This window comes from Telopea speciosissima, chromosome 11 (genome assembly GCF_018873765.1).
Source record: "Telopea speciosissima isolate NSW1024214 ecotype Mountain lineage chromosome 11, Tspe_v1, whole genome shotgun sequence".
NCBI lineage: Eukaryota > Viridiplantae > Streptophyta > Magnoliopsida > Proteales > Proteaceae > Telopea > Telopea speciosissima.
The window spans coordinates 13,069,583-13,290,022 of NC_057926.1; the positions used below are offsets into that span (position 1 = coordinate 13,069,583).

General features: G+C 41.3%; 2 protein-coding genes and 3 long non-coding RNA genes across 5 annotated transcripts; 1 reads left to right on the forward strand and 4 right to left on the reverse strand.

The window, feature by feature from the left end:
- Window positions 1–31,378: 31,378 nt before the first annotated feature.
- LOC122646361 (diacylglycerol kinase 7-like) lies at window positions 31,379–171,824 on the forward strand. Its single transcript, XM_043839909.1, has 12 exons — window positions 31,379–31,892; window positions 46,803–46,925; window positions 48,895–49,032; window positions 49,118–49,203; window positions 66,139–66,226; window positions 80,701–80,776; window positions 85,606–85,688; window positions 106,653–106,723; window positions 122,663–122,740; window positions 144,332–144,419; window positions 152,401–152,517; window positions 171,489–171,824. The coding sequence occupies exons 1-12, from the start codon at window positions 31,542–31,544 to the stop codon at window positions 171,645–171,647; spliced, it is 1,458 nt and encodes a 485-aa protein (XP_043695844.1). The 5' UTR covers window positions 31,379–31,541; the 3' UTR covers window positions 171,648–171,824.
- On the reverse strand, window positions 78,878–96,536 carry LOC122646365. Its single transcript, XR_006330604.1, has 3 exons — window positions 96,193–96,536; window positions 86,172–86,177; window positions 78,878–78,889 (listed from the first exon to the last, which is right to left on the reverse strand). It is a non-coding gene; the product is annotated as an uncharacterized LOC122646365 (long non-coding RNA).
- On the reverse strand, window positions 95,603–96,038 carry LOC122646363. Its single transcript, XR_006330603.1, has 3 exons — window positions 95,989–96,038; window positions 95,756–95,874; window positions 95,603–95,630 (listed from the first exon to the last, which is right to left on the reverse strand). It is a non-coding gene; the product is annotated as an uncharacterized LOC122646363 (long non-coding RNA).
- LOC122646362 lies at window positions 97,525–110,034 on the reverse strand. Its single transcript, XR_006330602.1, has 3 exons — window positions 110,025–110,034; window positions 98,143–98,153; window positions 97,525–97,723 (listed from the first exon to the last, which is right to left on the reverse strand). It is a non-coding gene; the product is annotated as an uncharacterized LOC122646362 (long non-coding RNA).
- Window positions 171,825–197,575: 25,751 nt separating the features above from the next.
- LOC122644790 lies at window positions 197,576–199,177 on the reverse strand. Its single transcript, XM_043838175.1, has one exon. The coding sequence runs from the start codon at window positions 199,175–199,177 to the stop codon at window positions 197,576–197,578; it is 1,602 nt and encodes a 533-aa protein (XP_043694110.1).
- Window positions 199,178–220,440: the final 21,263 nt, after the last annotated feature.

Sequence of the window (220,440 nt, forward strand, 5' to 3'; positions counted from 1 at the left end):
ATATGATTATTTGATTATGCAATCTAGCTCCATTCTGTTTTTGATAAGGGTGCAAAAGTTTCCTAAAAACGAAAGATATCTCTACAATTACCTAATGACGTTGGTTTTAAGCATTTTTTTTATTTTATTTTATTTTTTAACCCGAATATTATCTAGGACTCGGGGAAGCCTCTAAAATTTAATTAAAAGAATTACAATGGAAGTTGGTTGTGCAAGATTGTTATATGGAAATTTTTTTTTAATAAGCAACAAAAGATTTCAATAATAATAGAACAATCAGAAGGTTGCAAGGCCCAAAACTTCCACATGGAGCAAGAATTTCACAAAAAGGCAAAGAATACAATATAGCATGAACCCCATAGATTCCTGTATGGATTTTCATCATGTGTGTCATTGTATTTAATTGTGCAATTCTGTTCGCTATTCATGTTTATACTACTGTCTATAATTGGTTTCTGCAATTTTAACGTCTGAGAATGAATTGATAATGCACCATATGGTAAAGAAGTCTTAACGTAAGAAAATGATTTGCAGTCTGGAGTGCCTTAGTGCCTCACAAAACAAAGTGAGGTACTGAGGTATGCCTGGTTATTTTGGAATAAATAATTTAATTTTATTATTATTGCATAGATTCATTTACGGGCTTATAAGTTTGTTCCATAGATTTTCATCCAAAATGTTTTTCGACTAGGGATAGGACCGGACATTCTATTCACATAGTTGTTACATTGTATTATCACTAGAAAAGTTGTTTTCAGGGCATAAATATACTACATATACAAATCCTAACATGTGTTACTGCTTGTCGTATTATAGAAAGATGCGTACCCATCACCCGTAACCCTTTGACCTAAGAGATCCTTATTGTTACGGTGTTATATTGCAGGTTTTGGTACACCAATGGTTGATGTCACATGGACAAAATATCGGTGTGTTGGATTTGTGATTGCCCATCGTGAACTAAAGAGATGTTCGACATGGAATCCACTATCCTTGATTGGGAAATATCAAGTAGAGAGTGCATATGATTAATCGGACATAAATCTAGATCCAGTGGTATTTTTTGTAAATGGTTAAAATTTTTATTTTCTATTTATTGAACATATTATTATATTATTTCAAATAATGTTTAATTGCATTTTTGGTCGTCCGATTATGATTACATGATCTCTGATTAAAGACATGTACGATGGATTAGGGTTTGACAATTACATGCCCTATAGTCCATCATGAGATATTGTTTAGCGGAGAGTCCTATGTACAAATTAAAGAGTTTAATTATGTAAGCTTTAGATCACATAAAAGTTATGTGACACCCATAGAAATTCTCATATCAAATAATTAATGGGCTGTAAGGAGATCACACAAAAGTTGTGTGATTCCCATAGAAATTCCCATATCAAATAATTTAATAAGATGTAAACAGATCACACAAAAGTTGTGTGATTCCATAGAAACATATCAAATAATTTAATGGGATGTAAAGAGATCACACAAAAGTTGTGTGATTCCCATAGAAATTCTCATATTAAATAATTTAAGGGAAATTTACACATACCACCCCTGAGGTTTGACGAAAGGATATTTTCACCCTCCAGTTTTGAAAAATTCTACGTACCCCCCTGAGGTTTGCAAACGGAAACAAATAAGCCCATTCCGTAAGTTCATGACTAACACTGTTAAAAATTAGACTTGAATTGACGGAATTGCCCTTTTAAGAAGAACCTCCCCTAAAAAAAAAAGGTGAATGGACAAAATTACCCTTACAAAGGGAAAATGAGTTAGTTGCAAGTTTTTTTTTTCTTCCTCTGTAAGGGTAATTTTGTCCATTTGACCTTCCCCCGACGTTCTCAACCTCATCACCATCGTCATCGTCATCGTCTTCAACTTCAACGACGTCAGTGGCGTCATTTGCTTCTTAAGAATATCGAAGCTGAAAGCGAAGAGGTCGCTGCCACCACCACGACGCCTGACGTGAGTGGAGCAAGAGTTCTCGTCGCCTCCATTGCTAGAAGCTTCAGCATTAACGATAGAAGAATTCGAAGTCCCGGAGTCGTCCAATTGTCTACCAAAACCATCGGGAAGCTTGTCCACCATCTTCTCATCTTCAACGCAAGTTGAATCAGCCGAAACAACATTAAGATCCGGCATAACTCCTATAAATTCGTGAAATTCCCTTCTTTCTATTTCTGATTTTCTGTTTTGGCTTTGAAGATTCCAGAAAGTGGGTTTTATCCGTGAAAGAAGAGCCAGAGCTGGTAAAGGTTTTGGCAAGAAAAAAACAGAGAGGTATCTATAGAGCATTGGTGTTTGGGCTTGCAGAAACCTCAACCCTTTACAAGGCATTTACTTATGCGATCTTTCTGCTCAGAGAAAATTACAGATGAAAGTGAGGAAATGGATCGATCGGATCCGAGAATTCAAATAGTGGGAAACCTAAAAAGCAGACAATCGAGCGGAAACCTTCTCCATGCATTCTTAATTTCACTGCTTCAAATTACACTCCTAAATTAGGAAAATTTGAGGGTGTTAGTCCAATAAAACTAATTCTCTCTCCTTATCCTTGTGTAATTCTTCTCCAATTCCTTGTCACAGCTTCCTACATTCTTTCGCGTGCTTTCCATTAAATGAAATGTTTATGCTTTCAATCGTTTAGGATTTAGGTAGTATATTTCATGATCAAGATTGCATCTAGGAATTAGGGATTTCTTAGAATCCAAAATTTACAATTTTTCACTATGCACATATGGAATTACAGGTTTCATACTCTCATGATTCGCCTTCCAAACCAGAATCTTGAACTTCAGAGGGCCCTAGGGAGAAGAAGATCGAGTGAAACAAGATACCCAGTCTGCAACAGTCGGAGACCTCACACAGGGAAGAAAACGAAGTGATGGAGAGAAAACCTGCAACTAACTCATTTTCCGTTTGTAAGGGTAATTTTGTCCATTCACCTTTTTTTTTTTTTTGGTTCTTCTTAGAAGGGCAATTCCATCAATTCAAGTTTAATTTTTAAGAGTGTTAGTCATGAACTGACGGAATGGGCTTATTTGTTACCGTTTGCAAACCTCAGGGGGTACGCAGAATTTTTCAAAACTGGGGGTGAAAATATCCTTTTGTCAAACCTCAGGGGTGGTATGTGTAAATTTCCCATAATTTAATGGGATGTAAGGAAATCACACAAGAGTTGTGACTCCTATAAAAATTTTCATATCAAATAGTCAAATGGAATGAAGGAGATCACAAAAAAGTTGTGTGATTCCCATAAAAATTCTTCCCATATGAGATAGTTTAATGAAATGTAAGGAAATCATATTAGGTAATCATGGGATCATCTCCATGGTTACCCATGGCGTTGGGCTCCTCTGTAGCACGACACAGTGTGTAGCGCACATCCAACTGCCATGTGTGCTCGGGCACGTAGCCCAATACCCTGCATGTGTGTCAGATTGGTTGCCCGAGCACGCATGGCCGTTGGATGGTGCGCTACACACTGTATCGTGTTGCAGAGGACCCGAATCCGTTGCCCATGGGAAACCAATAAAAAGTATTATGGGTTTGGTATAAAAATTTATCAAACCTTTCTCTTTCTTGTCCCATAAAAATTAGGGTTACTCAAGAAGAGAAAATAACATCTTTTTTCATCTCATGGAAAAAAGAAATCATCCCATACCCAAATGCACAGCAGAAAGAGATTGATTCGAGTGTTCTTTCACATCCCATGAATATAAAATAAGAGAAACTCATTGCATAAATAGAAACATTAAGATTCGCTAACTAAGAGAGCCTCAAGTGTTACTCCTCCTCGAGATAATGGTTCTTCTCCTATGAGCACTTTAAGAAAACCCTTCTTGGACCTTCTTGACGCAGTCAAAGATTCCCAATAAAAAAAATAGCTTCTCCAACAAGAAAGATCCAATATTTCAAGAACTAGGGTTTCCAAAAACCTCAAAAAAACAGTTCACCTCTCAAAAGCAAGAGAGCAAGAGAGTGAAGAGAGGGAGAGAAAAATTCGTGTGAAGGGGGGAGAGAGCAGGAAATTCGGCCAAGCACCTCTCCCCTTGGTTTATATAGATGGGGATCTAAAGAGCCCCTATGTCTATTCCTAATGAGAGTTTGACTCTCTCTCTCCTCAAATCTAACTTGAAACCTAATGGGCTTCTTGATGGGCTTCTAATTGGTGAAGAAGCACAATCTAAAAGGGAATTTAAATAATTAATAAATAGAATCTTTAATGGGATTTTAAATAATGCATCACAGTCATTTAAAATTAAATAAATTAATTATTAATTAGTAAATCCTAAAAATACCCTCGCATAATAACAACTTATTACTCTCCAACTTCCACTAATCATTGTTATGGAATTTAGGGCATGTAACTCAATACTTCCAAACCCCATTCTATAGTGCATGTCCATATTAGATTGTCTGTTTAAGTGATCGGAATCCATAAAACACGATTTAATTCTTTAATAAAAAATATAAACATAATTTATCATTTTATTTGAAAATAAGTTTTGCAAACCATTTCTAAAATGGTATAAGATCTTGATGTGTGAAAATAAGTTTTGCAAATTCTAAAATACGATTAAATTCTTTAATAAAAAATATAAATATAATTTATCATTTTTCACATTTTGCAATGACAAGATCCTCTCAGGTACTGGGTCTCAATGACACATTTATCCCCAAACTACATTCAGCAGTAATACATGAGGGAATCGACACAAGTATATTCTTCGCTAATACACACCAACATGTGTACTCACATTCATACCCTGACATCATCTTGTCTAAGCATACCCAATGCGACGACCATATGATGAGGGTGTCTAGCCCAAACCCTTATCGTGACTACCATTTTAAGTGTAAACTTATGAACATACAATTCCCAAAAAGTTTAGGAAAATTTATGAAACACCCCCTGAAAATGGGCCGATACTCAGATCACCCCCTCTACACTAACGGTGTTAGTCTGCTGTTAGTTATTGGTGTAAAAGGACTATTTTACCCTTGTACTAAATCATTAGAATTAAATTTACAATACTATCCTTTCCTTCATCTTCAACCTAAAATACCCCAACCCTCTTCCTCACATAACCTGCAACCCTAAAACCAAATTTAATGGATTTTGGGTTATGGGAATAAAAGAGATGAAGGTGGTTTGGTGAGCTCTGTTTGGGTTTTCGGTTAGTGGAAATGGAGAATGGGAGTAGGGAAGGGCATAGATTAAGAGGAAAAGGTGGATCTGGTGAATGGGATTCTTGGCTGGGTTTTAACCATGGGGAGAGAGAGGTGGGAGGTGGTGTTGCAGTCAAGTTCATTCAGAGCCGATTTCAAATAACCCTTGGCCCAAATTTTACAGAAAGGCAAGAAAAAATTATGAATCTTGACTTGTGAATGTTAAAAGGCATATTCTCCTTTCTTTTATTTAAAAGAAAAAAGCACAAAGAGAGGATGAGAACGAACAAAATTGAATTTTGTCTCCTTGAATATTTCCTTTCCTTAACAAAACTTTCTCGACGTTTATAGTCTTTTTTTTTTTTTTTTTTTGGATTTCTTTCTCTGTAATAAGAGAGAAGAAGTGATTAGTAATTTTGGATAAGAGAACAAATTAAGAGGGTTTAGAGAGACAAAAACTCCGATGGTTTTAGTAATCATAGCTAGAAAGACAAGATTTTGAGTTAACACGAAAGATCTTAAGGCGGTCTGCAAACATTTGGCGAACAGAAGGTGAACAATTGCATTGGACTTGGTCACAGCTTCCTGAGCCTTCTGGTCACTAAACAGATGGCAAACACTCCATAGTATCAACACCGCGTGTTCCGTCGCTTCCTTAGACACCTTGAGCATCTTCTGCACTATGGCAGGGACGCAGTTCGGTTCCTCGCATGTTACCATCCGACTCTCGTTGCAGGTGGACGCCATCTCCAACAGCTCCAAAGCCTTGTGTGCAACAGATACCGTAGTACAGTCCCAGCGGGAGAGTAACTTTCCCAACACCTAGACCGCTCCGAGCCGAACAATCTGCAATCTAATCTGCCTTGTCTTAAAAACCGCAACCAACAATCAAGACAATGGAAGATAAGAAATCACGGTCTCCCTTCAAGAAGGGAGCGATGGAGAGGATTGGGAATTTGGGGAAGAAGGAGAGGGAATATTCCCTCTCCGATTCCTTATTTTTATTAAGAAAAAAAAAAAAAGTATATGTTGGGTTTTCAAATCTAAGGGTAAAATAGTAATTATATTCTTTTCAAAGGTAGTTTAGGATTTTTAAAAAATTTAACTAGCTGACTTCATCAATTAACTAACGATAGGGTCTAATTTGAGTATCAAATATGAGGGGGTGATCTAAGTATCGATCCATTTTCAGGGGATGTTTCATAAATTTTTCAAAAATTTATATCGCATGTGATAATATTAAACTAAGATGTATAAAAAATTCAATACACAATAAAATCTGGTTGAATCAAAACAAACTAGGTTTAATGGACATACATATCCAATAAATCACACAAAAGTTGTGTGATTCCCATAGAAACTCCCATATCAAATAGTTTGATGGGAAATTAAAAATATGTAACTGTTGAAGATCGCAAATACCTTATCTCCTCACATCATCACACAAGAATTGTGTAACTCCCTAACTTGGTAATATTTAATTGTTAAATAGATTACAATTCATGATATTTATTTAAATTGTTAAATATATTCACATGGAATATGGTGGGATCACACAAAAGTTGTGTGATGCCCTAATGAGAATGGATTTAATTGAAATCTATGTAGATGGCTTAATTTTAAGGAAAAATTACATTGTAACCCCTTGAGATTTGTCTTAAATACAGAGCAATCCCCTATGTTTCTAAATTATACAATCGAACCCCTTGAGTGGACGATGTTAAATAATATAATGTAAAATGCCAACTTTGCCCTCATCAATATCATTAACAAAAAACTGTTAAATATTACAATGTAAAATGCCAAATTTGCCCTCTTCTAAGATCGTAAACCAAAAACCTATTCAAACCCTCTAAGATCATAAACAAAAAACCTTCAAGCAACAACAAAGGATTGTCTCCATCAAATTGAGACAAAAATTGATCCAAATAAAAAACGAAAGAAAGCACTGTCAAGAGTATAAAATCGAAAGCACCAAATGCAAGCTACCCAGGTTCCCAATCAGAGATCTGAGAACATCAACAACCAGCAGTACGGAAACAACAACAACTTCTGTTTTTTTGTTTTTTTTTTTTTTTTTTTGGTAAATCAAGAACATCAACTTCAGTAAATCCACAAAGGGCAGCAGTACGGAAACAAGAACAACTTCTGTTTTTTTTTGTTTTTTTTTGTTTTTGGTAAATCAAGAACATCAACTTCAGTAAATCCACAAAGGGCAGCAGCAGCATCAGCGTTACTCTACCCGTTCTTCTTCTCCTGCTTGCTGCAACACCATCCACCCCCAACCCCTGCTGGAACAGAACCCACCCACTTTCTCTTCAGGATCAATAAAGCTCTCTCTTATCTTTTTGTGAGCAAGACGGTTAGCAGAATATAAGTTAGTGATGCGAAGCAGCAATGTGCAAGGCAGCCATGGGGAGAGAGCTACTTGAACGAGAGAAAATTGTCTTTAATTTGCCTCTAATTCTCTGTTTTCTCAGTTGTTTCTTTAGAAATCCCTCTTGGTTCTAAAATCTTTGTTGCAGTAAACAACTACTGGGTCTCCTCAAATGGGGACTTCGCATGTGGGTTCTGCAACAGCTCTGAGCAGCCTACCCAGTACAGTGCAGGGATCCTTTTTTAATTCAGACTCTATTCCTGTGAGAAAAACGAACCTTTGTTTGGGTAGCAGGAGCTGATTTTATCGTTGGTTGCAATTCCTATCTTGAGCTTACCCAAGCTGGAGATCTGGTTCTATTTGATTAGTTGATGGGAGTCATTATCTGGACCAGCAATTTAGAAAATCAGAAGTGAAACCCCTCCCTGCAAGACTTAGCACCACCGACTGAAACCCTGTTTTCATTTTTCTTCAATCCTGCCAAAAAAACCGAACCAAATCGATTAAGAAAATCATAAGCGAAACCCCTTCCTGCAAGACCGAGCACCACCGACAGAAACCCTCTTTTCTTTTTTCTTCATTCCTGCCAAAAAACCTAACCCAATCGATTAAGAAAATCAGAAGTGAAACCCCTTCCTGTAAGACTGAGCACCATCGACTGAAATCCTCTTTTCATTTTTCTTCATTCCTGCCAAAAAACCTAACCCAATCGAAAATCTCTCCAATCCTATTTTCTCTCTGTTCGTTTCTGGAATTGGGTTCCACTTGGTTCCATCGATTCTCATTTTTCCTCTCCAGCTTCTCAAATATGGATGGACAGGTCTAGCTTCATCGGAGAACGGCAGCTCCTCTGATTGCCAGTCGTCCTCGCAATCTCAATGACCCCACTCTTCTATGGTGACATTGAGCATTGCTGCAAATTCGTAAGCGATGCCCTATGGGTAAAATGGTAAGCTCATACCCTAGAAAGGCTATATTAGTCATTTGAAGGCAAACTTAATCAACACTGTACCAGATAACTAACAGAGTGGCGCTGACTGTAACAACTAACCTAAATTCAAGGGGTGTGATTGTATAATTTAGAAATACATGGGATCGTTCTGTATTTAATACAAATCTCAGGGGGTGATAATGTAATTTTTTCTACTTTTAATTCTAATTTGATATGGGATGTGATGTGCGTTGTGATCTCTCTCTATTATTTTTTATAAATTTATGTACTCCATTCCTTAGACAGCCCAAATGGTGGGTTGGTTTCTCTAAGGGAGTTCTTTGTCAAAGGAAAATGTATAGATCTATATTGTATTTTTATTTTCATTAATGTAATGTAATATAAGCTTAATCGATGGAGCATTGAATGGAGCTGAAATTTGGTGGAGAGCTTCATATGATGATGGCAGGAGATGGATGTTCACATGAAGATGGCGAAGATAGAGATTTTCTAGGATGGTTGCATCACATGATGCATAAGATGCATGCCCTTTATATTGCTTTGATAAAAATTAAATAATTGATTCATTGAGGGTAATAATTTATTATTATTCTCACTAACTTTGTCATCCTATAACCACTAAGAAAATCATATTTTATTTTACATATGGTATGTGTATAGTACACTTTATGTTTTTATTCCCTCTTTGTTTAAAGCAAGTGTGATATGGATATTTCTTAACGGAAAGAAAATTTCATGGTCTCCTATAACAGTAGGTATAGAGATTACGTAGACCGACCCTCATAGAAGCCAACAAGAAAATACCAGGGTTAGTCGATGGAATGGTCTTTATCTATTTCCCATTGGATATGAAAGTGGACATAAATAATTAGGGGGTATTGCGATAGTGGTTTCTTACCCTTGTGATATTATGATTTACACTGAGATTCTGGGTATACACTTGACTTGAGTATATATCAACCGATAGGTTCTGGATATGATATTCAGGTGACCAAAAATATTGGAAGCCTAAGAGGTGGACAGAAAAGTCCACCCATATATAGTATGATCAATGACTCTTAATAGGGTAAGTTGTGAGTACAAGATATGGTTTGTTCTAATTCATATTTTAAGCTATGAAGGAAGCTTATTATATGAGAAACCATTGTCTTAGAATTGCCCACTTGTATTCAATGGTTTATATTCATGTATTATTTATTTCATCTTGTGCACATATGTAGATCCTTTAACAATGACATCCTCTTCCAACATCAACTATAGTAACCTCATGGATGATCAAAATTGAATGGTAATAAATATGTGGACTGGGTTAGGGGCATTAATTTGCTCTTGACGGTTGAAGGCCTTTTATCTGTTATTGAAGAAGATATTCCCCCCATTCTCCACTATGATGAAATTGAGGAAGAGCAGGCCTACAAACAATATTGGAGGGATGACTCCGAGGCAAAATTGCTCATCTTCAGTTTTGTTGAAAAGTTAATTGTTAACACGATCAAGAATCTGCTAACTGCTGGTACTGTGTTAGATGAACTTAAGGAAGTGTACGGTAAGTAGAGTTGGCATGCTCATTATCAGCTTCCCACAATTCAGTGGTAGGTCTGTGAGTACCACGACCGTATGGGCCTGGAAGTATGGCCTTAGCATCCTTATCGTGATCACAAGTGCATAGGCTACCTTCTCTATCTTAATGTACCTAGTCTCTGCGTCCATTAAGACATGGCTGACGTAGTAGATAGGTCTCTGCAGTTTACCTTCTTCCTTCAGTGGCACTGCGCTTACCGCAACTGGGGTGGCGGCCAGGTAGAGTTGCAACTATTCGTTAGGCTCTGGCCGTCCAAGCAGTGGTGGACTCTCCAGGTACCTCTTCAATTCCTCGAATGCTCTTTAGCACTGCTTCGTCTATGTGAAGTCTTTAGGATTTCAGAGGTTCTTCAATGTCTTAAAGAATAGTAGGCACTTGTCCCCAGCTCACAACACGAATCTCGATAGGGCCGCGATCCTTCCATTTAGTCTCTGTACCTCTCTGACAGTCCAGGGCGGTGACATCTCCTGGATGGCCTTGATCTTTGATGGATTGACCTCTATTCCACGTACTGAGACCACGAAGCCCAGGAACTTTCCTGATGTCACGCCGAAGGCGCATTTTGCGAGGTTCAGCCTCATCTGGTTCTTCCTCAGTACCTCGAACATTTCCTCCAGGTCAGTCAAGTGTTGTCCAGTCTGGACGCTTTTCACGAGCATGTCGACCACGTACACCTCCATGTTGTGCCCGATTTGTTCTTCGAACATTTTGTTGACCATCCTCTGGTAGGTTGCTCCCGCGTTCTTTAGCCCGAACGGCATGACGTGGTAGCAGTAGTTCTCCTTATCTGTCCGGAATGCGGTATAGGACTCATCTTCCTCATTCATGAGGATCTGGTTGTATTCGGAGTAGGCGTCCATGAAGCTCAGCATCTCATGGTTGGCGATCGCATTGATCAATAGGTCGATCCTTGGCAGTGGGTATTCATCCTTTACGCACACCTTATTTAGATCGGTGTAGTTGACGCACATCCTCCACTTTCCATTAGGTTTTGGAACCATGACCACATTTGCGAGCCATGGTGGCAATTTCTCCTCTCTAATGAACCTCGAATGGCTCAACTTCTCGACCTTTTCTTTGATGGCGGCCTGTCGGTCAAGGGTGAATTTTCACCGCTTTTGTTGCACTAGCTTCTTGGTTGGATCCATGTGCAGTCTGTGCTCGGCTATGCGCTAGGGTATGCCTAGCATGTCGGAGACCGACCATGTAAAGACGTCCACGTTCTCCTGAAAGAGTCGTCCAAGCTTGTCCTTCTATTCCTTGCTCAACAGCAACCCAACCTGCACTACCTTGGAGAGATTGTCCTCACTAAGAGGATATGGGACGAGGCCTCCAGCGGCTTTCCTCTTTGCTCTATCAGTTCATCTCTCTGGTCATTGGTGAGGTTCTCTACACACAGTGCCATCCCTCGGGTATTGTCATTATTTTTCTTTATGAACGTCGCATAGCACTCCCTGGGTTTCTTTTGGTCTCCTCTGATCTCGCCCACCCTATTCTCTGTTGGGAACTTCATCTTCAAGTGGATGAGTGATACGATTCCCTTAAGTGTTATTAGGGATGGTCGTCTTAAAAGGCCGTTGAAAGATACCACAGACTTTATGTTACAACCGCGCCCAGATTTACTATTTAATAATATTTTCTCTCTCGTGTGACATGTAGATTCTGCTTCCGTGTATGCTAGCGAGTTGTTTTCACTTGTGGTCAAACCTAGCCACAAAATCATTGAGCAGTTCACGGACCTGCCTGTGGAGGAGAGGTTCCTCAACCGGCAGTGGGGAAAATTTATCGATGGTGATTTCATCGATCATCCCCCTAGCACGAGTCCGCAAAGTGAGGAGTACAGAAAGGCGTACTCTGTGTCTCCGTAGTTAGCTACCTCCTTCGGCGATGAGCTTAGTATCGCTATTGGGAAACTATTCGGGATCACGAAGGACACGTTATGATGGCCGAGGGGTAACACGTTAACTTTGTGAATGATACTGTACCTTGCTCTAGTTGATCTTAAAGTGTGGGCCAAAAGCCGATCAAATTCCTTATATTCCTGCCCTTGCAGCAGCAACGGACGCACGAGCAGACTCACCAAGACCGAATCCACCCATTAGTCCGCCCATGCTGTCTTTGGGCCTTGTGTGTTTTCATTTTGTGGGGCCCACACCCCGTGCCTCGGACACCTTATTTTAGCCTTTGGGACGAGGTTGGTCTCATCCTTGGTTCACTTGGGTTATGGGTTTGCCATTTGGGTGGACCCATTGGCTAAATAAACCTTTTAGTGGGTTTTAACCGTAAGGGCCTAAATCCAAACAGACCTTAATAGGGGAGATTAGTCTTAAAACCAAGACTAATGCTCTCAAGCCTCATTTACTTCTCTACCTACTTGAGACGCTGGAGACTTGGAGCATTGAAGACTTGGAGAAGAAGGGCTTTGGGAGGCTGTGGAGGTGGAAAGCATTGATTGATCCATTCTTGAGGCAGGCATCTTCACCTCCCTCCCTCTCTCTTCCATTTTAAATTTGGGGGAAAACCCTTGAGATTGAAACCTAGCTTGGGGGTTTCTCAAGGAAACCCAATAAACCCTAGATAATGCCCCTTTAAGACTCACATTCCCTATGTTGGATGCATTCATGGCCTTGGATGATTCTTTTGCTGTTCAAACATCTAAACCTAGCTTGGGTTTGGAAATGACTTTGGAAATGGACCTAAATCCATCAAATCCCCTTATCTCCTTGGAGAGCCATGTGTACTGGACCTCCAACGAAGGTCTGAGCTCACCTCCCTAACCCCCAAGACCCTTAAGGATTCATGAATGAAGGGCTGGAGGTGATGCTCTTCGCAGCTTTTCAAAGGAAGGGCAGCGGACGAACGACCGGACTCACTATCGTGTATCCGTCCGTCAGTCCATTCAGCCTAACCTGGATGTTCCTCTTGGTGGAGTTACGAGCGGACCCACCTAAGGTGCATCCGCCCGAAGCCCAGAAAGCTTAGGTTGCTCTCGGGTGTGTCTCAGGGTTGGGACGGATGCACGAGCGGATCCATATTCCGCATCCGCTTGTGAGTCCGTTCCATATATTTTCTGAGCATGACCTGGACGGATCAACGACCGGACTCACCTGTCTGACTCCGTTCCTTCATCCGCTCCTACTGTCTTAACCCCAACTTCTTTTATTTTGTTGGGATCCTTTGTGGGACCCACCTATATACCTCTAACGCTACTTTCACACATTCTCAAACCTTAGAATCTATACGGGAGTACGTGCACTTGACCAAACTTCACCAAACAACAACCAAGCAAACGGTGAGTGGGTTTGGGTGATGATTGGGTTTGGTATATACATATATAGATGTAACCATAGGGAATTATATAATGGTTTATGTGCTTGCATTCATTCTTACCATGTTGCATTTGCATATAAAATCATGTCGGATATGATTGATGAAATGTTGATGTGATGCTTTACATTATAGTATCGAGTTACAGTGCCGATTATTGCTGGTGCCGGGGCCCTAGAAATTCTTAATATTAATGGTTGTCATTCTGGTCTGTATGCGCCATGTCGTGCTGGTACCCGAGTGCTAGATGGAATGGGATGTTGATGCACCCGGAATATCTCTCGGGACGATAGAAATGCATGTAGTATATCTGTGGTTATGAATTATACTCCCTTATGCTACGACCCTTGCCAACAGGGGTGTATGTGTTGGATAGTCAGGGCACCTGATGTGAAACCTGGTCAAATTTCCGAATAAATTTGAACTTTTGGAATCTGTGTGATTTCAAGTTCTGGTTCAACTTTGCCCATACTAGCCACTAAGTTGTGGGCCGTCTTGATTAAGAAATTCAGACCTATCTCATGACTCGTCTGTAAAGGCATTCCGATCAGCCAACTGCCGTGGCCTTAAATGAGTCTGAGGTGTCTAGCGGAAGACAACACATAAGCTTGGCATGCTGGATTGATGGCCTGCGAAGCCTCTCTCTGTCTTAGGCCGAATCCCAGGTAAGAATCCCATTTTATATGTATATATGTTGTATTTTTAATTAATTAGTGTATTAGGGGTAGAATAGTAATTTTTACCTTATGGGACCCCGCACCAGAGCTACCTGTGTCGGGTCTGCTGGCTAGACAGGCTGCAGGACCTCCCCCTTAATTAAACTCAATGTAAGTATAATTTAAAATATATTTATATAACGTTTTGTACGACTAAATAGGGTTAGAAGGGTATTTTAGTAAAATTGACCCCGTGGGACCTAGTTCCCTAGTGGGGAATGTGATTCCGGACAGTTACCCGTATTCGGATCATCCCTGATATCGCATGACATCGATCTGTAGCTGGAATAAGGTAATAAATACAAAAGAATCAATTTTAGAAATAATTTATAACCAAATGACCATTCTGCCCCTTAGTGCTTAAGTTTCTATAAATTTAACCCTCTTTACACTATTCATTATTCACCAACAAAGATAAGAGGAACCGGAATCGTTCCAGCTTGGAGAAAGAAGAAAGAAAAGGAAAAAGGGAAGAGGAGAAGAGGGATTGGAGGCTGTTCTTGAAGGCTTATCTCTTGCACCTAATTTTGGGCTTAAAGCTTCCATTAGAAGACTGCAATTACAGTTTCAAGTAAGCCTTGGTGAATCCCTTGCTGTAATTACCTTCTTTTCCTCTAAATTTCTTCTAAAATTGCTCTAAATCTACCCTAAGTTCATCCTAGTATAGCCTAGGTGCTGTCCAAGTAAATACCTGCCATTAAAGCTCTAATTTGAGCTTGACTTTTATAAATTTTACTATTTATAATGCGGCCCTGCTGCCATCTAGGTTCAGTTATGCCTGAATCTCTATGGCAGTACCTGTAATAAGCCCAATTTCTGCTCCCAGTAACTAGTCCATAAATCCTAGCTAAGAAATTTAGGTTTAATTGAAGAAATTCCTAAATTAACTAACTAATTATGAAATTGGAACCCAAAATAGATTGACCCACCTTGAATTAATGTTAAAACTCCTAATTTGGGCCATACATGCAAAGATCTGGCCAATTGAAGCAAAACCCCCAAATTCGAACACTAACCCGGATGCTGTTGCAGGCCCAGGGGCGGTTGACCTGCTCCCTGGAAGTCTGCATCCAGCTCCCCCATTTTTGTGCCCTTATGACCTAAACCCCTTGGGACTTGACCTTGGACCATCCCAGAACCTATTGCATGGTGTTTGGTATGTTGTTTAGGACTGTTTCTACTATTTTCTAGTCGGTTTGTTGGATTATTGGTGGGTAACTGACCTAGAATTCCTTTTATAACTAATCTATAATATTCTTGTCTCATATTTAGGACTGTCTTGGTCTGTTCTTGCCTACCTATTGGAGTTTATTTACCTAGACTAGCTACAACTATAGGTAAGGGGATTCGACCTTAATTTCTTGCGTGTTTATCACATTAATTTCAACTTTATGCTGAATGCCATGCTCATGCATCATTACCTCTATACCTGGAGCATGTAGTTTTCTAGCTTTTATTTAATGCATTAGACTGCATGTAAAATAGGTTGCACAAAGACATACTGCATTGCATTTGCATTGATTATTTATACATGCTTGCCTCATCATGTTTAGACTGCACTGGGCTAGGATGATATTCATTACCCAGTACTGCGCCCCTTACCAATAGGGAAAAAGGTGTTGGACAACCCGTGGCAGAGACCGATGTGTTAGTTCTGGGATGCCATCTTCTGTCCCATGTTAGCGGGTCCCTAATTCCGTTGTGGGAATAAACAGGTAGGATTGGTAATTTGGGGGTCTGTCGAGGTCCGATGTGTTAGTTTCGAAACTAGCGGGTCCTCACCGTGGTAGAATAGTTTCGCTCGGGTGACCGAAGAGTTAGTTTCAGGACCGAGGTTAGCATCTACCACTAGTAGTAGTACTTATACCCCATGAGACTTAGTATCTGTGTTAGGAACATGTTAGTTTAACACATGCATCATGGATTTATTGTGTTTGTATGCTTGTACCCCCTTTACTGGGCTCAGTTGAGAGCTCACCCCTGTGGATATCCTTATTTTTCAGGTGATTTAGTTACTTCTAATGTTGGATTTACGGCGTTGGAGTTTAAAATGCACGATACTTTGTGCGCACGTGATGATTGGGCAACCTCCTGATCTTGGCCTGATAGTCCAGGCTACCTCCCCACTCTTTTATGCTTTATAAATGCTTTAAATAGTTATAGAATAGTTTCTTGTATACTTTTACTCTGTGCTACCTTTGAGAACTGTATAGTTGTATCACAAGCCTTATCATTTATATAAATGAAATATCATTTATATAAATGAAATATCATTTAGACTTCTCTTACTAATGATGTTATCTCTATTAATTAAATTGTTTCCGCTGCCTCTGATTACTGTATCTGTGAGCAATATTGTGAATAGGGTACTGCACTTGTGATCCTTGGGGATTGGTTGGATGTCAGAGACATCCCGCCACACTTGGCCCTTAATAACCGGGCCGGGGTGTGACATTTAAGTGGTATCAGAGCCTTTGTGCTCTACTCCTATTTACAATCAAGTTCACAGTACAGCAGCTCTTAGACTCATTGATCTGAAGGTGAGTCTACTTAGGATAAATAAAAACTTCAACTAAAAACTACCACTAAAGTAAAAAAAAAAATTGATTGTACAACACAAGAGATATTAAATAGAAAATTAAAAACTTTATAAATAAGCTGAGTCTTTAGTACAATGGGTACAACTTTAGTACAAGATTCAACAAAGAACAAATGAGGAAAGTAAAGTAAAAGCTAGACTGGGATGCATAAGTCATCACTACCGTGGTGGTGGTGGTGGGCCCATAACCCACAGGTCCCAGGATCTCCACTGGCCCAGTCTCCACTACCTAGACACGGCTGCTAACATGAGTGAAGTCTTTCCTCATGCTATCAAATCCCTATGCCATGGATCTCTCTAAGCCCTCAAACCGGCTAAAGAGTTGTCCCCAGGGAGTACCATCTGCAGGAACAGCCGCAACAGACGAGGAAGAAGCACCCGCATGACCATGTGAAGGGTGTTGAGGAGGAGAAGGTGGATCTCTACGTGCCTCTGTATGTCCTCTCTCTGTAGCATCCTCAACATCAGTAGTCTGTCCCATGTCGGTGCAGTCAGGATGACCAAGCTCTGGAGAAAAAGGTTGAAGTTCTATACCCATCTTCACTGGGGTAATCCGGTTGATCTTCGAAGACTTCACCCCCGAAGCCTCCTCATTCAATAGGTTGACACCAAATCTGGGAAATACCTTGGTGAATAGCCTCCCCAGTAATAGATTTCCATGCCCAGGGTTATCATGCAGGTGTGCCATAGTACGCATGATGACATCAAGAAGGCAGATGCATGACCCTTAATAACCGGGCCGGGGTGTGACACCTGATGTCTGTGGAGGTGGGAGAGGCCAAGTCAGGGGTAGTAACGGCTATCGGGGTCTGCCACTGGGTGGTCATGATGGCTTCTACCGGCACAGGTCCCTTGTGATAATTGAGGTTTCACTAGGGCGATAGGATAAGTGACCCTCAGTGTCTCCCGAGTTATTACAGTAGCATATACCATGACTTAGACTGGTTGCTAGGTGGAAAATATGTATTTAACATCTCATGCATCATAGACTATGTGCGACTGTGTGTATGTGCACCCCTCTTTCCCCTCACTGGCTCAGTGGAGCTAACCCCCTGTGTACACAACTTTTAGATTCTGGTGCAGGTGATAGGTATTTGGCCGGCCTAGATGTACAGTCGACGGATTATGATGGTATTGGCATAGAGGAGCCGGAGTACGTGTCGGAGGAACACGATGATGGTTGCCCCTGTGATGATTGTGCTTATGGGCACTGATGTTGCTGGGGTGTTGACCCCTCCTTTTGATTCTTTTGGGGCATTGTGCCCATTATGAACACTTCCTGTAATAACTTATTATAGTTTTGAGTAGTTATGTCATGGTCAGCTGACGCTAGTACTATTATTATGCTATCACTTAGATAGCTGAACATACTGTAACTGCTTATGTAAATACTGCTTCCGCTCTTTATAAGTCTGACGATGATTGGAATATATTTAAATTTCTTTTGCTCAAATGTATTTATTTGGGTGGGCCCTTAGTGGTGACTATGTGCTGGGACACTGTGTCGTTGATCCTGGTAGGTATTCGAGTGACATGTGTCATCCTAATCACCCTCTTGACTGTGCTTATGGCATAAGCCTGAGATAGGGGCGTGACAGCGTGGTATCAAAGCGTGATGCTCTGCACTAGCCATGGTTCACAAAAGGCTCTTGATTTACTCAACACAATAGGGTCTAAAGTAAAAGCTTTAACGAGCATTATTGGAATGTATGCGAAACATAGAGAGAGGGCTGGCTAGGGAGCAATCCGGAAACATAGCAAATAATAGAAACAACATGAGAGTTAAGAGTCATGTATATATATTTATGTAAGTTCTGTACACTGCCAACTGTCTGTTGCTCAACCTTCTGAGAAGGCAAGCACAACCACATAAAAGAGATCCAAAAAGAGGAAGTTCTAAAACCCCAGCTGGAAGAACTATAATTACATAATTAAAGAAGAAAAGAAAAGAAGAACAAGTAAATAACAAAACGAAGTATTGTTCCCAAATTGTTCTCAAAACCATGAGAGAAACTGAACTTAAGAAAAGCCAAGAGAATTTCATCAGACTCGGGGTTTAATCCCCCATTCCACCATCATTGTCCTCGCCATCATCATCCTCGCCTTCGTAGTAGAGATATGCATTGATGTCATGGATGTCCTTCTCCATCCTCTCCAAGCGATGGTTGTATGAAGTGAATTGCCTGTGGACACCTGCAAAACCATCCAACATATCTGAATTTAGCCTGGTAAGATGAGGCTCATCTGATCTAGGGCACTCAAAACTGCACCCATCTTTGAAGTTCCAGAACTGGAGGCACCAGCAGCATACTGCATTGGCACCTCTTCCTCATCTTCCTCACTTGCCTCTGCACCTGCATCTCCACCACCTATTGGAACCACTAGCTCCCTATCGCTGTAAGTATTAACTATAATTTTCATACAAGCCAAGGAATTCTTTCCAAAAGGTTCCTTAAAGCTTTCGCATGGTGGTTCATCATTCAAGTTAACCTGAAAATATTGGAAGATGCGAGTTAGAAGCCTCCCATAAGGAAGGGTTTTCTCAATCTTGGATTTGAACTGGACTTGCTCCATATGCCTGATGATGGCATAAGGCAGACTTATCTGGCTCCCTTGATGCAGACAATACCCCAAGGTAGCAGACATGAGAGAAGGCTCTGTGCTATGCCTTTTGATAGGCACCAGATTGGACTTGACTATCATGGTTAGGATCCTCTGAGAATAACCAAACTTGGTCATATTCACCTGGCTTTTATGCTTGCCATGGGTCAGGGTCTCATACAGGTGTTTGTACTCTGCCAAAGACATGAAGGACAAAGGATCTCTTGTAAGCGGGTGATACACTCGAGCACCCATGGAGCTGATCCCTAGAATTACCCCCAACTCTACCTCGTTGAAGGAAATGTTGACTCCTTTCACGAAGGAATTGATTCGAAGCATCTCCAGGTTTTCTTGCTCTATGGTCATGTTGGCATAGAAATGTCCAATCAGTTTGGGGTAGTAATACCTCGACAGGACTAGCATGTTGGACCATCCCGAGTACTCAAATCTTGGCCCCACCTTGAAAGCCGTGAGCTCTTCCACGATAACATCTCTTCCTGTCTCAATTTTTCGTGCCTGTAGTGTTTGGGTGTACATGTTCTCAGCCTCTACGGATATGAAGAAGTTGGCATCATATGGGACTGGGACCGGGGCTGGTGCTGCTGCAGCAGCAGGAGCCCTGTTTCCTCGGGTTTTGGGAGCCATATTCCTTAGACTTAACCTACACACACAGACAAAATAAATAAATAAATAAAAGAGACAACATGAGAGATTAACCACTCCAAACGTAATAAGAACATGAAATTTGAGCATAAGAAAAAAACTTGAAGAGCAATGGACTTTTGAAATGATATATGTATTATATATATAATGAACTTGGGGGGAGTGGCATTGTAATAAGAATCAATCAACAAACTATGTAAGCATTAAGTTTGTATAAGGAATTAAAGGGGAATAATTTACACACATTTGGGTTGAGGATAACCCCATTCATATGACAAAATAGGGAATTCCTCAAATCTCTATGAAGACATTGATATCAACTTTAAACAAGAATTATACAATGATATAATAACAATAAACCCATGTAAGGTGGGGAGAACAAGTAATAGATTTCACATCCTAGAACTAGACCACCAAAACTAGGGGGAAAAAAATCGGTTTTGGCAAGGGTTTGGCTAACCCTAGCCCAAATCGATGGGCGTTTACATGGTTAAACATGTTTGCAAATAGATCAAGAAGGAAAGAAAACTAGAAAAATGATGTCCCCACGTAGTCTCAAACAATCAAACACAATATGAAGAGAAAAGGAAAGGAAACATGAACAAAACCTTAAGAGAAAATCTAAAACAAGCCCAAGAAACCAAAGGAGGGATAGAATCACTTACCTTGAAGTAGGGGAGATGGAATTTGGGGTTGAAGAAGCCAAATCCACAGCCTTGGAGCAACAAAACTCGAGCAGACGAAGTTGGGCACACTTGATTTGTTCTCCCTCTCCTAACCAACCACCCCAAAATATGAAACTAAACTGAACGGTTTCTGTTTTGTTAAAATTTGTCGAGCAGACGCATGAATGGACTCACTAATCGTGGAACCGCTAAGCCCAGAGACTCTGACCTTTCATCTTCTGTGCTGAGCGAATGAACAAACAGAACCGCGATACGAGGACCCATCCGTTAATCCGTTTGACTCAATTCCACTCGGCCACTGGGTACCCTAAGAACGGACGAAGGAGCGGACTCACGTTCCGTATCCGCCCGTTAGTCCGCCCAAGCCAACTTCACGAACGGAGTCACGACTGGACTCAGAGGATTTGATCCGCGTGTGGATCCGCTCATGTTTTAAGGGGCTATTGGCCTATATTTTCGGCTCAGCCTCCTTCTTAGGAATTCTTGTTGCCTCTGTGTGTTGGAACACACATTTTCTTGTGCACTTATACGCTCTTTCTCTATATTGTGCTTATTCCTCTTTTCCTTGTGCTAACATGTGAGGCATCTTAATTTATCAGGTGCTAAAACATGGTCAATACTCGCAACCGAAATTGTTCCCCTCCTAGGGATGACACCGGTGATGTTTCTAAGGAAGGTTTGCCTGCACCTCCTTCGATGAGCACTAATGCCGATGTCGCAGCGTTCTTGGGAAATATTCTTCGTGATATGCAGAGAGAACAACGGGATTCCCAAAATGAACAGCTCACTTTTATGCGTAATGTGACTGCCCAGCTTCAAAATGCTGGTAGGGAAGGACCAAGAGTACCACCTTAGGTGCACGAAGTCCCAAATCCCCTGGCTAATGTCACTCCCATCATTCCTCCTCTTAGGCCGGCTACAAATGAATTTCCTGCAGCGCAATTGAACCAAGATCCACCTCCCCCTCCTCCGACTGCCCTACCGGTTAGAAATGTAATACCGAAATGGGTTGATGCCTCCAAACTCTCTGAGAGGTTTCAAAAGCATCATCCTCCCACTTTTTACAAGCTGATCCATGACTCGATGTTCCCGGCTACTTGGATACGGGATCTTGAGAGAATCTTTGAAGTACTACCGTGCAATGATCTCAAGAAGATCCGGTGTACTACTTTTCAACTCCGAGGTGACGCAGATGTATGGTGGCATTCCTCGAAGGATCATTTCTGGGCTAAATATCCCAATGCCACTTGGGCTCAATTTAAGGAAGCTTTCCTTGAGAACTACTTTCCAAGGAATTTTCGGGAAAAGAAGGAAATTGAATTCATTAACCTCAGTCAAGGATCCAAATCGGTCCTTGAATACCAACAACTCTTTGAGGAGTACTTTTATTTTTCTCCTACTCACTTGAAGACTGAGGATGTGAAGGTGAGAAGGTTCGAAAGAGGACTTAGAGCCAGCCTGAGTACCACAGTGGTGTTACACAAGTACCCCACCTACGCAGAGGTGGTTGAAGCTGCTAAGTTGATAGAAGATCAACAGAGGGAGAATTATCGAGCTATTCAGGCAGGGAAGAGGTCAATGCCATCTTATGACTCCAGGGGACCTAGCAAGTTCTAAAGGAGAGGGCCTTATACTAATGCAGCCCCAATTTAGTTCCGTAGACCTGATTCGGCTCAAGTGCCTAAATTTGTACATGCTTCTTATTATGGGGCTCAGACTCTTATTTGTTACAATTGCAAAGAATCTGGTCATATGGCCAAGGATTGTCCACAACCACGACAATCGGGTTCATGGCCAGTTGTGACTTCTAAACCACCCTTGGCAAGGACTGCTATTCGCCCACTTGTTCCTTCTCCAGTAAGCAAGACTCAGGGGCGAGTCTATTTTGTTAGACATGAGGAAGCCCAATCTGACCTCGGTGTTATCACAGGTACTACACTCAACCACCTTAGTCAAATTGATTAAATTTAGTATACCATATTCGGTTGTTCGGTGTTTGTCAGGCATGATTTCTATATGCTCCTTACCTGCTGACCACGACAATCGGGTTCATGGCCAGTTGTGACTTCTAAACCACCCTTGGCAAGGACTGCTATTCGCCCACTTGTTCCTTCTCTAGTAAGCAAGACTCAGGGGCGAGTCTATTCTGTTAGACATGAGGAAGCCCAATCTGACCTTGGTGTTATTACAGTACTACACTCAACCACCTTAGTTAAATTGATTAAATTTAGTATACCATATTCGGTTGTTCGGTATTTGCCAGGCATGATTTCTTTATGCTCTTTACCTGCTTATGTGCTATTTGATTCGGGGGCGTCACATTCCTTTATATCCCCCTCTTGTGCTGAAAAGTTACCCATTGAACTGGTTATACTAGAGCAAAAGTTAACAGTTAGCACACCGACTGGAAGCAAAGTTGAGCTTGACCGATCCTTCCACTCTTGCCCTGTTCGAGTAAGCGACCACAGGCTTGAGGCCAGTTTGATCATTTTAGACATGAAAGATTTTGATGTAATTCTGGGAATGGATTGGTTATCCACACACGGAGCTAGTCTGATCTGTGCAGAGAGGAAGATACTCTTTCGGATAGGAGAGGATAATGAATTCGTATTCAAGGGCAATGAAAGTAAGAAGCCCAAGACCTCAATCATATCGGCTCTCCAAGTCCAAAAGCTCTTAGCGTAGGATTGTCAATGCTTTTTAGCCTCTGTAATGGATACTGAAGCCGAGATTTCACCTATGGAAGAGATAAGTGTGGTGAGAGATTTTCCTGATGTCTTTCCGGAAGACCTTACACGGCTACCACCGGATCGAGAAATAGAATTTATAATTGATCTAATACCCAGTGCTGCTCCAGTGTCCAAGGCGCCGCACAGGATGGCCCCATCAGAAATGAAAGAACTTTAGGGACAGCTTAATGACCTACTGAAGAAAGGTTTTATCAGGCCAAGCGTTTCCCTGTGGGACGCACCTATTTTGTTTGTAAAGAAGAAAGACGACAGTATGCGCCTGTGCATCAACTACCGTGAACTCAACAAGCTTACAATCAAGAATCGGTACCTCTTGCCTAGGATCGATGATTTATTTGACCAATTGCAAGGTGCTAGGGTATTCTCCAAAATTGATCTCCACTCGGGGTACCACCAGCTGAAGATCAGAGATAGTGACATTAGCAAGACCGCGTTCAGATCACGATATGGCCACTATGAATTCTTGGTTATGCCTTTTGGGCTAACCAATGCCCCGGCAGCTTTCATGGAATTGATGAACATGGTATTTTATGATGTGTTGGATAAATACGTTATTGTGTTTATTGATGGCATCTTGGTCTATTCCAAGAGTGAAGAAGAATATGTTGACCATCTTCGATTTGTGCTTCAACGCTTGAGAGAAAAGCGGTTATATGCTAAATTCAGTAAGTGCAAGTTCTGATTACAACAAGTGGCTTTTCTAGGCCATTTGGTCTCTATGAAGGGTATCGAAGTTGACCCAGGCAAGGTACAGTCGATACTTGACTGGGAGACACCTAAGAATGTAGCAGACATTCGTAGTTTTCTCGGCCTAGCCGGTTACTACAGGAGATTTATTGAGAACTTTTCAAAAATCTCTGCTCTTATAACTCGATTGACCCGAAAGGGAGTGAAATTCGAGTGGTCGGACGAATGTGAGAAGAATTTCCAAGATTTGAAGCAACGACTGATTTCAACTCCGGTGCTTACCATTCCAAATGGTACCGGGGGGATGGTAGTCTATTGTGATCTGTCGAAAATGAGCCTTGGTTGTGTGTTGATGCAAGGTGATAAAGTGGTAGCCTACGCTTCTCGTCAGTTGAAGGAATATGAGAGAAATTACCCAACCCATGATTTAGAGGTGGCGGCTGTGGTCTTTGCTTTGAAGATCTGGAGACACTACCTGTATAGAGAGAAAAGTGAGATCTACAGCGACCATAAAAGCCTCAAATATTTTTTTACTCAAAAGGAACTTAATATGAGATAGAGGCATTGGTTAGAACTCATGAAGGACTATGATTGCACCATTCATTACCACCCAGGTAAAGCAAACGTAGTAGCAGATGCTCTTAGTCGGAAGTCCCAGACCTTATCCATCGCATCCTTAGCTGTCAGTAAGGAACTTGTAGAAGAAGCTAGGAGGATGGATTTGGAGCTATTGGTAGAGGGTGTTACCCTAGCTCTAGCAGCCTTATCGGTGCAATCAACCTTAGTTGAAAAGATTCAGTCAGCTTAAGCTTCAGACGAACACTTTCAGGAGATTATTGAAGCTATCCAGGGTGACACGCAGCGAGATCTGGATTTTACATTGACAGATAGTGGCGTTCTCATGTTTAGAGATCGTCTATGTGTTCCCAAGGACGATCAGCTCAGGAAAGAAGTGTTGGTAGAGGCACATGAATCTCCCTACTCGATTCACCCAAGAAGTACTAAAATGTACAAGGACCTGAAAAGGACATTACTGGTGGAGTGGAATGAAGAGGGATGTAGCTGAATTTGTAGCCCGGTGTCTCACTTGTCAGCAAGTGAAAGCAGATAGGCAACGACCTCATGGCCTGTTACAGTCATTGCCCATGCTAGAATAGAAATGGGAGCATGTTACTATGGACTTCATCACAGGATTACCCCATACACCTAGGGGTGTCGATGCTATATGGGTTATTGTGGATAGGTTAACGAAGACAGCTCATTTCATCCCAATCAAAGTCACCTATTCTATGGATAAATTGACCCGCATGTATATTGATAATATGGTTTGCCTACACGGAGTTTCGGTTAGCATTATCTCGGATCGAGATCCCAGATTTACGTCCAAGTTCTGGGGCGGATTCCAGAGAGCTATGGGTACCTTGTTGAGCTTTAGCACCGCCTTCCATCCATAAACCGATGGTCAGTCAGAATGGATAATACAGACTTTGGAAGACATGCTTCGAGCTTGTGCGATTGATATGCAGGGCAACTGGGATAAGCATATTTCGCTTATTGAGTTCGCCTATAACAATAGTTACCAAGCTACTATTGGGATGGCACACTTTGAAGCACAGTATGGGAAGAAGTGTCGTACTCCATTGTATTGGGACGAAGTAGGTGAGCGGCGCATTCTCGGGCTGGAGCTGATCCAAGCAACCTGTGAGAAGGTAGATTTGATCTGAGAGCGAATTAAAGCTGCCCAGTCTAGGCAGAAGGGCTATGCAGATCAAAGGCAAAAAGATCTAGAATTCCTCATCGGTGATTAGGTATTTCTCAAGGTGTCGCCTACAAAAGGCGTGATGCGGTTCAGCAAGAAGGGCAAGCTAAGCCTGAGATATATTGAGCCTTCCAAGATTCTTGCAAAGGTTGGACCGGTAGCTTATCGGTTGGCACTTCCCCCATCCCTGGATGGCGTGTATGATGTCTTCCACGTATCTATGTTGCAGAAGTATGTGCATGACTCCAGTCATATTTTATCTCAGGAACCACCAGAGCTGGCAGCAGATATGTCTTATAAAGAACAGCCTGAGAAGATCTTGGACAGTAAAGTGGTAAATCTTCGCAACCGACCTATTCATTATGTGAAGGTGAAGTGGTGCAACCACACAGAAGAAGAAGCCTCCTGGGAAGCTGAGGTGGAAATGTGAGCCAAGTACCCTTCCCTTGGATTCTTACAAGGTACGACGATTTCGAGGAAGAAATTTTTGTAAGGTGGGGAGGATTTTACACTTGTGCCCGGATTTACTATTTAATAATATTTTCTCTCTCGTGTGAAGTGTAGATTCTGCTTTCGTGTAGGTTGGCGAGTTGTTTTCACTTGTGGTGAAACCTAGCCACAAGATTATTGACCAGTTCATGGGCTTGCTTGTGGAGGAGAGGTTCCTCAACCGACAGTGGGGAAAATTTATCGATGGTGATTTCATCGATCATCCCCCTTGCACAAGTCCGTAAAATGAGGAATATCGAAAGGCATACCTTGTGTCCCCATAGTTAGATACCTCCTTCGGCGATGAGCTTAGTATCGCGATGGGAAAACTATTCAGGATCACGAAGGACACGTTATAATGGCCGAGGGATAAGACGTTAACTTTGTGAATGATACTGTACCTTGCTCTAGTTGATCTTGAAGTGTGGGCCAAAGGCCTATCAAATTCCTTATGTTCCTACCCTTGCAGCAGCAACGGATGCACGAACAGACTCACCAAGACTGAATCCACCAGTTAGTCCGCCCGTGCTGTCTTTGGGCCTTATGTGTTTTCATTTTGTGGGACCCACACCCCATGCCTCAGACACCTTATTTTAGCCTTTGGGACGAGGTTGGTCTCATCCTTGGTTCACTTGGGTTATGGGTTTGCCATTTGGGTGGACCCATTGGCTAAATAAACCTTTTAATGGGTTTTAACCTTAAGGGCCTAAATCCAAACTGACCTTAATAGGGGAGATTAGTCTTAAAACCAAGACTAATGCTCTCAAGCCTCATTTACTTCTCTACCTACCTGAGACGTTGGAGACTTGGAGCATTGAAGACTTGGAGAAGAAGAGCTTTGGGAGGCTGTGGAGGTGGAAAGCATTGATTGATCCATTCTTGAGGTAGGCATCTTCACCTCCCTCCCTCTGTCTTCCATTTTAAATTTGGGCGAAAACCCTTGAGATCGAAACCTAGCTTTGGGGTTTCTCAAGGAAACCCAATAAACCCTAGATAATGCCCCTTTGAGACTCACATTCCCTGTGCTAGATGCATTCATGGCCTTGGATGATTCTTTTGTTGTTCAAACATCTAAACCTATCTTGGGTTTGGGAATGACTTTGGAAATGGACCTAAATCCCTCAAATCCCCTTATCTCCTTGGAGAGACATGTGTATTGGACCTCCAACGAAGGTTTGAGCTCACCTCCCTAACCCCAAGACCCTTAAGGATTCATGAATGAAGGGCTGGAGGTGATGCTCTTCGTAGCTGTTCAAAGGAAGGGCAGCGGACGAACGATCGGACTCACTGTCGTGTATCCGTCCGTTAGTCCGTTCAGCCTAACCTGGCTATTCCTCTAGGTGGAGTTACGAGCGGACCCACCTAAGGTGAATTCGCTCGAAATCCAGAATGCTTAGGTTGCTTTCGGGTGTGTCTCAGGGTTGGGACGGATGCATGAGCGGATCCATGTTCCGATCTGCTCGTGAGTCCGTTCCATATATTTTTTGAGCATGACCTGGACGGATCAACGATTGGACTCACCTGTCTGACTCCGTTCCTTCATCCGCTCCTGCTGTCTTGACCCAAACTTCTTTTATTTTGTTGAGAACCTTTGTGGGACCCACCTATATACCTCTAACGCTACTTTCACGTATTCTCAGACCTTGGAATTTATACGGGAGTACGTGCACTTGACCAAACTTCACCAAACAACAATCAAGCAAACGGTGAGTGGGTTTGAGTGATGATTGGGTTTGGTATATACATATATAGATGTAACCGTAGGGAATTATATAATGGTTTATGTGCTTACATTCATTCTTACCATGTTGCATTTGCATATAAAACCATGTCAGATATGATTGATGAAATGTTGATGTGATGCTTTACATTGTTATTGCCTGTGCTAGGGCCCCATAAATTCTTATTATTAATGTTATCATTCTGGTCTGTATGCGCCGTGTCATGCTGGTACCCGGGTGCTAGATGGAATGGGACGTTGATGCACCCAGAATATCTCTCGGGATGATAGAAATGCATGTAGTATATCTGTGGTTAGGAATTATACTCCCTTATGCTACGACCCTTACCAACAGGGGTGTATGTGTTGGATAGTCGGAGCACCTGATGTCTGTGGAGATGGGAGAGACCAAGTCAGGGGTAGTAACAACTATCGGGGTCTGCCACTGGGTGATCATGATGGCTTCTACCAGCACAGGTCCCTTGTGATAATTGAGGTTTCATTGGGGCGATAGGATAAGTGACCCTCAGTGTCTCCCGAGTTATCACAGTAGCATATACCATGACTTAGACTGTTTGCTAGGTGGAAAATATGTATTTAACATCTTATACATCATAGATTATGTGCGATTATGTGTATGTTCACTCCCCTTTCCCCTCACTGGGGCAGTGGAGCTGACCCCCTGTGTACACAACTTTTAGACTATGATGCAGGTGATGGGTATTTGGCCGGCCTAGATGTACAGTCGGCGGATTATAATGGTATTGCCATAGAGGAGCCGGAGTACGTGTCGGAGGAACACGGTGATGGTTGCCACTGTGATAATTGTGCTTATGGGCACTGATGTTGCTGGGGTGTTGACCCCTCCTTTTGATTCTTTTGGGGCATTGTGCCCATTATGAACATTTCCTATAATAAGGGTCATCATCCCATTGAAGTAGTTGATGTGATTATTAGGGTCTGTGGTACCATTGTAGAGTTTGAAGGTGGGTAGCCTGAACCGGGAGGGGAGTGATGCTGCCATGATCTCTGCCGATTATGGGTGTTGGCCTAGTACCGAGTGTGTTTCACCCTTCGTCTGCTTCTTCAGCCCTTCCAACTTCTCGTCCAATTCTTGGAGTCTTTTATCTAGCTCCTCCTCACGTGACTATCCGTCACGCCTGGTTGCACGTTCACTGCGAACCCGCTCGTGATCCCTCCTTGATGTTCCCTCCCGCTGTGAGTTTTGACATGATGGAGAGTAATCACGATGTGATGAGCCTTGACCCGAACGTGAGGGACTTTCTTCACTATAGGTCCGACTTCGCCTTGGTTTGCGACTTCCTCCTGGTCACCCTTGGAATACTGATCTTCTGATTGAACCATCCAGACTAGTTACCACCGACCTGTGTGTCAGGGACACCCCTCGTTCTGATCGGATTGGCAGATCCACTGTTCTCCCGGGATGACGCGAAGGATCTCCTTGTTGGTGAGTTGGACTTGTGCGCCTTACGAGTCTCTTCGATCTTTCACCCCTAGGGGGTGACCTCCTAGGGTATGGCTCTTGTCGAGGGATGGGCTTTGTCCTTTGTGGTGGCAACATCTTACGGCTGTGGGACATCACCCGCTGCCTCAGATAGTCTCGAAAGAGTCTTTGGTCCTGGAGGATCTGTCATTGTAAGTCATTAATCTGACCTACAGTTGCTGGCACGTTAGGGTTAGGTACTGCCTCCATGGCTACTTTGTTATTGAGGTCGACTACGTCGACATGCTCGTTCTTTGGGTTCTCCTTCTCCTGAGATTCATGATCATTGGCTCGCCGACGAGTGCTCTCTGGTGGAGGTGACCCATTCCTCTCCCTCTCAGCATTGGTGGAGGGAGCAACCTTCTTACCCCATGGTGCCATTGAATGCTTGGGGAAGCGAGCTAGTAGATACGTTGGCTAGCATCGTTCCCACAGACGGCGCCAATTTGTTGCGTAAAGAAATCATCGGTGGGTCCTTCGGGTGCTGCAACCTGCAAAAGGATGTCAGGGACAAGGGAGAATCGGTGTGGCTCTGGCCTAGGACTCTCCGATGTCTAAGTTAGATCTCTCTGAGTAATAGATGAATAATTAGAATTCAAGATGGGTTAATGGGGTAGAGTACCTCATAATTTATAGTGAAGTATGGCGGTGTGGAGAGTCCCAGTTGGTGATGAGCAGTCCTCATAGTAGATAAGTGTTCCTCGTTAGTAGGATTTATCACTTAGTCGGTTGCTCCCCCATGGGAGGTAGAGTCCCAGTAGGAAAGATGTTCTCGGTAGATAGACATGCATGCACCCTTGTATGTTGGATAAGACCTTTCGTGCATGAGTCCAGCTGAGATTGTACCTCTTATGGATGGTACCTGTCAAGTGGTGAGGTGAAGTATATCTCGACGATGATGCCAGTGGCTTGCGTGTAGTACTTGGTCTTAAACCTAGAGTGATCTTGTTGGTTCTTTTCCTTCTGGGCAGACGAGTGAGTCTTGAAGTGGCGGGGCTTGGGTGGTCTTCCCTCTTGTGCCAGGACACGTGGCGGCTCACGATTGGCTTGTATAATTTTGGTTTATCACAGTAAAATTTCTCCATCCTTTGGTGCCACTTACCATGATCCTATATACAAAGCCTTCAATGACATTCTGAACAACAGAGACAGCAGCAAGCTCGACTTGTCCTAGATCGCCGACGAATGCAGCCATCACAATTCCAATAGAGAGTTGAGAAACTGCAGTTAAAATTGCAGGCCTGCTATATGCCACATCTTCTTCGATTCATCCCAGCTTTTCTCTGCCACTTTTGATCTCTTTCTGTTCCTCATAATCTCCAACACTTTTTTCTCAAACCCAATCCGTTCAGTCTCCATTGGAGAAAGTCTTAAATCCAATAACAAAGAAGAATCAAAATCAGTTCTATCTCTACTTGTCTTTGGTTTCCCTAACCCCGGGCCAGGTTAGGGAAAACCCTGGCAGGGTCGGTCAGGGTTGAGGGTTTCTTGGCCTTGCCAGGGTTGGGTCAGGGTCAGGGTTTAGGTTAAGGCCTCTAGAGTCAGGGTCAGGGTTTAGGTAGGCCCGGCCCAATCCGACCCATTGACACCCCTACAAATCAGTCCTAAAAGCTGCCGAATTTTATTCTTGATAATACGGTAAATTGACCATATCAGAAGGGTACATTTGTAAATTGGTCATGAAGGAAACCAGAAACCGCATTGAAACGTGTAATATCCGCGGGAAGCTATTCTTGCCTGAGAAAATCCTGGCCAAATCCCTATCCTTACACTCCATCACCACCTTAAAAAATTTCGTTCTTTGAATGATTCAGTGTTTTCAAAATTTAATCTTTCTGAAAACAATTCTGCGAAACTGTTTATTTAATTTAATGTTTTCGATTTAAATACAGCATCAAAGAGAGAAAGGATTGTATTTTAAGATTCTTGTCTTACTCAAAAGCCGAAAATGGCGGGCTTTGAGGTTGGGCAGAAGACCAGAATCATGGATTCACCATCACCTCCTCGGGCTGCAGCTCGATCATCGCTCGTCGATTCGTTAATGGGTTGTGGCCTTTCAGGGGTCCGTATTGCGAGGGCGGATCTTAAGAAGAGGATTTTGATTCCAGAGTATCTTCGTCTTGCTATGCGCGATTCGATTCGATTCAAGAATCCGAATGCAGGTGAACAACATGCAGGGGATGCCAAAGGGAAGGCAGCGCCTGAGGCGCCAATGGTTGTGTTTGTGAATTCGAAGAGCGGTGGGAAGCATGGTCCGGTTCTTAAAGGGAAGCTTCAGGAATTGATGTGCGAAGAACAGGTCAGGGCTTTATTACTTGCGAATTTCAGTCTTTTAAAAAAAATATGATTTTCAGTTTGAAACTGTAAAATCATTGTATTCTAGAATTTTGATTAGTGGAAGAAGTTCACTCATTCACACATGCAGACATGAAACGAAATCACAGGTATAAACGTGATAATTAGGTGTTAAATATGTATCTGGGGTAATAAGGAAATACTAATGCCAGTTAAGAACTTGAAAGAAACGAAAAAAAAATTGTATATATCCTTCCCTTGGGTGTTACTCCTGTGGGGATTATATAGTTTCAGATATCTGCTGTTGTTATGAATTTAAATAAATAATAGAGCCTGTGCCTAACGTAGTGAGGCTACTTTGAGGTTAATATTCAGCTTTGAGGAGTGTGTGAGTGTAGGAGGGGATGGTATGGGGTAAAGTGAGTTGTATTTTCTTGTACGGGCATCCAAATTATGTTTACACTAATGAATCCAATCTCTACGCTTTAGCTACCTATTAATGTAGTCCTAGGTAGGAGTAGTCCCACTAGGAGCCAGGGTAATGGGGTCACAAGCAAAGGCTGGCCGATTGGGTTAGGGTTTAGTAATTTAGGGCAAAACTAGGGTTAGGGTTGGATAATGGGAAAGGGGTTTATAGGGTATTAATGGGAAGGTATAGGGGATTAATATGGTATAAAGAAGTTAGGGTTTGAATGAGTTTTGAAATTCTGCAATATTGGGCAGAATTGAATTTTAGGGTTTTGGGTATGGGTTTTAATGGAGCAAGGAGATTGTTTGAGTTAAAATAAAACCGCAAGCGTACGGGTCAATCGTAGCTACGGGTCGAACACGAGGAGATATACGCCACTCTATTTAACTAACTTAAAAGTAATGCAAAATGAACCAAATTAAAGTATTAAATTAAACTAATTAAACTAATGAAAATCAATGCATCCTAACTCATAAGCATCTAACAAAATTAAGGGATTAAATCGGCGTCCTAACACATGAGCATCTAACCTATCGAACTAAAGCGAATTGAAAGGAATAAAAATGCAGCCACACATACTAACCACATAAAAAGAAATAAGGGAATAAAAATGCATCCATAAACCACAACCATATAAAATTAAAATAAAAGAAATAGAGGGGGAAGAAGAAGAAGATAGAGAGAGATAGAGGAGATGGAGAATGAGATTGAGAGTTTAGATAGTAAAACCTGGATGTGCTTGCATGAATGTAAATGAAAAGCTTGAATACTTGCATAAACTTACCATGGCCTCCTCTTCTAAATCTTCAAGTCTTGTCATCAACTTAAGAACTTAGACTAGAAGGCTTAAAACCTAAACTAGAATTAAGAAATTACAACCCAATTGAAGACTTAAATTGAAATTAAAGCATAAACTAAACCTATTATAAGCATTAACTAAAAAATTATAAAAGCAAACTAGAACTTAGAAAAGCCAAAAATCACAAATTAGAAGGAGAAGAAGAGAAGAAATTTCACTAAGTGAATGAGCCAATTTTTACAAGAGAGGTAGGGGGTATTTATAGGTGGAAGAGAGGAGAAGAGAGAAGATGGAAGTGTAGGAGAAATATTCCCTAAGAAAAGAGAATATTCTCTTCTCTTTCCTCTTTTACAATGCCTTGAATCCTAAGAAAAAAAGAAAAAATAGAAAGAAGAAGAAGAGAAGATTGTTTACATAGAGCTTCTATTTCTAGAAAAATAAACTTCCAATTTTAACAAGTGCTTCCTTTTCTTTGTAGATATCTTCTCCAAGCAATAAAATCAAAGCATCTTTGATTTTTCAACCTTCCATAGATGAGAAAATATAAATCTATCCCAAGTAGAATTTCGAAGTGCCCTTGAGAAGTTGGAGGAGAGAGAGAGTAAGGGTGATGACTAGGATTCCTTCAAGAATAAATAAAATACCCATTCTGTCCTTCAGAAAACGTGGAGCATGGGGTGCTTATATAGGTCTCACCATTGTGTTCCTTGCGAAAAATCACACAAAATAGACCCAAATTTCATCCAATTCGGAGTTGGGGAGCCCAAGATATCTCAAGTTGAAGTTGGACTGTCCAGAGCCTTCCAAATGGAATCTTTCGGTACAGTAAAGTAACTTCTGATAATTTCATTAAGGCCCCTAAAATCCGAACTTCCGTTTCACTTTGTTCCCATCCGACTGTCAATAATTATAAATAAACCCTGCAGACCATTTTCACGCATCGTTACGGAAAGCGGCCATAACTTCTTCGTTTCAACTCGGAATTAAGTGCCGTTTGAACCATTGCGAAGCTGACTCGATGGGCTATGCATCCATTTATACTTCTAAAAAGCTTAAAAACATCTCCTTAGCATCATCTCCTTCATTTTCACAAGAATTCACCTAAACCTTGAAAAGCACAAGAAAGCACCGAGTAACTCTGTCCAATGTGGTAAAATGTATAATTTATGCCCTAAAATTTCACACATAAATGTGCTTATCAGAGATGAAGGGGTTAGAGTGGGAGTATGGGGCTGAAACTTGGATCGAGTGTAGGGAAGGATGAGAGGGATGTTCGATGGGAGTTTGGCGATGCCTTGACAACTTTGGTGACGAACTCATCTACCATAATCTCATTGGCAAGTACATCAACCATTGCAATGCAATTTTCTGCAAATTACCAGTTGATGCAGGGCATTCAGCCAGCCCGCCAGGCCTAGCCTACCAGGCCCAGCCCAAGTTCATGAAACCAGCAGCTGGCCCATCAAGAAAGTTCCAGTCCAAGTCTAAGGCCCAACCCGAGTTCATGACCAGCCCAGATCTGTTCAGCCTGGATTGAAGTAACTTTGGCCCTCACAGCTAATTCGTGGATCCTTGGAACTGCCAAGTCTGGCCCCACAAGTCAACAACAGTCTAGTGACTATTCAATCCCAGCAGTGACTCTTCAGTTCCAACAAAGTGTCTTTTCATGTTCCTAGTTGTTTTAATATTTTCTTTAATTATTCTTGTTTGTAGTTCCTACATCTTGGAAACATTTTTCTATATCTTGGTTTTAGTTTCTAGGCCTAGGTATTATTTTCTATGCATTGGTTTTTGTTTTCTAGGCGTGGGAATTCCATCTAGTTTGGGAAATCCAGCAGCCTCTTTATGTCAAATGCATGTATCTCAAGAGGATGCTTAGTCTCCTCTTCCCCTATAAATACCAAATCATTTTCAGCGGCCAGAATTTTAACCAAAAAAAAAAGAAATCTTTCTTTGAAAGACAATATCCTGTGGATCTCAGGTGGGTTGTGGACTCAGCAAATTACATCCAAGGTGGATCTCCTTGGTGGGGCTCTAGTGGACTCTAGCAGCCAAAACTATCTACCTCCATCAATTATCATCATCATCAACCACCATCACCCATCTCCATCTTCATCATCAAAGTAAAAGGTCCTCATCTAGTGGTTATAACTTGCTGATTGTCAACCAGTTCTTCGATCCTTCTTATTTTTGCATCAACTTCTGTAAAAGCCACAGTGAAAGGGGAAATTTTATGACTCCTTATAAAAGCAGACAAATATTAGCATAGAAAATTCACCCATCATGATCAGGATATTTATGGTTAGGTCTATGGCAGCTATTAAGAGGATAAACTTCACTCTACTGGGAATTGTTCTGTACCACACAACACCTGGGGGCAAAGAAGAAGAACAACTTTCATTGTAAGAGAAACACAAAAAATATCCTATCGTTGAAGATCCACAGAGTTTGAGCCTTGCTATTGTGTAGGTATTGAATTCTCTCAAATAATAAATATAGGTTGAATGCCCAGCCATTGAAAGGTTTTCTAATGAGCTGCTTGTAGATCACTACTAGCCATTGTCATATATTGGCATTCAAACTTCTTAATTATATCACTGATCTTGGAAAAAACATTTCTAATTACTTGGTCAGCTTAACAAATGTTTTTCCTTAACACCTTCCCTAAACTAGATTCAAAGTTCCTTGTAAAAGTTGAAGGGAGCCTGTGCTTTGGGCTTGATAATAACCTTCATCCTTCTTTACAACTAGTTTGTGGAGCCTTCTTCCTGAATCCTAGCCTTTGTGCTGAACTGATTACCCCTATCATCACCCACGGCTTACCCCCTGGTCCTGCGTAACCTGCTGAAAATACCTAACCATATAAACCTCTCCAGACCTGCAGAGAAATTTGAAACACTGATGCAGGCAAGGAATTTGTTTCAACTGACTTTGTCAACTTTATATCCCATTTCACTAGAGGGCTGGGTTTGAACGCCTTGAGCTTGGGCCTTATTTTAAGAGGTTTAGGCTTAAATAAATCCTGTTAAGAAGTGTACCACGATAGGGGGAGTGTCCTTAGTGGGTGGATAGGTATTGCTTAGGCTAGATTTCTAGATTTACTTTATTATTACCTTCCTAGTTAGATTAGATCTTTGTTTTTCTATTTTAGCTAGGCTTCTAGTTCTTGCTCCCTTTTAATAAGGTGAATATATATATATATATATACACACACACACACACACACACACACACACACACACACATGATGGAGGGAGGCAGCTACTTCTATCGGCTGCTCTTGTCCTTGCAGTCTCATCTTCTCTTCTTCCATTCTCTCTCTTCCAAAGTAGAGGTGAAGATGGGTTAGAGATGGGATGAGATTGAGAGGGGTAAAATTAGAAATACACCTAAATTAGGGTAGAACTAACGCTCACAAGAATCCCAAATGAAACTTTTCAAAAAAGGGGCATGCCAAAGGTACTTTTATCAAAGATTGGACACCTTAGATGTAATTTACCCTTCTTTTTATTTTCCATCTTTCATTTGTCATTTTCCATTTTTTGTTTCTCATCTCATTTCCCCATCTTTTCTTTCCCCTTTTTTAGTTTACACCTCAGTTTTCCCTACTTTGTTTTGTTTAGATCCATGTAGCTGACTGTTGCGGGTGAAAACCTCCGATGCCCAGTTTGCCCACGGATGAGCCTGCAAAAACCAAGCGATGAGCACAAGAGAGCTGGTGTGGCTCCGGCCAAGGACTCTTTGACGCTCAAGTCAGGTCTCCAATGCAACAGCGTAACTGCGTAGTGAAAGCGAGATGTGGAATTGTGCTCCATACCTGGGTATTTATAGAGCGTGGATGAGGTGAGGCGGTTGAGAGAGTCCTAGTATGGTAGGAGTTCTTCTTTTGGAAGGCTCTCTCGGGTAGAGCGAAGTGGAGAGTCATTTTCGGCGTCGGACTCTTACCTTAATAAGAGTCCATGTAAAGTGTGATTCTGTATCGCGTTGGGATCGTGGCTCGATCCTTATCCCGTGATTCTTGGGATGTGCTGACGTGGCTCTGTAATTCCCGGCGGGTCATTATGATGACCTTGGTGGAGGGCTCGGCCTCGGAGGTCGGCCTAGGAGGTCGGCCTGGTAGGTCGGTCTTGGCAGTCACCTCGGCCTAGGCTGTCCTGTGTATGCTCGGTCAGGAGTTTATGGCTGACTTGTGCGAGCTCGGCTCAGAGCTTGGCCTCAGCCCCGGCTGATTTGTGTGAGCTTGGCTCAGAGCTTGGCCTCAGCCCCGGCTGACTTGTGTGAGCTCGGCCTCAGCCCCAGTTGACTTGTGTGAGCTCGGCTCTATCAGGTGACCTATCGGAGACTGGGTCAGGCTCGGTTTCCTGCTCAGCTCAGTTCGGTTCTTGGACTGACCTCGGGTCGGCCACCTGGCAGCTTCTAGTGGTGAGGTGATTTTATGCCCTATCACGGCCTCGGCGCGGGCCTCGGTGGGCGGCTCGGCTTGTGCTCGACCTTGGCCTCAGTCTCAGTGCTCGACCTCGGCCTCAGTCTCAGTGCTCGGCTGTGTTGGTGATCAGAGTGATGGCCTTCTCCTTCAGCCTTCGTGCTCGGCTGTGTTTGGTGCCGCACCGTTTGGCTCAGCTCGGCCCTCCGACTGGATTGGGGCTTGACTAGGCATTCGTGCTCAGCGATGACTGCCCTTTCAATCGAGCTTGATGTGCTCGGCTCAGTGGTCGGCGAATGCGATGCTCGCCCCCGATGCTCGGTTTGGAGTCCCTTGGCTCAGTTCGGCCAGGTCGGCTCGGTCCTTGAGTTTGGCTCGGTTCCATGATAGCTCGGCTCGGTCCTCGGATTCAGTCCTAGTACGTTTACGTGGCAGCTTTTGGTTGGTTGGGGGATTCTATGACGCATCACTGGCCTCATTAAGTTGGGATAAGGCTGACTTTGTTGTTTTTTGTTGTTGTTGTAGAACCTATCTTGGTTTAGGATTATTTATTCCAAACTGAGCTGGCTCCTCTTTTCTTATTGCTTGTTACTATAATAGGTTAGTTTGGAGCTTTGCTATTGGTTAAGCAATTCACTTTCAGATACAGTGCTGTGGATTCAGGAGTTTTTACTCGGTTGATTGATTCTTGGTGGGCCTTAGGTGGGATTCCTAGCCTGTTATCTATCAAATGCAAAGTTGACCTCGAACCAGGGAAACCAGCGGGAGATCGATTGCAGCCAGGATCGATACAATGAAAAGAACAATTTTAAAACCGCAACTCTTTTTTTATTTATTTATTTATTTATTTTTATTGCTACTTTTCTGTTACATATGAAGAAGAACATAAAAGGATAAGAAGAAGAAGAAAAGGATATAGAAGAGAAGGGGGGGGTTGGGGAATGGCCCTCTCAGCCTGGGTCTCTCACCCGCAGCTATCCCAGCTGTTGAAACATGGAATTTCTCCCATACCCGATGGCAACAAGGCCTGAAAATTCTTTTCTCCAAATCTGATCCTTCCATACAATAGGGGGCCTATTAATAGCTTAGGCAAGCTTACAAAATAGAAGGTAGAAAATAGAAACTAACTGAAATTAGAAAGTAGGAAACAAAAACTACTAAACCTAACAATTAGTGACAATGACAACTTATTGAAAATAGAAACTAACTAAAATTAGAAACTACTAAGGCGTTATATATCAGCCTTCTAAAACAAAAGGAAGGACACTAAAATAGAAACTATAAGGCAGCAATAAAATCTGTTTTGTCTTGTTATCTTTAGTGAGGCCCACAAAATCTCAATTATTTGCTTGGACTTCCTTCTCCACTCAAGGCTTGTGGACCCATAACACTGTTCATGTGAACATGTGAACCGTAGTTTTGGGTACTGTTCAGTTTTTTTTTTTTTTTTTTTTTTTTTTTTTTTTTTTTACAGTCTGTTTTTGTCCTGTCCGTCATGCTTCTCTCTGGGCCGGGGCTGTCTTAGGTGATGCTCCATCGAACCAACAAAACTTGCCACATTATCAGACCAGGCTGCCTCTCATAGCAGTCGCATCCCACAACCTGGCTGGGCTGGTTTTTGGGCTTGTTCCTGCGGGTAATATTTGGACTTGTGGTCTACATCACTATCTTCCCTTTCTATCAAGTCTCTATCTTCCAATCAAGTCTCCACAAGCAAGGAGTGCCACGCACGAGCGGAGCGAAAACAAAGCAAGGGTGGTCTACGATCAGCTCGACCGTAGGGTGGTCTACGATCAGGTGGTCGTAGATCTGGCAATCAAACTACTGCGCGTTAGCGCCCAGCAAGCAACCAAGCAACAGATGACTGCGACGCGCGAGACGTCAGTATCATAGTTGTCACGGCGGCATGGCGGTCCAAGGCGGTGGAGGCCTGTTTAAGCGCTTAGGCGGTAGAGCGGCCGCCTAAGCGGTAAAGGCGGTCTAGTGTTAGTTTTCTCCCTCCCCTCCCCCCAAACACTCAATAGTCAATACATGATGGCATGATGCATCATAGTATCATACCTTATATCATTAAAAATTAAATTTAAGCCACCTCAAGTCATCAAAATGAAAAATCATACATGACACATAAAAAATTCAAAATAATCAAACATCATAAATTAATTAAAAAACTAAAAGACAGCACAAAATCACAAATGACTAATCAACATTCTCTTATTTAGTAATCAGTTAATCACTAATCAATAATCACTAAGTCCTAGATAAAAAATGTGTTATTATCATCATTTCCTAAAAGACATAGTTGCATAGCATACCTTAACCAGGATGCTACCAAGAAAATGAAAAAATTGTAGAGATGTCAACTGTCAAGACTCAAGACTCAAGAATCAGGATGTTCATGTTGTCCATGACTCCATGTATCAATCCTGAAAATTAACAATGCAAGTAAGCATGCTAATTGTTAAAAACAATTAATAGAGAAGAAAGAAGAAGCAAATCAAATGAAGGGGGGAAAAAGGAAATAAGACGAAGAAATGAAGAATATGAAAGACTCAAAATATCCTAGTTTAAGCAGTCAAATACTCAAATACTCAAGACTTCAAGAGTCAAGTTAAATGTCAATGTCAAAGACTCAAAATATCCATAATATCCAAATACATATGTCAAATGATTTAATCAAAATCATCATCAAGTAAATTAGCAGCTGGTAGATGATCATGATCTTCTTCTTGTTGTTCCATGGAACCACGTGCCCTTTCTCCAAAATTATCTATGACATCCTCGTCGTCATTCACATCTTCCTCTTCTACCATATCTCCATCTGATCCTGAATATCTTCAACAATAGCCGTTTGGGCTATCCCTCGATTACGACGTGCGTAAGAGTTGATTGCTCCAGAGGTTGATGGTTGAGCTCTCCTTGCTCGGTTTTGGCCTTCAAATGATGTAGATGCCCCCATTGCTCTATCAGCAGTGCCCCATTTGAGATCATCCTGGGGATGGACTAAATCATCCATTGGTTGGCTAACCATCCACTCACTAGTCCAGTCTAACTCATCAAGCAATAGGGGATCATAATTTCTATTCTCCTCACGCCTTTGTCGAAACCTTTCTTGAAGGCGGCGATTATATTGAACATAGACCAGATCATTCAAACGTTCATGTTCTAGTCTATTCCTCTTCTTGGTGTGAATTTGACTTCAATAGAGGATCCCAAGTCATTCTTCTATAAACTAATAACAAAATTAAAAGTCTAAAAATAAAAAAAATAAATGTAATCACAAAATACTTACAAAATCAAATGTGCTCCAGTTGCGCTCACAACCAGAAGAGGGACAACAAAGGCCCAGTAAACGCCGTGCAATCCTTGAAAGCTCAAAAGCATCACCTCCATGTGTATCCCACCAAAGAACTATAAAGTATAAATATAATAAAAAAAAATTGGATTAATATATCATACAAAGTAGGTACAAACTACAAACAAAATAACTAAATAATATAAAATAATTAGGCAATTAGCTACTTACTAGGATTCATAGTTGTCCGTTGTCTAATGGCCATATTGCTCGAAAAAAGACCTCGAGCATTTCTATATTCACCAGCTTGATGTAATATCTTGTCTTGTAAAGATGGATCAGGCACTAATCTTGAGGTCACTTGATTAAAAGCCGTTTGTAAAGTCTGTCTCATTTGATAATCCTCAGCTTCTGAATACTGAAAAAACTTCCTAGGATTAAGAAACAATGCAGCAGCATACAATGGGCGCTCCATCTGACGCTCCCATCGCCTATTAACAATATTTATGACTTTCTTCCACAACCTCTCTTTATCCCCAAAATTTTTCTTAATCATCTTTTTAGCCTCTTCCATGGCAACATAGACTTCAGGCAAGGCAGGCTTCTCATCAGCATCTACAATCCTCAAAACAACAATAAGTGGTTTTGATGCTCTGATACAGTCTTCCACACCATTCCAAAATGTAATAGCAAAGACCGTTTCAGCCACTTTCTTTCCTGCCTCTGTCTTTACCAAATTAGAATGCTTCCAATCATCAGAAATAAATAAACTCCTCAAGTCATCCTTATGCCTCAATAAGCTCTGGAGTGTTAGAAATGAAGTTGCAAATCTTGTTACAGCAGCCCTCACAAGATCTCTCCCATTTGTTTTAGCTCTCATGGCATCTAGAAGGCGTGTGTGTCTGTAGATGAATGTTGTTATTTTCCTAACCTTCACTATCACCTTCTTGTATGCCTTCAAGTTACCAATATCTTCCAACATAAGATCAATGCAGTGGGCTGCACAAGGAGTCCAATAGAGCCTTGTCCTCTTCTCCATCAACAATGCACCATCTGCTTTATAATTGGCAGCATTATCTGTAATAACTTGCACAACATATTCTTCCCCAATTTCTTCTACCTTGCTATCAAGTAATTGAAACAAGGTATTTGCATCTTGTACATAACTTGATGCATCAACAGAACCCATAAAATAAGTCCCCTCCGGACAGTTGACAAGGAAGTTGATAAAATGTCTTCCCTTTTTATCTGTCCACCCATCAGACATGAGTGTACATCCAAACTGCTTCCAATACCCTTCATAGGTCTTTTTCATCTCTGCAGTTCTCTCCTTTGCTGACTTTAACAAAGGCACCCTCGCTTCATGATAAGTAGGGGGCTTATATCCTGACCCATATTGTGCAACGGATTCAATCATCACTTCAAAGCTTCTTGACTTTAGTGCATTAAATGGAATCCCACACTCATAAAGCCAATCCACAATATGATTATCAAATCTCTTTTTCTCTTCAGCTGATCTCATCCGGTTCTCTATTGTAGTTTGGTTACGGCCTTTAAGCCTCCTATCAGCAACCACTTGTTCAGGTGTCTGTCTCACATGAGCATCCATGGGACCCCTTACTTGTGGCTGAATTATGATATTCCTCTTTCTCTTTGCAGCTGTACCAGAGCTTGGAATCACTTTGGAAGAAGATTGAGACCTACCAGTACTAGAACCAGATTGAGACTGTATCTGCTCAACCTGTAGAGATGTCTCTTCTCCTCCTCCTCCCTCATGATCATGATCATCATGATCATCATCCAATATATCTGCTGCCTTCTTCTTCCTATTGCGCATTAAAGCTTCATTCATCTCTTGAGCAATTGCTGTAGTTGTCTTGGTGCCCTTCGCAACATCTCCATAGCCACCCACCAAATGTTGCTTTATCCTTTTAATCCCACCTCTGAGATCTTTTTTGCACAAGTTGCATTTGACAAGATTTTTGTCTGTAAGGTCAGGCCAATACCCATACTTCCACCCTGGGTCATTTGATTTGGCCTTCCTCTTTGGGTCTTTGAATGGATCATACCCCGCAGTACTGCCATTATCAGCCCCACTACTAGCAACGCCAACATTACCACCCTCGCCGTTGCTATCCATTGTGTAATGAATCAATATTCAATACTTTGCAGGCTTGCATTGTGCCAACTGCCAAGGGATAAAAGTAACTACAAAAAAAAGAAAAGGAAAAACATAAGAAGCAAGAAGGGTAAGAAAAAAAAAGGAAATCATGATTTTGATTCATCATCATGATTCTGAAATCTGAATCTCTGATTCATACTTTCAAAGAAAAAAATGTTGCAAAGAAAAAAGAAGAAGAAGCAGCATCAGCATCCATTGCTCTAACATCAATTCATCATCACATCATGTCATTGCAAAGGGGACAAAAAAAATAGAGAAGCAGGGAAGCTACATCAGTATCTAATATTCTAGATTTCTAGTAGCTGACTAATCTATTTTAGTGATTCAGGTATTCTCCATTACAAAGAGAACATCAAAACAGAGAAGAAGAAGCAGCAGCAAGTGTTAGACTGTTAGTACTTAGTACAACAGAGAAGAAGAAGAAACAGCAGTAAGCAGTTAACCAATAAGAAAAACAGAGAAGACGCAGCAGCAGTTAGAGGCTTAGAGCGTTACAGAGAAGCAGCAGGCAGCAGTTTACCAAGTTACTATAAGTCTATGATACCATTACCAGGCCAAAAAAAAAAAAAAAAAAAAAAACAACAGCAGAGAAGAAGTAGCAGAACCAAATCTCTTGAGCAATTGCTGTAGTTGTTAGGAGAAGAAGAAGAAGCAGCAGTCAACCAATAAAAAAACAAAACAGAGAAGAAGCGGCAGCAGCAGCAGTAGGATGTTAGTGCGTTACAGAGAAGCAGCAGGCAGTAGTTAACCATGTTACCAAGCCAAAAAAGAAAAAAGCAACATAGAAGAACCAGAAGAAGCTTAGAAGTTACAGTTACAGACTTAAAAAAATAAAAAAAAAAGCAGCAGCAGCAGGCATTACACGCTACAGAGAAGAAGAAGCAGAAGAAGTAAAGAAGTTACCAAGCAAAAAAAAAAAGGAGAGTTACCGTTACAGACTACAGAGAAGAAGCATCGATAGAAGTTATCAAACAAAAAAAAAAAAAAACAGAGGAGAAGTTACCGTTACTCTACAGAGAAGAACAAGCATAGAAGTAGAACTATAGAAGTTGCAAAGCAATGAAGCCAAAAAAAAAAAAGACAAGAAGTTACCGTTACAGACTACAGAGAAGAAGCATCATAGAACCATAGAAGTTACCAAGCAAAAAAAAAAAAAAAAGAGAAGATCAGAAGTTACCGTTACAGAGAAGAAGCATAGGGAGTAGAGACTTACCTTGCCGTAAAGGTAGGAGGAGGAGGAAGCTTCGACTTTTGCGCAGAGGACTCGAGAGGTAGGAGGAAACTTTGCCTTCGCCTTAGTCGAGTTGCCGTTGCCGGAGCCGGATAGGAAGGAGGAAGGTTGCAATGTCGCACAACCTCTTGCGTAGAGGAGTCGAGGGTTTTACTTTTAATTTCTTAGAGAAGAAGTTAAAGGCTAAAAGCCTTTTACAGATTTACGTTTTAACCTTTAGGAATTTAGGGATTTTAGATTTTTAGTTGTAAAGGCTATCTATCCCATGTAGCAGCGTACGTGAGATAATTATACACCAACCAATACCAATTAAACAAAAAGAATAATATATAATTGCATGAAAAAAATAAAAAACAAATACACACTCCATATTGGCGTCCGCCTTGCCCTCATGGCGTCCCAAGGCATCGCTTTAACCGCCTTGGCGACTCCTATATGGTCAAGTCGGCCACCATTCACGAGTCTTGTTAAGCGTAGGCTCGCTTAATACCTGGGTTTCCGCTTGGAAGCCAAGGCGGCGCCTTGACAACTATGGTCAGTATAGGAGCGCGCTAGCGCAACGCTTTCTTGCTGGGGCGCGCTAGCGCGCTCATGGAGTTGATTCTTTGGTAAGCATGCAAAGGAACCAAAACTCGTTTAGGGGCGCGTGAGGCGAGCATGCTTCAAAATGGATGCGGGCGCTAGCGCGCAACGGCTTTTCAGCTTGCTGGATGTGCTAACGCGCTTTATAAAATGTTTATGAAATACGGGGCACGCTAGGAAATGGCGAAGCGTTTTTTGAGGCTTTCACCCAGAAAACTGAACTAGACTCCGTTCCCTCTATGTCCATTCAATCTGAATCTGTTGACTACTTTGACCCCCGCCACGGGACAAGTCGGTTTCCTTGGTCATTCAAGCTTTTCTTTTCGTCTTCCTTATCAGTATGGGAGGAAGATTGGGGCGACATCGTGAGACAAAAAAATCAGTTTTTTTGTGAAGCATTGATCGACCAAAGTTCGCCTTTCCACTGACTGACTCGTTGGACTGCCCTTTCTGACCCTACCGTTCGTCTCGTTCACTCATTGGGAAAGGAAAGGGAAGACGCAAGTGTTGCTCGAAAGCATCATCGGATGCAGTCTAAGAATCCTTTGTTTTTGGGCTTCGATCATCTATGGGCGACCGACTGCCTCGGATTATAATGATCTAACCCTACTACCTGAGCCTATACTGTTCTACAGGATTTTTCTGTTTTAGATTTGCTCTTAACTTGAACTCTGATTGCTGATTACATTCTCCTATATTTGACTTCAATTTGTCTCATTATTCCCAGATTAAAAATTCTGTTGAACCCTAATCTTTTAATTGATTTCTGGGTTATCCATAGAATCAAATCTGTTTAAATTTTCAATTCTGACATACATTGCTGATTTTGATTTCAGTTTAATGCTATATTCTCAGTTTGATACCTAAGTTCTGCTTCAAATTACTGATAAACCTAGTCGATTCTGCTCTAGTGCTTTTGTTTTCAAATTTCCTACTTGCAATAGAATTACTCGTTGATCACAAGATCCAGTTGTCAGATTTTAATCAAACTCTGGAGGCCTTCTCTGTTTTCTGGACTAACTCCTTGACTACAATTTCAGGCCTATCAGAGTTGTATTGCAGAAATCAGTGACTTTTCTCAGTTTCTCGTACTGGTTCCTATACCTGCAATCCTATTTTCTGGTCTTCTACTAATTAATTCTATCAGGAGATTAGAACCCCATTAAGTTTCATGTTCAAATCTGAAGGTGGCCACTTCGTGCAAGAATTTGGTGAAGGTTTGAACTCGCTCCAGTCCACCCCTCCCAGGACCCTGCAAAAGCGGGGAGGCATACTGGATTACAGCCCTTCACTAAGCTGTCACATTGCAGCAGACTCCTGATCCAGCTAGAGAAGCTTATCTAAGTAATTTGCTTGGAAAACCTGCCTCTGGGTGACATGGACTATAAAGGGTTTTGACTTGAACAAAGATCCACATGTTTTCTAAAATTAATAATTTCCTTTTTGTGTGTTCTTTTTAATCAAGAGAAGAGAAGATAGAGCTTTGCTCTTTCATTTTTTACATTTTGTGTCTTTTCCTGACTTGTATTTCATCTTATAGAACTCTACCTGTCTCAAGTTAATAATAAAGAATGTATTCTTAAAGTTGTGTAATGTGTTGATTTTATCAATGAATGAAAAAATAGCAAAAACCTTGGAAAGATTTGATTGGCTTTGCTTTGAAATTGTCTTATTGTGCTGCTGTGTTTCTAAAGCATGTGGCTATGGGGCATGGGTTTCCTCTCGTGTAGTGGCCAACCACCATTGACCCATTGCCACCTGTACCATATGATGGTCACTATGTGATAAATTCTGTTGCTTGTTTATGGAGAAACCTTTTTCTCTTGGATCCATTCTGTTGTATATAGAATAAACATGCATGACTTTATATTCATTTTGGAACTTACTGTTAATTATTGGATCTATTTATTGCTTACTATCATTCGTAATGCAGGTTTTTGATCTCTCAATTGTGAAACCAAATGAATTTGTACAGTATGGATTGGCTTGCCTGGAAAATTTGGCTTCTCTTGGTGACAATTGTGCGAAAGATACTCGTGAAAAGATGAGGATCATGGTATGTATTCTGTATTGCTTGATAGATTTTCACGTAATGCTTCTTGAAATGAACCTAAACATAATTTTTGAATCTATCTAGAAACTAAAATTGTGTTCATGATAGTTGATACATTATCCTTTGTTATTGTGTATTTTTTTAATATTCACCCTTGATTTGTGTTCACGTAGTGCTTCTTAAAATGAGCCTAAACATAATTTTCGAATCTATCTAGAAACTAGAATTGTGTTCATGACAGTTGGTACATTATACTTTGTTACGGTGTGTTTCAAGTAAATGTGTGGACATAATTAAAGTATGTATGACGGTGCGATGACAAGTGTAAGAACTGTGGGGGGTCAAGGTAGCATCGTTATCAAGGTGTCGCCTAGATGTCCAGGCGGATTTTTTGGGGTTTGGGCGGTTGTCGCCTTAGTGGTATCGAACGCCTTGGCCCTTATTTATGCCAATTATTATTTACTTAAGATATTATTCATAAATAAGCAATACCCCCTATTTGTATCCAATAAAAATAGTTAGAAAATCAAATTCTAAAAGGATAAAAAGTCAACCCCCAGTTCAAGAACAAAAATTGGATTTTTGGTGGTGGTTGAAATTTTCAACTTTCTAATGCTGGGGTTTTTCTCAAATCTAAAAATTCCATAAATCTTTTATATGGTAAAACATTGCTAAAAACCAAAAGAGGTAAAATATTTATTTGTTTTTGCATATAAAAGCAATATTTTCATTCAGAGCGATTTTGACAGCATTCGCGCACGCTAAATTAGGTTTGACCGGAACATAACTCCTTCAATATATATCAGATTTAAACAATCTTGGATTTGTTGGAAAACTGGTTTTGTGCTTTACCTAATGCAAAAACCCTCATGTAAAAATAAAATCATTTGACTAGTCAAATTTCTTAGAGAAGAAGAGCATTTCGCTAAATCCAGAGTAGTTTAATTACTTATAAATAAGATCATATTTTCTAAGAACAGTATAAACCAAATGTAAGACTAGGTTTACAATGACAATGACCAATTCCAAGAACAATATAAATCAACTGTATGTTTTGATTGTTTCAAACTTCCAATAGCTTGCTTCTTCAGTTTTGTTGTCTTCTAGTTCCATGTTGATTTTTGATGACTCGATGTGACTTAATGTTGATTTTTGATGACTTGATGTGGCTTATTGTTGATTTTTTGATGATATAAGATATATATATTGTAATATACTAAATAATGTTAGAAAAGAGGGAAAATAAAAAATAACACTTGGGCGCCTTGTTGCCGAAGCGCTTAGGCACCCCTCCACCGCCTTGACAACTATGTAAGGTAGTGAATTCCCAATTACAGTTGGGTTACATCAAGGATCAGCTTTAAGCCTTTATTTGTTTGCGCTTATCATGGATGATTTAACCAGGGGCATTCAAGATGTGGTTCCTTGTATGCTTTTTGCTGATGATATTGTTTTGTTGATGAGACAAAAGCAAGGATTAACGCCAAGTTGGAGTTATTGAGATCAACCTTGGAATCAAAAGGTTTTAAGATAAGTAGAACGAAGACGGAGTATATGATGTGTAAATTTGGTTACACTAAGATAGATAATGAGTTGGTGAAATTTGATGAAAGGGAGATTCCGCAAAGTGATTATTGTAGGTATTTGGGCTCGATTATAATTAAAGAAGGTGATATAGAGGATGATATTTCATAAAGAATTTAAATAGGATAGATGAAGTGGAGGGGTGCGTCCAGAGTATTGTGTTATTGACGTATTCCTTTAAAAGTTAAATTTTTTTAGGAGAAGTGGTGAGGAAAGACATGTATAGTTTAGGCCTTGTAGCCAACCCCATTTAGTTGGGATAAGGCTGAGTTGTTGTATTCAACCTTGATTTGTCATCATCATCATGTATACAACTACCAAAATAATTACTGGATTGCTTTTTATTATTTGTTGGTTATAGAAAGAGTTTTGAGATTGTTCTGGGCAGGTTGCAGGGGGTGATGGTACAGTAGGTTGGGTTCTGGGAAGTCTTTCTCAACTCTATAAGCAGAATCGATTGCCAGTTCCTCCAACAGGAATCATTCCTCTTGGTACGGGCAATGACCTGTCTAGAAGTTTTGGTTGGGTAAGAATTTATGTTGCATGGACTTTCCTGTTTGCTTATTGTTATATTGCCTTTTTGTTACCATTTGGTTTGTTCTTCTCTTCAGGGTGGTTCATTTCCTTTTGCATGGAAATCAGCTGTCAAGAGATCGCTGTATAAGGCTGTTACAGGTCCAGAATGCCGTCTTGATACGTAAGTTCTCGTTTTACAGATCTAAGTTTATTGCGAGTTGCGACATTATTTTCATGGGAATGCAGGTTTTGTATTTATTCTCTACTCTTTTATTTCTTGCCAAGAAAGGTGCATTGCATCTTGCAAATACTTAATACTATTCCATTAAACACAAAAAGCATGTGGTTCCCTTAAATTGCATGAAGGGGCATACGTTTTTGTGGCAATCCCTATGATTTCTAAGGCTGAAATCAAAGGGAAGAGAAAATAAAAGTTTCGATCATCGTCAGAACCCAATTGGAATTAGAGATTGAAAGAGAGCAAGAGTGCAAGAGGCGAGGTGTGAGAAGAAGGTTGAAGGAGGAGAAGAAGAGAGAAGAAGATAGACGAAGAGAAGAGGGAGAGATATGGCGGTAGAATGTTGTGGAAGAGTTTGTTTCTTTCCCCTATATTGATTTGCTTAACCATAAGGGGAAATTACATCCTTACCCCCATGCTAATATATGATAGCCAAGGGAGATAAAAGGTAAAAAAAGTATAAAGCACATTGTAACATAACACATTACATCATAATACCCAAAGTACCCTTATTACATAAACTCTAACACTCTCCCTTAAGCTGGAGAATAAATGTCATACATTCCTAGCTTGCATGGAAGGGTATTGAGCTGATGATGGAGGAGCCCTTTGATGAAAATATCTGCCAACTGATCATCTGTCCTCACAAAAGGAGTGCAAATGTAGCCAGAGTCAATCTTCTCTTTGATGTAATGTCGGTCCACCTCAATATGCTTTGTCCTGTCATGTTGCAGACAGTTGTGGGCTATACTTATAGCAGCCTTGCTATCACTATAGAGTCTCATGGGTGCTTCAGTATCAAACCCCAACTCTTGGTACAACCTTCTCAACTATAGGAGTTCAAAACCCCAACCATGACCCTGAGTTCTGCACTGTATTGGGTCACCATAGGCTATTTCTTGCTCCTCCATGTAACCAGTGTACCACCCACAAATGTCTAATAGCTTGATGTAGACCGTTTAGTTTGAAATTGAACCAGACCAATCGGCATTAGTGTAGTCCTCTATCTTCAAGTGATCATGCTTGGTATATAATAGTCCTTTCCCTGGGGAGGACTTCAAGTATTTGAGGATGTGATAAATAGTATCCAAAAGTGCCCACTTTTGGGGGCATGCATAAACTGACTCACCACACCAACTGTATAGATGATGTCTAGATGAGTCAAAGAGAGTTATATCAGCTTTCCCACTAGTTTCTGGTATTTCCCTGCATTAATAAGGGGTGAACCACATTCTTCCCCAAGCTTGTGATTTGGTTCAATAGAGAGTTTGCTGGTTGCAACCTAACATCCCTGTTCTTTCAATATTTCAATATGTCTAGCAAAAACTTTGGCAATATTTATTCCCTTCTACGATCTTTACACTTCAATCCCCAAGTACTTCAAGGGTCCAAAATCTTTAATCTCGAACTATTGGGCCAAGTAGGGCTTCAATCTACTTATCTCAACTTTGTCATTTCCAGTCACAACAATGTCATCCACCTAGACACTAAGAGTTGTGGTAGTACTATTATCTCGCTGGACAAATAAAGTGTGATCAGCTTGACTTTGGGAATACCCATTCTTCAGAATGGTCTGTCTGAACCTCTCAAACCAAGCCCTTGAGGACTGTTTGAGGCTACATAGTGCTTTTTTAAGGAGTCACATTTACCCTTCAACTATAGGAAACTTGAAGCTGGGTAGCGGTGCATTTTTATTTCCTCTTTTAAGTCACCATGGAGGAAAGCATTCTTTATACCCAACTGATACAATGGCCAGTATCTATTGGCTGCCAATGATAAGAGAACTCTTATCGAGTTGTATTTTGCCACATGAGCAAATGTTTCCTGATAATTAATCCCATACACCACCTGACTATACCCTTTTGGCCACTAACCTTGCCTTATATCTTTCAATAGCACCATTGACTTGTACTTGATTGTGTAGATTCATCTACACCCAACTGGAACTCTCCTCTTGGGAAGATCAACTAACTCCCAAGTACAGTTCTTCTCAAGAGCCATCATTTCCTCAGACATACAATTTCCTATTAAATCTTAAGTCATAATATGTTTATTAAAAAACTTGTTGTTTTCCGGTGATTTTAGTCCTGTTTGAAAGTTTTAGTTAACTTTCCTAGGAGACCAAGATCTTGGTATTTTGATATTTATTGGGGAAAGTATGGCGATTTACTCATGATGTGTTACTATAGCAGCTTTCTATTTTAAAAGTTTATCAAGGAGAAAAATGATTTCAAGAATATTTCTTAATTTGATTGGTTTATATAACTAAAGACATACAAAATGAGATTCCTTAGTGTATGCTTTTTGCTGATGATATTGTGTTGGTGGATGAGACAAAGACAGGGATTAATGCGAAGTTGGAGTTATGGAGATCTATCTACATTGGAATAAAAAAGTCTCAAGATAAGTAGAACAAAGACAGAGTAAATGGTGTGCAACTTTAGCCACACTATGGTGGTTATGAGGTGGTCAATAACGATGATAAATAGATATCTCAAAGTGATTACTTTAGATACTTGGGCTCTATCGTAAGTAAAGAAGGCGATATAGAGGATGATGTTTCCCAAAGAATTAAGATAGGATGGATGAAGTGGAGAGGTGCAACTGGCGTACTGAGTGATCGACGTATTTTTTCAAAACTCAAAAGGAAAATTTTTATAGGACTGCCATATAACCATCTATGATGTATGGTGTAAAAAGTTGGGCAATTAAGAAGCGGCGCGTAGATAAACTAAGCGTGGTGGAGATGAGGATGTTGAGATGGATGTGTGGCAAGACTAGGAAGGATAAAGTAAGGAATGTCCATATTAGAGCTGAATTGGGAGTAGCCTCTATGCATGAGAAGCTAAGAGAGAGTCGTTTGAGGTGGCATGGCCATGTCTAATGGAGGCCTTGGGATGCAACAATACGGAGGAGTGATTTGTTTTAGAAATAGTGACAACCCCACTGCCTCCCTTTCCTTTTCTTGGTTCCGCCTCTCTCTTTCTCGTCTCCCCCCTCTCTCCTCGGTTTTCTCCCACCATCACCACCACCTTCTAGTCCCTCCACCACCACTCAACTTCCCTTTTGTTGTCCTCATTTCCGACAGATAGCAACTTGTTGTCCTCAATCCATTTATTTATCTATTGCATAACAGAAGTTGGACAAAATTTTTTCCCTTGGAAGACAATGCTATTCGTGCTCTGCCAAATGAAATTATAAAGTAATGCTGGCAATATTAAGCAATCTGTCTCCAATTGATTTTGATATGATTGAACTGGAGATTACAGTTGAGAAAGCCTCTTGTAGATTGTTTCCCTGCAGAAATTCAGTGCGAATCCGAGTGGTCCTGCTGCCCATATTCTTTTAGAGAAAGGGCATGAAAGGAAAATATGCCATGGTGTTTTGGTTCCTTCCCAACAGATGGGGCAGCAAGTGGAAGATGGATGTAACCATTGCAGTTTGTTTCCTGTGGTTACCCTATCAATGAGGACTTTCCAAATAAAAAGTTTGAATTTTGGATGGACTTGAGTTTCCAGATTCTAGTCCAGAATGTGTTTAGTTGTGGGCATGAGGGTTGATTGGAGGCCACGTATGCAGCAGCAATTTTAGTAGAGAATCGACCGGATTTAGAAACATGAGTGATAAGGGGATGGAGAGTATGGCCTGACTGATAGATTTTGGGAAAAGGGAGCGAACAAGAGGGGCAATCCAAGTACGGTCACATAGTAATTCACTCACCTTGGAAAAATTGGGATTGGGATAGCCCGAATGTGGGGGTGCATTACCATCTTGGTTAGGAATCTAAGGTTCAGACCAGCTATTGATTTTAGTACCAGTACCTACTGGCCATCTAATCATCTGTCTGAAGGTTGGTAACATCTCTCGGATGCTATTCCAAGTCTAAGATCCTGGGCGAAGGTGTGCTTGGGGGTTAAGAAGTGATGAAGGTGCAAAATATTTTGCTTTAAGGATTCTAGCCCAGAGACAAGAGGGGCTATTAACTAATCTGCAAGTGAGCTTCAGAATTAATGCTTGGTCGTGATTCCAATGGGATCTGAGGCCAATACCTCCATTTCTCTTAGTTCTATAAATTTTATGCCAGGAGGTTGGGGTATAACCTTTATGATCCATCTTTTGACCCTTCCAGAAAGCCGCACTAATGGAGTCCAATTGGGAAAAGATGGACTTTGGAAACAGAAAGCAGGACATCTGGTGAGTGGGGATAGAATTGAGTACGGGTTTGATCAGGACAGTTCTACCAGCTTGTGATAATAGATTGTCTTTCCAAGCTGTAAGTCTAGTTTGGACTTTGGACTCTATTAATAAGGGGGGTAAGGGTTTTTTTTTTTTTTTTTGACCGGTGTGGGAACAGATAGGTACCTAGCTATTTAGAGTTGTCCTTCATGTCAGATACCTCAAGGGTTCTACGGATCTCATTTTGAAGTGATACCAGAGTATTTCCACTAAAGAAGATACCACTTTTGGACATATTTAACTGTTGGCTTGAGAGAGATTCAAACAAGTTTAGAATGGCTTTCAGAGTGTTGACATCTGCGAGGGTTGCTCGAGAAAAGAGGAGGGTGTCATCAGCAAAAATGATGGGTTTAATTTCTGGTGCGTGACGAGAGATTTTTTTTTTTGGGGTGAATAAAAAAGTTCATTACCAAAGGAATGAGAAAAAGAAAGACAGGAGACCCCATAAGGGGAAAAGAAAGAAAAGGACAGCCGACCCAAGCTTAGCTAGGGGAGTCCAAAGTAACAAAAGAAACATTTTGAAGGCCCCAGGAATCAACAATGAGCCTGTTCCTTGGGGTATCTAAACACTGAGAAGGAGGAACAAAAGATAACTTTGCAGAAATTTCAAAGGAAATGGAATCCCAAGTCTACTGGTAAGATCGAGAATTGGAGGTCCATTTCCTGACATTACGCTCCATCCAAATATGGTTGAGAGTAGCACAAAAAGCCAATTTTCCCATGCAATCACATAAGGAGGAGCCAGCAAAGGACTTGTCAACCCATATCCATTCTCTTGAGAAAGGGAGGATGCGTCTCTGGGAAGGTCAACACTTGGGAGAGGATACCCTTCCAGATAGCTTTGGTGGTGGGGCACTCAAAGAAGAAGTGATTCAAGTCTTCATCATTGTTCCAGCAAAGGCAGCAAGTAGGAGACATAGCGATTTGTCGGCTGCGAAGAAAAGCTTGAGTTGGGAGGCAGTTGTTGAAGATTCTCCAGGCCGTGAAGCAATACCGAGGGATGTGGTGCTTGAACCAAATTAGCTTGTGCTAAGGGACCACCGGGCCTTCTAATCGAATATAGTTCCAAGCTACTTTGGAAGAGAATAAGCAGGGATTGTCTGGCGACCAAGTAACACAGTCGCCTCCTGCCACAGGCCTTCTGGGAATAGACGAGAGATCATTCCAAATAGGAGCAAGAGCAGGGACATGGGAGGGAGGAGCCCAACCACCAGGATCAAGAATGTCGGCCACCAAGGAGAGCCTATGAAGACCTGAGGCATAAATGGTTCTCAAAGTGACCAAGTGAAGAAGGATTCCCCTTGGGTGCCAATTATCCAACCAAAGGTGACGAGAGATTTTAATTCCTTTGAAGAGGTTAAGATCCCTATATGTATGAAGGAGCCTTAAGAGACATTCCATGGAATGGATGAATAAGTATGGGCTTAGGGGGCAACCTTGTTTAAGGCCTCTAGAGGGTTCAAAGAAATCAAACACACTCCCTTCTAATTTAATGCAAGGTTCGAGAACTCGCGAGATCTCGCCGAGTTTCTCGGTTTTTCAAAATCTCGAGCCGAGATCACATACGCATTCTAAAAGTGCATTTTCTCGGCGAGATATCGAGATCTCGGTTTGACATAGGAGAATGCCCATCTAGGTCCTTCACATGAGTGGCAGATCTCAATTTCTTACTGGAATTTCTTGGTATACAGACACCTATCTATGCCAGGAACTAAGACAGACAAGACAGACACTTATTTATGCCTAATATCATTTAAGTAAATGATTTTCCTTTACTTAAGATATTATTCATAAATAAGAAAATACCCCCCCATTTGAATCCAATAAAAATAGTTAAAAAATCAAATTCCAAAAGGAAAAAAAGTCAACCCCCCAGTTCAAGAACAAAAACTGGATTTTCGGTGGTTGGTGCAATTTTCAACTTTCTAATGTTGGGGTTTTTCTCAAATCTAAAAATTCCATAAATCTTATTATGGTAAAACATTGCTAAAAAACCAAAAGTGCGGTAAAATATTCATTTGTTTTGATGTCCAAAAAATTATTTCCATTCAGAGCGATTTTGACAGCATTCGTGCACACCGAATTAAGTTTGACCGGTACATAACTCTTTCAATATAAATCAGATTTTAGCAATCTTGGACTTGTTGGAAAGCTTTCTTTTAAACTTAATTCGGTGTGCACGAATGCTGTCAAAATCCAGTTGCGTTAGAAAGTTTGAAAATTGCACCTACCGCCGAAAATCCAGTTTTTATTCTTGAACTGGGGGGTTGACTTTTTTTCCTTTTGGAATTTGATTTTTTAACTATTTTTATTGGATTCAAATAGGGGGGCATTTGCTTATTTATGAATAATATCTTAAGTAAATGCAATATCGTTTACTTAAATGATATTAAGCATAAATAAGTGTGTTTGTCCTGGTTTCTAGCATAAGTAAGTGTCTGTCTTGCTTTCCTACTAACTGAAACTCCTATTTGGACTTAGTTTTTGCAAAATCTGATAGTGCCATTGTGTTTAAATGACCTAAAATAGGCTGAATACCAAGTTTCAGACCCAAACTAGGTCTAAAACCCACCGAGATGAGGCTTCGAGTCGAGAAAAAAAAAAGTGCAACAACTCGGCGAGATCTCACCGAGATCTCGACTCAACTCGACTCGGTTTTTCAAGGGTCTGAGTTGGCACCGAGACCCGAGTTTTCGAACCTTGATTTAATGGAGGAGTAATGTAGTTCTAGATAGGGTAAAGCCCTACTAAAAGCCAAGTAAAATCAAGTTCTGATCGAGTCTGCTGTTTGGGGCAGATTTGGAGCTGTTTAGGGCAAATTTAGGGTTTAGGCTAGGGTTAGGGGTGAATGTGATATGGTAATGATCAGCAGGTCTAGGGAATTATTTTGTTATAAAAATATTGGGATTTGGATGAGTTTAAAATTTCTGCAGAATTAGGGTTAGGGTTTGGGTGTTAGGTTTCAGGTTCTAGGGTGAAACTTAGGGTTTTGGATGGGGGTTTGAAATTGGGTTTTAGATGATCAGATTGGGTTCAAACTAGGATTGAGTATAGGGGCTGAGATAGGGATGATATGCCTGAAATCTGAGAGGAATTGGGTGAGGGGATAGGGCTGGACAGAACTTAGATTGAACTAGGGTTTATGAAATTAAAACAGAAATTAAAGGGGAATCGAATGGGGAAGGAGAAGGAATGGAAAACAGAATTTAAATTCAAACTTACCACAGGATTCCACCGGCAGCAGCTTGAACAAAGAAGGATAGAGCCACCTTCAAAGAGAGAACCTCCCAGCCGTCACGGCGTAAGGAGTCACAGAAGGTCCACTTGTCCTTCTTCCTTGATAGATCCACAAGGCAACACTCCAAGGAGCAGGAGCAGCAGCAGCAGCAATCGGCAGCCAGCAAACAGTCTTTTCCAAAAATTCAATTCTGTGGGAGCTTTCATGATTTATCTTATTTATAATATGGCTTTATGCCAAATCCTAATACAAATTAATTACCTCCTCACTTAAAATCGTGGAAGGGACCTAATTAAACAAAGCTAATAACTTAAAAACCCTGAAAAGACTTAATTACCTCTATTAACTTAAAAGATTCTAACTTAAAACTACTGATTTAAAAGAAGATTCATTACTAGCCAATAGGATTTAAGAACCTATTAGCCAATAGGAGCACTTCACTTAAATTAGACCAACTGAACCAATTGGATGCAACCAATTTAAACCGGTTCCATTTAAAAAACAGAAAATAAACTAAGTATGGAAAATGCAAGCAAAATAAACCTAACCTATGGCTCCCTAATTAAATCCTGAGTTCAGGACTTCTTCTTCTTCTTCTTCTTCCTACTTGGGGCTGCATCAAGGAGCATTTCAGAATAGTGGATATGAGATTGCACCAAGATTGCCCAAACCCTAAGAATAAGAACAAAGCCTTAAGGAAGCCCCACTCAATTCTGTCATAAGCTTTAGACATGTCGAGTTTTAGAGCCAAGTATCCAGTTTTCCCCCTCTTTTCCTTCTTAAAAAGTGGAAAATCTCTTGGGCAATGATACTGTTGTCCGAGATTGGCGATCTTTGATGAAAGCGGATTGTGAAGGTGATATGAAATCAGGTAAAAGAGGCTTTATTCTATTGGCAATGATTTTGGTTAGGATTTTGTAAGAGACATTACACAAGCTAATGGGTCTAAATTCCTTGACTCTATAGACTGAACTTTTCTTTAGAACTAAAGTGAGCAGGATGTGATTAATTCCAAATAGGAGTGAGGAGGGGTTAAAGAAAGCATGAACAAAATCAACAATATCAGATTTAATGATATCCCAGTAGTGGTGGTAAAAAACTGCCGAGATACCATCAATGCCGGGTGCTTTTAGAGCCCCTATGCTAAACACAACATTATTGATTTCATCGAGTGAGGGGAGTTGAGTGAGGGCAGGTAGGTGGGTTGAGTTGGGGAGTGGCTTGAAAAGGCACTCCACGAAGGAAGGGTCAAGAGGGTTAAAAGTTGTCAAAACCTCTTTAAAATGGGTAGCAAACATGTGAGCGATTTCTAAGGTGTTTGAAATCAGGTGATCATCATCATCTTTAATGTAACAGATCCGATTTGTATGGAAATATATTTTTTTGCAATGGAATGGTAGTGGTGTTTCTATCACCATCAGAAACATACAGATGTCTGGACTCTGGACTTCTGTGCCCAGAAGGTCTCCTTAGCTTCAAGAATCATTCTAAAGGATTTATAGGCCTCATTGAGTAAATTAAAGGATTGTAAAAAGGGGTCGCAACTTTCCAACTTTTGGATCCTATCCTACAGATCAATTTTGATAGTCTGTATCCTTCCAAAAACATTGGAGTTCCAGACCTTTAATTTTTGGGTGTGTTGGAGTATGTAATCCAGAATACCGTGGGGGTATTCTAGTTCTTTTGGGGTAGTTTTATTCCTATGTTATTAGGTTTAAGTGGCTGCTCTTATCGGGTCAGTTAGTTAGGGGTAATTATGTCTACAGTTGGCTATGTGGGTTTAGTCCTACATCGCCTAGTTCAATCCTTTGTAACTTTCCCCTCTATTATAAATAGAGAGGCTTACCTATCAATGAAATATAACATTATTATTCCATTCTCTCATTCTCTCTTTCTAACCCACGGTTCTTCCAACATGGTATCAGAGTAGGTCAGATCTAGGTTAGAAAGAAAGGAAAAACCCACCTTCTTCTCTCTTTCTCGGCTTCTCCTTCTTCTGGTTTTCTTCTTCTCATCCTTGTAAGGGGGCAGCACTAATGAGGTAAAAACTTTAACCAATGATCTAGTTGCTACCCTCCTCCATTCAATCTCTTTTTCAATTAAAATTCTGCTGGAACCATCTTTGCGAATTGGAGCTTTCTAGAATTTTTTGGAGATCAACTTCCTATCACTCTTGAAGGTTGACCTTCCACCACTGGAGCTCCCTTTGCTCTCTTTTCCAGCACCTTCCTACCCTATTTAAATAACCTCCTTCCCTTTTTTTCTATTTCTCCATTATTCATTAACCTTTCCAGCCCCTACCCTAATCGATCTCAACTTGTCAGGGGTTTTTTTCAAAACCCTGACTCCAATCGATTATGGGGTTTTCCTTCCAAATGCAACTGATTTTTTAGGGGTGATTCCCTACTACTATATCCCCCCTCGACCTAAGTTTGGACCTTTTCTGATGGTTGGATTAGTTTTTACAGCAAAGCCTCCTTAACCTTCTAATTTGGTTACCTGCCGAAAAAATCCTGCCAAAACTTGAATCCAATCGAATTGAAGGTTATAGGTTTAAGCTTTTGCTGATTTTTGGAGGGCTGATTACTTCCACTTCAAGGACCAATCAACCTCAATATTGCACCTATCCAACTTTTTGAAGACCCCTACCCTAATCGATCTCAGCTTTTCAGGGTTTTCCAAAACCCTGATAAAAATCGACTTGGGTTAGGGATGTTTGCTGCTGTTGAAGTGCTTTGGAGGTGGTTCTAACATTAAAAGAGGACTCTCCTACGTCCATACAAGGCTTGAAGAAGGTCTATTTTACTGCAATGGTTGCTGCCCTATTTTTCTGCGATTTTTTGGAAGCTCTCCCCTTTGAAGATCAAGTCTCACTCTTACTGGAGATTGATTGTTCACCTTGGAGGTTCTATTCTAGCAGTCTTGATTAGCATCTATTGCAAGTCTACATGAGCAATTGAAGTCCCCTTTCCCTAAATCGATCTCAATTTCAGACAATAATCGATTTTAGGGTTTGGGCTGTCCTATCAAGCTAAGTTTTTGAGAAGAGTCTTATACATATCAGAGGAGTATTCAACCCAAGTTTCAGCATCATTCATCGAATTATTTTGACCAAATTCAGGTTCACACTGATGGCTCGATTTCATCATTTATCAACTTATTCTTTTACTTGTTCCTATGTGGCTGGCTGCTTCAACTACCTATGGATCTATTGAGTTATTTATCCTATACTTGCTAGTTCTATTGAGCTTTACTACATACCTTACTGGTTCTATTGATTGGCTTCTGTAAGCATGACTGGTTGATATGTTACTGCTACCTTTATGAGGACTACTGCTGCCCTATTATTGAGATTGAGTATCCTACTATTGGAGATCAAATTTCTTTCATTATTGAAGACTCGTATCTACTACCCTGAAGATCAGCTTATTGGGGATTACAACAGTGTGTTCCATGGTTATTGGGTGCAACTACGAACCTATTCAGTTGTGTGAAGCTTTTCTACTAGTTCATATCCAGTTTAATTTAGGAGCTTGATCCTAGCATTGGTCACTAATTCAGATCTGATCCAAGTTTCTTGTTGAAGCTTATTACATCAATTCTGCCCGGATATCTTCATTAGTTCTATTTAGCATATGGGAGTTTATAGTTTGGAATTTTGCACACTAGTTCTTCCTTGTGTGAAGCTCGATCAAGTTTTGAAGAATGGTGCCTTGTCTTTCTAAAAATCAGACCTGTTTTTTATAATTCAGATCTGATCATTGGAGATTGGTGTTTCTGGAATTAGTTTGATCGATTAAAGAAGGTTGATGATTACTGTGTTGCATTGTTTTTGTCAATGGTTCTTTATCCCACAGTTTTTTTTCACTTCACCACCTCCCATACAACACCTTTGGCATATACCCATAACCACTTTGGAAGTTTATGGTATTCTCTACATAGCCATTTCTTCCTTTTCCATTACCCTTAGCACCTTTTGGAAAATTCTGGAATATTATACTTTTGCACTATTTCTTACATCATCTCCATTATCTGTCCATGTGTACTACTACACATGGCCGGGGGGGTGGGGAGATTATGTACACTACACCTGCAGCCACTGTAGAAAGCAGAACTTGCAGGATGTTTGGTGCAAAATATAGAAGATCAGTCTTCTCCACCATTGCTATTGGGTATCCTTCATTATTGGGTTGAGTTTGCCGTAAGGGGGAGATGAAGAGTATTGAAGATGTTTGGTTATTGCCTGCCTATATGAGGTTCTTCCCATTTTGTTTAAGTTGGGCATCAGTACCTTGTATTCGCCAACTTGAGAGGGAGTGTTAGGATTATTATGGAGTTCTTTTTTTATTTAGTTCAAGCGGGATTTTCCTTCTTCTCTTATTTGTATAATTCAGCTTGAGGGGGAGTGTTGGAATATGTAATCCAGAATACTCCTTTGGAGTAGTTTTATTCCTATGTTATTAGGTTTAAGTGGCTGCTCTTATAGAGTCAGCTAGTTAGGGGTAATTATGTCTACAGTTGGCTATGTGGGTTTAGTCCCACATCGCCTAGTTCAATCCTTGTAACTTTCCCCTCTATTTAAAATAGAGGGGCTTACCTATCAATGAAATATAACATTATTATTACATTCTCTCATTCTCTCTTTCTAACCCACGGTTCTGCCAACAGGGTGATACCATTTAGTTTAACCATAAAGTTTTCTGCCTGGATAGCGGTCCAAGCAGAAGCCAAAAAGTTAAGAAAATCCGGGTGTTTGGTCCAGGCTGACTGGAAATGGAAAAGTTTGTAGTAGGATACGATGTGGGGGGGGGGGGGGGAGTAATCAAGGATAAGGTGATTGTGGTCCGACCGTAGGGATGGGAGGGTTCGAAGGGTGGAAAAGGGCGATCTAGAGATCCAATCTTTGCTGGCCAAACATCTATCAAGATGTTCCAGAACACAAGGGGGCTTCCGGTTGTTACACGGCTTCCTCCAGGTAAACCAGCTCCAAAGGGCTGCAGTTCTTCCAACCCAAAGTTAGAGATGATAGACAAGAGAGCCAACGCAGATGGAGGGAGGGAAAGGATGGGTTTCCCACCAAATTTATCATTACCAGAGAGAATTTCATTGAAATCTCCAATGATTAAGAAGGGGCAGGAGAGGGTTCGGAGAAAGGAATCAAGGCTGTCCCATAAGAGATTGCGGGGCCCCGGTTTAGGGGGTGCATGATTGCAAATTAAAAGCCAATGGGTAGAAGACACAGGGTCAGAAATGAAGGTCACTATAAACCTCTCTTCAGAAATAGAGTGCATGATGCAATTAGGGGAACTAGTAAGGAGCCACAGACCTCCACCAAACCCCTTACATCCAGTACTAGCCGAGAACCCCACAGAGGAGAGCTTTCTCAGGGATCGAGGGAGGAGGGTAAGATCTGGGGTGAGGGCTTTAGTTTCACAAAGAAAAAAAAATCATGTTTGAACTTAAAGAAAGAGTGCTTAAGAGCAGTGAGAGTGGTTTTGGAATTAAGACCACTGACATTCCAACTAAGAACTTTCATTTTTTACAGGCTCAAGCTAAAGCTCGGTGACTAAATTTAAAAACTGTAGTGGAAATGCTAAACAAAATAGTAGTAAAGACTAAAATAAAAACAGAAAGAGATTTAAAGTAAAGAGATACCGATGTAGAGGGTAAGTGGGAATCTCCACGGTGATGGCTGCGAACTGTTTTGTGCCCATTGACCTCATCAGAAATACGAATGGACCTCTTATTCTGGGATGAGATGTGCATTTCTTTGTCTGGCTTGAGTTCACAAAGCCAAGAGTTGAGTTTTTTGTTGAGCTCCGAGGGGGAATTGACCAATTTAAGGATGTTAGAAGAGAAATTTTGAATGACTTCAAACTCCGCCTGGTCTTCAGATCCCAGAAAGTCATCATCATATCCCGATCTTTTCCTCTTCATTGGGGGACAAGCAGGGGCTTTCCCCTTTTCCTTATATCTCTTGGCTGGTCCATAGGAGGGCTCAGAACCACTGGACGAGTGAGACGCAGACGGCATGGTCGAAGAGGAAATTGTGGAGGATGAAACCGATGAGTCAGAGCCTGGGATGATACTGGTTTTAAGGGATTTCTTTTGGAGTTCCTGAAAGGATGCCTTATTGTGCTTTTGATTGTGAAGCGGGGCAAAGGTCACCTGCTTGGTGGTCTTCCGGTGCCTGGATTATTGATGACGGGAACAACAATTGCTGCAACACCGGTAGATTTTGAACACAAGGGGCCTAGGTTTGGGACAGAGGATGCAGAAAGAGGGTTTGGAGGGTAAAGAGATAAAGGAGGGGGTTGGAGGTTAAATTGTGATAGGGTGGGTTGGTTGAGTCGGTCTCCCTAATCTTGGGTGGTATTAGGGAGACCTGCAGGAACAATGGGAACTGTCTGCAATGAAACAGAGTCCGGGCTTGGGGTGATGGCATTAAACAGGCTAAATTCGGTGGGTCACTGAAAGGGTCAGCATTGTGGCCTGTAGAACTCTGTAAGGGATACTCCAGAGGAAGGATATTCGCTGCAGAAATCCTAAAAGGTGCAGGGCCAAGAATGGAGTTCGATGGTACCTGAGAGGTGTCTGATTGGGTGAGTGATAGTTCAACTCTCCAGGGGAGGTTGGATGACGGAGTTTGAGGCTTGTCCTGAAACAGAATGCTTTGACGGTCTTCCTAGGGGCTTGACAGGAATGCTCTTGCTCCTAGCACCAGGATTCTCAGCAAAAAGCTCCAAAATTCTTTTGTCGCTTGGGAGGCTTTGAACCCATAACACTCACTTGAATTGTGAGTTAATCTACCACACCACGTACAAAGAAGAAAACCCTCAAACCAGATGGGTACTTGGGATTTTTTGCTGTGGGAGTTGGGAAATCTGATGAATTCTTGCAAGAGTTGTAGTTCTCCTTGGTGCTCTTATTGTGTAAGAACTACTTGTCTGCAGGTGGTTGTTCGGAAGTAAAAAAAACCCATCAAATCTTCTTTATTTGAGTAAAAATTAATTCGGGAATATTTGAATGAATGGGAAACCAGATTTTTGAGTTCTCTTTCTGTTTTTGGCTTTTCTCTAAAGCAATTAGGAAGAGAAGCCTGTTTTGGCGTCCTACAGCCTTATTTTTTTGCTTTGGCTGTGAGCTACCTAGACTTCTCGGGATAAGTTGAAAGCTAATAATGCAATCCAGGGTTCTGAAACCCAGCTCAGATCGCTTATGAGCCCACCCAGATATCAAATACCAAGCTGCAAAGAAGAATAACAAATTTGTAATAAGCCAGAATTTTCAAGGGGCAATTTTGTAGCTAAATAGGGAATGGGCAAGAGAGAGAATAGTATTTGTAGTTTAAGGGCAAACTTGGAAGCAAATGTAAGGCGAAGGCTAGGGGGTAATAAAGGAGAGAAAGAGGGGTACTTTGGAAAGGGGGTGACATATTAAAGTAAAGAGATAATAGCTATCATGGGAAGAGGGAGTATTCTTCAACCTTATGAAAGAAAAGAGGATTGGGTAGGACAAAAACTAATCATTACTGGGGTAGATATGTTATTGCAATAGGTGATTGTAATTGAAAATAAAGAGAATCATCTTCAACCTTTAAACAAAGCAAACCAGAAAGCCACGGTAAAGGGGGCCTTCGTACCAGATCCAAGAACTCCTCGATGAGAGTCCCAATGGAACCAAGATTTTGGGAGGAGTTGGTCGACTCTTAGCCCTATTGATTCCTAGTGATAATCAGTCAAACCAGCAACCTAAGGGCTGAATAAAAATTCCTGAAATAAACCTAAGTGGTAGGAAAGGTTCAGGGAGTGTTTCAGCCTTAATTCTTACGACAAGGTTAATTTCCAGGGACAAGGACCTGGGGTTGAAGTTGCTTAATACAGAGGAACTACCAACCAGAATCTGAAGAGATAAGGAAATGGAACGAGAGAGATCAACTCTTGGGTATTGGGCTGCTAATCGTATGAACAAGAAATGGGAATGACAACAAGGAATGAGAAAGAAAAATAAGAAAGAAAGGAGGAGAAGAAGAAAAGAAAGGATCAGAAGAGATAAGAGAGGCAAGGGAGAGAGCACACACTCACAGTTCTTAGCAACAACCAACGGAACTCATTGTTCATTCAAAATCTCAAAACTATCTTTTTTTGGTTCCAACCTTTGTACTTAAAGAAGATAATAATAGACTCCCAATCCTTAACGAAAACTAAAATAAAACTTGACTCTAAATCTGAAATAAAATCCTAAATCAACTGTAATACTAAAACATGGAAATGAATTCTAGCCTAAGAAAGGATTACAAGATAAAAGATAAACCCAAACAATAAATTAAAATAAATAAATAAACTTTAGGGAACGTGTTCTCTGTCCAGAAGCGCGCCTCTGCGCCCAGACACGGGCATGCGAAATGACCACAGCGCTTCTCCTGGTTGATGCACGTGCACACACTCATTGGTCAGGGCACTGGTGCATTGCCACGCTCCCGGACGAGTTCTTGTGTGTGTGTGCACTGGTGCATTGCCGCGCTCCCGAACGAGTTCTTTTGTGTGTGTGTGTGTGTGTCTGTCTTTTGAGAGGATCTTCTAGATCATGTGTTGGATCTTGGGGGCTTTGCACCCTCTTGGGATTTTCTTGAGCCTTTTGGCTGGGCTTGTATCTTCTTCCTTTACTTATTTTTTTCTCTTTCTTTTTATAAAAGTTGTTAGGCAATTAAAAATTTAATATTTTAATTTTGAGAGCAATGGTTTCCTGTGTGGCCACCTAGGAAGGGCACCTGTGTGGCATATATGTCATGTGGTTTTTGGAACGGGCCTAAAATTTGTAAACAGGTAGACCTGAGGTCCCCTGCTCACAGGTCAAATTTCATCCCAAACAGAATTGACCACATGGAAAATAAATCTTTAAAAACCCAGGACTACCAAGAGGGTGCACACTAATGCAGGGACTACTTAGAGGGTGCATGCCAATACATGTGGTGGTATTTGATTGAATTAGGCTCTAGCATTTAACATGTGGTTAATCCAGATCATGTCCTCTCTATCCACCAGTCAGAATTCCCACATCATGCCATTTTCACGGTAACATAAGGAGGCTGTGCTGGAAGCCCTTCCTGATTGTGCCACATAAAGGTCATTTGTCCTAATGTTAATTGTTACAGAATAGCTGTATTTTTAATTTTTTAATTAGGTTTCATAAAAAATTTTCTTCTTTTTTTTCTTTTTCAAATCAACAATTGGCCTCACCAAATTTAATCAAGACTGACTTTGTCATGTATTTGCCTTTTCATTTCTCTACAATATTTGTACTTATTTGGAGTCCTGTTGCTATTCACTTTCCTTTTTTTGTTTTTTCCCTGAACGAAATCAACTTACCAGTGCTTGTGAACATTTACTGCTATCGCAATGCAGTTGGCAGATTGTGGTCTCAATGCCAGCTGGAGAAAATATAGAGCTGCCCTATTCTCTGAAGTATACGGAGGAAGATCGGCTTGATCAGGTTGATAACATCAAAATTTGAGTTTATTTTGGTTGGTTGACGGCTATTTAAGGTGCATGTTTATTTTTTGCTCATTCGTAACCTGTTTTGTTAAGATACAACTTAGTACAATTATCTTGTAACTTACATTCTATGTTTGGTGTTAATTCATCATTCTTGACAGTTTCATCAATGTTTTTATTTGATATTTCACTGAAGAATGTGGACTTTTGTTTTATGCCAATTGGTTTAATGATCAAAGGCTGATTCTGCACTACAATAGCTGTATTTTTTTCTTATTTTCAGCTGACAGGATCTGAACTCCTTTTTCATATGATTTTTACTGTTTTAGCAAATTATTCCCCCCCACACCAAAAAAAAACAAAAAAAAAAAAAAAAGAAAAAAAAAGAAAAAGAAAGAGAAATAGGGACTTCAGAGAGTTATTCTAATGTAGGAAAGTGAGGGGTTAATCCATTTTATGGGGTAGTCATGTTTTTTTGCTTATTATTCAATATGATACGAGCTTGGGCGAACTCAACCCTATAAACCGGCTTACAAGGTGAGGGAACCCAATAACTTATCAACCCACATTAAGTTTCCCATACAACCGATGTGGGATAAATGTGATCGTAACACAATATTCCAGGTTTTCTTGTGTGTATAATTGGGTAGACTGAATCATACTACTCTAGGATGTGTTTCTTGCCATGGTCAAAGGAAATGCGATTGATGTTGGAAACTTCGGTAATTCGGTTTGGAGGGTCAATCAGTAGTAGTAAACTTTGCTTTGAAAAGAAAGAAGCAAGAAAAAGAACAGAAAGAAGTGATGCAGATACATCACCAAAAGAGGCTTATTTTGAAGGGAATAAGTCTAGGGTTAGTTTATATACATGTTTGGCCTTTGGTCCCATGGGTTTTCAATGTAATAGATCACTCTTATGGACCTAAAGTAGGGGTAAATAGGTTGCATACGGGATTAGCTTCTATACTTAGTTTATTTTCGTATGTTAGTGTTATAAATTGAACCGGTCCAAAACTGGTTTGAACCAGTGGCTCAATTTAAGTGACTCAAATCACTTTTTTTAAAATTTGTTTTCATTATAAGTTGGGTCCACACCTCTCCACGAATTTGAGAGAGGTTGTGATGTGTAATTCATAATTGTCAAGGCATCGCCAAGGCGTCCAGGCGGATCTCTAGGGGCTTAGGCGACTGCCGCCATATTTTAGGGCGCCTTGCACTGGTTTAAATAGTATCAAACTAGGTTCTGGCACTTATTTATGCCAAGCGCCTTGCAATGGTTTAAATGGTATCAGACTAGGTTCTGACACTTATTTATGCCAAATATCATTAAAGTAAATGTTTGATATTATTCATAAATAAGCAAATACCCCCCTATTTGAATCCAATAAAAATAGTTAAAAAATCAAATTCTAAATGGATAAAAAGTCAACTCCCAAGTTCAAGAACAAAAACTGGATTTTTGACGGTAGGTGAAATTTTCAACTTTCTAATGTTGAGTTTTTTGTCAAATCTAAAAATTCCATAAATCTTAATATGATAAAACATTACTAAAAACCCAAAGTGTGGTAAAATATTCATTTGTTTTGATATTTAAAAAAATATTTTCATTCATAGTGATTTTTGACAGCATTCGCACACACCAAATAAGGTTTGACTGGAACATAACTCCTTCAATATAAATCAGATTTAAGCAATCTTGGATTTGTTGGAAAGCTGCTTTTGTGTTCTACCTAATACAAAAAGTCTCATTAAAATCATTTGATCAATCAAATATCTTAGAGAACAATAACATTTCTCTAAATTAAGAGCAGTTTAATTACTTATTGATCAACTAGAATACCGCAAGTAAGAAAGAAGGAAGATGGGAGATCTCAGTCGAAAGAAAAGAGATAAAAAAAGAAATCGTGGGTACGAGAGAGAAAACACCAAATTGGTAACAACCAATATTCCAAAAACTAGGCTGCAGTAAGGACTGCCTCACCCGAACTGGGAACCCCGAGAGTACTGGAATGAGTTGAGGAACTCCCCTCCGACAATGCCCCCTCCTCTCCGGCAGCCCCAACTGCTGCCTATTGCTTTGCTTCATTTCCTGCACCACCCACTACCCCTGCACCAACCTCTTCTCCTCCATACAGCCCTGTCCATGACCTTCGCAACCCACCTTCCATTGCTGCCTGCCCCTCTGCTTCATTCCCTGCACCACCCACTTCCCTTGCACCAACCTCTTCTCCTCCATAAAGCCTTGTCCACGGTCAATGCAACCCACCTTCCATTTCTTGGAGCTCCCTCTTCACCGGCAGTTCCTCTGCCCCCACTGATAGACATTCCCTTCATTTCATCCCTCCTTCCATCGTCGATGATTCCAGAGTTGGCTTCTGCCCCAAGGGTCTGCTAGACGAGGAGCTCTCCAAATGGAAGTGCTTCCTCGTGGGACATTTCCTTGGCTCCCGTCCACCCTTCCATGTCGTCAAATCCTCTTTGCAAAAACAATGGCGTGCGGCAGGGGCTGTCTTCACCTACTTGCTGTCTAGCGGCATCTTTATCTTCAGGTCAAGGTTTAAAGTATTGGTATCGGGTATCGTATCGGTTGGGTGATTTTAAGAGACGTATCGTATCGTTTCGGAGGTACGTATCGAACAATACAAATACGCATAGAAATTGTCAAGATACACATGGAAATACACTTTTGGGACAAAAAATAATATAAATAAGCCATATATAATAAGTGTCATGCATAAAACCTAAAATGGTGAATAATGTATAACCAAACAAGTGCATTAAATTGAAATTGTTATAAAAGATGAAGTTTCTCATATGTTTTAATCGTCTATAGCCCTGAAGAGTATTGGATGATGCAAAGGATGATGTTGTAGCACTTCTTGATTCGTTTTTCAGTTTCAAAGTGTGAAAAACCAAGATTAAATGCAAGATTTTAGACTCTTGGTTGAGAGTTTTCCTTCATTTTTTCGTTAGATTAGGAATTGTATTGAGTCTGTGAGTGAAAATGGCTTTTTTATGGAATGTATCGATGGTATCGGTATGTATCGGTGCGTATCGGTATGTATCGGTGATGTATTGGTATGTATCGAGCCGTATCGGCCGATACGTATCGATACATATTGATACGTATTAAACCACCCACTGAACCCTTTACTGGACGTATCGATGGTATCGATATGTATCGGTCGTATCGTATCGGCCCGTATCGGTCGATACATTTCGATACACTTCGAGACAGTTCATTTAAAAAAAAAAGAGACGTATCGGTATGCATCGTATCGGTATCGACCGATACCGATACGTATCAGTCCCTATCGTATCGTATCGGTCGATACTTTAAACCATGCTTCAGGTTGTCCGATGAATCCGACAAAACTCGAGCCTTGGAGGGTGGCCCATGGCTGGTTGGCAAGAAACAGATCTTCCGTCGGCAATGGGATCATCGCTCCTCTCTCTGCAAAATCAACCTTAAGTCCATCCCCATCTGGGTCAATCTGCCTGGTCTTCCCTTCTACTATTGGTGTGCCTCTGGGCTTAGTATTGTTGGATCGACCATCGACAATCCTCTCTTCTCCGACGAACGCACCAAGAAAATGGATCGTCTTTCCTTCGCTCGTATCTGCGTTGAAATCACTGCAGATGACCCTCCTCCAGATTATGTCACCATCCAGGAAGAAGACGGCCACTCCTTCTCTCAAAGAGTTCTCTACGAGTGGCTGCCTCACTATTGCTCCGTCTGCAAATTGTTCGGTCACCCATCGAAGCAATGCCTCCCTGGCCCTTTGGGCACTAAGGCTCTTTCGAATCCATCGACCTCTGCTTCGGGCCCTTTGGTTGAAGATGCTGCTTGTGTTGATGTCCCTGCAGCAGAGATGCTGGCTGTCGATGAGGAGGAAGACGATGTTGCTACTATTGTGGAAGACGATGCCGCTGCTACGATGGTGATCAGTTGAAGCTGGCTTTCGTGGTCGGTAAAGCTTTGGAGTCTGAAGGTTCTCTGAAACTCTCCTGTGGCCGAAAAAAACAGAGGAACCGTCACCGGAAAAGCCACTGTGACTCCGATGAGGTTCCCAGCCATGGTGAGTCACCCGATGCCCACCTACCACGCAGATCTTTTGACGTTGACCACAACAGATTCGCAGTCCTTCAGAGTCTCGATCCTGGTGCTAACGGTGAAGTCGCTGTCTCGCTTGCTCCTCTCGAGCCCTGGAAGAGCTGTGGTACTGATCTGCGGGCTCCTCCTTCTGATCCATCTGCAAACCACCTTTTGCCTTCGACTTGTACTCCCTTCTCCCCTTTTGTCAACCCAAACAAAACCTTTTCCTCTGATAATCAAACCCTCACCTCGCTTTACATGAGGTCCACAGTTTCCAAAACCAAACATTTGCCCTCTCTACGTGTCCCATCTAACCACCACATCCCCCCTTTTGTCCCATCTCACGTTAACCCTTCCTCTGATAAACCAACTTCTCAGCCAGTCCCGACCCATCAACCCACCCATTTAACCCACTTAAATCGTTTAACCCATCCAGCCCATTTAACTTCTCCCAAAGCCCCTTACCCATCTTGGTCGAACCTTGAAGAACCAGTTCCTGGTCCACCAACTGGTTCCACCAAGGCCCACCCCCCTTCATCCTTGTTTCCTTCCTCCCCCTCCTCCCCTCTAGTTTGCTTTCCCCCTTGAGAGAGTACCGCCTGCGGCCCCGTAGTGTTCCCCCGGGGTCTCGGGTTAGTTCCACCTCTGGCTGGCTGCCCCCTCCCCCCCTTTGCTTATGATCCCTTGGACCATTTGGAATGTCCGTGGCCTAAACGCCCTGGCCAAACAAGCTGAGATTCGCGGCCGTATCAAATCCTCCAAATCCCCCCTTTGCTGCCTCCTTGAAACGAAGGTTCTTGAACCCAATTTGTCTTGCATTTCTTACTCTCTTGCCCCCTCATGGTCCTTCCTCTCCAACTACACACACTCTCTTAATGGCTGAATCTGGATTCTTTCCAAATTCCATATTTCGGTCTCCTCCTCCTCCCCCCAATACCTTCATCTCAGCATTTCTGATCATCTTCACAATCATCTTTTCTTCGTCACCATGGTTTACGCCTTTAATCGTCACCTGGATAGGATCCCCCTCTGGGACGACATCCATTCCATTTCTCTGTTCGTGGGTTCTGCCCCCTGGGGCATGGGAGGCGACTTTAATTTCGTCCGTTATAGTCATGAAAAGTTGGGTGGTTCTCCCATAGACCACCAAGCTGTAGATGCCTTCAATTCTTGTCTCGAGGATTCTAGGCTAAATGACCTTAGATGGGTACTGATCTTTCTTGGCATAATAAGCGCTCTGGCCTCGATAGAGTAGCTTGTAAGCTCTACCGAGTCCTCGTCAATAATCCTTGGCTCTCCTCCCCCTTCCTCTTATGCCTTCTTCGACCTCCCCGGCCTCTCAGACCGCTCCCCCATCTCTCTTTTTGCCCTCCCTTTCTTATTCTTTGGCCCTAAACCCTTTAAGTTTTTTGACATGTGGTCCTCCCACATTGAATTCCTTCCTATTGTTCAAGCCGCTTGGGATCTTCCTGTCCAGTCCTTCTCCTCCCCTCTCCTCGCCTTCTCTAAAAAACTTAAAAATGTCAAATTGGCCGTCAAATCTTGGAACTCTTCCACTTTTGGAAACATCTCCTCCCGTGTCTCCTCTTGTCATGACACCCTCTCCTCCATCCAGTCCTGTCTTCAGTCCGACCCTCTCAACTCCTCCCTCGCTGAGGAAGAAATCCTTGCTGCCTTTGAGCTGTCCTCCTCTCTCTCTCAAGAGGAGAGTTGCCTCAAACAAAAATCCTGGATTAAATGGCTCAAGCTTGGCGACTCGAACACCGCCTTCTTTAATCGCTCCCTCAAAGGCAGATCCAACTCCAACTCCATTCTCTCTTTTACCACCTCTGATGGCTTGGTTCTTTCCTCTGTGGAAGCTATCAAATCCGAAGCTGTGGCCTACTTCACTGGTATCTTTTGCCCCACCTCCACCACCCAATCCACCTTCCCGGATGACCTAATCAACAAATTTGTCCCTTCCCACCTCTTCAACTCCCTCTGCTCCATCCTCTCTGACTCCGAGATTGTCTCTACTGTTCGCTCTCACCAGGCTAGTAAAACTCCTGGCCCCGATGGTTTTAGCATGGGTTTCTTCTCCTTTTGCTGGGACATCATCGGTGCTGAGCTTATTAGTGCCATCGAGAGCTTCTTCTTTAACCACCACCAGATCCAAAGCATCAATCACACTTTTCTCTGCCTCATCCCAAGTCTTCGGGAGCCTCATCCATGCCAGACTTTAGACCCATCTCCCTCTGCAACCTCCTTTATAAGTTCATTGCTAAAATTCTTGCCAACCGCCTCCAACTTGTCATTGACTCCTTATTAACTCCAACCAGCCCGCCTTCATCTCCGGAAGAAGCATCACGGGCAACATCATCCTTTACCAGGAAATTGTTCGAGGCTTCGACCGTAAATCCCACTCGCCTTTACCCGTTTTGAAGATAGATATCCACAAAGCCTTCGACTCCATCCGTTTGGATTTCATCTCCCAAGTCCTTCTAAAGATGTCCTTCCCTCCCACCTTTGTTAACTGGATCCACTTCTGCATCTCCACCCCTCGCTTCTCTGTCATCCTCAATGGCAGCCCAGCTGGTTATTTTACCTCCTCTGTTGGTATCCGTCAAGGTTGCCCCCTCTCCCCCTTCCTTTTTTGCCTTTCCCTTGAGGTCCTCTCTCGTAGTATCCAATCCAAAACTGGCCTCCATCTCATCTCCCCCATCCCCAAATGCAAGCCTACTAACCTGACTCACCTTGCCTTCGCTGACGGCCTCATGATCTTCTCCAAGGCTGACCCCCTCTCCATTGAGTCCATCATGTCTTCCTTTCACCTTTTTCAGGGCATTTCCGGTCTCCGGATTAACCTCCTTAAATCCCAAATCTTCCTTGCTGGTGTCTCCGATACCACCAAAGCTTCCCTCTCCTCCATCACCGACTTTTCCCTTGGCACCTTACCTGTCCGTTACCTTGGCCTCCCCCTCATCCCTGCTAGACTTTCAACCAACCACTGTACCCCCATTCTTGACCTCCTCTGCAAGAGGCAGCAGCTTTGGAAAGCCAAACTTTTATCCTATGCAGGTCGTCTTGAGCTTATCAGATCGGTGCTTCAGTCCTGCTACAGCTATTGGAGCGGTGTTTTTGGCCTCCCAAGGCTACCATAAAGGCTGCCAAATCTATTATGTGTGCTTTCCTATGGAAAGGTGTGGATTCAGCAAGGTTCCTTCACCCCAAGAGCTGGTTTACCATTTACATCCCCAAATCTGAAGGAGGTCTTGGCCTTAGAAGGATCAAAGATATAAACATTGCTGGTTCTATCAAGTTGTTATGGAAGCTCCTCACCAACAAATCCAGCATCTGGACTTCCTGGGTATATGCTGGGCCTCTCCGCAGAGACTCTATCTAGACTGTTAGCTTAGTGTCAGACTCCTCCTGGGTATGGCGCAGAATCCTCCAAGTGAGGCATATAGCCAGGGACGCTATATCTTGCAGGATCGATGATGATTTGCAGACTCACCTCTTGCTTGACAAATGGCACCCTTTAGGTGTCCTAGCTTCCATTGTCAGCTCCTGTGCAATTTATGCTTCTGGATTGGACAGATCTACCCTTGTGGCTTCCATCATCACCAGAGGCCCATGGTCCTCGCCTCCCCCCTCCCCCCTCCCCCCTCCCCTCACAGATCTTTGGAGCTCCCTCCCCCCTATCCCCCTGGTCACTGAGGTAGAGGTGACACCACCTTGTGGCTCCCGTCCTCCTTTGGCAGATTCAGTTCCCACTCCGCTTGGGACATGGTTAGACATAGAGGGACCCCCTGTCCTTGGCATAAAGTAGTCTGGTTTAAAGGGCACATCCCTCGACATAGCCTTACCGCTTGGCGCACCTTAGCAAACTGCCTCCCAACTCAAGCAGTCCTCATTCATCGCCACATGCAAGTCTCTCCCAGCTGTTGCCTTTTTTGGAATGGGCACGAAGATGCAGATCACCTGTTCTTCACTTGCCCCTTTGCTTCCTCCATCTGGAACCGTGTTTTGCGCCACTGTTGACCTGCTCGCCGAAGGCCTCTTTCCAGGGAATGGGTTTGGATTGATATGACATTCGGAGGCAACTCGAATTGTGATTCGGTTGGCAAGCTTGCCTTTTGTGCCACTATCTCTCACATTTGGATGGAGCGTAATCTTAGAAGATGGACGTCCAACTCCCGCTCTTTCGACAAGATTTGGAAGGCCATCTTCTTTGATGTTTCATCTAAAATTAGTTCCCTCCCCCTTGTTGATGTAAAGGATACCCTGAGGAATAGGCTCATTGTTGTCTCCTGGGGTCTTCCTACTTCCTTTTTGCACCCTAGCTAAGTCTCTAGCTTCAGTTTTGTTGGCCCTTGGGCTTGTATCTTCCCCCTCCTTTCTTCGTGATTAAATTTTCATTTATCCAAAAAAAAAATTGCTTATTGATAAGATCATATTTTCTAAGAACAGTATAAACCAAATGTATGTTTTGATTGTTTCAAACTTCTAATAGCTTGCTTCTTCAGTTATGATGTCTTCTAGTTCTATGTTGATTTTTGATGATTAATATTGATTTTTGATTACTTTTTTTTTTTTTTGGATGAATGAAAATTTAATTACGAAGAAAGGAGGGGGAATATACAAGCCCAAGGGCCAACAAAATTGAAGCTAGAGACTAGCTAGGGCGCAAAATGGAAGTAGGAAGACCCCAGGAGACAACAATGAGCCTATTCCTTGGGGTATCCTTAACATCAACAAGGGGGAGGGAACTAATTTTACATGAAACATCAAAGAAGGTGGCCTTCCAAATCATGTCGAAAGAGCAGGAGTTGGACGTCCATCTTCTAAGATTACGCTCCATCCAAATGTGAGAGATAGTGGCACAAAAGGCAAGCTTGAGAACCGAATCACAAATTGAGTTGCCTCCGAATGTCATATCAATTCCTTGGAAAGGGCAAGAGGCCTTCGGCGAGCAGGCCAACAATGGCGAAGAACATGGTTCCAGATGGAGGAAGCAAAGGGGCAAGTGAAGAATAGGTGATCTGCATCTTCGTGCCCATTCCAACAGAGACAACAGCTGGGGGAGACTTGCATGCGACGATGAATGAGGAATGCTTGGGTTGGGATGCAGTTTGCTAGGGCGCGCCAAGCGGTAAGGCTATGTTGAGGGATGTGTCTTTTAAACCAGACTACTTTATGCCAAGGACTGGGGGTCCCTCTATGTCTAACCATCTCCCAAGCGGAGTGGGAATTGAATCTGCCAGAGGGGGAGGGGAGCCACAAGATGGTGTCACCTCTACCTCGGTGACCAGGGGGATAGGGGGAAGGGAGCTCCAAAGATCTGCGAGGGGAGGGGGGAGAGGTGGGGACCATGAGCCTCTGGTGATGATGGAAGCCACGAGGGAAGATCTGTCCAATCCGGAAGCATAAATGGCACAGGAGCTGACAATGGAAGCTAGGACACCTAAAGGGTGCCATTTGTCAAGCCAGAGGTAAGTCTACAAACCATCATCGATCTTGCAAGATATAGCGCCCCTGGCTATATGCCTCACTTGGAGGATTCTGCGCCATACCCAGGAGGAGTCTGGCACTGAGCTGACAGTCCAGATAGAGTCTCTACGGAGGGGTCCAACGTACACCCAGGAAGTCCAGATGCTGGATTTTTTGGTGAGGAGCTTCCATAACAACTTGATAGAACCAGCAATGTTTACATCTTTGATCCTTCTAAGACCAAGACCTCCTTCAGATTTGGGGATGCAAATGGAAGACTAGCTCTTGGGGTGAAGGAACCTTGTTGAATCCACACCTATCCATAGGAAAGCACACATAATAGATTTGGCAGCCTTGATGGTAGCCTTGGGAAGGCCAAAAACACTGATCCAATAAATGTAGAAGGACTGAAGTACCGATTTGATGAGCTCAAGATGACCTGCATAGGATAAAAGTTTGGCTTTCCAAAGCTGCAGCCTCTTGCGGAGGCGGTCAAGGATGGGGGTACAGTGGTTGGCTGAAAGTATAGCAGGGATGAGGGGGAGGCCAAGGTAACGGACAGGTAAGGCGCCGAGGGAAAAGCCGGTGATGGAGGAGAGGGAAGCTTTGATGCTATCGGAAACACCAGCAAGGAAGATTTGGGATTTAAGGAGGTTAATGCGGAGATCGGAAAAGCTCTGAAAAAGGTGAAGGGAAGACATGATGGACTCAATGGAGAGGGGGTCAGCCTTGGAGCAGATCATGAGGTCGTCAGCGAAGGCTAGGTGAGTCAGGTTAGTAGGCTTGCATTTGGGGATGGGGGAGATGAGATGGAGGTCGGTTGGATTGGATACTACGAGAGAGTACCTCAAGGGAAAGGCAAAAAAGGAAGGGGGAGAGGGGGCAACCTGGGTGGATACGAGTTTTGATTACTTAATGTGACTTAATTTTTATTTTTGATGACTTGATGTTGCTTAATATTGATTTTTTATGACTTAATGTGGCTTAGTGTTGATTTTTGATGATATAAGGTACATATTATAGCATACTACATAATGTTAGGAAAGAGGGGTAATAAAAAAAACACTTGAAGGTTGCCTTGTCACCTAAGCGCTTAGGCACCCCTCCAGCGTCTTAGGTCGCCTTGCCGCCTTGACAACTATGGTGTAATTAGAGTTGGCTAAGAGCTTTTAGACTGCTAGGCTGATTAGGATAGCAGACCTTTTGGCCAATATAAATAATAGAAATCATGGGGGTGCTCATTACCATAGTTGTCTAGGTGGCAAGTTGACCCAAGGCGGTGGAGGGGTGTCTAAGCACTTAGGCGACAAGGCACCCAAGTATTATTTTTTATTTAACCTTGTTTCTAACATTATTTATTATGCTACAACAGGTACCTTATATCATCAAAAATCAACATTAAGCCACATCAAGTCATCAAAAATCAACATTAAGTCACATCAAGTCATCAAAAATCAACATTAAGTCACATAAAGTCCTAAAAAATTAATATTAAGCCACATCAAGCCATAAAAAATCAACATAGAAATAGAAGATAACAGAACTGAAGAAGCAAGCTATTGGAAGTTTGAAACAATCAAAATATACATTTGGTTTATATGTTCTTTGAATTGGTCATTTTCAGGTATACCTAGTCTCACATTTGGTTTATACTGTTCTTATAAAATATGATCTTATCAATAAGTAATTAACCTGCTCTCGATTTAGAGAAATGTTCTTGTTCTCTAAGAAATTTGATTGATCAAATGATTTTAATGAGACTTTTTGTATTAGGTAGAATACAAAATCAGCTTTCCAACGAATCCAAGATTGATTAAATCTGATTTATATTGAGGGAGTTATGTTCCGGTCAAACCTTATTTGGTGTGCGCGGCACTGCGCGAATGCTATCAAAACAAATGAATATTTTACCGCACTTATGGTTTTTAGCATTGTTTTACCATATTAAGATTTATTGAATTTTTAGATTTGAGAAAAACCCCAGCATTAGAAAGTTGAAAATTCCAGCTATCACCAAAAATCCAGTTTTTGTTCTTCAATTGGGGAGTTGACTTTTATCCTTTTGGAATTTTATTTTTTAACTATTTTTATTGGATTCAAATAGGAGGGTATTTGCTTATTTATGAATAATATCTTAAGTAAATGAAATAGCAAATATAAAAATATTGTGACACCAATTAAACCAGTTCAAGGCACCCTACAATAAGGCGACAACCGCCTGGACGCCTAGGCGGCACCTAGGCGACACCTTGACAACTATGCTCATTACCTCACAGATTTTAAAATTTTGCTCTTGCAAGTTGCTGCAACTTCTCTTCTCCTTTGAAGAATCGTCTTGTATTTGATCAAGGCTGGTGGGATCAGTGTTTGATCCGATTGATACCTTGTGGTAGTAAGCCCCATAGTTCGAGAACTCGCGAGATCTCGCCGAGTTTCTCAGTTTTTGGAAAAGCCAAGATGATACTGCCTGCGAGTCTCAAAAGTGCAATATCTCGGCGAGATCTCGGTTTCAACCCATTTTTTAACCCACCTACCACTTAAATACCTCACCTAACTCGACAGAACTCGACATATCTCTGCAAGATCTCGGCGAGATCTCGGATCTCGGGTCTAGATCTCGGGTTGATCTAAAGTTGAGGCTTCGAGTTGGAAAAAAAAAATGCACCAACTTAGTCGAGATCTCGACTCGTCTCGGTTTTTCCAAGAGCTGAGTTGGTACCGAGACCTGAGTTTTAGTACCTTGGGAAGCCCAGGTGGTTCGTTGGTGGGATTGGTGTTTGATCTAATCGACACCTTGCGGTGTGAAGCCCGGGTTGTTCTATTGCAGTTCCATTCAAGTATTCTGTCCAAGATCTGATTTTATTCAAGTTTCAAGTTCCAACTTCCAACAAGCTGCTGCCAGAGAATTTCTGCAACAACAGTAAGTTAGAACTGATCCCCATCCCCATTACTCTTCTTCTAATCCTCTCACATCTCAACCCTAGCTATCCCCCCTTTTAATTTTTACTTTTACTACAACAACCATCGAACCTGACCTGTCCACTCATCCACGAAACCCCAAATTCAGACCATATACTCCTCCACCATCAAACTCCACTCGATCCAAAACCTAGCTGTAACCTCCCATTAAAACCCAAATTCCCACCTACTTGAATCAGATCCCATAAACCCTAAATCCTGCACAGACCCAACCCACCGTGAGTTTCTGCCCATACTTGGACTGAACCTCACCCACACACCCAGGAACACTCGATCCAAACCCTAGGCCAAGAATCCCAACCTAAACCCTAGATCCTCCCTTGATTCTCTTTGCAGAAACCCGTAAACCTAAACCTAATTTGCTGTCCAACTCAATTTACACTCTTAAACCTAATAGAACTTAGCGTAACCGTCACTGATAGACTTCCCATCACTAACCTAATATAACCCTACCTTCAAACCCTAGACTCAACCAAACCCTAACCCTAATTTGGCCAATATTCCCAATTTTAGCCTACCCGAGTTTACTATTTCATAGTAGATCCTGGTTACTGGCTTCTAGTTGGTCTCCGACCAATCTAGAACTACATTAAGAAGTTAATAAAATTGAGCAGAAAAAGTGGTCTTATTGGGGTAGGACTTGTAGGAGAAGGTTTCCTACTCAGACTGGGAATAGAAGTCTAATACTATTAGGACCATGGTACTAAATCTCGTTTCGTTTCGGTGTTTCGGTATGACCGAAATTTCCGAGATACCGAAATTTCGTCGAAATATGGTATTTTTCTGTGGGTGTAAAATGCCAAAAATACCGAGATTTCCGAAATTTTCGAAACGAGATTACCGAAATTACCGAGATTTCCGAAACGAGATGACCGAAATTTCCGAAATATTCGAAATATTGCACGTGACACTTTTAGTGACTTTTTCAATATCTCGCGATATATCGTGAGTCCATGATATTTTGTCGATATCTCACGAGATATCGTCGAAATATGGTATTTTTCCATTTCGGATTGGTATCGTATCTCGGACAACTCGAAATATACAAAATTTGGCGAAATAGTGCCGAAATTTCACGAGATTTTGAACCTTGATTAGGACTAGGAAAGAGTAATCCTACTCTTACTAGGACTTGAAAAGAAAAGTCTTAGCAGGAATAAGAAAAGTAGAACTGGAACCCGGGATCAAATCTGTAATTTTCATTTTGGGCCTCCTTTTTGTTCTTTTAAAACCTTCAAGGCTTGAACTTGCATCGACTCCTTGTTGATGCATTATTTTGTTTTCATTAAACATCGTAGTTGTCACGGTGTCTTGGCGACCCAAGGCGTTGGAGGGAGCCTGGACGCAAGGCGACACCAACAAGTCGACCAAGGCACTTGCCTAGGCAATCAAGCGGCCTGGATGTTGACGCCTTGACAACTATGTTTTACTTTACTGAACCATCTCAATCAACTTTCTCCTTACCTTTCTGTGCCTCTTCTAATTTCCCTATGCATTAATTTCTAATTTTACCCTCACTGGTCTTGCACTCATTCTCCTTAACATGGAATAACAAATTGGTTGGTTTACCAAATAGACAAATAGCCATCAGTGAGTGCATAAAAATGTGATTATTTTATTTCTGACAATGCTAAATTTTTGTACTCCCTTAAATAAAGCATGAATATGATATATGCAATCAGAAGTAAATTATCTTCTTATGTGACAAATCTGTTAAAAGTTTTCTGAATTCAGATGAGGTGTATGAGCACCTAAAAGTTGGAATCATTCGCAGATTTTCCTCTCTCTCTCTCTCTTAACACCAGTTTCTGTATTTGCTTTTATTTTTTTTTCGCTCTCTTCATGTATTTTCATTTTTAGCAGATACTGTACGAGATTATTCACTGAATATTATTTAATTGTTGGTGACTGCATTGAGTTTGTGGCAGGATTTAGTTGTTGAAGGGGAGTTGCCTGAAAAATCTACTTGCTTTGGAGGCGTGTTTTATAACTATTTTAGCATAGGTATGTCTTTTTATATTTAATAACAGCTGTATGAATTTCAATATTGAGGGCTTTACAATTGTTGTGAGTAACAAGTACTTCCATATATGCCTTATTGGAGGAATAAGTATCATGTAAGTAATTATATTACATTTTGAGGTGCTTATCCATGGAGACACAATAATGGAATAGAGTGGGAGTATGGAAAAGGGGAATTAAGTATTTACATAATTTTTATTGTCTTTAAATGTCATGTGACAGGCTGAAATGCATAGGTGTATGTGTAAAAGAGAATGTGTCTTTTTGTGGGTTGCAACGATTTTTTGCATGGTTAAGAGAATCAGAGGGTTCTGTTCTGAACCTCGCACCATACTCTAGAGCATAGGCTCCAAGGATGGTTTCGGAGTTTTGGTTACTGAGGTTAGATATTAACTTCATAGATTTGATCTTTGAAAATGTCTATAGAATGAAGTTTCTGACTTTTATACATTCGATTCGAGGTGGAAACCTGTTTGTGTTTGAACCTTAATTGAATTTATTCAGGAGTAATTTTAAGTTTGCCATTGCTTTTCCCTGGTGGTTATCTCATATGCCCTTTTAGTTGGAGGGACTACTTTTAAACTTGTGATGGGAGGCTTCTGGTGCTTGTGGAGTTTCATGAATGCCTCCTCACTTGCACTCGCACAATGTGCAGCTGGTTGGGCTTGGTCCTAGACAGATTTTGAAATTTCTATGAAATATTTTGGTTTCGACAGTTGTCGAAATGAAATGGCATGTGAAATGAGGGGTCTTCAATTACTTGGTTTTTTCATCGAAATGGACCATATTTCAGTGCCATTTTGGCCATTTCAGTCATTTTGGTGCCATTTTTCGCTGGTATATTTTGGTTTCGACCAGGATTAAAATTCAGTCAAAATTGAAATCTTGCTCCTTGGTCCTAGGTGGGTTGCCCACTCCCCACATTGAATCCTATAATCCTCTCTTGTACTGACAATTAATGCAGTTTTCTATCAGAGAAAATTTCAAATCAATCTGAGATGAGTGTAGATGAAGGGAAAAAGGGCAGAGAAGTGTAGGAGGATATTATTGAAGGTGAAGGAAAAGAAAAAAGAAAAGGGAAAGGAAATAATTGAACAAATGGGGGAATGGGGGGGGGGGGGAGAGGAGGAGATGAGAGAATGGAAATCTTCCATTTCTCCCTGTTTTGAAAGAAGAAAGAGTATTTGTATTAATATCATCAAAACAGCCAAACTGTACACTGTAGGTGCTGTACACTTGCTAAAAGTCCACGTTCGGACCCTCTACAAAAGTATGCCTCCCATCTTTTTGTTTTTTTTGAGGGGGGTGTTCTGAATGGAAAATTTATATTAATGAAAGAAAACAAGAAAGATTGCAATAGCCTGATAGGCTAGACAAGGGACAGATGCCAAACCAGAGAGACAAAGCAAACATAAAAAGATGATACGGTAAAAGACGGGGAGAAACAACTAACAAAAAGGAGGATACATCTAAAGTCCAGGGTAGGGGAGAAAACAAAAAACTAATGGATGATACGTCAAAAGCCAAGGGAGAGCAAATAATAATCAAAATCATGATGATACATCAAAAGCCGGGGGGGGGGGGGGGAGGTGATAAGAGGAAGATCCCAAGAAGAGGCAAGAAGCAGGATGCCTATTTCAAACAATGTCTGGGCATACAAAACAAATGGGTTATTTCTTTCACATCAAACATGATGAATCATACCATTAAAAGCCAACTTACCAATGGTGTCACAAGATGATTTACCACTAAAGTTTTTCAATATCCATCGCCATTCGCTGCTGAAAGGAAAGATAGATCTTGGTTGAGGTCAAGATTTTCTAAGAATACCTTCTCGGACTGAATTGGGGAAAGGGCAGGAGAAGAAAATGTGGTCTACACTTTCCAAGGAATTCTAACGAAGGAAACAGTTAAGGATTGACAAATTTCTCTGAACAAGAAACTCCTGAGTAGGAAGCGAATTGGTCATAGGTCTCCAAAAAGTAAAAACAAACAACAACAACAACAATAAACTCAGCCTTATCCCAACCATAGTTTAAAATCTCGCGATATCTCGGTATCTCGGGCTGGTCGAGATGGCCGAAATATCCAAAATATACCGAAATATCGTCGAAATATGGTATTTTTCTGCCATATTTTGGCACTCCATCTCGGTGGGGGGTTTTTGGCCATATAAAGGCCTAATACTTCATGTACATCCTTATTTAAGCTAAATAAACGCATTTAAACCTTCATATTGCAAAAAAAATGAACTCAAAGTGGTGTTTTGGGTTTGCACCCTTGAGTGACAGTATACTGTGAAATCCAATGTAAATTTGAACTTTGGAACTTGTGTGATTTCAGGTTTCAGTTCTGTATCTATGGTTGCCTTGATACTGTGGGCTGCATCAATAGAGGATGCAGATCAACTCCTCGACTCACCTATGGAGGATTCCAGGGAGTTTTCACAGCTTGCTATTCTGGAGTCTGAGTATCCTACTGGTACCTTGCACCAGAGCTATCTGTGTTAGATTTGCTGGCTCGAGCGCATGCAGAATCTTTCCATTTCCTAATCCAATTGTAAGTTGTAATCTGTCCTTGTGTATATTTATATAATATTGATCAATTAGTATATATAGGGGTAGTATGGTAATTTGCATCTGTGGGACCCACGTCCCCAGTGGGGAATCCAGTTCCCTGTAGTTTACCCCAGTTGGATTCCCCCTGGTGTCATATGACGTCATCTTATAGTTAATATAACTAATTAACTAGTTAATTCTAATTAGAAATACTTATAAAAAACTATTTTAAAAATCTGTTTTTAATTAATTAGGCAAACATGACTAAGTAGAAGTTCTATTATATAAACATCATTAGTTAGTATTCATTTATTCATTATATAACTAAGAGGATCGATCCAGCCTAGAACCTAGGAGAAAAGAGAAGAAGAAGGGAAAAGAGAGGCATACCTTGGAGATTTGATCTTGGGTTTGAGTTGGAAGCTTGGATCTCCATTAAAGACCTTGGAGCATAAAAGCAAGGCTGCCATCTATCAATTCCTACCGCTGTATCAGGTAGGCCATGAATCCCTGCCGTATTCTTCCTCATCTTCTTAATTCTCTATTACCTAATTGGGTCTTAAACCCAGTTCAACCATTAAACCATAGAATTGATAGGTTTAATTAACCAAATCCTCTGTTTTATCCCTGAATTGGACCAATTTATGGTTCTGGCTGTGATGTAACCTGTATATTACATGTTATTTTTCAATTCACAACTGAATTATACAATCTATTAACCCTAGGATGGTAAATTAGGGTTAATTAACTAAAACCCCCAAATTACTTTATGGATTTTGTAATAAACTATCAAATTCAATTGACCCACCTTAGTTTAGGTCCAAAACCTAAAATTGGGAGCTTGCATGTCAAGATCCAAGAAGTACAGACAAAAGCCCGAACTTTGACTTTTGGACCGGATGGAGTTGCAGGCTTGCAACCGGTCGACCGTAGGGTTTTGGCTTTGAATCCGGTTCTAGATTTTAACCCTCTTTTGAAACCTAATGCTTGGGTTTTGACCTAGGAGTCTTCCTATTTCTAATTTGTGATGTTTTGTGTTAATTAGGGCTGTGTAATCCTATTCTTTGTGTGGTTTATCTCGAGTATTGGAATTTTGCTGGGTTAGACTAGTCTGTTATCTCAGGTAAGGGAAATTTGAACTTAATTTGGTGTGTTTGTGAACTTAATTGTTATTTGTTAGGTATGCCATATAATGCATCATCACTACAACTCAGATCATCTAGTTTGATAGCTTTTACTTCTTTGCATTTGATGCATTTGCATATTGCATTGCACTTAATACTGTACTTGGAACTGTATGAATGATGATGATGTTAATGGTTAGCTTATTATTACTCTTATTGATACATATGCCATCATGTTAGACTGCATATGGTTAGGATTGACATAGCCCAGTACTACGTCCCTTACCAACAGGGGAGAGGTGTTGGATAACCCGTGGTAGGTCTGAAGGGATGATTCCGGAATGCATTCATTGTCCCATTACCGAAGAACATTACAGGTGTGGGAACAAATAGTAGGGTTAGTCACTGGGGGTCCTTTAGCGTCAGATGTATGATGCCTGAGCTGCCGGGTCTCCACCGTAGTAGAATGGTTTCGCTCTGGTGACCGACGTCTGGTTATGTGTTTCCGGGACCGAGGCTAGCATTTTATTACAGTAGTACTTATACCTCATGTGACCAAGTATCCATGATAGGAGCATGTTTATTTAGGTCATTCGTCATGGACTATCTGTATGTGCTTGTATGTTTTTCCTAATTTCGTTACTGGGCTCAGTGGAGCTCACCCTTGTGGATCCTCATATTTTTCAAATGATATTATTGCTGGTGTTTCTGTTGGAGTCTCTTCTGCTCAGGACACTCCTTCAGCTCATGGAGTTGATACTCCTCTTGTGGTGGGGCACGATATCTCGTGCTCGTGTGATGACTGCACGTTCTCTTGAATTGCCTGACAGATCAGGCTATCTTCTCCTTTTCTTCCATTCCTCTGTGGCTTTCAACGTAGGCATCGAATGATTGGGATTAATAACCAACATAGTTTTCTCTTTGAATCCTTAACCTGTATGCAATAGTTTCAAAATTGTTTTCCCTTGGAAATGATAAAACTTTTGCATATTAATCTTTTATTTTGATTGGTTCATTTTTCACCGTTATACTGCTTTCTTTTTTCCCCTCTTTAGTTCTACCAAGTACCAATAAAATATCTTTCACTCCTTTTGTGTTGATAAATTTTTTTAAATTTGCTATAATACAGGAATGGATGCGCAAGTTGCTTATGGATTCCACCATTTACGTAATGAGAAACCATACCTTGCACTTAGTCCTATAGCAAATAAGGTACATTTGTTTTTTTGGTAGTTTCTCAATTTGCCTCTGTTCTTGCTCCAGAAATTGTTAAGGCTATTGTTCCTGTCCATGTTGAAATCAGGGTGAGAATTCACTAGACAACTTCAGATTATGTGATTGGGTCTAAGCCATTTTTCTTATGCATATACATGCATCTCCAATGCATCTCCCAAAAAAAGAAAAATAAAAAAGAATTCTGTTTTGAACTCGAACTTTGTGGTCATTGGACTCTCTTATGTGGCATCAATATAAAGTCAAAGACAGCCATCATCTCACAGAAAGCATGTCTTGCTCATGTGGAGGAGGTTATTATGATGTGTTTTCATTTTTCAAGCATCTGGTACTGTTGTCTGACTAGATTAACAAGTTGGGTGAAAAGATGGTGGGATATGTCATCTGTCTCTCTCTCTCTCTCTTTCTGATCAGCAACAAAAAGGAAGATTTATTAAGTTGAGGCATGTGTTAATATACAACTTTGCTCTCTCCATCACTCACCCTAATTTTTTTTTTTTTTTTATAATTTTCACACCTTAATATGTCACATCAAGTGACTTATTTATCAGTTTATGCACTTACAATCTGGACAACTTAGTCGAAGTGGCTTATAGAAATTAATTGAATCATTATAGCTACTTCAAGTCATTTCCTGGTAACAGTCTGTTTGGGCAGAATGGATACTTTAAGGTAAAAGTATCTGTGTAAGACTTAAACTGGGACTTAATTTGATAGATCTGCTTGGGTATCCACTTCTATCATTCCTTTTTGGGGTTTGCCTTGGAAAAGTAGGGAACTTTTTTTGGTAGCCTATTTAGTGCTGAAGCAAAGTTTCAAATTATGGTCTATAAAGTATTTGAGCTATGATGGTCACATATGTTTCTGATAAAGTTTCGTTGTTCATATGCCCGTCGATCTCTATTAAGAGTAAAATGCTATCATCAATGCTAAGCATATGCAAGTTAACTGTATTTGATAAGGAATCATATTTATTGTTGATATGTACTCCATATGTGGAAACTAGTGATCAGCCTGCTGAGTGGTGAGTGGTGACATTCTCACTCAAATTACTCTTCGTCAACTCGATATTAATTTGCACGGGGGAAGAAAGTTATTTACGGAATTGGTCCATACAAAGAATATATTTGAAGGTGGACACTAACTATAAAGTTGTTAGGGCATCACCTAGGCAACACCAAGGCATTTGATGAAATCTTAGAAAATGGGAGAATGACTTGTGTCAATGAGACACAGGCCAGCTTTATTTATAATGAAGAATAGAAAATTCTAGAATCAGTACAAGACCGAAATACCCCTATTGACAATTATACCCTTGTACCCATATTACAACACTCCCCCTCAAGTTGGTGCATAGATGTAAATCATGCCCAACTTGCTAACAATAGAACTAAACAACTTAGAACTTCGCCCTTTGGTAAGAATATCCGCAAGCTGATCATCAGAGGGAACGATAGTAATGCACATCTGACCACTGTCAAGTTTCTGCTTAATGAAATGACGGTCTATCTCCACGTGCTTTGTTCGATCATGATGAACAGGATTGTGAGCAATTCTGATTGCGGACTTACTGTCAGAGTACAATCGCATAGGTAAATCAACCTCAATTCCAAGGTCTTGCAACAACCCTTGGAGCCAAAGAGCCTCACAAATACCTTGGGCCATAGTCCGAAACTCAGCCTTTGCACTGGAACGAGCAACAACTGGTTGCTTCTTGCTCCTCCAGGTAACAAGATTTCCTCCAACATAAGTACAGTAGCCAGAAGTAAAACGCCTGTCATCAGGAGACCCAAGCCCAATCTGCATCTGTATATGTTTCAACCTTCATGTGTCCATAAGGAGAAACCGAAATTCCTTTTCCAGGAGAAGCTTTCAAATATCTCAAAATTCTGTGGACAACATCCATATGTGTAGAGTAGGGGTCATGCATATACTAGCTTACCAGACTTACTGCAAAGGCAATATCAGGACGAGTGTGTGACAAGTAAATCAGATGTCCTACTAGTCTCTGATACTGCTCTCTATCAACAGGTTCCCCTTCTTTGGACCGAAGGTGACAATTAGGCTCTACAGGAGTGTCAGCTGGCTTACATCCCTACATACCTTTCTCAGATAATAAGTCCATGGTGTACTTTCTTTGGGATAAAGAGATTCCTTTGGTAGAGTAGGCAACCTCAATACCCAAAAAATACCTAAGCTTACCCAGATCTTTGATCTGAAACTCAATACCCAGAAATTTCTTCAAAGCATCAATCTCCTCCTGGCTGCTCCCTGTGATGACAATGTCATCAACATACTCTATCAACATAGTCACATATGTGGTAGTCCTTTTAATAAAGAGTGTGTGATCTGTATTGCTTTGCTTGAACCCAATGGAGACCATTGCTTTGTAGAACCTACCTAACCACGCCCTAGGAGATTGTTTCAACTCATAAAGAGCTCGATTGAGCTTACACACCTTCCTTGAGTCTTCTGACAATAAAAACCTAGTGGACTATCCATGTAGACTTCTTCAGCCAATTCACCATGTAAAAACACATTTTTCACATTAAGTTGGAATAAGTTCCATCCCTGATTTCCAGCATAAGACAGGAGAACTTTCACTGTATTCATCTTAGCTACTGGAGCAAACGTCTCCTGATAATCAATCCCCTACATCTGGGTAAAGCCTCTAGGAACCAGCCTGGCTTTATATCTCTCAATACTTCCATCAACCTTGTGTTTGACAGCAAACCCATTTACCCCCTACAACTTTCTTTCCCAGTGGACTCTGGTCCAAATCCCACGTGTTATTTTTGCCAAGGGTTCTCATCTCTTCCTCGATAGCTTCTTTCCAATCCGAATGTGCCACTGCTTCCTGCCAGGAGTTAGCAAGAGAAACAGAGGATAGGGAAGCAAGAAAGGTCTGGAAACTAGGAGACAATGAGTCATAAGAAACCACATTAGAAATCAGGTGATGAGTGCAACTGCATTTACCTTTCCTAACAGCAATAGGAAGATCTAGAGTAGGATCATAACGAGGAATAGATGGAAGCTTACCAGGGGTTCAGAGTTAGTAGAACTTGGAACCGTTTTAGTCAATCTTACAAGAAAGATGGTAATATGCCTGTTTTGGTTGAGCTTTCTCTTCCTGGCGTATATCTGAAGTGACTCATCTCCCTTAACCATTTTCTCCTTCCCTAGCAGCCTAGCTGAATGGTAGTTTTATTAGGCACAGGAGACACAGGAGTCTCCCCTTGAATAGAAACCTCACTTGAGCTTTGCAGCTGTTCCTGATTAGTAACCCCATCCTCAAGAATATCTTCTTCCCATGGTGGAGCTATAGGAATTTGAAGGACCTCTTCCTGGTGAACAGACTCCCCCTGAAGAGGGACTGGGTAGAAAGGAACATCTTCCTGAAAAACAACATCCATGGAAACAAAAATTTTCCGAGAAGAAGGATGATAGCATTTATATCCTTTTTGGGTAGTAGGGTAGCCCAAAAAAATACATGTAAGACCTCGAGGAACTAATTTCCCATGGACATGGTGCTTACGAACAAAAGTAACATAGCCATAGACACGAGGAGGGACAGGGAAGGTGATAGTACCAAGAAGAGTTTCGATGTGACTCTTATTATTTAGGACACGTGAAGGCATCCTATTAATGAGAAAAGTAGTAGTGGTTACAACATCGCCCCAAAAACGAACATGAACATTCATAGCAAACATGATGGACCTAGCAAGCTCAAGAAGATGACGGTTTTTTCTCTCTGCGAGTCTATTTTGAGGTGGAGTATGAACACGGGATGTTTGATGGATGATCCCATGGGCAGAAAAATAGGACTGAAATGTCCCAACCGAGTACTCAGTACCATTATCAGACCGAAGATTTCTGATTTTACCATCAAACTGAGTAGAAACGATATGGGGAAAATGCTGAAATATAGAAAATCCATAACTCTTCTGTTGCATTAAATAAACCCAAGTTGTACGACTAAAACAACCAATAAAAGTCACAAACCATCTATAACCAGAAGAAGACACCACACGGGTAGGGCCCCACATATCAGAATGAATTAAACTAAAAGGAACGATACTACGATTATCCGACACAGAATAGGTATTTTGAGTTTGCTTTGCAAGAATGCAAGCATCACAATGAAAATTATTTAAATTACATAACTTAGTAAAACTAGGAAATAAACTAGAAAGAGTTCTCAAGGGTGGGTGTCCCAAACAAGGGCTTTCAAAGCAGATCCTGGGAGAGAAGCCACGGTAGATAACGTAGTAGGATGCTGCTCTAACAGGTACAGGCCATCTTCCATCTTACCACATGCAATCGTACTGCCCGTTTCCAAGTCCTGAAATACACAGTGAGAAGGAAAGAAAATCACCTTACAATTGAGCTCACATGTAATACTACTAATGGATAACAGGTTAGTTGAAAAATTGGGAACATGAAGGACAGAAGATAATGTAAGGGATGGGGAACAATGAACAACACCCTTTCCATGTATAAGGGAAAAAGAGCCATTAACAACCTGGACTTTATGGTTAGCAGCTAATGGAAAATACTGGGAAAAATTTTTAGGAGAGCTCGTCATGTGATCAATAGCTCCAGAGTCAATGATCCAAGAAAAAGATTTGACAGAGGAGCTATGACCACAAAATGAAATACCTGTGGAAGGATTGTCAGATTAAGGTGCAGTAGTGGTAGAGGCAACATTGGAATGGGCCGAAGGTGCTGAAGTAGTAGATTCCAGTCTTGAAATTAAACTCCGCAGGTGACTCATCTCATCGGTAGAGAGGGGTATACTAGAGGAAGTATCCTTAGAGATCGACTGGTGGGCAGCATTGCCTCTAGTTCTTGGCAGACCATGCCCACGAGGCTCAGGTGGACGACCACGGAGTTTCCAATAAGGATCCTTGGTGTGGCGTTCCTTCCCACAGTAGTCACATGTCACAGGAGGGTGACCAATAGGGGCAGCAGGACCACGATTCTGGACCCCAGATGAGCCAGCAGAAGCAGAAGAAGTCATAGTTCCTTTAGAGGGAGCAGTATATAGGGCGACACGCTCCACAGGTGGAGGGTGCACCATAGCATCACGCCGGCTTTCTTCAGAGGCCACAATTGCATAGGCCTGTGCAAGGGTAGGAAAGGGATCCTTATTCAAGACATGAGCACGGATGGGATCATACTCCATATTCAGCCTTGCCAAAAAATCGTACACCTGAAGCTTTTCTTCCCATTAGCGATAGGCTATAGTGTCAGCTTGACAGATGGCAGTAAACTTCCCACAAAAATCTAGGGTCATCGAGATCCCATTTATCTTGGGCCTTCCCTGCAGTAGTTGGACGAACAGAGGTACCCGTCAGATGGCCTTTCAATCCACGGGAACCAACAACAAGCGAAGCAGACCTCGACCACATGAGGTAATTATTGCCATCGAGTTTAACAGAATGGATCTGAAAGGTAGGGAAATCCTTCTCATGGTGCACAAAGGACCCTCCTTGTCTAGAAGAAATGGCAAAATTTTCATCGTCAGACATGTCCGCAGAGAAAGGCATAAAAAATCACAAGGCTTCACGCAGAGAAGCAGCACATAAAAAAATTTCCAAAATAAGCGGGAGATTTAGCACATAGTGGATGGGAAAAAAAGCCCTTGGTGGGATACACTCACCACCAAGGGAGGCAGAAAAAGAGAGGCAGGGAAAGAGAACCCTTCGGCTGTAGGTGGTGGCAGAAAAAGAAGAGAGGCGGAAAAAAGGCAAAACAGGGAAAAAAAAAAACGAGAGAGAAGTGGGGCTGTAGGCTAGCGAGAAGGAAACCAGGAGAACAGCTATAGATATTACACCATCAACAGAGAGTTCTGCTCTTGTTTCTAGCTCCCACAGAGACTGAAAAAGTCGGTGAAGAAGGCCAACTCGTGGAGATCACCGTGAGAGGTTCAAATGTGATCACTGTGGCAAGCTTGGACACACCAAGGACAGGTGTTGGGATCTTCATGGGTAGCCCCCTAGTATGCATGGTGGTTCCTCTAGTGCCCGTGGAGGCAAGCAAGGGGGAGCTAGGGCTTACTCAGTGACATCCGAGTCTGAGACATCTGGACCCCAACCTGCTCCTGATTCCCTTTCACAGGATGATATTGCCACCCTCCGCCGGATGATGTGTCACCTTGGAGGGTCAGCTACTGGTTCTACTGCACCTTTTTCTCTTGTTCATACTGATGTTTGGGGACCTTCTCCTACTACTTCTTTATCTGGATTTTGTTATTTTGTTTCATTTGTAGATGACTATTCTAGGTCTACTTGGAATGTTTTGTTGAAACAAAAGAGTGATGTTCGTGATGCTTTTAAGGATTTCTATCAACTTATCCATACTTAGTTTGGTACTCGAATCCAAAGTGTTAGGTTTGATAAGGGGGGTGAGTACATGTATCGGGGGGGGGGGGGTTCCAACAGTTCTTTACTGATAATGGCATCATCCATCAACTGGCTTGTGTTGACATCCCCCAGCAAAATGGGGTGGTTGAGCGAAAAAACCGCGTTTGCTGGAAATCACCAGGGGTCTTCTCTTTGGCATGCATGTGCCTAAGACTTTCTGGTCTAATGCCCTTCTTACCGCTGCCTTTCTTATTAACCGGATGCCAACCCCACTTCTTCGCTCCAAATCCCCCCTGGCTCTTCTTTCTCCTCAATCCTCAATTTTCTCCTTGACTCCAAAAGTCTTTGGTTGTGTTTGTTATGTTCATGTCAGCAAATCAGCCCGCACCAAGCTTGATCCCACAACTCTCAAGTGTATCTTCTTGGGCTACTCTGATTCAACCAAAGGGTATAAGTACTACCATCCTCCTTCCCGAAAATGACTTCTCTCCAAAGATGTCACCTTCTTTGAGTCTATTCCCTATTTTTCTTCCTCTCACCATCCTATTCAAGGGGAGAGTACTAGCATTGAACAGGATGCTGATGTCATTCATTTTCTATCTCCCTTACCTACCCCCACTTCCGCATTCCTATTTGATATTGGAAAGTACAAAGAAGTGGATGTTGGTGATGATGCTGATGGTGTTGTTGATATTGATGCTAGTAGTGGTGGTGATGCTAGCAGTAAAAAAGAATACAAGGGAATAAGATTCAAAGAAGATGGTGTATTCACAAGAGGTGAATGCTTGTTGAAGGGAAAAGGAAAGCAACCATGGTATAAGTAACCCTACCAAAACCCCTCTTTGGATCCACATCCTCAATCTCATCCTCCTCAGTTAGGTAATTCTTCTCCTTTTGAATTAGATCTTCCCATTGCTATGAGAAAGGGGAAGAGAGCCTGTATTAACCCTATAGCCTAGTTTGTTTCCTTTGACTTTATCTCTCTTACAGGTATTGTTTTTTCCACTGCCCTTGAGTCTTCTTCCATTCCCACAAATGTTACAGAGGCCTTATCTGATCCAAAATGGATGTAAGCAATGTCTGAGGAAATGGTGGCTCTGGAGAAGAACAATACTTGGACACTAGTTGATCTTCCCAGGGGGAGAACTCCAGTTGGATGCAAATGGGTTTATACAATCAAGTATAGATCCGATGGTATAGTAGAAAGATACAAAGCTAGGCTGGTTGCAAAAGGTATAGTCAGGTGTATGGCATTGACTACCAGGAGACTTTTGCTCCTGTAGCCAAGCATAACTCAATTAGGGTTCTTCTTTCAGTGGCTGCCAATAAAGATTGGCCAATGTACCAATTAGATGTGAAGAATGCATTTCTTCATGGATATTTAGCAGAAGAAGTGTACATGCAGCCTCCACCTGGTTTTAAGTGTGCCTCAGCTGAAGGGAAAGTATGTCTCTTGAAGAAAGCTCTCTATGGCCTCAAGCAGTCTCCTAAGGCCTAGTTTGAGAGATTTAGATAAGCCATCCTAAAGAATGGGTATTATCAGAGTCAAGCTGACCACACCTTGTTTTTCAAGAGAGGTAATGGCACAGTTACAGCTCTCATTGTCTATGTTGATGACATTGTGGTAACTGGGAATGATGTTGCGGAGATAAACAGCTTGAAGTCTTATCTGGCTAAACAGTTTGAGATCAGAGACTTTGGACTCTTGAAATACTTCTTGGGTATTGAAGTATCTAGATCACGGAGATAAACAGCTTGAAGTCTTATCTGGCTAAACAGTTTGAGATCAGAGACTTTGGACTCTTGAAATACTTCTTGGGTATTGAAGTATCTAGATCAAGGAAAGGAATCAACATCTGCCAAAGGAAATTTGTCTTGGATTTTTTAAAAGAGACAGGCATGATAGGGTGCAAACCAGCAACTTCCCCCCATTGATCTGAATCATAAGCATGGTGATGAATGTGGTTCTGCTCTTATAGATGCAAGCAAGTACTAAAGATTAGTTGGGAAACTAATCTTCCTAACTAATCTATCTTTCTTTGACTCGACCAGACATCTCTTATGCAGTTGGAGTGGTGAGTCAGTTTATGCATGTTCCCAGGAGTGGACATCTAGATACGGTGTATCACATCATTAGATACTTGAAATCCGGTCCAGGAAAAGGCCTTCTATTTGCCGGGCATGACCATTTGCAGATGGAAGGCTACATAGATGTCGATTGGGCTGGTTCAATATCTGACAGGAGATCTACTTCTGGGTACTGTACCTTTGTGGGTGGTAATCTAGTTACCTGGACGAGCAAGAAACAACCAGTTGTAGCTAGATCCAGTGCAGAGGTTGAGTTTAGGGCCATGGCTCATGGAGTGTGTGAGCTTATTTGGCTAAAAAAACTTCTTCAAGACTTGAGTTTTGAGGCTGAAGGGCCAATGAGACTTTATTGTGACCATAGTTATCAAGGCGGTAAGGCGACTACGGCGTTTGAGGGTCTTCCTAAGCGCCTTGGCGATAGGGCGGCCGTAAGGCGTCGCCTTGGCGAACAAGGCGTTATAGTGTTATTTTTTTTATATAACCATTTTATTCGGCACAAATAGCATATTAAAAATTATATAATTCTACTTTTTTGCCAAATAAATATTAAAGAGTCAAACCAATGCAAGATATTCATCCAAAAAAACAAATTAACAAACTAAGTTCATCATATTATCATAGGTATAATAGCAATATAACATATAAATATGAAAGTATGAAACAACATTATAAATTATTAAATATAAAGCATAAAGGGTTGGTAAATTATTATACTTACCTCTATGATGCCAAAATGAGTGCTTAGGCAGTAGGCCCTAAGGTCATCCACTATATTTCTACTCATGTGACCCTGTCAATCAATACTCAATAAAAGAAAACATAAAATAACCTAAAATAGTAAAATGCCAAAATTAAGTAATCATTAAAGCTTAAACATTCAAATACTTAAATTGAAGAAAAGTCTAAAAAAAACCATCCAAATTCCAATACAAATTGTTTAACAAGTACTTCACTACTTCAAATTTTACTCCCAATTAAGTATATTCAAATCATCTTCTTCCTCCTGTTCATTGCCCACAACATTACTTTGTATACCAAAATCATCCTCAACATCTTCATCATCACGCACATCCTCTTGCTCCAACTCCAACCCGAACTCCAGTTCGTTATCTAAAGACTCCTCACGGACCCTACTGCGCCGTGAATAAGAGGCTAATGCTGGAGCCACTCCACTGGTTGATGGTCCAGACCTCCTTGCTCTATTGGTGCCATGAAACGATGAAGATGCTCCAGAAACTGTTGATACAGTTCTCTAAGTGAGATCATCCCCAGGATGAACTAATTCATCATCTGATACGCCAGTCATCCACTCACTACTCCAATCTAGATCATCAAGCACCAGTGGATTAGAATTTCTGGATTGTTCCCTTTTCTCTTGGAACCTTACTTGAAGACGGCGATTATACTGGATGTAGATAAGATCATTTAAACGTTGATGCTCTAACCTATTCCTCTTCTTGGTGTGAATCTGAAGAACAATTAACAATATACAAATATCACTTTTATTCCTTAAATCATTCTTTCATAAAACTACACAAAAAACAAAAAATTAAAATTAAAATTAACTTAGTACTAAAGTACTCAGTTACTCACAAACTCAAATATGCTCCAATTGCGCTCACAACCAGAGGATGAGCAACAAAGGCCAAGTAAGCGCCTTGCAAGCTTTGTAAGCTCAGGTGTAGAGCTTCCATGTTTTTCCCACCAAACGACTATAAATATATGTATAAGAAAAAATATAGATTAAATTAAAATCAACATACAAAATACAAAGTACAAACAAGTGAAACAACTAAACAATATAAATTAAAAAGAAAATTACTTACTAGGATTCAACTTGTCCCTTTGTCTAATTGCCATCTCCTTTGCAAAACTTCCATTACTTCTAGTATAAGCAGCAGATTGTGCACTGATCTTGTCTTGCAAGGTTGTATCAGGCACCATCCCTGTAAGAATATCATTAAAGGCATCATTTGCTTTATGCATCAAGGAGTTGACTACAGATTCATCTGATTCCTTCTTAATTGCACTAAAGTACTTGCTTGGATTGAGGAGAAATGCAGCCAAATATATTGGTCGCTCCATCTGACTTGTCCAACGCCTATCAATAATTTTTATGATCTTCTTCCATTTTCTTTCTATGCCCTTAAAATTTGATTTTATGTTCTTTGCCTCTTCTATTGCAATATATACTTCAGGCAATGCAGGCCTCTTATCTCCATCTACTGTCCTCAATACTTGAATAAGAGGCAATGATGCTCTCAAGCAATCTTGCACACCATTCCAGAAAGGTGTGGAAAGAATTATTTCAACAATTTGCTTCCCTGCCTCTGTATGTGACAACTTAGAAGTGTCCCAGTGATCAGAAAGAAATAATTTCCTCAAATTATCCTTAGGTTTCAATAAGCTCTGAAGTGTTAAAAATGAAGATGCAAATCTGGTTGCTCCAGCCCTCACTAAGTCTGCTCCTCTTGTATGTACCCTTATAGCTTCAAGAAGGCGAGTATGCCTATAGATGAAGCTAGTAATTTTTCTCCCCTTCAATATCACAGGCCTATATGTTTTTATATTGCCTATCTCCTCCATCATAAGGTCTAGACAATGAGCTGCACATGGAGTCCAATACAACTTTTTTCTTTTCTCCATTAATAACCTTTCAGCAGCAACATAATTGGAAGCATTATCAATGACCACTTGAACCACATTCTCCTCTCCTATCTCCTCAATCTTACTATCAAGGAGCTCAAATAACATTTTTGCATCTTGTATTTGACTTGATGCATCCACAGACCCCAAAAAGAATGTCCCCTCTATACTATTGACAAGAAAATTAATTAAGTGCCTTCCTTTCTTGTCTGTCCACCCATCAGACATGAGAGTGCACCCTTTCTTCCAAGAGATTGTGTGTTTCTTTTTTATTTCATCAATTTTCTCTTTCTCAGACTTCAATAGAGGAACCCTATAATCATGAAATGAAGGGGGCTTGAAACTTGGCCCATACTGTCCAATTGCCTCAACCAACTCCTCAAAGCTCCTTAGCCTCAAGGCATTGAATGGAACACCGCTTTCATCAGCCCACCTTGCAAAGTAAGAATGAAGTTTATCTCTTTCCTCCTTTGATCTCATACGGTTCTCCATTGTAGTTTGTTGGGGACCTTTACCGTGCCTTTCTGCAACAACCTCTACAGGAGTCCGCCTCTTGACATGAGCAGCCATGGGACCCCTTACTTGTTGTTTGACTATGGTTTGAATGACAACTTTTTTTTTTTTTGAAGTTGTTCCAGAGCTTGGAATAAGGCTTGAGCCCCCCCCCCCCAAATTTGACTCTACATGCCCTTCTTCAGCCCCTTGGCCCCCTTCTTTAGGTAAATCTTCACTACCAACATCCAAATCATCCAAATTTTCCATCCTCCTCTTCTTGTTTTTCAAGATTGCTTCTCTCATCTCTGTAGCAATTGCTACAGTTGTCTTTGTGCACTTGGCTACATCTCCATAGCCACCAACCCAGTGTTGCTTCAATCTTTTTATTCCTCCCTTGGTATCCACCCCACAAAGGATATACTTGACACAATTCTTGTCTTCTAAATTAGGCTAGTATCCATACTTCCACCTAGGATCATTAGACTTAGCCTTCCTTTTTGGATCCTTGCTTGGATCAATCCCTGATTCCGCTGTACTTATATTTTCAGCCCCACTACTACCATCAACATTGGCCATGTATAAAGAGCTGATGTTTAGTTGTCTACACTGATAGAAAATAGAAAAAAAATAAAAAATATATAACTAATACTCTAATAGAAGACTAGAAGTACTATAACAGCACAAACATTGGCACCTTTTTTATTCAAAAGGTTTAATTAAGAAATATGAATCATATGACATCCGAAAGCATGTTTGGAGAAGGGGAGAAAAATTACAGCTGACTTGTATATTTATGAACAAAATATCTGTTCCCTTCATGTTTGTGGTAGCACTAGAACTTTTATCCAAACTATTTGCAGATGCATCCTGAAAATTAATTGCATAAATGACCAAGAGATGCCCCAAGAACCCATTTTATTTATTTTGTTCAATCATCCACAGTGTGAGGAAATTAAAGAGGATATTGCCAATAGAATTAGGAAGGGCCGAAGGGATGGATGAAGCAAAAAGGTGCTTCTGGTGATTGAAGGAATAAATATACAAGTCAGGTGTAGGAGCACCTTATCTTTTCAAAGAAAAATTATGGGCAACGAAACAGCAGATTCAGCACCTTATCTTTAATCATTAACAAAATAGACCAGAAGAAAGGGAGTACGAAGAACTGAAATCAAAAGAGAAGAACTGAAATAAAAAAAAAAAAAAAAAATCAAAACACTTACTGACTTACAGCAGTGCTGGCCGGAATTTGTCGCCGGAGTAAAGGAAGACAGCTGGTTTCCGCTGTAAAAGGAAGAAATAGAAAGATGTGGTTAGAAGAAAAGGGTTTGGACTTTGGATATTAGAATCAAGAAGAAAAAAAAAAGAATGCATAAGTGCACAAAATTACAATACTTACCGGTGGAGGCAGGGGATGTCGCCGGAAACCGTTGGGGGTGGAGATGGAGAATGAGATGTCGGAAATGAAGGGCACAGATTTTAGAAACCTTGATGGACTGAGGACTGAGAGGGAAGTGATGAAGTCTCAACTCTCAAGTTGCCGCTGCAAGCCTGCAACTCCGGCAAGTCGCCGCTGCCGCTGCTTCTTTACTCTGGAGATTGAGAATGAGATATTGAGATGTCGCAACTCGGAAATAAAGGGGTCGAAGGACTGAGGACTGAGAGAGAACTCAGGGAAGCCTCGAAGGAAGTCTCAAGGTCGCCGCTGCAAGTCGCCGCTGCCGCTGCCGCTGCTTCTTCTCTTTCGTTTTTTTTGTTCTTTCGATTTTGGAATGTGAAGGAATTCGATTTGATAAGTTACTTTTTAGGTTTTGTTTTTTTATTTATTTTAAGTTTTAACTTTTTACTTATGTTTCCATGCTTCTCAGAGCATGGAACTAAAAATACACCCCCAATGAGATATTTCCAATTAGAATATCTTATTAAAACATAAAAAAAATAAAAAAACAAAAGTAAACCAAAAAAAGGGTCTAAGGCGACTGCCCAGAAGAAAAGGCGTCCTAAGGCGCTTAAGCGACGCCTTGGTGTCCAAGGCGCTCGTCTTTCTGTTACACACTAAAGCGTCCAACCGCCTAGACTCTCTAAAACCGCCTGGACGCCATGGCGCCGCCTTGATAACTATGATTGTGACAACAAAGCTGCTATAAGCATTGCCCATAATCCGGTTCAGCATGATTGAACCAAACATATTGAGGTTGATCGACACTTCATCAAAGAGAAGCTGGATTCTGGGTGCATTTGTACTCCCTTTGTGAAGAAAGGTGATCAAGTAGCAGATATCTTCACCAAGGGTCTCAGTCCTAGTCTATTTAGTATTTTATTGTGTAAGCTAAGAATGTATGATATCTATTGTTTAGCTTGAGGGGGAGTGTTAGAGCTATGTATGTAAGGGTAGTTCTGTTATTGTCGTATTATAAGACATGACTTAGTTGTTAATTACTCTTTCTTTTATTTCTTCTTTCCTCCCTAGGGAGGCTTATGTAATTTGTAGAAGTTCTAATAATGAAGTTATTATGTGTGTTGAGTGATACTCAACACACACATCGATTATTCTCCCAATCTCTGGTCTTCTTCTTCTTCTCTTCTCTTCTTCTCCTTCTTTGTTGATGTAAATTACTTCTTTCTTGCTAGAATCGATCCCTTTTAAGTTTGAACTGAAACTTGCTTATTGTAGATTCTTGGTCCCTCCCTCACTCTTTCTAGTGTTTGGGCTGGCTTTATTTTTTCCTTTTTTGGGTTTTTTGTCTCTTGTTTTTTCTTTGGGCCTTGTGCCTTGAGTCAGAGTGACTACAGCCATCTTTATTTATAATAAAGAGAAGAAAATTCTGGAATGAGTACAAGGACAGAAATACCCTTATGACTATTCTACCCTTGAACCCATATCACAACACTCCCCCTCAAGTTGGTGCATACATATCAAACATGCCCAACTTGCTAACAATAGGAAAAAATAACTTATAGCTGATCCCTTTGGTAAGGATATCAGCCAGCTGTTTGCTAGACTGGATAAATGGAATACAAATTATTCCCTGTTCCAATTTCTCTTTGATGAAGTGCCGCTCAATCTCAAAATGTTTGGTACGATCATGTTGGACAAGGTTGAGAGCAATGCTTATTGCTGACTTGTTGTCACAGTGGAGCCGCATTGGAAGATCAACATTCATCCCCAAGTCTTGAAGAAGCCCCTTGTGCCAGAGAAGTTCACAAATACCCTGTGCCATAGCTCGAAATTCAGCTTCAGCACTAGATTGAGCTACAACAGCTTGTTTTTTTGTTTGTCCAAGTAGGTAGGTTACTTCCAACAAATGTACAATATCTAGATGTTGACTTCCTATTATCAGGACTGCTAGCCCAATTTGCATCAGTGTATGCTTTTATTCGGAGATGGTTATGTGAAGAATACAAGATTCCCTTTCCAGGAGAGGACTTGAGGTAACAGAGTATTCTGTATGCTGCTTCCAAGTGAGAAGAGTGAAGATCATGCATGTATTGACTAACAACACTCACAGCAAATGTGATGTCTGGCTGAGTATGTGTGAGGTATATCAATCAACCTCTGATAACTACCCTTGTCCACTGGGTCACCATCCTTACTCTTCAAATGTGTGTTGGGTTCAAGAGGGATGTTTGCTGGTTTACACCCAAGCATCCCTGTTTCACTCAATAGATCCAGAGTATATTTTCTTTGGGAAAGAGATATGTCCTTAGCTGAAAAGGCAACCTCAATCCCTAGAAAATATCTTTTTTTTGGGTGAATAAGAAATTCATTACCAAGAAGGAAAAAAGAATTACAGTGCCCTCAAAGGGGAGCAACAAAACAAAAAATAAGAAAGGCCCCTAGCCTCAGCTTGGAGGGCCAGGGGGAACAAGGGAGACAGAAGAGAGACCCCAGGAGACAACAATAAGCCTGTTCTGTGGGGTGTTAGTACAAAAAGGAGGAGCTGACGATAGCTTCGCCTTAATTTCAAAGGAAATGGAATCCCAAATCTGCTGGTAAGATCTAGAGTTGGAGGTCCATTTCCTAATGTTGCGCTCCATCCAAATGTGGTTCGAAGTAGCACAAAAAGCAAGCTTCCCAACAGTATCACATAAAGACCGGCCAGCAAAGGTCATGTCGATCCAAATCCATTCCCTGGAGAAAGGGAGAATTCTTCTAGGGGATGGCCAACATTTAACTAAGATGCCTTCCAAGATCGCTGCTGCAGTAGGGCACTCGAAGAAGAGGTGATCCATGTCTTCCGCATTGTTCCAGCGGAGGCAACACGAGGGGGAGACCGGGATGTGGCGATACCGGAGAAAGGCTTGAGTAGGGAGACAATTGTTGAAGATCCTCCAAACAGTAAAGCAGTGTCTAGGGATGTGGTGCTTGAACCAAAGCAGCTTTCTGTAAGAGACTAGAGGACCCTTGTGCCGAATGATGTCCCAGGCAGATTTGGAGGAGAAGAGGGTAGGATTTTTGGCCAACCAGAGAACGCAGTCCTGGCTGCCTAAAGGCCTTCTGGAGATGGAGGGGAGGTCATTCCAGATGGTGGCAAGGTCCGGCGAGGTAGTGGGAAGGGGGGGGGGGGGCAGCCGGATTGATCTAGAATGTCAGCCACCAGTGAGAGACTGTGAAGGCTAGAAGCATAAATGGTCCGAGGAGTAATCAGGGGGAGAAGGACCCCCTTCGGGTGCCAGTGATCCAGCCAAAGATAGGAAGAGAGACCATCTCCAATCTGAGATTTGATGACATGGCTGATCAAGGGACGAGAATCTAAAATTTTGCCCCAAATCCAAGAAGAGTCAGCCGACGGGGAAGCCGTCTAAATAGAATCATGCCGAAGATACCCGGAGTAAATCCAATCCACCCCGATGCTGTTTTGCTTTGAAGCAATCTTCCAGATTAACTTGTAGGTACCAGCCAAGTTCACTTCTTTAATTCTTCTGATGCCCAATCCTCCTTCATTCTTTGGCAGACACACCGCAGCCCAGGGAAGAGGGTGAAGGAATCTGGAAGTATCGTTACCCTTCCAGAGAACGGAAGCCAAAAGAGATTCTAAGGACTTTATAGTAGCTTGAGGCAACCCATAGATTCCAGACCAGTAAATATAAGAGGACTCCAGGACTGATCTGATAAGAACCAACCTGCCTGCATAAGAGAGGAGCTTGCCTTTCCATAACTGAAGCCTTTTGCGAATGAGATCCAGCATAGGGGTACAGTGGTGAGCTGAAAGCCTGGCAGGGATTAGAGGAAGCCCCAGGTACTTAACAGGCAAGAGACCTTCTTGGAAACCAGATCTGCCAAGAAAAGGAACTTTATCCGTCACCGAAACCCCTAGAAAATATCTTAATCTCCCCAAATCTTTGACTTCAAATTCGGTGCCCAAATATGTATTCAGCTTCTGGATTTCCTTTGCATCACTACCCGTGATCACTATGTCATCAACATAGACAATCAAAATGGTCACTTGCTGTCCCATCCTTTTAACAAACAATGTATGGTCAGCATTGCTCTGCTTATATCCATAAGCAACCATAACCTTATGGAATCGGCCAAACCAAGTCCTTGCTGATTGCTTCAGACCATACAGAGCCTTCTTCAACTTCTACACCTTTCCCTGAGTCTCTGAAGAGGTAAAACCAGGAGGTATCTCCATGTAAACATCTTCTTCCAAATCTTCATATAGGAATGCATTCTTCACATCGAGTTGTTGGAGTTCTCATCCTCGATTCACAACACAAGAGATGACAACCTGCACAATATTCATCTTTGCTACCAGAAAGGTCTCTTGATAGTTAATTCCTTGGGTATGAGTAAACCCTTTGGATACGAGTCTTGCTTTGTATCTTTCCACTGAGTCATCAGCCTTGTGCTTCACATCAAAGACCCATTTACCACCAACCGGTTTCTTTCCTAGTGGAGGACTTACCAAATCCCAGGTCTGATTCTTCTCAAGGGCAAGCATTTCTTCATTCCTGTTTGGCTATTGCTTCCTGTTAATTGTTAGGAATGGAAACAGAGGATAAAGAAGATACGAAAGCATGGAAAGCAGGAGTTAGAGAGTTGAATGACGCAAAGTTGGAAATAGGATGGTCTGTACAACTCCTTTTTGGTTTCCGAATAGCAATGGGTAAATCAAGACTGGGATCAGGAGGTGGCTTGCCAGAAACATGACTAGGAGCAAGACTTGGAGCAGGAACATATGCCAATTGTGTAGGGTCGGTAGTGGTGGTCTCTTTGTACCTAGGGCCATCCAAAGGAAAATCAGTTCCCTGAGTGTAAGTCTGCACATTAGTCTTCACATTATTCTCCCCCTGTACCTGTTGCTATTGCTGTTGCTCAATCTGTCCCGCTTCTTGTTCTTGACTTGTAATTCCATCTTCTAGTTCAACAGAGACATCCTCTATAGTATGTATCTCAATATCCAGTGGAGCAATCAGCGGGACCTTCACCACTTAGAATCTTCCCATGTAGAGGTACCGACTGTTGAAAGTAAGCCTCAGACTCCTGGAAGACGACATCCATCGTGACAAACACCTTTCGTGAAAGAGGATGATAGCATTTATACCCTTTCTGGTTAGCTGAGTCACCCAGACAAACGCACCGTAGTCCTTTGGGTTCAAACTTGCCGTGTACATGGTAATTCCTGGCAAACACGACATAGCCAAAGACCTTTGGAGGCACAACAAAAGTGGATTTTCCAAACAGCAAGTCAAAGGGACAGCGGCCACCTAAGACTCGAGAGGGAAGCCGATTGATAAGATAGGTGGCTGTAAGGACGGCATCACCCCAGAAGCGAGGAGGAAAAGCCATAGTAAGCATAAGAGAACGAGCAACCTCCAAGAGATGTTTGTTCTTGCGTTCAGCCACTCCATTCTGGGCAGGAGTGTCAACACAAGAAGTCTGGTGTATGATTCCATGGCTATCCAAATAGGAGTGAAAGGCACCATCCATATACTCTTTTCCATTATCCAAGCCGAGAATCTTCACCTTGGCATTGAACTGGGTTTGAACCATTTTATGGAATAGAGTGAAACAAGTGAAGACGCTACTTTTACTATGCATTAAATACACCCAAGTTGTCCGGCTAAAACAGTCAATAAAAGTGACAAACCATCTAAACCCAGAAGAAGAAATACATTGGGCAGGGCCCCACACATCAGAATGTATCAAACCAAAAGGCACATTGCTTCTATTATCAGAAATAGGAAAAATGCTTCTAGTTTGCTTGGCCAAACTGCAAGCATCACAAGAAAAATTATTTTTATTACACTGTTTCACGAGACTAGGAAATAAATCAAATAAAACTCCTGTAGGAGGATGGCCCAAACGACGATGCCAATTATTCAACTCAAATAGTGCAGAATCAAAATCATAAGATGCTGGTTGAGATGTCAAAGTTGCCCGGGAACTGTCAAGCACGTATAGACCACCAACCAGTTTACCACATGCAATCGTACTGTCCGTTGCTAAGTCTTGAAACAAAAAATAGGTTGGAAAAGATGTTACTTTGCAATTTACATCCTTAGTTAGGCTACTAATGGAAAGCAAATTCGTAGTAAACTTCGGAACATGTAACACAGATGAAAGGCTAAGAGAAGTGCACTGGACAGATCCCTTCCCTTAGATAGGAGAAAGAGATCCATCAGCCACATGAACCTTGTGATGACCAGAAAAAGGAAAATATTTGGAAAAAACAGAAGATGAACCTGTCATATGGTCGGTTGCCCCTGAGTCAATTACCCAAGAATCGAGCATGGCCGAGGTGCAGTTCCCACCAAATGAAATACCTGTGGAAGAAGATGAATTTGGATTGGTAGGTAGAGACAAAGCCGAGGTATCCATGGAAGGAGATACTGATGCCGAGGAAGATGTGTCCAATCGATTCACCATATCCTGAAGATTTTGCAATTCAGCCACAACTTGGGAAAGAGATTGATCAGGCTATTCGTCGGTAGTTGCCTGATGAGCATGGGTGTTACTAGGCCCATTGGAACCACCCTTCCCACACCCGCAAGTCTTTGTAGGGTGACCATGAAGCTTCCAACATCGGTCTTTGGTATGCTACTCCTTCCCACAGTGATCACATTTAATGGCAGGCGATCACCAGATGTCCTATCAGTACTAGCCTACCGGGAAGAATTTCCTCGGAAAGCTTGTGAACCAGAGATAAGAGCCGATCGTTCTTGAGTAACAGGATGAACCATGGCTGTACGCCTACTGTCCTTAGCTGAGAGAATCGCATAGGTCTACTCCAGAGATTGAAGTGGGTCTCGGTTCAAAATATTGGCACAGGTCTAATCAAACTCAATATTGAGGCCGGCCAAAAAATCAAAAACACTTAAGCCATCTTCCCACTTACGGAAGGCCGTGGCATCAACATTGCAGGTGGCGGTGAAGGTGCCCAGAAAGTCCAACTGCTGCCACAAGAGTACACATTGTATTGTAATACTGAGACAGAGACAACTCCAACTGCTTGGTAGTGTGAATCTTTTGACGAAGCTCATAACATTGGGCAGCATCCCAACCTGAGAATAGGTGTCCTTGGCTGTCTTCCAAATCGTCGCATGACCTGAGTGCCCGTGATGTAGCCAGAGAGACCATGAGAACCAATCGGAAATAAGCAGGAGCGGGACCATAACAAATAATTAAATGCCATTCAACTTGATGGGATTCACTGGAAACGGAATGAAGTCTCGTTGCGACGAACCATCAGAACCAAATGAGGCAGAAGAGATCTGAGAGTTGTCAGGCATGATGACTGGTAAAAAAATACAGAAATAAATCCCCAAAAAAAATATTTAGAACATAAGGAGGGAAGGTGAAAAACCCTCACGAGAGGAAAAAGAGAGGGCGAGAGGCTTGCGGGCTGGAGGGAGTGGCGGAAGATGGTGAAGAGGCTGGCGGAGGTGGTGGATGGGCTGGTGGAAGGTGGAAGTGGGCCTGCTGCTTGCGATGGTGGCTGGCCTTAGGGCAGAATCATGATGGAGAAGAGAGAGAGAGATCGAAAGAAAAAAAGGAAAAAAGTTAATTCCCATATCCCCAGAATATTTTTGGCTCTGATGCCATGTAGAATTCCGTGAATACTGGCTTGAGTCAAAGTGATTACAGCCATCTTTATTTATAATAAAGAGAAGAACATTCTGGAATGAGTACAAGGACAGAAATACCCTTATGACTATTCTACCCTTGAACCCATATTACATCATTATTCATCCAAAAAAAAAAAAAAATTCTTGAGCCACATGCTGGTTAAGAACATACAATTTTCGTGTCTTTTTTATATGTATGTTGTTTGTATATACATCTATGGATACTTATTATATCACAAATGAACATAAAAGACTTCACATGTGCTTTTTCTTATCACAGGTGATCTATTCTGGATATAGTTGCACCCAAGGTTGGTTTTGCACACCTTGTATCAGTGATCCAAGTTTAAGGTTAGCCTACACTTCCATTGAATTAGATTGCATTTTTCATGTTGTAGTGGTATGCTCTGCTTTTCATTTGATGCATTACAGTCTTTCTATTTATATATGTATATATACATATATATATATAGTTGTCAAGGCACCACCTAGGCGTCCAGATGGATTTTTTGGGGTTTGGGCGGGTTGCCGCCTTAGTAGTACTGAACGCCTTTGGCCCTTATTTATGCCAAATGTTTTGTGGGGTCTGGGCGGTTGCCGCCTTAGTGGTATGGAACACATTGGCCCTTATTTATGCCAAATATCATTTATATAGTTGTCAAGGCGCCGCCTAGGCGTCCAAGCGCATTTTGTGGGGTCTGAGCGGTTGCCCCCTTAGTTGTATTGAACACCTTGGCCCTAATTTATGTCAAACATAACTCCTTCAATATAAATTAGACTCAAGTAATCTTGGATTTTTGGAAAGCTGGTTTTGTGGTCTACCTAATACAAAAAGTCTCATGTTAAAATAAAATCATTTGACCAGTCAAACTTCTTAGAGAACAAGAACATTTCTCTAAATCGACAGCAGTTTAATTACTTATATATAAGATCATATTTTCTGAATACAATATAAAACAAATGTTGGACTAGGTATACCATGACAATGAGTCAATGACCAATTCCAAGAACAGTATAAACCAACTATATGTTTTGATTGTTTCAAACATCCAATAGCTTGTTTCTTTAGTTCTGCTGTCTTCTAGTTTTGTGTTGATTTTTGATGACTTGATGTGTCTTAATATTAGTTTTAATGACTTGATGCGACTTAATGTGGATTTTTGATGACTTGATATGGCTTAGTATCGACTTTTGATGGCTTGATGTGGCTTAATGTTGATTTTTGATGATATAAGGTATACATTGTAACATACTAAATAATGTTAGAATCAAGGGGAAATAAAAAATAACACTTGGGCACCTAGGCAACGCCTTGTCACCTAAGCACTTAGGCACCCCTCCCCCGCCTTGACAACTATGTATATATGATGAGGAGTGAAAAAGCAACCTTTTATAAAATGGTCTCATTAGTCATCGTGGTTATAACAACCCATTAGACTAAAATTGTTAAAGCCCAATTCCAAGCAGAACTCTCCATGATTAGGATATCCTCTACCTGCCCTTACTTGTCAGGGTAGACTGGGCAAGCAAAGCTGATTACCTGATTACCTAAACTATTGCCAATACTATTTATGAGGTATTTCGTAGTTGACTTTTATCTTTCTTTTTTATGTGCCAGATTGTTTTCCGATCAGATAAACCTAAATTAATGTTACTTTGAATTAAAGTGCATTTTCCCTTGTTATGTCTGCAGGTTTGTAATTTATTCTAAAATTTGATGGAACAGCTCTCTTTTAATTTATAAAATTATTAATGTAGTTCTAGATTGGTAGGAAACCAACTAGAAGTCAATAACCAAGTCTGTTACGAACAGGTGAATTTGCTAGTTTGGTGGAATTAGGGTTAGGGTTAGGTTTTGATGTATGGGTTATGTCAAATCAAGGTAGGGGAGTCTAATAGTGAAGGTCCTGAGATGTTTTAATGGATGGAAGTGTGTAAACTTGAATGGGCAGCAAGTTAGGGTTAGGGTTTCGGGTTTTGGAAAAGAGGAAAAGATGGATTTCTAGGGTCTGGCTGGACAGAAGTTAACCAAACTTGAATGGTTTTCTTAGGAGGGTATGAGGGATAATCGGTCAGATTTGTAGACTGTTCTGACGGTTGGTTTGGGCTGGGCAGAAATTAGGGTTTAGGGTTTTGATTTGAGATGGGGAGGAATTAGGGTTTCAGTGGTTGGGATGGGCAGCAAGGGAGATCGAGTTCTCCTTATGGGCAGGGGGTGTTGTAGTTGAATTTTGAAGATGTTTTGATGGCTGGTTAGGTCTGTGGGGGAATTTAGGGTATGGAAAAACTGAAAATAAAATAACTAGGGTTGGGGTTGTAGAGGATTAGAAGGAGGATGGGGATGGGGATGTCTCAAACTTACTATAGTAGCAGATTACTCTTGGCAGCAGCTTGTTTGAGGATGAAACTTGAATAAAAATTGGATCTTTAACTAGAACTTCAAAGAAATCTTCAAGTAACTTGAAGGAGGGTTTCAAAAGAACCACCCGGGCTTCACACCGCAAGGTGTCGATGGGATCAAACACCAATCCCACCAACGAACTACCCGGGCTTCACACCGCAAGGTGTCAATTGGATCAAACATCAATCCCGCCAGCCTTGGTCAAACACAAGACAAAAATCTTCAATGGAGAAGAAGAGCAGCAAAAGCTTTTCATTAATATCAAAATTCGTGTTCAATACTTGCCCCTTTTACGACCTTATATAAAAGATTCAAAAATAAACTCCTACACTAAAAAGGAAAGGCCCAACCCAATCCTTAATCTATTATGTAACCTAAACTGACTAGGAAGGTGAAATAACAAAGGAAATAGACTCAAAACATGGCTGGACTTATAGAGTACTAATGCAGCCCAACTTAAATTGTCACATGACCACTTAACCAAGTCACATGATCACTAATTACATAATTATAAAACTAAGGAATCCCGTATGCAACCTATGTACCCCTACTTTAGGTCCATAAAAGTGACCTATTACATTGAAAACCCATGGGACCAAAGGCCTAACATGTATATAACCTAACCGTAGACTTATTCCCATCAAAATAAGCCTCTTTTGGTGATGTGTCTGCATCAATTATTTTGTAGAAGAATATACACACTGCAGTCTCACCCCTATGGATAAAGTCATTACACATTTCTTGTTTATTAGCTCAACTGGAATGCCCATTTGATATAGACCATCCATACTGATATTACTTGCTTAATAACTAACAAGCTTCGTGGTAAATCCTAGTTTTTATTAGGCGTCATGTAGGCATATATGCATGTAAAGGGGGGAAAAAGGGAAAGGGGAAAGATGACTGAGCCCAGACAATACTATAACTAGCTAGACTGCCTACATACCCTTACTAGAGATCAAGCCGAGCATAGTTCAGGAACATTTTGAAAAGCGGGCATCATGTAGGTATATATGCATGTAAAGGGGGGTAAAAAGGGAAAGGGGAAAGATGACTGAGCCCAGACAATACTATAGCTTGCTAGACTGCCTACGTATCCTTACTAAAGATCAAGCCAAGCATAGTTCAGGAACATTTTGAAAAGCAGTTATGCATGTGAATGTGTTGTAAATAAATAACATAAACATGAATGCTTTGTGTGGGAGAAGAAAATATTATACATATCTTGATTGCAAACCCATTACAAAATACTTCTTTCAGACCTTCATTGTTTAAAGGGAAGCGTGTTGGTAATCAGACATGGATTCAGACATTTCAGAAATTCTCTCTATTAGGTAATCATGGGATCATCTCCATGGTTGCCCATGGGAAATCAAAACGAAAAATTAGGGTTAATCAAGAAGAGAAAAGAACATCTGTTTTCGAGGACCTTCTTGATGATAGATTCCCAAGTCAAATAACCAGTGTCATGACCCAAACCAGATAAAAGTAGGGGTCCGGTGTCACACCCCGAAACCACCCCTAGGAGGATTCGTGGGTTGACCCGAATACCCGATGTATTCGAGGACCTCCAGGATCCCAAAGCTGTAGATACACGCCACAACTCACAAGCTAAACATAATGATAAAACAACGGTTATGTTTCGGATCAGAGTGCACGAAAAGTAAAGTGTTTACTAGATAATTTACAAGTTATTTACATTGTCATTGAACACCCAAACTACCAGAAGGTACGATGCTCAACCGTCGGGCCAGAAACTACCAAACCAAACAATATTTATAGTGGACCACGTCCACCAAAAAGACTATATAACATCAAAAGATAAACGAGCTCCTCGTCATCAGTCCCTATTCTCCAGGGACACCTTGATCATCCATGTCAGAGGGGTCACACCCCTCTGGGTCCAAACCAGCATGGTCACTATAATCATCAGCCTCCGCCTTGAAATAATCCTCCCCGCTGCCATCACATCTACCTGCAGGATCATCTAAAAAAAAGAAAACATTCCACAGGGGTGAGCTCTACCGAGCCCAACAAGTAAAGGATAGACCACACATAAGCATTCGCACATACAAAGCAAAAATCCTAATGCATGGACAAACAATGCCTAAGTCTCTAAGTCGTACTATGCCAACAACTCGGGAAAACAGACTTGGGTCCGTCATCTCAACCCAAACCGAAACCTCAATTGTTGCATGGAGCCCATATTAATAGTAATCCCCAGATCCTCCCGTGGGTAGACTCCGATAATCATAGCCTGGACCCAACCCCAGTGTTCCACACACTCCTCAGCGACGGGAAGATATGATCACCCAGCACCTGAACCCCTGCTGGTAAGGGTTGTAGTGCCAAGGAATGACGTCCCTAGCCATATGCAGACTAAATGGCATAGTACGAGGTGTACAGTGCTCCCGCATCCCATACTACGGCACACTGTACCTCTCGTTTCCAAGCCGTCTACGGCATCTATTCTAACATACAAAGTTCACATTCCATCACATTACACATCACATCGTAATTCCAAAATTTCATAATCATAAGATATTTATGAAATAATTAATAAAACAGGTTCTAACAAGAATAAATTCATACATATGCATGATTCCTGATAATTAATCTAAAATGATAAACATTCCAAAATAAAATCAAGGCCTAACCCCACTCACCTTGCTATTGTTGATTTTGCGTTGCCGGGTTAGTTCACGAGTCGATTGCCGGTAGGTTCAATGACCCAAGAATTAGGTCCTAATATTTATCAACCAAACATATATGTTAGGCGGTATTCTAATGTTATTGAAGTCCCAAGATAGGTTAACATTAATTTAGAATAGGTTTGGAGTTGAGAAAACACCTGACAGCAACACTGGTCTATGTTTCTGGTTAACCAGTGACTTCCACCAGAGATAAACAGTAAACGAAAATTAAGAAGGAAAACAGAATTTTGAAGGGGGTTTTGGGTTGGTTTTCCCCAATTGACATCAGGGATGATTCTCACATACGAGATTGAGTTCCTGTGACTCGATATAGGCTAGGGTGGTGGGCAATTTGGGGAATTGGGGGTAGGTTAGTGACCATGGTTCAGTTATGCAAGAAGAATTCTGAGTTTTTCTTTACATGAATCAAACCAACTAAATATGGCTTGAAATTAGTTTATAAAGCATGGATTTAAGCTTAACAGGTTGCTAATTGATAGTAGCACAATCAAACTATGACCCAAATGAAACCTCCTAATAGAATTAAACATGTATGGAGAAAACTTGACCAATTTAAACAACCCTCCAAGTAAATCCACACCCATGAAACTGGGTGTTTAGATTCCCAAATCAGGGATGACTTTGGCACAAGGATTATGGTAAGGGAAGAGAATCAAGGAAAATTCATGGAAAGGGGAAGAAGTTACCTTATGGTAGTTGCTGCTTAGAGATATTTGGATGGATTTCCCTCTTCAAACATGTATATGGAAGCTGAACAGAGTTCATAAACAGATTCCAGAGAGGAAATGATTGAAGGAATAACTAGGATTAGATGGAGGGAGGAGTGGGTGATAAATCTCTTACCAAATCCCGAATTTAGTCTTCAAGCTTTTCTCTTCTCTTCTTCTTTTTCTTCTTCTTAGTTTCTCTCTAGTTCTCAGCTTCTATCGTTTAGGTTTGAAGAGGAGTAAATAGTGAGGGGTGTTTGTTTATATAGGTAGTGGGTTAGTCAGTTAGTTTAGTCTTATCCCAATTAATTATAAAATAATTAATTGGCCGAATTAGTGTACGAGGGTTAGTTAAGCGGGTCCCACATACCAACGTTGTTGGGGAAACATTCCAACAAGCTAAATGGGACGCGGCGGCAAGATCCCCGACTCGAGGCACCGGGTCCCGCACTCCCGAGACAAAAATCTGTAGTAACAGTAACTCTGTTTGATATAAGTGGTTGACCAAAGGGATCCACCAGAGTGTGTTTTATGTGCTGTTCAAGTGTCGGAACACCCCGAGCTTTGGTGGTTTCGCGTACAAACACCTTTCTAACAATGTTTTCATGCCCTAAATATCTAAAGATATGGTTAGAGTCGCTTACCCAAAATTGTACATTTGTTTGTGAACTTTGCAATTGCACGGGGGAGGTATGCATCGTTTTGTCGGCAGGTGACGTAATGATACAAGGATTCCATCTTCCGTGTGTACTCGCTCGAACACCCAACCTATGTTCCACAGGGTACACGAGGTTACAACTTCGGGTTCCGGACCTACAATCGGATTTGGGTTAAAATAAGCCAAACTGTAACACTCTCCCCTCCTAATAGGAATTTCGTCCTCGAAATTGACATACCTTGTAAACCGAAAAGATGAGGGTATTTTTCCCGCAGTTCTTCTTCGCGTTCCCAAGATGCTTCCTCGAGCGCGTGGTTCCTCCATCGCACTTTTACATAAGCGACGGTACAGTTGCGAAGCTTGTGCTCCTTACGCCATAAAATTTCTTCGGGTTGTTCCTTGTATGACATATCAGTTTCAAGTTGTACCGGCTCAGCAGTTAGGATATGTGTTGGGTTTGGTGCATACTTTTTCAACATGGATATGTGGAATACGTTATGAACGCCTTCCAATGAGGGTGGTAGGGCTAGTCGATACGCCACCACTCGATTCTCTTGAGAATTTCATAAGGCCCAATGTATCTAGGACTCAGTTTCCCTTTCTTACTGAATCGCATGATTCCTTTTGTCAGAGAAACACGGAGGAACACCTTTTCTCCCGCTTGGAACTCTAGATCTTTTCTTCTTACATCTGTGTAGCTCTTTTGCCTGCTCTGTGCTATTTTGATCTTCTCTCTAATCATATCTACCTTCTCACAAGTAGCTTGTTCAAGCTCAGGGCCTAGCATACGTTATTCTCCAACTTCATCCCAATATAAAGGTGTACGACACTTCTTACCATTATAACGCTTCATATGGTGCCATCTCTATAGTGGAGTGATAACTGTTATTGTATGCAAACTCTATTAATGGAATGTGTGAGTCCCAATTGTCCCTCATTTCTAACACACAGGCTCTAAGCATATCCTCAAGGGTCTATATGGTTCTTTCAGATTGTCTATCCGTCTGAGGGTGAAAGGCGGTGCTGAGATTTAACTGAGTGCCCATAGCTTGTTGTAAGCCCTTCCAAAACCTTGATGTGAATCTGGGATCCCTGTCGGATACGATGCTGACCGGTATGCCATGAAGACGAACCACATTCTCAATGTATAAATGTGCCAGTTTATCCATGGAATAAGTGACCTTTATAGGAACAAAGTGAGCCGTCTTTGTCAGCCTATCAACTATCACCCAGATTACATCCATACCTTTAGTTGTACGAGGCAGGCCGGTTACAAAATCCATCGTAACTTGTTCCCATTTCCACTCTGGTGCGGGCAGAGGTTGTAACAAACCATAGGGTATGTGTCTATCCGCCTTTACTTATTGGCATGTAAGGCATTCTGCCATGTATAGAGCTACAGTTTCTTTCATTCCAATCCACCAATAATAAACTTTTAAGTCTTTGTACATCTTGGTACTGCCCGGATGTATTGAATACGGTGAGCTGTGTGCTTCCTTAAGGATTCGATCTTGTACATCGTAATCATCAGGCACACATAACCTATCTTGAAATTTGAGTGCCCCGTCTTCGGTTAGTGTAAAGTCCGGATCCTTCTGAGTCCCTTGCTTGATGTTCCCTATAATCCTTTGCAATTTTGGATCCCTGGGCTGTTTCTCTTTGATCTCTCTGGTTGATGGTTGAATATCTAAGGCTGCTAATGACAGACATGTCCCATCCACAAGGAGTTCTAAGTCCATCTTTCTGGCTTCCTTTATTAGTTACTCGTTGATAGCTAAGGAAGCGAGCGACACAGTCTGAGGTTTTCTATTTAAAGCATCAGCCATGACATTGGCTTTACCAGGATGGTATTGAATGGTACAATCATAATCCTTCACCAATTCCAACCATCTTCTTTGCCTCATGTTTAATTCCTTTTGAGTGAAGAAATACTTCAAGCTTTTATGATCACTGAAGATTTCACTTTTCTCTCCATACAAGTAATGTCGCCAAATCTTCAGGGCAAACACCACAGCGGCAAGTTCCAAGTCATGACAGGGGTAATTCTTTTCATGTTCTTTCAGTTGTCTCGATGCATAGACAATCACTTTGTTCTTTTGCATCAAAACACATCCCAGGCCTGTTCTAGATGCATCAGAATAAACTACCATGCCACCTGTATTATCTGCAGTGGTTAGAACTAGAGCCGTCACCAACTGCTTCCTTAATTTTTGAAAGCTCTTTTCACAGGCATCCGACCATTCAAACTTCGCCCCTTTTCTTGTTAGCCGAGTCATTGGTGCAGATATACGTGAGAAATTTTCTATGAATCGCCGGTAATATCCGGCTAAACCCAGAAAGCTACGGATCTCCGTGGCACTTTTTGGAGTTTCCCATTCAAGTATTGCTTTAACTTTTACCGGGTCGACTTCAATGCCCCTATCTGAAACCATGTGGCCCAAGAATCCTATCTGGGGGAGCCAAAATTCACATTTGCTAAACTTTGCAAGTAACTGGTGTTCCCTCATACGTCCCAATGCAAATCTTAGGTGTTGGGCATGATCCTCCTTGTTCTTAGAGTAGATTAGGATGTCGTCAATAAATACAATGACATACTTATCCAACACGTCATGGAATACTCTATTCGTCATATCCTCTTCCTCAATCTAGCGAACCAAATCATATCGTTAGTAGATTGGTGAGCGTAGTTGGCATGTCCATTCCCTGTTTCAGGAGAGTTGGGTGTTAGTTGATTAGAAAAGGTTCAAGTCAAGAACTCAAATCATATAATTTTTGATTTTTTTTTAAATTTTTATGATTATTATTATTATTATTTTTACAGTCAGTAAATGAATAAAAAAAAATAATTTGTACATAGAAAGGCGTGTATCAGTAAATGGTGTATTTTTATCCTGTGGTTAAGTCATGGTGTAAATGCCCCCAATTTTCATTCCAAAAGTGTCCAAACTCATACCTTTCAAAAATTTTCGGTTCTACCTGTATCTAGTCGATGCGAGTGGTCGACTAGAGACATCGACCAGAGAGTATAGGACAGCTTTAAAACCCAAATCGTAAGTCATTTTTCCTATTTCTCTTTTAGGTTTTTGGAGAAGAGACTGCTCAGAGGTTGACCAAAAGCCCTTTTCAAGTATTGCCCTTACTAATCCAAGGTTCTACCACCAAGTCCTTGCATCCAACACCAAGATTAGGTAAAATTTTTTTCTTTTTCCCTTTCTCACATTTCGGTTTTCCTTTCTCTAATGGAAACCTAATTTTTTTTTTTTTTTTGTTCTTGTTTCTTGTGAAATCCTTCCTTGTTTCTTTGTTTTCCCTTCATAGATGTTGCTTATCTTGCTCATTGCACAGTCTCTATGTTTCCATCTCTCTTCTTATTACATTCTACACCCTTTTCTACTTGTTTGTGTGATTTTTTTTTTTTTTTTTTTTAAGGTTTTGTTAATCTTTTTGGTTGTTGGTTTTGTTTTTTTGGTTTTTTTTTAAATTAACCATGCCATCAAGTTCTTGTTCGTGAGGCCCCTTTTTTTTTTTTTTTTTTTTTTGTCTCTGGTTGCTGCTTTTTTTTTTTTTTTTAGTCTCTTGTAATTTGTTAGCCCTTTTTCTCTCATATGATCTACATATCTCTTTTGGTTATAATCCATGCCTCTAGTTCCTGTTTATGAAGTTCATAATTACATATATATATATATATTTTGTTTATAATCCTTCATGTTCATGTATTTTGTAACGCATCTAACTTTTTCCACATCTTATTATTTCTTACAGCCATGTCATCAATCAGGATCGGTGGTGCTCCAAGGAAAACCTTGGCTAGCAAGCGCCCACGGCAAGAACCACCATCACTGCCATCTTCATCATCCCTATCATCCGAGGATGAGCCATATGTTGTTCCTACAAAGGAGGAAGAGAATGAGGAAGAGGAAATGGGTGAGTTTGATGATCACCTGTTCTTGAGTTACTCAAGTTCTCAGAAATGGAATACCTACTGTGTGGTGGAAAATGGTAAAGTGGTCAATACAGAACACCTGAGGAGGTTCAAGGTTTATGAGCGTTTTAACGCGCTGGGTTGGGCTCCCATGTTAGTACCTGAGTTACCTTGTTATCCACTCTTGGTTCAGTATTTTTATTGCAACTTGACTGTTTCTCGTAGCGAGGATCACCGAGAATATCTTTTGATGAGTAGGGTCAAGGGAGTTGACATTGAGCTTACTCCTCAACAGTTGGCCATTATATTGGGTATTTCTATGGATGGGGAGCAGTTTTATTTTAAGCCAAGGACTGATACTTCGGCCATCATTCCAATGGAGACTCGCAAGCAATTATACAAAACACTCATAGGCACCGACTGAATCCCCACATCTGAGGTGGAGTATAAGCCATCCCGGAGGGTTTTGAGTTGTGTTGTCCAATACAACATATGCCCCAAGGGAGGGAACCAGAGTGGTGTTGCCATTTTGAGGGCATATATCACATATTGCCTATACATGGCGGGTAGGGGAGGACCCCAGATTTGTCTACCATATTTTCTGATGAAGACCATGATGTATCATGTAAGGAATCCAGGGGACGGTAACTTACCTTATGGGAGACTTCTCTCTCAAGTCTTTTGACACTTCAAAGTTGATTTTACTGGTGAGGTTCTTGGTGGAGAGGGAAAAGAGTTAATCAACGATGCTACTCTTAAAAGAATGCAATTACTTGATAAGGCCGGAAGTGATGAGGAGGGAGGACTGCATCAGAGTGATACTACTAGAGGCCATGCTGGGGCTTCATCATCACAGGGATTATCACCACCAGTCGGAGCATGGTAGGGAGAGCATGATGGCTCGTCTTGACAGCATATCTAATCGATTAGATCAGGGCTTTACAAGTGTGCGGGAAGATATGGCTTCTCTGAACAGTAGGGTGGGCACACTCGAGCAGAGGTTTGATTTCTGGGATGCCCACTTTGGACTTGATTCGCATCCACCACTAGCTGCTCGTGATCCGCATCAGGAATAGACTTAGACCTTAGGATCTTTTGAATTTATTAGCTATGTCTTGGTTTTTTTTTTTTTTAGCCTTTTGTTTTTAGCAGATGTATGTTTCTTTTTTTTTGTTTTTTGCAGTCCTGATGTAAAAGCTTATGCTCTTAATTAATATATATATTATCGGCTTTTGCACCTGACTAGTCTCCTATGGTGTTCTTCTACCCTCCACTTATGTTTACATTCTTTGAATTATTTTCCATTTTATTTATTGGCTCTAGACTTTATTCTTATTACTTCCGCCACTTGTGACTGTAAATAGAGCTTCACGCTCTGATACCAAGCTTTGTCACACCCCGAAACCACCCCTTAGGAGGATTCGTGGGTTGACCCGAATACTTGATGTATTCGAGGACCTCCAATATTACAAAGCTGTAGATACACGTCACAAACTAAACACAATGATAAAACAAAGGTTATGTTCCGGATCAGACTAAACAATATTTACAGTGGACCATGTCCACCAAAAAGTCTATATAACATCAAAAGATAAATGAGCTCCTCATCATCAGTCCCTATTCTCTAGGGACACCCTGATCGTCCATGTCAGAGGGGTCACACCCCTCTGTTTTGCATGTTCCTTCCTTTCCTACTAGTCTTCTTTCCATTAGTAGTCTAACCAAAGATTTGAACTGCAAAATAACCTTCTTTCCTTCTCATTGTGTCATACAGGATCTGGAGAAAAGCCACACGATTGGGGGTGGTAAGGTACATGGTGGTCTCTACTTACTCGACACGGGTCAAACTTGTCCACCAACAGTTTCCTCTTCGGCTCATCAATTACATTCAGCAACTTCTTCGGATCTCCATCTATGGCATTGTCGGCTTGCTCACCCTCCACTGAGAACTTTAGCTTTTGTGTTTCCTCAATTAGTTAAAGATTGTAACAAGGATGAGTTTTTATGTGAAGCCTGTGTCTGGGCTAAGCAGACTCGTTCTACTTACTCCCCAATCAGTAAAAGAAGTACTTCGTCGTTTGCTTTAGTTCATACTGATGTGTGGGGCCCTGCCCGTTGTGTTTCCATTTCTGGCTATAGATGGTTTGTTTCCTTCATTGACTGCTTTACTCAGACCACTTGGGTGTATATGATGCAGCACAAAAGTGAGGTTTTTCGATGTTTCCAGCTATTCCATTGTATGATTCAGACCCAATTCAATGCCAAATTAAAAATTCTGCAGAGTGACAATGGCAGAGAATACATGGAAGTTCAATTCCAAGCCTATTTGGCTAAGAATGGCATCATCCATCAGACCAGCTGTGTAGACACCCCTGCTTAGAATGGAGTCGCTGAAAGGAAAAATCACCACCTTTTGAAAGTGGCGCGGGCCATTATGTTTGCACGGCAGGTTCCTCCCCAATATTGGAGTGATGCCATACTTAGGTGTACTCCTGTTGACCTCCTTCAAGGTTCTTCCTCCTTTATGGTCCCCCCAAAAACCTTTGGTTATGATTGCTATGCTCACAATCATCATCTTCATGGTAAGCTTGATCCTCGGAGCATCCGTTGTATTTATTTGGGCACTCCGCCACACAGAAGGGATACAAATGTTATCATCCCCCTTCTCAGCGTACATTTGTTACCATGGACATTGTCTTCCATGAATCCTTGGCATACTATTCTCAGCCACCTCTTCAGGGGGAGCATGATCCAGTATGAAGATGTGCCTAATCTTCTTCTACTAGCTCCTATCCAGGGGGAGTCTTCTTCTACCCTTCCAGCTCCTATTCAGGGGGAACCTCCTTCTTCAGTCTCTAAGGTGCCTCCTGTTCAAGGGAAGCGAATACCTGTGAGCCAAAATCCTGTGGATCAAGTCTTCAGCCGAAAACACAAAGAGCAAGTTGAGATCACCACAACTGTACCACTTCTCCAACCGTCAAAACCTGATCTAGATCCAGATTCTGCTGCTTTACTTGGTAAGGATCCCTCTCTTGATTTACCTATTGCTACCAGTAAAGGTATTAGATCTTGCACCCAACATCCCATCACCAATCTTGTTTCATATGATGCTTTGTCCCCTTCCTATTATGCATTTGTGTCCTCTCTTTCCTTTGTTTCTATACCTAAAAAATGGCAGGAGGCAATATCAGATCCAAAATGAAAGACAACAATGATGGAAGAGATGACGGCCTTATCTAAAAATGAAACATGGGAACTGGTGGCTCCTCCTTCGGGCAAGAAAACAGTGGATTGCAAATGGGTACAGGCTGGTGGCCAAGGGCTTTACCCAGACCTATGGCATTGATTAACAGGAGACATTTGCCCCATTGGCAAAGTTGAACACAGTTTGGGTTCTACTGTCATATGCTGTTAATTTTGACTGGGATTTGCAGCAATTAGATGTGAAAAATGCATTCCTTCATGGAGAACTGGAGGAGGAAGTCTATATGGAGGTTCCTCCAGGTTTTGCTTGTAACAAGACTCATGGGAAGGTTTGTAGACTGAAGAGGGCATTATATGAGTTAAAACAATCTCCTCGGGCTTAGTTTGGCAAGTTTCATAAAGCAATGATCTCTGTTGGATACAAACTGAGCAAGCGGAATGGAGATAAGATTACTCTTCTCATAGTCTATGTCGATGACATAGTGGTGACTGGCAATGATGCAGAGGAAGTCTCTCACCTAAAGACATTCTTGGGCCCAGAATTTGAGATCAAAGACCTAGGACAGCTCAAGTACTTTCTTGGGATTGAAGTTACCCGTTCTCCCAAAGGCATCTTCCTCTCCCAAAGGAAATATGTTCTAGACTTACTTTCAAAGACTGGTTTGTTAGGGTGTCACCCCTGTTACCTACTCGTCTACTAGAGAAGGATGGTGATCCAGTTGACAAGGGGCGCTATCAAAGGTTGGTGGAAAAACTGATCTCTCTCTCCCACACTAGACCAGACATTGCGTTTGCTATTAGTTTGGTCAGTCAGTTCATGCATGATCCCTACTCCAGTCATATGGCTGCTGTTCTTTGTGTTCTCCACTACTTGAAGTCAGCTCCAGGGAAAGGGATTCTCTTTTCTCCACATGATCATCTCCGCATGGAGGCTTACACAGATGCTGACTGGGGTGGTAACCCTAACAAAAAATCCACTTCAGGCTATTGTACCTTTGTCGGAGATAACCTTGTCATGTGGCGAAGTAAAAAGAAAACTATGGTGGCTAGGTCTAGTGCTGAAGCAGAATTTCGTGCCATGGCCCAGAGCATATGTGAACTATTATGGTTTCAGAGTTTGCTCCAGGATATTGGTGGTTCTATTCATCATCCAATGATGTTGTACTGTGACAACAAAGCGGCAATCAGCATTGCTCACAACCCATTCAACATAATCGTACTAAGCATGTGGAAATCGACAGACACTTCATCAAGGAAAAGTTGGAATGTGGGTAGATCTGTATACCCTTTGTGAAGTCAGGAGATCAACTTGCAGATGTCTTCACCAAAGGGCTAAGAGGAAAGCTGTTTCATCCTAGTTTAGTCAAGTTGGGCATGCATGATATATATGCACCAACTTGAGGGGGGAGTGTTAAGTTATGTAACCCGATAAGGGTACTTTGGGCATTTCTCTTTGTTATTTTGTTTCTTATTTCTCTCTTTAGCTATCATAGTCGGTTATGGAGGGTATACTTGTAATTCTGGTCCTATTAATGAAATCTATATATAGAGGGCTGAGGAGAGACGCAACTCACTCAAGCCATTCTCCCATTCTTCTCTCATTCCTCTAACAGATGCAATGAGGGTGAGATGCCTAAGCTATGAGAGGGTGAGAGGACCAAGGGAGAGAGAATGAGAAACTCAATCCTGTTTACTCTTCTATCCTAACTTCTATCTTTCCTTTTTTTTTTTTTTTAAAAATTTTTTTATTTCAATCAATTTCATTGTGTGATCTGCTACAAGTTCCTCTATCAATTAAGGAATATCTGCTACACATCTGAATCCAATCAATGGTGTGCCTCAACTGTTGAACTTGCAATCGATTGATACAAAAGGTGGTTAGGGGTTGCTGCTGGAGATTCTGATCGAGGGTCAACAAAACAAGTACCTGCGAGATTCTGTTACTGAGGGAGTTTTGCTGAACCATTAAAGCCTTTGATCTCTTCAGTCATTCATCAATTGCTTTCTAGTTTTTGAAGACTAAACCAGCATTAATCTTAGGTGGTTTGATGGAAGTTAGAAACTGATTTATGTCTGGGTTTGCTTATTTACCTAATTCTCCACATCTTAACCCTAGTTCAAGAAGATCCTGCCTGGGGCTATAGGTCCTTCGTGATCCAGCCTTATTACAACATCTCCCACAAGTAAGAGTGCATATGGGCTTTTAGTGCAGAACTTCCAACTTTAAACAACTATATGTATAACAACTCACATAGGTTGTGGTTGGTATTTATGCTTACTCTTGAACTTTATAATTTTGTGCATTTAAGATATTTTCACCGAGTGCTGCAGTACTGTTCTCCCAAGTGACTTGGAGCATAAATCAAAATAAAAACTTTGTTTCAAGCTCAGCCACATTGCACTATGATTATTTATGACTAGGCATATAGGGCTATGCTCCGCACTCCTCGGAGGCATCATTAGATTATTTTCCCCAAGCATTGTTATTTGTGATCAGTCTTTTCTCCTTGTGCATAAATCACATGAATTTGACTAGCCTGGAATGCATTTTCTCTTGCTTTTTCTTCATAATAACTTCTGAAGTAATCATTAATATCTCCGCAATAATAGTCAGGCAGTCTTTGTGGTGTTACACATGAATTATTAACTCATTTGAGTCAAATTTTTTAAATCAATGCATGCAGGGGACTCCATAATATTCTACACATGTATATTAAAAAGGTCAACTGTTCAGAATGGGAGCAAATTCAAGTTCCTTCGAGGTAGATTTCAATTATTCTATGATTCCAGCTTAAATGTTTCAAGATTCGAAATATCATGTTTTTAAATCTGTTGCGATTTTTTATTATCCATCATGTTTTCTTTTTCCGCTTTACCTTCCTTTTATTAATTTATAATTATGTATTAGTAGCATAGTTATCAAGGCGGCAAGGCGACCATGGCATTTGAGGGCCTTCCTAAGCGCCTTGGCGATAGGGCGGCCGTAAGGCATCGCCTTGGCGAACAAGGCGTTTTAGTGTTCTTTTTTTATATAACCATTTTATTAAGCATAAATAGCATATTAATTTTTATATAATTCTACTTATATACTAAATAAATATGAAAGAATTGAAGTATATAATCAAGGAAGTGCAAAATAGCATAATCATAGAATTACAAAATCAGTGAATCACATAATTACAAAATCAATGAATCACATAATTACTACTCACATGATGTTAGAATTATAAACTCACATAATCACAGAATAAATAGTTACATAACCACAGATTGCATAACTTACAATAACAGATGCATTTCATAAATTATACTAAGGAATGCACAATTTACATTGAATCAAAGAAATTACAGCAACAGCCACTCCGGCAGCAGCCAAAGCCACCGGCCATCACTAGTAGAAGCCAGCCATAGAAGAATAAGGTATAGGAGAATAAGAAAAATAAAAAAAATAGAACATGGTCAGACACGGAACAAAGAAGAGGAAGAAGCTAGAAGAATAAAAGGAAAAAATGCAGCTGCCAAAGCCACCGGCCAGTGGCCTGAAGAAGTGAAGAAGTGCTGCTGGCCGGAAGAAGAGAAGAACTGAAACTGAAAAAAAAAAGGACACTTGCTGCTGGCCGGAAGATGATGCCGGAATGCCGGAGTAAATGAAGACAGCGGTGCCGGAAGATGTAAAAGGTCACCGCTGCAAAAGGAAGAAACACAGAGAAGGTTAGAAGAAGGGTTTAGACTTTAGAAGAAGAAAAAAAATAGGCACAACACTTCCCGTGGAAGCTGGAGATGTCGCCGGTGGGGGTGGAGAGTTGGAGACTGGAGACAGGGTACTGGAGATGTCGCCGGTGGGGGTGGAGGCTGGAGATGGTTAGAGAAAGGGTTTAGACTTTAGAAGATAGAGGTTTAGAAGGAAAAAGAAAAAAATAAAGCACAATACTTACCTTCAAGGCTGGAGATGTCGCCGGACGTCGGTGGAGGTTGAGGCTGGAGATGGAGATGTCGGTGGAGAGTGGAGAGTGAAGAGGTTAGAAGGGGTTCAGATTTTTGAAGGAAAAAAGAAAAAAAAAAAAAAGGCACAATACTTACAAGGCTGGAGATGTCGTCGCCTCACCAGATGCCGGTCGAGGATGGGGACTGAGAGGGACTGAGGAGTGAGGTCTGAGGGCGTCGCGACAGTCGCCCTCGCCGCTGCTTCTTTTTCTCTTTTTCTCTTTCGCAGGTTTTCTTTCTTCTCTTTTGGTTATGGTTGAGACGGTGAGGAGTGTAAGACTTTCATTTTTTGTTTTTCGTTTTTGTTTGGCTTAGGTGATTCCATGTAACACAATATACAGAAATAAAGTATACAAGCCTATGAAAATATAAGAAATAGAATAAAACTCTACATAATTTAATTTTATTTTGTTTTTAAATGATTCGGTGTATCGCAGTGTAAGAAAATCATATACACAAAACCAATAAAAATATAAAAAATAGAATACAATGCAAAAAAATTAATAAAATAATGAAGTAACGCCTTTCCACTAAGGCTCCTACACACCTTGACTCTTCAAAACCGCCAGGACGCAAGGCGACGCCTTAATAACTATGATTAGTAGAAAATCTTGGTGAGGATTTTCTACTCTAGTATACAAGAATATACTTTGAAGTATGAAATGACGTCAAAGACTGTGCCCTCATAGGTATCTCTTTGGATATGGATTTTCAAAAAAGATCCTGTGTACTTAAGTTCTGAAATTGTAATCATTTTATGGGCTAATGCCCCTGAAGTATCTACTAGAGGAACCCTATTCTTCTTAGATGGAGTTTTTAAAAATGTGATCAGAAAGCGTTAGGGGCTTCTTAGGAGTAACTGAGTAAGTGCGTCCAATTCTAAGTAATCTTTTGTTCTTTTTTTATCCGTGGACCCCAAAAGTGCTTGGAACAATTGAAGTTTCCACTAGAGGAATGCTGTTCTTTTTAGATGGAGTTTGTAAAAATGTGACCAGAAAGCGTTAGGTACTTCTTAGGAGTAAGTGGGTCCAACTCTAAGTAATCTTTCGTTCTTTATTTTTATCCATGGACCCCAAAAGTGTTTGAAACAATTGAGTTATTGTCCATCTCACACACAACCCACCTGCCCCTAGATCTGAATACTAGTTGTATTAAGATTGCGTACTGGCAGCCTTCACAAATGGTCTTAGTCTTCCGCTTCCCTTCTTTAAAAGGAGAAACTCCAACACACCAAAAAGAAACATCTCCCAAAAAATTACAAGCGTGACCTCCAAAAGAGCCCATGATGCGCAACTCATGGTTCAAGGTCTTGGTTTCGGACCTGGTTTCTTCAAGGCAGAAAACCGACTTGCGCCGAGATCTCAGCGAGTTGGTGCATTTTTTTTTTGTTCTCGTTGCTCGATTTCGGTGGGTTTTTGACCTAGTTAGGTCATGAAACTTGGTATACAGCCTATTTTTGGGCAATTTAAACACAATGACACTATCAGATTTTGAAAAATCAAAGTCTAAATAGGATTTGACTTCGGACCCTAGTTTGGTAGGCTATGATGTACACGGTCTCTAATTGGCCCTTTTCTACACATAATTTAGTAGTAGGAAGCATACAATTAATGTAAAACAACTTAAATAAGCATTAGGAATGTAAAATAAATCAATCTTCTTGAAATCACTGCAATCTTGTTGTAAATCGATGTTTCCACGAGTTTCTTGGAGTAATTCGGCGATTTTCCGTCAAAAAATGGGAAGAGAGATCAATTATTTGAAGTCGATAGCTTTTCCCACGGAGATGACCAAGACCTATCGAAATCTCGACTGGTCTCAGTCAAGTTAATGTCTTTTTTTATTTCGTATTAGATCTCGTCTCAGACCTTCCAAAAATAGGATATTATCGAGATCTAGGCGAAACCTCGTTCCATGGCGCAACTATATCGTATCCCACCTTCTTTCTAGAAGACCCTTAGGAGAAAAAGGGGAAACAAAAAATACTCTCACCAATAGTTTTTAAGAGCTTGGATTGAAGAAAATTATCTAACAATTTTATGTTCACTTGGATTGGAGATACCTAATTGTGTTGATATTAGTTTTAATTGTCAAAATAGTACATGGCAAATATCACTTGTAAATGAGAAAGTACCGTAGAATTCCGTGAATACTGGCTTTTTGTCAGAGAGACTATAGCCATCTTTATTTATAATAAAGAGATGAACATTCTGGAATGAGTATAAGGACAAAAATACCCTTATGACTATTCTACCCCTGAACCCATATTACCAATACTCCCCCTCAAGTTGGTGCATACATATCAAACATGCCCAACTTGCTAGCTATATAAAAAAATAACTTATTACTGATCCCTTTGGGAAGGTTATCAGACAGTTGTTCACTAGACTGGATAAATGGAATACAAACTGTTCCCTATTCCAATTTCTCTTTGATGAAGTGCTAGTCAATCTCAACATGTTTGATACGATCATGTTGGACCGGGTTGTGAGCAATGCCGATTGGTGACTTCCTATCACACTAGAGCCGCATTGGAAGGTCAACATTCATCCCCAAGTCTTGAAGAAGCCCCTTGAGCCAGAGAAGTTCACAAATACCCTGTGCCATAGCTTGAAATTTAGCTTCAACACTAGATCGAGTTACAACAGCTTGTTTTTTTCTTCTCCAAGTAGTTAGGTTCCCTCCAACAAATGTGCAATTTCCGGATGTGGACTTCCTATCATTAGGACTGCCAGCCCAATCTGCATCAGTGTATGCTTCTATCCGGAGATGGTTATGTGAAGAATATAAGACTTCCTTTCCAGGAGAGGACTTGAGGTAACGGAGTATTCTGTATGCTGCTTCCGAATGAGAAGAGTGAGGATCATGCATGTATTGACTGACAATACTCATAGCAAATGTGATGTCTGGTCGAGTATGTGAGAGGTATTTCAATCGGCCATCTTCTCTCTGATAGCAACCCGTGTCCACTGGGTCACCTTCCTTACTGTTCAAATGTGTGTTGGGCTCAAGAGGGGTGTCTGCTGGTTTGCACCCAAGCCTCCCTGTTTCACTTAATAGATCTAGGGTATACTTTCTTTGGGAAAGAGATATGCCCTTAGCTGAATAGGCAACCTCAATCCCTAGAAAATATCTTAATCTCCCCAAATCTTTGACTTCAAATTCAGTGCCCAAATATGTCTTCAGCTTCTGAATTTCCTGTGCGTCACTACCATAGTTGTCACGGCGTCACGGCGATCCAAGTCGGTGGAAGGGTGTCACGTCGATATATCGACATGTCGCCCTTATGGCGTTGCCATGGCGAGCATGTCGACCATGTTTAATTTTTTATTTTCTCTATTTTTAATGTCATTGAGTATGCCATAATATATGTCCTATAACATCAAAATCAACATGAAAGTGTACTACACTACTACTAATATACTATGCCACTATGGTTTAATTCATGAAAGTGTAACTAATATCCATTAGTGTATATGAAAGTATGAAAAATTGAAAATATAGATAACCTATCAAATAATTGAAAGCAATAGTAAAAATTAAATGATAGGCTAACTTCACATCTTGAAGCTTGATAGCAATAGTCTTTCTTCAATGTGTGTGATTTGGAGCAAAGCAACCTTTGAACAAAGTAATAGGTATATATTAATATATATGAATTTGATGAAAGAGGAGAGGAAATTATGTATTTAAAAGCCAAAAATAATTTAAGATAGATAATGAATATAGGAATCAAAGATCAAATTATTAAAGTCAAGTAATCAACCAAATATAGATAACTTTAAGTCCTTAACTAATCTTCAAAGATCAAAGTTTAAAGTTCAAACTTCAAAGTTTAAATAATCCATAATCATAATATCCAAAAGGACCAAAACTAATTAATTATCATATTCATCTAAAAGATCCTGCATTTGGCAGATTTTCTTGTCGTGGCTCTTCGACACCAACATAGTCATCTACGACATTCTCGTCGTCATTCACATCATCTTCCTCTTCTTCCTCATCTTCATCTAGCTGGAGTCATCCCGAACATCAGCCATCCTTGAGCTACCTCTCCCTCTAGCATGTCCACGGCGTGAATATGTCACATCGGCTCTAGAGGTTGATGCTTGAGTTCTCCTTGGTCGGATGGGGGCTTCAATCGATGCCCCCATTGCTCTACCAACATCATCCCACGTGAGATCATCATTGGGATGGACTAAATCTTCTCTCGACGGGTAACCATCCACTCACTAGACCAATCCAGCTCATCAAGAATTAGTGGATCATATGTTTTGTTTTTGCCTTCCACTCACGTCTCTGTTGAAACCTTTCATGGAGGCGGCTATTGTATTGAACATAGACTAGATCATTCAAACGAGAATGTTCAGTCTATTCCTCTTTTGGTATGAATCTGAATTCATAAACAAGAGAGAACAAAAAGTCATTTTTCAATAAAAAGACATAACAAAAGTGAAAAAAAAGTCTAAAAAATAAATTAAAAGTAAATGTAATCATGTAAGTTATCTTGTCTTGTATAGCAGGGTCAACTACCAATCTGGTCATGACATCAACCAATGAGATGTGTAGATTGGCAATCAGTTCGCCATTTTCATTTTCCTTGAACATGAAAAATTTTTCGGGATTAAGAAATAGTGCGGCTCCATACAATGGACGCTCCATCGACACTCCCAACGCCTGTCAATGATACTTATAATTTTCTTCCACAGCCGTTCTTTATGTGCTAAATGTTCACGTATTTTCTTTTTTGCCTCTTCCATAGCAACATAAACTTCGTGCATTGCAGGCCTCTCATCACCATCAACAATCCTCAAAACAACAATAAGTGGCTTAGATGCTCTAATAAAATCCTCCACAGTGTTCCAAAATGGTACAAGAAACACCGTTTCTTCCACTTTCTTTCCAGCCTCTCTGTCTTTGACAAATTAGAACCCTTCCACTCATCGAGAAATAAACAAATGCTTCAATGCATCCTTATGCCTAACTAAGCTCGACATGTCAAACAAGCGATTTGCAAATCTAGTAGCTGCAGCTCTCACAAGATCTTTTTGTCCAGTTCTTTTCCTCATTGCATCAAGAAGACGTGTGTGCCTGTAGATGAAGGTGGTTATTTTTTTGCCTTACCTATCACATTCTTAAAGTCTTTCGGACCACCTATATCCTCCAACATCAGTCTAAACAATGGGCTGCACAAGGAGTCAGATAGCTTTCTTCTCTTTTCCATAAGCATTTTACCAGCCAACTTATAGTTTGAAGCATTGTCAGTCACAACTTGAATGACATAATCCTCACCAATCTCATCAATTTTGCTATCAAGCAATTCAAATAGCATTTGTGCACTTTGAACCATACGGATGCATCAACAGATCCCATGAAATAAGTCCCCTCTGGGAGATTAACGAGAAAATTAATTAAGTGCCTTCCCGTTTATCCGTCCATCCATCGGACATAAGAGTGCACCCACTACCGCTTCCAAAACTCTTCATATTTTTTCTTCATCTCTGCAGTTTCATTCACAACATTTCTTAACAATGGCACTCTCACTTGATGATATGAAGGTGGAATATATCCAGAACCATATTGTGCAATAGACTCGCACATCACCTCAAAGGTCCTTGCCTTAATAGCATTGAATGGGATACCTTGCTGATACAACCACTTAGCAATGTGATAATCAACTCTAGCTTTTTGTTCCGGTGTCCTAAAACGGTTCTCTATAGTAGTCCGAGTAGAACTACTATTATGCCTCTCATTGACTACTTGCTCAGGAGTCCGTCTAACATGAGCATCCATGGGACCCCTTACTTGAGGCTGAGTAACCTTTCTTTTCTTAGCAATTGTCCGCAGCTAGGAGCCACCCTAGCAGCATCCGTAGTCCGGGATTGTCCTTCTAGTGTATCTTCGATTGTATTTGCCCTCCAACTTCTACAGCATTATCATCACCATCATCATCATCCAATACTTCTGTAATTTGTTTCTTCTTTTTTTTATTTAGAGCTGCCCTCATCACTTGAGAAATAGAATCATTCGTCTTGGTACACTTAATAACGTCTCCATATCCACCCACCAAATGTTGCTTCAATCTTTTAATTCCACAACTCATTTCTTTGCCACAAAGGGTGCATTTAACAACATTCTTGTTTGTTAGATCTGGCCAATACCCATACTTCCACCCAGGGTCATTTGATTTGGCCTTTCTTGCTGGGTCTTCGCTTGGATCATATCCTGGAGTAGCTCGATGCACAATATTTTCACCCCACTACTAATTGGTGTAGAACCATCCATTAGTTGAGTGAAAGACACTAGTAGACTACAAAGGTAACAAAAAAAAAAAAAAACAATTAAACTGATTTTTAGCATATTAACATTAAGCTGAACTAGGATGGAATACAGTCAAAACATAAAATCCAAGTACTGGTTTTTAGCAGATTAACATTAATGGATGGAGGGGAAAAAAAAAAACTGAAATTATGGAGTTGAATATGTGCTTGCTGCTGTTGTGTGTGTGACACTGTGAGTCTGTGACTGAGACTGTGAGTGAAATCAGTGAATAGTGATGGACTACTGGCTGTAATAAGTAATAACTATTAAATCCCTCCCCCCATTGTCTCTCGACTCTCTCCCTGTCTCTGTGTGTGTAAGTGTAACTGTGTATGTGTGGGCCTGTGGCTGTGTGCAAGGTAAGAAGAAGAAAAAATCAAAAACAAACACCTTCTCTGTGACTGTGCAACCCTGCAACTGCAAGGCAAGAAAAAGGAAAAAAAAAAAACAAAAAACAGAGATAGTTCGCTGTAATAAATCCCTCCCCCTTCTGTCTCTCAACTCTCTCCCTGTCTCTGTGTGTGACACTGTGTATGTGTGCACTGTGCAGGGCAAGAAGAAGAAAAAAATGCAAGGCAAGAAGTCCCAAGGTCTGCGACTGTAAGCAAGCTAGTTGCAAGGCAAGAAGAAGAAAAAAAAAGAAAAAAAAAAACCGAGAGGACTATGGTTACAAGTTACAACACTGACTGGAATAAATCCCTCCCCCCTCTCTCTCGACTATGTCCCTGTCTCTGTGAATCTCTGTGACTGTACAAGCAAAGAAGAAAAAGAAAAAATAAAAAAACCGAGAAGGCTATGGTTACAGCACTGACTGGAATGAATCCCTCCCCCTCTGTCTCTCGACTATGTCCCTGTCTCCGTGACTGTACAAGCAAAGAAGAAAAAGAAAAAGAAAATAAAAAACCGAGAGGAGTCGAGAGTGAGGACTACTAACTGAAATAAATCCCCCTGTCTCTCGACTCTCTCCCTGTCACTGTGTGTGTAAATGTGGCTATGCAAGGCAAGACAAAAATAAAAATAAAAACGATACTACTGGCTGTAGTAGTGATCGGAGGCTGGGAGGAGAAGAACTGAAGAAGAAGAAGTTAAGAAGAAGAAGAAGAGGTCTGCCTGGGAGGAGGAAGCAAGGCAAGAGAAAAATTACAAAAAAAACGATACTACTGGCTGTAATCACTACCGGAGGCTGGGAGGAGAAGAACTGAAGAAGAAGAAGTTAAGAAGAAGAAGACGAGGTCTGCGGCGTCTGCCTGGGAGGAGGAAGAAGATCCAAATTAAAAAAATTAAAAATTTACTTACTTGGAGAGTTGGAGTCCTAGAGATTGCCGGAGAACGGAGAAGTTCGAACTTGAACTTGTTCGAAGGCTGCGAGACTCGAGAGTTGCAGGAAGCGAGGATTACCGTTGCCGCTTGCGGAGTCACGATCCCTCTCCTCTCGATTTTCCTTTGCGATTTCTAATTTTCTATTTCCCCCATTAGGTATAAACCGTATAAGACTATAAGAGTATAAGTTATTATGTTTATTTAAGTTTTATGATAATGTGTATTGTAGGTGTAACTTGAAAAAGTTACACCTCAATACACATTAACGAAAAACATCTAAGTTATTAAATCGTTTTTAAAAATATATATATATATAAATCTGACTTTTATACATTAAATGTTCAAATATCGGTCGACATACCCATATATCGTGGTATGGCGTGGCATACGCCATGGCGACGCCATGGAAGCCATATCCTCGATATTTATACATATACCATGGCGGATCTCGATATGCCCTTTCCCCAGAGCCAGGACGCCATGGCGGCGCCATGGCGACGCCATGACAACTATGGTCACTACCCGTGATCACTATGTCATCAACATAGACAACCAAAATGGTCACTTACTGTCCCATCCTTTTAACAAACAATGTATGGTCAGCATTGCTCTGCTTATATCCATAAGCAACCATAGCCTTATGGAATCAGCCAAACCAAGCCCTTGGTGATTGCTTCAGACCATACAGAGCCTTCTTAAACTTACACACCTTTACCTGAGTCTCAGAGGAGGTAAAGCCAGGAGGTATCTCCATGTAAACATCTTCTTCCAAATCTCCATGTAAGAATGTATTCTTCACGTCAAGTTGTTGGAGTTCCAATCCTTGATTTACAGCACATGAGATGATAACCCATATAGTATTCATCTTTACTACAGGAGCAAAGGTCTCTTGATAGTCAATTCCTTGGGTTTGGGTAAACCCTTTGGCTACGAGTCTTGCTTGGTATCTTTCCACAGAGTCATCAGCCTTGTGCTTCACAACAAAGACCCATTTACAATCAACCGATTTCTTTCCTAGTGGAGGACTTACCAAATCTCAGGTCTGATTCTTTTCAAGGGCAAGCATTTCTTCATTCATCGCAGCCTTCCATTTCTGTTCGGCTTTTGCTTCCTACCAATTGTTAGGGATGGAAACAGAGGATAAAAAAGATACGAAAGTATAGAAAGTAGGAGTTAGAGAGTTGTATGACACAAAGTTGGAAATAGGATGCTGTGTACAACTCCCTTTTGATTTCTGAATAGCAATAGGTAAATCAAGACTGGGATCAGGAGGTGGCTTACCAGAAACATGACTCGGAGCAATACTTGGAGCAGGAACAAATGCCCATTGTGAGGTTGGTGGTGGTGGTCTCTTTGTAGCGAGGGCCGTCTAAAGGAAAATCAGTTCCCCGAGTGTAAGTCTGCACATTAGTCCTTACATTATTCTCCCCCTGCACCTGTTGTTGAGGCTCAGTTCCCCGAGTGTAAGTCTGCACATTAGTCCTTACATTATTCTCCCCCTGCACCTGTTGTTGTTGCTCAATCTGCCCCACTTCTTGTTCTTGACTTGTAACTCCATCTTCTAGTTCAACAAAGACATCCTCTATGGTAGGTATCTCAATGTCCAGAGGAGCAATCAGCGGGACCTCTTCACCATTTAGAATCTCCCCTTGCAGAGGTACCGGCTGTTTAAAGTAAGCCTTAAACTCCCGGAAGACGACATCCATAGTGACACACGTTTCGTGTAGGAGGATGATAGCATCTATATCCTTTCTGGGTAGTTGAGTAACCCAAAAAAACACACCGCAGTCCTTTGGGATCAAACCTGCCATGTACATGGTGATTCCTGGCAAACACGACACAACCAAAGACCTTTGGAGGCACAACAAAAGTGGATTTTCCAACCAATATGTCCAAGGGACAACAGCCACCTAAGACTCGTGAGGGAAGCCGATTGATAAGCATGGTTCAAGATTTCGCGAAATATCGCCGATATATTGGGATATTTCGGAAATCTTGACAGTACCGAGACGAAATGGCAAGGCGAAATGGAAAAAGTTCGTATTTCGGTGATATTTCGTGATATTTCGGCGATATTTCGTGATATTTCTTGTGAGTCTTGCACTCTTATGAGTTGTGAACTTGTGACTTTGTGGATTGACTATTGAGTAATGAGTAAATACTATTGAGTATTGAACTATTGACTATTATGGAGTTTATGAGTTATGAGTTATGACTTATGAGTTATTTTTGTTTCATTACTTTGTTTAAATTTCTTACATGTCTTTTAGTACCAAGTCAATGTATATTTAACTATTTATACATCAGAGTCAGCGACCGTATACTGTCAATCAAGGGTGCAAACCCAAACACCACTTTGAGTTCATTTTTTTTTGCAATATGAAGGTTTAAATGTGTTTATTTAGCTTAAATAAGGGTGTACATGAAGTATTAGGCCTTAATATGGCCAAAAACCCACCGAGATGGAGTGCCGAAATATGGCAGAAAAAATACCATATTTCAGCGATATTTCGGATATTTCGGCCATCTCAACCAGTCCGAGATACCGAGATATCGTGAGATTTTAAACTATGTTGATAAGATAAGTTGTTGTAAGGACAACATCACCCCAGAAACGTGGAGGAACAGCCATAGTAACATAAGAGAACGAGCAACCTCCAAGAGATGTCTGTTCTTGCGTTCAGCTACTCCATTCTGAGCAGGTGTCAACACAAGAAGTCTGGTGTATGATTCCATGGCTGTCCAAATAGGAGCGAAAAGCACCATCCATATACTCTTTTCCATTATCTGAGCGGAGAATCTTCACCTTGGCATCGAACTTGGTCTAGACCATTTTATGGAATAGAGTGAAACACGTGAAGACATCACTTTTACTATGCATCAAACACACCCAAGTTGTCTGGCTAAAACAGTCAATGAAAGTAACAAACCATCTAAATCCATAAGTAGAAATACATCGGGCAGGGCCCCACAGATCAGAATGTATTAAACCAAAAGGCACATTACTTCGATTATCGGAAATAGGAAAAATACTTCTAGTTTGTTTTGCCAAAGTGCAATCGTCACAAGAAAAATTGTCTGTTACACCGTTTCACTAGAGTAAGAAATAAAGCAGATTAAACTCCTATAGGAGGATGGCCCAAACGACGATGCCAATTATTCAACTCAAATAGTGCAGAATCAAAATCAAAAGATGCCGGCTGAGATGTCAAAGCTGCCCAAGAACTGTCAAGCATGTACAGACCACCAACCACTTTACCACATGCAATCGTACTGTCTGTTGCCAAGTCCTGAAACAAACAATATGTTGGAAAAAAGGTTACTTTGCAGTTTGAATCCTTGGTTAGGCTACTAATGGAAAGCAAATTAGTAGTAAACTTTGGAACATGTAAGACAGAGGAAAGGCTAAGAAAGGAATTGTACTTGACGGATCCTTTCCCCGAGATAGGAGAAAGTGACCCAACAGCAACACGAACCTTGTTATGACCAGAAAGAAGAAAATATTTGGAAAAAACAGATGAAGAACCTATCATATGGTCGGTTTTCCCTGAGTCAATCACCCAAGAATCGGGCATGACCGAGGTGCAGTTCCCACCAAATGAAATACTTGTGGATGAAGAGGAATTTGGGTTGGTAGGCAGAGACAAACCCGAGGCAGCCATGGAAGGAGATACTAATGCTAGAGAAGATGTGTCCAGTCGATTCACCATATCCCGAAGATTTTGCAATTCAGCCACAACTTGGGAAAGAGATTGATCTGGCTGTTCGTCAGAAGTTGCCTAATGAGCACGGGTGTTACTAGGCTGATTGGAACCACCCTTCCCACGCCTGCGAGTCTCTGCAGGGCAACCATGAAGCTTCCAACAACGGTCTTTCGTATGCCACTCCTTCCCACAATGATCGCATTTAATGGCAGGGCAATCACTAGATGGCCAATCAGTACTAGTAGACCGTGAAGAATTTCCTCGGGAAGCCTGTGAACCAGAAATAAGAGCCGATCTTTCCTGAGTAACAGGATGAACCATGGCTGTACGCCTACTGTCCTCAGCCGAGAGAATCGCATAAGCCTGCTCCAGAGATGGAAGTGGGTCGCGATTCAAAATATTGGCACGGATCTGATCAAACTCAATATTGAGGCCGGCCAAAAAATCAAAAACACGTAAGCCATCCTCCTACTAACGGAAGGTCGTGGCATCAACATTGCAGGTGGCGGTGAATGTGCCCAAAAAGTCCAACTGCTGCCACATAGTACACATGGTATTGTAATACTGAGATAGAGACAACTCCAATTGCTCGGTAGAGTGAATTTTTTGACGAAGCTCATAACATAGGGTAGCATTCCCAACCTGAGAATAGGTGTCCTTGGCTATTTTCCAAATCTTCGCAGCCGAATCAAGAAGGAGATAGCGCCCGGCCATATCTTGGTGCATGGAATTAATGAGATAAGACATAACCAAGAAATTGAAGTTCATCCATCGATCCTATGCAGAACCAGTCTCTTCAGGCTTGACCTGAGTACCCGTGATGTAGCCAAAGAGACCACGGGAACCAATCGCAAATAAACAGGAGCAAGACCATAACAAATAATTAATGCCATTCAACTTGATGGGATTCACTGGGAATGGAATGAAGTCACGTTGTGACGAACCATCAAAACCAGTTTATGATCTCAGAGTTGTCAGGCTTGATGACTGGTAAAAAAAGCAGAAATAAATCCCCCTAAAAAATTTGGAACATAAGGAGGAAAAGTGGAAACCCTCTGTGGAAGTCAACTCATCACCAAGGTGGGGAAATAAATCACGGCAAGGGGGAAAAAGCCTCTCGTGAGAGGAAAAAGAGAATGCGAGAGGATTGTGGGCTGGAGGGGGTTGGTGGAAGGTGGTGGAAAGGCTGGCGGAGCCTGGCGATGGTGGTGGAGGCGCTGTTGAGGCCTGGCGAAGGTGGCAGAGTGTGGTGGAGGGGCTGGCAGAAGGTGGAAGAGGGTCTGCTGCTTGCAGTGATGGTTGTCCTTAGGTCAGAATCACGATGGAGAAGAGAGAGAGAGAGAGAAAAAAGAAAAAAAGAAAAAAAATTCAATTCCCATATCCCCGGAATATTTTTGGCTCTGATACCATGTAGAATTCCGTGAATACTAGCTTTTTGTCATAGAGACTACAGCCATCTTTATTTATAATAAAGAGAACATTCTGGAAAGAGTACAAGGACAGAAATACCCTTATGATTATTCTACCCCTGAACCCATATTACAACAGGTACTAATGCAAAATTCGACCTCGAACCAGGGAGAAACCAGTGAGAGATCGATTGCAGCCAGAATCAACACGATAAGGATCTATTAATGGTGTGCAACAGCAGCAACAATTTGGGACAACAGCAGCAGCACTTGATTGACCTTCTTGGCAGAGGAATAATCACCAGCAGCCTTGGGTTGACGGAGGTAGCAGCAGCAGCCCTTGGGGTCAAAAGAGGATGGATTCAGATCTTCTGATTGTACTTTAATTAGTTGTTGCAGCCTCAGGTAGTAGCAGCAGTAGGGATCGAGCAGGAGTAGGGAAGAAGAGAAGATAGAAGAAGAAGAAGGGGGTAGGGGGATGGCCTTCTCAGCCTGGGTCTCTCACCCACAGCTATCTCAGTTGTTGAACATAGGAAGAAACTCCCATGACCGAGTGCAAGAATGCCTCAAAACTTCATTCATTAATTCATTGTCTATCTGTTACAATAAGGGGCTGCCTATTTAATGAAGTAGGCTAGCTTACAAATTAGAAACTTAAAAATAGAAAGTAATGAAAAAGGAAACTACTAGAAGCCTCTTGCAAGAGAATATTGAGGCACCAAGTAATCTAAGACTTGACTAAGACAGACATAACTAATTAAAATGAAATAAAATTAGAAAGTAAACAAAAATAGAAACTTAAGTAAATACTAAATAGTAACTAATTAAATCAGCAACAAAATCTTTCTTTTCTTGCCATCTTCAGTGGGGCCCACAAAATCTCAAATATTTGTTTGGATTTCCTTCTACCCACAACACTGTTCATATGAACAGTAGTTCGGGTACTGGTAATGTGACCAGTAATTTTATTTTTTTTTGGAAGTCTTTTTTTGTCCTTTCTTCATGCTTCTCCTTGGGCTGGGGCTGCCTGTTGTGATGCTCCATTGAACCAACAAAAACTTGCCACATCATCAGACCAGGCTGTTTCTCACAGCAGTCGAATCCACAACCTTGCTGGGCTGGTTTTGGGGCTTGTTTCTTGCGGGTACATATGGACTTGTGATCTACATCAGCTCCCCCCTTCTTTCTTTTATCTTCTTTTCCCTTTTCTCCTTACCCTGCTCGATCCCCTTAACCTGCTGCTTCCCTGAGATTGACGCAAGTGCTGTGAAGACCTCTGAAAGATCAGAATCAAGCCTCAATCAAGATCAGCTATGTTCTACTGCATCAACTCGAAGGGGAGACTTTGAATGCTCTGTGGACTCTGCTGTTCTGCCCAGGTTTTGCTGCAGATTTTCTGAGTGTGATCACTCCTCACCCACAGCTATCTCAGCTGTTGAACATAGGAGGAAACTCCCATAACCGAGTGCAAGAATGCCTCAAAACTTCATTCATTAATTCATTGTCTATCTATTACAATAAGGGGCTGCTTATTTAATGAAGTAGGCTAGCTTACAAAATTAGAAACTTAAAAAAAGAAAGTAATGAAAAAGGAAACTATAAGAAGCCTCTTACAAGAGAATATTGAGGCTTGTACACCACAAGGTTTTAGGTCTCGGTTTCACCACTGGTTTCACCAGGCCACGAAACCGAGATCTCAGCGAGATGATGTATTTTTGTTTTTTTTTGAACTCGATGGTAGGTTTCGGTGGCCATATGGCCTAGATAAGGGCTGAAACTTGACATTCCCCCTATTTTAGTTCTTCTAAACACAGTGGAACCATTAGTTTTTAGTTTTTACAAATTCAAACCCAAAATGGTACTTTGACTACGGACCCAAAGTTGGTAGTCTAAGGCGTGCGTGAGATCTACCCTAGGCTATTCCACAGTCCATACAATATTTAGAACTCATAAATAATTTAAGTAGAAGTGCAGAACAAAAATAGGCGTTAGGAACTAAAATACATCAAACCATAAGTGTAAATCATATTTTTTTCATTCTTTTTACAAGAAAATCATTTATTTTTACAGAAAAATAAATAAATAATTTAAAAACTGAAAAAAAAAATAAAATCGACTCCTTCATTCCATAAATCAGTAGACAATGTATAACATATAAAAGAATCTTAGTCAACAAACAAGTTTAGATCATTTTTCTATGAAAAATATAGTTTTTGAGATGAATAGCTACCTTAGGTTCTTCAAGATGCAGCTTGGAGGAGTTACAGCTTAAATCTTCAATGTCTTGAGCTTTGATGAGGTGTTGGAGGAGTGATTTGCCAACAGAAATTAAAAAACCAAGGAAAGATGGAGTTTCCCTTCAAAGGAGGTGAGATAGGCGAGACAGCCGAGAGAGAGGCGAGAGAGAGTCGAGATCTCTCTGAGATATGGGCTTTTAAAGCCTTTAATATGGTATGGTTTGACTCGAAACGAGATATAGGGCCGAGATCTCGGCGAGATATCAAGATCTCGGTCGAGATAATGACATATTTGTATATCACATGGCATTTCGTCTCGAGATGCTACGAGATCGAGTTAAAAGCGAGATCTTGAACTATGGTACACCGAGTAATCTAAGACTTGACTAAGTAAGACTTAACTAATTAAAATGAAATAAAATTAGAAAGTAAACAAAAATAGAAACTTAAGTAAATAGTAACTAATTAAATCAGCAACAAAATCTTTCTTCTCTTGCCATCTTCAGTGGGGCCCGCAGAATTTCAAATATTTGTTTGGATTTCCTTCTCCATTCAAGGATTATGGACCCATGACACTGTTCACGTGAACAGTAGTTCGGATACTGTTCATGTGAACAGTATTTTTTATTTTTTATTTTTTTGGAGTCTGTTTTTGTCATTTCTTCATGCTTCTCCGTGGGCTGGAGCTGCCTTTGGTGATGCTCCATCGAACCAACAAAAGCTTGCCACATCATCAGATCAGGCTGCTTCTCACAGCAGTCGAATCCACAACCTTGCTGGGCTGGTTTTGGGGCTTGTTTCTTGCGGGTACATATGGACTTGTGATCTACATCGGGTACTAGGTAAGTACTCTATTTGGGGACACGATCTAAAGAAATCTGTCAGAAAACAACTTCCGATTACCATTGTTAATAAAAGCTTGATGTCGTAACCAGCAGTGAAAAGCGTGGCCTTGCTGAAACACTTTCTCTAATAACAACTCAGCCTTATCTCAGCTAAATATGGTTGACTACATGGATCCTTGCCCTCCAATCAGCTCTATTTGAGGTCATAGTTGATACAAGGCCTAAGCTATGCATGTCTTTCCTCCCCACTTCTCCTAGGGTCATTAACAAATGAAGAAGAATGCATCTTTACTTTGCAATCATTGTGTTTCATCCAAAGTTAGGATTTTATTCCACTCTGTTATCCTCTCATCATAAATAGCAACTAAAAGAATGCTTAGCCTCTTTCATTAAGCTCATGGGAAGTATTACATTAGTTTATGACAATACTTTGAAATTTGGTATGAACATTGTAATTCCTGCTGGTTCTGGTTGGTACCAGACTGCAGGTCGCAAGAGAGGAGAGGGAGAAAGGAAAGGAAGAAAGAAAGAAGTTGCAGTAGAACAAGGTGGAGTGATCAATTGATCCTTTCTCTATACACTGTTATTAACATTGTAAAAAACTGAAGTTCCCAATATGCCTGTCCTTACAAATTTATTCCATAGACATACATACAATTCCAATAATACCCTCATACTTGCATTCTAACAATGAAATGAGGTAACATTTTTCATTTCAATTCCTTAATTGTTTAAATAGTAAAAAATCTAAAATAGACCAATTAAGGCTAAAACCGAAGGCAGTTCAACGTTGCAAGTTCACATGTTTACTAGGCTACTAGCTACTATTAACGTACTGGTTACCTCTCTAAAATTACTGTTACAACAGCAACAACATAGTAAGAACGCTACTAATCATTGCCTTTATTAAGTTACATCATTACTATAATAACTTGATGTGGTTGATTTATGAAAATACAAAATAACTTTGAAAAATAGCTGATTACTGTAAGAAATTCCCAGTGGGCTATAAATGTATGTACAGCCGCATTACATCCATAGCCGTAGAGGTTTTGTGATAATTATGGTGTCTGTATAATTACCAACTGATATGAATACCAGCATAACCATAGTTGTCAAGGCGCCCGTCTAGGCGTCCAGGAGCCCCTTGCTAGACGATGCCTTGGTTTTCTTGGCATCCATGCCCCCTCCAATGCCTTGGGTTGCCTACTTGCTTGACAACTATGAACATCATGGTCATGAGTATATGACATAACGTCATAACTCAATGGCCTTGAGATCTTTAACTGCATCAATATATTTGTACTTTCTGTATTCTAAATATTTAATTATGCATATTTAACACTCCTTGTGGTTGTAGTGGTACACTGTCATTTTTCTTATATTTTCAGTTTTTTTTTTAATTCCCATATTTTCATTATTTTTTAATCGTTCCTTTTGAATCTCCCCAAAGTCTCCAACTCCGATGCCAAAGGTTTCAATGATTTGGAAATATGAATCATGGTTGCAACTTGCAAGTACTTAATCATGCATATTTTAGCACTTCCTATTGCTAAACCTGGAAAATGTTCACGGTTCACCATACTACATGATTTCTTTTAAATGTTTTAGATTCATAGTTGTCAAGGCGACCTAAGGGGTAAAAAAAACAAAGGTGACACCAGAAATCAAGGCAAGAGAAAGGCGCCTGGACGCCTAGGCGTCGTCTAACAACTATGTTTAGAATATTCCAGAAAAATTGCTGGAGTAAGATTAAAAAAATATTGAAATTTTGATTCTTGGCTGTGATTTCTGGTGCACACTTCCTTAGAATAGATAAACAATGATTTAATGGAACGAAAAACATAATTTAATAAGACCTCAAGTAGGGATTTTAATGAGGACAATCCAAGAATGTAGAACATAATTTGAGAATTTTGAAAGTATAACCGCAAATCATTTTCAGATTACAAGATCCCTAAACTCCTCCCCTCTAATGTAGTCAAGTGAGTTATGTTGGGAATGGATCCCTGCCAAGAACTTGGGCACGTAGCTGATCATACTCTACATTAAGCCCAATAAGAAAATCATACAGCCTGAATTTATCTTCGCATTTCTTGAACTTGATCACATCTTCAGGTGTACAGGCCTGGAAAGTGTCTTAAAAATCTAACTCCTGCCACAGACTACATAACTCAGAGTAATATTAAGAAAGGCTGAGGTCCTTCTGCTTGGTCTCATGGAGTGTTCTGTGTAATTCGTAGACCCTGGCATCACTCCCAACCTGAGAATAAGTCTCTTGGGCAGCCTTCCAAAATTTTGCAGCAGTTTCAATCAAAAGATAACCACGAGCAAGTTGTGGTGTCATACTGGAAAGCAAATAAGACATCACTAGGGAGTTGGAAGAACTCCACTTGTCTTGTTCAGGACCTGCAGTGAGGGGTTTCTCTTTTGTGCCAGTGAGATAACCTACAAACCTGTAGGAGTCAATGTTGAGATATTCTGGACCACATCAAATAATTGGTACCATCCAATCGGATAGCGCATACAGGGAAAGTGGGAAAGCCGTCATGAGCATTGTACAAGATTTCGCGATATATTGGCTATATATCGGAATATTTCGGATATTTCGAGCCTACCGAAACGAAATGGTAGCTCGAAATGAAAAAGTATCAAAACTCGACAATATTTCGTGAGATTTCGACGATATTTCGTGAATCCACAAAATATTGTTGAAATACTGTTTTTTGACTTAAAGTGTCACGGGACACTTGTTTTAAATGCCATATTTCGCAAGTCTCAGTCTATATATCGACCGAGACCTGCTGAAAGCTCAAAGTTTTTCATTTTTTGCTGCTCTTCCTCTCTTCCAAGCATCATCCAAGCCTTGTTGAAGCTCATTTTTTGACAGATTGTCGCCGGAAACACGTCGAGCCTCATCTAAGCACATCCTCCAAGGGTTTTTCACTATTTTAGGTAAATCCTTTTTCTTTAAAACTAATTTTTTTGAAATTACTATGTTCAAAAGTTGTTGGATGATGATGAAATATTTATATTACACACCGGAGGCTGATCTACAACCTCACAGGGTCGAAATTTTTTTTACATATGTATTTTATATTTTTTATTTTCTGGTTTTAGAAATTGATTTTACTGCCTAATCAATGTCTATTTAACTATTTATACATTAGGGTCGGCGACCGTATACTGTCAATCAAGGGTGCAAACCCAAAACACCACTTTGAGTTCTTTTTTTTTTGCAATATGAAGGTTTAAATGTGTTTATTTAGCTTAAATAAGGGTGTCCATGAAGTATGCCCTTGGTATGGCCAAAAACCCACCGAGATGGACTGCCGAAATATGGCAGAAAAAATGCAGTATTTCGGCAAAATTTCGGGATATTTCGGATATCTCGGTAGGCCTGAGATACCGATATATCGTGAAATCTTATACTATGGTCATGAGAACCACAAACTTGTCCCTCCAAAGTAGATGTAGCAGTCGAAGAATCAGACATCGTAGACTCAACCACAGATCGGGGAAAAATTAGATCATTAACAAATCTAAAAAATCTTGCAAGAACCAAGAATTGCAGCCTTTAAGTGCATGAAGAAGGGCTGGGGTTCAACAAAACAGGAGGGTAAAGCCCTCGGCGGTGACAGAAAACGGCACCGAGGGGTGGCGGAGAAAGGGAATCGCGACTCCCTGCCTCTCGGTGATGCTAGAAGGGAAACCGAGAGAGAGGGAGGCGGCGGCGGCGGCGATGAGATGGAGGGTCAACGGTGGTGGTAGGTGGCGTTAGGTGGTGGCAGTGCTAGTGAAAGAGAGAAAGAAGAAAAAGAGGAAGAGGAGAGAGAGAGGCAGCGGCAGCAGTAATCCCTAGGTCAATTCCTGCTTTGATACCATGATGGTTTTGGGAATTGTGACTTGTGTTTATGAGACACAGCACACCTTTATTTATAATAATGAGAATGGAATACAAAGACAGTAATGCCCCTAGGGCAACACAACATAAAATCCCTAGGACAATTCTACGCTTATATCGCATATTACAACAGATATTTATGCTCCAACTTGAGGGGGAGTGTTGTAAAATGGGTTCAAGGGTATTTCTGTCCTTGTACTTATTCTAGAATGTTCTCTCATCTATTATAAATAAAGAGGGGCTGTGATCATAAAGTCGCAAGCCATTATTCTCAAATCTCCACAATTATGTATTTCTCTGTTTTTCTATATTCCCTTTTGGGTTCTTCTTTTGGATATCGTTACATTTGAGGCATAATACATCAAAGAGTTAACATGGCAGAGGCACGGAATTTAAATGTTCAGTGCGGTAATTTTTCTCATCTTATGGTGGTTATATCTGCTATCTTTTGTAGTTACACATTTTTTATATGAACTCTTTTTATCCTCAATTGTACCTTGTGTGATTTTGTGTATTAATTTTTTGTAAAACTTTTTCATATAGAAAAAAAATCTTATGATGTACCAAAGAAATCACCTTTCCTCAAATCTTTGTTGCATATGACCAGGTAAGAGTTTTCTTCTTTGCAGTGTTAGGGCAATAGTTGCTGTAAATCTTCATAATTATGGAAGTGGAAGGAATCCATGGGGTAATTTAAAGCCAGAGTATTTGGAAAAGGTATGCATCTTTGTACATTAGATTGATGTATGAACATTCTGTAGTCGAAATTGGAGTTTCTACAGTTATGATTTGACATGAGGTTTACAATAAATCCAAATATGATACAACCAAATGCAGAGAATTAACCGGGGTTCATATTCTTGCCTTCTACTATGTTGACTTAATGTGAGTTTTGAGTTTTGACCACAACAGAAATTAAATAAGTGGGTTCCTGATCTGGCCTTCTGCTGTGTATGGACTTAATGCGATTTTTATTTCTATAAATTGATACTGGTGAGAAGTAATTTTTGGATAATCTACTATCTAAAAGCTTAAATCACATTACATTGAAATAACCTAGAAGAAAAAAGGAAAAACTAAAAAATGACTGTACCTGGATTTGGCTTATGATCAATCATTCATGCTTTTCTCACTCTTAAGGTTTTCACATGAAATTGGGATTTCATACTTGTCAGGAAATTACAATCTGAACTTCAACTCAAGTAAACCTTATTCTAACTAAATGGGGCCGGTTTCATGGATCCTATTTCACCATTCAACCCTATTCAAAGCCATACTAGTTGTCAATCCTAATCCATGCACGTCTAGTAGGCCTGCTCCTTCAATCTGAATCATATCACTCCTTACTGGTGCACTCAGAGGTCTGTTAAGAGTACAAATAGTGAGGATATGATGGAAAATAAGCATGTTTTAGAACCTCTTGTGTAGTTACATGTTAGTGTAGGGGTATTTATGTAATCTTGTATTAACTATTTCAAATCAGTAAAGGGGAGAGGAATCGATCTCTCTCCTAATTTATTCCTGTGCAAACCCTTCTTCCTATTTTTCTCTCCTCTTCTAATTCTTCTCTTCTTCCTCCTTACTCCCCTCTTTCCTTGTTTTCCTTTAGTATTTCAGTATACTATCAGTTGGAACTTGGTATTAGAGCAGATTTGAGAGTCGACCAACAACCTGCACTCATACTCTGCCTCTAGCTTTGCAACACGAGAATAGTAGAGGGTTCCAGAAGAGGCTACATCATGTAACAACAATAGATCAAGGTGTACAGACTTCAACCAAATGATCAGGTGGTAGAGTTTGAAGCTACAAAGCCAGATCGATGAGTAAGAAGACAGAACAGAGTACTGCCACGTTTGGGATTGAGTTCATTTTTTATCTCTCATCTGGCATCATTTGGAGGCGAGTCCAGGACCCATAGAATCACCCGAGGGTCTCCTTTCAAACACATATGGTCTCTGTCGTTAATGGGCTGCCATATCGCAACACCAAACTTTCCTGCCGTTTGTTAGCGTCATTTTCTGGATTGCTGGCTGTGTGCTTCTTATGAATGTTATATCTAACTTAATTGTTGGCTGTTTATTGCCGAGTTTTGATATCTAAAGCTTGCAAGTTATAATAGAATGGATTCCCACTTTTGAAATACTCCATCGGTTGGAAATTTTTCATGTTTTGTGATAACTTTTGTTGGCTGGAATCACTATTTATGTGTTCGGAAGGAATTTCTGGGTAGGTTGTGAATTCCCCATCTAGGTTAGGTATCTAACCAACTTCCCGTTCCTTATAATGTTGTAGGTCAGTGGAACAATGGGGTCCTTGGCTGGTGGTGCAAGTACTGTTAACCCCTGTCTAATTGCTTTGCATTGTGCACATACCCAGATATCCATTGTTAAGTTGGATACCAACAACTATCTGGATTGCGCTCACTCTGTTAAACTATCCCTGAGAAGCATAGTTTAAAATCTCATTTCGGTAGGCCATTTCAGCCTGACCGAAATATCCGAGATACCGAGAATCTTGTCCTTTTTCGCATGATATTTCAGTGGGTTTTAGGATAAATTAAGGCTTGATACTTCATGAAAACTCTAGGCTATATAAACATATGTAAATGTTCTTGCAAAAATATTCACCCAAAGCGGTGTTTTGGATTTGCACCCTTAATTGGTAGTATATGGTTGAATCCTAATGTACACTTACACATTGTCTAAGTACTAGAAGATATAATAAGCAAGTTAAACAAGTCAATCATACAAAGTATAAACATATAGTCAATGAGCCATAGAATTAAGTACATGATTTGGATGTCAATGCACTTTCCTAATACAAGTGTCTACTAATTATAGTTACTGTGCCATCCAAGATCGATCCCACTCATGTTTACTATTGCATGAATAAAACAAATGATTAATAATTGAAGTACATCAATTAAGACTTTAAGAGTTTGAGACCACTAAAACAAGTATATAGCTATTTAGTATTTTGCCTTTTTCTCATTTAAAAACAATTTTTTTGAAATGATTTTCAAATAAATATTGGCCTAACGCAACAAAACCAAAAATGATACAACATAATATGCCTGTAATGCACTTCAAAAACATGTAGAAATTACTTTCATATTTTTTCATTAACTTTCTGTGGGAAATAATGAGTGAATGGCTTGTGAATTAATGTTCGCAGCCCTCTTATTTATAATAGATGGGAGAACATTCTAAAAATGGGTACAAGGACAATAATACCCCTATTACAGAAATATTACCCTTGAACCCAAGTTACAACACTCCCCCTCAAGTTGGTGCATAAATATCAAACATGCCCAACTTGCTATCAATAGAACAAAAATTCTTACTAAGAATCCCTTTAGTAAAAATATCAGCTAACTGCTCACTAGACTGAACAAAAGGTACACAAATAGTTCCTTGCTCCAGCTTTTCCTTGATGAAGTGACAATAAATCTCAACATGCTTGAAACGATCATGTTGGACTGGATTGTGTGCAATGTCGATGGCCGATTTACTGTCACAATATAGGCGCATGGGAAGTTCAACCTAAATATGCAAGTCACGGAGGAGACCTTGGAGTGAGAGAAGTTCACAAATCCATGGCCATAGCCCTAAACTCAGCTTCAGTACTCGACCTGGCCACAACTGCCTGCTTTTTGCTCCTCCAAGTAACCAAGTTACCCCCAACAAAGATGCAATAACCTGAAGTGGATTGTCTGCCATCTAGACACCCTACCCAATCAGCATCAATAAAGGCTTCAACCTGAAGATGCTTATGAGTAAAGAGAATACCCTTGCTAAGGGAAGAATTTAGATATCGCAAAATTCTATAGTCAGCCTCAAGATGTGAAGTATAGGGATCATGCATATACTGACTGACAACACTCACTACGAAAGCTATATCTGGCCGTGTGTGGGATAAATATATCAAACGTCCCACCAACCTTTGATAACCACCCTTATCAACAGGTTCTCCTTCCTTACTTTTTAGATGTGTATTTGGTTCCAAAGGCGTATCAGCTGGCTTACACCCTAACATTCCAGTGTCAATCAATAAATCATGAGTGTAGTTTCTCTAAGATAGAGAGATGCCTTGTGCTGAATGGCAACCTCTATCCCAAGAAAATATCTAAGCTTCCCTAAATCTTTGACCACAAACTCAGTTCCCAAATACTTCTTGAGTTTGCTCATTTCTTCATTGTCACTCCCTGTAATTACTATGTCATCCACATAGACTATCAGAACAGTAGTGTGCTGTCCTACCTTCTTTATGAATAGAGTGTGGTCTGCATTACTCTGTTTGTACCCAATAGATAACATGGCTCTATGGAAATGCCTAAACCATGCTCTAGGTGACTGCTTTAAACCATACAAGGCCTTCAAGTGACATACCTTCCCATGAGTTTCTGGGATAGAAAAACTAGGAGGAATGTCCATATACACCTCTTCCTCTAAATCTCTATGGAGTATGGAGGAAGGCATTCCTCACATTAAGATGTTGAAGATCCCATCCTAGATTAACAACATAAGAAATGATCACCCTCACAGTATTCATCTTTGCAACTGGGGCAGAAGTCTCCTGATATTCAATCCCATAAGTCTGGGTGAAGCCTCTTGCAACCAACCTAGCCTTGTTTCTCTCAACAGTTCCGTCAGCCTTCTGCGCCATAGTAAAGACCCATTTGCAGCCTACAGGTTTCTTCCTAGGTGGAAGAGACACCAATTCCCAAGTCTGATTCTTTCCCGTGGCCTTCATTTCCTCATACATTGCATCTTTCCACTTCGAGTGAGCTAAAGCCTCCTGCCAGGTGTAAGGAATAGAAACAGAGGCTAAAGAGGAAACAAAGGTATAAAAGGAAGGGGAAAGAGAATTGTATGACACAACATTAGGAATGGGATGCTGAGTACACATTCACTTAGGCTTACGAATTGCAATAGGTAGATCATGACTAGGGTCAGAAACAAGCTTACCAGGAGAAGGACTCGAAACAGGCTCTTCCGATTGAGGTGGTTCAGTGGTGGTTGTGGTCTTTTTTATGCCAAATTCCTCGAGTTCCCCTAGAAAAGGTCTTCAACGTCTCCCCCTGCTCCCCATGGATTGCAGTTTGCTCCTGTTCTTGCCCTATTATACAATTTATACCATCCTCAAGTTCAATTGATGGATCTTCCACTACAAGTGCATACACATCAAGTAGGGCAATCGAGTCCTCTTCACTGACAGACTCCCCCTTAAGAGGATTGAGAAGAGGAACTCGTCATGTGATTGGTGGCACCAAAGTCAATAATCCAAGAATTGGACATGACTGAGGTAAATTACCACTAGAAATACCTTGCGTGGAAGATGAAGGAGTGGAAATGGAAGGTTCTGGTAGATAGGTAGCCGATGCAACCTTAGGTGTGGAAATAGAAGAGGTGTCCAGCCGAGTCATAGATGATGCAAGTGCTGATTAAATTCTTCTTGGTAAAGGGGCTGCTCTACATTGCTTTCTTTAGAAGAAGTTTGATGTGCCCTAGAAGTAGAACGACCCTAACCACATCCTCTAGTATCATTGGGATGCCCATTATGTTTCCAACATTGCTCCCTGGTATGTCGTTCCTTTCCACAAAAATCACATTTCAAGGGTGGACGATCAGTAGTGGGCCAATCACTAGCAGGGCGAGGAGTCCAACGAGAAGGTTGTTGTGGGCCACTAAACAAGGCTGATCGTTCTTGGGGAGCAGGATGAACCATGACAGTACGACGCCCTTCCTCAGATTGAACAATAGCATATGCTTTTTCCAGTGTAGGGAATCGCTCTCTATTAAAGACATGCATCCTGATATGGTCACACTCCATATTGAGGCCAGCAAGAAAATCAAAGACACGAAGGCCTTCTTCCCACTTCTTGAAGGTTGTAGCATCAACATCATACACAGCAGTAAATGGCCCATAAAAATCAAGTTTTTGCCATATACCTCTCAATTTAGAATAATATTGGGAGAGAAAGAGTTCTTGTTGCTTGGTGGCATGAATTTTCTGATGAAGCTCATAACATTGGGTAGTGCTACCCACTTTAGAGTAGGTATCCTTCGCTGTTTTCCAAATCTTGGCAGCAGTGTCAAGGAGAAGGTACCCACTGGCAATCTCGGGATCCATGGAATTAATGAGATAAGACATCACACAGAAATTGGATGTCATCCACTTATCTTGGGCAGTACCAGCATCAACAGGCATTGTAGTTGTTCTTGTGATATAACCAGAGAGAGCACGGGAACAAATAGCTAGTAACAAGATCGCGACCACATAAGATAATTCATCCCATTTAATTTGATAGGACCCGTAGGGAATGGAAGAAGTTCACGAGAGGTTGTTCCATCAGTTCCCATGGAGGCAGTAGAAACTTCTGACTCCATAGTGTTGTTGAAGAATAAGACGCCCACAAAACAACCCAACTTTCACAACTTGGATCCCACAAAATCATCAACAAAAATCCAAGGCAAGTGATTTAAAACATATCACCCACAGAAAAAGCCCTTGGCGGGAATCAACTCACCACCAAGGGAAGGTGAACAAAGCTGGCAGCAGGTACCTGCAGCCACGGCAAGAGGCCCTGGCGGAAGTCGCCGGCGAAAGAAGGGCTAGCGGCGGCAGGAGGCGCTAGCAGATGTTGGTGATTACGCCAGAGGCTGGAAGCGGTGCTGGAGGAGGCGGCGCTGGTTGGTGATGCTTGGGCGAGAGGAGAGAAGCCGTAAGGGAGAGGCAGAGGCGCTGTTTTGAAAAATGAGAAAGAGAGAGAGAGAGAGAAAGGAGATATGGTTATAGGATTTCGTGCACGGCATTAGGGTTGGAATCCCAATGTGGATCCCAGCTTTGATACCATGTGGGAAATAATGAGTGAATGGCTTGTGAATTAATGTTCACAGCCCTCTTATGTATATAGATGGGAAAACATTCTAGAATGAGTACAAGGACAATAATACCCCTATTACAGAAATACTACCCTTGAACCCAAATTACAACATTTTCAAACCAATACCTCATAATTTTCCTTATCTTTTCCTTTTGTTTTTGAATTTTAAAATTTTTTCATAATTTCAAAAAATAAAATAATTAAATATTGAGAGAAAATATTTCCAATATCGTGAGGCTGTAGATCGGCCAATTCTGTCTAACGTATATTTAATTGATCCACGTCATGTTTATATAACCCTTTTTCACATTTTTGTTATAGAAAAATCAAAATTTTTAAGCAGAAAAATAATATATATAGAGAAAAAAAATCGACACCGTGAGGTTGTAGATCTAATGTAGATCATATCAAATCAATGGTCAAGATCATATCAAGTGGTGTGATCCTAAAGGGTAGCCCCTTAAGTTGTCCATAATTACACAAAAGGAAATCTCTACACTTTAAAGTTTTCCTTAATTGCACAAAAGGAAATCTCTACAAAAGGCGTAACCTGAAAACCCCCTATGGTAAAAATTTTCATTACACTCTTTCCCCACACTACCAACATCCACAATGTACCTAACAAGTATGGAAACAAAACATCCTACCGAAATTGCAAGTGCACTGCATAATTAACCGTGAGTATTAGGACCAATGTTCAACCAAATTACTTGAAACTTCTTTCAAAAAATAATATCTAATATTACCGAGACCTCGGATGCCGATTGATCGTTATACAATAACTCACATACTTGGATGTTCACCCTATCAAAGTGTGAAACCTTATTGAGGAACATCCCCATTCACACATATAAATCATACAACGAGCGTCTGGTGTGTAGTCAGTCCTGTCGGTAGACATTAACCATTGGATCACCACAATTGCATGAAATATAAACACAATAGTGCGTGCCTCTCAAGTATAGGAAAAAGTAACTACCTGAAATTCCACTTATGATTATAATGACGGTAAACCAAATTAGAAATTCCAATGGATCAATGTTCAGCACAATTAAATATCCACATTTATATTTTCAAATTAATCTCCATTTGGAAAATATACAATATGGCAACCCTAGAACAAAGTGCCCAAGCCTGTCCGTAGTTGTGAATTAATAACGGTAAAAGTGGGCAATTGCACAATATCAAAATAATCAAGACAAGCAAATGAATATGAAAATGTATTAATTAATTTAATCATCTTAAATTGAGTTTGATGGACACATACGTCAAATGCAATTAATCCAACAGATGTAGCACTGATAGGCATACTAGGTTGCTGGTGAGTGGGGGCCGTTCTCTACTTTCATCCCCTGTTTTCCTCTGTTTCAGCTGTAAGCTTATAAGTTTTCCTGCTGGCTCCGTCAGCACTCACTTTAACTATTCTAATCTGACGTTGAGTTAACTATTTTGTGTGTAGTTATCTTTTCCTTAATTGCTGCATCATGACATGGTTATTAAGTGACATAGAAATCTGATGTCATTTGGATGAAAGAAGTTGTTGGAAAATTTAAATATTGGTGGAAGATAGCCTGGTAACTGGCTTATAGTTTCTTCGGTTTTGGTCAAGCTCATGACCATAGGACAGGTGGCCAGGAATGATGGGGATTGTTGTGTCAGAAAGTTCCCCTGCTGTATCTGATCCAGCATAGCTCTTTCCTTCCCCTACGAATGATTTATACATATGAAAATTAGTAACAATTGGGGACATTGCTAAATGGTTTGATTTGTATGAAACATTCATTAATGAATTTTTCAATATTTACTTTTCAGAGAGGCTTTGTTGAGGCCCATGCAGATGATGGTCTCCTTGAAATATTTGGCCTAAAGCAAGGATGGCATGCTTCATTCGTCATGGTTGAGCTCATCTCTGCCAAACATATTGCCCAGGTACCACACTACCTTTCAGACTCAATTTTTCTATGTCTGAATGTCTGATACATGGTGACCTTGACTTTCATGACGTTGATAATTTTGTTAATATATATGGATTTAATTGGATCTTTTAGTGGTATCATGTTTTGGTTATTCTTGTACAACTGAATGTGAAGACATATGATTGGACAGTCAAACCTTTATGAATTAATATTTGATGGAGAATGCAGCAACAACAACAACAACTCAGCCTTATCAGTTATCAGTATCACAGCTAAATGAGGCCGGCTACTTGGAACCTTGCCCTCCAATCAGTTCTATTGAAGGTCATACTTGATACAAGGCTTAAGCTATGCATGTCTTTCCTCACCACTTCTCCTAAAGTCATTTTAGGTCTGCCCCTGGCTCTTTTAGTTCCTTCAATATGAATCAAATCACTCCTCCGTACTGGAGCATCTAAAGGCCTCTGTTGAAATTGCCATGCCACCTCAAACGAATTTGTCGTAGCTTATCATGTATCAGAGCTACTCCCAAACCAACTTGGATGGAGAATATAATTCCTTAATCAGTAAAGAGGGCTGTGTTTATCAATGGGAACATCTAGAAAAGAACCTCTTGATGAGCAGGATTGTTATACTTGTTCAACTGAATGTGAAGACATTTGATTGGACTATCAAACCTTTGTGAAGACATATGATTGGACAGTCAACTCATCCTTATCAGTTATCCCAACTAAATGGGGTCAGCTATATGGATCCTTGCTCTCCAATAAGCTCTATTCACGGTCATACTTGGTACAAAGCTTAAGCTATGCATGTCTTTCCTCATCACTTCTCCTAAGGTCAATTTAGATCTGCCTCTGGCTCTTTTAATTTCTTCAATATGAATCAAATCACTCCTCCACACTGGAGCATCTAAAGGCAAGGTTTAAAGTATTGGTATTGGGTATCGTATCGGTCGGGCGATTTTAAGAGACATTGTATCGTATTGGATCGAACGGTGCAGAAACACATGTAAATGGTCAAAATACACTTGGAAATGCACTTTTGGACACAAAAAACTTTTGCCACTCATAAGCACATCACTATCATGTGGATTGTGGGAATGCTTACCCTTCCGACTGTAAGTCTGTTGGCGACCACCATGATCAATATCTTTGGTAGCATGTGTGTATCCTCCCTTACATGTGTACTGCATCCCAACATAATATTGTGAATCCCCACAATCACCACTACCACCACCACGGCCACCACCATCGCCATCTTCATCAGCATCAATATCATGTTGAGTTCCAGCATTCGGATGACCTGGCCTCGTCCTCCTGATTAAACCTTCATCAGGGCTACTACCATCCTCTTCAACATTAGGATCTTGTGCTTGTGATGGTGCTTGTGTTTCATCATCATCAAATTTTTTAATGATGTTCTCTATGATTGTAGCAGGGGTGTGCACGTTTGCTCCGGTGGCGCACGATTAGGGTTTCTTCTCACACGTGGTTTTGGCGATGGCGGCTCCTCCTAGGGAGGATCGCCCGCCTGGTCCCCCTCGCCCTAGAGTTGTTCATGGTGGGGCTTCTTTTGCATCAGTGGTGTCTCGCTCTATGGCCTTGCCACCTGTTGATTTGGAAATTAAAAAACCATCTTCCTATTTTGGAACACTTGTGGTGTTTTTCACCACGGAAGAACTGGAACTCTCTGAAAAGACTTTCGCGACTGCTTTGGTTGCCAAATGCAGCTATGGCAAGCCTTCCCTTTTTTGGATCAAAGAAACGCTGCAAAAATCGCTGCACCTGCAAGGCGAGGTGGTGGTCTCTTCCCTGGACCAGCGACATGTTCTTTTGCGCTTTAATGTTCACGCTGATTATGTAAAGGTCTGGATGAAGGAGCATATGCGCATACAAGGTTTTCTCTTCCGTTTTATGAAATGGACCTCTGACTTCACGTTGGGTTGGGAATCTCCGTTGGCCTCGGTATGGATTTTCGTTGCCAAGCCTCCCGGTTAACCTCTATTAGGGGAACTTCTTGGTGTCGATAGCGGGAACAATTGGCAAAGTTCTTAAGGTGGACGCTGCTACGGTGAACTGCACTCGCACTGTGGCGGCGAGAGCTTGTGTGGAGGTGGACTTGCGTGCCTCTCTACCGAAGAAAATTTGGATTGGTTGTGGTGCTTCTGGCTTTCATCAACCTGTGACTTATGAGAGGCTGTCTCCCTATTGTGTTTCATGCTCTAAGATCAGTCATTTGAAGGATAATTACAGGAAGTTGCAGCGTAGGGTGCCTGCTAGCACTCGAAGGGAGCCTGCAAAGGTTGGCAATACCTTGGGAGCTAATGACAATGTAGTTGCTGCGGCTGGCGTTGTGAGTAAGGGCAGAACCGAACTTGGAGTATTTATTCCTCACGGCGAGGGTACCTCGCGTAGGGGTGCGGTAGAGGACGGAGTGTCTCAGGCCCAAGTTTTTGCTACAGGTTCTTGCCGGATGAATGGTCGCTAAAGGCTGGCGGCAAGGCAGGTGGCTGAAAATCCCTCTTTGGCAGCGGATGGGGGGCAGCTTGGTGTTACCGCTGCCGGTGCCTTACTCACAGTGGACCAGGCAGTGGGTGTTTGCGCAGTGAATGACTCAACGTTGTTGGATTGCCTTGCCATTGTCGCAGGGGGGGTATCCGCCGCCATTGCCTTGGAAAAGGGGGAGTTTCTCGACGTCTCTGCAGGTTTGGCTGATACAGAGGATGCTAGAACTGATGTGTTCAGGGCTGAGCAGCAACGGACAGCCTTAGTGCTGGGAGTAGTGGAGCCTGCGGGGTCGGCACAGGAGGTGGAGCCAGCGGTAGATATGGGTGGCTTGCTGCAGCCAGTGGAGGAGGTTGCGCAGCCTAGCGTTGGCGCGGAGGAGTCCAGGGAGGGCGATCGGCAGGGAGAAGGCCTTTCGGATGGTCGATGCTTGTCGGTGGTGGATCCAGTGGCTAATGACTCTTCATTGGGCTTAGCCAGTGATACCAGTAGAGCTTGTTCGCAGGCTGATGGTGATGTTTCTCAATGCTATTTTGATAATGGCCTTTTGCCCTTGGGTTCAAAGGACGATGGTTGTATCTCAGGCGTGACTGGCCCAATGCCGGAACGACAAGCGATGTTTGATAGCTTGAGGGCTTTCAACACCACTGTAGGCGAAAGGATTCGCTTATCTCTTGGTAGCTTGAACCAGGGAGCAGTGCTTCTACGCCAGCAAGTCGACGAGCTCGCAGCCGTGTGCACCCTAAAACAGCTTTCCTCGGAGCTGCTTTTATGTATGACAGAAAGAAAATCAAGAAGGTTAGAAAGGGGAGACATAACGGGGAAGAAGCCCAAAGACGTGTAACGAGATCGATGCGATCGACAACTGCCCCTAGCAATGTTTCCTTATGAGCTGTGTCTTTTGGAATGCCCGAGGGGTTGGAAATAAGCCCATGATTAGGCGGCTGAAAACTTTGGTAAGTTTGCACAAAGTGGACTTGGTTGCTGTTGCTGAACCTAAAGCTTAGGCTTCGAAGGCGCGCTATGTGCTGCAGAAAATTGGGTTGGATAACCTACACTTGGTACAGGTTTTGGGTTTTTTGGAGGGCTACTGTTAAAGTCAGGGTAGTGGAGGAACATGACAAATTTATCACTCTTGAGTGTGAGGAGGCCAGCAGAGGGACGTTTCTTGTCACTTTTGTCCATGGCCGGTGCTCAGCCTTGGAGAGAAGGGTCTTGTGGGAGAAGCTTGAGCTGTTCTCTTGGGGAGTCGCTCTTCCTTGGGCAGTGGGGGGGATTTTAATGTTGTGCTGTCCCCTTTGGAGAAGTTGGGTTGTAGATCGGCTTGTTCACTCTCCTTGGAGGAGTTTGGTTCTTTTGTGAGCAGGGCTGGCCTGGTCGACTTGGACTATGTTGGCAATATGTTCACCTGGTCTAATAATCAGGCTAGAGCGGGTAGGGTATTTGCAAGGCTCGACAGGTTCCTGGTTACTACTTCTTGGCTTACTGCTTTTCCCAGGAGCACTGTCACCCACTTCAACAGGGTTTGCTCCGATCATGCGCCCTTAGGGCTCTCTTTCATGGTTGCGGGTCAGCACTCGTTCTCTTCTTTCAAATTCCAACAGATGTGGCTAAGGCACCTAAGCTTCCTTGACTTTATTAGGGAACAGTGGGCCCGGCCGGTGTCTGGTTCCCCACTGTATGCTTTATTCTTGAAGCTAAAATTTCTTCGCAGTGCGCTGCGAAAGTGGAATAAAGAGGTTTTTGGCAATATCCACCAGAAGGTCAGGGATGCAGAGGACTCAGTGTGTAGGGTAGAGGTTGCTTTCGATCTTCAGGCCTTCGAAGCCTCCAGGGTGGCGCTATTGGCTGCAAAGGAGAACCTACAGGAGATTCTTTTACAGGAGAAAATTTTCTGGAAGCAAAAATCCTGAGTGACTTGGTTAAAGGAGGGGGATCGAAACACGAAATTCTTTCACTCAATAGTGAATGTTCGAAGGAGGCAGGCCAATATTCAGAGAATTAAAGGGGGGGATGGTGAATGGATCACGGACCCGGAGGGGGTTCAGGCGGAGGCGGTGCGGCATTTCGCAGACATTTTTACCTCGCAGGGCTGTGTGGTGGATGAAGACCTCTTCTCTGTTATTCCTAACGTTGCTTCCGAGGCTGATAATGTTGTGCTTCTTGTGTCACCCTCATTGGAGGAGGTCAAGGGGGCAGTTTTTTCCTTGTCTTGTGAAAGTGCCCCGGGCCCTGATGGCTTCTCAAGTTATTTTTTTTACATCTTGCTGGGATGTGGTTGGTAAGGATGTTTGGGCTACGGTCTAGGATTTTTTTGCAGGGGGTGAGCTGCCTAGGGGTTTCACCTCCGCCAACTTGGTACTTATTCCGAAGAAGGAGAACCCCGAGGTAATGGCTGATCTCCGCCCTATTAGCCTTTGTAATTTTGCTTATAAGATTATTGCCAAGATATTTGTATCCAAGCTGGCAGGTATCCTTCCGTCTGTCATAGCAGAGGAGCAAGGGACGTTTGTGTAGGGCAGAAGTATTCATGACTCTATTTCTATTGTTCAAGAGGCAACACAGGACATCAACAGGAAAACTAGAGGGGGTAATGGTATCCTGAAGCTTGACATGGCAAAGGCCTTCGATCGACTAGAATGGGTCTTCCTTTGGCAGGTTCTCTCAAAGTTTGGTTTTTGTGATGCCTGGATCAGCTTGATCCAAAAGATGGTGGTTAACTGCTGGTTCTCAATAGTGCAGGGAGGGCAAACAAGCGGGTTTCTTTAAATCTACTAGAGGGGTGCGGCAAGGAGACCCTCTCTCACTGGCCCTTTTCATTATTGCAGAGGAGGTACTTAGCAGGGGTATTAGAAATCTGTTTGCAGAAGGGCATGCTTCTTACTACAAGCTGCCAAGAGGGTGCCCGGTGGTTTCTCACTGCCTTTTTGCAGATGATACTATCATTTTCTCAAGGGAGCTTAAGGGCTCGCTTAAGCAGATTATGGGGTTTCTTTGCTGATACGAAGGTTTCTCGGGACAGCTAATCAATAGGCATAAGAGCTGTTTTGTCTTAAGTAGATTGGCTTCTCCTACTAGGGCCCGTCTAGTGGGGGAGATCACTGGTTTCCCTAGGAAGTCTCTCCCTATCACCTACCTGGGGGCACCCCTACATCAGGAAGACTGAAGATTTGTCTGTTGGAGGGTTTGATTGAGAAGATTAGAGCCAAGGTTGCAGGTTGGCAGGGAAAACTGTTGTCTGCAGGAGGCAGGATCACTCTCTTGAAGCATGTACTGTCCTCGATCCCAACACACGTTCTTGCTACTTTGTCTCCACCCAAGGCGGTCACTCGACGCATTTATGGAATCTTTGCTGATTTCCTGTGGGGTAGCTCGGAGTGGGGGAAGAGACAGCATTGGGTTGGTTGGCACAGAGTCTGTAGACCGATTGAGGAAGGTGGCTTGGGGATTAGGCTGCTGGAGGATGTTGGCCTATCCCTCAGGCTTAAAGGCCTGTGGAGGGTCCTTGGGGAGCAATCCTTATGGAGTGATTTCTTTAAAGCCAAGTTTTTTAAATATCAGCATGTGGCACTTGCAGAGGCATCGACGACTGGGTCGAAGTCTTGGCGGCACGCCTTGGATCACAAGGACCTCCTGTTGAATAATTCTAGATGGTTACTAGGGTCAGGTAACATTCTTTTTTGGCTGGATAACTGGACGGGTTTTGGCCGGCTGATAGACATTGTGGATAATGGCCTCATCGTTGATGTGGGGCTGCGGGTGAAGGACACCATCGCTGGGGATGGGTCCTGGAGGCAGGAGGTGCTAGACAACATAGACTCAAATCATATTAGAGAGCATATCACGACGGGACCCTTTTACCTTATCGGGCTGTGAGGACATGTTGGTCTGGACTCCCTGTGGCAACGGCTTGTTTTCTACCAAGGCTGTTTGGAATGTGGTGCAGGGTGGGGCACCCAAGGTTCGAGATCTCGCCGAGTTTCTCGTATTTTCGAAATTTCGAGACGAGATTGCCTGCGAGTCTCAAAAGTGCAATATCTCGGCGAGATCTCGGATCTCGGTTGGATCTCGGTTTCGACCCATTATTTTAACCCACCTACCACTTAAATACCTTACCTAATTGGACAAAACTCGACATATCTCGGCGAGATCTCGGATCTCGGGTCCAGATCTCGGGTTGACCCAAAGTTGAGGCTTCGAGTTGAAAAAAAAAAATGCACCAACTCGGCGAGATCTCGACTCGTCTCGGTTTTTCCAAGAGTCGAGTTGGCACCGAGACCCGAGTTTTAGTACCTTGGGGGCACCAACAGTTTACTATGCAAAGTGGCTTTGGAACCAAACACTTCCAGTGAAAGTAGGGTTTTTTTCTTGGCAGCTGTTGAATGGGAAGATACCCACTGATGACTCTGTGATGGCATTGGGTATCCCTCTGGCTTCAAAATGCTGTTGCTGTGGAAGGCCCCGTAGAGAGACAACGGATCATTGCCTCGTTGCTGGAAGCACGGCGACTAGAGTGTGGGAACACTTCTCCAAAATTTTTGACATAGCCCTTCTCCCCACCCAAGATGCTAGAAGTAGGGTGCTGTGTTGGCAAGGTTTGGCAGGCTGCCATAGCCTCAGTGTGTATATTACTGGAATTCTGCCATCCCTGATCATGTGGGAGCTCTGGAAGGAGAGGAACTTCAGAAGGCACGGGGAAAAAAGGACAGCTAGCTCCATTGTCGAATGCGTCAAAACCTGGGTGAGGGAGCTGACCTACCCGGCAAAGGTTGGCACTCACGGTTCTGCTAGGGAAGGATTGATATTGCAGTGCCTTGGCTTGTTGGCACCTGCCCCCAGGATGAAACACCCCTTGCCGGTATACTGGTGCCCTCCTTTTGTTGCGGTTAAGCTGAATGTGGATGGAGCCTGTCATGGTAACCCTGGTCTGGGCGCCCGGGGAGGGGGGGGATCATTAGGGACAAACAAGGGGAAGTCCTGGCTGCTTTTGCTAGCTTTTATGGCCCATGCACTAATTCTCTGGCGGAGCTACGGGCCTTGAGGGATGGGCTGAAACTGTGCAAGTTGATGGGCTTAGTGGATGTGGTGGTTAACTGTGACTCTAAGGCAACTGTCAAGGTAGTTAATTTGTCGAGGTGCAGCTTATGGGAAGGATGGTACTATTACAAGGAGATTCAAGAGTTAGTGGTTGCTACACGGGCGGTGTTGTGTTCGCTTATCGGGAGAGCAATAGAGCGGCTGACTGGTTAGCAAAGTATTCATGTGATACGGAGACATCTGCCAGGTTTCAACCTGGGAGCATGCCTTTGGGACAATTCCAAACCATTCTCCGTGAGGACAAGGCTGGTTTGCCTGTCCTACGATGTTAATGGCTGCTTTTCGTTATGCTTTTGTATGGGGTGGTTAGGCTATCCTGAGTGGTGTGTCCTGTTGATGTAGTGGGTTGGGGTAAGGCGGAATGTCCCCTCCTGTATTCTTTATTATTTTTCATGATTCTAATAAAAGCTTGGGGGCCAGCCCGGGTCCCAGGTAATATTCGGGTTAAAAATAAATAAATAAATGTTCTCTATGATTGGATCAGGTGTGGTTGTTTGGCGATCCTCACTTAACTGATCCATCACCAATACCTTATTGGTGTCTTTTATCCATGCTCTAACTAGATCGTCTTCGTCAAGTAGGTGGTTGATGTCGATTGGGTTGACATCTACTTCATCCCCTTCTCTTTCCAACTCTAAATATTTCAGCTTCAAGTTCATATGGTAATGTGCATAGACTAACTTCTAAAATTTTGAATAATTGAGACGGTTGCGGGGTTTGCTGTATTAACCCAGTTGTACTCCAGTTACATTCGCAGCCACTAGAGGATGCCGTTAGGGATAACACCCGAATTGCAATTGTCGTTAAGTGTGGAGCACTAGTACCCCCATAGTTGACCCACCAATCAGCTGCACAATAATAAATGAAATATTAAAAGTTTAAAACAAATTTTAAATAACATAATAAATTACTAAACCTAACTTACCAGGGCATTGTGTGCCCCTATCATGGATAGTCATTCTATCAGCAAAACCACGAGTGGCCTCCCGAAAATACTTAGCCTAGAGAGGTTTTAAAACATTAGTTAACCACTGAAATTGTTCTTTGATATATTATTTGTCTCAATGTTTTGTACATTAATGTATTACTAACCTCATCCATGGCAAGTGTAGCCTTGGCCACATCTGGCTCCAATCTGTTGACAACTCTCTTTAGGGATTCCAATACATCCGGTCTACACCCTATATTATTGTTGCGTTGAATCTCCGGATTCAAATAATATGTTGCACATGATTTGTAATTGATGGTTAGAATACTAATAAATAAATAGTAAGCGTTTAAAATGAAACTAAAGTCATCTACATAAGTAAGTGTTTAAAATGAAACCAAAGTCATCTACATAAGGATGATTTGTAATTGATGGTTGAATCAACATCTTTTCCCATCGTTCGTCTATAATTTTCAAATACCTCTTGCTTGACGTTGGGCTATCGTCATGTATCTTCTTCTTAACTATTTCCATGGCCTTCATCATCTTATCCATGGTCTGCTCCTTATCCCCATCAACCTCTCTAAGAAGACAAAAGAGTGGCATCATAATATCATCGAGTCAACGCATCATTTCCCAAAACTTTGAGGAGGTGACAATGTATTGAAAATATATCCCAATTTCATATCTTGCATAATTGTTAATCAACCAGCCAGAAGAGGTGAACATCTTAAGCATACAATCCTTTCGGGAACGGAGGCTATCAATTGCAATATAATTTGTTGCAAATTTTGTGGCTGCAGACCTCACTAAATCCCCTTTTGTGTGCCTCCTCATCAATGCCAAAACCCAACTGTAATTATAAATAAAGTTGGTGATCTTCCTTGCATCGGCAACCACCCATGGGAGATTTGGAAATTCTCCTATGTCCTTGAACATCAAATCTATACAATGAGCTGCACACGGTGTCAAAAATAGATGTTTCCTCTTCAATATAAGCAAATGACCGGCCTTTTTGAAATTTGCTGCATTGTCAGTCACAATCTGGACGACATTATCTTCTCCTACCTCCTCCACAACATCATCCATTAACTTATACAAGTAATGGGCATCTTTGATTTCACTAGATGCATTGACCGACTTGTGGAAAATCGTCCGACCGTCACAATATATAAGGAAGTTGATGATGGACAATCTTGTCAGTCCTCTCCACCCATCACACATGATGGTTACTCCATATAAAGGCCACTTCTCCTTGAACCTCTCAATATACACACTCTGGAGCCTCCTCTGCTTCCATATCCGATCCTTTATAATCCTCGAAATCTTCTATCAAATTTTCTACCAACACATCCTCATCGTCCTGTGTGCTTGAGTGGATTTATTTTTAACATCTCTAAGGTGTTTCTGCATTGCCCTGCTTAACTTTACCGGGCACTTTGTACAATTGGCAACATTTTCATATCCTCCTTCCATGTGTTGTTTTTGCCGAGTTACCCCACCTCCAAGATGCTGAGTGTCACAAAAGCTGCACATTGTATGTAATTTATTATTTATTTTCATACAATAAGGCCACCCAATGCCTGGTTGTCACGGCATCTTCCTAAACACCAAAGATAACTACATAAGTATTAAAGTATATTAAAAACATAACATCAATAGATTAAGTAAAGTATATGATGCATTTCATACATTGCAAGTACTTATCAAAGTATAATAAACCAATTTTAATCAATTTTTTAATTTTCTACAATTATTTTCAAATTTTTCAGAAATTAAAAAATGAAATAATATAGTAAGTTATGATTAAAAAAAAAAATCAATCTAAGGCTTGTCATGCATTTCACCCATTGCATGATTTAATCAAATTACAATGAAAGAATAAAGATGAAAAAATCCTTCTTTTTTTTTTTAATTCCATAAAATAACTAAAAAAATATACAGATTATTAAGTAAAAATTAATGCAACATTGAAGGTGATAGATCTGATGTATATGTAGTACATATATTTTTCCCATAAGCATAGGACTTTATTTTTGGAAGAAATTAAAAAAAAAAAAGAAAAACTTTATGGAAGACATTTTTCGTTTTTGGGTGAAAAATCGTGGATTTGAGTTCAAATCCTTGCAAATGTTCATCATGCATGCATCTAATAGCTTAGTTGAACCTAAATGCATGGATTTATAGCTAAAAACAGAACTAAAAAGCAAGATTTAAAGAAAAAAAATCAAGTATTTTTGAAAAAACTTACCTTTCCCTGTGAAATCCCCTTCAATATTTGATTTTAGCTTCTTGGATGATGCAAAGATGGTGTTTTTCCACAGATTGAGTCGTTTTCCACTCTTGAATGGAAGCCCTAAGTTGATTTGTGTGAAAAAATGGAGTTTAAATCCTAGTTTTCAAGGTTTTCCAAGTGGCTGGAGAGTATTTTTTCTGCCTCTGCAGTTTCTGGGTCATGTTTTTGGCAAAAAGTGAACTTTTAAGTGATTTGTATCGATATAGATACATTTTAAATCCAAAAATCGGCAAATAAAGTACATATCGACTGTATTGATACGTATCAAGCGTATCGTAGCGTATCAACACGTATCGGTTGATACAATACGATAAACTTTTATTTTTTTTTGTAAAAAAAAAGAGACATCAATCAGTATCGTATCAGCATCTACCAATACCGATACATATCGGCCAATACGATACGGACCGATTCTTAAAACCTTGTCTAAAGGCCTCCGTTGAACATGGCCATCCCATCTCAAATGGATTTATCGTAGCTTATAATGTATCGGAGGTACTCCGAAACCAACTTTCATGGAGAATATGATTCCTTAATCAGTAAAGATGCTGTGTTTTATCAATGGTGTTCATCTACAAAAGAACCTGTTGATGAGCAGGATTGTTATTCTTGTACAACTGAATGTGAAGACATATGCTTGGACAGTCAAACCTTTATGAATTAATATTTGATAGGGAAAGTATGATTTCTTAATCAGTAAAGAGGCTTTTATTAACGGGAACATCTAGATAAAACCTCTTGATGAGGAGGATCGTGACTGGAGATTTCCATGCATTATATTATAGTCATAGACATTCAGTATGATATTGGTAAGTCATTAAGTATATTAAACCGCAATCATGGAGCTTAATACAGCGTCAAGTGTGAGTTTGAATTTTATATCCTTGTCCTCATGGAACTTATGGCAATATCACTATAGAGAAATGTCTCATTTCCCTATCCTTGTTGCACCTCTCCCTGAGTCCCCATTTCTGTTTCTCTAACCGTCGTTCCATCTCTTCATCTACAGATTTTCCAAACCTCTACCATTGACCTCATCCTTGCTTTATCCAGTCCCACCTCCCAACCACTTCTCTTCCGCAATATCACATACCATCTATCTTTTGCTACCCTGTTGTCCACCTCCAACTATCTCAACCTGTGGCATTGAACATTGGAATGGTGATGCGAGGCTCACCCTGAACTGCTTCAACCAACCTCATTAAGCTAGTCAGATAGACCAGTCTGGGAGGCAGTCTGAGAATAAGTAATAGTATGATAAGGGTTGTCAGCTACACACAAGGAACCAGAAAAAATAATCAAAGGGATATAACAAAGCAGAATGGAAACAAGGATCAAACACTTCTTGGATTATTATTGCCCTCTGTCGTCCTTTGCTCTTCTCAAACATAGATGTTAGTAAATCAGAACTTAGTAACCAGATCAGAGAATGAAGAAAAAGAAGATGAAAAGAGAGAAGAAGAAGAAGGAAGAAACACACTAGTCCCAAAAGAGAGGAGAGGACCTGCGGACAGAATTGAATAATCTGCCGCAGGTCTTCTCCAATATATTTATCATTAAGTCAAAGAGAGGAAAGGACAAGTATGCCCTTATACAGAAACGAAATAATAAAAGTGCAAATAACTAAAAACACAGACTTTTTTGCCCCTATAACTATTTATTTCAACATTCCCTCTCAAGCTGGAACATATACATCACCCATGCTCAACTTGTTACAACAGGACTTAAAACCAGGAGCAAACAAGGACTGTGTGGACACATTAGCAACCTGATCAAATGAAGAGAAACGGTGTCTCAACCAGTTTCTTCCAGACGGCACTGCGAACAAAGTGACAATCCACTTCTATATGCTTGGTCCTCTCATGAAATACCGGATTACTAGCAATATAGATAGCAACCTGGTTGTCACAAAGCATCTTCATAGGGGTTGGAACAGGAAACCCCATCTCAAGTAGGAGAGATCTAATCTACATTAACTCTACAGTGGTATGAGTCATGTAACCAGATTTCCTCCAACAAAGGTACAATATCCTGTAGTAGATCGATGGTCACTGGCTGAACCTGCCCAATCTGCATCAGAGTAGGCAACAAGCTCCATGTGTTTATTTGGCCGATATATCAGCCCCTTTCTAGGGGTTCCCTCCAAATACCGAAAAACCCGAATAGCTGCATTCCAATGTGACTTGCAAGGGGATTGCATAAACTGGTTGAGAACCCCAACAACATAGGAAATGTCTGGCCTAGTGACTGTCAAATATAACAACTTTCCAACCAAACTTCTGTAAGAGTGAACATCCTTAAGACCCTCACCATCATTAGAGCCAAACTTGTGATTAGGATCCATCGGAATATCTACTGATTTGGCAGCAAGCATACCAGTTTCGGTCAAGAGGTCTAACACATACTTTCTTTGAGGCAGGTTGATTCCCTTTTTACTTCAAATAACCTCAATCCCAAGGAAGTAGTGAAGCTGGCCCAAATCTTTAGTTTGAAAATGCTGCTGTAAATAACTCTTCACCTCCTTGATCCAACATAAACCACAAGAACCACCAATCTCTCTCCTTGGCGACGAACAAACACAGAATGGTCTGAGAAGCACTGAGTAAACCCAAAACCAGCCACAACAGAACTAAACTTCTCAAACCAAGCACGGGGAGACTGTTTCAGCCCATAAATGGCCTTGTGCAGCCTATACACATGTCTACTATTCTCCCCCTGAGCAACATACCCTGGAGGTTGCTCCATATAGACCTCTTCGAGCAAGTCACCATAAAGAAAGGCATTTTTAATGTCCAATTGGTATAAGGACCAATCAAAGTTCAAAGCCAGAGAAATAATGAGGCAAACAGAATTCAGCCTAGCCACAGGAGAAAAAGTCTCAAAATAATGTACACCATAAGTCTAGGTGTACCCCTTAGCAACCAGGCGAGCTTTGAGCCGCTCAACAGACCCATCAGAATGATACTTAATAGTGTACCCACAACGACACTTAACCAATTCTTTACCAGGAGGGAAATCTACCAACTCCCATGTATGTCGAGTCAGTAAAGCATCCATTCCATATCCATGGCTTTTTCCCAAGCAGGGTTTTTAAAAGCTTCAGTGTGAGTTTGAGGAACAATATAAGAAGACAAAGAGGAAGCAAAACTATGAGGAGAAGCCGGAAGGTGGGATAAAGAGACAAATAGGATAGGTAACTAAGGATTTCTGAGTACACGAACGTTTACCTTTCCGAGTGGTAATAGGTAAGTCATCAGGATCCGGATCAGCTGGTAAGTCAAGAAGAACAGGTAAGACTGGATCTCCACCAGAGGTCAAGGAAGGTACAGCAAGCGATGCAGAAGGGCCAGGTTGAACTGTATGGAGCTGCCCAAAATTCCTTTTGCGCCAATACACCTGTAGTGGAGAAGTAGACAAAGGAACGATGGCAAGGATGGGAGGAGGGTTACACATAGCTAATGGATCACTGGACACGGTGGGCTGAGCAGAAAAATAGGATGTACCTTCGAAAAAGTTGACATCCGCACTCACAAATTGCCTTCAAGTGAGAGGGTCATAGCACCTATAACCTTTTTGGGTCCTAGAGTAACCCAAGAAGATACATTTGGTTGACCAAGGGTCCAATTTATTACCATGGAGTTGGAGATTATGAACAAAGCAAACACTCGAGGAGGCAAACTAAAAATAGAAACATCGGGAAATAAAATAGAAAATAGTGACTTGTCACCAAGAATAGAAGATGGCATTCGGTTAATCAAAAAACATGCAGTAAGAACTGCATCACACCAAAAATGTTTGGGCACCTGCATATGCAACATGAGGGCCCTGGCAACTTCAAGTAAGTGTCTATTCTTTCGTTCCGCTACCCCATTCTGTTGAGAAGTATAGGAACTAGTTTGATGAATCATTCCGTTAGCAACACAAAAAGATGAGATCTCAGTTTGAACAAACTCTACAGCGTTATTAGACCGAAAAATTTTAACTGAGGCATTAAACTGAGTCTTTATTTCATTGCAAAAATTTTGAAACACTGATAAAAATTCTGATCTATCCTTAACCAAGTAGTTCGGGAATAATCATCCACAAAAGTGACAAAATAATGAAAACCATGTCTATTGCTTGCACGACAAGGGCCCCACTCATCTGAATGCACTAAGGAAAATAAAGAATCACTACGGGGCATAGGTCGAGAAGGAAAAGTAGCACAATGATGCTTTCCCAACTCCCAGCCCTCACACTCTAATTTATTTAAAGACTTAAACTGGGGAAAAACAACTTTTAACCTAGACAAAGATAAATGGCCTAGCCTATAATGTCATCGAAATGGAGACTCTCCACCAACAGAAGTAGCTGCAGCCGAAGCAGACGGGGCAGCATCATTCAGATAATATAGTCCATCTTTCTCACACCCTCTACCAATCGTCTTCCTCATGTGAAGATCCTGAAAAACACAGTAAGAAGGAAAGAAGGTCACTGAACAATTCAGATTTTTAGTAAGTTGACTAACGGAAAGAAGACTTGAAGGAAATTGGGGAACATGTAAGACAGAAGAAAGAGAAAGGTTAGAATTAAGAGAAACAGTATAATGTCCGGTAACAGGAGTAGAGGAACCATTGGCCACAACAATAGGAGGGGTGTGAGAACTAGAAGTAATAGTACTAAAAACAGATGACTTACCAGTCATGTGAGCGGAAGCTCCCGAATCAATAATCCGAGGTGTGGAAGTAGTGGAAAAGAGAGCAGCAGGTGTACCTACATGAGCGAGAGTGGCAACAGTGGTGGATGCCCCAGAAGTAGAAGTGGATGATTCCGGACTCTTGATGCGACGCATGAGTTGTTGCATCTCATCACGGATGTTGGTAGACAAATCTCCCACAGTAGAACCAGCCTTAGTATCACTAGGCATAACAAAATCAGTACCATCTTCAGAAGCTGAATGATTGGCCAAGTTTTGAGCCCATTCGGGTTTACCATGCTTGGACCAGCATGTGTCAACTGTGTGATTAGTCTTCCCACAATAAGAACACAATCGGGCTGCTTTATCAATATGCTGCCCACCAGAATTGCGACCACCAAAGCCACGTCCTCCCCCTGAACCACGGCCTCGTGGAGTAGTGAAGGCAGAATTTTCTTTGGGGTTTGTTTCAGGATTGGAGCTAGGAGAGACAATACACTGCAGCCTAGAAAAGGTGTCATTCAAAGTAGGGACAGATTCACCAGCCAACAGATGTCCTTTAACAGCCTTGAGACTAGGACTTAAACCAACCAAAAATTTAAGGACAAAAAACTCATTCCTTTGGGCCTTCAACTTTTCAATGTTAGTAGTAAGAGGCTGGAAGACATTTAATTCTTCAACCATGCCCTTGAAAGAACTGTAATAGTTTTGGAGAGACTTGTCTCCCTGCTGAAACTGAAACAATTTCTCATAAAGGTCGAAGATACGTGTCATACTCTTCTCTTGAGAGTATGTCTCCTTGAGGTCATCCCAAACTCCCTTTGCCATGGTGTGAAACATAACATTCGCAGCGATATCCGGCTCTATACTGTTCCATAACCAAATTAAAATAATAGCATTCTCCTTATTTTATGTGCTGTAATCCTTAGAGTCTGGTTCTGGAGGAGGAGAGGTAATGTAGCTAAGCTTGTCCTTAGCTATAATGTAAATCCGGACAGCTTGTGCCCACAGTACGTAGTTGGAATTCCCCTTCAATTTAATGGAGGTAATCTGAACATTAACATTGTCATGGGGTGTCTTCGAATCAGCCATGATAGGTATACTTTAGGAACCAATAAGAACAAGCAACAATGGTAGTCGATTCAGCAGTAAGAGAAAGATGACAGCAGCAACCAATAAGAAGATAACTAATCGGCAGCAATAAGAGAAGCAAAGAACAGCAGCAATACCACACTCAATGAAGACAGCCAAGAGCAAAAAACAGAATCGATCTCAGGGTTTCTGAGAAGGAGAGGTAGACCTTCAAATAAGCAGCCCCATCAGTCAAATCAGGTTGCAACAACTTCCAGAAGCAATAAATAATATGTAGAAGCAGCCTTGAACCGCAACAACAGCCTTCCCAGAGACAAATCGATAATTGTCAGGGTTTTGTCTTGACATCGATTGTAGCAGCCTTCAAGAGTAGGTGAATGAGAAATCTAATCAATCATCAAATAGGGTAGATAGTAGTAGATATCACTCCATTAATTCTTCTATAAGAGTGGATTTACACCATAGTAAAGGCAGCTGTAGGTGGCTGCACACCACAGGCTAAAAACGATAGAGAGAAATCAGAAGAAGATCGTGGATGTGGGCTCTAATCTGATTAATAGAACTTTGTTTTATTACTCCAAACAGCTATTCAATTTTCTTCAGCTTACACTTATCGGGGGATGGCAATACTGTAGATGATAAAGTCAAATTGGTGTGTAGATTGAAGGACCAAAGAGGATTTTGATGATTGGGACATTCAAATAGGTGGATGAAATGAGAGCCAAGGCCGTAGAGGGTTTAACCATGGGAGCAGGGAAAAAAATGCAGTGATTGGGGCTGGGTCCAGAGGGGACATACCTTAGTGTTTTACAATTTACATTGATCTAACACTTCTTATTTCCTGTATCTGAATGGGCCATACACAGTAACATGTATAGCTGCCAATTGTGAAGATTTGTATCATGATTCGGAGTTCAACGACCAGGATATAATGCACCATTATCAGTGGCCATGAACCTGCTTCTCACGAGATCCCTTTCTTGATATGCTTGTATAGAGAACCTTTTGCGTAAGTTTTACATGTTTCGTATGATCTGATTGCCTTCTGTTTCTGATGATAGTTATGTACAGTGACTGAAATAAAATTTTATTCAATAGGTATTGTGATAGGAAAACTCTTCTTCTGACCAAGAAGGGGGCTTCAATAAAACCTGGGGTTACTGAAATAACTGCTCAAGAATGCCTTTGGGTCTAAATTTTTCTTAGGTCCATGCATACAAAGACCATGACTTTGAGTTCATGTTGGGTATGTGTATTAGATTTGGCCCAGCAAGAAGGGACAGTTGGTTGCATATCTCTTATTATTGACATTTACAAAAAAAAAACACATTGAATCTTTGATTCTTAATGAAAGAGCAATGAAATAAATGAAATGTCAAAATGAACAAAATGTTGTACTATTGAAATTTCCTAATTTTATATGCTTAAATATTTATTGGTTGTCCAATGCTAGACCCCTATAGGGACCCATTTCATAATTGGGTACAAAGGAATGGACTCAGAAATAGCCGAAAAGTTGAAAGGGTGCATAAAAAATTTTAAAAAAAAAAAAAAACTCAAAAAGTGTGCTGAAATATGAAGAGAAATTTTGTATCAATACTAAAAACGCACTTCTTTTTGAAATTGTTCATTGATCTTGTAGTTTGATCATGCCATGCTTTCTTGGAAATAGCTTGTACCAACATTGTGTGTGTCTCTATGAACTTCCACATACTGATCTGGGACTTCACCTGCCTGAAGTGCTCTAATCTATAATGTACCTAATCTCTGTAATGCTTTTAATCTATACTGAGGTCCTTGTTTTTTGGCTTCTGATAGTGTACAATAAGTTCTGTTTTCCTGTCCTCCTGTTTTACATTCTTCCGAAATTAACTATCTTGAATCATAATTTTTTTCAATCGTATGTGAATACCAATATTTATTGAAACATCAAAGTTTCTAGTTCTTTTCAAGACGGACCTATCATCTTTTCTGCTTTTAATACGAGTGCATTATGTCAATCTTCCAGAAACATTTTTGGATAAAGTTTTCCTTCAGCCGTCTTCATCATTAGTGATGTGATGCTATGATTGAACTCTTGGCTGATCATTAGCTCTCATCCCCCCCCCCCCCTATTTTGAGGTTGAACACACCCTTCCCCAGTCCAATCAGAGGGTCTGATCCTTTGGTTGAAGAGATTCTCTCCTCACCATGGGTGAAGAGAAACAGAGTACAGCATTTTTATAATATTGACTTTCAAAAGTTTGTGCTTGATGTCGTGGTCCATAAAGATTAATCATAAATCCTAGTCAATAATGATGCTTAATTGTGATTTAGATCATATTTAGAGTTGGAGAGTGGAATATTACTGATGTGGTAATCCTTTGGAATTATCACTGGTGTCTTTCAGGCTGCTGCAGTTAGATTAGAAATTAGAGGTGGGGAGTGGAGAAATGCATATATGCAGATGGATGGGGAACCATGGAAACAGCCGATGGACAAGGAATATTCAACATTTGTGGAGATAAAGAGGGTGCCTTTTCAATCAACAATGATAAATGGAGAATGATTTTGCTGGCTTATCCTTGACTTAGGTTTGCATCCTTGAATCAAGTTCAAAATTAGAAATGATTTGGACACCATGTAAAGCCATTTAAATCTTCCATGGGCTTGTAATTGATGTTGTTCTTAATTAACCAATTTCAGAAAAAATGGTGTTCTTAATTCATCGTTGATGAATTCTCTATATTTTTGTATTCATTTTAGTTAAAGTACTATTTCTAATTTACTAGTTTATGATGGTACTTGTGTGTGGTCTGCTAGTGTTTGCATATGTTATACGTGGGTAAGCCTATTCCATGCTTCTGGTAGATACGGTGAAAAATCGGCTAAATGGGTCTTCTTTGACTCTTGGAGAAGAATGAAGCATGGAGACTTCTGCACAAAACCAGGCTGTGTTCATGCTTATACTATTTTCAATTCTTTAAGGTGTTATTTCAAATATAGGGAAAAGACACCATGGAAAGACATATTCACCAACTCAGAGGGATTGTCATACAACAAGCTAGATGGATGCCATAACTACAAAGCAATGCCTTCTCCAAACTGCAGCCAGATCATGATCGATTGGGTAACGTGGTATATTAACAAGGATGATGAAAAGCTGGGAGTAAAATGTTTACCTGATATAAGAGAAGCCCTGAACACTAGAAAGATTGAGATTGCAGATCAAAAGATGGTACGATGGATGCCATTGCGTTTGTATTAGGGCTTAAAGAGAAGTTTAGTTTTAAGGTATATATAGGGTGTCCATGCATGCCTATGTAACTTCAACTTTTACTTGCACTCCCTCACAGTCCTTAAATTTTAAATTTTAAATCTCTATTTTGTCACTTCGTAAACTCTGTTTGTACTAAAATTTATCAACAAAATTTGAGTCCATTAAATCTGCCATGTCACAAATTTTTTAGGTCAGTCGTTCTGATAAAGTTTTGCCCCCTTCCTTTTTTTTTTTTTTTTGTTTTGGTTTTTCAACATGAGTTAAAGCAAACTGAGACAAATAGGTTATCCCATTAACTCGTCAACCCTCGAATTCATGGACATGTTATGCAAGTCACATTTCACTTGTGGGGTTTTTTTTCAGTACAATGATCATTCCTCCTATCCCATAACCGCCCAAACAGGTGGTGGGATTGGCTCCGTGGTCTCAACATATCAACAAATAGAACCGTATCACCAAAGCCAAGGTGGCATCTATATGATAATTTCATCGCAAAGCACAAATAAGAAGTCAGTTTTGCGGGATATTAGAAGTTTGAGAAATAGTTCAATAGACAATTGGCCATATTGATATTATTGAAAAGGGTCGATGTTCCCTGTGCTGCAGCGCAGGCTGAACCCAGACACATAGGAAAAAAATTACGATTAAAACGCAACTATTATGAGCTTCAGGATGGGTAGTCTCTGCTCATTGATGCTCATTGATTCAAAAACCTTTTGTTGCTTCCCAGAGGCTCATAATATTTCTGAGATCTTTTAAAGGATAAGAAAAGATTTGCTTAGAGGCTGCTGCACAAAGAATGTTACTCAAGAAAAGATCCTCAACCATTGCAACTTTCAAGCTACCCTGGACTAGAAAAGATTATGGAGAACGAAGAACAATCTTTTGTGTTTCTTGATTTCTCTATTGATCAAAGAATGAATTTACATGGGTGCATGGATCCTTATTTATACAGATTTCTTCCCAATCCCTTCCCTCTAATCCTCCTTGGATCTGCCAAAGGGCTTTCCTTTCTGGTTAAGTGGTCCCCCTATGCTCAGATTAGGAAATCCTTTGACAAAGGGGAATTCTTTCCTCAAATCTCAGGATCCTCGATCTTCTCGCACGTGAATTATGATTTTCAGCCTTCACCAACTTGGAAGTTCTTAACTGATATTGCTGACGTGTCTAGGTTGGTATAACCGTTTCGTTTGTGGTCTCCCTTTTTCTGGTCGTGGGCCGATTACTTCCAATCCAAGTTGGTCCTCGTGTCAAGCATTAGGTAGATAAAACGTGGTGTATCATTTGCCCCTTACTCCCCTTACCTGGAGTGAGGTATGGGAAGAATTATCCAATCATCACGCGCAGAGACATCTTAGCTTGTATGCTCGGTTATCTACAATCTTTACCTGTTTATTATGTCTTGATGGTGATCAGTTTCAATGCTTGGCGAAGCTGGATACCAATCATGATCCATTTTCCTTTTGAATTACATTTTTCATTTGGAAAATTTTACCCTTGAGAGTGTTTTATAATCGCGCCACCATTCGCCGTTGTTCGCACGTGGATCTGAAATATCTTCCGGATTTCACGTCTTTTGAGGGAAGTTGAGGGGATATCATAAAGTTTGAATTTAAATTTCTTTGTTTTCCCGGTGTTTTCCTTGTCGAGGTAGCTTACCTCACTCTCGAAACACGTGCTTTTTTTTTTTTTTTTTTTTTTTTTAATCTTTTCCTTGTATCTTGACCTCTCAAACAAAATTGTTGGTTGGATCAGGAGTCTTGGTTCTTTACCCCCAAGGGTATAAAGTGTTCTAACTTCCTGTGGCTTTTCTTCTTCATCGTCTTCGAGTTTCCTTGCTTGAAAATCTCTCGACTCTCTAACTTCACTCCATCTCTAAAGCTACCCCGCTCTGTGTCTCTTCTTTCTCTAACTGCATCTCTTTTGCTCAAGTAAGTTCCTTTTTCCTTTATTTCTTCAGTTGATTTCTTTCTTCTCTCTATCTTTTCTTTTTATTTTGAGAGATGACGAAGTCTAAGAAAACCCTGGTTCTTGAGCCCAACTGCGAGGTAGATTCCCTATTAAAAGAAGCTGAAGAGTTATACCATGGGGAAGTTTTTAGGAGAACCAGGGGATTCCTCCTAGGTCATCTATGGAGGGTGTCGCAGTTCCTAGGGCTTCTATTTTAGTTCAGTAGAGTACATCTGGTGCTTCCCCCAATACTTCCAGTCGTGCCTCCCCCAAGAAATCCTTGGCATCCCGTGGGAAAAAGGCTTATCATATCCGCCAACCCCAACTTGATCGTACCATAGGGAAAGGGGTGGATGAGATTTCCTCCCCATTGTTGGTGTCTGACCTTATGGAGATCCGAGAAGTTTATTTAATCACGGAATCTGTTAACCTTAGGGTCGCCTCTCCCGAGGACAGGTTGAATACTGAGCATCCTAATGAGGTTAGTCTCATCCTGGATGCTTTTGAGGCCGGGCTCCACTATCCTCTTCCGGTATTCATTTCTTGTCTCTTTAAATATTACAGAGTTGCCCCCAGCCAATTGGTCCCAAACTGCTGGAGTTGTGTCGGAGCCTTCATAGTTAGATGTACTCGATTAGGTAGACGTCCCTCTCCTGCTTTGTTCATTAGGTGTTTCCTATTGAACTCAAACAGTGGTCACCCCAGGTGGTATTACTTTCGTCAGTGCAACATTCCTATTATGGGCAGAATCCCCACCTCCATCCACGGTTAGAAACAGAGATTCTTTTGGGCTTCATATGTGGGACCCAGATTTCTTAATATATGGGGTTTCCCGAGCACCTCCGCTAGAAACAGGATCTCAATCCTTGATGCCGAGGACCTATCCACCTTGGAAATGATGGTGAGCCACCGGGATCCTGTGGAACTAGACGCTATTGATGCTCTGGACATGTCCAAGTTGGAGAGGGGTGAGCGCCCCTGGAATTCGTCTCTTTTTACTGTCCTCTTCTCGTTGGTTTATACGTTGTGCTAACCCTTTCTTTAATGTTCAGTGCAGTGGAGTTTGATTTGAGTTCCCTTACCAATTTCATGGAGATGGAGAATCTCCAGGTTACCGGGGATACAATCCTTTCCCCCTTGGATAAGAAGAAGAAGAGAAAGGAAGCTCCAACCGAACAAAAGAAGGATCTTTCGAGAAAAGAACCCAAGAAAAATGTCCTTCCCCCGCCTTTTGGGGATCACAAAAATCAAGATCAGTACTCGAGCAAGAAGAAAGTACCTTCCTCCTCCGACCATACTACACGAGAGTAGGGCTCTCTCACAGTCTTTGAGGATGCCCCCTTGTTGGAAGTTGCTGGGAAAGACAAGGGCAAGGGGAAGCTGAGTTCGGATTTGCTTGTCCCCAAGTGGTCGGTTTGTACTGACTAGAAGGTGATCAGAAATGCAATGGTTGCCGAGCATCTGGTGTTAACTTGCATTCCTCCAGTTGACCGGGACGTGCTCTCAGATATGGATGATGATACGCTAGAGAGTACCACCCTTACACGGGCCTACGAGGTAATGCTTTCTTTCATTAGCGATATTGGGGTTTTAGGTGATTATTGTTGATTTTCCCTTATTCCAGGCTTTGGCTTTCGCTTCTGGGTTGGTGGAGCGCAAGAGGGAGATTGCCTAAGTGTACAGCCAACTGGAGAAGGAGTGTAGGGAGCTGAAGCAAATCTGCCTTGACAGGAACGATCAGATTCATATTCTAGCTGCGGAGGTGAAAGAATTGACGGAGGGAAAGAGCGCCGCGGAGAAGGCTCATGCTGAGGCGGATGGAAATCTTGCTGCCAACGAGGAACGTGTGGAGGCTCTCCTTCTATCCAATAAAAGGACTGAGGAAGAACTAAGTAAGAAGGATCAGTTGGTTAAGAACTAGAAAAAGGAGATTGCAAGCTTGAAGTCCAAATTGGAGGACTCTAGCGCTAACGCCATGGAGGCCTATCTCAGCTCGGATGCCAACATCAGGGAGCACCTGAAGATGGCCTCTAAGATTTTTCTGCAAGTGTCCCACTCCATCTGGGACCAGGTGAAGGAGAAGCAACCTGATTTTCATTTTGATAGTATACCCGAGGTGCAATATATGCTCGTCCGGTTGAAGTCTGGGGCCTATGTCCCTACTTCGACTAGGGGTCAACTGGTGATTCCGCTGCCGTATCCTCCTTCCATGACTCCCCAAGTGGCCAGTGTCGAGGTCGGGGTGTCCACTTCCACGGTGGTGGTTGAGGAGACTGAGACTGGAGTGACCATGCAAACCGAGGCGGTGGAGAAGATTTTTGAGTAAGGTACCGAGCAGGGCACCAACCCGGCGGAAGGGAACTCGTCGTTGCTACCCTTAGATGAAGCAATGCCTATTTTGGATGCTCAGGATCCGAAAGACTCCGATTTAGTTTAGCTCTTCTCCTTTTTCTCTCTAGCTTTTTAGGCATGTTCTTTTGTGTAGTCTATAAGTGTAATTCATATGTTTTTAATGAAGAACAATTATTTTATGGACATGTTGTCCTATGCTCGTCTTTAGTATTATGTCATCCGATCATGACCTTTGTGTTTTTCCTATAGGGTTATTCTACCATGCCCGGAATCACACAACCTGACACCTTGAGAGCGAGAGGAGTTACAAGCTCGGATAACGGCGTATGCGAATTCAAACGCTATTCTGTGGAGACTCAATTCTCACCTTGAGAATGAACTAGACTACTACAAGTCAATTGAGAGTTGGGAGAATGATTTGCTGGAAAGATTGGACTTTGCTCGGGATATTGTAAATAATGTTGCTGACTATCTCTGGGCAAAAAAATATGCGGCGACGAACTTTATCATCGAATATCTCGTGAAATCGGCGGTCTTCCAGTGCTTTTGTGAAGATAAGGCTTTAGAAGGTGCCCAACGCCTATATGATAAAGTAAGGGGTGCCATCCCCCACTTCAAGTGGAGGAAGATCAACTTGGGGTTTGACCTTAGAGTTCCCATGTAGGAGGTGAGGTTGGACTCATCTTCTATCTCGATACCTTTCTTTCCTCCTCCCAAAAATGTTCCAGGACTACTGCCCCCCAATCCTCAGCGTCCCAAGTGCTCATACTTGTAATCGATTCATTGTATCTGGCCAGGCGGTAATAACTGGCATACTTTATTTATGGAATTTTTATCCCTTTGATGCTCGATACTTGTTTGGCTCATAATGCTTAGTTCTCCTCCTTAGTTAGGTGGAAGTCATTTCTTCTTGTGGTGCTTGTCCCCCTTTTGGTTTTTTGGTGATAGTCACCTTTATGGTCAGGATATCTTTTAGATGATCCTGTTTGTAATTTTCAATGCAGAACATTTATTGCCTGAATCCCTATTAATGCCTCGTTTACTGTGCCATTAATGGGACTTAAGTAGAAGCTAAACTGTAGCCTCCCTTCTTAAACCTTTTCGTAGTTTTCAAAAAGCGTAGGTGCAATGGGGACCTGCCGCGTGGCCCTTGGTAGTTACTTCTCTTAAATCTGGGTATTGCCTTTTGGGATTCTCTTTCGATTTGAGCCATCTATTCCTCCATAAATAGTACTTCTTCCTTCTTCCTTCCTTACTATTCTCTGCTTCCTTCATTTAGAGCGAAGCCATGGACTTTCCCTGCGGGTTTCTTCCCTGCACTTCTCTTAAAGCACTCTTACTTTGGTGTCTCGACTGCCGTTGTCTCTATGACTACACCGGATGCCTATTTTTGGATGTTGAATTCCCACTTTGTGAAGTTGCTTTCGGCTCCGATCTTTAATGGACATTTGTCCTTACAGCTTTGACCTTCAATCAACACACAGTGTCTTTTGGTGTTCCAAGCTGGTGGGCACCTCTCTGAATGGTGTGCCCTTGCCAATACTTGGTGCGGTCATGCTATCACAGAGAGAATGGGAGTTTTAAGGGGGTTGTTTCCTACCTTTCCTATCCTCCTTAGAGTTCGAGGATGGAGATTTTGCACAAGTAGTGCGCTAGAAGGCCTAAACCGGCGTCTTCCTTTGTCATCTTCAACCTCATTGTCTCTGGCAGGGTTAGGAGGACGCCCATGGGATTCATTCTGTCTTCAGAGGAGCTCAAAGATGCTGGTATGGTGATTCCTAATTGGCAAAGCAGTCCCCCAAGGCTTCTCAAGGTTGCTTTGGGCCACGGTGTATTGCATCATGAATGTCAGGGTTAATCATAATCGACCTGGAGTTCTGGTTATGGCTACACCTGTCTCACTTTTCTTGGCCCCTGCACCCCTTATCCCCCAGATCTCCTCTTTGGCGAATCAAGTCGATGTTCCATGTGCTTGTGGTTTAGGCGCATCTCGTTCTTGTTTCATTTCCTTTGCACGGGAGAGGCGTTCACCTGCAGTCGAGCATGTTCTATATCTTGTACATCTTATTTGTAAAAATAATCATGTATCTGTTGTATACCTCGGTATTTGTCAATAAAGAACTTTTTGCTACTTGACTTGTCACTTCTGTTTTTCTTTTACTTTTGTTCTTCTTGTCAAAACTTCTCGTCGTGGTTGGCCGATCATATCATCCATACTAGTGCTACTCTCCAACTTATGGTCGGCACACCTGTTAACTTTGAAGTGCCACCATGGTGCAACTTGCAATTGTGGTCGAAAGGTTACCGATTGTTTTTGTGGAACGCCATTATGATGCAACTCACCATTATGATCAGATGACTATGGATCTTTTTTTTTGGAACGCCACTATGGTGCAACTCACCATTATGGTTGGATGACCATGAATTATTTTTGTGGAACGCCACTATAGTGCAACTCACCATTATGGTCGGATGACCATGGATTTTTTGTGGAATGCCACTATGGTGCAACTCACCATTATGGTCGGATGACCATGGATTTTTTGTGGAATGCCACTATGGTGCAACTCACCATTATGGTAGGATGACCATGGATTTTTTGTGGAACGCCACTATGGTGCAACTCACCATTATGGTCAGATAACCATGGATTTTTTGTGGAACGCCATTATGGTTCAATTCACCATTATGGTCGGATGACCATGAATTTTATTTTTTTTCTGAAACGCCACTATAGTGCAACTCACCATTATGGTCAGGTGACCATGGATCTTTTTGTGGAACGCCACTATGGTGTAACTCACCAATGGTCCGGTGACCATGGATCTTTTTGTACATCATTGATAATAGCATGTAAGATTTACTTATGAAAATGAATTATGGCTCCCCAAATATGATAAACAAATATTGATGCCTTTATTGATCGTTGTAATACGAGCATGTAGTAATACAAGGCGAAGTTGATTTAAAACAAATGAGGACTGACCTTTATTGATAGAATTTTTTCAAATTTTCTTAATTCCAAGACCGTGGTATGGGTATCCTTCCAAAGTTTCCAAATGGTAAGCTCATGGTGTCACTTGTTTGGAGATTCTATATGGTCCTTCCCAATTAGGCGCTAACTTCCCATGGCTCTCGGATCAGAGGCTTTTACTTTGCGAAATACAAGGTCTCCTTGGTGATACATTCTTGGTTTTACCTTTGCATTATAATGATGTGTTGTTCGTTGTTGGTGCGCGGCATTCCTTACACGTGCAGTTTCTCGAATTTCCTCCAACAGGTCCAAATTTGCTCTTAGTTCCTCCGCATTAGCTTCTTGATCATAGAGTTGTACCCTCAATGAAGTTTCTCCTATTTTCACAGGGATCACTGCCTCAGTTCCATATGTCAACATAAATGGTGTTTCGCCTATTGTGCGTCTTGTAGTTGTTTGGTCCGCCCATAGAATGCTCGGCAGCTCCTCGGCCCACAACCCTTTGGCTGTTTCCAACTTCTTTTTTATCCCATCCAGTAGGATTTTGTTCATGGCTTTTGTCAGGCCGTTAGATTGGGGATGTGCTACTGAGGTCTTACGTAGCTGAATTTCATACTGATCATTGAAAACCTTAAACTTTTGCTCAAATTGCTTTCCATTATTCGTGATAAGTGTTCTCGGAATGCCATATCTGTATATGACGGAATGGAGGAAGAACCTCCACACCTTTGCAGTTGGGATTATTGCCAAGGCCTCTGCCTCCACCCATTTGGTGAAGTAATCAACTGCCACTACCATAAATTGTCTACCTCCCGATGCCTTTTGGAATGGACCTAGAATGTACATTCCCCACTGTACGAAAGGTAATGGACTAGAAATGGAAGTGAGCTCCGTGGCTGGTTGACATGTGATCGGTGCAAAGGTTTGGCATTTGATACATTTGCATATAAAACTCATTGCTTCTTTTCATAGATATGCCCAAAAGTACCCTTGTCTAATGACCTTGTGAGCCAATGCTATGCCCCCCAAGTGTTGTCCGCAAAGCCTGGATGGATTTCCCTAAGAACGTATTCTACTTCGAATGGCCTGAGGCATTTCAAGTAGGGCAGGGCATAGGCCTTCTTGTATAGTACTCCTCCGATCATTGTGTACCGCATTGCTCTCATTCGTGTCTTTTTAGCTTCTTCTTTATTTGTTAGGAGTGTGCCCCCTTGGAGATAGGCTATGAGGGGGTCCATCCAGCAAGGCTCAACTTCAATGGGCAGTATGTCCTTGGTTTCCTCTATGCTCGGTGCGCCGAGAACATCTATGTACATCGTTCAGCCTAGGTCTTGGAACTCTGAGGTGGCTAGCCTAGAGAGTGCATATGCAGAGGCGTTTTGTGCTCGAGACGCCTGTAATATTTGAAAGCGAGTAACCCCATCTATTAAGTTGTGTACCTTTCCTAGATACAGCGCCATGCGCGGTTCCTTCGCTTCATATTCTCCATTCACCTGATTGACCACTAACTGAGAATCACTGTGGATGGTGATGTTCTTTATCATCAGACTCTTTGCCAGATTCAAACTGGCAATTAGGGCCTCATACTCGGCTCCATTATTCTTGGTCTGGACCTAAAATCTTAGCACGTACTGTACCAAGAATCCCCTGGACTAGCCAATATTAGGCCTACGCCACATCCGTTGTTGCTGGACAAACCATCCACATTTAGAGTCCAGGATTCTGCTAACTCCCTAGCACCGTCTTCTAGCGTTACCTCATTGTCTGGCAAAGTGCATTCGACGACGAAGTCTGCGAGGGCCTGAGCCTTGATGGCGGTGCAGGGCTTATACTGGATGTCAAATTCTCCAAGTTCTACCGACCATGCTACCAATCGTCCAGAGTAGTCGTGTTTGGCCAGAATTTGCTTCAAAGGCTGGTGTATTATTACCTCTATGGTATAGGCTTGAAAGTATGGTCTTAGCTTCCATGCGGCCATTACCAGAGCACAAGCATATTTCTTAATTTTGTTATATCTGGTTTTGGCATCTAGGAGCACCTTACTAACATAGTAGATTGGTCTCTGCACCCGACCATCTCCTCGGATTAATACCGCGCTTACCGCTACCACGATTATGACTAAATAGCTGAAGAGTGTCCTCTGGCTCTGGCTTGGTCAAGAGTGGTTGATTGGTCAAATACTTTTTCAAATACGTGAACGCTGTCTGACATTCTTCTGTCCATTCAAAAGTTAGCCTAGTTCCTTTTGCTTGTCTCTCCCGGGCTTGGTTTTTCAATGCCTTAAATAAAGGGAGACAATGTTCCCCTGAAGCCGAGACAAACCTTCCTAGTGCCGCCACTCTCCCTGTCAATTCTTGTAGGTCCTTGACTCTGCCTGGTGGGTGCATTTCTAGTATAGCCTTGATTTTAGCCGGATTAGCCTCTATTCCCCTTCTCGAGACCATAAAACCAAGGAACTTCTCTGAGGTTACCCCAAAGGTACACTTGGTCGGGTTCAACTTCATTTTGCTTTCCCTCAAAATTCGGAATGCCTCTCCCAGGTCCACGACATGATTTGTTGCCTTCAAGCTTTTTACCAGCATATCGTCCACATAGACTTCCATATTATGCCCTATTTGACCTTTAAAGATGTGATTTACCAATCGTTGATAGGTAGCTCCTGCGTTTTTCAACCAAAGGGCATATGGGTATAACAGTATGTATCCCTTCTGGCGATGAAGGAAGTCTTCAAGATATCTGGTTTGTACATTATAATCTGTTTATATCCGGAATAAGCTTCCATGAAACTAAACATTTCATAGCTGACAATTGCATCATTAGTAAATCAATACGAGGCAAAGGGTAGTAGTCTTTAGGGCATGCTTATTCAAATCAGTGAAATCGATACACATCCACCATTTGCTGTTAGGCTTGGGTACCATTACAACATTAGAAAGCCACTCTGGATAGATGGCCTCTTCTATGAACCCTACTTCCAGCAGCTTGATTACCTCTTCAATCACTTTCTCTTGTCGCTGTGGGGCAAAGGTCCGGTGGAGACCATGGCCTGGAGAGCATTGAGCCCTGGTTGACCCAGTTTCCCGTTATGGGTGGAGTTCACCTTTACCACCAAAAATTTTATCATCACTGTAGAGAGCTTGGGTTCTGTCCCTACTGTTACCAACAATTCAATTGCACCGGGGCTCCGTCGAATCCATATAGAGGAGATTCAACCCTCTTCAACATCTCGGGTTTCAGGTGTATTTTCTCAAATGCGTCATAGTACAAGATGTCAACCGAGCTTCTATTTTCCACAAGGATCTTGGCCACAATACAGTTGGCAATAGTCATTTTGATTACCAAGGCATCATCATGAGGAGATTGTATGTCGGATAAATCTTCTTCTGAGAACGTGATTTGATGTTTGGTCCTTCTTCTCTTGTCAGGCATATCTATTTAGAAGATGCTCCGAGCATGATTCTTTCTAGAATTAGAGGACTCACCTCCCAGCCCTGGGCCCCTATATATGGTAGCAATTTCCCTAAGTGGGGCATTCTCAGTTTGTCGTTTCCCCCTTGCCCGGTCCTCCTTATCTAACCAAGCGGGTGAATTGGCCTTCTCCTCGGACTCCTGGGGACAATACTCTTGCCTCCTTTCATTGCCATCTTTCTTAATAAAGCGGCCCAATCGGCCTCTCTAGATAAGGGCTTCAATCTTGTCCTTCAATTGCCTGCAATCCTCGGTATCGTGACCATGGTCTTGATGAAATCTACAGTATTTACTCTTATTACGCTCGTGCGCGGGTTTGACCATCTTGGTGGGCCAACGCAAGGTCACTTGGTCTTTAATCTCATTTAGGATATATGCTCGGTTGTGTGTGAGGGCCGGTTAAATCGGCTCTGGTCCTGCATCATTCTTTGTAACCCAGGCCTTGTCTTCTCTCTTTCTCTTCCCCTCCTTCTGTTCTCTGCCGTGCTTCGGACCGTTCTCCCCAACTTGTGTATCTTTCTTTTCTTGGCTTTTCTTCTCGGGTTTGCCTTCTTTTTCTTGCTTGGCTACAAGAACTTCGGCCATGTTGATGTGCTTTTCGCAGCATGAGAAAAGTTCATACATATCGGCCAATTCATCCATGATCAGGGACCTCTTTAACTCGACATCCTTGATGCTGCTGCGCAGAGCCTGGAACTTCACGATTTGGTCTAAGTTTCGCACCTCCAGTGCCTCCTTGTTGAATCTTGTAAGAAAGTCCCTGATATACTCATCGGGGTGCTGCTTTATAGTCAAGTGATTGGCGGCTGTCTTCTTATAGACCCTGTTATTCACGAAGTGGGCCAAAAAAGACCTTCCAAGCTCCACGAAGTTGGTCATGGAGCGTGGCCGAAAGCGCAAGAACCATTGTCTCGTTGCCCCCTTCAAGGTAGAAGGGAACTACTAAAGACACCGTGTGTCGATTGAAGAGCGAAGTTGTAAGGGCAAATGTCGATTAAAGATCAGAGCCGAAAACAGTACCACCAAGCTGAAAGTCAGCACCCAAAAAAGGGCATCTGTTATAGCCATAGAAGCAAGGACAGTCACAACACCAAAGAAATAAGAGGGCGTCAAGAGAAGCGCAGGGAAGAAACCCATAGAGAAGATCCATGGCTTCGCTCCAAAGGGAAGAAGCAGAATATGGTAAGGAAAGAAGAAGGAGAAACTGATATTTATGGTTGAACGGACGGTCTAGATCAAAAGAGAATCCCAAAAGGCAATATTCCAGATTTAAGAGAAGTAACTGCTAGGGGCCATGGGACAGGTCCCCATTGCACCTATGCTTTTCAAAATCTATGGAAAGGTTTAAGAAGGGAGGCAACAGTTTAGCTTCTGTTTGTGTCCCATTAATGGCGTAGTAAACGAAGTGTCAAAAGGGGCCTAGATAATAAATGTTCTATGTTGGAAATTACAATCATGGCATCCAGGGGACGAAACCAAGATGACATAAAGATCTTCCAACCATAAAGGTAACTTTTGGCCCAAATGGTCATAGGCACCACAAGAAGAAATAATTTGCTCTTAACCATGTTAGGGAATCACGTCCCGAGCATTGCGAGCCGATAAAGCCATAGTGAAGTGAAGTTTAGTCGCAACAGTCATGGAACACCGATAATGCCAGCAACAAACACCGAGCAGCAAAGGGATAAAAATTCCATAAATAAAGTATGCTAGTTATTATCGCCAGGCCAAGCACAATAAACAATGACAAGTATAGGCACTTGGGACACCAAGGATTGGGGGGCAGTGGTCCTGGAGCATTCTCAGGAGGAGGAAAGAAGGGCACCGAAATAGAAGATGGGTCCAACCTCACCTCTTGCACAGGAATTCTCGGATTGAACCCCAAATCGATCTTCCCCCACTTAAAGTGGGGGGCAGCTTTCTTTATTGTGTCATATATGTGCTGGGCACCTTCTAAAGCCTTATCTTCACAAAAGGTCTGGAAGACTGTCGATTTCAAGAGATATTCGATGGTGAGGTTCGTCGCGGCGTACTTCTTAACCCAGAGATAGTTAGCAACATTGTCTACGATATCACGAGCGAAGTCCAGCCTTTCCAGCAGATCCTTCTCCCAACTTTCAACTGACTTGTAGTAGTCTAATTCATCCTCAAGACGAGATTTGAACTTCAACAGGGCAGCGTTCGAACTCGCATACATCTTTATCTAAGCCTACAATTCCTTTTCTCGCTCCACAGTGTCAGGCTGTACGACACCGGGCATGGAAGTATAGCCCTATATGCAAAACACGAAGGTCGTGATCAGATATTGTGACTCTGAAGACGAGCATAGAACAAAGAAGCCCAGAAAAGGATCATTTTTCTTTTTCATTAAGAGCTTGCGTGATGAATTACATATGCAAAATAACAGAAGAACATGCCCAAAACCAAAAAAAAAAAGAAAAAAAAGAAAAGGAAAGAAGCTAAACTAAGGCGAAATCCTTCGGATCCTGATCGTCAGAAGTCAGCAATCCTGCATCCACCCATGATGAGGAAGAGGTTCCCTTCGGTGAGGCCACACCTTGCTTGAAATCTTTCCCAACCGTCCCAACCTGCTTAGTATCCCCGGCGACGGTCTGTTCAACCTTCGCAGTAGAAGTGAACCCCCCAGCCTCAGTGTTCGCCACATTTATAGTCCTTGAGGGGGGATGTGGCACCAGAATAATCAATTCTCCCCTATTCGAGATTGGGACGAAGGCCCCAGCCTTCAACCGAACGATCATATATTCTACCTCAGCTATACCTTGGAAATCAAAATCAGGCTTCTTCTCCTTCACCTGCGCCCAGATAGAGTGTGCCACCTGCAAAAAAATCTTGGAAGTAGTCTTTATGCGCTCCTTGGTGTTATCCTCCAAGCAAAGATAGGCTTCCACAGCCTCGGTACTAGTGTCCTCTAACTTGGACTTCAAATCCACAATTTCTATTTTCTCACCAGCTGGTTCTTCTTACCGAGCTCTTCCTCAACCGTTTTATTAGATAGGCTGAGGGCCTCAATACATTTCTCGGCGGCGGTACGACCTTTATCCGCCGTCGCAAAGGCCTTCTCCTTGACCATCTTCTCCTCCGTCAGTGATTTAACTTGAGCAACCAGAGAGTGGATCTGCTCGTTCCTGTTGTCACAGGTTCGCTTCAGCTCCTTACAATCCTTCTCCAACTGGCTGTATACGAAGGTAATTTTCCTCTTCCGTTGTACCAACTCAAAGGCGAAAGGCAAAGCCTGGGACAAGGAAAAGTTAGTAAAGGTAAACTGAGATCACTGAAATCTCCAATAGGGGAGAGCATCACCTCATAGGCCCCTGTGCAAGGGCGGTTCTCTTCAGCGCATCATCCTCCATATCCGAGAGGGCATCCCGGTCGGCTAGGGAAATGCATGACAATGCCATATGCTCAGCAGCCTTGGTATCCCTGATCACCTTCTGGTCAACTCATACCAACCACTTGGGGATAAACAACTCTGAAGAAATCTTCTCCTTACCCTTATTTTTCTCGGTGCCCTCCAACAAGGGGGCACCATCGAAGACTGTAAGAGAGCCCTCCTCCCGTACAGTATGATTGGAGGGGTAGGGTGCCTTCTTCTTACTCAGGTGTTGGCCCTAATTCTTATGGCCCCCAGAGGTTGGGGGAGGGACATTCTTCTTAAGTTCCTTCCTCAGGGGATCCTTCTTCTGCTCGGTTGGAGCCTCCTTCCTTTTCTTCTTCTGATCCAGGGTCAGAGGGAAGAGGACCATATCCCCGGTAACTTATAGATTCTCCATCTCCATGAAGGTAGTAAGGGAACCCAGATCGAAATCTACTACACCAAACAAGGAGGAAGGAGTTAGCACACTAAAGTAAAAATCAATAAAGAGAAGACGAAAAGAAGGAGAGAAAATCCAGGGGCGCTCACCCCTCTCCACCTCGGACATATCCAGGACATCAATATTAGCCAATTCCACAGGCCCCGGAGTATTCACTATCATTTCCAGGGTGGATAGATCCTCGAGAATTGGGATCTTGTTTCCAACAGAGATGGTCAGAAAACCCCATGTATTGGGGAACCTGGGTCCCACGCATGAAGCCCAAAAGAACCTTTGTTTCCAAGCATGGATGGAGGTAGGGATTTTGCCCATAATGGGGATGTCGCGCTGACGGAAGTAATACCACCCAGGGTGAGCACTATTTGAATTTAGTAGAAAACACCTAATGAACAAGGCAGGAGAGGGACATCTACCTAACCGAGTACATCTAAGGATGAAAGCTCCAACACATCTCCAGCAATTTGGGAGTAACTGGCTGGGGGCAACTCCGTAATGTTTAAGAAGACAGGAAACAAATACAGGAAGAGGATAACGGAAGCCGGCCTTAAAAGCATCCGATATGAGGCCAACCTCATTAGGGTACTTGGTATTTAATCTGTCCTCAGGAGAGGCGGACTTGATATCAACGGACTCTGGGATCAAGTAGATCAGTCGAATCTCCATGACATCAGACATAGTCAATGCCGAGGGGATTTCATCCACCCCTTTTTTGGTAGGATTAATTTGAGGTTGGCGAATGTGGTGAGCCTTTCTCCCTAGTGAAGCCGAAGGTTTTTTCGGAGGGATGCGATCGAAAGTACTAGCGGAAACACCAGACCTACTCCGCTGAATCGAGACAGATATCCTGGGAACTACGATAACCTCTCCAAGTACCCTAGATTGAACCACAATGGTTCTCCTAACACCCTCCCCATGATATAACTCCTCGGATTCTTTGAACAAGGAAGCTACATCCCGGTCAGACTGGGGAGCCAGAGTTTTCTTAGAGCTCGACATCTCTCAGAAAAAAAAGAAAAAAAAAAGGGGGGGGGGGGAGAGAAATCAACTGTAGAAGTAAAGGAAAGAGAACTTACTTGAAAAAGAGAAGTGTAGTTGAAGAAACACGCAGAACAGGATAGCTTCAGGGATGGGATGAAGGTAGAGAATCAAGAGATTTTCAGGCTCAATAAATTCGAAGACGATGAAGAAGAGAAGCCTCGAGAAGTTAGAATACTTTATACCCTTGGGGAAGGAATGGAGTCCTCTGATCAACCCAATGATTTTAATTAAACGGTCAAGATGTAAGGAAAAGAGAAAAAGACACATGTTAAAAGAATGAGGCAAGCTCCCTCGAGAAGGAAAACTCCGAGAAAGCAAGAGGTTTAAATTCGAACTTATGATATCCGGAAGATATTTCGGACCCACGTGCAAACAATGGTGAATGGCGGCACAATTTTGGAGACTCCTGCTCCATACCTAAAGGTAAAATCATCAGTGAGAGGAATACGATTCATAAAAGGAAGTAATTTGCATACATGATCGGTAACTAGTCTGCCGATCATACAACAACATAAACGAGAACCAGTCATCACCAAGGTGTATTGGGGGGCGAAGATCGTAAATAACCGGGCATACGGGCTAGAACTCCGCTGCGCGTGACAAATGGATAATTCTCTCCATACCACATTCTAGGTAAGGAGAGTAGGGGGCAAATGATCCACCATACTTTATCTACCCATCTAAATTTGACACGTGGAATGGCTTGGATTACAAGCAATCGGTCCTCGTACATAATAGATCAGATCACCAACGAGACAATTATACTGGCCTAGACACGTCAACAAGATCTATTTAGGACACCCTGGTGGATGGAGACTGATAACCGCAGTCCATGTGTGGGAAGATTCCAAATCCTGGGGTACAAGGGGAGGATCGTGCTTTTGAAAGTTTTCCTAATCCGAGCACAGGGGGACGATCTTACAAAGAAGGAAAGCCATCTGGCACCAGACGGTCGGAGAAAGTAGATTGAGAAGTGAAATTTGTATAAATAGGAGCCCTTACTCCCATGTAAAGAGATGGAAAAAAGCATTCTCTCATCAAGAGAATGATCAAGAAACCCTAGAGAATCATCTTCGTTTTCCTTAATCGTTTATAATCTAATCTAGCTTGAAGGTTGCAGTGTTTGAAGATTTCCCTCGAGCATCTTTCTGTGTGCAACAATCCCCAAATGTTGAGAATGCTTGACGATGAAAGTTGAGGGGAAATATTTTGCTTTGAGACTTTTGATCCATAAGTTAGTTGCCTGAGAGATTAGGAGTCATCCAAGCTTAAATAATAATGCTTTATTATGGATATAAGATTTGCGAAAGCCTAATCCACCAATATGCTTGGGAAGCATAAGGAAGACCAAGAGGTGAGATTTTTTTTTGTGTTTTGGTAAACACCAAGAGATGAGATTAAGGCTTCAATGGAACTCAAGTAATCAATATTATGTAATCAACAGCATTAATTTTGTTTTTCCTTTCAATTCTCAAGCTATTAGGGTTTCGAGCTTAGACCCATATAAACCCTAGACCTAAAAGTCAAGTCAAACACCATCTAATTCTACTACTATTTCATTGCCAACCTCCTCTTTTGACGCCAATTCACTGCCTAGATAAAGTATCTCAAGGTAATTTTATATTAAAAAAAAAAAAAAAAAAAAAAAAAAACAGCAAGTGGCCTGATGTTGCAGCGGATCCGTACTGGTTTGAGAAGCATGGCATACATTGGGATATACTAAATCCACGGCCACTAGCCGACAGTTAATGCGAAAACCAGCGTAGTGGTCCTCGTTAATCACAGCACAGAATCAAAATGCAACGGTGCATCACAAACCATAAAATTTTTTGTTTTTCTAACGATTTTCATCCTAATGGCTTAGCTGTCCTTCAAAGGTAACCGCACGAGAAAAATGTGGTCCCAACAGTCTGCCACGTGGGCCCCACACACTACAGTATCACTCTATCACGTGTCCACGACTCCTACGGTCCTCACCCTTTCCCAAGGAAATAGTGAAGCATTGAGCACGCACCAAGGTACAAGTACTTAACAATAAAACATTAAACGTACATTACATTATTCCACGTGGCATTTTGATTTAAAAAAATTATTCATTAGAACTTAAAGCAACGGTCAAGTTTAAGTAGAAAATATTAAAATAACAGGGAAATTGGTAAAAGGAATTTTGCCTCTTACCAGTACCATTTTGCAATTACAAAAATATTTTCAATTTTTACAAATCTCAATTAACAAGTGGTGGTGGAATTTCTCCCTTACACATTCGGGCGATTGTTTAAGATATCATACATTTATTTTTTTTCTTTGTATCTTATAATTTTACTTGTATTTTACGGGAGATTGACAGCATGGTTGACTCCTTGGCTAGGAGAGCACTGTCGTTAACATTCACGACTAATTGATCCATTTCCACGGATCATTATCTGTTGCTGTAATTGCAGTGCTGCTATACTCATCGTGTGAAGCTGTAGGTGCCATGTGTTTCATGTGGGGCCCGTTATGTACACATGGCACCTGTAGTGCCATTCAATGAATATAGCAATAGATAAAAATCCCATTTCCAGTCCATGGTCGCGTGAGATGTGTTCATTCTCCCCGCCATGAGCTTGCATGTTTTATCCTAACAAATTCATACTTGTTTACCAAAAAAAAAAAAGTGGTGGTGACCACAACCCATCACACATGATTCCCCTCTTTGAAGACTGTCAGCTAAAGTTAACGCACACGAACTCTCATGGTTGGAGTGTCGAATCGGATCGGAATCGGTTGGATTTATTTTGATTTCATTTGATTTATACAGAATTTCTAGGGTGTAAATCGATTCGAACTCATTTTCAATTGATCCATCTGAATCTGAATCAAAATCAGAATCAGTGGAAGTCATCCAATTGCTGATTCCGTTTACTTGAACCTTGCATACGTAATGTTTGCCCAAGTCATCCGTCGTCCCAATATTTAAGAATATAAAATTTAATAAAAATAAAAATAAAATAAAATTATTGGTTTTGTTTCTTGTATTGAGGAACTAGAAACAAATTCATGGTATGCACACCTATATTTGTCACTTCGTATATTGGGTGGGATTGAAATTTTGTGGATAGATAAAGCCCAATGTCCCGCATTCGCACATAAAACAAAGTATTAAAAACGGTAAATGTTTAGCACCCCCGTCTCTCCCTTTCTCTATCCTCCCTCATTAAATGACTTCTTTCCCCACCTCTTCAATTGATTGAACTGATTGAACTAAGGTAGGAAACGCCTTCCCATTAAAAATTAAAAAAATACCTAATTAATATTAGTTTTAATAGCAGTAGGTATTCATAGATATACATGGGATGCATGCAAAGAAAACTATTTGATTGATTAAACTTTGAAAGTTGACATGTAACTAATTTAGACCATTTCCTATGTAACAAATGGTTAAAATGATCATATCATCATTCAACGTGGTGCAACTAGCTAGGTACACTTTGACTTGGTATTCGCTTCTAGTTTGCCGGACCAAGGGAATATGCACTCTTCTTTCTTTGTTAAATAAAGCCCTTCACTAAACAAATCCATTTGTTAAGGAACTTTTTCTCAAGATCTCTCTCTCTCTCTCTCTCTCTCTCATCCAAAAGTTGTAATATTTTTTTTTTTTTTTTTTTTGGGTACAAGAAGTTGTAATTTGTTTAATAGATAGAGGTAGCTTACTTAAAGTTTTTTTTTTTTTTTTTGCAATACTTCAAGGTTTATTTACTTGTAATATAATTGAAATGCAAATTGTCATATCAATAAAAAAAAAATTTTTCACCGTCACAGTCTCTTCGGATCCATGTAGCCGACCCCATTTAGTTGGGATAAGGTTATGGTTATTGAATGATTTAGTGCGAACCAAATTGTTTAATCCATCAGTATATCAGTGTATTTTATGTTGGAATGACATTTTCAAGATGGTCTTCCTGATCCATCGTGCCTCCATACTGCTCAATCGTAGGCAGCTTGAAGCCTTTTGGTAGGGGTTCTGCTCTGATCTCGTCTGTGAAGGCGAGATCGATGGTGAATTGGAAATCATGGCTCGGAGCCTGGTTCTTTTCCTTCAAGACTTCTTGAATCTGCTCCTGTAACTCCAGCACTTTGTCGTTCAAGGCCTGTTTGACCTTGGTCATCTGGGATCCTTGGCGCTTGTTGTCTCCCAGAACGTCCTTACCCTTTCTCCGAGCATTGGTCGCATCACTGCGATTTTCACTATATTCTGGGGAATGGATTCTTTCCCTCACTTCTGACGGGTGTGGCGGTGCCGAAATTCCTTATAGGAAGTTGCGCATTACATCTCCAACATCTGGACCATCTTGTCTTGCCAGCGGGTATGCATCGCTTCAAACTATTCCACCGTCACATACCGTGGTGGATCTCCAGGGAGTCTTGGGTACGATTCTTATTTCTGGGATTCATTCACTTCTAGGATCGAATCATCTTGTCTGGCGAGAGGGCCTGTAGGTCCACCCAGTGCGCCTTCTTAAGTAGCAGCACGAGCGGCGGCTATAGCAGTGGTGGCAGTGGCCTCTGAAATCTTCGACTGGTTGTGAGTATTGGTCATGGTGGAATCCTTGTAGGTTTTTTGGTACGTGCACGGTCTTCCTTTGCTTTGCTATCTTGAAAAGAAGATAAGAATACGAAAGAGAGGAAATATGAATCGGTTTTGGCTAATTTGGAGGGAGCCGACCTCTATCTCTTAGGAGATTAATTGGGATTAAAACTTCTTCCCTCTTCGTTCTATTACGGTAATTTAAATAAGAGATAACATAACTAACAAACCCATCCCTTGATCCCTTCCACATGATAAGGAAAACTAAACCAACCCATCACTTCCACTAACACATAATAAGGAAAAACTAAATGATTTTACTAACTTCCTACTACACGTCATACTAACTACACCCAACTCACACCCCACTCCTAATAAACAACTCTTAATTAAAACTCTTAATAACTACCCTTAAAACTCTTAATAACAAACCATACATGCATGTAACAACTCCCTTCCCCATAATTTTTGACCTTGTCCTCAAGGTCTAAAACTTTCCATGGTCTGGTGGTAGGGCCTCTACGTCGTCATCTCCCTCTTCATCACAACCCTCGATCAAGAATAACTTTTTACATCGATGGCCTGAGATGAATTTTTCGTTACAATTATAGCATAGTCCTTTCACCCGTCGTTCTTGCATCTCAACAGGAGTTAATCGATTGATAGGACGAGGGGACCTCCCTTTTTCAATTCCGTTGATGTTTGGAGATTGGCTGGAATCTCGAACTTCGTATAATCTAGCTAAGCCGATGGCGGCAGACAAGGTGGTGGGGCAGCCGGCAAGTACGTCGGCCTTAATCTGATCTCTTAACCCGCTAATGAAAAAACTCACCTGTCTTGGTGGTTGCAAGGGACCCACCTTAGAGAGCAACTTCTCAAATCGAGATTGGTAGTCATGTACCGTGTCAATTTGTTGCAGCTTGGCTAGTTCCCCAAAGAAGTCTTGAAAGAGAGTTGGCCCGAACCGAGAATGCAGCCCATCGCAAAATACCCGCCAATTCACCGCTTCCTGGTCTTGTTTGAATATTTGAAACCATAACTGTGCGTCCCCTTCCAAATGAAATGAGGCTAGTGCCACCCTCTCCTCTGGTGGTGTCTGATGAAACTCAAAAAACTGCTCAATTCGACAAGTCCAACTGGTCGTGTCTTTGTCCCCGTTGTAATGTGGGAAGTCCAATTTGACCAATTTTGAAGTAAACGTTTGTTGGGAGTTGGAGAAGCGTGTTGCTGTTGGACGACTGAATGGTTGCGTCTATGGTGGTAGGTCGGTAGTTTTTGAATTCTCCCCCACCTCGTATTGTGAATGAGGTTGAGAGGGGCTGAATTTTTCAAAGAGCTCATTGAGTCAGGACAAAACCTGGCACTGCTCTTGAAGAATTTGTTGTTGTCCCTCCTTTAGAGAACTTACTTCTTCCTCTAGTCGCTCCACCCGTTCGTCCATGTTCTGGCTCTGATACCAAGCTGGTACGTGCATGGTCTTCCTTTGCTTTGCTATCTTGAAAAGAAGATAAGAATACGAAAGAGAGGAAATATGAATCGGTTTTGGCTAATTTGGAGGGAGCCGACCTCTATCTCTTAAGAGATTAATTGGGATTAAAACTTCTTCCCTCTTTATTCTATTACGGTAATTTAAATAAGAGATAACATAACTAACAAACCCATCCCTTGATCCCTTCCACATGATAAGGAAAACTAAACCTACCCATCACTTCCACTAACACATAATAAGGAAAAACTAAACGATTTTACTAACTTCCTACTACACGTCATACTAACTACACCCAACTCACACCCCACTCCTAATAAACAACTCTTAATTAAAACTCTTAAAAACTACCCTTAAAACCCTTAATAACAAACCATACATGCACATAACATTTTTCTCCTTCGTTCCCATAGATGGCGTAAAAAATGTTGCACAAAGAAAGGTGCCAGGTTCCCCTCCCTGCAACACTAGAACTAGTAACCGAAAATAGTAATGGAGAACAAAGGAAATGACAATGAACACGAGGGACTCCCTTCAGGGATTCTTGATTTCTCTCTTGGGTAATTGATTTATCTCCGTATTTCCAATACTAGATCATTTCCCCCCTTACATGGGCACTAGAGCCTCTATTTATACCAGTTTCTCCCCCCCCCCCCAATCCCTTTCCTTTTACCACAGATTTGCCAATGGGCTTTCGTTCGTTGAGTCGTGCTCCCCTTAGGAAACCTGGTAAGGAGTGACCTTCTCCTCCTTTCTAGGGATTTGGAATCTTCTTGTGCATGGAAGGTAGTTACCAATCTTAATCCGATCGGTTTAGGATTCTCTTTAACTGACTCTGGCTGCCGTGTCTATACCGGTTTAACTACCACGCATGTGATAGAAGAATTCTAGACTAAACATGTTCCTTGGCCTTCAAGCTTCCATGTGTCGTTGCAAGATTGGGTGGTTAAATTATGGTGTATCACTCCCAAATCTTCTTCTCAATTGTTATATTAGGTAAAATTTGCATATCATTTATATGCAACCAATTTGATAGCAGAACATCTCCTTCTCCTTCCACATCCGGACATGGCTAGTGCCACAGTATACTAGATGTAGTTTGGAAAAGGATTTGGTCTTCATATACATTGCCAGGATTTGCAGTTTTTTATGGAGAGTGTGTTTTGGTGGGTTAGCTACGACTGAAGGCCTCACCAGGCACCATGCCCTTATTGATCCCTACTATTTACATTGTGATGGAGGTATCAAATTTGCAGATCACATCCTACTGGATTTCCCTTTCTCTTGGGAGATCTAGTTTGGGTCTTTTCTTCTTCCTGCCTTCACTAGTGCCTCAATTTCCCATAGCTATTCAGAGTTAGGGGTTTCTCTGCGCATCCAATAAGAAGATTGATTGTGAACTGTCCGGATTAGCATCATTCATATGTTGGAAACTATGGTGGGTGAGGAATGATCTAATCTTTAAAGGTAACGTTTAGACACCAGTGGAGTTTATTATCTAAGGAATTTGGTTTACTTAATTCTAGTTAACCATTTGGTTTGGCGCAGTCTCTGGCGCCTAAAGGTTCACCCTAAGTTTCATGTTTTTCTTTGGAAACTACTCCTTGGTGGTATCCCAACTTGCGCTCAACTTTCCCATTTTGTTAATATAAATTATATGTGTGCTTGTTGTTCCAATGATAGTGAGTGCATATTTTCTTATCATGTCCTTTGATTAAACGGATCTAGGCTGCAGGGTGGTAGGGATTACATACTGAGTACCTTCAAGTAGACTCCATTTTTTATTTAGTTAACTCTATTCTTAGTAGTCACTCTCTTTCTCTTGTTTAGAGGAACTTCTTCCTCTTAGTTTTCTCAATCATAGTCTTTATCTGGATTGCTCACAATCAGGCCACTTTTCATTGTTGTCGACCCAACCTATCTGCTAAAATGACTAACATCAATTGCTGAGTCTTTGAATTGAACCTTTTACCTTCTGTTCCCCAACCTCCTATTCATTCCCCTTCCCCTTTTGTGTTCCAATAAAACTACCTTATGATGAGACCATCAAATATGTGCATTGCTCATCGGAAGCACTTTTTCCGTCGCCATTTTCCCCAACGTAACTTTAGCCGACAGAATGGCGACGGTTACAACTACCGTTGCGGTTATAATTACCGTTATATTAAGTTGTTGAGTTGAACTCAAATTGTAACAAACCCTATCTCTACATCTCTTTTGAATTTTAAATATCTTGTTGTAATCCGTTGTAATCACCAACACTCATATATATACGTTATCCCTAATCAAAGATGTTAGGGAAGATTCAAACTCAATCTCATATTCTATCTTGGTAATCAGAGCCCTAGACAAACGTCTTACCTTATGGCTAACTCCGATTCCTCCACAACCTCCAACGTCTCCACCACTCTAGCGTCATCTCCTTAGTTAGTAAGTTCGGGAACGGCAATTGAACGGAACGGATACGTACGGCAATTAAACGGACTAGACGGTAATAATACTTTTTAAAAATTCGGCTTCATAAAAGCGACACGGTAATAATACGATACGCGTTTAATACGTGTATAATACGGCATAGACGGCAATAATACTTTTAAAAAACGTGCATATATTCATTATATAACATGCATTCACCACCTAAAAAACAAAATAATATCATGATTTTATAAACTAAAATAAACACAATAATATAATATCTTATATTACATCTCTAAGATTAGCACTTAAAATATCAAAATATCAATAAAGTAGTCTCTAAACGATAAAATATCAATATAATAGTCTATTACATCTCATCAAACATAAAAAAAAGTAAGACATAATGTATTCTGGAACCATGAAAACCCCATAAAATAGTCTCTAATAGGAACAAGTCCCATAAAATAGTCTCTAACAATAACAAATCCTTCATGTCATAAAGAAGGAAACCATCAATCATTGATATCTAATGGTTCTTGTGTCTCTAAGTTGAACCATGTGTGAAAGGAGTCTGTGAGAGATTGCGAGTGACTTAGAGTGCCACCATATGTTGGAGTTTGAATACTATCACTGTCTCGTGCATATTCTCCAATCCCAAGTTCTCTATGAAGCCAATCTGCATCATCTTCCATTCTTTCATCCTCCTCATCTTCAACTTCAGCTCCATTTTCATCTTCATCTATTGGAATCTCAAGCAGTTTATCTAAATTTATTGATTCCTTGCTAAACTTCTCAATTTCCCTTGATTTGACTTTCATAAGGGAATTCATCCTTACATATACCAAACCTTCCAACATTTGAGGAGAGAGTTTATTTCTTTTCTTGGTTTGCATCGTTTCAAAGCACTCCAATTTCTTTCACATGATGATGAACTACAAGGTTGACTTGTAATTTGAATGGCAATTCTTTGAAGCATTGGAACACAATTTCCATGCAAATTCCACCATACACCTACATTAAAAAAAAGGATCAAAGAAATAATGAAGAATAAATTCATTACCAAATTTATAAAAAATTAAAAAGAAATGAAATAAAAATGTAACATAGAATAACAAAAGATTCATCAAACTTTTACTTACGTGGATGACAATCAATCATTGCCAATGAGAGGTCATGAAATAGCATTTCTTCTTTGTCCAAATAAACATTTATTTCTTTGCCAAATTGTTTCTTCTCATTCGGAGGAACCATGCTCTTTGTGATATAGATCATTGCCCTTTGCACATCATTCTGGTTGTATGAAATTTTTCCCTCATAAATTAGACAAGGATTAAGAAAAGCAGCAGCAACTTGCACAGGATGTAATATATTTGCCTCTTTTCTACTATCAAACAATTGCAACAACCTCTCATACTTTGCTGGGTTGTTATTGCAACGGTGTATAATAGTATTTCTTGCCCTTTCCATTGCCTCATACAAAAAAGGATTTGTAGCTCCGTCACCATCAACCAAGCGAAGAACTATAATAAGAGGCTCTAAAATTGAATATACATCCCTCCCATTAAGCCAAAACTCTGTAGTCTGAATTATTTTAGTGACCATCACACCCAATTCAGACCTGCAATGCCTATTTATCCTCCATTCTGCTGATGCTACCATCACTCTTAAGAAATCCTCAACTTCAAGAATAGACTTGAGCATCAAAAAGTTAGATGCAAACCTTGTCTTGCAAGGTTTTCTCAACTCTTTGTTTCCTGTGCTTTCTCTCATCAAGGCCAAGACTGTTCCATGCTTATACATAAAACTAATAATCAGTTTTGACTTCTCAAATACCTCTTTGACCCAGGGGATTTGTGAATCTATGTCTTTCAAGAGTAACTGTACTCCATGGGCAGCACACCTTATCCTATGAATATGAGGATATTTCTCCATTATTAAAGATATGGCAACCCCATAGTTGGAAGCATTATCTGAGATAAGTTGAACAACTTTCTCTGGCCCAATTTCTTCAATTATGGGTTCAAGTGTGTCTCTAAGAAATAACCCCGTCTTGGATGCATCAGAACATTCAAAAGATTTGAGAAAAACAGCCCCCTTGGGTGAATATGCAATAACATTAATAAAAGCACGCTCCTTCATATCAGTCCACATATCAGACATTATTGTACATCCTGAAAGAGACCATGACTCCTTAACTGTTGAAACATATTCTTCAACGTTCTTCTTAGCCCTCTGCACCAACTTAGTCCTCAATGTAGAATAACTAGGTATACTATAACTTGGACCATAACAAGCAACAGAACGTATCATTTGTTGAAAAAAAGGGGTTTGAATAACATTGAAGGCAATGTTATTCAAAATAAAATGTTGAGCCATGTCATCATCAACTCCATCTTTATCTTTCTGTTTAAACATTACATCAACAGATCGTTGTTGCACCCTTGAAGGTTGACCAGTTTGTCTTCCTATTTCTATGGGGTTTTGTGAAGAACTGACATTACATGCAGTAGAACTTTCCCCAGTCTTAGCTTTCTTACTTAGTGCACGAAGTGCCTCAACTTGTACATCGTCAGGCACATTGCAACAAATTCCAATATCATGCCCTTTGTGACAAGACAAATGGTATTTGACCCTTGAAATACCCCCCGCATACTCTTTGTTACAAAAGTTGCATTTGAAGCGGCCTTTTGAGTCCTCTACATACTTCCACAAATCATCTCTTTGTTTAACCATATTTTCTTAGTGACCTAATAAATAAATGAATATATAAGAAAATAAAAAATTCTATAATACCAAACTCACCTTAATAATAACTAAGATTCATGATAATAAGAGCCAAAATGGAAACATTCATTAAACCATAAATATAACTGGATAGAAAAATTGCAAACAAATAGATGAGTGAATTAGATATTTAGTTAATTGGCATGATTCATGAATATTATTTCTCTAGAAAATGACATCCATATTAGCATTCAATTTTTGTAAAATTAACAGAACATAATCTCTTTGCTATTTGTTTGATCTCATCCCATGTCATACACTCATACCCGGCCAGGAGGCCATGGTAAGCCATGGTTTATATCTCATAGAGACTTGGACTTGGGTCCTTTAGTCTAATCGTTCCTCTTCCATAAGTTCTAGGAGTCATACATATTGAAACTCCATCCACTCCTTATCGAGTTATTTTGTATAAAATGGCCTTAAACTCATTCCCCATACACCATCTCTAGATTCATCTAATGCCTACCACATGATTCTATTTTCACACATGTACCTCAGAGATGAGAAAACTTTGGCTTTCAAAGAAAAAGAAATAGCTGTCTCTCTCTCTCTCTCTCTCTCTCTCTCTCACACACACACACGTTCTAGAATCTCATGTCGAGCAGTCATCCTTGTTACACAACAAGTCTTGATTAGAATTGGGCAATGTTTACTTTCTTATAATATACATAGACCTATACACAGAGAGAGACCCACACCCCATAGTGGAGAAGGTTTTTTTTTTTTTTTGGTTGAACCATAGTGGAAAATGTGAGAATTTTCAACCAAAAGTGAAGTTGAGGTTAGATTTCCACAAAATTCCAATTTCAGACAATGAGAATAAGAATAAAACAGAAATAAGGAGACCTGCAAGGCATCTTAAAACGAGAACACAACAACTGAAGCTAAAAAAAAAGAAGGAAAAATTATGTGATTAACTACAAATGAGAATAGGGAAAAAAATAGGGAAACTTACTGTTTACCAAATTAATTAATCCTTGTAGATAAGAGTGAAACAGAGGATAGGTGAAAGTGGATTGTGGTGAGAAACTGAAAATAAAAAAGGTTTCCCGTTTCTATTTTCCATGGAGATGCAGTTGGAACTTGTGATTTTTCGTTTGATTAGCAAACAATACGAAATAGAGAAAGGGATACTAACCACGAGTGGAAGAAGTTCTTCCAAGAACAACGATGGAAGAAGAAATAAACAAGGAGAAACGTCGCGCTGCCGTCGCCGCTGCCGCCGCTGCTGCCGTCGCCCTGTCGTCGCTGCCGTCGCTCGCCGCGTCGCTGCGTCGCCTCTGCCGTCGCTGCTGCCGTCGCCTCTGCCGTCGCCGCTGCCGTCGCCTATGCTGTTGCCGTCGAAGCTTTGACAATAGCGGTGTTGAACGGAGATGGAGGGGCTGCCGCTGCTCTTGAGTCTTGCCTTCTAGGGTTGGACTTTGGAGTGAAAACGCAAATCACAAAAGAAGGAAAGTGAAATCGTGAAAAAATTCTAATCTTTGGGGGGTTTTTTTTTTTTTTTTTTTTTTTTTAAAACATTAGAGTAAAACTTAAAAAGTATAAAACGTATAATACCCGAATTATACGAGTATAATACGCTGATTGGTTAAAAAACGCGTTTTTTTATAAAAATACGGGAAAGTGCGGGGACGGGAGTATTATTCGTTCAAAAATTCGGGTACGCGTATAATACGCGTATTATACGCGTACTTACTAAGGTCATCTCTCCTAACAACATCATTCAACTATTACCCATAAAGCTTGACCGAACAAACTACCTTCTATAGAAGTCCCAATTTCTTCCCCTACTTCATGCCCATGATCTGTTTGGGTATGTCGATGGTAGCTTCCTCTGCCCTAATCAAACTCTACCACCCACTGACCCTACCACCTCAACCACCCCAATCCCTAATCCCGCCTATACTTCTTGGAGGCAACAAGATCAAGTTATCCTCTCATGGATAATCTCCTCTTTAATCGAGCATTCAATGGCTCATATCATCGGCGTCTCCACATCCCAGTTGCATGGAATACATTAGCACAACCTATGTCTCTCATTCATAGGCACGCGTGATGCAGCTCAAATATCAACTGCTGCAAATCAAGAAAGGCACTTCCACCATGATTGAATACCTTTAGAAAGTAAAGGAGTTGGTTGCAAATCTGGCTGCTACTACTCAACCCGTTTCGGAAGCTGACATCATACTCAGCATCTTGTGTGGCCTTGAAGTTGACTATGACTCTTTTGTAACCTTTGTAACCACCAGAATTGATCTCCTCTCTCTAGACAATTTAACTGGCCTCCTTCTAAGCCAGGAAATCCTCAAGGAACAAAGGTCTCCCCTCTTGGATCTTCCCACAACCGAGGCAAACTTCACAGCCAAGGTTTCAAACCCCTCTTCAAGCAACAATAACTCCTCAACTTACAGAGGTCGCAATAATTATAACAATTCTTGGCGAGGTCGCAATTATTTTCAATCTCAGACCACTTCAAATTAGCAGACTATAGGAACGGCGACTTGTCAAATCTGCAACCGTGGAAATCACTCTGCCATGACATGTTATAATCGGTTCAATCCAAGTTTCGAAGCCTCTATGGTGCAGCCTCAAGAATCAACACTTGCTGCCTTACTTGCTATACCAACAACATCTCTTGATTCTACGTTGTACCCTGACTTAGGTGCTACACATCATTTGACTGCTAGATTTGGGCAACATGAGTCTCAACACTCTCTACAACTGTTCTGACCAAGTCAGAGTTGGTAATGGAGCAGGTTTGAAAATACACCATACTGGAACATCCATTCTTTCTACTCCATCTCATCTTTTTCATTTAAAATATGTTTTGCATGTTCCTTTAATTACCAAAAATCTACTCTCTGTTAGCAAATTCACATCTGACAATAATGTTATTTTGGAGTTTCACTCCTCTTGTTGCTTTGTGAAGGACCCACGAACAGGGACCATTCTGCCCCGAGGTTCGAATAAAGATGGCCTCTACCACCTTCCTATTTCAATAATGCCAAAGTATTCCACTCTCAATAATCAGCCAAGCATGCACATTGATGAACGAGCATCCAAATCCACCTTGCATGATCGGTGAGGTCATCCCTCAGTCAAATGTTTGGATTCCATTATTTATCATTCCAAGCTGCCTACTTCTATTGTAGCTCCATCTTCAATTTTTTTTTCTTGTCAAATGGGGAAATCCCATACATTGCCTTTTCAATTAAATAATTCCATTGCTTCTTCTCCTTTTGAATCAGTGCATTCCGACATATGGGGGTCAGCCCCTATGGCCTCTATCAAGGGTTATCAATACTATATCTCGTTTATTGATGATTATAGTAGATGCACCTGGATTTTCTGTCCAATGTTCTAAAGCATTATTTGTTTTCCTCATTTTTCAAGAGTATGTTGAAACAATTTTCAAGTACTAAATAAAATTATTTCAGCTAGATAATGCACGAGAATACCAAAGTTTTGATGGGTACTTTAAGCAGCATGGAATTACTCATATGTATTCTTGCCCCCACACCTCTGAGCAATGGTAGAGCAGAGCGTAATCATCGCCATGTGGTTGAAACAAGTTTGGGAGATCTGATTTGGGTGTTGGCTTTCGAAACTGCAACATACTTGATAAATCGAATGCCTACACCAACACTGCAAAACAAATCTCCTTTTCAGGTGCTCTTTAATGAAGAACCAGATTAGTCTCTTCTACGAGTGTATGGTTGTGCATGTTATCCTTGGTTAAGACCATATAACAAGCATAAGATGCAGTATCGATCCATACAATGCTTCTTTCTTCGATATTGTACCGCACAAGGGGTACAAGTGTATGGATCCAACAAATGGGAGGACTTACATCTCACGACATGTTAACTTTGATGAGTTAAATTTCACATATGCAACCATGTTGTTGAATAAGAAAGTATCTGCTCCGGTTTCCTCTCCCCACTCCACCTTCATCAATATTGGAGATGTAATCTACCCTTATTCCCCATCCACCTCTGGAATCATTACCAATGTAACCCCCAATTTAGTGGATACATCACTCCCCACCCCTACAGGTAACACTGAATTTCCCTCCCCATCCCCTAAAATTCAAATTGACCAGGTTCAGCCATCACTGTCACCTCAACATGAGGTTGCAACCGAACCATCATCAACAATGGCTCCCACCGAACCACCACCCCACTTGTTGGCTCAACCACCCACCATCTCTTTGGCTCCACCTACTAATACTTCATCTCACCCTATGGTCACTAGATTACGTGATGGGGTCACAAAGCCTGTGTCTAAGCTAAATTTGCTGGCTACAAGACTCCCCCTTCCATCTACCCTATTGTCAATCGCTCCTACTCAAGAAGAGGAACCAACAACCAATATTGTAGCTAGTAAGGATCACAAATGGAGAGCAACTATGAGTGAAGAGTTCAATGCCCTCCTACGTAACTGTACCTAGAAATTGGTGCCTCTCAATCCTTCTTTCAATATAGTTGGGAACAAATGGGTTTACAAAATTAAAAGAAATGTTGATGGTACTGTGTCATGCTACAAAGCTAGACAGTTGCTAAAGGATTCCACCAACAAGAAGGCATTGATTACTTTGATACTTTTAGTCTTGTTGTCAAGCCAACGACAATAAGAACAGTTCTTTCACTAGCCGTATCTAATGGATGGGTCCTTCGACAACTAGATGTTCAGAGTGCATTTTTTGCATTGTGAATTACAGAAACTAGTATACATGATCCAGCCTAGATGGTTTGTAGACCCTGAATTTCTAAACCATGTCTGCCACTTACAATGAGCGCTGTATGGCCTCAAATAAGCACCACGGGCTTGGGCACATAGATTGGGATCCTTCTTAACCAAGATTGGGTCCCACTCCTCTCAATTAGACATAACATTGTATGTTCGACACTTGCAAGGTCAGCTGGTTTACTTTTTGGTCTACGTGGATGATATTATAATCACAAGCTCAAGGCCCAGTGTTGTCCAGGAAATTATCAGCCAACTTGGTCTAGAGTTTGCCATAAAGGATCTTGGAAATCTCATTATTTCCTAGGCATAGAGGTGGTGCGAACTCAACAAGGGCTGTATCTATCTCAAACTAAATGCACCCTAGACATTCTAAAGAAATCTGATATGGAAGCCGCAAAGCCTATGCCCACTCCAAGTTCCACAACAGTGCTCTCTCAAGGTAGTGGTTCATCATTTCCAGATCCAACACTATATCGGAACACCGTTGACGCCCTACAATATTTGACACTAACAAGGCCAGCTATTGCTTTCTTAGTCAACAAAGTGTGTCAATACATGCATTCTCCAACCATAAAACATTGGGCAGCTATAAAAAGGATATTGCAATATTTGAAAGATACTCTGGATTTCGGCATATATCTTAAGCAATCACCATCGAGGCAACTCCAAGCATACACAAATGCAGATCGGGATGGATGCCCTGATGATAAAAGGTCTACAAGTGGATATTGTATCTATCTTGGCCTAAACCTGATCTCATGGAGCTCCAAAAAGCAATACACTATTGCACGCTCCTCCACAAAATCCAAATACAAGGGCCTTGCAAATGTATTTGTCAAGCTGATCTGGATCAATCAGTTACTCATTGATTTGGGTGTTTGTTCACCTAAGCCAGTACTTCATTGTGACAACATCGGAGCGACGTATCTAGCAGTCAATCCAGTTTATCATGCACGTACAAAGCACATAGAAATTGGCTACCATTTTGCACAAGAATAGGTAGCTGCCAAGCGACTCACTATCAAGTTTGTTCCAAGTCCAGATCAAGTAGCTGATATAATGACCAATGGACTTCTAGCTCCACGGTTCCGTCTATTAAGAGACAAGCTCATCGTCACCAATCAATCGATTCGCTTGAGGGGGCGTATTACGGATACACATCAAAATTCAAATTCAATTTTGAATTCAAATAGCTCAACAGGCTGCATGTTGACGGAGTCTAAGCATATCTCCAACAGCTCCTCCTTTTCCTCTTAAGTTGTTGAGTTGAACTCAAACTATAACAAACCCCATCTCTACATCTCTTTTGAATTTTAAATATCTTGTTGTAATCTGTTGTAATCACCAACACTTATATATATATATATATATATATATATATATATATATATATATATATATATATATATATATATTGTAAAACATTAATGGGCTTTGGGCCCAACTTGATCGTCCACATGGGGGGCTGATCGCAAGCCCAAGACGAGAGAGGGAGGAACAATCACTTAAGTGATCGATTCCTTCCCCCCTTCTAATCCCTTGTTTGGATTCCTAGAGGAAATCGGATTAGTGGGGGCGCCCAAGGGATTTAGCCTATAAATATGTTATTTGGCTCAAACCCTAAGAGAGTAACACAATTAGAATCTCTCTCCTTCTCCTTCAAGTTCTGTGTTATTCTTGAGACTCCATCCTAGCCTAGGGTTTTGTGGTGTGGAGTTCTTCTTCATGGAGAAACCTTTCGAGATTGTTCGTGATCGTGATCTGCTCGTAACTGCAAGCCACATTCGATCATCCCTTCCGATGTGATTTCATTCGGTTTAAGTAATCCCTAAACCTTTATGATTAATGGAATGCTCATATGCTAACAGTGGTATCAGAGCCGATTAGGGCTTGTTGTTCGCAGTTTTTTTTTTTCTCTTCCTCTTCGCCTATCGATTGACCCTCCTTGGCAGTCGCCTTAGCGCACGACGTGGCAGCAGCACGTTGCTGCTGTTGCTGCCATGTGCAAAGCGTGTTGCAGCCAACTGCAGGTGTTTTTTTATTTAAAAAAAAAACGTTGAGTGGGCAGCGGCCATGCTCGGCAGTGGCCAAGCACGGCCGCTGCAATCGTTCCGTGGCTGTTTTTTTTAACCTGGCAGTAGGTGGTCTTAAAAAAAAAAAAAACGTTGAGAGGGGGCAGCAGCCATGCTCGGCAGTGGCCAAGCTGCTGCAATAGTTAGAAAACTAAAGAGGAAGAGGAAGAAAGAAAGAAAAAAGAGTTTTTGTTTTATTGAAATCATGTTTTAAGATGATGTCATAGTAACCTTCTTTTACTTAAAAAAAGAAGAAGGAGAAAACATAATAATTGAATCAATCATATGATTCAATGATTTGGATAATGATTGAAAAGGGTTTTTTTTCTGAAAAATTATCTCTCTTTTTTTTTTACTTCTGCCCGGCTTGTGCCTATGCACACAGCAGCGGCAACAGCAGGCCGTGGCGTGCTACAAGGCAGCGGGCATGGTGGATCCATGAATAATAAAAAAGAAGTAAGAGGAAAAGAAATTAAAAAACAAAAAACCTAATGTTTTATATGGTTTATTTTTTTATTTTTGTTATAAATAAGTTTGCATATATGATCGGTATTTTGGAAATATATGCATGATTTGGGGGTTTTTTGTTATAACAAAAATGCATGTGATATGTTTTTGGCTAGTTACAACTATATGCATATGCTTTATTTTTGTTATGCATGCATTGGGGTTTGTCCATGATATGTTATTCATGTGGTTTCTTTATTGAAGCATGTCTTGTATTTGTGATTTGTTCTTGTGGCCCCTAACAAATTTTGGGGATCTCCCCTGTAGGGTTTCTCATTTTTTAGGGGGATTTTATTTATGTCATGTGCACCCCCATTAGTGAGAAATCATTTTGTGAGATCCATGGGAGAAAAATGGGAGATAGGGTGTTGTTCCGAATCGTCCCATATTTTTTTTATGTGTATTGGAGATCACCCAAGGCCACTTTGTTAATAAAGAAACATGTGATTCCTCCCATTACGGTACAACCTTGTTTGACGCTGCCTATCGCTGTCAAACACCCCATCCCATGCACACCATGTGTTTTGCTATTTTTTGATATCTTCATGGGATGGATTTGGAGTGATGTGTTTTATTTGGATAGATGTGCGTTAGAGTTAGTACCTAGAAGTGATACAAAGTGCAGTGCTCGCTGGTAGTTTGTAGTAGGGATCTTGTACGTAAAAAGTCGGTTGTATTTTTTAATATTTTTTGAGAAACCATCTAATGGGAGCTACTGCACTGCGTATCACAACCCTATACCGACTCGGTATATCACTTCAAGTACCAAATTTAGGTCTCTTGTGTGAGTCCCTTGCGCACCCGTGTGTATGGCGCATTAAACTGTGGTTAGGAGATTCTTGTTTTTTCTTCTACATTTATTCGAAATCAATTAAAGTTATACGTCCCCAGACCCACACATTGTGAGATTTGATTACCAGCTCAGCGAAGTTTTTGGTCTCACCGTGTGGGGAAGGGTACCATTAATTTTAATTAGGATTTCTCGAACAAATTTGGATTTATAGATGTATACTAAATGTCCTCCCTTACACATTGTAGTGATGGCCTCGAAAAGTGTTGTTGCTGACCTTAACCAAGGCAACAAGTTGGATAGCACCAACTATGACATATGGTACCAAAAGGCCAAGTTCTTGCTTAGTAAGCAAAATTACCTAGACCTCCTGACCACTGAGATGGCCCCACCCGAAGTGGGTACTACCGCCCATCACTGTCAAGAAAAAGAGGCTTACGACAATTGGTTTAAGAGAGATCATAGTGCACGTTTTCTTATGTTAAGTACGATGCACGATGCACGATGATCTTATCGACTAGTATGAGAAGTGCGAGACTGCTAAGTCCATGTGGGACCAGGTAAGGCTCGACTATGGTGGTACATCCACGACCAGACTTAGGTCCATGACCTTGAACTTTGAGATGTACTGTAAGGACCCCAAGCACACTATGGTTGAACACCTCAGGGTTGTGAAAGACATGATCCAAAAATTGGATGATACTGGGGTACACCATACCGATGAGCAGCAAGTACAGGCCATCATCAGGACGTTGCCTGATTCTTGGGGGCAGATGAAGATAGTTCTGACACATAACAACACTGTCAAGACATTTAATGACATTGCCGCTCATGTGGAATTAGAGGCGGAGCGCCTAGAGGCAACCCAATCACATGCCCTTATCGCCCAAGTGGGGCAGCGCAAGAATGGGTCTAAGCACAAGAGATAGAGAAACATTGGGAATCAGGATTCAGCTTAGAAAGCTGCATCAACTGGCCGTAAGACCACCAAGTGCCGATGTGGCAAGCGAGGTAGAAAGTAAGATATCACCAAGGTCAAGTGCTATAACTGCCAGAAGATGGGGCACTTCGCTCGTGACTGCACTGAAGCGAAGCAGGTACCATTTTTGCCTCTCTCTCCTTGTACTTTTGTATGTACACACGTTTTGGTTGCCCAAACCCAATCTGATTGGATTATGGATACAGGTGTAACAAGACACATAGCGCGAGATCGAGGAGGATTCATAGATTATAGAAAGATTCTGAATGGAGCCCAAAGTATCTACATGGGGAATGGCACAAGTGAAGCAGTTCGAGGAGTTGGTACCTACTAGCTCACCTTACACACTGGGCGCATCTTGCTACTTCATGATGTGCTATACGCACCAGAAATCTAGCATAATCTACTTTCAGTTACTGCATTACTGACTTTAGGATATTCATTTATTTTTTATGGTGACTCTTTTGAGATACGATTGGATGGTAGTAGTTTTGGACATTGTAGGCTTGAGAATGGTTTTATTAAATTAGATTTGATCATTTCTATTGTTTCCTCTTCATCTTTTGTAGTTGATTCTAATACTAGTCCTGATTCAATTACTTGGCATGCTAGATTAGGACACATAGGTCGAGATAGGATGGGACAGCTAGCTCGAGAAGGCATTTTTGGCTCACTCGCTAAAGTAAACCTACCGACATGTGAGGCCTGTTTAGCAGGTAAGGCCCACTGAAAGCCTTTGGGAAACGCTAAACGGACAACCCAGACCCTAGAACTTATCGATTCAGACATCTACAGACCAATGAATGTGAAGGCACATCATGGTGCTTCCTATTTTCTCACCTTTATCGATGATTATTCGCGATATGGTTATGTGTATCTGATCGCTCACCGCTACAAAATGCTAGATTGCTTCAAATGCTTCGTAGCTGAGGTTGAGAATCAGCAAGGCAAGAGGTTAAATTTCTGCGCACTAACAGAGGACTCGAGTATTTATCCAATCAATTTAAAGAGATGTATGAAGAAAAAGGAATCACTAGGCAGCTGACTATTCCCCACACTCCACAGCAAAATGGTGTAGCAGAGCGGAGGAATAGGACTCTTTTAGATATGGTTAAATCGATGATGTTGCAGGCCAACCTCCCAATATCCTTCTGGGGGGATGCTATGTTGACCGTTGCCTATGTCCTTAACTACGTGCCATCACAGTCAGTTTCCTCCACTCCTTATGAATTTTGGAAAGGCGCAAAGTCCATTTTGGGGCATATACGACCATGGGGATGTGCAGGATATGTTCATAGTACCACCCATAAGTTTGGGAAACTTGACCCTAGAGCTAAAAAGAGTATCTTTATAAGATATTCTGATACCTCGAAAGGCTATGTAGTGTACGGTGAACATCAAGATGAAGGAATGACAGAGAGTGAGTCCCACGATGTGGATTTTTTTGAGACCGATTTCCCTAGCATTAGTGACGCTAGCAGAGACCTTGATCTTTTTGAGATAGAGACTGATGAAAGCATCTCACCTACTCTTGGCGAGGGTGAAGAATTAAACACTCATCAAGAGATCGCTAGAGAGGGTGAGAGTGATCATCAGCCCAGTGGGAGTGCGCTACCTAATGAAAGCGCACAACCCTCGAGTAAAAAACCCTCTGCGCGTAAAAGTACATGTGGACACGTTCCTCGATGTCATTTTGAGATTGAAGGGGACGCTACCCTCGTTTGTGCCCCAAGGGATGACAATGAGCCAGCCTCAGTGAGTGAGGTGCTCTCTTCTCCAGCTAAGGAAATGTGGCAAGCTGCTATAGAAGATGAGTTGAGTTCTATGAGCAAGAACCAAGTCTGAGAGTTAGTTGATCTTCTACCTGGGCGCAAAGCCATCGGGAACAAGTGGGTCCTGAAAGTCAAGCAAAAGGCAGATGGATCAATTGACAAGTATAAGGCATGTCTTGTGGCAAAGGGATATACCCAAAAGGAGGGTATAGACTATGAGGAGATGTTCTCCCCTGTGGTGAGAATGGCCTCAATTTGCCTCATTCTAGCCATTTTCGTAAAGTTGGATTTGGAGCTCTAACAAATGGACGTTAAAACTGCCTTTCTCAATAGAGAATTGGACGAGGAGATCTTTATGGCTCAGCCTATGGGCTTTGAGAAGAAGGGACATGAGCGCAAAGTATACCATCTCAAACGTTCCATCTATGGCCTTAAGCAATTGTCCAAGCAGTGGTACATTAGATTTCACCATGCCATTACCACTACGGGTTTTGACATGATTGAAGAGGACCACTGTGTGTATGTTAAACGGTCCAAGGCAGGGTTTCTTATCCTATCATTGTATTTTGTCGACATCTTGTTGGCTAGGAATGACATTGAAATGATTGTCGCCACTAAAGAGTGGTTGTCCTCCACTTTTAAGATGAAGGACATGGGTGAGGCCAACTTTGTGTTGGGTGTGAAGATTCTGAAGGATCGCATAAGGAGACTTCTCAGTTTATCTCAAGAGATTTACATAAAGAAAGTCCTGGAGCGGTTCCATATGAGCAACTCCAAACCCATTAACACTCCAATGGATAAGGCATGCACTTTGAGCCTAGACCAATGCCCTAAGAGTGATGAAGAGAGAAGCCAAATGTCCAAAATACCCTATGCAACGGCAGTAGACAGTCTAATGTATGTGATGATGTGCACGCATCCAGATATCTGCTTTGCCGTTGGCATGGTGAGCCATTATCAGAGTTACCCAGGACCAGCTCATTGGTAGGCAATAAAGAGGATACTTCGATACCTACATGGCACTGCAGACCTCTCGCTCACCTTCAGTGGTTCAGACTTGAGACTGAGAGGCTACAGTGATGCTAATGGGCTAGTGATAGAAATGAGCGCAAGTCCACTTCAGGGTATGTGTTTGTCTTAGGAGGCGGGGTTGTCACTTGGAGTAGCAAGAAACAGACCTGCATCGCCCTATCCATGATGGAGTCGGAGTACGTCGCATGTTCGGTAGCAGTACAGGAGGCCGTTTGGCTCAGGAGGTTCTTGCAGAGACTTAGCATTTTTGCTCACTCAGACGATGTTGTGCTTATACACTGTGACAGCACGACAGCGCTTGCATTTGGAAAGGACCCCAAGTTCCATAGTAGAGCCAAGCACATTGACATACGGTATCACTACATTCGAGACATGGTAGCGCGAGCTGAAGTTTTTCTACAACATATCTCCACTAGCAATATGTTGGCTGATCCATTGACCAAGCCCATTGCCAGAGATGTTTTCCTAGTTCACGTTAGGAACTTGGGACTCAGGAGGATCTGATATGTATTTGCTTTGGGAACACTTTGTTTGTGATGGACATTTATCTGTATTTCTCTTACATTTATTTATGAGCATATATTCGTTTGAGTAATCTTGTGTGTATACATTCATTGTTTGTAAAGATGTCACCAGGCTTAGAATCGACCCACTCACACGAGTGATTCGCCTCGGTGCTGGGGTGTAGCAAGTGAGATGAGCCCATGAGCATGTGTGCTTTATGGCGCCTTAGTTAGAGCTAAGATGAGACCTTTACTTGGTCCAACTTGGAAGACACCACACTTCCAAGTAGCCTGTTAGAAGCCAGATGTGAGGTTCTAGGCAGAAACCATGAGGGTGACTGAGCTAGAGACTCGGGTTAGGCACTTAGAGTAGCGACTAGATTGTATGGCGTTAATTTATTGCGAGGACATGCCCACCCTAGTGGGAGTTACGCCATAGCATGCACATCATACTGCATGTGCTTATATCGACCGATTGTGAGAGTGATCGAATGGATCCCTGCTTCGTCACTGTGTGAGCCACATGGATTATATTAATCCCACAATAACCTTATTACTTGAGACAATGTCATGAAAAAGACACCTAGTGTCGCTACTTTGACGTTCTCCTTTGGACCATGGATGATGCGGTCTAGCGGGAAGCGATTGGGAAAGCTGTTGGGGATATTTGGATTGACATGAGGGGCTCAGGGAAAACCATTGGATGTTACACCTCTGTTATGTGACTAATTGCCCAGGCGACGTGTCGTATTTGTGATCGACGCAGTCATGAGTGCATTACATACCAAGGATTAACACTGCTCATCATGAGGGGTCGAGAGTGTTAGATCGGGTGTAAGTTGATCGTTTGGGATATTTTGAGATTTTTGAGAGTGATGTACTATGTTGGCTAGACGAAAGTTTGATATAGTACTCCTACCTTATATCATCTCGATAGGTCGCACGCCCCATTACCTGTATGGAGGATAACATGGATTGAGAGAAACTTGATTGCATAATTAAATTTATGCGCTCCATGTGGGCGAGTGGGAGATGTAAAACGTTAATGGGCTTTGGGCCCAACTTGATTGTCCACATGGGGGCTGATCGCAGGCCTAAGATGAGAGAGGGAGGAACGATCACTTAAGTGAATGATTCATTCCCCCCTTCTAATCCCTTGTTTGGATTCCCAAAGGGAATCGGATTAGTGGGGGCGTCCAACGGATTTAGCCTATAAATATGTTGTTTGGCTCAAATCCTAAGAGAGTAACACAATTAGAATCTCTCTCCTTCTCCTTCAAGTTCTGTGTTATTCATGGGACTCCATCCTAGCCTAGGGTTTTGTGGTGTGGAGTTTTTCTTCGTGGAGAAACCTTTCGAGATTGTTCCCCTGTCCCCTTTCGCCGGCCTCCTTTTTGACAAATTTGCTTAGATAACCCTTATGAATGAGGGCTTCAATTTCACCCTTCAGCTGCCTGTAGTCCTTCATATCATGGCCATGATCTTGCTGGAATCTACAGTACTTGCTCTTGTTACGCTCATGTGTAGGCTTGATCATCTTGGCTGGCCAGCGCAACGTCACTCGGTCCTTAATCTCATTAAGGATATATGCTCAGTTGTGAGTGAGGGTTGTATAGACTAGCTCCGAGTTTGAGTCTTTCTTTGGAATCTAGGCCTTGTCATCTCTCTTTCTCTTCCCATCCTTCTGGCCGTTTCCTCCAAACTGGGAATCTTTCTTTTCTTGATTCTTCTTTTGGGCTTGGTTTCTTTCTCTTAATCGGCTGCAAGAACTTCTGCAAGATTGATGTGCTTCTCACAACACGAGAAGAGCTCATACATGTCCGCTGGCTCGTCCATGATCAGGGATTTCTTCATTCAACATCCCTGATGCCACTGCACAAGGCTTGAAATTTCATAATTGGGTCCTGATTTCATACTTCCAACACTTCCTTATTGAATCTTGTAAGAAATCTCTGATGGATTCATTAGAGCATTGCTTGATGGCCAATAGAATGGCTATTGTCTTCTTATGGACTCTGCTGATCATGAAGTGGGCAAGAAAGGCCTGTCCCAGCTCCATAAAGCTAGTTAGAGATTGTGGCTTGAGGCGTGAGAACCACTGTCTTGTTGCTCCCTTCAAAGTATAGGGGAATGCCTTGCACATTATAGCGTTAGATTCTCCCTGAAAGAACATCAAGGATTTAAAGATGGACTTCCTGATCCATCATGCCTCCATACTGCTCAATCGTAGGCATCTTGAAGCCTTTTGGTAGGGGTTCTACTCTGATCTCATCTGTGAAGGCAAGATCGGTGGTGAATTGGAAATCATGGCTCGGAGCCTGGTTCTTTCCCTTCAAGACTTCTTGAATCTTCTCCTATAACTCCAGCACTTTGTCATTCAAGGCCTATCCGACCTTGGTCATTTGGGATAATTGACGCTTGCTGTCTCCCAAAACGTCTTTACCCTTTCTCCGAACATTGTTCGCATCACTGCGATTTTCACTACGATCTGGGGAATGGGTTCTTTCCCTCGCTTCTGACGGGTGTGGCGGTGCCAAAATTCCTTATAGGAAGTTACATTACATCTCCAACATCTGGTCCATCTTGTCTTGCCAGCGGGTCTGCATCGCTTCAAACTGTTCCTTCGTCACATACCGTGGTGGATCTCCGGGGAATCTTGGCAGCAATTCTTCCTTCTGGGATTCGTTCACTTCTAGGATCGAATCATCTTGTCCGGCGAGAGGACCTATAGGTCCACCCAGTGTGCCTTCTTGAGTAGCAGTACGAGCGTCGGCTGCAGCAGCGGTGGCAGCAGCCTTTGAAATCTTTGACTGGTTGCGAGTATTGGTCATGGTGGAATCCTTGTAGGTTTTTCTCCTTCGTTCCCATAAACGGCGCCAAAAAAGTTGCACAAAGAAAGGTGCCAGGTTCCCCTGCCTGCAACACTAGAACTAGTAACCGAAAATAGTAATGGAGAATAAAGGAAATGACAATGAACATGAGGGACTCCCTTCAGGGATTCTTGATTTCTCTCTTGGGTAATTGATTTATCTTCGTATTTCCAATACCAGATCATTTCCCCCCTTACATGGGCACTAGAGCCTCAATTTATACCAGTTTCTCCCCCCCCCCAAAATCCCTTTCCTTTTACCACAGATTTGCCAGTGGGCTTTCTTTAGTTGAGTCATGCTTCCCTTAGGAAGCCTGGTAAGGAGTGATCTTCTCCTCCTTTCCAGGGATTTTGGAATCTTCTTGTGCATGGAAGGCAGTTACCAATCTTAATCCGATCGGTTTAGGATTCTCTTTAACTGACTCTGGCTGCCATGTCCATACCGGTTTAACTACCACGCATGTGATAGAAGAATCCTGGACTAAACATGTTCCTTGGCCTTCAAGCTTCCACGTGTCGTTGAAAGATTGGGTGGTTAAATTATGGTATATCACTCCCAAATCTTCTTCTCAACTGTTATACTAGGTAAAATTTGCATATCATTTATGTGCAACCAATTTGATACCAGAACATCTCCATCTCCTTCCACATCTGGACATGGCTAGCGCTACAGTATACTAGACGTAGTTTGGAGAAGGATTTGGTCTTCGTATACATTACAAGGATTTGCAGTTTTTTATGGAGAGTGTGTTTTGGTGGGTTAGCTATGACTGAAGGCCTCACCAGGCGCCATGCCCTTATTGATCCCAACTATTTACATTGTGATGGAGGTATCAAATTTGCAGATCACATCCTACTGGATTGCCCTTTCTCTTGGGAGATCTGTTTTGGGTCTTTTCTTCTTCCTGCCCTCACTAGCCTCAATTTCCCCTAGCTATTCAGAGTTAGGGGTTCTCTATGCATCAAATAAGAAGATTGATCATGAACTGTCCGGATTAGCAGCATTCATTTGTTGGAAACTATAGTGGGTGAGGAATGATCTAATCTTTAAAGGTAAAGTTTAGACACCAGTGGAGTTTATTATCTAAGGAATTTGGTTTACTTAATTCTAGTTAACCATTTGGTTTGGTGCAGTCTCTGGCGCCTAAAGGTTCACCCTAAGTTTCATGTTTTTCCTTAGAAACTACTCCTTGGTGGTATCCCAACTTGTGCTCAACTTTCCAATTTTGTTAATATAAATTATATGTGTGCTTGTTGTTCCAATGCTAGTGAGTGCATAGTTTCTTATCATGTCGTTTGATTAAATGGATCTAGGCTGCAGGCTGGTTGGGATTACATACTGAGTACCTTCAAGTAGACTCCATTTTTTATTTAGTTAACTCTATTCTTAGTAGTCACTCTCTTTCTCTTGTTAAGAGGAACTTCTTCCTCTTAGTTTTCTCAATCACAGTCTTTACCTGGAATGCCCACAATCAGGCCACTTTTCAATGTTGTCGACCCAACCTATCTGCTAAAATGACTAACATCAATCGCTGAGTCTTTGAATTGAACCTTTTACCTTCTGTCCACCAACCTCCTATTCATTCCCCTTCCCTTTTTGTGTTCCAATAAAACTACCTTATGATGAGACCATCAAATATGTGCATTGCTCATCGGAAGCACTTTTTCTGTCGCCATTTTCCTCAACGTCACTTTACCCGACAGAATGGCAACGGTTACAACTACCGTTGCCCTTATAATTACCGTTATATTAAGTTGTTGAGTTGAACTCAAATTGTAACAAACCCTATCTCTGCATCTCTTTTGAATTTTAAATATCTTGTTGTAATCCGTTGTAATCACCAACACTTATATATATACGTCCTTAATCAATTAATCAAAGATGATAGGGAAGATTCAAACTCAATCTCATAATCTATCTTGGTACTCAGAGCCCTAGACAAATGTCTTACCTTATGGCTAACTCCGATTTCTCCACCACCTCCAACGTCTCCACCACTCCATCACTCATCTCTCCTAACAACATCATTCAACTATTACCCATAAAGCTTGACCGAATAAACTACCTTCTATGGAAGTCCCAATTTCTTCCCCTACTTCATGCCCATGATCTGTTTGGGTATGTTGACGGTTGCTTCCCCTGCCCTAATCAAACTCTACCACCCACTAACCCTACCACCTCAACCACACCAATCCCTAATCCCGCCTATACTTCTTGGAGGCAACAAGATCAAGTTATCCTCTCATGGATAATCTCCTCTTTAATCAAGCATTCAATGGCTCATATCATCGGCGTCTCCACATCCCAGTTGCATGGAACACATTAGCACAACCTATGCCTCTCATTCATAGGCACGCGTGATGCAGCTCAAATATCAGCTGCTGCAAATCAAGAAAGGCACTTCCACCATGATTGAATACCTTCAGAAAGTAAAGGAGTTGGTTGCAAATCAGGCCGCTGCTACTCAACCCATTTCTGAAGCTGACATCAGACTCACCATCTTGTGTGGCCTTGAAGCTGACTATGACTTTTTTGTAACCTCTGTAACCACCAGAATTGATCTCCTCTCCCTAGACGATTTTACTGGCCTCCTTCTAAGCCAGGAAATCCTCAAGGAACAAAGGTCTCCCCTCTTGGATCTTCCCACAGCCGAGGCAAACTTCACAGCCAAGGTTTCAAACCCCTCTTTAAGCAACAATAACTCCTCAACTTACAGAGGTCACAATAATTATAACAATTCTTGGCGAGGTCTAGGGCGAGGTCGCAGTTATTTTCAATCTCAGACCACTTCAAATTAGTAGACTATAGGAATGGTGACTTGTCAAATCTGCAACCGTGGAAATCACTCTGCCATGACATGTTACAATCAGTTCAATCTAAGTTTCCAAGCCTCCACGGTGCAGCCTCAAGAATCAACACTTGCTATCTTACTTGCTACGTCAACAACATCTCTTGATTCTGCGTTGTACCCTGACTTAGGTGCAACACATCATTTGACTGCTAATTTGGGCAACATGAGTCTCAACACTCCCTACAATTTTTCTGACCAAGTCAGAGTTGGTAATGGAGCAGATTTGAAGATACACCGTACTGGACCATCTATTCTTTCTATTCCATCTCATCTTTGTCATTTAAAATAAGTTCTGCATGTTCCTTTAATTACCAAAAATCTACTCTCTGTTAGTAAATTCACATCTGACAATAATGTTATTTTGGAGTTTCACCGCTCACCGCTCTTGTTGCTTTGTGAAGGACCCACGAACAGGGACCATTCTGTTCCGAGGTTCAAATAAAGATGGCCTCTACCGCCTTCCTACTTCAATAATGCCAAAGTATTCCACTCTCAATAATCAGCCAAGCGTGCACATTGGTGAACGAGCGTCCAAATCCACCTTGCATGATCGGCGAGGTCATCCCTCAGTCAAATGTTTGGATTCCATCATATATCATTCCAAGCTTCCTACTTCTATTGTAGCTCCATCTTCAACTTGTGTTTCTTGTCAAATGGGGAAATCCCATACATTGCCTTTGCAATTAAATAATTCCATTACTTCTTCTCCTTTTGAATCAGTGCATTCCGACATATGGGGGCCAGCCCCTATGGCCTCTATCAAGGGTTATCAATACTATATCTCGTTTATAGATGATTATAGTAGATACACCTGGATTTTCTGTCAGATCTATTTTCATCATTTTTCAAAAGTATGTTGAAAAAATTTTCAAGTGCTAAATAAAATTATTTCAGTTAGATAATGCACGAGAATACCAAAGTTTTGATGGGTACTTTAAGTAGCATGGAATTACTCATATGTATTCTTGCCCCCACACCTCTGAGCAATGGTAGAGCAGAGCGTAAGCATCACCATGTGGTTGAAACAAGTTTGGGAGATCTGATTTGGGTGCCGGCTTTCGAAACTGCAACATACTTGATAAATCGAATGCCTACACCAACACTGCAAAACAAATCTCCTTTTCATGTGCTCTTTAAAGAAGAACCAGATTACTCACTCCTATGAGTGTATGGTTGTGCATGTTATCCTTGGTTAAGACCATATAACAAGCACAAGATGTAGTACCGATCCACACAATGCATCTTTCTTGGATATTGTACCGCACACAAGGGGTACAAGTGTATGGATCCAACAAATGGGAGGACTTACATCTCACGACATGTCAACTTTGATGAGTTAAATTTCACATATGCAACCATGTTGTTGAATAAGAATGTATCTGCTCCGGTTTCCTCTCCCCACTCCACCTTCATCAATATTGGAGATGTAATCTACCCTTATTCCCCATCTCCTTCTGGAATCATTACCAATGTAACCCCCAATATAGTGGATACATCATTCCCCACCCCTATAGGTAACACCGAATTTCCCTCCCCTTCCCCTAAAATTCAAATTGACCAGATTCGGCCATCACTGTCACCTCAACATGAGGTTGCAACCGAACCATCATCAACAATGGCTCCCACCGAACCACCACCCCACTTGTTGGCTCAATCACCCACCATCTCTTTGGCTCCACCTACTCATACTTCATCTCACCCTATGGTCACTAGATTACGTGATGGGGTCACAAAGCCTGTGTCTAAGCTAAACTTGCTGGCTACAAGACACCCTCTTCCATCTACCCTATTGTCAATCGTTCCTACTCAAGAAGAGGAACCAACATCCAATATTGTAGCTAGTAAGGATCACAAATGGAGAGCGGCTATGAGTGAAGAGTTCAATGCCCTCCTACGTAACGGTACCTGGAAATTGGTGCCTCTCAATCCTTCTTTCAATATAGTTGGGAACAAATGGGTTTACAAAATTAAAAGAAATGTTGATGGTACCATGTCATGCTACAAAGCTAGACTAGTTGCTAAAGGATTCCACCAACAAGAAGGCATTGATTACTTCGATACTTTTAGTCCTGTTGTCAAGCCAACGACAATAAGAACAGTTCTTTCACTAACCGTATCTAATGGATGGGTCCTTCAACAGCTAGATGTTCAGAATGCATTTTTGCATTGTGAATTACAGGAACTAGTATACATGATCCAGCCTGGAGGGTTTGTAGATCCTGAATTTCTAAACAATGTTTGCCACTTACAATGAGCGTTGTATGGCCTCAAAAGCACCATGGGCTTGGGCACATAGATTGAGTTCCACTCCTCTCAATTAGAAATAACAGTGTATGTTCGACACTTGCAAGATCAACTGGCTTTCATTTTGGTCTATGTGGTGATATTATAATGACAAGCTCAAGGCCCAGTGTTGTCCAGGAAATTATCAACCAACTTGATCTAGAGTTTGCCATAAAGGATCTTGGAAATCTCAATTATTTCCTAGGCATAGAGGCGGTGCGAACTCAACAAGGGTTGTATCTATCTCAAACTAAATACACCCTAGACATTCTAAAGAAATCTGATATGGAAGCCGCAATGTCTATGCCCACTCCAAGTTCCATAACAGTGCTCTCTCAAGGTAGTGGTTCATCATTTCCAAATCCAACACTATATCGGAGCACCGTTGACGCCCTCCAATATTTGACACTAACAAGGCCAGATATTGCTTTCTCGGTCAACAAAGTGTGTCAATACATGCATTCTCCAACCATAAAACATTGGGCAGCTGTAAAAAGGATATTGCAATATTTGAAAGATACTCTGGATTTCGGTATATATCTTAAGCAATCACCATCGAGGCAACTCCAAGCATACACAAATGTAGATTGGGATGGATGCCCCAATGATAGAAGGTCTACAAGTAGATATTGTATCTATCTTGGCCTAAACCTGATCTCATGGAGCTCTAAAAAGAAACACATTGTTGCACACTCCTCCACAAAAATCCAAATACAAGGGCCTTGCAAATGCATCTGTCGAACTGATCTGGATCAATCAGTTACTCATTGACTTGGGTGTTTGTTCGATCACCTACGCCAGTAC

What these genes read in the sequence shown, in the direction of transcription:
- LOC122646361 (XM_043839909.1), top strand. Translation starts at nt 31,542, where the DNA reads ATGGCGGGCTTTGAGGTTGGGCAGAAGACCAGAATCATGGATTCACCA. An exon ending in TGTCTAGAAGTTTTGGTTGG is followed by an intron (nt 49,033 to 49,117) that starts GTAAGAATTTAT and finishes TCTTCTCTTCAG; the next exon opens with GGTGGTTCATTTCCTTTTGC. An exon ending in TTAGTCCTATAGCAAATAAG is followed by an intron (nt 85,689 to 106,652) that starts GTACATTTGTTT and finishes TTCTTATCACAG; the next exon opens with GTGATCTATTCTGGATATAG.
- LOC122644790 (XM_043838175.1), bottom strand. Translation starts at nt 199,177, where the DNA reads ATGGTTAAACAAAGAGATGATTTGTGGAAGTATGTAGAGGACTCAAAA.